We start from the raw sequence: 231,148 nt of genomic DNA on the forward strand, positions 1-231,148 counted from the left end.
TAGGCAGCTTTTTTGGCATAGATGAGTTGGACCAAAGGGCCATTTGATGTAGAACTATGTAGCAAGTGGGTGCCTATTCAAAAAGGTACGTGCAGAAATCTCCAACATCCATCACTCTCAAACGAGTACTCAGAACTTATAGACACCTTGAAGGAATGCAGTTTAGAAATGGCAACGTAGTACAAGAGAAGTCAAGGAGGAGAGATGGTAGGTGATGGTTGGCCTGGATACAACAAAGTCTTGAAATGGTGTAATCATAGAAGATTCCTTCAATAAGGTACAACAAGCATTTTTGCAACTGTTAATGCAAGTCCCTTAATGTGTGTTGTCTTATAGGAAGATAGCAGTGAGCCAAAAAATGTAACAAAGTAGTGCTGTGACACATGGGGATCAGCAACAGAGGTTCCATGGTTAGGAGTCAGAAATGTCAGAGGTTTCATCTTCAAGGCTTCTCTGGATTACTCACAAACCACATTGATTAATTGTGAGCACTAGTCTCCCCACCATCGAGAACATCTTCAAAAGATGATGCCTCCAGAAAGTGGCATCCTTCACTATGATCTCTCACCATCCAGGACATACCCTCTTCTCATTAGCACCATCAGGGAGGAGGTACAGGAGCCTAAGGATACACTTAGCTTCTTTCCCTCTGCCGTTAGGTTTCTCAATGGTCCATGAACACTATTTCACTATTTTGCACTCTTTTTGTACTGCTTATTTTATATTCCTTATTGTAACGTAATTGTTAATGTAGTGCACTCTACTTCTGTTGCAAAGCAACAAATGTCAGTGATAACATAGAACATAGAACAGTGTAGTACAGGCTCCTTGGCCCACAATGTTGTGCTGACCTTTTAGCCTATTCTAAGATCAATCTAACCCTTCCTTCCACAACGCCCTCCATTTTTCTTTCATCAATGTGTCTGTAAGCTATAAGACACTGAAATGTCCCTAACGGATCTGCCTCTACCACAAACCCTGGTAGCACATTCTATGCACCTATCAGTCTCTGTGTAAAAATCCCCCTATACTTTCCTCCAAACACCTTGAAATTATGCCTCTGGTATTAGCCATTTTCACCCTTGGAAAATGTCACTGGCTGTCCATTCAATCTATGGTCTTATACACCTCTATTAAATCTTCCCTCCTCTTCCTTCTGTCTGAAGAGAAAAGCCTCATAGCTTGCTCATCCTATCCTCAGACATGTTCTCCAATCCAGACAGCATTCTGGTAAATCTAATTGCACCCTCTCTAATGCTTCCACATAGCAGGGTTTTAGATTTTTAGATCATTGGGATCTCTTCTGGGGAAGGTGGGACCTGTACAGATTGGATGGGTTGCACCTGAACTCGAGGGGGAGCAATATCCTTGCGGGTAGGTTTGCTAGCATCGTTCGGGAGGGTTTAAACTAATTTGAGAGGGGGATGGGACCCAGAGCGATAGAGCAGTGAAAGAAGTGCATGGAGTAAAGCCAGATCTAACATACAGAGAGGCTTTGAGGAAAGAGAAGCAGAATAAACGGTGTAAAGATAGTAAGGTAGAAGGGCTGAAATGTGTGTACCTCAATGCAAGAAACATCAGGAACAAAGGTGATGAACTGAGAGCTTGGATACATACATGGAATTATGATGTAGTGGCCATTACAGAGACTTGGCTGGCACCAGGGCAGGAATGGATTCTCAATATTCCTGGATTTCAGTGCTTTAAAAGGGTTAGAGAGGGCGGAAAAAGGGGAGGAGGGGTGGCATTACTGGTCCGGGATACTATTACAGCTACAGAAAGGGTGGGTAATGTAGCAGGATCCTCTTTTGGGTGGAAGTCAGGAACAGGAAGGGAGCAGTTACTCTACTGGGGGTATTCTATAGGCCCCCTGGTAGCAGCAGAGATACAGAGGAGCAGATTGGGAGGCAGATTTTGGAAAGGTGCAAAAATAACAGGGTTGTTATCATGGGTGACTTTAACTTCCCTAATATTGATTGGCACCTGATTAGTTCCAAGGGTTTAGATAGGGCAGAATTTGTTAAGTGTGTCCAGGATGGATTCCTGTCACAGTATGTGGACAGGCCAACCAGGGGGAATGCCATACTAGATCTAGTACTAGGTAATGAACCGGGTCAGGTCACAGATCTCTCAGTGGGTGAGCATCTGGGGGACAGTGACCACCGCGCCCTGGCCTTTATAATTATCATGGAAAAGGATAGAATCAAAGAGGACAGGAAAATTTTTAATTGGGGAAAGGCAAATTATGAGGCTATGAGGCTATAAGGCTAGAACTTGCGGGTGTGAATTGGGATGATGTTTTTGCAGGGAAATGTACTATGGACATGTGGTCGATGTTTAGAGATCTCTTAAGGGATAAATTTGTCCCGGTGAGGAAGATAAAGAATGGTAGGGTGAAGGAACCATGGGTGACAAGTGAGGTGGAAAATCTAGTCAGGAGGAAGAAGGCAGCATACATGAGGTTTAGGAAGCAAGGATCAGCTGGGTCTATTGAGGAATATAGGGAAGCAAGAAAGGAGCTTAAGAAGGGGCTGAGAAGAGCAAGAAGGGGGCATGAGAAGGCCTTGGCAAGTAGGGTAAAGGAAAACCCCAAGGTATTCTTCAATTATGTGAAGAAAAAAAGGATGACAAGAGTGAAGGTAGGACCGATTAGAGATAAAGGTAGGAAGATGTGCCTGGAGGCTGTGGAAGTGAGCGAGGTCCTCAATGAATACTTCTCTTCGGTATTCACCAATGAGAGGGAACTTGATGATGGTGAGCACAATATGAGTGAGGTTGATGTTCTGGAGCATGCTGATATTAAGGGAGAGGAGGTGTTGGAGTTGTTAAAATACATTAGGACAGATAAGTCCCCGGGGCCTGACGGAATATTCCCCAGGCTGCTCTACGAGGCGAGAGAAGAGATTGCTGAGCCTCTGGCTAGGATCTTTATGTCCTCGTTGTCCACGGGAATGGTACCGGAGGATTGGAGGGAGGCGAATGTTGTTCCCTTGTTCAAAAAAGGTAGTAGGGATAGTCCGGGTAATTATAGACCAGTGAGCCTTACGTCTGTGGTGGGAAAGCTGTTGGAAAAGATTCTTAGAGATAGGATCTATAGGCATTTAGAGAATTATGGTCTGATCAGGGACAGTCAGCATGGCTTTGTGAAGGGTAGGTCATGTCTAACAAGCCTGATAGAGTTCTTTGAGGAGATGACCAGGCATATAGATGAGGGTAGTGCAGTGGATGTGATCTATATGGATTTTAGTAAGGCATTTGACAAGGTTCCACACAGTAGGCTTATTCAGAAAGTTAGAAGGCATGGGATCCAGGGAAGTTTGGCCAGGTGGATTCAGAATTGGCTTGCCTGCAGAAGGCAGAGGGTGGTGGTGGAGGGAGTACATTCAGATTGAAGGATTGTGACTAGTGGTGTCCCACAAGGATCTGATCTGGGACCTCTACTTTTCGTGATTCTTATTAACGACCTGGATGTGGGGATAGAAGGGTGGGTTGGCAAGTTTGCAGGCGACACAGAGGTTGGTGGTGTTGTAGATAGTGTAGAGGATTGTTGAAGATTGCAGACAGACATTGATAGGATGCAGAAGTGGACTGAGCAGTGGCAGATGGAGTTCAACCCGGAGAAGTATGAGGTGGTACACTTTGGAAGGACAAACTCCAAGGCAGAGTACAAAGTAAATGGCAGGATACTTGGTAGTGTGGCGGAACAGAGGGATCTGGGGGTACGTGTCCACAGATCCCTGAAAGTTGCCTCACAGGTGGATAGGGTAGTTAAGAAAGCTTATGGTGTGTTAGCTTTCATAAGCCGAGGGATAGAGTTTAAGAGTCGCGATGTAATGATGCAGCTCTATAAAACTCTGGTTAGGCCACACTTGGAGTACTGTGTCCAGTTCTGGTCACCTCACTATAGGAAGGATGTGGAAGCATTGGAAAGGGTACAGAGGAGATTTACCAGGATGCTGCCTGGTTTAGAAAGTATGCATTATGATCAGAGATTAAGGGAGCTAGGGCTTTACTCTTTGGAGAGAAGGAGGATGAGAGGAGACATGATAGAGGTGTACAAGATAATAAGAGGAATAGATAGAGTGGATAGCCAGCGCCTCTTCCCCAGGGCACCACTGCTCAATACAAGAGGACATGGCTTTAAGGTAAGGGGTGGGAAGTACAAGGGGGATATTAGAGGACGGTTTTTTACTCAGAGAGTGGTTGGTGCGTGGAATGCACTGCCTGAGTCAGTGGTGGAGGCAGATACACTAGTGAAGTTTAAGAGACTACTAGACAGGTATATGGAGGAATCTAAGGTGGGGGCTTATATGAGAGGCAGGGTTTGAGGGTGGGCACAACATTGTGGGCCGAAGGGCCTGTACTGTGCTGTACTAGTCTATGTTCTATATGGTGACCAGAACTGAACACAATATTCCAAGTGTAATCTAACCAGAGTTTTATAGAGCTCATGGCTCTTGAACTCAGTCCCCAACTAATGAAGGCCAACACATGCCTTCTTAACCACCCTATCAACTTGTGTGGATTCTTTTGAGGGATCTATGGACATGGACCCCAAGATACCCCACACAGTGCTGCACACTGCCAAGAGTCCTGCCAATAACTATATTCTGAATTTTAACCTTTACAGTTATCTGGACTGAGCTCCCTTTGCCATTTCTCAGTCCAGCTCTGCATCCTGTCAATGTCCTGGTGTAACCTACGATAACCTTCTATACTATCCACAACACTTCACGTCACCTGCAAACTTACTAACCCACCTTTCCACTTCCATATTCAATTCATTTATAAAAATCATAAAGGGCAGGAGTCCCAGAACAGAGCCCTGCAGAACACCACTGGTCACTGACCTCCAAGGAGAAAATGCTGTCTCTACTACCACTCTCTTCCTTCTCTGGGCAAGCCAATTCTGAATTTACACAACCAAGTTTCCTTGGATCTCATGCCACTTGACTTCCTGAATGAGCTTGCCGTGGGGAAACTTGTCAAATGCCTTACTAAAATCCATACACACCACATCCACTGCTCTAACTTCAATATACTTTGTCACTCCTCAAAGAATTCAATCAGGCTCATGAGGCATGACCTGCCCTTCACAAAGCCATGCAGACTAACCCTAATCAGACTTTGTTTTTCCAAATGCTTGCAAATTCTGTCTTTAAGAATCCTCTCCAGTAATTTGCCCACGACTGACTCAAGACTCACCTATCTATAATTCCCAGGGTTATCCCTATTCCCTTTCTTACACAAAAGAATAACATTTTCCACCCTCCAATATACTGCTAGCCAGTGAGCTTTCAAAGATGACCATTAAAGGTGCAGCAATCTCTTCCCGCACTTTCCTTTTTTCTTGTAATTTATTTTTTATTGAATCGCATCATTAAACATTTCCATGTGTTTCAGATACTGTACATATATTATATAATCATATTTGTCACAAATCTCCACATAAATATACACTTAGAGAAAGGAGAGGAAAGAAAGAACAGTCGAAAGAAGAAAACTATGTACAGAGTAGGGAGTGATTTTTTTTACAACATATTCATTGACTTGTGAGAATAAAATCAGGCCTATGAGGTGTTATGCAGTTAAACCAGTTTTCCCAGTATGAATAAAATTATTCCTCCTTCCTTCTCCCATTTTGTTTTAATGTATGAAGTCGAATGTGTTTTAAGATTTGACAAACCCTTATACACGCTTGTAATGATTCTACTACCGTCGTCTGAATCATATGCTTTTCTAAATAGCTCTATCAGACATGTACTTGCCTTGGTTACATTTTAACCCTCCTATTAACATATTGTCGCATCTGTAAATACCGGTAAAAGTCTTGTTTTTCTAATAAGTGGTTCTCTTTGAGCATTTCAAAACTAAACAGTGTTCCTTCTTTCATTATATTGCAAATAGCTGTTATTCCTTTAGCTGTCCAGTCCTTAAATCTAGCATCCAGTTTATCTGAGTAAAATCCGAGTCATATGCACACTATTTAAGAATTGCAATGTCTCTCTCTAGATTATATTCTTTTATAATAGTTTTCCATATTTTAAGAGTCCATTTCACCCATGGGTTATCAATAGTATTTATGTAGCTTTGTAGGTTGTTATCAGCCAAAATTGCTTGTATGGGGAGGGAAAGTATCCTCTCTTCAATGTTTTTCCATTGAGCGTCATATGATGGTTTGCACCAGCATATCACAGCTCTCAACTGTGCTGCAAAATAGTAACCTCTAAGAGAAGGTAGGCCCCATCCCCCCTTTTCCTTGGCTAATAGCAAAGTTTTGAGACGAACTCTAGGCTTTTACATTGCCATATATATCTTGATAGCATCTTGTTCCATTCATTGAATTGATTTTGGTTAATCTCTATTGGTAGGGTCTGAAAGAGATATAGTAGTCTGGGCAGTATACTCATTTTAATAGATTCAATCCTTGAACTGAGACCAAGAAAAAGAATTAGGTTCCATCTTGTTATATCTTTCTTAATTTATATATATATAGGCTGATAATTGCATTCTGATCATTTTGCCAAATCTTTTGGCATAATGATGCCCAAATACTTGACAGACTCTGTTTGCCATGCCCAAGGATATCTACTTTCAATTTCTCTTGGTGAGCTATAGTTATATGAAAGTGGTTGGGTTTTATCTATGTTGATCTTGTATCCTGATAATTGGCCATATTGTTCAAAGGATTGCATCAATTTAGATAAAGAGTATGTTGGTTGCCCAAGATAGATCAAAATGTCATCCGCGTAACAGGCCAATTTATGCTCTGTCCCTTTAATAGTAATTCCCCTGATATCTTCATTTTGTCTGATGTATTGAGCTAATGGTCCCAGATATAATGCAAAGAGTAGCAGTGACCATGCACAACCCTGTCTCATGCCCCTTTCTAGGGTAAAACTACTAGGTAAGTATCCATTGATTTTAATCCTAGCAGTAGGATTGCCATATAATGCCTGTATAGTTTTAATAATTGTGTCATGTAGACCAAATCTGTGTAAAACTCTGTAAAGAAAATTCCACTTAACCGAATCAAATGCCTTTTCAGCGTCCACGCTTATCACTATTGCTTCAATTTCATTTTTTTGTATATGATCCATAATGTGAAGTGCCCTTCGTATATTGTCTTGCGTTTGGCATTGTTGTATAAAACCTGTCTGATCATTATGTATCAGTGTGTGTAGAAACTCTTCTAAACGTTTGGCCATGGTGGAGGTAAATATTCTATAATCCACATTAAGAACAGATGTTGGTCTAAATGACCCACATTCCATTGTATCCTTGCCTTCTTTTGGTATAGCTGAGATTGTCGCCTCTTTCCAGCTGGGTGGCGTTTACGCCTTTCTTAGAGCCCAGTTCAGTGTGGGGAGTAAAACAGGGATTAACTCACTTCTAAACTCCTTATACCACTCTGCCGTATATCCATCTGATCCTGGTGACTTGCTTAATTTAAACTTACTAATTGCAGTTTTTAGTTTAACTTCAGTTATGTCAGCAATCATTCTATTTTGTTCTTTGCTTAAAGTGGGTAACTCTAAAGAATTCAGGAAAGTGTCAATCCCCTGGAACTTTGGAATATAGAGTTTTGTAAAACATTTCAAAAGTTTCTTGAATTTCACTTAGCTTATTTTTTTATTACTTTTGTTCTTGGATCCCCACTTCTATGAATTTTATTTTCTGCTATCTTTTTTTTCAGTTTCCATGCCAGTATTATAGATTTAGATCTACTTTCATAGTGTCTTTGTTTCAGAAACATTACATTTTTTCTAATTTCTTGCGTAGTCAAACTACTAATTTCATTCCTAATTTTTTAAATTTCCACTAGTGTATCCTGTATCAAACTCAATTTGTGTTTTTTTTTTCAAGTTCCTTTGGCTTATTTTGTAATTCCTCTAATGTTTATTCTTTTCTTATATGAAGATATGGCTCTTATATGAAGATTTTCCCTCTTAAGACAGCCTTCAGAGTATCCCATAGAATGGGAGGTGAAACTAAGTAAATACCAATTTCTTTTTTTAATTTGTTCCTTAAAATAGGGATCATTGAATAGACTTGAATTTAGTTTCCAAATAGTATTTTTAGGTTGTGGGTCAAAATCAACAGATAAATAGATGGGTGCATGGTCACTTAAATTTATTGTCCCAATTCCACAGGTGATTATTTTATCTTTACCTTTTCCAAATGTTATGAAATAGTTTATTCTTGTATATACTGAATGGGGGTCAGAATAATCAGTGTAATCCCTTCTGTCAGGGAAAAGGTCCCTCCATATATCAATTAGACCAACATCCTCAAAAAGAGTGCTAACTTTCTTATGTAAGGACTTTGTTTCATAAGTTTTTCTATTGGAAGAGTCTAACTTTGGTTGTAATTGTAAATTTAAGTCTCCCCCGCATATCAAGAGACCTTCTGTTTCCATTACCATAATATTAGTAATTTTCTGGAAGAAACTAATATCACTTTCTGGGGGTACATATATATTCAATAAAGTAACTGGATTTCCATCTATATTCCCCCTTACCAGAATATATCTGCCCTCCTTATCTCCCACTTCGAATACTTTTTCAAAATTTAGCTTGCTTGAGATGAGAATAGCAACTCCTCTTCTATGTCCTGATTTATATGAGGAGAAAAACAAACTAGTGAAGCCCGTTCTCTTTAATTTTCCATGCTCATTATCACTTGTGAGTTTCTTGTAAATATACTACATAGGCTTGTTCTTTTTTCATTTTCGATAGAATTTTACTGCACTTGACTGGATTCAACAGCCCATTGACATTAAAAGAAATGAGTTTTACTTTGTCCTTAGCCATGTGTATTTATCTGTTAGTATATCATCGAAATTTGCAGAATATAACTTAATCGATCTACTCCCTGAACAAAAAAGAGCCAAGAAACGTGAATAATTAAAAAAAAGGTAACAAAAGTGTGATTCCAAGGCTGGGGTCTCTAGATGACCCTGGGTTGAGCTAGAAGAAATGTCTAGCCATGGGGGATAGCCCCTCCTACCTGTGGGTTGAGGGCCCCTGCTGCAGTACCTATAATAGTAAGTAAAAAAATCTATGTCCATTATACAGAAATGATTTCCCTGTGTATTGCTCCCATGTATATATTCTCATTTATGTGGGGAAAAAGGAGAGAATGAATGAATTTTAAAAAATTGAGCAATATAAAATCTATACATGTGTCCCCCGCTTTTCGAACGTTCACTTTACGAAACCTCGCTGTTATGAAAGACCTACATTATTTACCTATTTTTGCTAACAGAAGGTGTTTTCACTGTTACGAAAAAAGGCAGCACGCGTCTCGAGCAGCCGCTCTCCCCCGGATTCAGAACTGCATTCTCGCCGGCATTGCTTAAACATGTGCCTGTGAGCAGCCGTTAGCAAGATGAGTTCTAAGGTATCGGAAAAGCCTAAAAGAGCTCATAAGGGTGTTACACTTAGCATAAAACTAGATATAATTAAGCGTTTCGATCGTGGTGAACGAAATATGGACAAAGTGAGTTTGGCTTCTGGAAGTTGACAAAGATGATGTTGAAGAGGTTTTGGCATCCCATGACCAAGAGCTGATAGATGAAGAGCTGATGCAATTGGAAGAGGAAAGGATAACAATCGAAACCGAATGCAGTAGTGAACGGACCGAAAGTGAAGTTGTCCAGGAACTGAACGTGAAGCGACTGCGTGAGATTTTGGCCGCAATGAAGAAGCACGACTTTAATTTTCAAAGGGTACGTAGGTTTAATTAATTAATTTAATTAATACCTAATTAATTAGCATGTTTATTTCAGCTTTTTCTTAAAGATATGCTGTGTGCCTCCCGGCTACCGCTGTACCCCTTGCATGCTTTGCGGATCGGTATCAGTTCGGTCGGCAGCCTGGAGGGTGGGGGCCACTGCACCACCCCAACCTCCGACGACTCAGCCTAACACACCATCATCAGTGTGCTCGCTGTCTTCCAGATTCCCGTAAGTGATACTACACTGTACATACATTATTTCTACTTTATATAGGCTGTGTATTTTTATGTGTTATTTGGTATGATTTGGCAGCTTCATAGCTTAAAGGTTACTGGAGAGTGTTTTTGCCGACAGCGCTTGCGTGAGATTTTCTGCCGAGAGTGCTTGCGCCGTGTTTCTGCCAACAGTGCTTGTGTGAGATTTTCGCTACAGAGAACAGTGCAGGCAATGATTGTGGAAAAGTATTTCTAATTTATATAGGATGTGTATTTATCATATCATCCCTGCTTTTACTATATGTTACTGTTATTTTAGGTTTTATGTGTTATTTGGCATGATTTGGTAGGTTATTTTTGTGTCTGCGAATGCTCACAAATTTTTCCCATATAAATAAATGGTAATTGCTTCTTCGCTTTACGACATTCTGGCTTACGAACCATTTCATAGGAACGCTCTACCTTCGGATGGCAGGGGAAACCTGTATTATAATACGTATTTCTCGAGATAGGTATATTACTGTCTATTTTTGCTCCTGTTTAGTTTATCAGCACTTTTAAAGTTAGCCAAACCTTATGGTTCTTCTGGAGGAGGTGAGGGCTGTCCTCGGAGAACTCACTATCTCTTCCTAATATCCTTCTCTCGTCCTCCTCCCGTCCCCTGCTTTCTCGGTTCTCTTACTATTTCCCAAGCAGATCGGATTAACTGCTGAGCCAGACTTTCCCTTGGTTTGACCACGCTAATGGACAGCCCTCTGTTCTTCATGTCTGTAGTCGCCTCTTCCACCGTCTGATATAGTTGTATCCCTTCTTCGTAAAATACCCTCAGTTTAGCAGGGTACGGGGTTTGGAATTTAATCTTTTCTTGCTTTAATATTTGTTTTGCTTCGGAATATTCCTTCCGTTTCCGTAGGACCGCCAGGGGGTAATCTTGATTGAAGTATATTAACTTCCTGTTCCAAAACTTTCCTCTTCTTACCCCAGGCCCTTCATAGAATTTCCGCCTTGCTCTTGCATTGAAGGAATCTAAGTACTATTGAGTGCGGCTTACTTTCTCTGTCTCTGGGAGGCCTCGAGACACGCGCATGATGTGCCCTCTCAGTTTCAATCTCCATAGTTGGGGGAATCTCCAGTGTTTTCTGCAGCAACTTTTCTACAAACTCGGTCATCGACAATCCCTCTGCTTCTTCGGGAACATTATAAATCCTGATATTTTTCTGTCGCAATCTTCCCTCCTGGTCAAGCAATTTACTTTCTTGTTGATTTAATATTTTTATCATCTTACTTAGTATCTGTTCCACGTTTTGCACACGATCTTCCACCTTCTCAATTCTAGTCTCTGCCACCGTTATTTTTTGATTGACATTGGTGAGCTCTGACTTTATATCATTGAGTTGCTATTTTATATCTTTTTGGACTTCCCTTATCTCTTCCAGAATCTTTATCATATTTGCCGCTTCGTCTGAACGAGGCCCAGCGCCTGCCACGGGCACATGGAGAGCCGCTCGTTGTACCTCTCCCTTCCATAGGCTCCGCATTGATGCTTTTTTTTAATCTCCATTCTTTTTCCCCATTTTTGCCCCCCTTCTCAATTCAGATATTTTTGAAAGATCTTATATTTGATGGATTAACGGGGCAAAATATGCGTTTTTCCAGAGGAACTGTTGATCTAAGCTGCCATTCTGAACGATGACATCACCGGAACCCTCCCCTCAATTTCCATAGTAACCAGAGGTATATCCCATCCGATCCCAGGGGCTTATCTGTACTAATGATTTTCAAAAGTTCCAGCACATCCTGTTTCTTAACGTAGACACGTTCCAGCCTATCAGCCTGAAAGGTTAAAAATGTTTAGCTTTATTTGTCACACGTACATCAAAAGATACAGTGAAATATGTTGTTTATTTCAGTCTGAGTTATACAGGAGTCATGTTGGGAGAATAGTTAGAAACTATATTGGATCATGGCAGTTATATATAACACCATAAGGCAAAAGTAGCAAGGTTATATTGAAAATTTGGACAGTGTACTAGTTAGGCCACAACTGGAACATTGTATCCAATCCCAGACATCAAACTTTGTGAAGGTTCCAGAAAGGTTTTAGGTACATTTAGAGATGAGGGGGACTTCTCAAAGCTACAAAACTGGAATGATGAAACTGGCTTGTTCTTAGAGAAGAAAAAAGGACTAAGAAGTTGTGGCAAAAAAAAAATCAGAAAAGACCGATGAAATATCTCCAGCACAAGCTGGTATAAAATCTGTAGTGAATTGTCGTTGGTGCCAAAAGAATTGTATGTTTCTGTAAGGGGGTTTCGACTTTTATGTTACTGCGGAGGCTAATTAAAATGGCGTCTTTGTTATGTTAATCTCGGGAATGCGGCTTTGTTGTGTTAAACGCTGAGAAAGTTTGCGCTAGCCACTTGTTTTTGCTTTAGAGTGTGATAAGAGAGTGCTATTAACCAATTGGGATAGTTGTTATGGTTTTGGTGTATTTGAAAATACTGTATGCGCGGGGTTTTGGGGCAGAAGGCGGGAGAGCGAGACAGAGGATGGACGAGGTGCTGTGAGTCCGCTAACAGGGTCGGACCCCGAGCGGGACGTTTGGCGTGGAGGCGGAGCCGGACTCATGTGGAGCGTCTGGTCGACCACTGTTGTTGGTCCCAGGCGGCCGGTCGAGGTGGTCCGAGGGGGTCGCGGGGTGAAGAAGAAGGTCCTTGTGCTCCAACGGTTTTTGTGCACGAAGAGATTGAACTTTGATAAGTGTGGCGCCTTTTATTTTCCTTTTATATTTTATTCTCTTTTAGTTATATAGTTCCAGTAATATCTATAAACTGTATATCATTTAATTGCATCTGGTGTATTGTCTGTTATTTGGGTGGGGTGGGGTACATCACACAGCATCCACACAAACGAATTACCCAGTTTGCCGGGGCCGAGGCTGTTTCCCTAGACGACAGCGAGCCGAGTGACCCTGAGGGTGGCCGGGGGGGGGGGGGGGCTACATTTCTATCTGTCACAGTCATCATATTGATGAGGATTAACAACAAAATAATTTATCACTGCATGCAAGAAAGTCCTTTATAATGGCCTCTGATAACCTCTAACTGTATCAGTGCAACATCTGAGATAGCCAACATTTTGTTTTGGTCCTTTCAGGTACCATTAATAGCAAAATGTTAAAAACATACTATTATTAAAAATGTTTGTTAAAAATTAAAACACAACAAAGCATGTTAACTCAACTGAGCTACATTAATTCAAAAGATCTAGCTTTCTTACACCCATTTTCCCATTGATTTCAGTAGATAGAATAATATCTCTCTAGAATAAGCAAACTGAAGGTCACAAACAAGAGAAAATCTGCAGATGCTGTATATCCAAGAAACACATACAAAATGCTGGAGGAGCTCAGCAGCCAGTCAACATCTATAGAAAAGAGTATAGTCAACATTTCAGGCCAAGATCCTTCATCAGGACTGAAGATATAGATCTATACTGGCCATTAATATACTTAACTAGGGGGAAGCTTGCAATTCTGAGATTTACCTTTCTGCTCCACCGAAGTGTTAATCTAGGAGACTGGCACTGCACTGGTGGAATCCTTATGGATTGATGGCCAACACACTGCACTAGCCACTTTACCTGCTCTTCCCTGTAAAGCTTAATCCTATGTTAAATATTGCAATAACTGGTAAAAGCAATGCCCCAAAATTGTGTCATCTTGAATCAGCACTGTCTTTTAAGTGAGAAACAAATGAGGTCCAGAAGTTCGGGGTCAACAGTTTCTGCAAAGGATTTACATACCAATTATGTAACACATTCTCAGCACTATATTGCAGCATAACACTGATGGTCAGTTAATTTAGAACCTTATTACTAAAAATGTAACTAACTGAAAAGTGAGAACTGGAGGAGGACGACTAGGAGGACATGAGTGAACAGCATCTTTTCATTGCAGAAATCAACAGGAGTTTATTCATCATATACGGCAGGAAAGCACTAGATCCTTTTTCATCACCAGAAGTAGTTCTGTAGAACAGTGCTATTTCAGTTGGCCAAGTAGTCACGGTCAAAGCTGCCATACTGGGTTTGTGGTAAGTGGTGAATGAACTAACACAGAGAGAAACCTACTTGATCAGCAAATCCTTAGTTGCTTCTATTCATCTAAGTATAGTCAAGAATAAATAACGCACACACTCACTTTCATAACTTTAAGTTGAAATGACTGGAAACACACAAGATCAAAAAGGAACATCGAACAATAATGCACCAGAATCTCTAAGCTCACTGCTCAGTACATTTCTTCCTTTGCTGTTACTTTCTTTGTCATTCTTATCGGCAATCGACAAATCCCAACTCAATGAGGAGTGCAAAAAGGTAAGCCCAGCCATCAACCAGATCCTTAGCTAATTCCTTTCTCTTCAACTGATACCAAGAAACAGCTGAGTGCACTGGATCCAGCAAACGCTATAGGGTCAGACAAGATTCCGGCCGTACCTCTTAAGAGTTGCAGCCTAGAGCGAGCAACACATCTAACCCGGGCAGTTAGGACATAGTTCTGGCACTGAGTATTTACCGAACAATGTGGAAAGTTGTCCACATGTGCGGTGCCCACAAAACGTAGTATAGATTACTCCAGTACGATCAGTTAGACCTCAGTCAGCAGAGGGGCAATTCAAGGTGTCTTTGACAGTGTAGAAAGCAGCCCTAACTCACTAATAACCTACGGTGACTAACTCTCACCAATACTCGATTGGGTTTCATTGAGCCATTTCAGCCAAGTCAAATATGGATTAAAGAGCTGAATTCCAGAGGTGTGAGAGAATGACTGATCACCTTTTGGCTGAATGTTTTGGTCATGCTCCGTGCAATGACTCATATCCACTGTTTGGTGTCAAACCTCACACAAAGAAAAATGCCCATAATACCATGGGCTCTTATTTTGTTAAGCAGCCTGATGTGTGGTACATGGTCAAAGGCCTTCTGAAAATCCCAAATAAACAACATCCACTAACTCTCCTTTGTCTATCCTGCCTGTTATTTCCTCAAAGAATACCCACAGATTTATCCTGTAGAAAACCATGCTGACTTTGGCCTATTTTATCATGTGCCTCAGATTACCCTGAAATCTCATCCTTAATATTAGACTCCAACATCTTTTCAACCACTGAAGTCAGGCTAACTGGCCTGATCAAATGAAACCTGGCTCATTACATAACACCCAATCCAGAATTGCCATTCCCCTAGTGGGCTCAACCACAACCTGCTCTAAAAAGCAATTCCTATTGAAATCCCTCATGAAGATTGCAACATTGCCTTTTTTTTTAACATGCCATTTCTATCTCTAATATAATTTGTAGCTCATATTCTGGCTACTGTCCAGAGGCCTGTATATAACTCATATCAAGGTCTTTTTACCCTTGCAGTTTCTTAATTCTATCCGCAAGAATTCTGCATCTCCCAATCCTATGTCACCTCTTTCTAAGGATTTGATATATTTTTAAGCCAATACAGCCCCTCTGCCTAACTGTCTGTCCTTTCAATATAATGCTTATCTTGGATGTTAAGCTTCCAATTATGATCTTCTTTCAGCCATGACTCAGAGGCATGCCCACAACATCATACCCACCAATCTCTAACTGCGCTGCTTGATCACCTACCTTATTCCGCATACTGACTGCATTCAGATACAACACCTTCGGTCCTGTATGCATCACCCTTTTTGATTTTTCACCCCTGACACTTTAACTCATCTTACTGCAATTTTGTGCTTATCATCTGCCTGTCCTTCCTCACAGTTTCACTGCATCTACTTGCACACCAACTGCCCCATCCTTAGCCCTATCACTCTGATTCCCATTCCACTTCCAAATTAGTTTAAACCCTCCCCAACATCACTAGCAAACCTGCCCACAAGAATATTGATCCCCGCCCCCCCCCCCCCCCGCTTACGTCCGGTTGTAATTCGTCCAATCTGTACAGGTCATAACTTCCCCAGAAGAGATCTGATTAATCCAGAACTCTGAAACCCTGCCCCCTGCACCAATTCCTCAGCCACACATTCATCTGCCAAATCATCTTATTCTTACCCTCAATGGCACATGGTGCTGGCAGCAATCCAGAAATTACTACCCTGTAGGTTCTACTTTAAAGCTTTCTGGCTAATTCTCTTCAGGACCTCCTCCCTTTTCCTAACTATGTCTTCGGTACTAATATGTACTTTCCACTGTTCACCCTTCCCGACAGAATGCCATGGACCCAGTCCAAGACATCATGTCCCTGGCACCTGGGAGCCAACATACCAACCGAATGTCTCTGCCAAAACCACAGAATCTGCTTTCTGCTCCTCTAATTATGGAATCGCCTATCACTACTGCACTCCTCTTCTCCCCCTCGTTTCCTCCTGAGCCACAGAGTCAGACAGTGCCACAGCAGTTCCCCCAGTAGGTTCCCTCAATCCTGCCCCCCCCCCAAACAGTATGCAAAGTGGTACACATTATTGAGGGGAGCAGCCGCGGGGGTACTCTGCGCTGGCTGCCTATTCCCTTTACGTCTGCTGACAGTAACCCAGGGACCTGCCTCCTGAAACTTAGGAGTGACCACCTCCCTGTAGCTCCTGTCCATCACCATCTCATTGTCCAATACGAGCTGAAGGTCATCGAGCTGCAGCTTCAGATCCTTATCGTGGCCTCTAAGGAGCTGCGTTAGCTGGATGTACTTCATGCAGATATAATTCTCAGGGAGTCTGCAGGTCTTCCAAATTTCCCACATTTTACAAAAGGAACATACCACTAACTTTGGATCTATTCTCAGCGCCCTAGCTACACACAAACATGAGAAAAAGCACTTTCTAGAAACTTACTCACTAGAACTTTCACCTGTGCTTACCCCAGCCTATTAATCCAAAGCTGAGTCACTCCTACAGTGGCCGCTCCGCTGACACCTCTCTTTTTATCGCCGCTTGCCGTGAAAAAAGCCGGAAGTCGATAAGCCATTACTGATTTGCCCCACCATTAACATTCTAGACATAACCATTGAATTAGTTCAACCAGTCAGATAAATACCGTGGCTGCTCATATTAGTGAGATGGTCGATACCCTTTGCTGTGCCACTCATCTCTCTATGCCCAGAGCTTTACTACCAGCCACACGGCCGGTCAGCAGCGTGATGGAATACTCTTTGCTTAGCAACACTTGAGAAGACAAAGCCGCCTTCCTACTTGACATTCAGTCGTTCACACCCTCCACCAGCCGAGCACATCATCGGCACTGGTCACCTTCAACAAAATACTCACAGGCTACAAGCAATCCCCACATTACAGCAGGTTGGGGAATGAAAACTCTCTTACATGATTCATAGGTCACTATCAAAGAAAAATCTAGGCTACCTAACAGAAAAAAAATCACCTCTGACATTTATGTGAAAAAAGTAAACAAAATAAAAATTGCAACGCAGGCTGTTTTCTAAGAATGCCACCCCCCCCCCCACACACACACACACACCACCAATAACACAGCAGTTGTCTGGGCTCTGGCAGCACTTCCCAAACTGCAGTCACTGCCACCATGGAGAACGACAGCAGACACACAAGCACACCACTAATTATTTGTGTCCTCCCCCGCCACATACCCATCTTGACTATGAAATGTATCAACAATCCTCCATAATGAGTCTGAACTCTAGATCTTCCTACCCAACGTAAGAGTACTGTATCTTCAACTGAAGGACATCAGTAGTTCAAGAAAAAGATTTGCCACCATCTTTATTATTCTGTTCATTTTCCTTTGACCAATGACAGTCAATCACCTATAGTGGCTTCACATCCTGGAAGTACAGTATCCTGTTTTCTACCAGTACTTCACACATCTGTCTTGGTTGCCTCTTACACTCATCCACAGTGCCTATAGCAACATTACCTGAAAACACATCTGTTTCCATGTACTTCATCCAGCCCCACATACCATCTCCAACAGCTCCTTCACTGATCTGGTGTTAAATGAACACAACAGCCAACGAAAGCTACTATTTCTGATCCCAAACACCGCTCCTCAGCACATGACTCCATCCCCAACAAGTGTTTCAGATTGAACCATAATGCTCTAATTTCAGTGTCAACATTTGACCTCAAGATTCTTTTCAAACCACTTATTTGCACTGACAGAAGGATTAAAATAGCTGACCTCAAAGTTCACAAATATCCTAGGCTCTTTAACCAAGCAACTTTCTTTAACCGGTATCGCAAAGACAAGCTACCTATATTTAGGAGACATTAGATTCTAAATAACTCAGATGTGGATTGTGGTATGGTTTAAATCTGTTAACGAACAACAGGACAGACAACACACAACAAAGTTGCTGGTGAACACAGCAGGTCAGGCAGCATCTCTGGGAAGAGGTACAGTCGACGTTTCAGGCTGAGACCCTTCGTCAGGACTAACTGAAGGAAGAGTTAGTTAGTCCTGACAAAGGGTCTCGGCCTGAAACGTCGACTGTACATCTTCCTAGAGATGCTGCCTAGCCTGCTGCGTTCACCAGCAACTTTGATGTGTGTTGCTTGAATTTCCAGCATCTGCAGAATTCCTCTTGTTTGCGCTTTTAAACAGGACAGACTCTTGGTCTGTAGAGAATCTGTTGTTCTCTTGGTAATATCAGGGGTAATGCAATTGGCCACAGATAATGATTGAAGGAGTAGTGGGAAAGCAAATCATTTAATCCTTTCTCCCTCCCTCTGACACCCCTACCCCACCCACACAGTGGGTGGTAACACACATTTCGTCAGGTAACTTTGGGACAGTTACTTAAGTTAATTATATTACAGTGGGTCTGGTGTCACATTTGGTCCATGTAAGGCAAGGATGGCAGATTTTACTCCCTGAAGGACATTAATGAATCAAATAGATATTCCTCATTATTCTAGTCTCCCTATACCCAGGTTTTATTTAATTCATTTTAACTTTACAGTTGCGATTCAGTTTGGATTCATAGCTACAAATTTTGTAACCACAGCGGCACTATAGCCCTGATTCAATGTTGTTTTGTAATGCACAGGCCTTCACTGTCTACACAGAGCCACTAAGATGCGACATGGGAAATGCTGAATGGTGTTAATGAAAGGATTTACTAGTTGCTTTCTGTGTGGAATATCTGTGCCAAGCACAGATGCAGAAGAGTGCTAATGAAAATTAATGTATGATATAATTATGAACAAACCCCCAAAGAGCAATGATTAGGAAATAAATAACTCTTCAGATAGAGAACAGTTGATTAAACCATAGCAGACATTAAGCTACTTTTTGCTTGCAGAAAATAAGCAAGCAGATAGTTTGGCAGAGAAGTCATTATTTTATAGATGTAGCAAACAATCAGGACGTTAAATTAAGGGCATTTAAAGAAAGCAAATCCAAATTGACGTGCAATTATTCTGAATACATTAGAGATTTCAAATTTTCTTAATTTTAGGACGTTTGCTTTAATCTTTAACAAACTGGAATAAGTGTACAAACTTTTTGCTTGTATCCAATATATGACTAATGGCATTTAATATTACATTAAGTATTGCAACAAGCTAATTTTCAGTCAATATTTGTGCATGAATTAAATAACGAAATAACATTTGAAAATATTTATTTCTTCTCCACACTGGAAAACAGGACATACAGTAAATACAGCAATATAATTTGCCAATTTAAATTCCATCTTCTTCTTTAAAACTTACAACATTCAAGATCAATGTACAACATGACATTTAGTATTGTTTCAAAGTGAAATGTATAAAGTAAATTTTCCGACCTTTTAAGGATCATTCATGACATTCAGAAAGGTTTTACATTTTTGATGGCTATCTTACATAATCAGTAACATTAAGTCCTAATTATTAATATTTTATTTAGAAACAATTTGAATAAACATTTACTCAAAGGTGGCTGCCATTTTCTTACATTTTTAATTGGCAATGTCATTTCAATTGAAATGCAACACAATGCATTATTTCTGTTTGTGAAACCATGCACATCTTTATCTTTCTACCACACTAACTGTGTCCGTTAAAGTCTCAGGTGGTAGTTATTCTTTTTTGTGGAACTGAGACTCACCAAGCAGGAAAGTCAAAGATCAGTACCCAATGCCAGCTAGCTTAGCTAATTTAAGACAGGGCAACCTAATGAACAGCCACCTTTCAGCATTACAATACATAATGTACAATGCAAAACTAAGAGAAACAAGGAGACTCTTGGTGTAAATCCTGATCTATCTCCTATGATTATAGAAGAATTAACATTAAGTGAAGGCGACTTTCTTTTTATTTTAAAGGCATAAGGAGGATGTTATTTATGAAAATATTAGTTTAAGTTGTGGGCAAATGGAAATATTTCATATCATTTTGCAAACACACAGTCAAAGCAACAAGCAATGAGTCACAATGTGATAAACTATTTCAAGCATTAATAAAGCTATACATTTAAATAAAAATAATCAAGAGGTTTAATACAATTAAGAGGACATAAACAATCCCTTTGACCCAGTGAATATGATTAAGGTGACAAGTTTCCTGCTCTTGATTGACAGCAGTAGGGGACAGTTGTCCAAAGAAACCCACAATTAGCTATGATTCACTCTGCAGATTTTCATTTGCAGACTCCTAGTGGAAGTGTGCGTGCTGAGTATAGAGGTGGTCCTCACTGTCCATTGAAAACCGACACTCACCTTGAAGGCAGATGGATGGCCAACTGTGCCAAAGCAATGCCACCTTTGTGAATTGCAACAGATGAGGACCGTCAGTGCTCCTGGATGGGAGCAGACAGCGGAAAGTAGAGAGAAATAAACCCAAGTGTTTATCTTCACAACATGGCACAAATACAAAATTAAATATTCTCTTTGGAGTGTCTTAAGTACATTTTCTATAGGTGTAATTATAATGAACACTGAGCCAGGAAAGCATATTAATAGATCTTAACATTTCAGTTGTTCACAATTTATTTTCTCGATTTACCAACATTTACTCTTGGAACATTAAATTAAGGTACTTGGTCCCTTGATCTCCAGGTCTGAAAGCTGAAATATGCATTGCCAGAGTAACATAGAGTGACCACGAAAGCAAAAACCTGCAAAAAAAAGGAAGAAAAACATTTTAATTATCTTCATCTGATTAAAATCCATTTAGTTTGGATTTGAAGGAATGTAAACAACATAAATGTACTGAAATATTATGAATAATAATGAACTTCACATGAATATACTCAGTACACAGTCATATTAGGAGGGCAAGGTTTAAGACAAAAGAACTTTATTCATTTACCTTGTTGTATTCTAGGCTTGGCATTCTAATTTGTGGAATAATTCTCAGAGCAGGGAAGGTTAAGAGCTGATTGAATAGAATAGAGGTGTACAAACTTAAGAATAGCTCTGTTAAAACAGGTAAGACATGCTGCTTCGATGGACATAAAGTTTAGTAGGGCTCAAGATAGTTCCTACCAAAAACCATTAATCGGCCACCATAAAATAACCCCTTAATATGAGTAATTGGGAAAACAATCAAAGATACTCAAGGGCGCATGGAAGAGAAAATTTTACAGGGGTAAAGGGAGACAAGAATGAAGATTTACAGGATTGCTGTGCTAGGAAATAGTAGGGGGCTAGTAGCTCAAAGGGTCATGTTGCAGGTCACAGGTATGTGTAGATTCTACTTCACTTTAATTTTTTCTCCCTTTGGATATTAAATTGCACCCGTGCAGAGTGTGTAGAAATGACAGATTAACTAAGCAAGAGAAGAACTGCCTTGCACAAACAGAAGCCATTAATTGGATGATTTTGGATTGGCACTGCTGATTTAATGGATGGTCTCCATATCTCAGAAAAAATGTGCCCAAAGGCAAAGACAATTCTTTATTTGAACATTGCTTTCAGCACTTAACTTAGCTTGCCAATAGGAGTCTGACTTTTTAAACTGCTGGGCTCATGTTTATTCCAAAAGCAGCAGATTAGTTCCCGGAGGGAGGAAGAAAGACCAAGATAATTTAAGGGATGCACTTACTGTGGAAGCTAACCAGCAGTTGTAGTTTTCTGTTCCTTGATCAGCTTGGTTAATAGAAACTGCATCCACAATTGAGGCCAAGAGGTACAACAAAGCTGCACTGGCATTAAAACTCAAACCCTGCAGTTGAAAAACACATCATTACCATACTTAGCAATAGATTAACATTATCATATATATATATATATCTGGCACAATTCTTAAGAGAGCTTTGCATTAAAGCCGGAGTTATACTACAGTGAAAGGACCCCTTCAGCCTTACACATCTACAAGAACCTTCTGTGCCATTGCATTTGCCCAGATTAGGTCTACATACTTCTATGCCTCACCTATTTAAGTGCCTGTTGAAATCTCTTAAAAATAGTGATTCTATCACCTCCTCTGGCAATATATTTCAGACATCAATCAAAATTATCCTTCAAGTCCCCGGTTAAAAGCCTTCCTTAATCTCACCCCACCCTTCACCACAGAAAACAAGTCCTGTCTATCTAAATCCCTCCCCATGATTAAAATCATCCAGTCCAGGTAATACCCTGGTGAATCTCCTCTTCATTCCATTCAGCTCAACTACTTTCTGCCTATTATGTGGCGACCAGAACTGAGCACAATATTCCAAGTATGGCCCAGTCAGTGATTTGAAAGAACTTAGAACAGTTCAGCGCAGGAAAAGGCGCTATGGCCTACAATGCACATGCCAACTATAATGTCAATCCAAACTAATTTCATCTTCCTGCACACATTCCATATCCCTCCATTACTTGCCTGTTTGATATCTCTGTTTAAATTATTTGTAGACATTGCCTCTACTTCCATTCATTCCCCTGACAGTGGACTCCAGAAACCTACCACTCTGTGTAAAAAAAAAAATCTTTAATCCCTCCTGGTTCCCTGTTTAATCTCAGTCATGCTTACTTAATATTCATCAAAAGCCCTCTCATCATCCGAAGTTCCTGAACCATGTCATTGTCAACTTTCCCTTTCATAAGAACAGGTTGGGCCCAAGTTCTGACCAGACAGCCTTTAAGCAACTCTCACATATCAACTGTAGATTTATCCAATAACAGCTGTTCAAGTCTACTTTCCTCTGCCTAATACTACTATAAGTGGCATATAGGAGAGAGATTGAAAATCTGGTTGAGTGATGCCACAACAACAACCTCTCACTCAACGTCAGTAAAGCCCAAGACATAATTATCAACAACAGAAGGAAGAAAGCAGAGGTCCACACAGATTGAGAGCAATAGAGGTGGAGAGGGTCAGTAGCTTTAAATCCTTGGTGTTCAGATATCACAGGGATAGAACCATAGAACCATAGAAACTACAGCACAGAAACAGGCCTTTTGACCCTTCTTGGCTGTGCTGAACCATTTTCTGCCTGGTCCCACTAACCTGCACGCAGACCATATCCCTCCATACACCTCCCATCCATGTATCTGTCCAATTTATTCTTAATTGTTAAAAAAGAACCCGCATTTACCACCTCGTCTGGCAGCTCATTCCATACTCCCACCACTCTCTGTGTGAAGAAGCCCCCCCTAATGTTGCCTTTAAACTTTTCCCCCCTCACCCTTAACCCATGTCCTCTGGTGTTTTTCTCCCCTTGCCTCAGTGGAAAAAGCCTGCTTGCATTCACTCCATCTATACCCATCATAATTTTATATACCTCTATCAAATCTCCCCTCACTCTTCTACATTCCAGGGAATAAAGTCCTAACCTATTCAACCTTTCTCTGTAACTGAGTTTCTCAAGTCCCGGCAACATCCTTGTAAACCTTCTCTGCACTCTTTCAACCTTATTTATATCCTTCCTGTAATTTGGTGACCAAAACTGAACACAATACTCCAGATTCGGCCTCACCAATGCCTTATACAACCTTATCATAACATTCCAGCTCTTATACTCAAAACTTCGATTAATAAAGGCCAATGTACCAAAAGCTCTCTTTACGACCCTATCTACCTGTGACGACACTTTTAGGGAATTTTGTATCTGTATTCCCAGATTCCTCTGTTCCACTGCACTCCTCAGTGCCTTACCATTAACCCTGTATGTTCTACGTTGGTTTGTCCTTCCAACGTGCAATACCTCACACTTGTCTGTATTAAACTCCATCTGCCATTTTCCAGCCGATTTTTCCAGCTGGTCCAAGTCCCTCTGCAGGCTCTGAAAACCTTCCTCACTGTCTACTACACCTCCAATCTTTGTATCATCAGCAAACTTGCTGATCCAATTTACCACATTATCATCCAGATCATTGATATAGATGACAAATAACAATGGACCCAGCACTGATTCCCGTGGCACACCACTAGTCACAGGCCTCCACTCAGAGAAGCAATTTTCTACCACCACTCTCTGGCTTCTTCCATCGAGCCAATGTCTAATCCAATTTACCACCTCTCCATGTATACCTAGCGACTGAATTTTCCTAACTAACCTCCCATGCGGGACCTTGTTAAAGGCCTTACTGAAGTCCATGTAGACAATATCCACTGCCTTCCCTTCATCCACTTTCCTGGTAACCTCCTCGAAAAACTCCCAACAGATTGGTCAGACATGACCTACCACGCACAAAGCCATGTTGACTCTCCCTAATAAGCCCCTGTCCATCCAAATGCTTGTAGATTCTGTCTCTTAGTACTCCCTCCAATAACTTACCCACTACTGACGTTAAACTCACCGGCCTATAATTTCCCGGATTACTTTTCGATCCTTTTTTAAACAACGGAACAACATGAGCCACTCTCCAATCCTCCGGCACTTCACCCGTAGACAGCGACATTTTAAATATTTCTGCCAGGGCCCCCGCAATTTCAACACTAGTCTCCTTCAAGGTCCGAGGGAACACCCTGTCAGGTCCCGGGGATTTATCCACTTTAATTTTCCTCAAGACAGCAAGCACCTCCTCCTTTTCAATCTGTACAGTTTCCATGGTCTCACTACTTGATTCCCTCAATTCCATAGATTTCATGCCAGCTTCCTTAGTAAATACAGACGCAAAAAACCTATTTAAGATCTCCCCCATTTCCTTTGGTTCCGCACAAAGCCGACCACTCTGATCTTCAAGAGGACCAATTTTATCCCTTACAATCCTTTTGCTCTTAATATACTTGTAAAAGCTCTTTGGATTATCCTTCACTTTGACTGCCAAGGCAACCTCATGTCTTCTTTTTGCCCTCCTGATTTCTTTCTTAAGTATTTTCTTGCACTTCTTATACTCCTCAAGCACCTGATTTACCCCCTGTTTCCTATACATTTCATACAACTCCCTCTTCTTCTTTATCAGAGTTGCAATATCGCTTGAGAACCAAGGTTCCTTATTCCAATTCAATTTGCCTTTAATCCTGACAGGGACATACAAACTCTGCACTCTCAAAATTTCCCCTTTGAAGGCTTCCCACCTACCAATCACATCTTTGCCAGAGAACAACCTGTCCCAATCCACGCTTTTTAGATCCTTTCTCATTTCTTCAAATTTGGCCTTCTTCCAGTTCAGAACCTCAACCCTAGGACCAGATCTATCCTTGTCCATGATCAAATTGAAACTAATGGCGTTATGATCACTGGAACCAAAGTGCTCCCCTACACAGACTTCCGTCACTTGCCCTAATTCGTTTCCTAGCAGGAGATCCAATATTTCATCCCCTCTAGTTGGTCCCTCTATATACTGATTTAGAAAACTTTCCTGAACACATTTTACAAACTCTAAACCATCTAGACCCCTAACAGTATGGGAGTCCCAATCAATATATGGAAAATTAAAATCCCCTACCACCACAACTTTATGTTTCTTGCAGTTGCCTGCTATATCTCTGCAGATTTGCTCTTCCAATTCTCGTTGACTATTGGGTGGTCTGTAATACAATCCCACTAATGTGGCCATACCTTTCCTGTTCCTCAGCTCCACCCATAAGGACTCAGTAGACAAGCCCTCTAATCTGTCCAGCCTGAGCACTGCTGTAATATTTTCCCTAACAAGCAATGCTACTCCCCCACCTTTCATTCCTCTGCCTCGATCACATCTGAAACATCCGAACCCTGGAATATTAAGCTGCCAGTCCTGCCCCTCCTGTAGCCAAGTTTCACTAATTGCTATAACGTCATAATTCCACGTGTCAATCCACGCCCTCAACTCATCCGCCTTCCCCGCAATACTCCTAGCATTGAAATATATACACCTCAGAAGACTTTTACCACCACTCACAACCTTTCTATCAGCGGATTTGCTTAAACTTTCAACATCATTTATTTTCACCCCAGCCACACTGTCAGCTCTGGCACTCTGGTTCCCATCCTCCTGCAAATCTAGTTTAAAGCCTCCCCAATAGCATTAACAAACCTCCCTGAAAGGATATTGGTCCCCCTGTAGTTCAAGTGTAACCCGTCTCTCTTGTACAGGTCCCACCTGCCCCAGAAGAGGTCCCAATTATCCTGAAATCTGAAACCCTGCTCCCTACACCAGTTCCTCAGCCACTTGTTCCTCCTCCAGAGCATCCTATTCCTACCCTCACTGGCACGTAGCATATGTAGCAATCCTGAGATTACCACCCTCGAGGTCCTGCTTTTCAACTTCCTACCAAGCTCTCTATACTCACTGTCCAGGACCTCCTCACTCTTCCTTGCTATGTCATTGGTACCGATGTGCACCACGACATCTGGCTGATCACCCTCCCACTTCAGAATGTCATGCAATCGATCAGAGACATCCTTGACCCTGGCACCCGGGAGGCAACAAACCATCCTGGATTCTCTGTCACGACCACAGAACCTCCTATCTGCACCTCTAACTATCAAGTCCCCTATCACTACCGCTCTCCTCTCTTTCCCCCCTCCCTTCTGCACTGCAGAGCCAGACTCAGTGCCAGAGATCCGGCTACTGCAGCTAGTCCCAGGTAAGTCATTCCCCCCAACAGTATCCAATGTGGTATACTTGTTGTTGGGGGAAATGGCCACAGGGGAACCCTGCTCTGCCTGCCCTTTCCTCTTCCCTCGCCTGACAGTGACCCAATTTCCTGTCCTCTGCTCCTTTGGCGTAACTACCTCCCTGTAGCTACGATCTATAATCTCCTCATTCTCCTGAATGATCCGCAGGTCATCCAGCTCCTGCTCCAGTTCCCTAACGCGGTTTGTTAGGAGCTGCAGCTGGATGCACTTCTTGCAGGTGTCGTTGTCAGGGACACCGGAGGGCTCCCTGACTTCCCACATCTGGATCAGAACACAAATGTCACAAATAAAGCACAATAATGCCTCTACTTGAATTGAATTGAATTGAGTTGAATTGAATTGAATTGAATGATCTTTATAGTCATTATACATAGGTACAATGAAACTCTGTTTGGCTTCCTCTTAAGCAATTAAAAAAGCGGTAGATAAAAACAAGACAGTAATAGAAAAACAGTATTAAATAGATGAGTAGCAGAAGCACCAGAATATCACAGTAATGCACAAAGTGCCGTTAGAGGAAGTATTTGAGTTCTTGTGTGTGCTCACAGTTTCAGTCATTGTTCTGTGGGAGTGGTGTGATGGAGGCCACAGCTCTGGGACAGAAGCTGTTCCTCAGTCTATTCGTTCTGGCTTTTAGTGTCCTGAACCTTTTGCTGGACGGCAGCGGGTCAAACAGGGAGTGGCCAGGGTGTGTGGTGTCTCTGGTTATGCTGATTGCTTTCCTCCTGAGTCTGCTAGAATAGACGGTGTCCAGTCCTGGGAGCTCCATCCTGACAATTCGCTGGGCCGCCTTCACCACGCGATGCAGGTCTTGTCGCTCAGCGGTGTGCAGCTGGCATACCACACCCTGGCACTGTTGGTCAGGATGGTTTGCATCGATTCAGCATGTCTTCAATAGATGCACAGTTGTAGAGCATCCTAACTGGTTTCATCATGGAAACACCAATGGCCGGAATGGAAAATGCTACAGAAAATGATGGATACAACCAGGTCCATTACAGGCAAATATCTCCCTACCATTGAGTACATTTACATGGAGCGATGCTACAAGGAAGCACCATCCAAAGCACTACTGCTATTGAGCACGGTCCCACATCACCCGGTTCAGGAACATCCATTACCCTACAACCATCAGGCTCCTGAACCAGCATGGATAACTTCAGTCACTACTCTGAACTGCTTCTATGTTCTACAGATTCACTTTCAAATACTCTTTACAACTCGTGTTCTCAGTATTACTTTATATTTGCAGTTTGTCATCGTTTGCATGTTGATTGTTAGTATTTCTCTGTTTATGTATAATTTATCATAAAGTTCTTTTGTATTTCTTTCCCCCCTGTAAATGCATGCAATAAAAACAAATCTCGAGGTAGCACTTACATACTTTGATAATAAATTTACTTTGAACTTTATTAGTCCCAACCACATCCATCAAGGTCCAGAATTATTCTTATCCGTAATTATCCAAAACTCACTAACTTATCATTACTTTTCCCTGAAGTACTCTCCATGGTCACCCGGTCAAGTTCATTTCCCATACAAGGTCTAGTATGGCCCTTTCCCTGGCTGGATTGTGTCCATAACAGATCCTAAATGCACCCAATAAATTGTGTCTGATCTAAGCCTCTGGCACCCAGGGAGATTCAGTCTATACTGGGGAAATTAAATTCAGCTATTGCACCTCTCCTGTTGCTTATAAATTTTTCTATAGGTTGTTTACATATCTGTTCATTTATCTCCTGTTGGCTATTGAGAGGGCCACAGTGTAACCCCATCATAGCAACTGCATACTGGCTCACTGGACAAGGCCTTCAGGATGTTCTCCCTAAACAGTGCTGTAGCATTTTCCCTGATCAGTAGTGGAATACTCTCACCCTTCCGATCCCTCTCTATTGGATCTGAAACATGTAAATTCTGGAATATCGAGAAGCTCGTCCTGCTTTTTGTTCAACCAAATCTCTGTGATGATGGCAACGTCGTAGTTCCATGCACTAATCCAGACTCTAAATTCATCTGTTTTACTTTCTTTCAGTCCTTGCACTAAAATAAACACAGTGTCCCATCAGCCCCACTGTGCTCATTACCCTGGTTCCTCCCCCACCACCTGACTGTTCTTTCAAACTTGCTTACTTCACTCTGCTAAATACTTTTGTTCCCATCATTTGCAACATAATGTCCCAACTTCTCCAATCTACCCTTGACTATAAAGGCAAGAATGCCAGACACCTTTTTCACTACCCTATCTAACCTTCGGGGAACTATAAACTCGGAATCCGAAGTCTCACTGTTCTTTAACACCCTGCCATTTACTGTACATGTCATTTCCCTATTTGACTTCACTGCACATTTTTTTGGGGATTAAATTCACTTGTGGGGAGCCATTAAGAAGGCAACTTGTGTGAGCAGCTCCAATGGAAATCATCAAATATTCCTGTTTTAAACTGCTACAGCAAAAGTCCACAGCTACACCCATTGACAAAACATCAAGTAACATCGTTTTAAGGCATTTAAAAAAATCTATTACTACTCAAAGTTAACAAATCTCAGTTTACCACCTCCATTCGTAAGTGCAGTTCCCCTTTAGGACCAGCAGAAAAGATGATGCCACTTTGGATTAAAAGTTTAAGGAGAAGAGGGTTCCAACTTCCACAACTGACAATTCTGCTGGCAAACATATGGTCTCTGATAAACAAAATCAAAAGATCTCAGAGCAGGATTGCTGTACTAGAGGGGTGTCAGGGACTGTTGTGTTTTATGTTTCACAGAGACTTCAATATCTCCCGCCATTCCAAATGCAGCGATCCAGCTCACTGGCTTCTTAATTCACCACCAAGACTGCTGAGTCTTTCAATGGCAGAGGAGGGTGGAGTATGCTTTATGCTTTATGCTCGTGGTGCACAAACTTGGCAGTTCTGTCCCAGTCCGGCTCAGCCAACCTGGAATGTCTCATGATAAAGTGTCATCCATTTTACTTGCCGCAGGAGTTTTCAGCCATCATCTTGATACCAGTGTACATCTCACCTCAGGCCGGGGGCAAACAGGCTCCAGACAAACTGAGTGACGTGATCAACAGGCACGAACAGCACCCCTGATGCCTTCCCTGTCATTTTGGGACTCTGGTCAGGTCACTGGTCTGAGTGCTACTGGTACCATGTAACCCAGTACTACCTGTCGCAGGGTCGTGTGGTCGGCTTGCATGGTGAGGAGGGTGGCTAGACACCCTGCAGGATAAAAAACAGGACCTATCAAAGGGCAGATGAACCCTCTCGTAGGGTCAACGGCCATCTAGCAAACGCGTGCTGTGAAGCGCGGAAAGGGCATCCCTTGCATCGAAGCTTGGTTTGGCCATTCACTGCAACAGAACTTCCCCCAGCCGTCTTGGACCCCACCATGCTGCTGGATCCGGGAAGGGATGTCGAGAGGGTGGGTCTGGACCTGTGCAACCCCCTACTCACCTAAGATCCATTCACGCACACGCTGTTCTTTTCTGAGGAGTGGGGTACCACCCCACTAACTGACTGAAAGGAGCCATCATCATCCTATGGGATGGATAGCCAGAGAGAGGACGATTGACATTCTAGGTGTATCTCTACTCCCCGAGTGTAAGCAGAGACTGAGGACCGACTGGAGCACAAGTAGCGAGGACCAAGAAGGTATGGACAAGGGAGATGCAGGAGTGCTTTGCGTTGGTGGAGTGGACTGCATTCAGAGATTCACCTTCCAGTCTGAACAAGTACGCCACCATTGCTATCGATTTCATTAAAACCTGCGTGGACAAGTGTGTGCCTATGAGAACATACCAAATCAAAAGCCATGGATGACCAGGAGATTCATATTCTGCTGAGGGCAGATCTGTGACATTCATGTCTGGTAATCCAGGACTATACAGAAAGGCCAGGTATGACATATGGAGAGCTATCTTGAGAGCAAAGGAACAATTCTGATCAAGGATGGAGGCAGAATTGGATACACGTCAGCTCTGGCAGGGTTTGCTGGCCATTACCTTCTACAAAGCGAAACCTAACATCATGAATGGCTGTGATATTTCACTCCCAGATGAGCTCAACACCTTTTATGCACACTTTGAAAGGGAGAATAAAACTACAGCTAGGCGGATTCCTGAAACACCCGGTTGACCATGTGTCTTGGCGGCTGATGTCAGATAGTCTTTCAAGAGGGTGAACCCTCGCAAAGCAACAGGCCCTGATGGGGTACCAAGCAGGGCTCTGAATACCTGTGACAGCCATCTGGCTGGTGTGTTCAAAGACATTTTCAATCCCTCATTACTTACAGTTGGAAGTTCCCACCCACTTAAAAAGGGCAACCATCATACCAGTGCCCCAGAAGAGCTAGGTGAGCTACCTTAACAACCATCACCCGGTAGCACTCACATCTACGGTGATGAAGTGCTTTGAGAGGTTGGTTATGGCTAGAATCATCTCCTGTCTCAGCAAGGACCTGGACCCACTGCAATTTGCCTGTTGCCACAATAGGTCTATAGCTGCTGCGATCTCATTGGTTTTAATGTGGCCTTAGATCACCTGGACAATACTAATACTTAAGTCGGGATGCTGTTTATTAACTACAGCTCAGCATTTAACACAATCATTCCTACAGTTCTGATTAAAATGCTCCAAAACCTGGGCCTCCGTACTGCAACTGGATCCTTGACTTTCTCATTGGAAGACCACAATCTGTGCAGACAGGAAATAACATCTCCACTTCACTGATAATCCAAACTGGTGCACCTCAAAGATGTTTACCTAGCACACTGCTCTACTCTCTCTACACCTATGACTGTGTGGCTAGGCACAGTTCAAATGTCATCTATAAATTTGCTGATGATACAACTGTAGTTGGCAGAATTTCAAATAGTGAAGAGAGGTTGTACAGGAGCAAAATAGATCAACAACCTTGTACTCAACGTCAGTAAGACCAAAGAACTGATAGTGGACGTCAGAAAGTGTAAGATGAGGGAACACACACCAGTCCTCACAGAGGGATCAGAAATGGAAAGGGTGAGCAATTTGAAGTTCCTGGGTGTCACCATCGCTTGAGGATTTACCCTGGGCCCACATACCACGGCAGTTACAAAGACAGCATGGTGGTGGCTATATTCCATTTGGAGTATACGGAGATTTGGCAAGTCACCAAAGATGCTCAGAAATTTCTACAGATGTACCATGGGAAGTATTCTAGCTGGCGGCATTACTATCTAGTATTGGGGGGGGGCGGGTGCGTAGCACTGCACAGGATCGAAATAAGCTGCAGAAAGTTATAAACTCTGTCAGCTCCATCATGGACACTAGCCTCCCCAGCATCCAGGACCTCTACAAGGAGCGATACCTCAAAAAGGTGGCATCTGTCATTAAGGACCCCCATCACCCAGGACATTCCTCCTTCTCATTGTTACCATCAGGGAGGAGGTACGGAATCCTGAAGACACACATTCAACCATTCAGGAACAGCTTATACCAATATAAAATATATATTCATATTCTGATTCCAAATTCCATCCACCCCTGCTCGGCCCAATTTTCCATCTGATCTATGTGTCATAGACTTAGATGACCTTCCTTCCTCCCTATGCACAACACCATCACCTGTTAAGCCAACTGCAAGCTTACTAATCAAACCAACTACATTCACATCCAGGTAGCTTGTGATACATATTAACAAGGGTTCCAGCACGAATCTCTACAGTACACCTCTGGTCAGAGATTTCTAAATATCACCAGGCCAATTTCGAAACAATAAAGCACCACTACTTGGATCCCACGCACCTTAACCTTCTGGACAAGCCTAGCCATGTGGGACCTACCTTAGCGAACGCCTTAACAAAGTCAGTGCAGACATCTGCCACCCTGCATTCAAATCTTCTTTGTTAATTCAAAAAAACTCAATCAAGTTAAATCCTGAATATATAAATGATAATTTAAAATATTATACATCTTCAAGAACTATGATTGGAGCAGTGTAATTTACTTTGGCAAATAGAAGATTTTTTAGCTACACTACAAGGTCCCAGAAAACAACTGAGAAAGCCTGACCAGTTAAATCTGTTTTCTTTAATGCTATCGGTTAAACAAATGTTGCTTATCACATTGGAGTTCGCTTTGCAGCTCAATACCACACTAGGCTATTTGTTTAGCTATCTATCTGGTGTATCTTTGAATCTATAATCTTCTGATGTACATTAAAAGTTACTGAGGCAATTATGAAATACAGAAAGGTACTGTAGCAGTTAGCACTTTATTGAGGACTAGGCCTCAAGCCACGGTGTCGCCTGTTTACAGCTGCCAGGGAGAGAGGCATCAGAGTCAGTGTACTCCACCGGAGGTGGTGTGGGGCAATGTTCAAACTGGAGTTGGTGCTGCCCCTAGTGTTCGCTTGGTAGAAAACAAGCTATATTGTGTTTGGCAACAGTCATGCATCTGGAATTTTGGACTATTGTTTTTGTGTGACAGTATTTTATTGATATGTTATATATGCTTGCTATTTTATATGTGCTAAATGTGCCTTGTGTTGTGTATGACACAAAACTGTGTTTTGCACCTTTGCCCTGGAGGAACACTGTTTTGTTTGGCTGTATTCACGGTTATTCATGTATGGTTGAATGACAATTAAACTTGAACTTGTAGTTCGGGGCGTTCCTATGATCAGAGTTCATCAGAAGTCTCTGAACATCCTCCCAGTAGAATACATGGATTTTCCCCGGATGCTCCGGTTTCTTCCCACAGTTCAAAGATGTACCGGCTAGGTTAATTGGTCATTATAAACTGTCCCCCGATTAGGTTAAGGTTAATCGGGGTCATGGGCTTGCTGAGACAGCTTGGCTCAAAAAGCCGAAACAGCCAAGTCTGCGCAGTATAGCTATATAGATAAATAAACCGCGGTAACCTTGAATTTATACCAAAAAGAAACAAGTTTCAAAGATTCAAAAGATTCAAAAAACTTCATTGTCATTCTAACCATACATCAGCTCTGCAGGGCAGAATGAGATAGCATTCCTCAGGGGCAGTGCAATCATAACATAACAAACGCAACACTAAATAATAAACATAACAATAAATAGTAAAACACAACAGCCACATGTCAGTTAAAATCAAGTTATAAGTGTCCAGTACAAGTTAAAAGTGTCCAAAGCAGAGTCAGGTAGAGCAGCTATTTAGCAGTCTGACTGCCTGTGGGAGGAAGCTGTTTAGTAGCCTTGTGGTTTTAGTTTTGATGCTCCTGTAACGTTTGCCTGATGGCAGAAGAACAAACAGTTCATGGAGAGGGTTGAGGGGTCTTTAATGATGTACCATGTCTTCTGGAGGCATCGACTCTGAAAGAGGTCTTGGACAGAAGGTAGGGAGACCCCAATAACCTTCTCTGCTCCCCTAACCACCCTCTGCAAGGCTTTTTTGTCGACAGCACTGCAGCTGGAGTACCAGGTTGTGATGCAAAAGGTCAGCACACTCTCAACCACACCTCTGTAGAATGTAGTTAAGATGTTAGTGGGGAGTGATGCTTGTTTAAGCTTCCTCAGAAAGTGCAATCTCTGCTGGGCCCATTTCACAATCCCAGTGGTGTTCCTGGACCAGGTGAGATGTTTTATTTACTATTGCTATGTTTGTGAATCAAGTCATAAAAACACTGCAAAGTAGTGATTTTTCTTGGCCCACGATAGTTACTTTGAGATGGCACAATGGCACTGCCAAGAAATGGTACAACCTCTGACAGCCCAGGTTCATCACTGAATTCTACTGCTGTCTGCATGAAGCTTCACTGCTTTTACGTACGTTATATAAATGTGACATTGTACTCAGCATACACAAGCCTCAACCAAAACAGAAATTGGGATACAAAAATTGAGTTGGGCCTCTGAGCTAGAGAGAAAAAATAGGAGCAGAAATCCTGCTGTTGACCGATGTAGATCTGTGTAAGTGAAATCCTGCTCCTGACCGATGTGTAAGTGAAGGCAGAATCGGCTCAATAAAACCACCTGTTCTAACTTCCTACAGGGAGGATATCTATTTTTGCAATGTACAGCTGGGAGGTAACAGCATGAAACTATCACCCCCAAAGTGATCAGTATCTTCAACACAGCACCAACAAAGCAAAGGGTATTACCTTGAAGAAATTGGGGAAAAAGAAATCGAAAAGGTCACTCACCACTGTTGTCCATGGTATCTGAGGAATCTTGGTGTACACCATGGTGATGTAGAAGATTAAAAAGAAGACTGTGAGCACCCAGTAAAAGACTGCCACAAACATCACCCAACCGAAGGCAGAAACAGAGAAATACTCTGTACTAGCTATTAATATCCACACCAGCAGACCAAGCACCTGGAGAGGAAAGAAAGATTTCAGTTTTAAAAAATCTACACATTTCAGGCCCCCGGCTCATTATCATTCCCCCCCCCCAACCGGTCTGGATTTGAATAAACAACAAGTTGGGATTATTTTAAAGTAAACCACTTGCACAATAATATTTATACCTGTTCACTAGCATAAAATACACCAGTAAATGACGCAATAATGTTACTCAATTAAAAGCAGCAGCCAAAGTTCACATTCCTGCTCAAAAAGAGCTTTGATGACCATTTCATTAATTTTCTTTATCTGTTTCTTAAGCTTTGCTGTTGGATAAAGCTCCAGAAATGGAAAATACATCATGGTAAACATAGATGTATTATAGAAACATAGAAACATAGAAAACCTACAGCACAATACAGGCCCTTTGGCCCACAAAGCAATGCCAAACATGTCCTTACCTTAGAACTACCTAGGGTCTCCCCATAGCCCTCTATTCTTCTAAGCTCCATGTAGCCATCCAGGAGTCTCTGAAAAGACCCTATCGTTTCCGCCTCCACCACCACCGTCGGTAGCCCATTCCATGCACTCTGCATAAAAAACTTACCCCAACATTTCCTCTGTACCTACTTCCAAGCACCTTAAAACTATAACACGAGGAAATCTGCAGATACTAGAATTTCAAGCAACACACACAAAAGTTGCTGGTGAACACAGCAGGCCAGGCAGCATCTGTAGGAAGAGGTACAGTCGACGTTTCGGGCCGAGACCCTTCATCAGGACTAAGTGAAAGAAGAGCTAGTAAGAGATTTGAAAGTGGGAGGGGGAGGGAGAGATCTGAAATGATAGGAGAAGACAGGAGGGGGAGGGATGGAGCCAAGAGCTGAAAAGTTGATTGGCAAAAGGGATATGAGAGGATCATGGGACGGGAGGCCGAGGGATATTGGACCAGGAGGCTGGTGGGGTGGGGTAGTATAATATATATATAATTAATAAATAACAGATGGGGTATGAGGGGGAGGTGGGGCATTAACGGAAGTTAGAGAAGTCAACGTTCATGCCATCAGGTTGGAGGCTACCCAGACAGAATATAAGGTGTTGTTCCTCCAACCTGAGAGTGGCTTCATCTTGACAGTAGAGGAGGCCGTGGATAGACATGTCAGAATGGGAATGGGACATGGAATTAAAATGTGTGGCCACTGGGAGATCCTGCTTTCTCTGGCAGACAGAGCGTAGGTGTTCAGCAAAACGGTCTCCCAGTCTGCGTCGGGTCTCGCCAATATATAGAAGGCTGCATTGGGAGCACCGGACGCAGTATATCACCCCAGCTGACTCACAGGTGAAGTGTCGCCTCACCTGGAAGGACTGTCTGGGGCCCCGAATGGTGGTGGGGGAGGAAGTGTAAGGGCATGTCTAGCACTTGTTTCACTTACAAGGATAAGTGCCAGGAGGGAGATCGGTGGGGAGGGATGGGAGGGACGAATGGACAAGGGAGTCGTGTAGGGAGCAATCCCCACGGAAAGCGGGGCGGGGGTGAAGATGTGCTTAGTGGTGGGATCCCGTTGGAGGTGGCGGAAGTTACGGAGAATTATATGTTGGACCAGGAGGCTGGTGGGGTGGTAGGTGAGGACCAGGGGAACCCTATTCCTAGTGGGGCGGCGGGAGGATGGGGTGAGAGCAGATGTGCGTGAAATGGGGGAGATGTGTTTGAGAGCAGAGTTGATAGTGGAGGAAGGGAAGCCCCTTTCTTTAAGAAAGGAGGACATCTCCCTCGTCCTGGAAAGAAAAGCCTCATCCTGAGAGCAGATGCGGCGAAGACGGAGGAATTGCGAGAAGGGGATGGCATTTTTGCAAGAGACAGGGTGAGAAGAAGAATAGTCCAGATAGCTGTGAGAGTCTGTAGGCTTATAGTAGACATCAGCAGATAAGCTGTCTCCAGAGATAGAGACAGAAAGATCTAGAAAGGCGAGGGAGGCGTCAGAAATGGACAGGTAAACTTGAGGGCAGGGTGAAAGTTGGAGGCAAAGTTAATGTTCACCCATCCCTCCCCCTCCTGTCTTCTCCTATCATTTCAGATCTCCCCCTTCCCCTCCCATTTTCAAATCTCTTACTAGCTCTTCTTTCAGTTAGTCCTGACGAAGGGTCTCGGCCCGAAACGTCAACTGTACCTCTCCCTAGAGATGCTTCCTGTCCTGCGTTCACCAGCAAATTTTATGTGTGTTACCTTAAAACTATGCTCTCTCATGCTAACCATTTCAGCCCTGGGGAAAACCTCTGACTATCCACACGATCAATGGCTCTCATTATCTTATACACCTCTATTAGGTCACCTCTCACCCTCCGCTGCTCCAAGGAGAAAAGGCCGAGTTCACTCAACCTATTCTCATAAGGCATGCTCCCCAATCCGGCCCACATCCTTGTAAATCTCCTCTGCACCATTTCTATGGATTTCATGTTCTTCCTATAGTGAGGCAACCAGAATTGAGCAGAGTACTCCAAGTGGGATCTGACCAGGGTCCTATATAGCTGCAACATTACCTCTCGGCTCCTAAACTCAATTCCACGACTGATGAGGGCCAAGGCACCGTATGCCTTCTTAACCACAGAGTCAACCTGTGTAGCAGCTTTGACCGTCCTATGGACTTGGACCCCAAGAGTCTTACCATTAATACTATATTCTGCCATCATATTTGACCTACCACAATGAATCACCTCACACTTACCTGGGTTGAACTCCATCTGCCACTTCTCAGCCCAGTTTTGCATCCTATCAATGTCCCATTTTAACCTCTGATAGCCCTCCACACTATCCACAACACCTCCAACCTTTGTGTCATCAGCAAATTTACTAACCCATCCCTCCATTTCCTCATTTAGGTCAATTATAACAATCACAAAGAGTAGGGGTCCCAGAACAGATCTCTGAGGCACACCACTGGTCACCGGCCTCCGTGCAGAATATGACCCGTCTACAACCACTCTTTGCCTTCTGTGGGCAAGCCAGTTCTGGATCCACAAAGCAATGGCTCCTTGGATCCCATGCCTCCTTACTTTCTCAATAAGCCTTGCATGGGGTACCTTATCAAATGCCTTCCTAAAATCCATATACACTACATCTATGGCTCTACCTTCATCAATGTGCTTAGTCACATGCTCAAAAAATTCAATCAGGCTCGTGAGGCATGACCTGCCCTTGCCCTATTCCTAATCATATTATGCCTCTCCAAATGTTCATAAATCTTGCCTCTCAGGATCTCCTCCATCAACTTACCAACCACTGTAGTAAGACTCACTGGTCTATAATTTCCTGGGCTATCCCTACTCCCTTTCTTGAATAAGGGAAAAACATCCACAACCCTCCAATCCTCCGGAACCTCTCCCATCCTTATTGAAGATGCAAAGATCATTGCCAGAGGCTCAGCAATTTCCTCCCTCGCTTCCCACAGTAGCCTGGAGTACATCCCATCCGGTACCAGTGACTTATCCAACTTGATGTTTTCCAAAAGCTCCAGCACATCCTCTTTTTTAATATCTACATTCTCAAGCTTTTCAGTCCGCTGCAAGTCAACCCTACAATCGCCAAGATCCTTTTCCATAGTGAATACTGAAGCAAAGTATTCATTAAGTACCTCCGCTATTTCCTCTGGTTCCAAACACACTTTTCCATTGTCACACTTGATTGGTCCTATTCTCTCACGTCTTATCCTCTTGCTCTTCACATACTTGTAGAATGCCTTGGGGTTTTCCTTAATCCTGTCTGCCAAGGCCTTCTCATGGCCCCTTCTGGCTCTCCCAATTTCATTCTTAACCTCCTTACTGTTAGCCTTATAATCTTCTAGATTCATATTATAACTTAGTTTTTTGAATCTTTCGTACGCTTTTTTTTCTTCTTGACTAGATTTACAACAGCCTTTGTGCACCACGGATCTTGTACCGTACCATCCTTTCCATGTCAAATTGGAACATACCTACTCAGAACCCCATGCAAATATCCTCTGAACATTTGCCACATTTCTTCCATACATTTCCCTGAGAACATCTGTTTCCAATTTATGCTTCCAAGTTCCTGCCTGATAGCCTCATAGTTCCCCTTACTCCAATTAAACGTTTCCTTAACTTGTCTGTTCCTATCCCTTTCCAATGCTATGGTAAAGGAGATAGAATTGTGATCACTGTCTCCAAAATGCTCTCCCACTGAGAGACCTGACACCTGACCTGGTTCATTTTCCAATACCAGATCAAGTACAGCCTCTCCTCTTGTAGACTTATCTACATATTGTGTCAAGAAACCTTCCTGAATACACCTGACAAACTCCACTCCATCTAAACCCCTCACTCTAGGGAGATGCCAATCAATATTTGGGAAATTAAAATCTCCCACCACAACCACCCTGTTATTATTACTCCTTTCCAGAATCTGTCTCCCTATCTGCTCCTCGATGTCTCTGTTACTATTGAGTGGTTTATAAAAAATATGCAGTAGAGTTATTGACCCCTTCCTGTTCCTAACTTCCATCCACAGAGACTCTGTAGACAACCCCTCCATGACTTCCTCCTTTTCTGCAGCTGTGACACTATCTCTGATTAACAGTGCCATGCCCCCACCTCTTTTGCCTCCCTCCCTATCCTTTCTGAAACACCTAAAACCTGGCACTTGAAGTAGCTATTCCTGCCCTGCACCATCCAAGTCCCTGTTATGGCCACAACATCACAGCTCCAAGTGCTGATCCACGCTCTAAGCTCATCCGCTTTATTCAAGATGTTCCTTGCATTAAAATAGACACAACTCAAACCATCGGACTGAGCGCATCCCTTCTCTTACACCTGTCTATCCTTCCTCTCGCACTGTCTCCAAACTTTTTCTATTTGTGAGCCAACCTTCCTTTCCTCCGTCACTTCAGTTCTGTTCCCACCCCCCCAGCAATTCTAGTTTAAACTCTCCCCAATAGCCTTAGCAAACCTTCCCGCCAGCATATTGGTCCCCCTTGGATTCAAGTGCAACCCGTCCTTTTTGTACAGGTCACACCTGCCCCAGAAGAGGTCTCAACGATCCAGAAATCTGAATCCCTGTCCCCTGCTCCAATCCCTCAGCCACACATTTATCCACCAATCTCATTCTATTCCTATACTCACTGTCACGTGGCACAGGCAGTAATCCCGAGATTGCTACCTTTGAGGTCCTGTTTCTCAACTTCTTTCCTAACTCCCTGTAGTCTATTTTCAGGACCTCCTCCCTTTTCCTACCTATGTCATTGTTACCAGTATGTACCACGACCTCTGGCTGTTCTTCTTCCCACTTCAAAATATCGTGGACGTGACCCTGGCAACTGGGAGGCAAACTACCATCCGTGTTTTTTTCCTGCGTCCACAGAATCACCTATCTGACCCCCTAACTATAGAGCCTCCTATCACTGCTGCCATCCTCTTCCTTTCTCTACCCATCTGAGCCACATGACCAGACTCTGTGCCAGAGGCACGACCACTGTTGCTTTCCCCAAGTAGGCCATCCCCCTCCCAACAGTACTCAAGCAGGAATACTTATTGTTAAGGGGGACAGCCACTGGGGTACTCTCCAGTACCTGCTTCTTGCCCTTCCCTCTCCTGACTGTACCTACTTCTCTGTCTCCTGTGGTCCCGGGGTGACCACCTGCCTTTAGCTCCTCTCTATCACCTCCTCACTCTCCCTGATGCAGATGTGGCTGTCCGGGAGGCTGGGAGTCTCTAGGACCTCCCACATCTGACACCGAGCACAGAAAACCGGCCTCACACACATACTCAAACAACAGGAATTCTGCAGATGCTGGAAATTCAAGCAACACACATCAAAGTTGCTGGTGAACGCAGCAGGCCAGGCAGCATCTCTAGGAAGAGGTGCAGTCGACGTTTCAGGCCGAGACCCTTCGTCCTGACGGGTCTCGGCCTGAAACGTCGACTGCACCTCTTCCTAGAGATGCTGCCTGGCCTGCTGCGTTCACCAGCAACTTTGATGTGTGTTGCTCACACACATACTCTCTGTCTTTATTTTAAACAGACAACCTCCCTGGCCTCGACCCTTTATCGCCAAAGCCCTCCTACTCTGTCTCCCTCTATTCCCGCCCTGTAAATCTGTCTTCCTTTAAAACTCTTCCCGTTGTTCTCACTGGCTGACCTCCACGCGCTTGCGCAGTCATGCTCCGTTCAAACTGCCAAAGAAATAACCATCACCTTCTCAACTCTGCTCGCTTTTAAACACTTCCCGCTGTTCTCAATGGCCGACCTCCACATGCTTGTGCAGTCGTGCACCGTTCAAACTGCCAAAGAAACAATTATGGTGCTGAATTTTCTCATGCCACTTATTAGATAACTGAGAGCTAACAAAGGGACAGACCAATCCTCATTGAAGGGTCACTGGGGGAAAAGGTAAGCAGCTTCAGATTCCTGGGCGTCATCATGGATGATTTATCCTGGACCCAATCCATTAATGCAATGACCAAAAAGGCCAGTGGCTTTACTTCATTAGGAGCTCGAGGAGATTTTTGTTATGCCACTAAAGACTCTTGCACAGTTCTATTGATACGCAGTTGAGAGCATTCTGACTGCTTGCATCGCTCCAACGCACAGGATCGGAGAGTTGGAGAGTCAGCCAGATGCATCATGGGTACAATCCCACATCGTCAAAACGTCGTGCCCCAAGAAGGCACCATCCATCGTTAAGGAGACTCACCCCCTGGGACAAGCACTCTTCTCATTATTCCCATCAGGGAACAGGCACAGGAGCCCAAAGACTCACACTCAACATTTTAGGAATAGTTTCTCCCCCTTCACCATCAGATTTCTAAACAGTTTGCTAACTCATGAACACTACCTCATTACTCCTCTTTTGCACGATATCTATTTTTGTAACTTATAGTAAGTGTTACGTCTTTGTGCTGAACTGCTGCCACAGTACAACAAATTTCACATCATATGTCAGCGATAATCTCATTCTGAGCATCTAGTGCATTTGGACATGCAAACCCTTGGAACCATCTGGATGGCAAGGAAATTATCGAAATGCAATTCAAACATACGAGTTGCAAGTATAACATTAACTCACTGCCTCTGATAATAGGTGGTTAAGTTAGTTGATACCGGATAGGTCATAGTCTGTGACATTTGAACTAAAAGAAAAAAACTAATTTCATAACATATGCCAGTGGTAATAAGCCTGCTTCAGATTCTGGGAGACAAAAAAAACTGAAAACTATAATAAAACAATGAATGTCTAGCTTTCAGTATTAACAACAGGTAATGGAAACCCTAATTTTAAGTGCTTATCTTTAATACAGAAAGCCAGGCATTCATTGTTTTTAAGAGAGTTTTGGAAAAGTGTGCAATTTCAAATTTATTTTCTTCTTGCTGCAGTACCTTACTCTTCTCACGGTGTGTCAGTGTAACACACCTTATGAAATAGCCTCTGACGCACCCTCTGCCTGCAAGTACAATATACTGCAGGAATATTAGCCCAGTAAACTCTCCCCGTGAAAACAGCTATCATAACACAGTGAAATCCCATTGGGACAACTCTTAAAAAACAAAGACTACTTGAGAAAATAGCTGGGATGCCCTTCATTTATTTGAGACACTATGCCGTTTAATTGAGACAGGAGATTGTTTCTAACTAGTGTCAGTCACCTACACTTACGTGACTGTTAGACACTGCGTTGTACTTACAGCGAACAGTTTTCTAATAGCATCAACTGCATGTGTTTGTGTTCAAAAAACAGTGATTTTGTCACTGATAACTGGTGAGAAATAAGCAATAAGAAATTTGGAACCATTTTGCTCACTGCAGTTTCAAGCATTCAGGCTCGGAGATGCCAGAAATGTCCAGGAGTGAAAATGAAATTATTTCACTACTTCGACAAGTTAGGAACTACAAAGAACTTTAAGGTAACAATAATCATCTTGAGTGTTACAATGAAAATGAAGATTTGGAAGATGCAATCATCAACAGCATTGTACGTAGGCAGTTCATTATCTGCACCAAGTGTCTGCACTGGTTTGGTTCATTGTGTACACTGGATGAATTCCTCTGTCAATAGTTATTAGGAATTAATATAGTTTTACAGTACTGTTAGGGGTATTGATACTGTTATAATTTGTTCTGTATCTCATTTAAATGCATAATTTGTTACTCAATAAAACAATAGTTTAGCTTTTTTTTAATACCTTTTTAACTATTTCCATTAACTGGAGCAGCCACATAATTGGGCCAAAATGTACTGGTCCTGATGTAACCCAATTAACCAGAATCTACTGTACAATGAAAACTACCAGACTATTTTAAATCAAAATGTTTCTTGGCAATTTAGTTCATCAACTCCTCTCCTCTTCAGACCACTAGCACTTTGCAAATCTTGCTGCTGGCTGCATAAGTGGTGACAAACCAGTAGATGAATAGATGTCCCTCAGCCTCCGGGAATGCAACTTTCTATGAATATTATACAGAAAATGGATCCCTCTCAGAAAACATCAAACACTTGTACATAGAAGCAGACCATTCTGCTCCTTGGCCCATTTCTGTCTTTCAATTGTAATTATGTCTGTTCTTTTACCTCAGCACCAGTTTCTTACACTAATCTCATAATCCCCTATTACCATAATATCTAACAATCCATTTCTCTATTTTCACGGCAGATCAAGAGTCATTGCAGTGTACAGACAGAAACTGGCCCATCTTCATGCTAATTCCATTTCTAAGCATTTGACTTGCAGTTTTAAAGTGTTCACCTAAATACTTATAAAAATGTGAGAATATCAGCCTCTACCAATCCCTTAGGAAACATGTTGCAGATTTCAACTGTTTTATGAATTAAGAAAAAAATTCTTCCCCAAATCTTATCGTAAACCTCTGCTCTCAGGCCATGGATACCTCTGCTAAGTGGGAGTAGTTTCTCACTATCTACCATATTTACTCTCCTCAATTTTTGTATACCTCAAATCAGATTCCAAACACACATCCAACCCCCTTTCCAAAGTAAACAACCCCTGCCTATTCAATCTCTCCTCACAGATGATATCTGGTGAATCCATCTGCACTCTCACAAGTGCAAATCACATCCTTCTTATAGTGTGGTGACCAGAACAACACACAATACTTTAAATGTGTCTTAACAATTTACTCAACTGTGGCATAACCTCCCAATTCTTAAATTCTATGTTCCAGTTAATGAAAGTTCACTTTGCATATGCCTTCATAATTTAAGTTGGCAACCACCTTCAGAGATGCTTGGATTTTATAATGAACTCTATTTGATTCTTTCATTCACCAGTAGTTCCATTTGATGTATATACTTTTTGCTAGTAAATCTCCCAAAATGCATCACTTTACATTATTCATGTATGTATTACATTAAATATATAATTTATGTATTCACTGCATTAAACTCATCATTATCACACTAAAACTGAAGACTACCTTTCTTACTATAAACACCAATCTTTACGATTACTAAACACTGAGGCTCCACACTCTCTTGGATAATGATTTACAATATTCACAATTCTCTGAGTGAAACTGTTTTTCATCAGTCCTGAATGGCAAGCTCCTTATTTTGAAACCATATCCACTGGTTCTAGACAGTCCAGGCAGGGAAGATATCCACTCAGCATCTTTGGGCCTTCCTGACCTCGTAGGAATATTGATTCTTTCAATGGTCTCCCATTCTTCCAAACTCTAAAGAGTACCTGCTACATTCCTCCTCATACATAAACATCTCACTGGGGAATCTGCCAAACTTCTGTCCATTGTATCACCAATATCCACCTTTCTCTGAAGTGAGAAAGCAAATCTATATATTCCAGTTGCAGTCTCTCTAGGGGGAGGGAGGGAACGTCGACTCAGACCATGAGAGGCCTGTGTCGGGCATTTTCATGCCTTACAAGGCGCAGATTGGAAGTCTGTGTGGGGCGCCACTCCTCGCACAGGCTAGAGCAATGTGTGATTAAGTGCCTTGCTCAAGGGCACAAACACACTGCCACAGCTGAGGCTCAAACTAGCGACCTTGAGGTAACTAGACGAATGCCTTAACCACTTGGCCACATGCTCTAGAGTCTCATTTAGAGTCCTATTTAATTATTGCAAAAACATCTATCTCTTACTCAAATACTCTCGAAAATCAGCAATAAAACAGAAAATGCTGGGAAACTCAATGGTTCAAGTAGTGAACGTGGACACACAGTTAGCTTCAGATCAGGGACCTTCATCAAAAGCTACCATATTATTTGCCTTCTTAACTGCTTGCTAAACTGGCATATTAACTCAAAGAAAAATCAGTTCTGATGAAGAGTCCTTAAATTGACTTCTTGCAGTTTGGTATATGGAAAAAATGTAATATCTACAAATGTAAAAATACATCTAGTTAACAGAGCATGCCAAATGATTCCCTGATTTAGCTGGTACTTCTGGATTATATAAACAACAATACTTCACATGGCCTTTGCTAACCTCCAACATTCTTCATCAATGAGAGGGATTATGAAAAATTCTTCTCATTTGACTGCTTTCAAAAAAAAACTTCTAACAGTTTATGTCTGCTACAGAGGAATAGCAAACCTCTATCCTAATCAGTGGGTCCACAACAAATTATGAACTTAGAAACACAGAAGCAAAAAAAAACTTATTAAGCTCTTTGACCTACTCTCTCCTTCAAGATCACAACTTGACCTTCTACTTCAATGCCTTTTTCCTGTACAAGCCCACATCCCTTCAATCCACTTAATATCTGTTTATCTCAATTAAGAATAAATTCAAAGACTGTACCTCCACAGTTGTTCAGGGTCAGGAATTCCAAAAGATTCACCAGTTTGCTGCAATTCCGTGATGGCTTCTAGTAACTTGTGCCCAAGGACACCTTTGATTAATATTGGTACTTAATCTCTCATAATTTAAAAAAACTTTTATGTTCTATTATGTTCTTGCCCACTCACTCACCTTCTCCATATTCCCTTGAATGTACTTTACACCTTCTCCCTATTCAAAATCCCACTTTGTTCACATCTTGAGCAAACTTGTAAATATGCCCATTGCACTCAAGGGAGAAGAAACCACCAGTCATCTTCTCACACTATCCCTCACCGCAATATTGCATCTTCCCTCCAACAGGGACCGGCTGGAGAAGAGTTCATCTACAGACAAATGGAAACTGATCCCCACTGCCACATTAAACCAAGGTTACTCCATTCTTGGTCACTGAGTTACACTACTCTGATGATATTTTTACATCTGTATACTCTGAAGCCAAGGTCTAATTCATTATTGATTCCTCCGTTGAAATATACGACATAATCGGCCTGATGTTAACTACCTGAAAGATAACAATCATTCATTAACATGCCCCTACACACATGGTCTCATTACCATAAATTTCCAAGGAAAATATAGACACGAGGAAATCTGCAGATGCTGGAAATTCAAGCAACACACACAAAAAATGCTGGTGAACACAGCAGGCCAGGCAGCATCTGTAGGAAGAGGTACAGCTGACATTTTGGGCCGTGACCCTTTGTCAAGACTAACTGAAAGAAGAGATAGTAAGAGATTTGAAAGTGGGAGGGAGAGGGGGAGATCCAAAATGATAGGAGAAGACAGGAAGGGGAGGGATGGAGCTAAGAGCTGGGAAGTTGATTAGCAAAAGGGATATGAGGTTGGAGAAGGGAGAGGATCATGGGATGGGAGGCCTAGGGAGAAACAAAGGGGGAGGGGAGCCCAGAGGATGGGCAAGGAATATAGTGTGAGGGACAGAGGGAGAATAAATAAATAAATAAGGGATGGGGTACGAAGGGGAGGTGGCGCTTTAACGGAAGTTAGAGAAGTCAATGTTCATGCCATCAGGTTGGAGGCTACCCAAATGGAATATAAGGTGTTGTTCCTCCAACCTGAGTGTGGCTTCATCTTGACAGTAGAGGAGGCTGTGGATAGACATATCAGAATGGGAATGGGATGTGGAATTAAAATGTGTGGCCACTGGGAGATCCCGCTTTCTCTGGCGGACAGAGCGTAGGTGTTGAGTGAAACCCCAGCCTGCGTCGGGTCTCGCCAATATATAGAAGGCCGCATCGGGAGCACCAGACGCAGTATATCACCCCAGCCGACTCACAGCTCCTCCCCCACTTGGCACAGAATCCATGCATCCCACCACTTCAGAACCTGAGGCAAAGGAACCCTCTAAGGAGGAGGAACATGCAAGAGAATTGAGGACAGTTTCAGTGTCTTTCAATTTTTCTTAATTCCATTTTGCAATGATCACCACTCAAGAATCCAGCAACTCAATACATCTTAAATAAACTGAGCCATCACACTGGAACCTGGAATCTCTCAGTTTCACAGAAGGACAGCACAAACAGAGGATGTGAAAGATGTATAGGGACTGAGTGACAAACAGAAAGTCAGGAGCAATGGTGGTTGAAATAAACACTGCCATGGCTAACAGCTAATGCACTTGATTCTGGCTTCTTCCCCCTTCCTTTCCAGTCCTGATGAAGGGTCTCGGCCTGAGACGATGACTGTATTTTCCTTTTCGTGGATGCCCTGCCTGTGTTAACGCACTTCGTTGTTTATTTTCCCCAGTTTAGGGAAACAAATGAATTAGGGAACTGCATATGAAAACAGCTTCACCTTTTAACATCCATTGCATTTCCTGATTTAACTATTCCTAATTTATTTTAACGTAGAAATACAAATCTGTGATGTTTGAAAACACAATAAAATATCCCCTTTAATAACAAAGCAGTTGGAGTAAATTTTACAATCACTGATCCAGAAGAATCACTTCTACAATAACATTCAGGCCTTAAAAGAACACTTTGTTCAAAAATCTAAGCTTTAGACAATGGTCAGCATTTCAGATCAATGATCAGAACTGTTTAAAAAAACAAGTTTATTGAAACGTTCTAAAAGTTCTTTTGAGTTGAAGAGAAGAATTTATTTTGTGGTTAGCAGTGTGAATGCAAGAATAGTTTGGTCAGTTCCCCAGTTTTAAACTCCTAATCCATGGTTGTTCCAAGGACAAAAAGAAGTCAGTGTGAACAGCGCCGATTAAATCATCTGCCAGTCAGAGCTCCATGGAGAGAGATGATGTCAGGAACTGCCCATGAATGGTTTTTCTCCAGGTACAGTACTTATTATACCATTTGCAGAGTGCAGAGCTAAAAGTAAGAACTATCAGTACAAGGATATATGGCAGTTAATTCATTGCAATTAACATCCACTTGGCTCAGTTGATATAGATTCTCATGTGAATCAGCAACGCGAGGCCTCCAGACACATTTCAGAATGGCCAGTCTGGGTTGACAGTTTCCACTATCGAGCAGCAAATGACTAAGGCTATTTTTCACTATTTCATACTACTACTAAAAAAAAAGATAAGTGCACTTATACACTTTGCATTTATAGAATAATTAACTTGGGAAAAATACTCGCTTTTAAAATCATACTTTTTTTCCTCCTCTGAGGATTTATCCATTGGCTAACTGCTGTTTCATTAACAATAAAGGGCATCCTTCAAAATCATTCTTCTCTGGTTCTTTCTAGTACATCAAACTAATAGGAGGACCGGATACAGGAATAGGAGGACCGGATACAGGGATTTTTTTTGTAAGGATGCTGCTAAATCATTGTCGCCATTGTAGACAATGGTCACACTCTCCACACTCCAATTCCTAACAAAATTCACTAGTGACCAGTTAAGAGAACTTAGACGCCACAATTGGGAAGGGGACATAAGGATAGATTGGACAAACTTGGGTTGTTCTCCCTGAAGTATTGAAGGTTAGGGGGAGATAGGATAGGGGTTTCAAAATTATGAGAAAGATAGAATAGACAGTAAGAATCTTTTCTCCAGTGTAGAAATATCAAAGACCAGAGGACATGTATTTTTGATCAGTGGGGTGAAGTTTATAAACTATGTGAGAGGCATTAAAAAAAATTATATATACATACACACACACACACACACACACACACACACACACACACACACACACAGAGTAGCATGCAAAAGTTTGGGTACCCTGGTCAAAATTTCTGTTACTGTGAATAGTTCAGTGAGTAGAAGATGAACTGATCTCCAGAAGTCATCAAGTTAAAGATGAAACATTCTTTTCGACATTTTAAGCAAGATTAGTGTATTATTTTTGTTTTGTACAATTTTAGAGTGAAAAAAAGGAAAGGAGCACGATTCAAAAGTTTGGGCATCCCAAGAGATTAGAGCTCTCAGATAACTTTTACCAAGGTCTCAGACCTTAATTAGCTTGTTAGGGCTATGGCTTGTTCACAGTCATCGTTAGGAAAGGCCAGGTGATGCAAATTTCAAAGCTTTATAAATACCCGGACTCCTCAAACCTTGTCCCAAGGGATTTAGAATGTATGTCTAGTGCACATTCTGGAGCAGAGGGTGGCGGTAATGCACCATTAAGCTGGATGCCAACCGCCGTAAAACAAGATACAGACAGACAGACAAACCTTGTCCCAACAATCAGCAGCCATGGGCTCCTCTAAGCAGCTGCCTAGTACTCTGAAAATTCGAGTAAATGATGCCCACAAAGCAGGAGACGGCTATAAGAAGATAGCAAAGCGTTTTCAGGTAGCCGTTTCCACGGTTTGTAATGTAATTAAGAAATGGCAGTTAACAAGAACGGTGGAGGTCAAGTTGAGGTCTGGAAGACCAAGGAAACTTTCCGAGAGAACTGCTCGTAGGATTGCTAGAAAGGCAAATCAAAACCCCAGTTTGACTGCAAAAGACCTCCAGGAAGATTTAGCAGACTCTAGAGTGGTGGTGCACTGTTCTACTGTGCAGCGACACCTGCACAAATATGACTTTCGTGGAAGAGTCATCAGAAGAAAACCTTTCCTGCATCCTCACCACAAAATTCAGTGTCAGAAGTTTGCAAAAGAACATCTAAACAAGCTGGATGCATTTTGGAACAAGTCCTGTGGACTGATGAAGTTAAAATAGAACTTTTTGGCTGCAATGAGCAAAGGTATGTTTGGAGAAAAAAGGGTACAGAATTTCATGAAAAGAACTCCTCTCCAACTGTTAAGCATGGGGTGGATCGAACATGCTTTGGGCTTGTGTTGCAGCCAGTGGCACGGGGAATATTTCACTGGTAGATGGAAGAATTAAATAGCGGCAAATTCTGGAAGCAAACATCAGACCATCTGTAAGAAAGCTGAAGATGAAAAGAGGATGGGTTCTACAATAGGATGATCCTGAACACACCTCAAAATCCACAATGGACTACCTCAAGAGGCACAAGCTGAAGGTTTTGCCATGGCCCTCACAGTCCCCCGACCAAAACATCATCCAAAATCTGTGGATAGACCTCAAAAGAGCAGTGCTGCAAGCCGGCTCAACAATCTCACAGAACTAAAAGCCTTTTGCAAGGAAGAATGGGTGAAAATCCCCCAAACAAGAATTGAAAGACACCTAGCTGGCTACAGAAAGCGTTTGCAAGCTGTGATACTTGCCAAAGGGGGTGTTACTAAGTACTGACCATGCAGGGTGACCAAACTTTTGCTTTGGGCCCTTTTCTTTTTTTGTTATTTTGAAACTGTAAAAGATGGAATTAAAAAAGTAATCTTGCTTAAAATATTAAAGAAATGTGTCATCTTTAACTTTATGCCTTTTGGAAATCAGGTCATTGTTTACTCGCTTAGCTTTTCACAGTAACAGAAATTTTGACCAGGGGTGCTCAAACTTTTGCATGCCACTGTATCTATATAAATAAACACAAAGTGTAAGTGCTAGGAATGGGTTACTTGGTGTAGTAGTGGAAGCAGCAGTTTCGTGGAATTTGAGGCTTATGGATAGAGAATATGTTGGGAATGGAGGGGTATGGATGATGCACAGGAAGAGGATGAGGATATTTAATATAAATTGGCACAATACCTGGAGTGAATGGCCTGTCCAGTGCTGTACTATTCTATTTCTTAATATTCTTCAGCAACTCATTTGGCAAACCCAACTGATTATTGCAGATCAATGAATGAATTCCTGATTCTGTCCTGTCCAAGTTGCATGCCGTCTTGGACAATGTCTCCCATTCACTACATAATGTACTGGTTGGGCACAGGAGTACATTCAGTCAGAGACTCATTCCACCGAGATACAACACTGAGCGTCATAGGGAGTCATTCCTGCCTGTGGCCATCAAACTTTACAACTCCTCCCTTGGAGGGTCAGACACCCTGAGCCAATAGGCTGGTCCTGGACTTATTTCCTGGCATAATTTACATATTACTATTTAATTATTTATGGTTTTATCACTATTTAATTATTTATTGTGCAACTGTAACGAAAACCAATTTCCCTCGGGATCAATAAAGTATGACTATGACTATTCAATTACAAAATGTTTTCAGTAATTTCCAGCTCACCTTGACATATCTTACATGTTCATCAAATCCATTCCTGTACTGCTTCCATGAGTGGGGTTTCTCACATCTGGAGAAGACTATAAGGACCACTCCTATCAAACACTTCCTAACAACCACACCCCAGCTAGTCTCCTGCCACTCTTGGTGCACAGCTCCTCTCTTCTGACATACTAAATATATCTCTAATGAGGACTTCCTCATCCCTTTTAAGGGATCTGGGAATCAAATTCCTCCATGGTAGCCACAAGGGAGGAGTTGGCCAAAGTTAGTTGCAAGGGGACACTAACACAAATGATGACAGAACAGCAATGACTTGAATTTCTGGGGGCAATTTGGAAGGCAGAGGAAAGATACATCCCAAAGATGAAGAAGTATTCTAAAGGGAGGGTGTAGAAACTGTGGGTGACAAGGAAATGCAAAAACAAAAGGAAAAAAAAACATAAGGAGATAAAAGATGAAGGTAAGCTGGCCAAAACTATCAAAGAGGGTATCAAATATTTATTCAGAAATATAAAGTGGAAAGAAAACAGCACGAATGGATATTGGACCACTGAAAGAAAGATGCTGGAGAGGTAGTAATAGGGGACAAAGAAATGGTAAAGGAATATAGTAAGTATTTTGCATTGATCTTCACTGTGGAAGAGACTGGTAGTATGCCAAAAATTTGAGTGTGCCAGGGTAGAAGTGAGTGCAGTTGCTATTACTAAGCCGGAGGGGCCTGGTCAGCTCAAAGGTCTGAAGGTAGATACATCACCTGGACCAGATGGACTACACCCCAGGGTTCTAAAAGAGGTAGCTGAAGAAACTCTGGAGGCACAAATAATGATGTTTCAAGAATCACTAGATTCTGGAATGGTTCAGAGGACTGCAAAATTGCAAATGTCACTCCACTCTTTAAGCAGGGAGGGAGGCAGAAGAAAGGAATTTATAGGCCAGTTAGCCTGACTTCAGTGGTTGGGAAGAAGTTGGAGTCCATCATTAAGGATGATGTTTCAAGGTACTTGGAGGTGCATGACAAAATAACCCAAAGTCAGCATGGTTTCCTTGAGGGAAATCTTGCCTGACAAATCTGTTGGTATTCGTTGAGGAAATAACAGGTAGGATAGATAAAGGAGAGTCAGTGGATGTTGTTTACTTTGATTGTCAGAAGACCTTTGACGAAGTGCTGCAAATGATAAGAGTCCATGGTATTACAGGGAAGATATTAGCATGGATAGATAATTGGCTGATGGGCAGGAGGTAACAAAATCAGAATAAAGGGGACCTTTTTTTATTGGTTTCTGATGACATGTAGACCTGCAAATATGTCAACACTTGGATAATGGAACTTGGCTTTGTGGCCAAGCTTGTAGACGAAACAAAGATAGGTGGAATGGCAGGTCGTGCTGAGGATGCAAGGGGTCTGCAGAAGAACTTGGACAGATTGGAGTATTGTGTGTAGTTTATATTTTTAAAATTTTGTAATACAACATGCCCTTCGAGCCATGCCACCACTGAGCACAAGACATCCTAATTTTCTACTGTTTAACCAAGCAGAAGATAATAAGTATTCATATTAATAGGCTTTATCAACACCAATCATTATAATGCAGTGAGGGTAAAGGTGATTTAATGAATTCTCTGTCTTGTGGCTACATTTCAGCAAAAACAGAATAAACTTATAATTGTATAATAGCTTGTACTAGAACTTTAGTCTACCAAATAACCAGTGTCTTCCAGAAATGTAAAAGACAAAATGAGGTTACGTTGATATAAAGATAAATCTTGAATGCAAATTTTTGTCTTCTCAGTGAATGGATTCCATTTTATTTGCAAATTTTATGAAGATTTTGAAAGCAAAGTATTCCTTCATTAGTCGTTGTTATACCAAGAGTTTGAGGAATTTAATGCTAATAAGGAAGGTGTTCTTCCCTCCACAGACACTCACACCCAAGTCGTTTTCATTGTTGTGAAAGGCATTGGCAGTTATAATCTGTTTTTTTGTAGCTTTGCTGTTATCAGTTATGATGTACCAAATTGTATAACAAATACATTCTGATTTGGTTAGGAATGACTCATTTATTTAAATTAAACTTCTTCAAAGCACAGGTGGTAGAGGCACACCTTGTCCAGATACAGACTTACGATAATAATTGAAGTGAAATCCTGCTCATCCTTCCTATTAATTTGGGTTAACGATTAATAGATTATAGGAGTTACACAGCTGTGGTGGAAAAGTACTGCTTAGCAACTGGGTATTAATGGATCATCTTGAGTGAAATAGTTCAGTGCCAGGTTCACTTCACAACAACTAATTACTCACTCTCAGGTTGGAGGAACAACACCTTACATTTCGTCTAGGTAGCCTCCAACCTGCGGTCATGAACATAGTTTTCTCCAACTTCCTGTAATTCCACACCTCTCCCCCCACCCCCGCTTCTCTCGTCTTCAATTCCCCCTTACCTCTTTTCTTTTCCTCACCTGCCTATCACCTTCCCCTGGTGCCCCTTCACCTTCACTTTCTTCATGGTCCACTCTCCTCTCAGATTCCTTCTTCTCCAGCCCTTTACTTTTCCGCTTCCCAGCTTCACTTCATCAGTCCTGCCCATGCTACTTCACCTATCACCTTCTAGCCTATACTATACCCCTTCCCTTCCCGCCATCTTCTTATTTCGGCTTCTTCCGTCCTCCTTTCCAGTCTTGATGAAGGGTCTTGGCCTGAAATATCAACTGTTTGATGCCAACATCTTTTCCATACATGCTGCCTAACCTGCCGAGTTCCTACAGCATTTTGTGTGTGTTGCACGTCTATGCAAATATTTCTAAGTTTTAACATCATGTGATCCAGTGCTCTCAACTGTTCCTCATTAACAGCAAGCACTGGAAAGAATTAGCATTGTAGTCACAATTGCACATTCGTTAGTGCTGACAGTGGAATGTGCACCTTACGAAACTTTTGCAATTGAATAAAAATGCACTCTGTAATGTCCAGACAGCTCAGTTTAGCAGTGACAAGTTAACTCGTCCAGGACCATGACCAAATCTTAGCAAGTGCCGAATTAACTAATTTTGAGCAATTTGCATTATCTGCCCAGCCAAGTAGGGGAATGGAGAAAAGGGTTCATTTGGTGTGTTCAAGGAGGCAGAGTGGCTTATGCACAAATATGGAGCAAATGGAAGAAGTGTCCAAAGAGCAACCAAGATGCTATATGCCAGAAAATTGTTTGAAACTTAAGGGAAATAAAAAACAGGCACGAAAAAAATAGAACAAAATTACACAGGATTTGTCAACTAGGTCCCTCAAGCCTGCCCCACCATTCAATATAGTAATAGCTAATCTACCCCAGGCCTCAAATGTTCTTGTGTCAGTTCCCCACAACTCTTGATCTTTCAACTATTTATCTGTCTCTACTTTAGATGTATCTAGTAATTCATCACACTATTTTTCTTGCCTTTTTTCTCTCCCTCAAAATGTTAAACTACTTGCTCACTACACTCTGAGAAAAGAAGGTTGTGCACACCCCAATTTTAGCTGATTGGTCTCTATTTTGCAGCAATATCCCCTTGTTTGTAGCTCTCCCACTAGTGTAAATATTTCAAAATATTTCAACCCCCTCCCCCCAATCTTTAAAGTTTAAACCTGTTCATCCTCATAGGCATATAAACCTAAACTGTATAGATTCTTTTGGTTAGGACAACCCTCAACCAAGGAATTAACCTGGTGAATCTCCTCTGGACCAACAACAGTTAATAAAACTCTATAATGGTTCATAATGCATTACCTTTGTCAAATAATCATCTTTCTCGGCAGTTGATCGGGGCAGGACTGCGCAAGTGCGTTTAAGTCAGACTGTGAGGCAGCGGGAGTATTTTAAAAGACAGCAGTTTGACGGAGCGGGCGACGTTGTAGCGGGCGACGGCGTAGTGGGAGACAGAGTAGGAAGGCTTTGTCTCAAGCGGCTTCGGCGAGCAGAGGCTGAGGACGAGCTTCACTCCAAGTGAGGTAAGGCCGGGTAAGTTCCTTTAAAAGGAGAATGGTCTGCAGCGGTATTTTATTTGAAGCAAGGAAGGCGGCGAGACTATAGCGTATTGGGTGGGTCATAACAGCTGAGATCGGCCCCGTGGTTTGTTCATCCTGCAGCATGTGGGAAATCAGGGATACTCCCAGTGTCCCTGACGACTATGTGTGCAGGAAATGTGTCCAGCTGCAGCTTCTGGCAGACCGCATTGAGCGGCTGGAGCTGCGACTGGATTCATACTGGAGCATCCGCGATGCTGAGAAAGTCGTGAATAGCACGTTCAGTGAGTTGGCCACACCGCAGGTAAAGGCTACACAGGCAGAAAGGGAATGGGTGGCCACTAGACAGTGTAGCAGTAGGCAGGTAGTGCAGGAGTCCCCTGAGGTCATCTCCCTCCTAAACAGACATACTGTTTTGGATACTGTTGGGGGAGATGTCTCATCAGGGAAGGCAGCAGCAGCCGAGTTCATGGCACCATGGGTGGCTCTGCGGCACAGGAGGGAAGGAAAAGGAGTGGGAGAGCTATAGTAATAGGGGATTCAATTGTAAGGGGGAATAAATAGGTGTTTCTGTGGCCGCAAATGAGACTCCAGGAGGGTATGTTGCCTCCCTGGTGCAAGGGTCAAGGATGTCTCTGAATGGCTGCAGGAAATTCTGGAGCAGGAGGGTGAACAGCCAGTGGTCGTGGTGCACATAGGTACCAACGATATAGGTAAAAAACGGGATGAGGTCCTACAAAGTGAATTTAGGAGATAAACTAAAAAGTAGAACCACAAAGGTAGTAATCTCTGGATTACTGCCAGTGCCACGTGCTAGTCAGAGTAGAAATAGGAGGATATTTCAAATGACTATGTGGCTTGAAAAATGGTGCAAGGGGGAGGGATTCAAATTTCTGGGGCATTGGAACCAGTTCTGGAGAAGGTGGGACCGGGACAAACAGGACGGTCTGCACCTGGGCTGGACTGGAACCAATGTCCTAGGGGGAGCGTTTGCTACTGTTGTTCAGGAGGATTTAAACTAATGTGGCAGGAGGATGGGAACAAATGCAGAGAGACAGAGGGTGTAAAATGAGGGTAGAAGCAAAAAGTAGTAAGGTGAAAAGTAAAAGTGGCAGGCTGGCAAATCCAGAACAAAAATCAAAAAGGGCCACTTTTCAACATAATTGTATAAGGGCTAAGAGTGTTGTAAAAGCAAGCCTGAAGGCTTTGTGTGTCAATACAAGGAGCATTCGTAACAAGGTGGATGAATTGACTGTGCAGATAGTTATTAATGAATATGATATAGTTGGGATCACAGAGACATGGCCCCAGGGTGACCAAGGATGGGAGCTCAACATTCAGGGATATTCAATATTCAGGAAGGATAGACATGAAAGAAAAGGAGGTGGGGTAGCATTGCTGGTTAGAGAGGAGATTAATGCAATAGAAGGGAAGGACATTAGCCAGGAGGATGTGGAATCGATATGGGTAGAAATGCATAACACTAAGAGGCAGAAAACGCTGGTTGGAGTTGTGTACAGGCCACCTAACAGTAGTAGTGAGGTTGGGGATGGCATTAAACAGGAAATTGGAAATGCGTGCAATAAAGGAACAGCATTTATAATGGGTGACTTCAATCTATATATAGATTGGGTGAACCAAATTGGTAAGGGTGCTGAGGAAGAGGAGTTCTTGGAATGCATGCAGGATGGTTTTCTGAACCAACATGTCGAGGAACCAACTAGAGAGCAGGCCATTCTAGACTGGGTATTGAGCAATGAGGAAGGGTTAATTAGCAATCTTGCTTTTAGAGGCCCCTTGAGTAAGAGTGACCACAATATGGTGGAATTCTTCATGAAGCTGGAGAGTGACATAGTTAATTCAGAAACAAAGGTTCTGAACTTAAAGAAGGGTAACACTTAAGGTGTGAGACGTGAATTAGCTAAGATAGACTGGCAAATGATACTTAAAGGGTTGACGGTGGATATGCAATTGCAAGCATTTAAAGATCGCATGCATGAACTACAATAATTGTTCATCCCAGTTTGGCAAAAGAATAAACCAGGAAAGATAGTGCACCCATGGCTGATAAGGGAAATTAGGGATAGTATCAATTCCAAAGAAGAAACATACAAATTAGCCAGAAAAAGCAGCACACCTGAGGACTGGGAGAAATTTAGAGTCCAGCAGAGGAGGACAAAGAGCTTAATTAGGAAAGGGAAAAAAGATTATGAGAGAAAACTGGCAGGGAACATAAAAACTGACTGTAAAAGCTTTTATAGATATGTGAAAAGAAAAAGATTGGTTAAGACAAATGTAGGTCCCTTATAGTCAGAAACAGGTGAATTGATCATGGGGAACAAGGACACGGCAGACCAACTGAATAACTACTTTGGTCCTCTCTTCACTAAGGAGGGCATAAGTAATCTTCCGGAAATAGTAGGGGACCGAGGGTCTAGTGAGATGGAGGAACTGAAGGAAATACATGTTAGTAGGGAAGTGGTGTTAGGTAAATTGGAGGGATTAAAGGCAGATGAATCCCCAGGGCCAGATGGTCTGCATCCCAAAGTGCTTAAGGAAGTAGCCCAAGAAATAGTGGATGCATTAGTGATAATTTTTCAAAACTCTTTAGATTCTAGACTAGTTCCTGAGGATTGGAGGGTGGCTAATGTAACCCCGCTTTTTAAAAAAGGAGGGAGAGAGAAACCGGGGAATTATAGACCGGTTAGCCTAACTTCGGTGGTGGGGAAAATGCTAGAGTCAGTTATCAAAGATGTGGAAAGTGGTGAAATCATCGGACAAAGTCAGCATGGATTTGTGAAAGGAAAATCATATCTGACGAATCTCATAGAATTTTTTGAGGATGTAACTAGTAGAGTGGATGGGGAGAACCAGTGGATGTGGTATATTTGGATTTTTAAAAGGCTTTTGACAAGGTCCCACACTGGAGATTAGTGTGCAAACTTAAAGTACACGGTATTGGGGGTAAGGTATTGATGTGGATAGAGAATTGGTTGGCAGATAGGAAGCAAAGAGTGGGAATAAATGGGACCTTTTCAGAATGGCAGGCAGTGACTAGTGGGGTACCGCAAGGCTCAGTGCTGGGACCCCAGTTGTTTACAATATATATTAATGACTTAGACGAGGGAATTAAATGCAGCATCTCCAAGTTTGCGGATGACACGAAGCTGGGTGGCAGTGTTAGCTGTGAGGAGGATGCTAAGAGGATGCAGGGTGACTTGGATAGGTTAGGTGAGTGGGCAAATTCATAGCAGATGCAATTTAATGTGGATAAATGTGAGGTTATCCACTTTGGTGGCAAAAACAGGAAAACAGATTATTATCTGAATGGTGGCCGATTAGGAAAAGGGGAGGTGCAACGAGACCTGGGTGTCATTGTACACCAGTCATTGAAAGTGGGCATGCAGGTACAGCAGGCGGTGAAAAAGGCGAATGGTATGCTGGCATTCATAGCAAGAGGATTCGAGTACAGGAGCAGGGAGGTACTACTGCAGTTGTACAAGGCCTTGGTGAGACCATACCTGGAGTATTGTGTGCAGTTTTGGTCCCCTAATCTGAGGAGAGACATTCTTGCCATAGAGGGAGTACAAAGAAGGTTCACCAGATTGATTCCTGGGATGGCAGGACTTTCATATGATGAAAGACTGGATTGACTAGGCTTATACTTGCTGGAATTTAGAAGATTGAGGGGAGATCTTATTGAAATGTATAAAATTCTAAAGGAATTGGACAGGCTAGATGCAGGAAGATTGTTCCTGATGTTGGGGAAGTCCAGAACGAGGGGTCACAGTTTGAGGATAAAGGGGAAGCCTTTTAGGACCGAGTTGAGGAAAAACTTCTTCACACAGAGAGTGGTGAATCTGTGGAATTCTCTGCCACAGGAAACAGTTGAGGCCAGTTCATTGGCTATATTTAAGAGGGAGTTAGATATGGTCCTTGTGGCTAAAGGGATTGGGGGTATGGAGAGAAGGCAGGTACAGGGTTCTGAGTTGGATGATCAGCCATGATCATACTGAATGGTGGTGCAGGCTCGAAGGGCCAAATGGCCCACTCCTGCACCTGTTTTCTATGTTTTCTACGTCTATAACTTTCTTCTTTGACTGCCTCTCATTAGTTTAAGGACTTCCCTAGCAGGTACAAAGGTGCTGCTCTTTAGCTCTGTTCATTTCCTACTACTGGGCATCATTGAAAAAAGGTCCGGTTCCCAACATTAATTAATACACCATATCAATTACCACATACTTTTAAAAATCTGGTGGCTTAATTGTTTTTAGTGCAGTAATGCTTGAGCCTTTAACGGTGCTAGATTGGCAAATTTTCCAGATGATTGGATGTCATTAAATATCACAATACATTTAATTGTCTTCACACAGTATAATAATCAATGTTCCAATGAATCTGGGGATCTTAAAGGGAGCATAGGAACTTGGAGTCCAGCAAATTTATACAGAATCTAGGAAGCATCATCCTGCGAGCCAGGTATTGATTCATCAGGATTTCAGGAGCAGATTATCAAAATATTATTAGGTTTTGAAAATTTCCAAAGGGAACTTTCATGTATTGTGCATCATCCCACCATCTCTCGCTATCTGCGATGGGATATTTGGATGGAAATGCCTTTAATCATCCTTGGATGATCTGCACCAGGCAAGTGCAATCCGTTTTTGTAGGTTAGTAGTGAAGATGGGTGATTCATTAACAAGATAGATACTGGTGAGATTCTGCTCTCTGGTTGGAAATTCTAGCAGCAGGGGTCAGGATCTTACAACAAGGGTGTTGCCATTCTTTATTATGATATGGCTAATTTGTTTTTACTCCAAAATGTATCTTTGGAATTAACTATCCCAAAATGTACATGAATAGATGCTTACAAGTAAAATAATGCCATGAATACTCAGAAAATCAAGAGCAGCTGTAGGCAGAAAAATATTACTAGCTGATGACTTTTTGTCAGAACTAGCCAGTTTCTATGTAACCTGAAAAGGCTGGTGACTTAAAATTGTTGAATTCAGCATTGAGGAGTGGTGCAATATGCCAGGCTGGAAAATGCTGTTCTTCTATGTTGAGCTTTATTGGAAAACTGCAGGAGGCCAAGAGAGGTCAGAGTTGAGAAGGAATGGAGAATTTAAAAATAATGTATTCGAGCATACCTAGAGAACTAAAGACGGTGGAGATGCTATGGGAAGCAATAAAGGCAACACAAACATACTTTATTGAATGAAGCAAGCTTGAAGGGGTGAACTGCCAACTCTTACTCCTGTGTTTCATATTCTTTTCAGGAATCTCAATGCTAAACACATAGTCCATGAGGAACCTTGCTACAGAATCAGTTATGTGTGCAATAGAAATTAGATATTGCGAACATAATACATTTTTTCCTGAAGCTATAATGAATTAAAATATAATTGTGTGAAAAGTCACCAGCCCAGAATTTGCTAAATCATAATTCTTCTTAGGCATTCTCTTAAGATGACGTATTTCTACCGTTTTTTTGGGGGGGGGTCATGGTTCTAAGCTAGCTGCTGTAATAGGGGCTAATGTTGAAAGGCAGGGAGGTAGTTGGTGCACTCTTTTTACCACTTAGGCAGGGCTTCTGTGAACCACTAATTCATGCCACAGGGTTCTCAGTACCATCCCAAATGTTCATTCTGCCCTCTGAACAATTATGGGCTAGAGGATACCTTGAGCCACTGGAAATGTTGATTTTTTCAAGGAAATTTTGAAGACAACATCTTTGAATCCTTTTCCCTGATCACCTGGTAATCACCTCCCAACAGAGAAAAGATTGCCTACTTGAATGTGGTATTGGGTGCGTGAATGGCTTGGCCTGCCAAGTGTAGCCAACTGAGGAAGAACTGGGGATACCTACTTGAAATCAATTTTAGTTCATTTCTCCTTCCAATGAGTTGAGAGTTTTATGCTCTGTGATGTCTGCTGTGAGTCTCTGGAGCATAGAGTAGGTCAGGGCTGATACCTGCCCCATTTACCACATATTTTGTGCTAGGTTAGAGGTTTCAATCTTCAAATTCCCTCTGTAATAATATGTTACTGTGACCCAAACAACCAATGCCTTTTGGCCTACTGAAAACCAATTCCAGGCTGACTTTCATTGATTAGCCATTGTTCCTATCAACATCTCAAATGTTCTTGGGTAACTATTTAAATATTAATGTTTTGGAATGTATTGTTGAGGTTTTGAATTTTTTGTAGTTGTGTTCTTTTATTGAGTAAAGGGTTATTTTAAGTTCCGGCTTTATCCTGTCTCCTAGCTTAAGGTCTCATCTGTAGCTATAGTTCAGTGAGCACAACAAATTAGTGCCAAGGTGCTGTATTATATCAACATGACAATTTCAGTAGAAGACTTACTCCAATTCTGCAACAGCAGCAAGCACAATTTGAGGTGACCTGGCTTAAGTTACTCGAAATCTTGACCAGCAGGTTATCAGCAAGTCCAAAGTCAGTGTCAAACACTGAACAAAACTCATGTGAGTCAGTTGTTGCATCCATTACCAACTTCAAATTCAATCACTCTTCAGGAGTTACGTTTCAATCACGGTTCAAATGTTACAAAGGTATATTTCGGGTCAAGATGACTCGTAGATGACATGCACTTTGCTCCAAAAATTAGGTACTGCTGAACATGAGCGTTCAGTTTCATTCTGCCTAAGAACCCACATGACCAATTATTTGGCGAAACTGTCTGACAAATAACAAGCAATTTTAGGGAACAGTCATCTCTCTTCAATGTTCAATACATTGCCCAAAACTTGTTAAACACACTGCCGATGATTTAATCAGATTTACCAAAGTCATCAATAGCGAATGTGAAAAGTTCAAACTGGTTCACGTGACTGAATGACAGTTCTAATGTCTGATTTTTATTTGTGGACTTCAAGCACCTGGTGATGCAGACATTTGACAACAGCTCCTGGCCAGACTTGAACAAGACCCTGATATGACTTTGCAAGCTACCACTCAAGAACGTCAGAGTTTGATCAACTTGAAAGATGATTACAACCTGATCAGACAGAACCACATCAATGCGGTTTCCAATTGCCCACATATCAATCAGCAGGTCTCCAAGTGGCCAAAACACAGCTTGTTGAAACTGTGGTGCATGGCATTATGCAAGAAACTGCCAGTACAAGAAATACATGTGCAGCAAATGCCAACGCTGTGGTCACAAAACAAAAACAAGCTTTTGCTATCCTTCACTGTCTTCTAGGCCAGTGAAACACAAGGACAAGAAGTTTCAAAAGCTATCAAGATCTACAAGGAGTTTAATGGCCATGTTCAAAGTTGACTTCACTCCCAGGAGATGGTACGTTGGTCAAAATACAGATCATTATGGCATCAGACATCCCCATTATCTCCAAATGCACGTGCCAGGCACTTGAATCACCAGCAGTCAAATCAACTCATCAATTCACCTGCTGAACACCAAGTCAACGGTAAGTGTTACCTAGCAGACCAGCCAGATCTGAACATCATCTGGAACATCCCTGATAAGGTCTGTATGAAGACATTTGCCTTTCAAATCACGTCAGTCAATGCCATACCATCACCAGTATGTGAGACCACATAACAACAACGGCAACAGCACAATGCAGCAGTGTTTCTGAAAGGTTTGGTATGCTGCAAGCAGAACTCCATCTCCATCCAAACACAAAGCCAGTCTTCTATCCCAAAAGACCAGTACAATATGGAGCCTAACCAATTGTTAAGCAAGAGCTAGATCACTTGCAAACGCCGTGTGATTAAAGCCATCAAATTCTCATGTTGGGCAGCTCCAATAATCATCCTCAAAAAAACAATGATATAGTGAGACTGTTACAAAGTCCTCAGCTCTCTCAATGTGGCTCTGGAGACATGCCTGTACCCATTACTGGTACTGGCAGGTCTCTTCACAAACTTGAACAGTGGTCGCTACTTTGCAAAGTTGGACATGGCTGAAACCTACCTTCAGGTAGAAGTGGTGGAAAATTCACAGGAGCTTCTCACCATTATGGTGCATAAGCGGTTGTTCTCCTTCCTCCATCTGCCTTTTGGGGTATAGCCAGTTCCCTCAATTCTCCAACAGCAATTTTTGGCACTGAGTGGTATTGGTGGTGTTACCACTTACCTCGATGACATCATTGTGATGGGCATGGATCTGGCAGAACTATGCCAATGCCTGGACCACGTTTTGTATAAACTACAAGGTTTGGATTGTGACTTCAGACAAAAAACTGCAGTTTCCTGATCTCTTCAATCAAGTATCTGGGATTCATCATAGATGAGGATGGTCATCACCCAGATGCTGAAAAACATCAGTGCTATCTTAAAGATAGATGTCAGCACTTTACGATAATTCTTGGGCATGATCAGTCATTATTCAGCATTTCACCCAGCAATGCACCGCCTGAGGGGCTACTCAAAGCCCTGCTCAACAAGGCTACCATGTGGAAATGGTCAAGTCTTTTGATCAGGTGAAGAGTATGCAGTCATCCGACTTTCTCTTTACGGATTTCAACCCAGACTTGCCATTTGGATGCATCCAACTACGAGTTGGGAGGTGTCACATCCACATCTTCTCTGCTGGTTCTCAAAGAGCTGTCATGCAGGCTGCCAGTTCCACAGCAGAACGGAACTATGGATTAATCAAGAAGGAAGCCTTGGGAATCATCTTTGCTGTGAAGAAATTCCACAAGATGCTTTATGGCAGACTCTTAAAGGCTGATTTATACTTCTGCGTCAAATTGACTCTGTAGGTACGGCATAGCCGTGAACCCTACGGAGAGCCTACAGGGATCCCTATGCCGTAGCCTGACACGCACCTTTCCCAAAATGTAACTACCCGTTGTGGCAACGCAGACTGCAACAACTGTGATTGGTCCGCTTGGTAGCATCGCATTTCCTCCTACGCTGCAATAGCTTCCTATTGGGCGACTGAAGGGCAGGGAAGGAACTCTGGCTACAATGCTTTCCATAAAGCTTTACTGACCTCCAAAATTATGGAGGACACATTTCGCTTTTATGAAAAAAGACGCTCACTTTAAACTTGTTTACCCCGAGAAAGACTACCATGACCATGAAGCCTTGCACGGGCAGTTGTGTGCGCATGCGTGACATGCCCGAATTGCAGAGCGATGCAGACACACCAACACACAAGTATAAATGCTCATGACGCGCGTAGGCCACTTGCGTAGGTACGGCATCTATTTAACACAGAAGTATAAATCAGCCTTAGCTCTCCTTACTGATCACAAGCCACTGTTGTCGATCTTTGGAACTAAGGAAAGCATCCCAGCGTGTACAACTAACCATCTGCAAAGGTGGGCAATTACGTTATTAGCTTATGATTTAGAAATCAAGTACACATCAACCCAGGAACTTGTTAAGACAGGTGCCCTCCCCAGACTTGTGAATCAACAGGTTACCGAAAATGAAGAGACAGTCGTGGCTGCAACTTCAATTGACTGCAAAGTCCAGAGGGCTGTATTGGATGCTGCTAAAGGTCTTTCTGTCACGGTTGACAAGATCAGAGCAGAACCTGTTTCAGCTTATTGCCAGATACCTAGATGACAGATGGCCAGTCAAGGTCGAGGAAAATGTCATACCATTTTACAGACATCATACATCGCTTTAAACTGTGGACTCCTGCTTAATGCTTGAAGACAGAATAGTGATTCCAAAAGTACTGAAAGAATTCCACTGTGGTCAGTCGAATGAAAGCCCTGGCAAGAAGCTTTGTGTATTAGCCAGGCACATCTGTATGCAAGCAGTGGATTCAGTGCTCTATGGTAGCAAAAGATCCAAGTGGAGCCAATACACAACCCTGCCACCAGGCTACCATACCTTGGAGTCGAGTACATATTGACTTTTGAGTACAAAAGTCAATGAGTACAACTCAATCAGCAGCTGTACCTACCTTGCCCTGGTTGATGCCTATTGCGAATGGCCAGAAACATTATCCATGAAGTCAACAAGACAGAAGCTGCCATTCAACAGCTGCTGCAGATTTTTAGCCGCTTTGGGATTGCAGAAACACTTGTTTCTGACAACGGCCCTCAATTCAGTTCACAGCAGTTTGCTGCTTTCTGCCAGAACAGTGGAATTACCACATCCGAATCACTCCCATATTATATACAGTCCAAAGGCCAAGCAGAGAGGGTTGTCGATACATTCAAACAGTCACTTCTGAAATCAAGAGGGAAAGGAGCATCGGCCAAGGCTCTCAACATACTTTTGCTGATAGGTCAAATTATTCCACATCCAGACCTGGGGGCGGGGTGGAAATGTCTCCAGCTGAAGCATTTTTTGAAGAAAACTACACATGTTGGATGCAATGCTGCCACAGTGTCCAATATCTGAGACAGCAGATGGTCAGGTGCGCAAACACAGCCACACAGACCTTGGTCAACAGGTGAAGTCATTCAAGCCTAGAACGGCAGTGTGAGTCAAAAAGTATCCGCGAGAGGGATATACTCCTGGGTACCAGGTCAAATTGTCAAACGAATGGGGAAAGTGCTCTATGAACTTATCTTAGATGGACATTGCTGGTGTCATCACATCAACCAGTTTGTCGTGCAGATCATCAAACCCAGAGCTAAACCTTAATCTCTTCCTGGAAGGGATCAATTTACCCCTCCAAACCAACCACCAGTGCCAACATAGCCGCAAGCAACATCAGAACAAGGAAGTGACAGGCTGCAACCACTAAGAAGGACTAATCAACACTCACAACACACTGGATGAACTCAGCGGGTTGGGCAGCATCCGTGGAAACGAACAGTCAACATTTCGGGCTGGAACGATGACTGCTCATTTCCACGGATGCTGCCCAATCTGCTGAGTTCCTCCAGTGTGTTGTGAGTGTTGCTTTGACCCCAGCACCTACAGATTATTTTGTGTTTAAGAAGGACTAATCACCAGCAGAAATCAACCATCAGTTCAAATCTTACAGGTAATCATCTTCAAGAGGGAGATATTACGGTGAGCCAATCAATGCCTACTGGTCAACTGACAACCAATCCCGGGATGACTTTCAGTAATTGATCATTGTTCCTATCAACATCTTGAACATTCCTGGTTTAACTATTTAAGTAGTTGTGCTTTGGGATGTACTATCAAGGTTTTGAGATTCTTGTAGTTGCATGGTCTTATTGAATAAAGGTGTATTGAGTTCCAGCTTTGTCCCATCTCCTGACCTTGAGTCTCATCAGTAGTAATAGGAGACTGAACACAACAACATGCATAGACATTGGGCTGGATTGACCAAACCACTTACCAAGTAATTGTTGATATTAACCTTCTTGCCAGGCAGGAGGAGATTTGACTGGTAGAGTCACACATATCTCAACTTTCCACTTGCTACACTGCTGAGAGAGCAGGAATCTTCTGGCCTTTCCTTATTGGCAGATATCCACTGGTTCTGACCTAGATGTTACGAATATCTGAATTGCACAGAATGTTGAAAAGCCCTGCTTTAAGACTGAACACACAGGAGACTGCAGATGCTGGAATCTGGAGCAACAAACAATATGCTGAAGGAACTCAGTAGGTCAAGAGCATCTGTGGAAGAAAGGGAATTGTCAATGTTTTGTGTCAAAACCTTGCATCAGAACTGAGAGTAAAGAGAGGAGATGCTTAAGACTGCTTGACTATAACTCCTATCATTTTATAATATTGCCTTGTAATATTCTATTTCCATTCTACTTCATACAATGCAGTGATTTTACTATTGCTAATTGCTGGATCAAAGCAAAAATGCTCCTGTGGCTTTGGGACAACTGCAGCGTACAGCTAGCCAAGCTTACGAAGGCCTCTTGGTTAGTTCCAGCACATTAATCATCACTGAACAAACTGTGGCTGCAGCTTGAAATATGGCTTGTATTAATGAAATCATTTGGGAAAATTGCAGCTTAATTTTATTATAACTTTGAGCACAAATCTGAAGTGTGCTCTTTTTGTTAACATTGAACAAATGTCCTTTGCCACAGCCACATTGTATTCCAAAATAAATTTTCAGACACTATCAAATTGTTGGTCAAATTATCTGTGTTGCCAACATACGCAGTGAACATTTATATCCTCTAAGTTATTAATCATTTTGATATTTCAGGGGAAAGTTAAAGATCATACATGTTGCAGGCTGGAAATCCTTAGATAGCAAGAGGGAAGAACAGGAGTCAACCTCATGAACACAAAATGGGTTCAGACTGTAAAAGACATGTTGAGGTGACTTTAACAGGTGTCACTCATTCATTAGCATAGCTAACGTTATTTAAACTAGCTGGCTAGCTGCTAAGGAGCTACAGTGCAGACATCCCATCTCTCCCGGAAGTTCCAGGAGTCTCCCGCAAATTGATTGTGCTACCTCCCTGAAATGAGTTTTTGCAGGGTGGGATGTCTGTGAACACTGAGCTGTAGTTGATGAACAGCAGCCTAATGTATCCCCCTCTACTACCCTTTGTTTTCCTGCCTATCACCTCCCTGCTTCCCCTCCCCCATCCCTTTGTCTTTCAAATTACTGGTTTTTCAACTGAACCTACCAGCCTTCTCCTTACAACCCTCCCCCACCTTCTTCATAGGGCCTCTGCCCCTTCCCTCTTCAGTCCTGACGAAGAGTTCCGGCCCGAAATGTCGACTCATCGTTTCCATGGTTGCTGCCCGACCTGCTGAGTTCCTCCAGCGTGTTGTGAGTGTTGCGTCAACCTCATGAGACTTCAGAGAGATGAGACAAAATGCCCAACACAGAAATAAGAAGGTTATTTGTATATAAGTAGGTTATTTCGTCCTTTGGATCAGTGCTGCCATTCATCAAGAACTTACATGGCGTTACATTTATCTCAGCACTATTCCCACATACTTTAATACCTAGAAATCCATCAATCATTTTAAATGAATTTGATTGACCAGCTCCCATCCTCTAGGGTAAAAAAAAATTCTAAAGATTCTTTGTGTAAAGAAATTTCTTCTCTTCTCAGCGCTAATTGGCCCGTTACATATTCTGAGAGTGACCCCTGGTTCTAAACTCATCAGCCAGAGAAATGTTCCTCCTGCATCCTGCTCACTGTGAGAATGAACTGAAACTAACTCCAGGTTTAATCTACTCAACCTCTCTTCATAGGAAAGCACTACCATTCCTGGAACCAGTACAATGGGACAAAGGTGCAGAATGAAAATGATCATGCTGCCCCAACACACAGATGAGGTCATTTACAGGAGATAACCATTCCAGTGCTGACAATTCTGCAAGTACAATGAAGAGACCGTGCTCCTGAAATTATGAATAGGCTGTCAATAGCCTCAACAGAAGCTGGGATTTCTCCTGGCTTCAAACTCTGCTTTAGATGATCTGGACAACAGGCTGCTGTTCATCAGCTACAGCTCAGTGTTCAGCACAATCATCCCATCCAAAATCATCACCAGGCTTCAGGAACCAGGCCTCCGTACCTCGTCTAAGCAAATGGATACTCGACTTCCTCACTGCAGACCTCAGTCAATGAGAACAGGTAACATTATCTCCTCACAGCATCAACCCAGGTGTATCTCAAGGCTGAGACCTTAGCCTCTGCTCTCCCCTCTATACACACAGGACTGTGTGGAGACGAACAGGTCCAACACCACATGCAAAATCACCAGTGAGACCACTGCTGTTGGACGAGTCATAGGTAGAGAGGAGTCAGCATACAAGAGCAAGATAGGACACCCGTTTGAGTGGCCCTACAACAACCACCTCTCAAATGTCAGTAAAATGAACGAGCTTATTGTTGACTTCAGGAAGGGGAAGTATGGCAAATATGTGCCAGTCTGCATTGGTGGAAAGAGTCAGCAGCTTTAAATTTGTTAACCCATCAAATGATTCGTCCTGGGCCCAGCACATTGATGCAATTACAAGGAGAGCCCATCAGCATCCTTACTTTCTCATAAAGTTTGGCTGGCCAACAAACATTTCGATAAACTTCTACAGATATACTGTTAAAAGTATTCTGATTGCATCATGGTCTGCGACGCCAATTTGAATGTGCAGGAATGTAAGAAGCTGCAGAGAGTAGTGGACTCAGTACAATACATCACAGTCACCATCAGTAGTATCTGCAGGAGGCACTGCCTTCCAGTGTCTATAATTCTGCAAGTACAAACAGGAGTTTGCGCTCCTGAAATTTTGAACAGATGGTCAATAGCCTCAACAGAAGTTGGGCTCTCTCTACTCCCTCCCTTGGACCCTCTGGCCAATAGGGACAGATACATTAGGCTGCTGTACATCAACTACAGCTCAGTGTTCAGCACAATCATCCCATCCAAAATCATCACCAGGCTTCAGGAACCAGGCCTCCGTACCTCGTCTAAGCAAATGGATACTCGACTTCCTCACTGGCAGAGTCAGTCAGCGAACCCATGCCACCTTTGTGCAGCTGCCATTGGGCAGTGGGCACAAAAGCCCGAAGTTCCACACCACCAGGTTTTAATTCTGTTCTTTCATGTACACAAACGTGTATAACCTATTATTAATTGGTGCTGTTCCTGTGAATGCTGCTACAAGGAAGCTTTACACCATACCTGAATGTGTTATTGTACATATGACAATATACTCAACTTTCACTATATTAGCACAGCCTATGAGCTGGAGCTTGGGCAGGACTTATTGAGATATTTCACACAAACAAAATTTATTTAAAGAAAAGATTCCACAAACTATAGAAACGGAACTCAGTGAAACACATATAAAATGCTGGAGGAACTCAGTCCGATTAAAACAATGAAGCAATGAAAGAACAGTGCCTGCTAACAACTCAGGTAGTCTGGCAATAATTTCCATTCTGTAAGGGAATGTTACATACGTAAACTACCTGGGTGGATCATCTAGAATATGCTGTGACTGGAAACAAGCTTTATCACCCGACCCCCGAACTACTCCAATTCACCCAACTATCACATCTGCTCTTTGTATCTTGACAGGAAACCAGAAGACCACCACGCTCCCCCTCCCACCCCCCACCCCCCCCGTCCCCATGTTGCAATGTAGAGTAAAGCAGCACCAGACATGTCAGCCCACTCTAGAACTTGGAATAACTAAGTAACATTGAGGAACCAGATTATCCATTTCTTCATGAAGTCTCCTCATATCCTCCTCACATTCCCAAATAGATTAGCTTCATCAGCAGACTTGGAAGTATGGTTGTAACTTTTCTCAGCCAAATCATTGATATAGACTGTAACTAGCTGGAACAGAAGCACTGATCCCTGCAGCACTTTGCTAGTCACAACTTGTCAAACTGAGAAGAATCCGATTAGTCTCACTCTTTGCTTTCTGTCCAACAGCCAATCCTCAATAGAGATGAATACTTTAATCCTCAATTCCATGTGCTCTAACCTGTTTGCTAATCTCCTATGTAAAACCGTATCTATTCTAATAGTCACATCTTCAAAGAACTCTAACAGAGTAGTCAAGCACAATCCCTTCATAAATCTATTTTGACTGAGCAATTCTATTATTCTTTTCAAGGTGGAAAACAATAATCCCATTACCAGTCTTACCTTTCCCTTACCATACCACAGAATCTGCTCACTGCTGGGAACCTGGAGACTAGAATGTGACGGGAAATGTACAGCTTGATAGAGAAAAAGGAAGCAAACCACAGATCCAGAGCACTGAGAATGGGGGAGGCCCTTCAGATATATAGAAAGTGTAGGGGCTGCTTGTAAAACTAAAGAGGATAGAGCATCACTGGCATAAAGAAAGTCCCATGGCATTATATAAGAGCAAGGAAAAAGTGAGCCTCTTGGAGACCAAAGGGGCAATGCATGCATGGAACCACAGCATGCAGGTAAGGTCTCATAGCAATATTTCTCATCCATAGTCACTAACTAAACCAGACATCCCACCCTGCAAAAACTCATTTCAGAGAGGCAGCACCATCAACTTCCGGGAGAGGTGGGATGTCTGCAATAGAGTAGCTCCTTAGCAGCTAGCCAGCTAGTTTAAATAACGTTAGCTATGCTAATGAACGAATGACACCTGTTAAACTCACCTCAACATGTCTTTTACAGTCTTAACCCACCATGGGCAATAGAAAAGTCACTGTTGCAAACAGTGCAGCGAGCAACACTGTCATTATTTTGACCCCTAATAGGCAGGGGTACACTTTAGTGTAGTCTGGGGTGACGTACGTTTTATATTTTCTTTTTTTGGAACACTCTGCCATGGCGCTCTCTGGCTCGCGGTCTCTCTCTCTCGTGGTCGCTCTCGTGCTCTCTCTTGCTTTCTCTCGTTCGCTCGCTCTCAAAAAAATTGATTTCCATGATATTGTATATAATTTGCGGGCATCAGGGAGCCCCTATTATTATGCGGGAGACTCCTGGAACTTCCGGGAGAGGTGGGATGTCTGCTAATCAGATATTGTAGCTGGAGACATCGGCAAAGAATGCAATTATAGAGCATGTTAAGATTAAAATGGGAGATATCTGATGTCTTATTGGGCTGGATAAATCCCAGGGCCTGATGTATTCCAGACTGCTATGGAAGGCAAGGGAGAAAATTGCTGGGCCCTGACAGAGATATTTAAATCATCACCAGCTGCAGGTGAAGTACCAAATGACCAGAAATGAGGGATGGCATTTATTTACACTTAGATTGATCAGATAGCATGACTTTGTTGGTGAAAGATTGAGGGTTTTTTTTTGAGGAAATAGAGTGTACTGTGGGCAGCACAGTTGACAGGATTTACTTCGAACTTAGTAAAAACTCTGACAAGGTCTCACATGGGAAGCTGATCCAAAAGGCCATTACAAGTGGTAAACTGGATCTAAAACTGGCTTGATAAAACTGCCTCAGAGGATGATGGTGGAGGGTGTTTTTTGAATGACTGTAAGCCTATTGACAGAGGTGTCCCACAGGGATTTTTACTAGGACCATTGTTTATATAGAGACAAGGACTCAGGAGTATAATCGGTAAGTTTGATGACTGCACAAAAATTGGCGGCGTTGTTGACAGCAACAAAAGTCATCTTTGGATATCTTGTTGATCACCTGGTAAATTGGACGGGGCAATGGGTTAATGAATCTAATCTTATTAAGTGTGAGTTGGAGCAGTTTGGAAGATCAGACAATGGTACTACAAATATCATGAGCAGTAGGGCTTTACAGAATACTGAAGAACAAAGAGACTTTATATAAAGTGCCAAAGATCCTTGAAAATACATGTAGTTGTAGACAGGGTGGTGCAAGATACTTGCCTTCATTACCAAAGTGGAGCATAAGAGAAGACTTAGTTTAGGCCACAGCTGGAAAGTTGTGACCGGACAGCAGATAATACAGAGGAGTGTGCATACAACAGGATGTGGTTTGGAATGGAATGATTCAAGTATAAGGAGAGACTTGTTTTCTCTGGAGCAGAGGATGTTAGTAGGTGAAACCACTTAACTGAACCTTTCTCTATGGCAGAGGGTATAGGCTTTAAGAAGCAATAAAGAGGATCGGTGGAAGAATTCCACCCAGTGAATGATCATAATCTGGAGCACACCATATAAGGTGATGGAAGCATATTCTCACATTTACAAAGCATCCGAATGAGCACTTTGTTAAACCTTACTTCTAATTATTACTTGTTACCCAATTCAAGAACACACAGTACTATGGAGGATAAAGGAACCGTCTTTTTATTAGTAGCTCGCTACTAGAGAGAGAGACCTCCTTATGCATACACAGGGAGCCCGTACCAAAGGTCTCTCTGCCAAAGCACACAGATACAGAGTTTTTAATACCCTTTTTGTCACGTATGCAGGAAACAATTTTTTAGCTACCCCCATAGTCACATGCCCAGCAACAGTGGTATTTCAAGACAAAGACCCCTTCATCGCCCTAAATGGCAGTCAAACTTAGACAACCAGGACAATGTGCGTGATGAGGTAATTCCTCATTTTTCATCCGTTGTTCCGCATATTTGGAGACAAAGTATAACTAGATTACCACATCCTGACACCTGCAGGTAATACAAGGATTGCGAGTTCGTATCAAACCTTTGCCCAACTTAGACGTGTTACAATTTATAGAGCTCGCTTACTCAGAACAGAACAAACAAAAGTCTGCAGCAATTTTAACCCATTATTTACAAGAGTCTGAAAATCATTTTCCAACCCTTTAACCCTTTAACATCTCAACTTGATTTGACCAGTTATTTCCTGCGGAGCATCAAGAAAGCTCACCTCTGTCCCAGGATACTGACGGACTTTTACCGCCGTACCATTAAGAGCTTACTCACCAACTGCATCTCAGTGTGATATGGCAATAGTCCCATATCGGACCGCAAAGCACTCCAGCGTGTGGTGAAAACTGCCCAGCGGATTATTGGCACCCAATTGCCCACCATTGAGAACATCTACCATAAACACTGCCTGGGCAGGGCATAAAGCATTATCAAGGATGCATCTCACCCTAACCATGGACTTTTTACTCTCCTCCCATCCGGTAGGTGCTACAGAAGCCTCCGCTCCCGCACCAGCAGGCTCAGGAAGAGCTTCTTCCCTGAGGCCGTGACCCTGCTGAACCTCACATCACAGCACTAAGCAGTATTGCACCCATATTGTCCTGTCTCAGTACTTTTATATTTGTGTGCTGTAGCACTTACTTTTTATTCACAGTTATTTTGTAAATAACACTATTTTTTGCATTTCTGGTCAGATGCTAACTGCATTTCATTGGCTTTGTATCTGTACTCGGCACAATGACAATAAAGTTGAATCTAATCTAATCTAATCTAATATTACTAAAGATCTAATGCTGGTAAATGGATTACTATTGCTTGGCATATGCTGATTAGCATAGATGTCAGCACATAGATAACAGCACATTTGGAAAGCGGTGAAATCATCGGACAAAGTCAGCATGGATTTGTGAAAGGAAAATCATGTCTGACAAATCTCAGAATTTTTTGAGGATGTAACTAGTAGAGTGGATAGGGGAGAACCAGTGGATGTGGTATATTTGGATTTTCAAAAGGCTTTTGACAAGGTCCCACACAGGAGATTAGTGTGCAAACTTAAAGCACACGGTATTAGGGGTAAGGTATTGATGAGGATAGAGAAATGGTTGGCAGACAGGAAGCAAAGAGTGGGAATAAACGGGACCTTTTCAGAATGGCAGGCAGTGACTAGTGGGGTACCGCAAGGCTCAGTGCTGGGACCCCAGTTGTTTACAATATATATTAATGACTTAGACAAGGGAATTAAATGCAGCATCTCCAAGTTTGCGGATGACACGAAGCTGGGCGGCAGTGTTAGCTGTGAGGAGGATGCTAAGAGGATGCAGGGTGACTTGGATAGGTTAGGTGAGTGGGCAAATTCATAGCAGATGCAATTTAATGTGGATAAATGTGAGGTTATCCACTTTGGTGGCAAAAACAGGAAAACAGATTGTTATCTGAATGGTGGCCGATTCAGAAAAAGGGGAGGTGCAACGAGACCTGGGTGTCATTATACACCAGTCATTGAAAGTGGGCATGCAGGTACAGCAGGCGGTGAAAAAGGCGAATGGTATGCTGGCATTTATAGCAAGAGGATTCGAGTACAGGAGCAGGGAGGTTCTACTGCAGTTGTACAAGGCCTTGGTGAGACCACACCTGGGGTATTGTGTGCAGTTTTGGTCCCCTAATCTGAGGAAAGACATTCTTGCCATAGAGGGAGTACAAAGAAGGTTCACCAGATTGATTCCTGGGATGGCAGGACTTTCAGATGATGAAAGACTGGATCAGCTAGGCTTATACTCATTGGAATTTAGAAGATTGAGGGGGGATCTTATTGAAACGTATAAAATCCTAAAGGGATTGGACAGGCTAGATGCAGGAAGATTGTTCCCGATGTTGGGGAAGTCCAGAACGAGGGGTCACAGCTTGAGGATAAAGGGGAAGCCTTTTAGGACCGAGATGAGGAAAAACTTCTTCACACAGAGAGTGGTGAATCTGAGTTGGATGATCAGCCATGATCATACTGAATGGCGGTGCAGGCTCGAAGGGCCGAATGGCCTACTCCTGCACCTATTTTCTATGTTTCTATGTTTCTATGTCGTAGGTTGAAAAACTTCGATCTCTGTATGTGACAATTTAATATAATGCACTCATCCTTTAAATTGTTGTTGATATTTATACACAATATCAACCGTGTGGATATTAGCAAGATAATTATATAGTATCAGTTCCACTTCTGCGATGAAGAGTACTCCAATCCTTTTGTCTAAACCCACCCTGTTCCCCAACTTTAAGGCATCACCAGTTCATTCTCAGTGCACGGTCATTGCTTACATTTTAAATAAGCCCCACAGCTGCAGTGTTCTTTTCAAACAAGTGACGCACTTTTTATGATTCATTACAACCATAACAATTAGCACACTATAAATAAGACAACTCCCTGGGGATGCATTTTCTGATATAGGTTTTTGTCAAATCTAACACTAGTATTAAAAGTGAGGAAGTCTGCTTCATTTCTTTGTGCATAGTCATACAAATATTGCCCAGTCTTGAATATCAATGATTAGGACTTTAATAAGCTAATTTTCAGCAATAGGTATTTCAAGTATTTTTATTTGGAAAGAAAAATGATAATGAGGTGTGTAAAGAAAGCACTTAAAACATGTGGATCCTATTTGCTGAATCGATAAATCTTCATCTACACTATAAATTTCTTAAAAACTCAATCTTTTAGGCAGATTTGGGTAATTTTTTACTTTGATTTGCCTTCTCTAAGCTGCTTCTTTATTCCTCTCCACCCAAAACCACTGACTCAGCTACATCAGCATCATGGAGGCATTGTAGTTAAAATAGTACTCAAGAGATTTGGACATGCTTGGGAGGCATGTCTTCAATCCCACCACAACAACTGGGGTATTTAAATAGAAAAAGTAATGAATACATGTCAGAATATCAGTAAAGGTGACTATAAAACCATTAAAACCCATCTGGTTCATTAATGTCATACATTTGTGATGGAATCCGCCATCCTTACAGGATCTAGCCTATGTGGTAGCGGACAAAACAGTGAAGATTTGGAGTCTCAACTGCCCTGTTAGGAAGCTCATTATATTATCAGTCAGGGGGAAATTCTGGCCAATGAAACCCTCATCTGAAAATGATTCCATTCTACTGGCATATTTCTTGTGCTTTTTCACTGCACAGTTAGTAAATGAGTATTGATGAATACTTATGGCAAATATTGCTGGCCCAGGTCATCATTTAATAAGATTTCTAATTGCACAGTTATGAACAGATGGTGAACATTCCAAAATAGCCCGCTCTCTTTATCACCCAAAATGATATTGAAGAAGCTTTAGCAAGTGCACGTGGGTGTACAGCACACTTTCTGCTCTCCAGCTGCAGACCTATGGTGGGCAAAATGTGGATCTGGTATCAAATAAAACCAACTCCTTCGTCCTCAATCATAACAAGGCAAGCTTCAACGGGCTTACATGCATCTGGATGAGCCAGGCAGCACTGTAAGAATCATGTTATTTGATTTCTCCAGTGCTTTTAACACCATATGACCTGCTAGGGGGACGCAGGTGGACACTCCACTAGTGTCCTAGATTACAGACTACCTGTACAGATGGCCACAGTATGTGAGATTACAGAGCTGTGCATCAGATACTGTGGTTAGCAGCACGGGGACACCTCAGAGGAATGTCCTGTTCACCGTCTACACCTCAGACTTCAGGTACAACTCTGTGTCCAGCCACCTGCAGAGGTTTTCGGACGATTCGGCAGTTGTGGGCTGTATCAGCCGGGGTCAAGAGGCTGAGCACACAAGCGTGGTGGACAACCTTGTTGAGTGGTGTGGGCTGAATCATCTGCAGCTCAACATCACTAAGACAAAGGGGTTGATGGTGGACTTCAGGAAGGTGAAAACACCCTGCATTCCCATCTCCATCAAGGGAACGGATGTGGAAGTCGTCCAGACTGGAAATTCCTGGGAACTCACCTGGACAATAAACTGGACTGGACTAAAACACAGGGGCCCAGTACAAGAAGGGACAGAGCCGACTGTTCTTCCGGAGGATGCTCTGATCATTCAACATCTGCAGTACAATGCTGCAGATATTCTATGACTGAGTGGTGGCCAGCACTCTATTCTACACTGTAGTGTCTGGGGCAGCAGGGTGCGAGCAGCCGATGACAGAAAGATCGATAAGCCTGTCAGCAAGGCTGGTTCTGTTCTGGGGGTGGAACTGGATTTCCTGGTGGCTGTGTCTGAGAGGAGGATGCTGCAGAAACTACAGTGCATGATGGACAATCTCTCTCACCCCTCCATGACAAACAGAGGAGCTCCCTTAGTAACAGACCGATTCCATCGAGGTGCACCACTGAACCCCACAGGAGATCCATTCTCCCCGTGGCTATAAGACTCTACAACTCCTCCTCCTTAAGTATAGAAGCTTATGGCTTCATTGCACATCGGTATTTTGCACTATTACTTTTTAATGCACATTTTTGCATTCTTTTTCGTACCTCAATGGTTTCATTGAGTGTATATATTTCTGACTCAGCAACCTTGCACAACAATTTCCTTTGGAATAAATAAAGATTTATCTTATCTTATTAAATATTGTTCAACTTCACTAATGTAAGCAACTGGAGAGTACCACATCATTGACTTATATACCGTAGATCATGGAAGCCTTTGGAGAGTCAGGATTCCAACAATGAAGGCTTTTTACCCAAGTCACATTCGCTTCAGTAAGAGGCAGCTGAACAATAATGGGGGTAGTGTGGTGGTGCTGGAGAGGGAGGGTGAGGGTGGAATGAGAGTCAAGAGTTAGAAGATGTGTAATGATGTTCAGCTCCCTGAAAGGGCTGGAACCTGCTCAAGGAGCCTCCCTTGCACATATTACTGAACAGGAATACGCAAGAACGACACCCAATTTCACCTGCGATACTCTAGATGAGCATTACTGAATGAAGAACGTAATTACATATGGATTCTATGTGCCAATCTGCACAAGTGCCATCTATGCCATTGAGTGCCCTGTGGAATTTCCAGAGGGGTGCAATTCAATCCATCAACCAGCATAATTACATTCCAGTTCATCACTTTTCATAGACATGGAGCTGAAAATAGCAGGATTTTATGGCACTTCTTCCAAACAGAGGAGCATTTTCAATTGCTTTCCCCTTATTTAATGACAGAGCAGTTTTTCTTCATTTAACAGCAAGCCATTAGAGAGTGGGATATAATATAATTGTGTCTATTTACAATGGAGGATCAAAATCTATGCCTGATCCACAGTATGTCAAGCACAAATTATGTCAAAGCTCCAAAGAGAATGAAGAAAAAATGTTGCAGTGACCTTCCTTACAGCAAAACTGCCTGTTGCACCTGAGGGGGGGAGGAGAGGGGGGAACCAATCATCAGTCCTAGCAAGATTGACCAATGTCTGCACCAAGTCGCTTATAGGCTGCTGATGATTATAATAATTATAACAAATAAAAGTAAGATCCGACATCTTCCTTTATTTTCTACTTTCTTACTAGGTCTTTACCAATTTGATCATCCATAAAGATCACCATCTGCTCATTAACTCTGTCCTTATAAGTATCTGCCTGCCTTCACTCCTCAGTTTTTTGCCAACATCAATCAAACCAGCAGTATTCTTGGACATTGTCTCTCCTCTCTTCAGGTGAGTAATCATTAATCATTAATCCACCACCATTTAAATTACCCTGCCTGGGCATGTTAATACTTTTAAAAACTCAAACACGAGGAAATCTGCAGATGCTGGAATTTCAAGCAACACACATAAAAATTGCTGGTGAACGCAGCAGGCCAGGCAGCATCTCTAGGAAGAGGTACAGTCGACGTTTCGGGCCGAGACCCTTCGTCAGGACTAACTGAAAGAAGAGATAGTAAGAGTTTTTTTTCTCTCTTTTTCTCCCTCTGTCCCTCTCACTATACCCCTTGCCCATCCTCTAGGTTCCCCCCTCCCCCTTTTCTTTCTCCCTGGGCCTCCTGTCCCATGATCCTCTCATATCCCTTTTGCTAATCACCTGTCCAGCTCTTGGCTCCATCCCTCCCCCTCCTGTCTTCTCCTATCATTTTGGATCTCCCCCTCCCCCTCCCACTTTCAAATCTCTTACTACCTCTTCTTTCAGTTAGTCCTGACGAAGGGTTTCGGCCCGAAACGTCGACTGCACCTCTTCCTAGAGATGCTGCCTGGCCTGCTGCGTTCACCAGCAACTTTTATGTGTGTTGCTTGATGTTAATACTTTTGCCTGGTTTGTACATTGAAATCATGTGCAGTGTGCCAGATATCCCTGATACATAAATGCAATTCAGTTCAGTAGGCTGTGTTGCAAAGTATTATTTTAAACTCTAGCAACTTTCGATCAAATGGCAAGGAAAGGTAAGTCGCATCTGGAGTTTCTCCGGTTAGCGGACCATTTCCCTCCATGCCTCTCTGACGTAGTGGGAAACCTTTACAGCAGTGGTTTGCCATTGCCTTCTGCCAGGTGAGTTTCCAAAGAGATCACCAGCTCGTAACCCAGCACAGATGGAAAGCGTGCAGGGGAGCCGGCTGGGTTCAAACTTGGGACCTTTTGTCCCGAAGTCTGACGCTGATGCCTCTACGCCACTAGCTGGATCTTCGATCAAATAGTTTTTTTTAAATTAGCAAATACAAGGTTTATTGGTGAGGGGATACACCTATTGTGCTTTTTGCATTCTAACTTCCTACAAGTTAAAGTCCTACAACATCCACCCCCTAAATGCAGAATTTCAGGCTGGCCAATTATCAGCTGTATCTTCATTGAAGAAAATAGCAAAGCATTGTCATCAGAAGTGTGACACCCATTCTAAATTTCTAGTGGTTATGAGTGAGTGAAAGAAAGTCAAATACTGAAAGGTAGGCTGATAGGAGGCACAAGTGATTGAGGAAGGGGATAGAGAGGGAGCTACTGAGGGCCATTCTTCTCCTGACAATTGAGATATAGCCTGCATTTGTAGATAGTACTCTAATGAAACTACTAAAACTCCAGCAACCAAGGTTTGATTCTGACTTTTAGGGGCTGTCTGTGTGGATATGCATGTCTTTCTGTGACCATGTAGTTGTTGGGAGTTCAATTCACAACTGCAAATTGCCCCTGATGTGAAGGTGTGTGGGAGGACAAAAATGGGATAAGTATATGTAGTCAGCATGGATTTGTTGGGCTAAAGGGCCAATTTAAATGCTGTACAACTCTATGGCTTCTTTCATTGTTAGAAAGGGGCAAACAAACCCAATGTCACATCCAAAGAACATTGAATGACGAGAACAACAGGAATTCTGCAGATGCTGGAAATTCAAGCAACACACATCAAAGTTGCTGGTGAACGCAGCAGGCCAGACAGCATCTCTAGGAAGAGGTACAGTCGACGTTTCAGGCCGAGACCCTTCGTCAGGACTAACTGAAGGAAGAGCTAGTAAGAGATTTGAAAGTGGGAGGGGGAGGGGGAGATCCAAAATGATAGGAGAAGACAGGAGGGGGAGGGATGGAGCCAGGAGCTGGACAGGTGATTGGCAAAAGGGATATGAGAGGATCATGGGACAGGAGGCCCAGGGAGAAAGACGGGGGGGGGGGTGGGGGGGGGAATCCAGAGGATGGGCAAGGGGTATAGTCAGAGGGACAGAGGGAGAAAAAGGAGAGAGAGAGAAAGAATGTGTGTATAAAAATAAATAACGGATGGGGTACGAGGGGGAGGTGGGGCATTAGCGGAAGTTAGAGAAGTCGATGTTCATGCCATCAGGTTGGAGGCTACCCAGACTGAATATAAGGTGTTGTTCCTCCAACCTGAGTGTGGATTCATCTTTACAGTAGAGGAGGCCGTGGATAGACATGTCAGAATGGGATGTGGAATTAAAATGTGTGGCCACTGGGAGATCCTGCTTTCTCTGGCGGACAGAGCGTAGGTGTTCAGCAAAGCGGTCTCCCAGTCTGTGTAGGGTCTCGCCAATATATAGAAGGCCACATCGGGAGCACTGGATGCAGTATATCACCCCAGCCGACTCGCAGGTGAAGTGTCCCCTCACCTGGAAGGACTGTTTGGGGCCCTGAACGGTGGTAAGGGAGGAAGTGTAAGGGCATGTGTAGCACTTGTTCCGCTTACAAGGATAAGTGCCAGGAGGGAGATCAGTGGGGAGGGATGGGGGGGGGGGTACGAATGGACAAGGGAGTCGCGTAGGGAGCGATCCCTGCGGAAAGCAGAGAGAGGTGGGGAGGGAAAGGTGTGCTTCGTGGTTGGATCCCATTGGAGGTGGCGGAAGTTACGGAGAATAATATGTTGGACCCGGAGGCTGGTGGGGTGGTAGGTGAGGACAAGGGGAACCCTATTCCTAGTGGGGTGGCGGGAGGATGGAGTGAGAGCAGATGTGCGTGAAATGGGGGAGATGCGTTTGAGAGCAGAGTTGATGGTGGAGGAAGGGAAGCCCCTTTCTTGATGGTGGAGGAAGGGAAGCCCCTTTCTTTGAATGACGAGATATAGCTTTAAAGGGGGGGGGGGAAGCTAAACCAGTGTTCAAATTTGACAATTGGTGAAAAAACATTAAAACATCTTTGAAAATGCACGCAGTCTCTGACCTGATTTGTGATTCTCGGTAATATATTTTAAAAAACCTTAATGCTTGTGTGCATAGTTCTTGGAATCATCCTCATTACAAATTCGTAGGACTATTTTTACATGTCCTGGGAATAGGAACTGCTGAGAAAATTGTCATGTTAATTGGCCTCTCCCCTCGGTGTGATGCGGCGCCAAAAAATATCATCACGTATTCCAGATTACATTGGGCAAATGAAGGAAGTCACACCAAAACCGTAAAAACAAAGATAATTAGAACAATGTGAAACTGGCATTTAAGAGCCGTGTGACTGAAGTGTTATCACTGATTCTATTAGAAAGGTAGGAACGGGTATTATATATACTGTATGTAATGGTGTATCTCAAAACGGGGGGGGGGGGGGTGGTGAGAAGAAAGAGCTAAAGTGGAGGTTTGGTTATTCTACAAGACTGGTCCAATTATCCCCAGACACAGTTCAAATCTACATGTCTCTCGATCTCCAATCACCATATGGAATTGAATAAGATAAATTTACATTTATCACCAACTATAAAGCACGCCAGGTCAAAGGAAACCAAAAGATTTGGTCCTTTTAAATTCTGCCCAGCTGGTTTCAAAGGGATTTCTCCCAGCCGGAACACAAAGTAAACTCTTTGCAGAGCGCCGTCACTTACAATCTCGGCGATCATGAGCAGCCCGGGAAAGGTCTTGAGGAAAGCCCGGTCGCAGCTCCTGGCCGTCGAGCCGAAAGACGAGGTGTAGGTGCTGCTCGTTGTGCTGATAGTCCGGGGTCGATCTTCCATCTTTGAAAGGACACGGCGCTAACTTTGGAAACTTTGCCCGTGTATCACTGGGAATCGGAGCCGGGCGCCGAAGTCAAAGCTGCGGGAAATCCATGGTATTGAACCTCGGAGCCCCAGCGACAATGCGGCAGCGCGGACAGCCGGCGGGCCACACTCCCCCAGGTGGCTGAGATAACGTCAGGTAAACTCAACAGAGCATTCACCGCCGTCTCTACACGCCCCCCTGCAAATGGTAACATTGCTCATCACTTTTTAAAGATACAGTCTAGCGAATTTCTGTTCAGCTTTCACATTTTATATTTTAACCCCTGCAGCAGTGATTCTTCTATTGTTCGTTCTATATGCGACTCTATACCATTTTACAAAATCCTCCGGCGTGACCTAGAAATTATGTTCCTGTTTTCTCAGGGAAAATCTGCCTTTAGATGCCACAGTAAAAATTATGAAAAACATGACGGACATAGATGAAAGGTCTTTCTTTCTCGCGGTATAGGGGAGTCTAAAACTAGAGAGCACAGATTCGAGAAAGAAAAAATGACGGAAGAGACCTGAGGGGCAACTTTTCCACAGAGAGGACAGTGGGTATGTGAAATGAGCTGCCAGAGGAAGCTGTAGTGGTAGATACAATCACAGAATTTAAAAGACATTTTGACAGGTACATAGGTGGAAAAGATTTAGTGGGATATGGGTCAAATGCAGGCAAGTTAGACTAGCTCAGATATATTCCTTGGTTGGCACGCACGAGAAGGGCTGAAGGGTCTTTTTAAGCTGTATAACTTTTTGACTATTATATGATCAGGTGATTGCATATATGAAGATGAACTTTGCATTTGATGTCATTCACTGAAGGGATTTTTTTTTCGTCAGTAGTTTGTTAGGACTACCCATTGCATCATCCAAGGGATGTGACTCTGAAAGCCAGAAAGTCAAATCTTGTACACCCTGAATGTATATGTCAATGATACCACAATGGCAACTTTGTGGCATGTAACACCTTTAAAGTAGTGATGTATTAGTGCAGTACGAATAGAGTTTAATTAAAACCATTCTGTTAACCACTGTTGCTTTATAATACTTCTTCAGAATAATTGGGTTAATTTACTAGATCAAAATTACTTTAAACAAGAAATCCAATATAAAAACCATTCATTCATTTTTGTTAATCCAAAATGTGGCAGCGATTGTAAGTGTAAAATGTTAATGTTGTTTTCAAATAATATACTGTAGGTTAGTTGGAACATCCCAGGTTGCTACTTTATTTGACCAATGCCTGAAGAAACAGGAATTTCCTTGGAATGAAGATGACCCATAAAATCTCCTGCAACAAGGAACTGGAGCCCATTTTATTTTCTGAGGCAGGTGCAGTCACCTGAATCTGCTGTACTCCAGGACTCTGTTAATAATAGATTCTGCATTAGATATACTCAGTGACTGGGATTCTTGAGAGAAGAATTCCAAATATTCATTGCCCTCTGGATGAATAAATTTCTTATTCCAGTCCTTTGTTTAGAGTCTGTGATTCTGGTTTCCATATATCATCCTTGCATATCCCTGTCATAGCCCATAAAGACATCCTCTTTTTCTTCTAAGCTCAAGAGAGTTTTCTTAATTGCTCCTCTTTGAACAATTTTTGTATGATTATAATTGTCCCCTATCTCATTACTCAAATATGTTGACCTAGGAAAAGGAATATCTCAAACAAATCATTTATAATGAAATGCTTCTTTACAGTTACTTCCCTCATCTTAATTCCTCCCCTCTTGTAACAAATAATCTGACTATTGGTAAAGTATCACTATTTGCATCAGTCAGAGTTACAGAGTCAAACAAAATGGAAACTTTGGTCCAATTCACCCAGTGTTGCCCAGTGAACTTGTCTTGTCTGCCTATGTTTGGCCCTTAGACTCTCCAACTCATGTACTTGTAGAGATAGCTTTCAAATGTTGCTAATCCAGCCACCTCAACCACTATTTCTGGCAGGTCATTCCAAGTATGCAGCATCTTTGCATGAAGAATTTGCCCCTGATGTCACTTTAAAATTTCTTCTCTCTGTTCTAAAACCGATGCCCTCTTGTTTTTCTCACCCCTTCCCTTGGGAAGAAGACAGCCTGCGCCCATCTTGCATACCACCCGTCAATCTCCTGAGTTCCAGTGTATACAGTCTTGGTCTACATAACCTTTCCTTGTAACTCAAGCTCCCAAGTCCAAGCAACATCTGGGTAAATATTTTCTACACTCCCTCGAGTTTAACATTATTTTTCCTCTTACAGGGTGACCAGAACTGTATGCAATACACCAAGTGTGGTGCCGTGCATATTGAATATGTCTTGTGTAACTGCAACATAATGTCCATAGATCCCTCAAAGTTGTCGCACAAGTTGGTTGGGTGGTAACGAAAGCATAACCATCTTGGTGTTAGCCTTCAATAGTCAGGGGATTAAGTCAAGAATGGTGAGGTATCATTGCGGCCCTAAAAAACTCTGATTAGGCCACACTTGCAATATTGTGTTCAGTTCTGAATGCCTCATTATTGCAATCTCCAACAACTTTATATATATATATATGTGTGTGTGTGTGTGTGTGTGTGTGTGTGTGTATGTATATGTGATATATATATGTGTGTGTGTATGTATATGTATATATGTATGTATATATATGTGATATATATGTGTGTATGTGTATATATATATACACACACACACACACATATACATACACACATGTGGTAATCCATAGTTTTCATTATTATGCATTGCAACATACTCTACTACACAGAGGCTTTTTTTTTACACAGAGTGGTAAATGCATGGAACATGCTGCCAGGGGTAGAGGTAGAGGTAGATACATTAGGACATTTAAGAGACTGGTATGGGCACGTGGATGAAAGAAAAATGAAGGGTAATGAGCTATGTGGGAGTTGAGCGTCACAACTTCCGGCTCACAAAGACCATAAGAACTTAAGTGTCATGAGCCCTGTAGGCCTCTGCGGCACGCCGTAGAGCAGTGGTCCCCAACCTCCGGGCTGTGGACCGATACCGGGCTGCAAACCATGCAGGGTTGCAGCAGTAGCCGGAGCACACCCAGCACATTTTTTTTTTAAATTGCCAAAGTAAACAAGCTAATTAGTTAGGTGCTGCCCAGAAGCCAGTCTTCATTAGAGGAACTGAAGTGGAGAAGGGCAATAACTTTAAATTCTTCAGCATTAAGGATCGACGTTTTTCTCTCTGAAAAGTGTCTGAGGATCTGTCCTGGGACCAGCATGTAACTGTCATTACAAAGAAAGCACGACAGCGCCTACACTTTATTAGAAGTTTGTGTAGATTCAACATGTCACCTTGATCCTGACAGCCCTGTCTTTTCAGCCTGTCTGGGCTGGCGTTTAAATAGACAAAACAATGGAACAGCTAAAGGCTCCAGCGCCCTGGAAAGAGGAGTGAACATCATGTAGAGCAAGTGAAATCGGCAACTGCCTCTGATCTGGGCCGACATTTACGTGCTGGGCGGCACCTAATTAATTAGCTTGTTTATTTTGGCTTTTTTCTTAAAGATGTGCTGGGTGCACTCCGGATACCGCTACACCTCTGCATTCTTTGCAGCCCGGTATCGGTCCGCAGCCCGGAGGTTGGGAACTACTGCTGTAGAGCATTGGGCTTCTAGGTTTCTCAAGCATATGTATTTACTAATTGTTGTCCTAACAAGAGTCGTTAAGCCCTTGTGCTTTCTGTTTGACCTTTGAGTGGCACGGGTTTTGCACTTTCTATATTTATTTAATGTGGAATCCTGTTAAGTTTTTTTTGCAGAGTCCCTGTGTTTAGAATGATGTTTTACATTGTCACTCACTCATGTCACCAGTGCTCTGTTGGTGTTCCGATGTATAAGCTCTTGTTTTCTGTCTCTACATGGGAGTCTGTCGTCCCTCCGCACCTAGGTTGAGTCACGGTCAGCGCTCACTGTGACAGAGTCTGTCATTCCTTCACACTTGGGTTCAGTTGTGGCCAGCATTCACTATGACAGTAAGGCCTTAAGACACAGGACTGAATTAGGCCATTCAGCCCATCGAGTTTGCTCCGCCATTCAATCATGGCCGATTTATTACCCCGCTCAACTGTATTTGCCTGCCTTCTCCACATAACCGTTGACACCCTTACTAATCAAGGACCCATCAACACACATCAAAGTTGCTGGTGAACGCAGCAGGCCAGGCAGCATCTGTAGGAAGAGGTGCAGTCGACGTTTCCCATCAACCCATCCACTTTAAATGACTTGGCCTCTACAGCCATCTGTGGCAAAGAATTCCAAATATTCGCTACCCGCTGGTGAAAGAAATTCCATGCTAATTCTGTTGAATCAGACTCTGTCTCTTCAAATGTTGGTAGATCCTGTATCTCAGAATCTCCTCCAGCAACTTAGCCACTACTAATGTCAGACTCACTGGCCTGTAGTTTCCTGGCTTGTTTTTTTTTTCCTACCCTCTTTTAAAAATCAACCACTTTCCAGTTGTCTAGAACTTGACCTGTGGCCAGACATAAAGCAAAAATCTCTGCAAGGATTTCCACAATTTCTTCTAGCTTCCCACAATGTCTGAGAATGCACCAGGACAGGCTCTGGGAATGTATCTAACTTAATGCACTTCAATGCCTTATCCCTGCTAATTATATGTGGTCACAGACAACAACACTCATATTTCTATAATTCTCTCCAATAAAAACTGAATGGAAATATTCATTAAAAATCTTTCCTTTGGTTCCACAGTTTTGTCTCTCCTGTTTTTTTCTAATCACACAGTTACATGCTGGATTGTAGTGGTCCACTACCCTTGTACCTTGCTTAACATGTCAATCTTCACATGTAGGTGCAAGGAGCTCATAGTCTTCTCCAGGTCCTTTCTTTAAAAGATTGTGAAAATTGAACGGCTATTCCACTCAGGTGGCATCACATCTGACCTCACCAAATTTGCAGCAATGAAATCTTTGTAGCATGTATTATGTGACAGAGGTGTTTCAGGCACTGTAATAATACAGATATTAATTGGGAATATGAACGCAGAATAAATTCCGGTCAAGTGACACCCCACTTAAACCTCTAACCCAGTATATTCTTTTCCCCCTTCTTCCCTCTTGGGGAACAATGCTCTTGAACAGAAAATCCTACAAAATGTAGTGGATATGGCCCAGTCGATCACTGGTAAAGCCCTCCCCACCATTGAGCACAACTACATGAAACACTGTTGCAGGAAAGCAGCATCTATCATCGGGACCACCCTCCCCCCCACCCCGCCGCCCCCCACCCCCCACCACCACCTAGGACATGCTCTCTTCTCACTGCTGCCATCAGAAAGAAGGACTGGTGCCACCAGGTTCAGGAACAGTTACTACCCCTCAACCATTAGGCTCTTGAACCAAAGGGGGTAACTTCACCTCACTTTCACTTGCCCCAACATTGTAACGTTCCCACAACCAAAGGCAAGAGTAAATCAACAAGAGAATGGCATAAAAAGAAGAAAATTCATGCTTTGAAATGGCCGAGTCGGTCTTGAGCTTCATCCTATAAAAATGTTGTGGAAAGACCTGAAGCAAACAGTTCATGCATGGAAGCCCACCAACATCCCAGAGTTGAAACAGTTTTGTAAGGAGGAATGACCTAAAAATCCTCCAAGCCGATGTGCAGGACTGATCAACTGTTACCGGAAATGTTTAGTTGAAATTGTTGCTATACAAGGGAGGTCACACCAGTTACTGAAAGCAAAGGACTTGTATGAAGTTCTGATCACATTTTAGGTCCTACTTGTGCAGAAACAGAGAAAATTCTACAGGGTTCACAAACTCTCTAGCACTTTTGTACACTGCCAAAATTTGTATATTATTATCAGCTAGTTGAACTGCATTCTGGACAGTACCAGTCAAAAATGGAACAAACCCTGTCAAACATTGGAAAGCTTTCATCCTGGTCTTTTTCTTCAAAATATAAATTCACACAATTAATATCAATCTACTCTACTATGATATTTGATATGATTAATCATTGAAAGGTACCTCTGCAGCGTGCATTTGCTGTGCTCATTACTCCCATGCTGAACAAAAGCCTATTAACTACTCCAGAAGGTTAAATAATATCTCTATTGCATCTTGCGCCACAGTTATTTTACAATTCCTTTTTGTATGACTTATACATACATGCATTTTGTCAATCATCCTAATTCATTAGGATTGTTTTTAAGTAGCCATAATAATAGAGGTCAAGGAGAGAGAAATGAGGCCAATTTAAAAGAATATGTCCTATTCACTGCAAATCAATTAGACAAGTCTGTCATTTATTGACAGGTCAGTAGAGGTTGTAATTCAAAACCCTTGGAAATTAAAAATAGTTTTTGTCTTCTTATGCCCTGGTAAAGATGTCACTTGTTATATAAATTGTCCACGGATATCCCAGATTTGATCCACAGTCTGTGCTGAACCAGTTTATGTTAACTGGTGACCGTGAGTGATTTCTGCAATTGCTCTCACCATCTTCCATAAAGTCACACTTCAGCGTAGGCTGTAGTCAAAAAGCCCTAGCCTATCGAGTTGCCTCTTATAAACTCAAGCCCTTCAATCCCAGTAACATCCCTGAGCATCTTTTCTGCACCCTTTCCAGTTAATGCAATCCTTCCTATAGCTGGGTATAGATCTGATATGATATGATCTCAGCAATGTCTTGTATAGCTGTAATACACCACCCCATCTGCTGTACACAGTGCCCTGACCAATGAAGGCCAACGTGCCATTTGCCATCTTCACCACCGTCTACCCATCTCTGCTTTGAGGAAACATGCACTCGTACCTCTAGGTCCCTCTGTTCTACAGCACTCTCCATATTGATTTGTTCCTTAATGTAATGATTGTAACATTGTTTGCTGCCCAGTCACACAAAGCCTCATCTTCCAGTGACTTTATTTGAGGCTGATTTGTCTTGTACCATTTTAATCCCAGTCTGTTAATGAGTGCCTTCCACTGGGGACACAGGCTGAGGATGAGCTCAACTGTGAGGACTCCTTGTACGCAAACATCATTCACACTGATGGCTGGGGGGAGCTGGGGAGCGTGGTGCTCAGGGCCTTGTGGAAAAAAAATTTTTGAAACATTCCGTTTGTTCAGTTTACATTTTCTCAAAGTTGAAGTGATTGAAATTACTTGTTTAATAATACAGCTGCAACAAACTAAAAAGGTCATATAAAAAGCCCAAAGCATTCTATGATTTGTTACAATGTCCACAAAATGTAATAATTGGCCCATATTGTGTCTCAAGACACAGCAATTAGTTTGCTACCTCAAAGCTCGTGTAATACTAACCTTTGGCGCAGTCTGTATAAAGTTTGCAAGTTCTCTTTGTGACCTTCTAGGTTTTCCCACTGTGCTGTGCTTTCCTGTCACATCCCAAAGTCATGTTGGTTGTTTAGATAGCTACCATAAGTCATCTCCAGTGTTGGTTACAGCACAAAGCATCAATGATAGGAACGGCAGAGGGTATGGGGATTGTTGTGCTGGGAGCCAGTATGGGCTGTTGGGCTGAGTGGCTTCCCAATCAGATATAAGGATAAGGGCTCAGCTAATTACTGCCTGATAGGTTAGACTTCAAGGTTTTTTTTGGGGGGGAATGCAGAAGTACAAATAAAAGGTGAAACATTCCCTTTATCCTATGCCATGAGTAGAAGGAAAAGTGGAAATTACAGTCATCTTCAGATATGCAGAACTAGAAGAGGCAAATGAAGTGCAAATATTACATCAGGTTAAAGTGAAAGTGACCAGCGATCATTTCTGGTACAACAATCCAAAACAACACAAGTCAGCATTCAGCAGAATAAAGAGTAATAAGTAACAGCTGGCATATATATTTGGCTGATGACCAAGTTACTGAATGAAGTTCAGTAAAGTTAATGGGATAATATTAATGCAGTTGGTTTGTAAATGAAGTTCAAAAAGTGTTCAACAAAGTCCACATAGTAGACACGTTAGTATTTTGAAATCCATGACTCAAAAAGAATAGAGCAGTGTGGATACAAGATCAATCAGAGAACATAAATTTAGTGTATTATGTGTGAACTCTCAGACAGTATACATGATGTTTCCAAGGGATTGTGTGCAGGGCCATTATTCTCATTGAAGACCAAGGCATTGCAAAACAGGAAAACATTTTTCAGAGAGAGTACGTGACCTGTAAGCTCGCCTACCAGTAAGAGAGAGTTGAGAAAGGATTCAGATGTACTTGAAAGTGTGAGGCATTTTTAGTAGGAAGAATGAGATTGGCATATAGTCTGACAAAAAACTAAGATACTGCAGGTATGGATTCAAATTTTCAAATGTAGCAGAAAAAAAAAGTGAGGCACCCTTTAAAAAGCATGTGCAACCCTTAGCAATATTTTAATAGTTTTGGTATAAATGCTATCACTATTTAAAGATGTCACAAAATGCTTTACAATTAATGCAATGCTTCCTTGAAATGTAGTAACTGACTACCCTGTAGTATCACGTGGGAAACACACATCCAATTTGCAAATAGAAAAGCCAGTAATGTGATAATAAGCAGAAAGTATGCAATCCTGGCTTATTTCAGATTTCTAGCATTCACTTTACTTTCCATTGCTAAGTTTGGAGTTATTCTGCACTTCCTGACTAATCCCTTGTACCTTCACATGTTCCACCCCCACATTCTCTTATCACCATTTGTCACTTAATGTCACCTGCCTTCCAATCTGTCACAGACATTCACTTTTGCTCTTCTCTCTCCTCACCAGTCTCCTGCATCTTAAAACTTGTTTTATCTCTCTCTTTCCCCCCGTCTGACCAAGCATCATCAGCCAAAAGCATTAACTGTTTCCTTCTCCTCGGATGCTGTCGGACCTGCATTTATTTCTCAAGTTATCGAGCCTTGGAGAGATACAGCATGGACGCGCATTTTATTACCAAATTATGTATGCAGAGTAGAACTCTGAAACTTTTCTTACAGATAGCCATAGTCAGCTATCCTTTCATACTAATCCTACTTTAACCTCATTCACTATTCTTCCCACGTTATTATCAACTTCCCAAAGATTCTTCCACTGTAGGGACAATGGGTAATTAATGAACCAGCCTGTAGGTGGGATGTGTGAAGCAACTGGAGCACCCAGTCAAAACCCATGTGGTCACAGGGAGAAAATGCGAACTCCACACAGACAGAACCAGAGGTCAGCAGCAAACACTGGACCAGGTGACCCACTGTTAATAATGGCTTTTAGATTGAGAGATAAGTATTGCACAGGTTATTAAAGAGAACTTTCTTAAGAACTACAGGAAGTGGTTAAAGCAGATGTTACTGAGGTATTGAAAGAAGGGCTGGATAAGGTAATGGAGAATTTTTTTTAAAAAGGAGGAAATCTGCAGATGCTGGAAATCAAATACATACAAAATGCTGGAGGAACACAGCAGGCCAGGTAGTATCTATGGAAAAAAGTAAACAGTTGATGTTTCAAGTCAAAACTCTTCATCAGTACTGGAAAAAGATGAGAAGTCAAAAGATGAGGAGGAGAATAAATACGGGGTTCAGTGATGGATGGGGAAAGACTGGTGTGTAGGCTCTATGATTGAGCCAAATAGCCTCTTTCTGTGTCCTACATCCAGTGCACTCCCATCTAACATTAGTGGCATCTTTTCCATTCACTTAAGAGGCAGGGTTTAACATTTCATTCAAGATATGGCACAAAGCAGTTACTGCTGAACCTTTAGTGGTTAAACATCAAAAGAATGTGTTTTTTCTGGGAATCTATCTTTAGGAAACATGACAAATACAGAAAATAATAGAATTGTATAGGAATGAGTTCTGGTGAGTTTGTAAAATTAGATGTTGCTCTCCTTAAAGAAGTTTGAGGTTATACTTGATTTAACGTGTCCAAATCAAGAATTTGTTTTGATAAAATAAATAAAAAAGCAACTTAAAGAATTAATCTGTGGTTGCTGTGAGTATAAGTGTGAAAGTACTGGTGACTGATTGTACTTCCTGCTGTGCATCTAGTCCCATCCTTTGAGATACAGTTGCATATATAGTATTGGACTAGTGACCCAGACGCCAGCCAGTGGTGTCTTGGCATTAGCACTGGACTGAGAGGAGAGTGGTCCTGGGTTCGAATCTGGTTTCCATCCACACTGGGTTGAGTGTCGAATTAGCAACTCGGCCTCATTTTTTAAAAAATGCTTAAGAAATGGCCAAGATGCCGAGAGGAATAACAGCATTTAGTGATCCAGAGGTTTGCATGATGTCCCATAGGCACAGGTTTGAAAGTGGCACCAAGGCCACGGATGAAATTCAATTTTCCCTATAAATCTGGAGTAAAAAGATAGTGTTGACGTGGTCTTTAAGTGGTTCTGGGTTCACAGCAATATGTTGAAATCCCAAACAAACTATCGACTGCAAAGGCAATTGGGTTATGACAAGTAATTTATTAGCAAATCCTTCACTGCGTACATGTACAAAACATTACAGTAGGCATCTATAGTAGATTTCAGATGTGCCAAAAGAACAAAACGTGATATGAGTAAACTGTTTGTATGTAGTGAACATTCCTGGAAAAAAAATTGGTTTTATTTAGAGATACAGTGTGGAATAAGCCCTTCCAGCCATACTCCTCTGCAACCCCCAATTTAACCCTAGCCTAAAAATGGGACCATTTACAATGACCAATTAACCTACGAACTGGTATATCTTTGGACTGTGGGAGGAAACCAGAGCACCCAGAGAAAATCCACGCATTCCACAGGGAGGACGTACAGAATCCTTACAGATAATGTCGGAATTGAACTCTGAGCTCCACCCCAAGCTGTCATCGCATTGCACTAAATGCCAGATTCAATAACGATGTTCAAAAGAGACCATTTTAAAGGATTGTGAAAATAGGACTGTGGTGTTGGGGGCGGGGGGGGGGGGGTGGGAGTGCAAAATTACCTTCTTCTGTGTTTCCATTCATAGAATATTTCATTTTCTCACATAGAATGGAATTACTTCGCTTCATGAATGGGACAGGGTAGTTCAAATGGACTGAAGATAAATTATGGAAAACATATCCACAAAATCAGCCTGTATTCAAGATTAAATGAGGCAGTCAGGTTAAAATGAATGAAGATATGTGGAATCATTTTCTCCCCCGATGAAAATCAATTCTGCTCCTCTTGTCCCAGTTCATGTTCCAACTTCAGTGTATTTCCATTTTTAAATGAAAAATGAAATGCCTACTTAATTCATTTCCTCAATTAATTCCTTATTAAGTTAGTGGAAACAATACCTGCATATATTACAAATCATATTACTTTAGATGGGAGAAAATGGAATAGTATTCAAAAAAGTTCTTCCATGTCATCACACGTATCATATTGTTACAAAGAGCTCTACATGGTTTGAGAGGCCTTGAAAATTTCTTCTTGCTGTGAATTCCATGTTTTCCAAAATAAATCAGCATAATTAAACTTTATTTTGAGATATTAGTTTACAATGATCATATCTGGGTGCAATGTTGTACAATGACATTGTCTTTCCCAGCAGTGTTAAAAAGTTAAGAAATTACATTAGTAAAACATCTTAATTCATAATTTAAATTTTTTGTTTATTTTTAGTTCATTTTTAGCAGTATCACAAATTCATTGCACACCTTACTTATTTGGCAGTGTTTTAAAATTCACTTTCTCCATCAGTAGTCTTTGCTCTCAGTTGGAGACATTTGTCAGTCCTTTAGAGCTGTGCTTTTACGCAAGCGTAACTGGATTTTGATTATCACAATTCTCAATATGTTATAGAAAAATCTTGTTTGATGAATGAAAAGGTGTTTGAAGCCTAAATAAAATTGTTCTAGAAGTATAAACATAAGCCTCATGCACAAAGAAGTCACCGATTTCATGCTTTATATTTATTGCTGCACAGATGCTGGTTGTTTCCAGCATTTTCTGTTGCTATTTTAGATTTGTAGCATCTTGGCTGAGAATAGAATGGCTTGTTTTTGATATTAAAAACTTTCCCTTCCCCCCACTATCGAAGGCTCAAGAGAAGTGCTCCATTTAATCAGTTCAGTTTTCATATGCTTGGTCAGAGACCTGGTACCTATATTTACTACCGTTCCCACATACAGCCTTTCTGAAAGAAATTGATGTATGAGACCGAAAGCATGGTTCCTAATTTCATTCCCATTATTACCCTTGGAATGCCGAAGGAAAGTGATGTTATTCTGATGCACTGCCATGCTCAAAGAGTAGGGAACTGTCATTTGTGATGTTAATTTAACTGAAGAATGTGGGCTCTTAGTCTAAAAAAATTAGCAGCATAATATCTTTGCACTCAGTAATCAATTAAGCCAACACAGGTACCACTTGTATGCAATTTTGTTTTCTAAATATAGAATTAGGGTTTTCTGAACAAGACACTGTCCTTCCCTTTCATTATACTTATGTGTTTAAGTCCTGATTTAATGGGCAGGGTAAACGGAGTTCAGCTAGACTTTCAGTATCGACAATCTAATGAGTCTACATGAGATCTGATCTATGGGTTCCACAAACAAAAACCTGTACTTGCCCTTTATTATTTAGTTTGGCTTTAGAACCCCTTGCTATTGCTCTTAGAGATTCTAATACTGTCCAGGGTATTAAGAGAGGGGACAAAATACACAAGGTTTCGTTAAATGCAGGTGACCTGTTAGTTTATATTTCAGATCCTAGAAAATCCATTCCTTCTATGTTATTTATATTTTCTGAATTTAGTAGTTTTTCTGGGTATAAATTAAATTTACATAAGTGAGTTATTTCCTATTAATAATTACTTGGATCCAAATCATCAAGTACCTTTTAGTATTGCTAAAAATTACTTTACCTGTCTCGGTATTAAAATTACTAAAAATTTTAAGGACCTCAATAAATATAATTTTTTTCTATTAATTGAATACACCAAACACTTTCTAAATGGTCGCCTATGACAGTATCATTAATAGGCTAATTAATGCAATTAAAATGATAGTTTTACCAAAATTCTTATATATATTTCAGGCAGTTCCTTCCTTTGTTCCTAAAACATTCTTTGACAGAATAGATTCTATAATCTTATCTTATATTTAGAACAATAAAAATTCTAGATTGAGTAAACCCTTGTTGCAGAAATTAAAAAAGAATAGTGGTATGGCTTTGCCAAATTTTAGAGTGTATTACTGGGCAATTAATACTCGATACATTACTTTTTGGATTCACTCTTCAGATATACATGAATGTCTTTCATGGTTGGATTTGGAGGAAAACTCGGTGAAGGGATTCTCTTTGGCCTCTTTACTGGGAGCTCCTCTTTCCTTTTTGTTTTCTAAGATTAGTAAACAAGATTTTAATCCCATTATTAAACATACAACATACATTAAGAATTTGGTTTCAGTTTCATAGATTTTTTGAGTTAAATATTTTTATTCTTTCTAGCAATATCTATCTTAATTATTTTTTAAACCATCAATTTTGGATAATGCTTTTTTAGTTTGGAAAACCAAGGGAATAATAACTTTTTCAGATTTGTTTTTAGGGGATTGTTTAATGTCTTTTTCTCAGTTACTGGATAAGAATGATTTATCTAATGTACACTTCTTGAGATATTTAAAAATTAGGAATTTTTTAATGTGGTTTGTTGCCAAATTACCCTTCTGTTTATCCACCTAATTTGATAGATGCTCTCTTTCAGTTTAAACCATTTCAAAAAGGGTTGATAGCTATAATCTATAAACGGTTATTGAATTCATGAATGATATCTAATGATAAAATTAAACGTGCTTGGGAATTGGAATTTCAAGAGTCACTTTCAGATAATCAATGGAATAATATTTTTCATTTGGTTAATAACTCATCTATTTGTGCCCATCTTTCCTTGGTACAGTTCAAGGTAGTGCACTGGGCCCAGATGTCAAAGGATAACTAGTGCATATTTTTTCCGATATTGATCCTATTTGTGACAGATATAATATTGAGATGGCCACTTTAACTCATATGTTTTGGTCTTGTATAAAGCTAGATAATTTTGGAGAGGTGTTTTTAAAATGCTATCAAAAGTCTTGGATTTGGATTTACAACCTAATTTACTTACGGCAATTTTTGGGATTATCCCATCGGAAGCAGGAAATAATCCTGTTTCCGCTCAACGTATGATAGCCTTTTCGACTTTATTGGCTAGGAGGAGCCATTTTATTGAAGTGGAAGGATTCGAATCCACCTACTGTCTTTTATTGGCTTTCCTCCATTATGTCCTGTTTAAGTTTAGAGAAAATGAGTCGGACATTTGATATATCCTCTAAATGTGAGCAAATATGGCGACCTTTTATTTTACATTTTCATTTGATTTGATTTATTACTATTCCAATTACTTTATTTTTTTCTGAAGTTTTAGCTTTGATCAGAAAGTCTTTCCTTTTTTTCTTGGTTGTATTCTCTGAATGGACTGCCCAGTCCCATTTTTTTTCTTTTCTTTAGTTCAGTGGGGGTTTTTCCCCTTCATTTTAAATTTAAAGTTTATTTTCCTCTCTATGAATTGATAAGAGAACTAGTTGTCCTTTTTTTATTATATTTTGCATATTTGCTTATTGCTATGTATGATTATGATAATATCTATTTCATCTTTTGTCTATATTGTTGTTGATATATATATTTGAGATAATTCTCCCCTTGTCTGTATTATGTTTTCTCCAAATCAATAAAAAGATTATTAAAGAAAGAAAAACCTGTACTGTAAACCTGACAAGTCATGCAAATGTGAGAATAACTAAATCCTCCCACATCTCAGGGTTCATCTTTCAAATCTACCACCTTCATTAACTTTAAAGCATCTTCAAATTTAATCTCGTTAGCAACTGGTCAGACAGAAGGGAAAAAAAAACAGCTTTTAGGTTTGATGTTGAATTGCAATTCAAGCCAGGTTGGCAATGTGGCCTTTAACAAGTTCTCAGTGATTTGGTGATGTTGCCAGTGATCCGTCTGGAAGTATATGTTACAATCATAGTTTATAGACATGACCATGTTTATTTACAATACTCCTGCAGTGAAGACTATTTTAATAATGGTCTCATACATAAGGCAGGCAAAGGATCTTTAAAGTTCGTTTGCATTTGAACTCACAAAAAAGTATACTTCCTGCAGAGATTTGAATATGTTTGGTTTTAAAAAAAAGTGTTTTGTTTTTGCTTCTCTAAACTTATACAAATTATTTTCTCTTAAAAAAAAATCAACTAGTTCTTTTCCTGAGAGGATTTCAGCCCTTGGAGCAGCCAGATAGGGCCAGCCAGCCATCCCTCCCCCCAGGAATCTTCACTCTGTGTCCTGGTGCAGCAAGCCACTAACAATGCAGCATTTCTTTTCAGAGAATGAGGCCACTTCCCTAAAGACAGGTAACTATTACAGCATGCATTAAAATTATTGTCCCAGTAGCAATGGTTTTCAAATCAAAACTAGTAAAATGAGTGTTCCTCCAAGTCATACCCAGCACCTCACAAGGCAGCTGTGTAAGATACTCTCACCAACTTTTTCTGACCACAAGGGAAGTTCTAGCAGCCAAAACTCTTATCGCTATTTCTTCTACTGTACCAAATTTGTCTTCGTGCTATTAAATGTTTCTCACTGTGACTGTAATTAGCATGTCTGTACTCATTTTATCTAGTCACTTATAGATTCTAAAACCTGCCTTTGACCTAGTTCAACAATTTGCTGCGTTATCAGCATTTTTAAATTTTACATCATGTCTGCTCAGCTTTTTCATTCTATTGTGTGCCGTGAAAACTGACCAGTACATTTTCCAAATTCCATTGCTCCAACAGACTGTTACAGATCTGCATCAACTCAAAGCCACTGTGATTTGGTGTTCCTGTGCAAACAAGACTCCTGTTAGTTTAATGTGAAGCACCAGACTGCCATCTCAAATCAACTGCATTAAGGTGACTGGAAATGTAAGATTCCATAGTAGGGGGCATTTTCATGTCCAGGGAAGCCACCACCTACCTCATAAGGCAAGTTATTTTTTTAAAAAACACTTTCTCACATAAAGTGGCGAATATCTGGGAAGTGGTGGAGGCAGGTACAATTACAACATATAAAGGAAGGGTACTTGGATAAGAAGGGCCTAGAGGGATAAGGGCATAATATGGGCAAACGGAATTAGCAAACATAGCCATCAAGGCATGGTTCTGGTGGGCTGAGAGGGTCCATTTCTGTGTTCTGCTTTTATATGATCCTATGATTTGGCCTCTTCTGACTCAGATCGATCTCTCTTTCCCACTCTCGTCCCTTGATGGGAAATCCACTGTGGCTTCCAAGTCCAAGCCACAAGAGAAACATGAAGTCATGCCTTGGTTTGATCAGTTGGTACCAAACATCAGAAGAAAGGCCCACCAACCTTGGGCGGGCCTTGCGTCACATGCTGCAAGGTAAAACCAGGAAAGGTAATGTAGCTGCTTTTACCTGCATCTGTCTTAAGGCTTTAAAAAGAGTAAAGTATCAGTCAGGACAGCACCATGGCACAGCTTCAGCTACTGTACCTGGATTTGGTCCAGTACTATCTGTGTGGAATTTGCATATTCTCTATGGGTTTCTGCTTGCTGCTCCAGTTTCCAACACCCCAAAAATATTCTGATTGATAGGATAATAGGTCACTGCAAACTGCCTTTAGTGGACAAGAGCTATACGGCAGGAGAAACAGAAGTTGGGGTGGTATGTATAAGAATTGGCGCATGTGAGAATATAGGCTGCAAAGAAATAAGTGAGGGAGTGGGATTACTCTGAGCCAGAATGGACACAATGGGCCAAACGGCCAGCTATGCTTTAAGAGAATATGTTATGCACATGCTTGAGCTACAAATTCAGTGGATGCTGCATAGTGGGGGCAGGGAGGGAGAATGGCACTGTTTTGCAAATCGGAATCTTGGAAGAATGATTTTTTCCTTTGCTTCAGGGCAGCATTTTTTTGTGTCCATTTTGACGCTGCAGTTTTTCAAATGGAAATGGTAGCTTCTGGGCAGGTCAGAGGTGAGAGAGGCCACAGATGAGAGAGAAGGGAAAAGGAAATCGAGAGTCAGAGAGCCTTGGGACAGAAAATTCACTTGGGAGAGGGGTACGCTGTGGGGAAAGGAAATCAGCAGACTGGCTGGTGAGAAACTAAAGTGGTGAAATGTCAGCTAGCTGTTTATAATTTTTACATTATAGATATTGCACAAAAGGATACTTGTTTTAACTGCTCAAATCTTTGAAGTATTGCTTGAAGCCTCGGTCTTTTGGATCAGAGGTAAGAGAATTATCATTAGGAACTGATACTTTGAAGATTATATGACGCATCAAAATATAAAGTAACAAAACTGTCCCCATCTGAGAGGGTCTATTTGTATCTCACCAGGGAAAGTGATTTAGCTGCTGGTTCAAACCGACAGTAAGTCAGGTGTGCAATTAACTATAGTTAACATCAATATGCTTTTAATTACACAACTCTTAAAATTATGGATTTTCACATTATATATTAAAAATAACTAATAAAATTGACATTTTATTGAAAAAAATTTAAGGTTTGACAGTATTCTGTTATCAAGTTACAGAGTTAGTGATACCTGATATTCCATGAGCTATTTAATGCCTGAATTTGTTGTTTAACAATTCCCAATAACTAAATTTAGTTATGCATAAATGTTTGCTTGAACTTCATGCCAACATACATACAAACCATCAGCTACAGTATTTCCATTATAAATAGGCACTCAGATTAATAAAACTTTGTCATTTGTTCACTGTGGCATTTTTGACTGAATATTCATCTCCCTCCACCACAATATTGCAAACATTAACTGGCAATATAATGGAAACTCCATTAATACTGTATAACCGATTCATGTCACAAAATCTACTTCAGAGCAATCTAGTCAAATACAATCTCTTTAGTTGGTGATCCACACATCAATACTAGCATTAGCCCCATGCACAAGGAACTCTGTATGTAATCCACCTTAATGCAATTTTACATGTGTTCTGGATGGTGCTGCAGGCAGGATATCAGTTCTCCCACTGGCTTGCCTTCGTAGCAAATTTGATACACTGCTGTGAACAAAGGGAACCTACAACAAAAAAAAAACAAGATTGGATGGGTTTGTAACAATTCTTCCGATAAGATGGCAACACGTTCGGTCGCAGCGGCTTCTACGGGATCAACCGAAAGTGTTATTGTCCTTGTTAAACATTTTTTACAATCACAAGACTCAGCTGGACATTAAGGACTTGAAGTACTGCAGGTCAGAATCAGATTTATTATTACTGGCATGTGACGTGAAATTCGTTAACTTAGGCAGTAGTTCAATGTAATACATAAAGAGAAAAAATAATAAATTACAGTACTATATGTATATTGAATAGATTTTTAAAAATCATGCAAAAAACAGAAATACCGTATATTTTAAAAAAGTGAGGTACTGTCCAAGGGTTCAATGTCCGTTTAGGAATCGGATGGCAGGGGGGAAGAAGCTGTTCCTGAATCACTGACTGTGTGCCTTCAGGCCTCTGTACCTCCTACCTGATGGTAACAGTGAGAAAAGGGCATGCCTCCAGGTCCTTAATAATGAACACTGCCTTTCTGAGACACCACTCCCTAAAGATGTCCTGGGTACCTTGTAGGCTAGTGCCCAAGATGGAGCCAACTAGATTTACAATCCTAGGCAGTTTCTTTTGGTCCTGTGCAGTAGACCCCCATACCAGACAGTGATGCTGCCTGTCAGAATACTCTCCACAGTACATCTATGAAGTTTTTGAGTGTATTTGTTGACATGCCAAATCTCTTCAAACTCCTAATAAAGTATAGCCGCTGTCTCACCTTCTTTATAACTACTTGGGACCAGGTTAGATCCTCAGAGATCTTGACACCCAGGAACTTGAAACTGCTCACTGTCTCCACTTCTGATCCCTCTATGAGGATTGGCATGTGTTCCTTCGTCTCACCCTTCCATTGGTGAGTTGCTCAAAGGCAGAGAAACTGAAGGAGCTGGACTTGGTGTGAATCGTGATGCTGCCTGTGTCAGAGAGGCATCGGAGGGATTGGTGTGCCAAGGCAGTATACAGTCTAACAGCGAGCGATCGTCTCAGCTGCCTTTCTTGTGATCGCAAGACCCTGTTTCACGTTTTTAATGTGGAATGCTGCAAGTCTGATTCACTAATTTATTGGTGGGTGGTGGGGGGAGCTGCGCGGCCTCAGTAGTAGCGAGGACTAGCCCTCAAGACGCAGTGCCGCCCAGGAGAGAGGTGGCATCTGTGCGCTCCACTGGATGTCGTGTGGCGCGGTGTTCAAGCTGGAGTCAGTGCTGCCCCCCAGTGTTCATTCAGCAGAAGACAAGCTGTATTCTACTCAAATGCATACAGTCGGCCCTCCTTATCCGCAAGGGATTGGTTCCGAGACCCCCCCCCCCCGCGGATACCAAAAAACGTGGATGCTCAAGTCCCTTATTTAACCTGTCTCAGTGTGGGTGGACTTTAGGACCCAGGGCAGCACAGGACCCGCCGCCCTCAGTGTTTCTGTTCCGTTGACTTATAATACCTAATACAATGTAAATGCTATGTAAATAGTTGTTATACTGTATTGTTCAGGGAATAATAACAAGAAAAAAAGTCTGTACATGTTCAGTACAGACGCAACCATTGTAGCTCTTCTGGGAACGCTGATGCTGCCTCGGCATCAGTCGATGCTGATTCTCCCGTGATCTTTAAGTTCTTGAGGCTGTAGCGCTTTACATAGCTAGCCAGCCATCCCTTACTAGCCTTAAACTCCTTCTCCTGAACCCCCTCATAATAGTACTCATAGAGGCTAAGTGGGGTAGCACTAACACTTCCACGAATTTCAGCTTCTTCTGCTTTATTGTACGAATGCTTGATTCATTCTTACCGACCTTATGGCCCACTTCGGAATGCGACATGCCACTTTTCAAAAGATCTAATATTTCTAATTTCTCGGCGAGAGATAGCACTTAGCCTTTGAGGAATTGCTTTGACCACGTAATTGCTTTTCAAGAGCCATTTTTTCATAGAAACAAAGTAGCAAACGAACAAGACGCGAGGCGAACAATGCTCGAACAACGAGTGCTGGAGAGAGAACTTCTGGGTTTTCCCAAATCACGGTTGGTTGAATTCGCGCATGGGGAACTCGCAGATAAGGAGGGCCGACTGTATTTCTACAACATTCGTGGACTCGGGGGCTTAGACTATATTTTTTTTGTGACTGTATTTTATTGATATTTTATATGTGCTTTGTGGTGTGTGTGAGACTATTGGTACTGTGTTTTGTACCTTGGCGCTGGAGTAATGCTGTTTAGTTTGGCAGTATGCAGGCGTGCTGGAATGACAATTAAACTTGAACTCGAGGACAAGGTAAGGTAGTAGGGGAGGAGCAGGAAAAGCCATCCGATAGTGGACGAGGAACACATATCACAAAACATAAATATGCAGATTTGCAAGTGCCCAATCAAAATACTTAAACTTCTGTCAAAGTTTGAACCAATCTAGCTTTAAATGACCCACAAAATAAACTGGGTCTAGATTTATGTTGATTTTTGAAGAAGGTTCAATAATTTTACATAAAGAATAGAAGCAATAGTCACTTTGGCCCCTCCAACCTCTTCAATAAAACCCTGGCAAATTTTAACCTTCAGCACCTTTACTGCAGTAACCCCATAACCCCTGATTCCCTTAGTACCTAAACATTTATTCATCTTGGTCTTGACTATACTCAAAAACTGGGCTTCCTCAGCCCCTTTAGTGTTTCACCACCCACGTGTCTATCCAAGTGTCTCTTAAAAGCTGCTAATGTATTTGTCTCTACCACCATACCAGGCATCCACGACTCTGTGTAAAAGAACTTAACCCTCACATTCCCCCCTGAACCTACCGCCTCTCACCTTCAATGCATGCCCTCTGGTTTAAGCACTTCAACCTTGGGGGGGAAAAGATGCTCTCTGTCCACTCTATCTCTGCCTCTCATAATCTTGTAAACCTCTATCAGATCTCCCCTCAGCCTCTGACACTCCTGAGAAAACAAACCAGGTTTATCCAGCCTCTTGTGATAGCACACACCCTCAAAACCAGGCAGTATCCTGGTAAACCTCTTCTGCACCCTCTCCAAAGTCTCAACATCCTTTCTTTAGTGGGGGAAGACCGCAAATGTATCCAGTACTCCAGATGTGGCCTACCCAGAATTTTATAAAGTTGAAACATAACCTCCTGACTTTTGAATTCAATGCCTCAACCAATAAAAGCAAACATTCTTAACCACCTTATTCATCCTTTGTAGCCACTTTCAAGGAGCTATGAACTTGGATCCCAAGAACTCTGCTCAGCATACTGTTAAGGACCTTGCCTGTAACAATGTACTGTCTCCTTGCAGTTGCCCTACTGAAGTGCAATGCCTCACATTTATCTGGGTTAAACTCCATCTGCCATTTCTCAGTCCATACCTGCAACTGATCTATATCGTGCTATATTCTTTGCCAGTCTTCTACACTATCCACAACTCCATCAATCTTGGTATCATCCGCAAATTTACTAACCCACCCATCTACATTTACATCCAGGTCATTTATATACGTCACAAACACTAAACCCCACTAATTACAGACCTCCAGGATGAATAAATCCCCTCAACCACTACCCTCTGTCTTCTATGCGCAAGTCAGTTCTGAATCCAAACAGCCAATTTCCCAAGGGTCCCATGTATCCTCATCTTCTGGATTCATCTCCCATGAGGGATTTTGTCAAAGTAGGACTCAATCTCTCTCATCACCTTTTCAAAAATCTCATTCAAATTGGTAAGGCATGACCTGCCATGCTGGCTCTCCCTAATTAGGCCATAAGTTTTCCAAAAGCTCATATATCCTATCCCTAAGAATTTTCTTCAGCAATTTCCCTACAACTGATGTTGGCTTTATTCAGATTTATAGTCCCATCTCAGATTGAACTAAATCACTTGCAAATTTTAATAAAATTGTCATATAATGATTACCTTTTCCTAAAAGCTCCATAATTACTAGATCAATTAACCCTTTTCTTTCACAATATTAGATTTAAAATAGCCTGCTCCCCTCAATGATTTTTGAACATGTAGAAAACTGTATCTTAAAAAACACTCTGAATTAATTCTCCACATTTCTACAGCTGATTTAGTTTACTCAGTTTATACCAAGATTAGTCACTCATAGTTCACTCAAATACCCTTGTTACATGCACAATTAAATTCCTGATTTACACTAGTTTTAATTATAACCTGTTAGAAAACTAGAAAAATTGCAACTGCTGAAAATCTGAATGATAACTGAAAATGCTGCAAACACTTAGCATTTTAGGAAGCCTTTCCCCCCCGCAGAAATACTGCCTGACCTGCTGAGTGTTTTCAGCATTTACTGTTTTTATACTTCTACTGCTTGACTGTCTATATCCCAATGTTTTTTGGCTGATGCTATTTTTCCAGTTTTACCCAACTGAAAATATGATTTCTCTGTGCTTGATTTACCCCATTCTTTAATATCAGGGTAACTCCACCAGCTTTTTCATTTTACTTAATACTAAGTGGCTCTGCAATCAGCTCAGCTCTGGTGAGTGGCAATATGTCAGTGGTAAGGCACAGTGTCCACTTTGGACTTCTCCACTATCGTTTTTGAATATTTATTAACTTGCTGCTCCATTATGTAACATTTGTGAGAAGATGCAACTCCTGCTGATTTTCTTTCCTTAATCCAGGCAATTGAAACCTATTTGCAAACTAATCTTAATGTGAAGCTCATCCCTCCTGATCTTCATGAAATAGCTATAAACTGCCTTAACCATAACAAGATCTGAAAACAGAGTGCCTCAATTCTATTTTATAAATAATGGTCCTTTCCAATATCTACTATATATTGAAATTATGAAAAATAGTAACGGTAATCAAAATTAAATTGTTATTCAGAATGAGCAGCAATTCCTAGTGCCCAAGAAGATCAGGGTGATCTACCTCAATCAGTATGACCCAGTGGTACTCACATATACTGTGATGTGCTTTGAGAGATTGGTCATGACTGGAATTAACTGCTGCCTGAGCAAGGATCTGAACCTGCTGCAGTTTGCTGACTACCTTGACAGGTCTACAGCGGGGGCAATCTCACTAGCTCTCCACTCTGCTTTGGAGCAACTAGACAACTGTAAGACAAATGTCAGATTACTGTTACAGCTTACAGATGACAGTTTAGCATTAAGTACCATCATTTTCTCAGTTCTAATAGGCAAGCTTCAAAACCTCAGCCTCTGCAAATGAATGATCGACTTCCATATTGGGATATCACAGTTAGCGTGAATCGGCAGTAACATTTCTTCCTCGCTGACTATCTACACAGATGCACTTCAAGGATGTGTGTTTAGCCTACTGCTCTACTCTCTCTACACTCATGACTGGGTGGCTAAGCACAGCTCAAACTCCATCTTTAAGTTTGCCGATAGCATCACTGTTGTTGGCAGAACCTCCGACGGCAATGAGGAGGCTTCGAGAGTGAGACAAGTCAATCGGTTGAGTGGTGTCACAACACCAACCTTGCACTCAGCAACAGCAAGACCAAGAAATGGACTGTGGACTTCAGGAAGGAGAAGTCAAGAGAACATGAACTATTTCTCATGCAGGGATCAGTGAAGGAAAGGCTGAGTAGCTTCAATTTCCTTGGCGTTAACAGCTCAGAGAATCTTTCCTGGGATCAACACATTGATGCAATCACAAATAACACACGCGAGCAGCACTACTTTGTTAGGAATTTGAGGAGATTTGGGAGGCCACCAAAGACTCTTACAAATTTATATAGATGTACAGTGGAGAACATTCTAATGATGGATCACAGTCTGGTATGAAGCCACTAATGCACAGGATATCAAGAGATTGTAGAGGATTATTGACCTGGGTAGCTCCATTATGGGCACAGCCCTCCCCTCCAAAGACATCTTCAAGAGGCAGTTCCTCAAGAAGACAGCATCCATTATTAAGGATCCTCACCATCCAGGACATGCCCTCTTTTCATTACTACCATCAGGGAGGATGAACAAGGTCCTGAAGACCCACAGTCAATGATTTAGGAACAGCTTCTTCCACTCCACTATCAGATTTCTGGGCCGTCCATTGTGAACCCGTGAAACCCACCTCATCATTCCTTTCTTTTGCTACTTATTTATTTTTGGAATGTATAGATTTTTGTGTCTTTGCACTACTCTATAAAACAAATACATGTCAGCGATGAGAAATATGACTATTTTGTTTCTTGCAAATGATGACACCAACATAATATATGATGTTGTTCGTGTATAAAATTGGATAACAGAATAAATTTGGATTGGAAATTTTCAAAAACTACCGATCAATTTAAAGGGACAATAGCATTACCCACAGTATGTCAGACTGCTGTTTACTGATTATAACTCAGTGTTCAACACCATCATACCCTCCATACTAACCAACAAGCTCCAAAACCTCGGCCTCAGTACCTCCCTCTGCAACTGGATCTTTGACTTCCTCATCAGAAGACCACAGTCAGACCAAAGAAGGCACAATAGCGGCTATACTTCATTAAGAATCTGAGGAGACTTGGTATGTCACCAAAGACTAGCAAATTTCTAATAGATTACCATGGAGAGCATTCTAACTGGTTGCAACACCATCTGGTCTAGAGGGGCCACTTCACAGGATCAGAAAAAGCTGCAGAAAGTTGCAAGCTGAGCCAGTTCCATCATGGGCACTAACTTCCCCACCACAGAGAACATCTTCACAAGTCAGTGTCAAAAAGGAGCATCTGCCATTAAGGACCCCCGTCACCCATGTCATGCCCTCTTTTCATTGCTACCATCAAAGAGGAGTTACAGAAGCCTGTAAACACACACTCAATGTTTTAAGAACCGCTTCTTCTCCACCATTATCAGATTTCTGAATGGACAATGAACCCGTACCTCACTTTTCCCCCCCTCTATATTTTTCTTGCTTTTTGCACTACATATTTAATTTAATTTTTTTTATATACAGTGGATTCCGGCTAATTTGGCCATTGGGGCAGGCACTTATTTGGGACAACTCTTAAAGAACAAAAACTAATCGAGAAAATAGCTGGGATTTCCTTTGTTTATTTGGGATACCATGCCGCTTAATTGGGGCAGGAGTCGGTTGTCAGTTTCTAACTGGTGTCAGTCATGTGCTCTTTTGTGGCTGTTAAACACTACACCATGCTTAGAGTGAACAATTTTTAAATAGTTGCATGTTTCTGAGTTCAAAAGGTAGTGAATCTTGTCACTGATCGTTGACTAGAGATAAGTAGGACAAAAATTCAGGACTGTTTTGGTCACTTTCAGTTTCAAGCATTCAGACTTGGAAATGCCAGAAACAGGCAGGAGTGAAAATAAAACCATTTCTAACGAAGTAATGATATCATGAAAAATTTCAAGGTATTGACCATCATAAGAGTATTACTTTTGATTCCCCCACTGGACACTCAGCTGTGGCTCCAAGTAGCTGTTTGCATACACCCTGGTACACTGCTTTGACAGTCAGGCTGAACCAGGCAAAACCAGCCCAGTAGATTGGGTGGATGAGATCTACAGCGAGATCCAAAAGCAGCAAGGCGGTTCTGCAACACTAGGTGCAGAGCGAAGGGCATGACGAGGCACAGAAGTCACGATCATCTCCTGTAACCAGGGATGACCCCAGTTGCGATGACTACTCATACCACAGGGCCTGGACTTCCAAGGTCAAGAGTGGAACTGCCCCAGTGAAACTGCCTTTCCGCTTTAAAAACTCTATTGCATAGTTTCCTATCATCGTCAGATATGACAGAGAACCACCATTACTATTGCTCATGTTTCAAGTTCTTCTGTATTTCATTTAAATATGTCATCTGTTACTCAGTTAAACAGCAGTTTGTCTTTTTTTTTAAAAAATGATATACCTTTTTAACTATTTCAATGAAGTCAATTAATTGGGGAAGCCACTTAATTGGGTCAAAATGTCCTGGTCCTGATGTATCCCAATTAACCAGACTCCACTGTATGCTTTCTATACATTTCTTATTGTAATTTATAGTTTATTTTTATGTATTGCATTGTACTGCTGCCACAAAACTACATACTTAATGATATATCCAGTGATATTAAACCTGATTCAGATACTGCTGTGTTATTTGGATGGTGCAAACAGTACCTCACGCCTAAACCTTTCTTCCCCACTCCATTATTTGTAATAACTGCCTAGATTTGTGCATTAATTTCTTATTAAAAAGTACAAGGTTAATCTCACCCATTTATTGGAAGCTAAATCATAATTAACTGCATAATTAACATCTATGTGATAAATATTAATGTTGTCAGAAAATTTCCCTGCTCTGCGATTTAACAGTGCAGTATCTTTTCCTTAAGTGGCAATTGTTCTTGGAGATAAAAATGTTAAAACATTTATTTTCTTAAACATTTTTTCATCGTTTCTCTTTGGGAAATGGAATACAGTGTTGGAAAATGTATGTTAATGCATTTTAGTTAAAGGAACAATAGTGTGGACTATTATTTAAATGGAAAGAAAATTCAAACATCAGAGGTGCAGAGGAACTTAGCAGTCCTCATTCAAGACACCCAAGGTTAATTTACAGGTTGAGTCTGTGGTAAAGAAGGCAAATTCAATGTTGGCATGTACTTCAAGGGGAATAGAGTATAATATCAAGGAGATAATGCTGAGCCTTTATAAGACACTAGTCAGGCCGCACAGAGCACTGTCAACAGTTTTGGACCCCATATTTCAGAAAGGATGTGTTGTCATTGGAGAGAGTCCAGAGGAGGTTCACAAGGATGATTCAGGAATTGACAGGTTAACATACAAAGAGCATTGGCAGCTTTGGGCTAGTACTCAATGGAACTTAGAAGAATGCAGCAGGGGGGGATCTCATTGAAACCTGCTGCACATTGAAAGGACTAGATAGGGTGGATGTGGAGAGGATGTTGCCTATGGTGGCGGTATCCAGAACTAGACAGCGCAGCCTCAAAACTGAGGGGCGACCTTTTAGAATAGAGGTAAGGAGGAATTTTTTAACCAGAGAGTAGTGAATCGGTGGAATGCTCTGCAAACTGCAGTGGAGGCCAAGTCCGTGAGTATATCCAAGGTGGAAGTTGATCGTTTCCTGATTGGTCAGGACATCAAAGGATATGGTGAGAAGGCAGGTGTATGGGGTTGAGTGGGATCCGGGATCAGCCATGATGGAATGGTGGGGCAGACTTGATGGGTTGAATGGCCTAATTCTGCTCCTATGTTTTATGGTCTCTCTCCTCAATCTTTCTTTCTTCATTTCTCTGTTTGTACCAGTCAGCTTTTATTCTCAACCCTATGCCATTTCCAAGCCTTGAACTCTCCAGCTTAAGGCTGGTATTAATGAACATCTCAGATGTTCCATTTTCCTCGCAATGTTGCTTTCAAGGTTGCAACTCCAGCAAGTTATACCATAAAATGTACTTGTGCTGAATAAAGTGTGACAGGCAGGCCTCAATCAGAAATAAATGGTTCATTATGAAATACACTTTACACAATGTTTCATACCTGCAGGTAGTTTGAAAAAAATTATTTTTGGAATATGGATGCACATCCTGAACAGAGATTGTTAGGATTGAAGACCTATGTAATTATTTTGAAGAGGTTGTTGAGAAAGGCAGAAAGAGAACAAGCTATGCTGGAATTAAATGTACATCCAGTTTCAAGGGCAGAAGTATGACACTGAATAAGCACGTTGAGGGTGAACAGAAGGCCAAGAAAAGGCCTTATGTTGGAGGGCTAATAATCCATGCAGACACATATTAGGAGAAACCGAGGCAGGGTGAATGAAGCCATGAAGAGATTGGAAATTGTTAACATGGAGGCACAAGAGGTGACAGATGCTGGAATCTACAGCAGCAAACAATGCACCAGAGAAAGTCAGCAGTCAAGTTTCAAGTTCAATTTTATTGTCGTAAGCACAGATGCTCACTGTAAAACTCTCAAAAAGTTAGCTATTTGCTGCAGCACAGTATGTGTGACAAACGCAAGTTAACATAGACTGAAATTAACATAAATTATACACGAGTTACATGACAAAATAAACTAATATAAGCATAATGACAATAGCACAAGTTGAGAGAAAATTAAAGGAATATAGCCTGAGGTAGTGTTAGGAAATAGATAGTCAACATTTGGGTCAAGTGCAGGTGAAGGGTCAGGACCTGAAACATCAGTTGTCCATTTTTCTCCACAGATGCTGCCTGACCTGCTGAGTTCCTTCAGCATCTTGTTTGTTGACAATGTTAATTTGTCACAGCAAATGAAGCTAGAAACTGGAAAACTCATTAACTTGAAATATTATTTCTGTTTCTCTCTCCACAGCTGCTCTCTGATCTGCAGTATCCCCAGAATTTACTATTTTTAATTTAAATTTCTGGCATCCGCAGTACTTTTCTTTCTGGGAGTAAACTTAGGCTGTGGAATATTAAGGCATGGCAGTCAACTTTAATAACATTTAAGAACTAACACTTAAATTGACAAAGCATAGGTTACAACGTCTAAGACGGAGATGGTGGAGATGAAAAACAGAATAGATAAGCAGAGATATTAAGAGCTACCTTAAGGTCCCACATTCAGTAGCTCAAGAATAATTATTGTTTCTGGCCTAGACTATTAGAATATGTATTCTGTGGTGTTAATTTAAGTGACTTCCTAATACAGCTACACAGTTGTTCTCCATTTGATGGGTTGTGTATGGAAATACTTCAGGAGCCCTCCTTGTTAGAATGGCACGTTAAACTGATCAGCTCACTTTTTATTGGCTTGGTAGCTCAAGCCCCTCTTTAGAGAAATATTTAAAAACTGGCGCAGTAAATATTATTTCGAGAACAATGGTCAGCCAAGCAGAACACCATATGTAGCATTTTAAGAGTAGCAGGCATGGCAGGAAATCCACTACAGGGAGAAGTATTTACGCGCATGCCAGCCTAATACATGAGCAAGGAATGCATAAATGTGACTTACTTATCCACCATTGACTTTTGTTTGAGAATGTGGTGTACTTCCGCTGATGTCTGAGGCCCTTGAAGCTTCTGGCCGTTCAGCATCTCTTTTTCTAGCTGTTCAATAGTCTGAGAAGCAAATAATTCCAGATTATTTTTTTACTTTTCTGCATGCCATAACCAAACAGTTTTTACATGACTAATGAATATAAATCAACACACATTATACAATCAAGTTATAAATGACGTTACTGGGTGGTTCTACAGTCTCTTTACATTCCCTGTGGGTAGATAGGTTTAATAAAAATAATATACTGTAAACACGAATGCTGGTAGTAGTGTAATGAAAAAAATGCTGACGTGACATACTGGTGGCTGCATTTCTTGCTTTGATGAATGTCATTATAGTTGAATGTAGCAAAACTGGAAATGCTTAAACAAGTTTCATGAATTTTTTTTCCAAAAGCCTCTCCTCCAGAAGCATCAGTTTTTGCTTGGCTATACTTACAATCATCTTTTTCAACTCAGGGGATAGACACTGTCCAACTAATTGTGCACAGAGCACTTAAGTAACCAGAGAGAAGGAGCCCTGGACGATTTTCCCTTCCATAGATCAATAATAGTATACCTACTCCCATTCCAGTGGAAATCACTACGGACTGGGAATCAATCTTTCTTACATGTCTACTGCATATATTTATTAGTGAGTTGCAGACACAGCTCAGCACATCATGGAAGTCAGCCTCTCCCTCCGTGAATTTTGTTTGCACTTATCAGAATCACAATCAGGTTTAATATCACTGGCATATCTCGTGAAATTTGTTGACTTTGCGGCAGCCAGTACAATACAATGCATAATAATAAATTAAATAAGCAGTGTAAAAATAAAAGAGTGCTGAGAAGTGTTCATTGGTTCAATATCCATTCAGAAATTAGATGGCAGAGGGGAAGAAGCTGCTCCTGAATCACTGAGTGTGCGCCTTCAGACTTCTGTACCTCCTACCTGATGGTAGCAGTGAGAAAAGGGCATGACCTGGGTGATGGGGGTCCTTAATGATGGATGCTGCCTTTTTGAGGCATCGCTCCTTGAAGATGTCCTGGATACTACGGAGGCTAGTGCCCATGATGGAGCTGACTGAGCTTACAACTCTTTGCAGCTCATTTCAATCCTGCGTAGTGGCTCCCCACCTCCCCCCCCCCACCCACATACCAGCTAGCTAGAATGTTCTCCATGGTAGATCTGTAAAAATTTGTGAACATCTTTGGTGATATACCAAATCTCCTCAAACTCCTAATGAAATATAGTCACTGCCATGCTTTCTTTGCCGTTGCATCAATATGTTGGGTCTAGGTTAGGTCCTCAGAGATGGTGACACCCAGGAACTTGAAATTGCTAACTCTTACCACTTCTGATCCCTGTATGAGGACTGGTGTGTGTTCCCTCATCTTACCCTTTCTGAAGTTGACTGCAAGGTTGTCGCCACTCAACTCAACTAGCTGATATACCCCACTCCTGTATGCCCTCTCGTCACCATCTGAAATTCTGCCAACAACAGTTGTATCGTCAGCAAGTTTATAGATGGTGTTTGTGCCGTGCCTAGTTACATAGCCATGGGTGTAGAAAAAGTAGAGCAGTGGGCTAAGCACACATCCCTAAGGTACGCTAGTGTTGATAGTCAGCGAGATGGAGATGTTATTTCCAACGTGCATGGATTGTGGCCTTCTGGTTAGGAAGTTGAGGATTCATTTGCAGAGGGAAGTACAGAGGCCCGGGGCAGTCTCCCTTCTCCCCCCTCTGAAAGGGAAGAAGATACAAAAACCTTAAAGCATATGCCACTGGGCTCTAGGACAGCATCTATCCTCCTGTTATAAAACCATTGAACAATTCCCTGCTATGTTAGTATGGACTCTTGATCTCACTATACACCTTATGACCTTGCACCTCGTTGCCGACCTGCATATTCCCCGTTGTTATAACACTTTATTCTGTATCTTGTTATGGTTTTACACTGCACTACTCAATGTATTCTTGTCATAAAGTGACTGGTATGATAAAGTTTTTCACTATATCTCAGTACATAAACCAATTTACCAAATGTTTTCTTTCCCAGATAAAAGCCAACAAAATCCTTCCGTACCTTTCCGGTCTTTACAAAAGCTTCTGCAATTTTACGGTTTCGCCCTCCATAGCACGTTGTTATAACGTCTGCAATACCACAGCTTTCCAGAAAAGTTGCAACAGACACGTTTCCTTTGCAAAAGATTTTGGCAAATGCAATCATCTCCATCAAACCCAGACGAATTACAGCAGCTTTAGTGTTATCTCCACAGAGCAGCCCGTCACAGAAACCAGCACCAACTGCAACAACGTTCTGTTGAAGAGTAATAGTGCCAATTTATACAGATACAGTTTCATCAAAGTAATAATCAGGTTTTTAAGAAGTTCCATTATTAAGGTGGATATGCACATTGAATGGCTTAAAGACAAACAATGTCAACTCAATACAACTTAAAACTGTTTTCAAGAACACATTCATTGAATGACAGCTAATACACTAAATTTTAAGTGGATTGTCAGATAACAGAGAAATTCTGGATGGGCAACAAATATTGACTGTACTTTTTCAGCTATCCAACTCTGGTTCTTCAGCATATTGGAGAGTAGTTCAACTTCTGATAAGGATGGCACAAGGGAAGGAACAGGAGCCTGGGACTATACCCAGCCTAGTGCTTCACTTATGGTAGTGGCAAGCCTCAGTCAGAAAATTGGCCTCCTGTCTTATTTCACTGTCTGGTTGACTGGGCTTAGCACTGGCAGAACACAGGATAGATGCAAGCCACAGTACATCATGGAATCAAAGAACATCTCTGCTTTACTCATCTGACAGACTTCTCCCCATCGTTAAGAGAGATGCCTTAAAAAAATTGCTGCTTTACTTGCTCACAATCTGGATAATGGACAAGTCACATTCAATCCATCTGCATCCACCAAGAGCAATTCAGTTACACAATCTGCTAGGAATATCATTTATACAGCTAAGCATCCTTGCACCTAAAAGGCTGGAATGTCTGAAAAATCAGATCTAGTGAGCTCCTAACCATCTGTGGTGTGGTAAAGATTATGCATGTAAGTGACAGTCAAGTGCATCTGACAGTTTGGGATTTACTTTTCTCCAATGAAGGTTTTCGTTTTCATTGAAAAGAATGTAAATCACTCAACTCGTAACAGATCCAGTGAGGCACAGTTTCAGCAGGTAAGCTTCCAGGCGGAACCACTAGGAGTCATAGAGTACCACAGCACAGAAACAGGTCCTCCTGCCTGTCTTGTCCATGCCACACAGTTATTCACCCTAGTAGTTCCATTGACCTGTGCCTGGACCATAGCCGTGCCCTAGTGACAACAAGACCAAAACATAACCGGGCATCACACAGATTAAAAAAATAAAAGCAGGATTCTTGTTATTTAAAAAAAAACCTGCAATATGCTTTCTTACCTTTAATGCTCCACACAGTTCTACCGTATCTGCATCTTCCACCACTGTTATCCGAAAACTGGGTGTCTGTAAGAGCTCCTTGAATAGATACCCATTTTCTACATTTTTGCTGCCTATTAGGAAAAACGTCTGTTATTTTGTTCTTCTAAACAAGTAACATTATGTTCTACTGCCTTTCTTGAACAACAAAAGCAAATGCTGCAAACAGTGAGTATTAAATCACTTCACAGATCTCTCTTGCAATAAACAAAATCAGTGATTCATTTTATTTTCTCACAAGAGTCTACCACATTACTCTGCTGACCTGCTTCAGAAAGACAGTATACTGTGATTTGGACAACTGGCCAGCTTCATAATTAAAGCTTTCAAGAATGCCATTAAACTTGGCAAATATAGCTTGCGGCCAATGCTACCGAACCCATATTTCATAGAATCAATTGCATTATATCTTACATTACAATTCCAGTGGCTTATCCTCCTTGAAAGGTTAATCAATTGAAAACTTTAAAACTGAGATCAGTACATTTTTATAATGAAAGTTAAGAGATATGGATCAAATGCTGGTAAAAAAGATTTAATCATGATCTACTTGGATAACTAAACAGGCTCAAGGACTTAATGACTTCTAAGTTCCTAACAAATTAAAGAACCTTTTCAAAACAGTCCAGGAAAGAGCCAAAAATATAAAATCTCTAAATTGCAGTTAAGAAGTTGTCCCATCTTGAAATCATTCTGGATTTTGGAATTATATGATTTTTTTTTCATTTCCTATGAAGTCACTGAGTCTTGTTCGAAATAGGTTTAATTGGCTTCAGACATTTATCATGCATGTGCTTTGACTAAAAAACCCAATAACATTTTCTTGGATAAATTCATCACAATGCAACATTCTCATTTATTTTATGTTTACATATTCGCTTTTTCTATCAAGTATCAAGTTCTATGGCACAGAGCTGGAGTCCCATTACAACCTGAACTATCACGCCAGTTCAGATCAGCTCAAACAAGGAGTCAAAGTAATGCCTTCTACTCTGTGCTTCACTTGTCTGGTCATCTAGTAACTCACATTTTACACCTGGGTTCTACTGGTGCTTTTTAGATCAAGTGTCTGAGAGGTGATTACCTTTCACAGTTTGAGGTGTTAGTTGGGCATCATTTACAGGTATGTTCTACCTGCTAGGTACAAAGTAAATATTATCGGGAGAAAATTTTAACTATTATACGTAAAATAATGAATCCAGACAACCCTTCAAACAACATTCCCAAATGGAGTAAAACCACACAATGTTGGATGTAATCGACAGGTCAAGCAGCACACGTAGGAGTCCAGCATTTTCTTCAGAAACTACTATTTAAAAAAAAATTTCTTTCCTAAAAGATGAATATATAATAGAATAACTGGTGACAAGCCCTTAAGTGAAATATTACTGCAGTATAGAACAGTACACACTATTTATTTAACAAGAGGGCTAATGCAATTTGCCACAGCACATAGTAAAATTAACAGGAATTTGTTAGGAAATCAGCAAACTTAAAGCACATTTATTGAAAAAGTAAACAAAATTACCTATTGTAGTTTCACAGAACTTATCTGCTGCAACCTCATTGGCTATATTGGCACCCATTAATACACTGACATCAATTTTCATTTTTTCCCTGATTATATCAGAAATTAATTTTAATCCTTCAGGTCCTTCATCAATTCCCTGAAATGAAGAAATTTAAATAAATTAGCAAATATAATATAGAAACACAGAAAATAGGTGCATTCGGCCCTTCGAGTCTGCACCGCCATTTATTATGATCATGGCTGATCATCCAACTCAGAACCCTGCCCCAGCCTTCCCTCCATACCCCCTGATCCCCGTAGCCACAAGGGCCATATCTAACTCCCTCTTTGCTATTTGTTTAATTACAAAGTAACATCACAGTTTGCAGCAAAGTTAGTTACTGGCCATTTTACATAAGATTTTGTGCCAATGTATTTTGAAAAAAAGTGAAGTGCAGTAAGTGCTCACATGCAAGATTTAAAGCATTAATTATCATACACTAATTTATTAGCTACTTTATAATCCTTGAGAGGAAGGAGGCACCGTTATTAAAATAGTTAAAAATTACCTTGTAATTCCATCACTATAGCAGTACATTAATCTATTACCTATTCAGGTTTAGTTCAGCGGGAACAGTCCAGAGAACAGATAGTCATGACTTTGAAAATAAAGTTTTGAAAGAAAGATAAAGATCTTTAAAGATTAGCTTTATTTGTCACATGCACATTGAAACATAGAGTGAAATGTGTTATTTGCATCAAATCAAATCAGCAAGGATTGTGCTGGGCAGACTGTAATTGTTGCCACACTTCCAGCATCAACATAGCATGCCCACAACTCACTAACCCTAATCACAGGTCTCTGTAATGTGGGAGGAAGCTGGAGCACCCAGAAGCAACCCACGTGGTCATGGGGAGAAAGTGAAAACTCCTTATAGACAGCAGCGGGAATTCAACCTCGATGACTGATGGTTGTAAAGCAATACGATAACCACTGCGCTTCAGTACTGACCCCTGGGGATTCTTACCCCAGAACTCCAGATAATGCTGGGTGTCCACAATATTCTCTCAGCAAAGGACAGCTACGTGTTTGCAAATCCAATTTTTATGCTTTTTTTGTGATGTGGGGCCTGCAACTGTAAATTAGAAGTGGATGAGGAAGGGGATAATAATGGCTAAAACATTCACAAGGGCCAATGTGATCTTGTATATGTTGCTTCTCCTACACAGAAGTATACTGTCTATTTATTGTGTCCATTCTAGTGGAAACCATAGACTTGGGGATTGGGGAGCATGCCTTATGAAAACAGGTTGAGTGAACTTGGCCTTTTCTCCTTGGAGCAATGGAGGATGACAGGTGACCTGATAAAGGTGAATAAGATGATGAGAGGCATTGATCGTGTAGATAGTCAGAGGCTTTTTTCCCCAGGGTGGAAATGATTGCCACAAGAGGACACAGATTTAAGGTGCTGGGGAGTAGGTACAGAGGAGATGTCAGGGGTAAGTTGTTTTTTTTAAAAACGCAGAGAGTGGTGAGTGTGTGGAATGGGCTACCGGCAACGGTGGTGGAGGCGGATACAATAGGGTCTTTTAAGAGACATTTGGATAGGTACATGGAGCTTAGAAAAATAGAGGGCTATGGGTAAGCCTAGTAATTTCTAAGGTAGGGACATGTTCGGCACAACTTTGTGGGCCGAAGGGCCTGTATTGCGCTGTAGGTTTTCTATGTTTCTATGTTTTTCTATGTTTCTTAATACTTTAAAACTTTTCCTGCTTCCTTTCCAATTCAGATACTTGAAAACATTTATTCCATCTTGAGTAATGAACTTTAAGAGTGCAGATTTGTTGGAAGTCTGGAGAAAAATTAATCAGGAATTAAATCAACACAAGACCAACAAATGAAGTAAATCATTTTGGGTTTATAGATACCACTGGCTGAATGAATCTCCCTCCCAACATTCAAGTAGAACTGTTGTGACAACCAGGTGAGTGAAGGAATCATTTACAGTATTAAAATACCTTTATAAGACTAATGCCAAGAGCATTTTGTGGCACTTGATCATGAATGTCATCACATAATTTGCGGATAAATTGGTGGGGCACAACAAAAACTAGCAAATTTGCATCACGTACAGCAGCCTTCAGGTCTGGAACAGCAACCTATGATAAAATGACATGACATTTAGCAAGTAATCAAACAGAAAGATGGTGCGCATTTACAATATTTATACATACACAACATTAAATCCATCAAGACATGTTCATTGCAACCTATCAACAAGTGCTCAACTATAACAGAAACCAGTGGTCCCCAACCTCCGGGCCACGAAGAACGCAGTGGTGCAGTGGTAGCCGGATTGCACCCAGCACATCTTTAAGAAAAAAGCCGAAATAAACAAGCTAATTAATTAGGTGCCGCCTGGCACGGAAATGTCGGCCCAGATCAGAGGTGATTGCCAATTGCATCGCCTCTGATCTGGGCCGACATTTACGTGCCGGGCGGCACCTAATTAATTAGCTTGTTTATTTCAGCTTTTTTCTTAAAGATGTGCTGGGTGCGTTCCGGCTACCGCTGCACCCCTGCATGCTTCATGGCCCGGTATCAGTCCATGGCCCGGAGGTTGGGGACCATTGATAGAAACAACAGACTCATTATACTCATGGATTCCACAGACGGGAATGCATGTGCAAGGACCAGATTTGTTGGCGGTACCACACACAGTCCCCTGGGTAATACAAGCAAAAGAACTCTGGACAGTTTAGCTTCACATTCAACTTCCTGTGTAATACTGGTTCAACAAGTGAAGGCAGATGATGAAGCAGTGAGTTGAAGGGAATAACATAATGGTGCCAGAGTTGTTAGTGAACAGATATAGATAATCTGCTCTAACATTCACCTGGTAATAACATATTACTATTTAAAACAACATTAAAATAACAATACTGGATCATCTTTCTCCAAGATCTCAGATGCAGTTCACCTGCGGCTCGCCAGCTCTCTGCCAACAGTACTTCATCAAGTTGTTCTCTGCTCTGGCACAGTTCAGCGATCAAGTCTAGGGAGCTGCAGTTTGCTTTGTGTGGTACCCACCCCGACCTTTGGAGAATTTCATCGAGCCCAGCCCCAGCTATAGCTGAAATCAGCCTCAATCCTGACTGCACTGAGGTGCAAAAAAAAATAGGAGTGGTTTTGGCTGCAGTGCTCTCCAGAATGAATGGCCCTAATGATCACAGAAGAATGAGATGCTGCAGCTTAATAAACAAGTCAACCTTTCAAGAGAAATTGGTGCGATTTTGAAAATATTATTTTCAAAAACATAAATTGGGATTAGAAGTCTGAGTTGATGGCTTTGAGACACTGAATTTAATTATAAGGCTTAAATTTCTTCTGCACCAAAGGTCACACTGACCTTTACAGTATAAGAGTGAACAGACTACAAAAATTTTTAATTGGTTGTAAAGTGCTTTGAAAGATGATAATGTTGGTCATGAAAGGTAATGTATCAATGCAAGTCTTTTTTAAATAAATCACACACCCTAAAAACTTGGTTTAATGGAATATAATGAATATCTTATTTAACTCAACCTCTCACAAGGTGGTTTTAATTTCATGACAGAAAGTTCACAAAATTCAAATTTTAAAGAAATCAAACTTGCAATTCTTCAAAAGGAAATGCAAGAAATCTCAAATCTAATAGCTTATGGAATAATAAATCAGCTTGATACATTACAAAAAACAAAATCTATGAGGATCTATATGGAGCAGTGAATCTCAATAGCAATTGTTGGTACAGAATGTAGCAAATCTGTTTCACACAGCATTAAATGTCATGGAGCACATCACCCGTTCACCTCCAATTTGATCATTGCTATATGCAGAGGAGAATAATAAATACAAACACAGTGCAGAAATAAAAACAGAAACAAAACTTGGCACATCTTCAGACAAAGAAAGAAATTTCTGGGAAAAAAAAGTGTTATTCATTTTCATAGTGTGAGGGGATCCAGGAGTGCCCCTATTAACTGTTTGAAGAGAGACATTCATCATTGATGGTTTGTTTGGAAAGGACAGAGAGACGAAGATTGACGGTTCGACTGTCACTTTAAGGCATCGGAAGTAACTTCGGATTTTTACTGAGTTTCGAGTTTGAGACAGCACCGAGCAGCTCGTAAGTTGCTATGGTAACCTAAGGCGGTGTTATTTAATGGATACTCGATGTTATGATTTTCAGCAGGTTGTTGATATTTCTTCAAGGACTTGCTTCCTGCTTGTGCATTTCTTTGCAGACAAAGGAAGGAGGGACTCTTTGAATGACAGGTGATGCTCAGCACAGAGAAATAAATAGGAGATCAGATGATACAGACCTCAACACTGAATGAGCACTGTTGTGCCCGCAGAAAAAGTGGGTTTTGGAGGATCGATCGGGCAGATCGATCTAAATTGCTATTCCACCGCTGAAGAAGGGGTTGACTGGTGGGGAGTTGCCTATGTGTCCACCCTTGCTGGGGTGATAGCTCCACCACAGGAAAACCGGTCCCCCTGGTTAAAGTCACAGTCAGTGACTTGTAAAGGATTTCGGAGGACGACGAGAAGATTGACGACATCAGCTCACCTGAAGACTCAACTTACTCTCTCTCTCTCTCTCTCCCCATCACTACTCAACTACATACCACGAACTGAACTGAACTTTACTCAACATCGTAAGACTGTATCTTTTACCCCAAGACTTAAAGAAGCTTGGTTTTTTTCATACATATATATTCCACACTTACTTTTTTATATAATCATTGCTAACCTGTGTGATTTATTTACTTTGATATTACTGTATTGCATAGTTACTAATAAATATTATTAGTTTATAGCAATACTAGACTCCAAAGTGGTTTCTATTTCTGCTGGTTTCTTTATCCCCATCACGGGGTACGTGACAATAGACACTGCCTCAAAAGCTGAGTTCCTCTAGCATTTTGTGTGTGTTACTCTATGCATTTCCAGCATCGGCAGGATCTCTTGTTTTTAAGAAAAAAAGTGTTCAATTTTCATGTGAACAAGCTTTTGTGGAGAGTAAGAACAGAAAGGCTGGAATATATTTGGGCAATCGAACAAAGAATTTGTAAAATGTAAAATTTGTGGAAATAAAATAAAGTTAACACTTCTGGTTGAATATCCTTCCCAGTTCTGAAGGGCATTCACCCTGAAATGTTAACTATGTTTTTCATCCTACCACAATAGTTAGATGTTTCATAACCCATTTACAATATGATATTTTACTGGACAACTGCAGCCTGACTGCCAACTTTTTCCATTATTTCTGTTCTTATTCCAGATTTCCATCAGGTATAGCTTCTTGATTTTCAAGCTCTCATCAGAACTTGAAATAATTAAAGATATACTGGGCTTGAAATACCATCATTCAATGCATGGGATTAAATTTTGATGGGTCGATCTTCCTGGTTTGTCTTGACATTCTCAGTTGTTTGCTGCATTCCCCACACCCTCCCCCCACCCCCCATCCAGTGATCTACCTTTTATAAGCAGAAATGAGTGTGCAAAGCCACAACTTACTAGATCTACTGCATGCAGCATGCCAGGTGACATGCCCAGTAAAATACATTTTAAATGGGATGTGAAATATCTGATCACTGGTCTCCCAACAAACTCGTATCAGCACTAGTTCAATAAATGAAAGCTCTACAAGAATCTAAGGCCAAGGAGTTATTCAGTTCTTGAACCAATTGGTAAAGGCCCAAATCACTAGAGGTTAACAACACTATACACTAAAAATGGACTGTGATTTTTGATTGTTCTCGTGGTGCCCTTTCTTTAATTTAATTTAGGTATTGTTATTGTGAATGCTGCTTATACGATCCTACATGTCTGGGATGTTGCTGCAAGTAGGCTTTTTTTATTGCACCTATGCATACCAATACTTGTGCATATGGAAGCAAACTCGACTTTGACTGAAAAGAGTCAGTTAGACGTGCAGGAGAGATGTGGCCTCACTATGTCTGGTGCATACAAACAAGGAACTGTGACTGAATTGCTGATGACCGTTTGGCCATTGAGTCTATGCCAGCTGATCATAGATTCATCTCATCAGTTTCTTTCCCCCACTTTCTCCCCTAGCACCTTGCTCATTAATTTCCTTGATAAATGGAAAAGAAAAACTGCAGATGCTAGGAATCTGAAATTGAGACATAAAATACTGCAAATATTTAGTAGGGTCAGCCAGAATTTGTAGAGCAAGAAGCAGAATTAACACTTCAGCTCACAATCCTTTCTCTGATGAAGTGCCTTCAACCTGAAATGTTAGATCTTTTTCTCTCCACAGATGCTGTCTGATCAGCTGAGCCTTCCCAGTATTTTCCGTTTACACTTTTGGAGAAAGTGACACATAGAGAAAATAGAATGGAATATCCATGATAGGAGACAGAACAAAATATAATTATTTTAGAAGGTGACAGAAAGATTAGAGAACATAGAGACAAAATGAAGCAGAGATACGTGGACATTTGTAAAGAGAGAGCGAGAATTAATAAGAAAGGCTAGTTGTCAGAAATCGTTTAATTCAATATCAAGTTTCTACAGCTTCAGTATACTGTTTCCAGGCAGAAGATGAGGTGTTTTGGATGCCAGGGGTCAAGTGTGAGCAGAAGTGCGAGTATCAGAGGGAATTCTGTACTTTCCTTTACAGAATGCTGGCTGAGATTGCATGTGAAGTACTGTGCACAGTTTTTATCTCCATATTTAAAGATAGATGTACTGTATTTGCATTGGAGCTATGTAGGGAAGGTTTACTCCTGAGGTAAAATGAACAGAGGCTTAGCAGATTGAACCCACGCTCATTAGAGTTTAGAAATGTGGTCTAACTGAAACAGAAGATTCTGAGGGATAGACGTGGTGGATGCTCAAAAGATGTTCTTCCCTGTGGGAATTATCTCAAAGTAGGGGGCATGATTTCAGAGTAATGAATGTGAGGAGGAATTTCATCTCTCAGTTGGCTGTTTCTCTTTGGAATTTTCTGCTCCAAGGAGCTGTGGATGAAGACCCAATAAATATATTCAAGGCAAAGGAATCAGGAGAGGGGAGAGGCGTAAGGAGAGAGTGGTAAAACAGTGCAGAGGTCAAAATAGAGTCAGTCATGAATGGTGTAGCAGCTCAGCAGTTGAGTGGCCAACTCTTGCTCCTGCTCCAGTTTCTTACGTGTTTTTTTAATATAATTCAGAACGAGAATGGGAGTGAGGAGAAGAACTAAAGTGACTAGTAAGCAGCAGCTCAGAGTGGACTGAATGCAGGTATTCTGCAAAGGCATCATGCATTCTGCACTTGGTCCTTCCAGTACAGAGTGTGAATAAAGTATGCCAAACTGAATGAAATGCAAGTAAACTGATGGAAGGGTTTTGACTCGAAACATTGACAGATTATTCCCTTCCATAGATGGTGCCTGACCCTACTGAGTTCTTGTGTGTGTTGCTTAAAATGTGTAGATTCTCTTAATTTTTCTCAGTTCTGATTAAATATATGGTCCATTGCTTGATCTGGGTTATGCATACCGGCATCCTGTTTGGAAACATCCAGACAGCAAGTCAACAGGCCTTTTGGCCCAATGAGTCCATGACGACTATGAAGCACCCCTTCAGTAATGTTAAAAATTTAGCATAAATACTGGAAGTTGGATAACAACGGTAAATTTCTATATCTATGTATTAGCAAGACTAAAATAAAAACAAATTCATCAGTGACATACTCTCTGACTATTACCTTACCACATTTTCAGGCAGTTTATATCCAGGCAGATATTTAACATTCTCGTGTTCTTGGTTTATAATTTCAGTTAATTTCCTGTTATTAATCAGTTCTTCAAAGACCCACATATTGACTGTTCTAGCAAATTTCGGGATTTTCTGGACATTTTTTCCAATTATCTTCGCAATTGCAGAGCCCCTGTGAAAACATAGAAACTAATGTAAGAGAGAGAAACAAAGTGTCTTTTCAGCTGCATTATCAACCTCCTCTATGCAATTTTGAGAGAGCTGTTTGTTCAATAGAGATTATGTAAAGTGACCAAAAAACACAAAAGGTAGGCAAGTGTGGTGATGAGAAAACAGTAACGTAAATGCATTAAACAATGCAATCTCTGAATTTAATTGATCCTTTTTCCTTTGCAATTCACAAAAGTTCTTCATCCCCCTTCACATCAGTGCAGTAAAGCTTTACATGGCAGCATTGGGCCATAAAGATCAGAAACATTCCAGGTCTAGTGTGGCATTGATATGCTAAGCGTTCAGTGGAGATCTACAATTGGCCTTGGTATCCAAAACTGCTTGGAGTGCAGGGGGAGGGAAACAGAACTAGCCCAAGTTCTCTTACTGCTATTAAGTGTGTGGACACTGGGCAAGAAGGAGCTGACTGTGATGGTGCTCACAGTCAAATGGTCGGGCAATACTCACTGTCCAGTCTCGCACGTAGAATGGCCGCGTGGGTAAGGTATTGAAGCGGCGGTGCCACAGGTAGAACTGTAGAGTAGAATGATTCATTTCCTTCAAGAGAAATGGGATAAAGGGAGAAAACCAAAAGGAAAAGTGGAGAAGGGGAAAAAGAAAGTCATGGAACAGTTAAGATTACAGAATATTTTAATTAAATCTAGTAGGAACATAGAAACCAAGATAATTCCCTCTATTTCCACACTACTACTGCACATAATCCATTGCTTTCAAAACCTTTCACCTGTAAGACAAGCAGTGTAGGACAGAGATATATGGATAAGTTAAGATGATAACATGACATTTTGTAGAAGGTGAAAATGTTATAAAGACCAAACCCCACATCAGTTTTCTACCATACACAGGTGATTTCTATGTCAATATACTTAACGTCAACTACAAATCTTCCAGCTTTTAAAATCAAATGATGCCTCAGACTCTTCTGGAAAAAGACAAGTGCAATTTCCTTCAAAATTATAACTTCCATTCCGAAAACTCATTTAACCCACCAGCATTTGGAAATTGCAGCACTCCACTTACAACAGTCCCACACGGTCATCAAGCCCACCAAAGGAGGTACCAAGGCAAAATGACCCAAACCTGGCGAAGGTTGACAACTCATCTACCAATGAAGATCCACTCCCCATACAGTCACTGACTTCAGTTTCTCCATTCTTCCCTCCAGACTCCAGCATTCCTGAGTCCATTTATACCTTCTTACAGAGACCCACAAGCCAGACAGTCCTAGTAGACCTCCACATCTCGACCCTTTTCTAGTCTAATCTCTTCCTACACACATTATGCCAACTGTGACGTCCTCTGCCACTTTGAAAGACTTTAGTTTCCTTGTCTCAGCAAACTGATTTTCATCATGGATATCCAACCCCCACGGACCAACGTGCCATACCAGGATGGCTTCCGCACTTCAAACAGAGGCCCCACCAATCACCAACTTCCATACCTGTGAGAACTTGTTCTCACACTGAACAGCTTCTTTAAGTCCACTCATTTGCTCTAACTACTCACATAATTCAAATTATGCCTATGTCTTTGTGCAACAGTTCTTGTTTAAGGCCTAAGCAGGTTCCCTTGTCACTTCAAGGGAGCAATGTCCTTTTGTGTAGGTTGGGGAGTGTTTACTGGCGAGGGGATAGGTCAGATGCTGAAGCAGATGACGTAAAGGTAGATGCAATGTGTAGAGAGACAGCGAGGAAGGACAGGCAGTAGCTGTGGTCAGTTGGATGGGTTGGAATGTGTCTGCTTTACTGTGAGAAGTCTCAGGAACAAGGGTGATGAACTTAAGAGCATGGATCAGTACATTCAACCATGACATTGTGGCCATTACAGAGACCTGACTGTCACAAAGGCTGAAATGGCTGCTGGATGCTCCAAGGTTTAGATATTTCAAAAGCGACAGGGTGGGGGGGGCAAGTAAAAGAGGTGGGGGAGTGGCATTGTTAATCAGGGACAGTATCATAGTTGCAGAAAGGAAGGACAGTCATGGAGGGACCATCTACTGAGTCAGTGTGGGTGAATCAGAAACAAGGAGGGATTGGGAGGAGTCTCTAGATAACCGAAAAGCAACAGGGGCACTGGGGAGCAGGTCAGGAGGCAGATTTTTGAAAAGTGCCATGGGTGTCTTCAACCTCTCTAATATTGATTGGCACCTCCTTAGATCAAGAGATTTGATGGGGCAGAGATTGTTAAGTGTCTCCAGGAAGGATTCCTGACACAATATGCGGACACACTGACTAGAGGAGCGGCCATAGGTACTCGGCAATGATCCTGGTCTGGTGACAGATCTCTTGGTGGGTGAGCATTTCAGAGAGAGTGATTGCTGCCCTTTAGCATAGTTGATGGCATAGCAAATTACTTCCTTGGGAGAGGGCTAATTATGATGCCATTGAGCAGGAACTTGGGATCATAAATTGGGAACGGATGTACTCAGGGAAATGCACGATGGAAATGTGGAGGTTGTTTCGGGAGTACTTGCATTGGGTTCTGGAGAGGTTTGCCCCACTGAGAAGTGGAACACTTAAGTCAAGAGCATGAAGGAAGCATACTTGAGATTTAGGAAGCAAAAATCAGACAGCGCTCTTGAGACTAATAAGGTAGCCAGGAAGGAGCTTAAGAAGGGACTAAGAAAAGCTTGAAGGGGACATGAGAAGCCCATAGTGAGTAAGATTAGGAAAACCTTATACATGTTCTACACATATACACATTCTATATGCGTTCTACATGTATGTGAAGAACAACAGGATACCTAGAGTGAGGGTAATCAGCAGTGAGAGGGACCTTGATGCATGTGAGATCAGTGTGATTTTTGGTTAAGAAGGCATATGGGGTGTTGGTCTTCATTAGTTGGGGAATTGAAATCAAGGGCTGCGAGGTAATGTTGCAGCTCCATTAAACTCTGGTTAGACCACATTTGAAATATTGTCTTCAGTCTTCTACGAAGATTGTCACCTTGTTGTAATGGAGCGGCTTGTGAGTTCCTGAGATTCCAAGAGTGATGCCCCCTGGAACGTAGCTCCTGGTAGGGTCACCCATGGCAGGAAGGTCAAGGGAGAGGTTCTAGACAAAGAGCGGTCCAACTAAGACGCCAACAGTGGAGCTGGCAGTAGATGATGACATCACAACAGTGGAGCTGGCAGTAGATGATGACGCATCACAACAGTGGAGCTGGCAGTAGATGATGACATCACAACAGTGGAGCTGGCAGTAGATGATGACATCACAACAGTGGAGCTGGCAGTAGTTGATGACATCACAATGGCAGTGAAAGCGGAGGAAGACGGCAGCAGTGAAGCAGCCACAGTTGTTTTGTGTTCCATGCCACAAGACACTGACCCCGATCTGTCAAGGACTGTGCGGGGACTGCCTGTGCATCAGCTTCTGCATCTTAAACAGCGTCATGCACAGGCATTCTCCATTAAGGAAATAACCCCTTGGGAGAACATCATACTCAACTCAAGCGAGCACACTACTATTGTGTTGTGTTGTTCCCAAACTTTTTTGGGTTACCACCTACGTTGGCTCACAGACCACATCCCCAGCAGCCCCCTCTCCCTTTCCTGCCATTACATAACTATAAAGATTTTGATTTACGATGCACTGTGTAAGAAAATATAAACTACAAATTCAAAGCAGTAACAAATAATTGCAAAACTTAGTCAAAACTATTTAAAGCTATAAATAAAATTATTTCTTTGTTAAATTACTGTAAAACTACTTTTATCAACAATTTTAGAGCATATATTATTAGTCCAACTATTCATTACTTCATTGCTTTTTCACCTTTCAATAAGATGGATGGGCTTGGTGCAGCGATTTCAGCTTCTCAATATCAGGCTGTATGTCACTCAGCAGTCTCATGTTCAGTAATTGGCAGTCTGTTTAATTGCTTTGAAAGAAGTTGAATGACTATACTGAAACCGTACTCCTCTAAGTATGATGTTGGAAAGGCAATAATGAACACCTTGACCTTTTTCCATAGTGCAGGATAGCATTCAGATTCTTTTCTGCAACCAAAAGTCTTGACGTGATTTTTTGAACCTTGGCTTTGGCTCAGTTATTTTGTAGTTCCTTCTCCATCCGTCCTGTTAATTCCTCATTACAAGTGTTCAGGATTGAATTTATTACCCAATCTGGAACTTGGATCCAGAGAAGATCCTGAAATCTCGCTGACATGTCTTTATGCAGCTCACCCAGGTGGGCACAGTGTACTTGAAGTTCAAAGTAAATTGATTATCAATGCATGTACATGTCACCATATACAATCCTGAGATTTATTTTCTTGTGGACAATCACAGTAAATACAAGAAACACACTAGAATCAATGAAAGACCACACCCAACCAGCGGGACAACAACAAATGTGCAAACAAAAAATAAACTGCAAATGCAAAAGCAGGTAAAAAAAATTAATAACAACAAATAAATAACCAAAGTATCAAGAACATGAGATGAAGAGTTGTTGAAAATGAGTTCATAGTGTGTAAGAACAGTTCAGTGATGGAGCGAGTGAAGATGAGTGAAGTTATCCTCTCTGGTTCAAGAGCCTGACGGTTGAGGAGTAATAACTGTTCCTGAACCAGACCTGAGGCTCCTGTACCTTCTTCCTGATGGGAGCAGTGAGAAGAGAGCATGACCTGGATGGTGGGGATCCCAATGATGGGTGCTGCCTTACTGCAACAATGCTCTGTGTAGATGTGCGCAATGGTGGGGAGGGCTCTAACCGTGGTGGCTGGGCAGGATCCACTACCTTATATAGGCTTTTCTGTACAAGGGCATTGGGCATTTTCCATACAACAGCTTTCTCAAACTGCATGCAATTATGAAAGTTCTGAAGAGACGTAGGAAAAGAAAATGGCACTGATGAACCACAACGATCATCATCAACTACTTGAAGATCATCTGCTTTGCATTCTTTTCCTTCCAACTCAGGCAAGTTTGGAAACTGGAAAGGGTCATAAAGCCAATGTTGCACTTGGGGTTAACTTGTACACAGAAATGTGGAGACTACTTAGAAACATAGAAATCCTACAGCACAATACAGGCCCTTCAGCCCACAAAGCTGTGCCGAACATGTCCTTACCTTAGAAATTACCTAGGGTTACCCATAGCCCTCTATTTTTCTAAGCTCCATATACCTATTCAGCAGTCTCTTAAGAGACACTATCGTATCCACCTCTACCACCATCGCCGGCAGCCCATTCCACACACACACCACTCTGTGTAAAAAACTTATCCCCTGACATCTCCTCTGTACCTACCTCCAAGCACCTTAAAACTGTACCCTCTTGTGCTAGCCATTTCCAGCCCTGGGAAAAAGCCTCCGACTATCTACACAATCAGTGCCTCTCATCATCTTGTACACCTCTACCTGGTCACCTACCATCCTCCGTCACTCCAAGCAAAAAAAGGCAGAGTTCATTCATCCTATTCTCATAAGGCATGCTCCCCAATCCAAGCAACATCCTTGTAAATCTCGTCTGCACCCTTTCTATGTTTTCCACATCCTTCCTATAGTGAGGCGACCAGAACTGAGCACAGTACTCCAAGTGGGGTCTGACCAGGGTCCTATATAGCTGCAACATTAACCCTCTGCTCCTAAACTTAATCCCACAATTGATGGAGGCCAACGCACTGTATGCTTTCTTAACCACAGAGTCAACCGACGCAGCAGCTTTGGGTGTCCTATGGACTCGGACTCCAAGATCCCTCTGATTCTCCACACTGCCAAGAGTCTTACTATTAATAGTATATTCTGTCATCATATTTGACCTACCAAAATGAACCACCTCACACTTATCTGGGTTGAACTCCATCTGCTTATCTGACTTTGATAAGATTCACATTGTTTCCTTGCATTTGAGGATTGATTTCATTGAACTTTGCTAATAATCCTGACAAACAAGCAACTTCATGCCTAATATTCTTGATTGCTGAATGAAGCATTCAAGTCTTCAAATAATTTTATCAGTTTTAAAAAGCACTAAGATGGCACAGGCTGTTTCCTTTTGAGAGCCATCTGACTTGTGTGCAACAGCGAGCGTTCAAACTGCTCATCACTCTCATTACAAAGCTCTTGAAATAGTCGAGAAGTGAGAGCATGGAACAATTTTATTTGCCGCTGTGATAACAGTATTTAATGATTTGTGCAGCTAATCATTCAGGTTTTTACAACCAGTTGGCTATGAAACATAAATATATTAGGTAGAGCTTTTTTCAAGAAATTATTAACCTCACAGTGGCATCCTGTCATTGATGGAGCCCCATCTGTTGCACAGGCAAGAATGTTGGTGAGCAAACTGTCCAACTCTTTGAAAAATTACTCAACGCAAATTATTGACTCCCCTTCATATCTGTTTCTAGCCTCCTTGCAAATAACAACTCTTGAACCAAGCTTTCATCTGTTATGAAGCAAACATAACCAAGAAGCAAAGACTTGTTGCCTGGCCAAGCTGACTCATCAGCCAGAGCAAATTCTGTTGTCCTGTATGTTGCAGAATGTGTCTTCCACATTCTCAGATGTTTCATCTACTTGTCTTTGAACAGGGTTGTTGCTGAGCAGAATCACTTTCATTATTTGGTCTGGTGACTTGCACAAAACCGTACTCAGAACCTTCCTTACTTCAGGCAGAATCAGTTCTTCTCCAATTGTATGGGACTTTCCAGATTTAGCACTGTGCAATGAAATATTGTAAGAAGCACGCAAACCATCACAGTTTTGTCGTGAAGTGTTGGCAAACATGTTTCGAAGTGTTTTCAGTTTCTGAAAATTTTCACCAAGTGACTGAAAATAAACCAAGATTGTGTTTGCTTTATCAGAGTGCATTCTCTTCAAATGTTCAAGGAGCCTGGATGGTTTCATTGCCACAATGGAAAAAAAAACTTTTCACGTAACAGGCACATTGTCTGCTGTTGGTTGCTTGGTGCCAGTACAAATCCATATTTCAGATACTCCACACTATACTGTCTACACTTCATTTTTCTTTTGGTTTACTTGTGCCATTTTCAATATGGACTAGTGACCATGGTCAATTTGCCTATTGTTTAAATCCAAACTCAATCACTGGTATCATTAAACGAGGAAGTTATGACATTATCATAGCTCAGGCAAAACCTGACACTGCCCGATCTTACATAAAGTGAGGCAGCGATATTTTGGCTGGGCCATGGGCTACAGAGATCCAGGCAAGACCATTCAAAAGGGCATATTCTGATCTTTACTCCATTGGAATCCATACCCTAATTCACAGGAATTATGACACTGCATGATTACAGTATGGGAATCGTATTAGCTAACACTGTACTACAGTAGAAACAGCAATAATGTGCAGTCTGAGCCCAGAAAATAACACCATTTCTCCAATCCAGATTTCTCATGAAATGCCAAATACACAAGTGTCACATTACTTTTCAACAACCATAAAGTGCTTCGAGCAAAGTCTGAGAATGATGGGTTAACATGAGGTGATTATATGATCATTATAATCAAAGATGGAGGAGGAGAAGATGGCGGCACAACGGCAGCGCGTGCGGCCACTTCGGTGGTGATGTCTGTTATCTGTCAAGTAAGGGACCATGCACAATCCTTATTTGATGGAGACAGACGTGAGAGTATGGAGGAACATCTGGAAAACTTCTGAAATGCCCGCTTCACTGCCGCTGCTACTGTGTGGTAACCGGAATCTCCAGAGCAGAAGGCCCCGAAATCCTCAGCTTTGCGTGTTTTAGCGGCCAGGGCGAGGTCGAAGGCGCTCGACAGAGGATGGCGCTCAGGAGGCTGTACGGAGAGGCTGGTCGGAAGCTCGAAGTTTTTGGATAGATGGACTTGGTGTCGGCTGCTTCCAAGGCATCGGCAAGTTGACGGTGCCTGGAGGTTTATGGCAGGGAGTTTCTCCCTTTTGCCGCCGCTATCGGGCACTCGGGAGTCGATCGACTCGGGGACTTCTGAGATTTTATTTACCGTGCCCATAGTTTGTTCTTCATCAAATTATAGTATTGCTTTGCACTGCTGTAACTATATGTTATAATTATGTGGTTCTGTCAGTGTTAGTCTTTAGTTTGTCCTGTTTTCTGTGATATCACTCTGGAGAAACACTGTATCATTTCTTAATGCATGTATGCCTTTCTAAATGACAATAAAAGAGGACTGTGTTCTCATAATCTAAAAAAAAGAGGCACTGAGAATCAAATACTTACAATATTTCTTAAATTAAGCCTATAATCCCTCAGCTGCCTCCTTGCTGCTGAGCGTACCCCCACCTCCAACCACAATTTTTATTGCCCCCTTAGCAACTCCCATCATCCCAATGGGCAGGGAGTGATATCGCTGTTTGGGAACCACTAGATTAGTCTGAAAAAATATTATCTTTACAGTTTAACAATTTATGCCTGCTTGTAACTACTTATATTCATGTAACTATTTTCACACATTGTGGTCACACTATGCATCTTCGATTGTTCAGCGTGTCCCTTACTGTTACAGTTCTTTGTATGATTCTGGAAGCTTCCCAGTATTACCTTTTTTGGATAGGGGATATCTAATTGGTTAACTCTAATCTGCAAATTTGAATGGAACATCTCTTTTCTATGGGGTACAAGAGTCGAGCACATTGGAACGCCATCTTTATCCTTTACTTCTTCTTTCCTTCTCCTACTAGACCTCTGCTTCTTCTCATTTACAATTCTCTTTGTTCTGCTGGCAACCTGCTGAGCTCCATTCCATTCGGAGGGTCTCTGTCTCTATCACGTCAGCTTGGACGATGACTCCAACCAGCACTTCAGAGACGTCTTCCACTTTCCTGAACTCGGGTTTGCCTTTCCCCATACTTGACAGGGCTCGGAATCAATCTGTTGCATTTCCCACACTTCTGCTCTCTCCCCTCTCTCCTCCATCTAGGATAACCTTTGAATTTACTGTTCACCCTAGCAAACTACATTCAACAGGTCATTCTCCATAATTTCCTCCACAACGTACATCTTCACCACTTCACCTTTTACAGTATTCCAAAGGAAGTTCATTCTTCCAATCCCACCAATTATTTCCCTTCATATGCCTCCTTTGAGTGCACTTACTGCCCTTTTACTGCTTGCATTCCCAGCATTCAGAGATTCAAATACTTGTCCCAAGTGAAGTAGTGCTCTTCTAAAGAGCTCAAAACGTGGTCTCCTCTGCACTGAAGATAGCAAACACAGACTGAATGTCCAACATATTCATTCAGTCCTCCAGGGCTTTGAGCTTCTCGTTGCCCATTCCTTCAATTCCCCATCCCACTCTAACCCCGCTTCCTTCCCTCCCATACTTTTCCAATACATGGAATAACCTCTCATGTCCAAACTCAGCACATTACAACCCTTAAGACAACATTTTTAGATAACCAGCCTTCCCAGTCTGTACCCGATTGGTCATTTTTAATGATAAAACATCACCAGCTGGCAACATTAACTCTGTTTCTTTCCACGGATATCAAGCTGCTATTTTTGCTTTCATTTAGAACAAGCTGACCTTCCAAGAGGAAATGAACCTCCTACAAGGCCTATTTGGATGCATAGGGTACACTTAAGGAATCATTTCAATCATATGATATGGTGTTTGATATATTATTGTACTCACACAATGTTTTCAGTAGAGGGAGTTCTGCTTTCAGTTCCATGTTTCATTTGCTTATGCAAGCAGCAAATGAAAGGAACTCAAGGGCCACTGAACGACAGACTAAAAGGTTGCGATGAATTTTCATGGCAGTAAATGAGTGCTGTAAACCTAGTCACCTCCATCATGGGCACCGGGCTGCACAGTATCCAGGACATCTTCAAGAAGCCATGTCTCAAAAAAGGCGGCGTCCATCATTAAGGACCCCCCATCTCCAGATCAGGTCTTGTTCTCACTGCTACCATCAGGAAGGAGGTACAGGAGCCTGAAGGCACACACTCAATGATTCAGGAACAGCTCCTTCCCCTCTGCATTCCCATTTCTGAATGGACAATAAACCCATGAACACTACTTCTCAAAAAAACATTTTTTTTGCACTACTTATTTAACATACATAATTTTTTAAATTGCAATTTGTTTTTTCTATTATGTATTTCATTGCATTGCTGCCGCAAAGACAAAAAAATTTCACGACGTATGCCAGTGATATTAAACCTGATTCAGATTCTGAAAAGTGGATTCCTAAATGAAATTCCTTCTTCATACAGATGTGTGCATCACAGTGAAGACTAGGCACATATGTATATCACTATGATCACAAGTGAACAGTAATTGTGCTATGAACGGTAGCAATCTTCCTTCCATCCTAGTATTGATTACAGACAACTGTTATGTTGAGAAACACAGTAGTAGAGCAAGATGACAAAATGGCCAGAGATGTGGACTGGAATGAGTTATCTCAGAGGCAATTTCTGTATTCTGATAATCAATAACCTCAGAAGGTTAAAAGAAGAGAGTGAACTAAAGTTCACAAGTGTTAGGGAAACAGTTGTTTCTCTGCAAGAGAGCACAAGCAAGATGAGCAGCAACAAACAGGGTGGGTCTAGCAAAGTCATTAAAAGCAGAGACAATGGGACTGCGCACAATTTCAGGCAAAGGACTCATTGTCCACAAGGAATTGCTATTTGCAAAACTGCTGAATGAATTGGATGAAGAACAGATTGGGTTGCACGTTTGCATTGCAACATGGAGGCAGTTCCAGCACTGTTAATATCCTTTGGTGGAATGTTAGGCATGGCTTTAATAATAGCTGGAAATGCAACCTGTCCAATCGAAAAGAGCCACTTCAGATTAAGAAATGTGGGAATAGTCTTTAAAATGGAAAGTCAGAGGTAGTAGTAGAAACGAGGAGCGATCCATTATCTACCAAGAGTCAAAGTAAAGATCAGAAAAGAAAGACTCAAAAATAGAGAGCTTTAAGAAACAACCAAAGTAGAAATAGATTTCTAATGAAGGGTCATTGACCTAATACTTCAGCTGTTTTTCTCTCTCTCTAGAAGATGCTGCTTGACTTGCTGAGTTCCAATTCACATTTCCAGCAAATTCAATCATTCCAACTGAATTCAAAATTTCTAGACACCATCAGCTTCACATGAAGTTTTATTTTAATTGGCTAATGCATAGATAACAGCAAGAAGGATGCAATCCAGAATATATAATACAATAGATCAAGTCACAAACCAACTATAGAGTGCAGAACATACACCAGACTGAATGTATGCGATCATGTGCAGCTTAATCATGTTCTGTAAGACTGGTCTGTTCTGCTTTCAGCTTGTTTGAGCTTGAGCTATGAGGTTTGTTATTCAACTTATGAATGTGTTGACAATCAATCGGGATAGTGGAATTGGCAGAAGGTTCCGGAGAATGCTGGGTCTTTGTCTTTTTCGGTGGAAGCTGGAAGGGCGGGGTGGGGGAAGATGGCTAAGGATGCCGTCCCTGTTACACAAGGTGCTTTGTGCAGCTGAATGGCTTCAAGAAGGAAGAACCAATCCTCCCATGGGGGACCCGTTTGTTCAAGATGGATTTCCAGCGACATTCAGAAAGTGGTGTGTGCTTTCACACAGACCCAGGGTCAGGCACGCGAATGACAGACAAGTTCAAGATGAGCTCCAACTTAAGTACACATTTGACTGTTTAAGAGTAATGGCTCTTTATTTTTTTTTCTTTCATTTAATAACTGTTTATTTAAAATGACATTCTTAAATATACTTCTTTATAAATTGTATGCAGTTTACGATGTTATTTCAGTCCGGGGGCAGCAAATCACACAGCATTCACATGAACTGGGGTTTGGGTGCGTGAGACGTCCCAACCTCAGGGGTTTGGGGGGACCAAAGCTGTATACATCCTAGCTGTGCGAAGCTGTTGGATGCTGGCTTTTATCACTGGGGGATCCAGTGGCTATAGATGACGGGCTAACAAGCCGGGTTTCCTGGGACGTTTGAGAAGGGGGCTAATCACGTGCACATAAACAGTTTAATTGATTGTACAAGGATTTTTGGAGTCACCAATATGGCTAAAGTTGACAGACTTCACAGAGTTATGGACCCTTGGCTCAACTCATTCAGGCTAACAATGATGTCTATCTGAGCTAGTTGTATTTTGCCTCCATTCAGCCCATATTCCTCTCCAACCTTTACATCCACGTACCTATCCAAATGCATTTTGAACCTTTTAATTGTACCCACCACTACAACTTCCTCTGGCAGCTCGTTCCACACACCCATCACCCTCCGGATGATAAAGGTGCCCCAAGTCCCTTTTAAATATTTCCCTTCAATTTAAGTCTATACTTCTAGTTTTGTACTCCTCTACCCTGAGAAAAAGAGTGTGACCATCACCCTTATCTACATCCCTGGTGATTTTATATACTTGGAATCTACAATTCAGGGAAACAAATCCCATCCTATCCACCTTCTCCTTATAACTCAAGCCTCCAGTCGTGGTAACATCCTCATGAATCATTTCTCCATTCTTTCCAGCCTAAGGACATCTTTCCTATAGCTGGACAACAAGAATTGAGCACAATACTCACAAGTGAGGTCTTACCAACACAGCCACTAGTACAGTTGCCACAGTGGAAAGTACAAGTCTCAAACGCCTGGGAGTGCACATCTCACACAACCTCTCATGGTCGCAGAGCACATCCTACAGTCAGGAAAGCTCACCAATGCCTCTGTTTTCTGAGGAGGCTGAAGAGAGCTGGACTATGCACATCGATACTCATGTCATTCTGCAGATGCTCAGTAAAGAGCATTCTAACAAGCTGCACCACTGCACGACACTGAAGCAGCTCCGCGACAGGCAGGAAGGCTCCACAATAGGTGGTTAAAACTGCCCAGTGCATCAGCGGCACCAGCCCTACCCGCCATCAAGGAAACACGTATGTACATAAAGGTGCCGGTAAAGAGCCAATAACATCATGAAGCATCGCCCTGTTCATGGGCTATTTGACCTACACCCAGAGAGGAGGCAATGTAGCATCCACACCAGGACCACCAGACACAAAAACAGTTATCTCCCCAAGTTGTAAGGCTAAGCAATACCTCCACCCACTAACCAATAGACCACTCCACCACCTTATGTACAGACACTTCTGTACCTAGTGTCACTTTATGGACATACAATCAATGTATAAAACCACCTTATGTATTTATATTAGTTGTGTTATTTTTATTATTATTGTGTTGTTCATCTATTGTGCTGCATCGGATCCGGACTAACAATTATTTTGTTCTCAACTCTCAAGTATAAAAGGACATTAAACAAATTTTAATCGTGAATCTTAAATGACGTCCTCTTGTCCTTGATGCCCTGGCCACTGAAGACAAGCATGCCAAATGTCTTTTTCCAATCACTGCCTACTCGTGTTGCCACTTTTTAAGAGAATTATGTCACTAGACGTCCTTGTCTACAACACTGTCCAGGCCCCCGCCATTTACTTTGTAAGTTGTGACCTATTTTCAGTGCAAGTCCAGCTCTGGATTGCATTTATTAACCAGATAAATTTGTGCAACAATCTAATGATTTCATGGTTGACCCTATCATTTTTATTTCCAATTTGTTTTAGCACTTAACTTCCATAGCTGCCCTTTCTGATGTGAACTCATCTGACATGATCATTTTCGTTTACACTGCTGTTCGTGCCTTTAGATATCAATGCCATTGGTGCAACCTGCACCTTAATCATTGAGGATTATACAAACCAAAGAATGTTGTTTCCCAAATCTTGTATAAAGGCAGGGAATCATGAAGACAACTTGTAAAAGCTGCAGTCTCATGGTTATTTATTTTGGACTGCTGCTAAGTAGTTTTATGTTGTACAGAACTCCAGCAGAATCATATTAGACAGAAAGACCAGGGTCTGTGCAACAATTCCCTCTGTAACATTCAAGCTGCAAAAATGCCTCCAAACATTTTCCTCAAGGGAAAAAAGCCACATTGACTCTATCAATAAGGCTTACTTTTTGCAACATCACCCAGTTCCTTTTGATACAAGAATACAACACCAGGTCCAGATGGATTTTCTGTAGAGTTTTACAAGATCTTTTCCTCACTGCTTATACCTCATTTATGTTCAGTTTTTTCGGATTCATTCAAGTCGGGCAGACTCCCTCAATCTTTTTATGAGGTTTCCATTTCGCTTATCCTTAAAAAGAATAAGGATCTAACTGAATGCTCTTCTTATAGACCAATTTCTTTACTTAATGTTGATACTAAGATCCTATCTAAAGTTTAGGCCCATAGGATTGAAAATATTTTACCATCTGTCATCTCAGATAACCAAACTGGATTTATCAAAAATCCATATTCTCACTTTAATATTCGTCAGTTACTAAATGTTATTTATTCTCCTTCTGACATGATATCGGAATGTGTGGTATCCCTAGATGCTGAGAAAGCTTTCGACAGGGTTGAATGGAATTATTTATTTAAAACTTCAGAAAAATTCAATTTTGGACCCGTTTTCATTCAATGGATTAAATTACTTTATTTAGCTCCTTCCAGTAGGGTTATCACTAATTTTTATAATTCCAAACCATTTAAGCTTCAACGTGGCACTAGACAAAGCTGTCTATTGAGCCCTTTGCTTTTTGATCTGGCCTTAGAATCTTTAGCCATTGGCTTTCGAGAATCTAATGATATCACTGGTATTTTAAGGAGAGACACTTTTCACAAAGTCTCGCTGTACGCTGATGATCAGCTGCTATTTATTTCTAATATTGGGACTTTGTTACCCCATGCGCTTTCTTTACTCTCCTGTTTTAGCTTGCTCTCAGGTTATAAATTAAATCTACATAAAAGTGAGCTTTTCCCTTTGAATAATTTGATACCAACAAATTCTAACCTTCCTTTTAAAATTGTAAGAAACCAATTTACCTACTTAGGTGTAACAATTACTAAAAACTATAAGCAACTATTTAAAGAAAATTTTCTTACCCTATTGAATCACATAAAAGGATACTATCAAATTGGTCGCCTCTTTCGTTATTGCTGATTGGCTGAATTAACTCTATTAAAATGAATATATTACCTAAATTTATATATCTTTTTCAGGCATTGCCTGTTTTTATTCCTAAATCTTCCTTTGATTCTCTTGACTCTATTATATCTTCTTACATATGGAAGAATAAGCATTCTAGATTAAATAAAATTCGTCTTCAGAAAGATAAAAAGAATGGAGGATTAGCCTTACCAAACTTTAGATTTTATTATTGGGCAGTTAATATAAGAAATCTTACATTTTGGTAATATTACATTAATCGTGAGGATTGTCCGATGTGGGTTTTTTTTTTAAGAAGCTAACTCTGTCAATAAATTTTCTATTATTTCTCTTCTTGGATCCTCACTTCCTTTGTCTCTGAGTAAGTTAACCACACTAGGAGAATTCCGATACAATTCCGAAAATACTTTGGCTTATTGAGATTTTCTCTTTTGAGTCCCATTTTTTCTAATTTTTTTTAAACCCTCTATGATTGATGTGACTTTTAAAGAATTGGATAGATTAGGTATTAAATGCTTTCAGGACTTGTTTGTAGAGGGAAGTCTTTTTTCATTTGAACAACTGTCAACTAAATATAGTTAACCCAAAACTCATTTTTTTTCGATACCTACAAATAAGAGATTTTTTACAGTCTCAAATAAGTACATTTCCTAAAAGTCCTGATAAGAATCTACTAGATATAATTTTTAATTTGAACCCTTTTTATAATGGATCTATATCTAACATTTATAATATGTTACATACATCAAAGTTGCTGGTGAACGCAGCAGGCCAAGCAGCATCTATAGGAAGAGGTGCAGTCGACGTTTCAGGCCGAGACCCTTCGTCAGGACTAACTGAAGGAACAGTGAGTAAGGGATTTGAAAGCTGGAGGGGGAGGGGGAGATGCAAAATGATAGGAGAAGACAGGAGGGGGAGAGATAGAGCCGAGAGCTGGACAGGTGATAGGCAAAAGGGGATACGAGAGGATCATGGGACAGGAGGTCCGGGAAGAAAGACAAGGGGGGGGGTGACCCAGAGGATGGGCAAATATGTTTATAATATGTTGTTGGGAATGAGAAATGTTCCTTTAAATAAAATTAAAAATCTTTGGGAAGATTTACAGACTTCAATTTCTGAGGAAACTTGGAATCAAATTTTTAAATTGGTTAACACTTCATCGTTATGTGCCCGTCACTCTCTCCTACGATCTAAAGTGGTCTATAGGGTCCATATGACTAAGGATATGTTGTCTCGTTTTTATTTAGCTATATCTCCGTATTGTGATAAATGTAATAATGGAGAAGTTTCACTCATTCATATGTTTTGGACATGCCTGAGTCTTGGAAAATATTGGAAAGAAGTATTTCAAGCTTTCTCGATATTTTTCAAAGTAAACTTTAAACCTAATCCTTTGACCACTTTATTTGGTATTGATGGAGGAAAGGATATTATTTTGGAGTCATCTGACTTGCACATTTTGTCTTTTATTTCTCTTATGGCCAGAAGGACACTCTTGCTTAATTGAAAAGATGCAGCCCCTCCTATTCACACTCAATGGTTACATGATGTGATGTCATGTTTAAATTTAGAGAAGATTCAACATTCAATCTCTGAATCTAGCCAAGACTTTCACACATTGTGGGGACCTTTTTTGAATTATTTTCAAAACCTTTGATTTGCTGTCAAAGCACAGATGATGACTAATAATTTGTTTTTCCTTTTTTTCTTTACTAATCAGCTTTGGTCTTGGTAGTGGGTTAGATTTTTTTAATATAATAAAAATGTTTACATTTCAATGTTACAAATTAAATAATCTGTATAAGTATCTGTATGATAAGGAGTCTTTATATGCGATTAGTATAATGTATCGATATATTTTTTTCTTGTACTCTGTATTCTTATATGTAAAATTAATAATAAACATATTGGAAAGAAGAATACAACACAACTTGAAATTATTAACCATTGTAAGGCTGTCAGAGAATTTGTGGAATCAAAAATCAAGAGTGCTGTGGAAATTAATATTTTTTGTAAACCAGTTACAGTTCAGGTGTGATATATAGTGCACTGTAAATTAATGGTACACTTATAAGTGAGTCACAGTATCTTACTATGTTCTATGATTTATGAGATCTGCAGGAGTGATTTTCATTACTGAGTAATAGCTGGGGTCAGGCTCTGTATTGCCAAACTGGAGAGGTTAATAACCATTAGGAAACATGAGGAGTGGCATTAGGAAGGGAGGCTGCAAACCCCAGAATCTTGATAGGTTAAGTGTAACAGAGTACATAAATCAGCTTCTCACATCAGCTCCAGTGTAATCAGAGCTCCGGTCCTCCCTCCATGGACTGTGTCGACACTTCTTGCTGCTTGGGTAAAGCAGCTAACATAATTAAAAACTCCACCCACCCCAGACATTCTCATTAATCCCCCCTCCCATCAAGCAGAAGATATAAAAGCTTGTATCACCAAGTTCAAGAACAGCTTCTGTCTTGCTGTTACAAATCTGTTGAACAGTCTCCTAGTATAAGATGGATTTTTGACCTCACATACTACCTCACTATGGATTACACTTTACTGCTTGCCTACACTGCATTTTCCCTGTTACTGTAATACTATGCTGTTGTGATCTGTATGCACGGCGCGCAAAACAGATTTACCACTATATCTTGGTACATATGATAATAAAAAATCAATTTTACAAACTAATATGCTACACTTACAGCTTTTGTAACACATTCTGGATGCATAACTGGAAACAAAACAACTTTGCCAGATTAAAGAGGAAAGTGAGCTCTAAGATTCTGTTAGTTATAATGCACAAACACTTAAAATATTCATTTAACATTCAGCAATTCATTTTAACTATTAAATTATTTTAGTACAATTCTGCAGTAGCTGCTGAGTTATTTTTATTATAATATTGCAAATACATGCGACTATTCTTCCTAAAGAGCCGCTTTTGCTTAGGATTACCGAATATTCCAAGTGACCAGAAAGTACAAAAAAGTTAATTTACATTAAGTTGATGGTAAACTTGTTCAAAAGAGGGTCAGTTATCAAACTGCAGTTATACACTTGGCTATGTTTCAAATAGAAAATTAACGTTTGGCATTGTATAAAACAAGATCAATTAATACGTGTGCAGTGGTCAAAAGGAATAATTCCAGTATCAGAAATATTCAACCAGAGAAGAGTAACTTGGAAGTTTCTAACTGAAGGCTGTTCTCAGATAAATAACATTAAGCCCTTTGTTCTTTAGATTTTAGCAGCCGGCTCCTGAAAATATAAAGACAGTTGTTTTGCAAAATCAGCTAAACTGCATATGCTGCCATGAACCAATTCAAATGGAAAGCCTACAACATCAGAAGTTACTTTAAAATTTTTGGAGTTGAAGAATACCTCAAAAAATTAACAAGTGCTAATTGGTTGTATGATTATTACAACTGCAAATAAAACATCATGAAAAGTACTTTTAAGTCTGTCAATCTAAACATACCTTCAAAATTACTTTTTACAAAATTTAATGGAATTTTTGCTAATTTTTAATAGGGCAAGGTTGTCAATTTTAGAATATTAAAACAATTAAATTCAAAATCCCTTAAAGCTTTAATAATAGTTCATGTAGCAGGAAGAAGCAAGTTCATTATATTTCCTTATTATTCCCTGAAGGTTGAAAAATGACAGCAATTAGTCAAAAATCATACAGTCATATCATTCAATGCTTGGAGTCTACACTGACTTTCTGCCAGAACAATCCACTCTTTTCCTGTTGAGATTGGTAATTAATAGATCCCCAGGCAGCAACCAACTGCAAGAGAGGGTCTGCCACTGTTTAAATGCTCATTTTTAAATGTAACTCAGATAACTGCAGCAATTTGACCTGCACTGAAGATAATGTTATAAATTCTTCAAACCTTTGCCTCATTTACATTAAATTTCAGTCGTCTTCATCTACAGTACTGTGCATCTACAGTAAGCGAGTCTTAGGCTCACGAAAGAAAAATCTGTAACATAAAGATGCTTTCAAAAATAATGAAAAGTTTCTAAATACTGTATCAAAAAAGTTACTATAAAGGGCAGTAAACAGTAAAAATCTAAATCAAATCGATATTTGGCGCGACCACCCTTTGCTTTTAAAACTGCATCAAATTTCTTAGACTGTCATGCAGTTTTAAAAGAAAATCGGCTGGCAGGTTGTTTCAAGCATCTTTGAGAACCGGCCAGAGTTCTTCTGCAGACTCTGGCTGTCTCGCTTGCTTCTGTCTCTCCAGGTAATCCCAGACAGCCTCAAAGAATTTGAGATCAGGGCTCTGTAGAGGTCATGCCATCTGTTGCAGAACTCCTTGTTCTTCATTGTGCTGAAAATAGTTCTTTATTACCTCGGCTGTATGTTTGGGGTCATTGTCGCTGCAGAATGAAGTTGAGACTAATCGGATGCCTTCCTGTTGGTATTTCATGATTATGAGTATCTGCACCTACTTGTCAGCATTGAGGATTCCATTAATTCTGACCAGATCACTAACTCCATTTGTAGAAATGCAGCTCCAAACCTGCAAGGAACCTCCGCCGTGCTTCACTGGTGGCTGCACTCATCCATGTTGTGCTCTCCCGCTCATCTATCGACAAGCCACAAAGCCCACTTGAGTCAAAAATATGAAATTTTGACTTGTCAATCCAGAGCACTTGTTGCTATTGTTCGACGCCCCAGTCCTTGTGTTTCTGTGTGTAGCTGAGGCTCTTGGTTTTGTTTCCACTTCAGATTAATGGCTTTTTGGCAGCAACTATTCCATGAAGACCACTTCAGGCAAGACTTCTCCAGATTGTAGAGCAGTGCACTTGGGTTCCAGTGGTTTCTGTGAGTTCAGAGCTGATAACAGCGCTGGACTTCTAATTTAGAAGGAACCTCAGTTTGATGTATCTCTCGTCTGCTGCATTCAGTTTCTGCGGCCAACCAGTGTGCTTCTTCAAAAGAGCTTGGTAAGCACATCTTGAAACTGCTATTACCATGAAATTTCTGCTTTGGGAGGGACCTTGTTGATGGAGGATGACCACCTTGTGTCTTGTTGCTATGTTCACTCTTGCCATGGTATGTGAATTGATTATTTGAAAATGTGTTAAATCTGCCACACCTTCACCTTTTGGTTTGGTTGTCCTTTGCCCCAGTTTGATTCCTACTCCACACATTCTTGCTTCAATTAATCAGTTCTGATTCAGCTCATTGATTATTAGCATCCTGTTTGTTATCTTTGTTTAACCATACACTGGGCTACATACCTACAAAGTAATCAAGCTTTTATTTGAAAAGTGGTCCATTACTTCATATGTTACTTTCTTTAACGGAATATTCTCTGTATCATTTAATTCTTTTGGAAAATGGATGTTTGGAAATCTAAAATTTGCTCTTTTCTACTGACACACTAATGCAGAAGACAAAAAAAAATTAAAACAAAATTCATATTAAAAAAATCTAAGGTGACTAAGCACAGTAGTATACTTGCAAATAAAATGTCCCCAGAACAGCCTGAAGCCCTGCAGGTCTACCTCGTCTAGTCATAAGTTATGGCCCTCGATTAAACAGCTGACAAGAACCTCTCCGTCCTCAGTGACGCGAGTGCTCAAAATGTAGGCAGCCAAAAGGCAAGAAACAAAAATTCACAATCACAATCTTGGCTTCATCCTGAAAATCCACATATCACAGACGCCACTCTCCGGAAAGGATGGCTGAGGGTGCTGATACAGCAAATATTATGGAACCAGCTAACATGCCAGGTGTAGTTAGAACAGCCTGCACTCCAGAACATGCTGTGCCTCTAATCAAGCTATTTTTTTGGTAGTTACAATAATGTAACTGTGGAAAACTTTTCTTCAAGAACAAGACAAATCAAATCCAGTTGATTACCACCCAGTCTTCAGCAAAGTGATAGAAGGTAGCATCAACTGCACAAATAGATGACACTTCCTCATTAATAAGCTACTTGCTTCTTTATGCCTAGTTTGGATTTTCATCAGACCACTTTGTTCCAGACCGGATTACAGTTTTGTTCTAAACATGGTCAAATAGTTGAATTCCTCAAAATTTGAAGTAAATTTAACCTCAAAGTATGGAGATATCACCACATACTATCCTGAGATTCAATTTTTTGCAGGCATTCACAGTAGAACAAAGAAACACAATAGAATCGATAAACAATTACCCCTAGTCCGAGACCTAGGTGTCGATACCTCCTTATGGAACTGAATCCTCGATTTTCTCACTTGCAGATCCCAGTTAGTTCATATTGGCAATACCGCCTCCTCACAATCACCATCAGCACCACAAGGCTATGTGCTTCGCCCCCTGCTCTACTGACCTTATACGTGACTGTGAGGCGAAGTACAACTCCAATAACATAGTTAAGTTTGATAATAACACCACTGTTGTTGACCGAATCAAAGGCTTGATATCAAAAAAGTATTTGAACTTAAGAGCATATGTTCAAATGATATAGGAGCAGAATTAAGCCATTTGGCCTATCAATTATGGCTGACTTTTTAAAGCCCATTCCTCCACTTTCTCATTGTAACAGTTAGCCCCCCCCCACCAATCAAAAACCTGGAATACATCCAATAACGGTTTCCAGTTTTAAAGGGATCTTCCTATGTTCTGAGGCTGTGCCCTTGAATCCTGGACTCTCCTGTTCTTTCCATATTCACTCTATCTGAGAGTTTCAGTATCCAGTAGTTTCCAATAAGATTTCCGCAACCCCCACCCCCCCCCCATCCTTCTGAACTCCACTGCGGACAGACCCAGAGACACCAAATACTCCAAGTTGTGCTTCTCATCTTTTTTTTCCAGTCCTTGTGAAGGACCTCAGCCAGAAACATCAACTGTTTACTCTTTTCCATAGATGCTGCTTGGCCTACTGAGTTCCTCCAGCATTTTGTGTGTTGCTTTGGATTTCCAACATCTACAGATTTTCTCTTGTTTGAAGAAGAGAGAGAGGACAGTGGACCACGGAATAATAGGAACCAGATGGGAAATGAGGGGAAGATGCAGGTGATGGACAGGTTATGCAGGAAGGGGAGGGAAAGAGATGGGGTAAAGGGGCTAGAAGGATAAAACAAAAAGATGTGTGGAAAAGACAGAGAAGAGATGTTACCAGAAGTTAGATGAAGTACAAGATGTTGACCTTCCAATCTGTGTCTGGCATCAGTGTGGCAGTAAAGGAGGCTGTGGACAGACATGTCGGTGTGGGAATGGAAACTGGAATTAAAATGGCTGGCTCCCAAATCAGCGTGGATAACTTCACTCACCTCAACGCTAAACTTACTTCACAACCTATGGATTTACTCTACAACTCATGTTCTCAATATTATTTATTAATTTATTTTGCAGAGTTTGTGTTCTTTTGCACATGGTTATTTATCAGTCTTTGTGTGTAGTTTTCCACTGATTCTACCGTATTTCTTTGCATTACTGTGAATGCCTGCAAGGAAACGAAATTTCAAAGTGTATATGGTGACATATACATGCTTTGATAATAAACTTCCTATGAAATTTGAAATGGAAGATCTTGACTGTTAGAGCAGGTGGAGCAAAGGCATTCAATGAAGCCATCCCCCAATCTGCACCGGGCCTCACTGATGTAGAGGAGGTCACACTAGAAACATTGATGGATTCACATGTGAAGTTCCAGAGCTCCTTCAGCGTTTCGAGTGTGTTACTCTGACATATGCTTTTGGCTCACAACCGTCCATGTTACTCTGCCCAACACGGTGAAGTGTATGAATGGTAACTCTCTACAGACACTGTGAAAGAATACAACCAAAGGATGTCCTCAACACACACAAAATCAGCAGGCTGGGCTGCATCTATGGAAAAAAGAGTACAGTTGACATTTCAGGCAGACACCCTTCGGTCCTCAAACCAGATTAGAAAGTTTCAATTCCTCATGTAAAGAAGCAAACATATAAATCACTATATTCCATTTTACAGCAATGGTATTTGTAATGAACTACTCTGCTGCTGCAAAAAGCTACTTTTTTGGGCATTTATATTTTGTGTATTATGTTCATGACGATAAATTTGAACTTGCTATTCTATATATGTATACAAAATTAAATAAAGTGTGCATATAGTCTGACCAAAGATATTTGGTGGAGTGTTTTAATAATTATCAAACTTGGTTTACACAAATTTACCATTTCCTCAAGGTGATGCTTAGCTGCATGTAACTGAAGTAAATCAAAGCTTACTTAAACAGAGATCAAGCAGAAAGATTTATAGGGAATAAGAATGTTATTTCAGTTTTTAGGTTATATAATGAGCTAAGAGACAGTTGAGCTTCAATTATTGACAGAAAATGTAACCAGCTAAGGTTATCGTTAAAAACCTGTAATTTGGCTCATCACACTAGAGTGTTGTAAATAACTGCCTGATTCTCTCCACCGCTGACGTGGCATTGGGCATTGGAAAAGAATTCAATAAGCTCCCCAAATAATAAATGCCAAGTCTGTTAGCATGTTCATTAAACATCTACATTTCATGAGGCAGGGTGCTGCTGAGCTACTTTCACTGTTTACTCATTACACCCATGTTACACTAGCAATGGTTTAACCACTGTCTGCACAAGAAACTGCTGATGCTGTCCATTTCCATCCGTAAATGCTACGTGGCCCACTGAGTTTCTCTAGCCCTTAGTCTATTGGTGTTTTACCCCTCTTTGCCAAAATTTCACATTTCAATTTCCCTTTGGGGAAAAGATCAAGCTATTACTATTAGAAATAGATAGAGACAAAGTTGTTTTTATATAATATATTCTTGATCAGTTTCTAAAATTCTGGCATTTGGGATTAGTTGCCAGTTTATTTTTCTACTGTACTGCTAAACCTGTCCATCTCCTTTTCTCAATGGTTGAATCAGAAGATAGCTGAGATATACAACAAAAATCACCGGGGCAATTAGTGTGAAAGGCACAAGGAGTGTGGATGTCATAATTCAATACAAATCCAGTCCCAAACCAAGAGCTCCAAACCTGATAAAACAGATGCAAGTCAGATAATGCAATGAAATCATTCCTGCAACTTAGAGACTGTTGACGATACTGACGATATTGGGATAGTGATTCGATGAACTCACAGAAGCACAACGAAATGCAGGTTCACACCCATAATTCATAATAGAGTTGTTTGACTTGACATTTTCTGAGTTAGAATAAATAAAGTACAACTTTGGGTAGCTATATCAACACTGTATGCATGGCTGTAAATTGGCTTAGACCCTTTATGTAGTAGAATTGATTGTGGCCTTCAGGACAGGGAAGCGGAGGGAACACACACCAGTCCTCGTGGGATCACAAGTGGAAAGGGTGAGCAGTTTCATGTTCCTGGGTGTCAAAATCTCCGGGGATCTATCCTGGGCCCAACACATTGGTCCATTACACAGAAGGCACCAGAGAGGCTATATTGCACATATCTAAAGTTTGAGGAGAAATGGTATGTCAGCGAAGACACTCATAAATTTCTACAGATGTGCCATGGAAGAGGATTCTAACTGGTTACTTCACTGTCTGGTACGGAGGGGGCTGCTGCACAGGATCAGAAAAAGCTGCAGAAAGTTGTAAACTGCTAGCTCCATCACGGGCACCAGCCCAAACAGCATCCAGTGGCAATGCCTCAAAAAGGTGACATCCTTCATTAAGCGCCCCCATCACCCAGGATATGCCCTCTTCTCATTACTACCAGAGGAGGTGGTGGTACAGGAGCCTGAACACACACTCAGTGTTTCTGGAACAGCTTCTTCCCCTCCACCATCAGATTTCTGAATGGGTAATGATCCCACAAACACTATCTCTGTATTTTTCACTCTATTTACACTACTATTTAACTCAAATTTCTTTTTACATATATACTTATTTTAATTTATAGTTTTTACTAATGTATTGCAATATACTGCTGCTGCAAAACAATAAATTTCACAAAATATGCCAATGATATCAAACCTGATTCTAATTCTAATAATGTTGCCCACTGATTAAGATAGTCCCGACATGACGGCTGAAGGCTTCATTTCAATATCACTTTCTGCTAATATTACACCGAGGGAAAGGTTGACCCTGCACTTTAAATGTCAATATGTCACTTCAAAGTTGGCCAAGTACATTAAAATATATTATCCCCATATAAGGCATGCAATGGGGAAACTCGTTGTTAGAATTTTCGGTACAGTTAAATGACCCCATTCCAAGAGAAGATAAATTCACATACTGTCAAAATAAAATCCTACAGTCGATAATAGACAAAAAGCAACCATCCCTAAACTGAACGCAAACGATACGATGTCTGCCTATCTCCCTTCTCCAACAGTGACTTACATTACCGGTAAAACCGTAGCTCACGGTAACGACCCCGTCACCTGACTCACCAGTTTCCAGAGCCAATAATACACACTTTCAGGGGTGCAGCCATTTGTGCCGGAGCAGCCCACACCTTGTCTCACGGCAGCCGGAGTGAAACTGCTGGGCGTCAGCAGAATACGGCGGTAGATAGCATTGAGCATGCGGTAATCCCTCCGCCCCTCGCCCGAGGTCAGCTGACGACGCTCCTCCCTCTGCGGCTCTGACCGCGGCGGCGCGGCGGCTCGGCCGCGAGTGGCGAGGGCCGGGGTCTCTCCGTGTGTGGCAGGTGCTGAGAGCGGTTTGGAAATCTGTGCGCTACCTGCTGTCGTATATTTGCTCCACGGCATATTTCATTCCATTACCTTCAGATGGAATGGTGCAGGTGCAGCTCTGTATCTCACCGAGTATAATCCACCTCGTTTTCCACCCAAGCCCCCTTTTTAGGTTCTTTTTCTAGTGGGTAGGGAGAAGGGTTGTTTTAAAGTATATTTCTCGGAAATAACATTTTCCGTTGTTTTCCTTAACCACGACGGGTAACCAGCTCCTGTACTTGATTGTGGAAGGCCTCAAGTGTACCAGTGGACTCTTTGTATATTATATTTTTGCACTATTTTTAATATCTTTCTCTCTCTCTCTCTCTCTCTCTATATATATATATATATATGTGTGTGTGTGTGTATATATATATATGTTCATTTTTTCTTCCTGAATTTATCATGTATTGCATTGTACTGCTGCCGCTAAGTTGACAAATTTCATGACACAGGCTGGTGATAACCTGATTTTGATTCACTCTCCTGGGACCCCAGGTACCAGCAAAACCTTGGGAAAAGGACAGGCAATCAGAAAGGACCAAAGCCTCTGATTGGTCAGCAGCTTGTTGCCTGGACCTATTGGAGTTGCCAGAAGCAATCTGATGAGATCCCACAACCTGCCCTCCCCTCCTCCTCTACAACAGTACAATAGGATGTTTAAAGATCATCCACATGGGATCAAATACTCAAACCAGGGCTGTGACTTCTGACATTTGAAATATATGCTTCATAACACGCTTGTCTAAGCCTCAGGAAGTCCAAAGTAAATGTTATTATCGAACTACATATACGTCACCATGTACAACCCTGAGATTCAGAACAGGGAACATGGGAATGGGAACAAATTTAATACTCTGTGGCACTTTCCATCTTGTATTCCTAACATAAGGGGGAAAGTTTCCAAACATAAGTATTATCACTGGAGAATACTTGAACAACACAAGGCAAAACTGGACAAACCTGTGAAAAGGGAGATATGTAGGAGAGTGTGGAATGCTCGAGGGACCTTTTCAAAATGCTGCTCTAGTAGATTATGATAAGTAATTCTGAGCAAGCAAGGGCCATTCTGGTAGGGAATTCTCCACAATTTAGTCTTCACCTCCATAATAAAGGGGCTTCTGCTTCATGTACACCATCTGGACTGTTGTTGGTTACCCTGATTGTCAAATTCTGATAGCAAGGAATTTTCTGATTAACACTAATCATGTCTCCTACAATAATAAATGTTAGGAAACCCGACCCCATATTACAGACTCCATTTTGAACAGTAGAGGATCTTGTACGTAAGAACAAAAGAAGCAGAAGTAGGCTGTCAGACCCTTGAGCCTGGTCTGACATTCAATAAGATCACAGAGGAAGATAATAACACTTGGCATTGTATAAAATCCTAATGTAGATTGCGAGTTGGTTAACAAATGGAAAACAATAGATAGGTTAGCGGGAGCAGTACATGGATCCAACAATTCACAATCTATGTCAATCATTTCACAACAAACTAAATGCTAATATTGGAATAGATTACATAAATGTTATTTTCTTTGCAGTTTAACCTTATGCTTGCTTGTATTTTATATAATTACCTGTATATATGTAATTGTTTGGCATGCTTCCTAGTGGTCAGTGTATGTATATGTTCAGTGTGTCCCCATGTGGTTACAATTCTGTCTCTTTCTGAAAACTTCTCTACTATTATATAGGGACTATTTGATTGGTTAACTCTTATCTACAAATTTGAATGGAAGGTCTTTATGGTATAAGAAGAGGAGAGCATGTTGGCTCCCCATCTTTAGTCTTTCCTTCCTTTTTGTTCTAACTTACTATACTCTTGCTACTCTCTGTTTCCAATTCCTTTGTTCTCTTAGCACTTAATAAGCGATCACGAAGCAACACATTTTATGCCTCTTGCTTGACTTCTGAAGAACCATGAATGAAAAACATCAGAATCCAACACTACTGACAAAATAATAAGTGGGGATGCAGGTAGTGTTGCAAATGCAAAGAGCCTTCAAAGAAATACAAGCAAGCTAACTTGAGTTAAAAACTCACAGATGGAATTCAATGTGGGAAAATGTGAGGTTATCCACTTTGGCAGGAAACAAATCTTTTCAATGGTGAGAGATTGGAGATCATTGACATGTATGTTCTTGTCCACACATTTCAGAAAACCAACATGGAGGTGCAATAGGCAATTACGAAGTTAAGTTTTATATTCTCTTCGTATGGTCTACTCTAATATTAGGGCCTTAGTGAGATTTTACCTGAAGTGTTGTTACAAATTTGGCCTCTTCTCCCAAAGATAGATATATTTGCTATAAAGGGAATGCAATAAAGATTTAACAGATCAGGTCCTGGAATGGTGGGGCTATCATATGACGACAGAACAAGTAGAGTAGGCCTATTTTCTCTAGAGTTTTTCAAAAGAAGAGATAACGTCATTGAAACTCTGAATGACATTCATATATTATCCCACTTGGTGTACCTATCCAGCGCCTCATCCTTTGTAATCTGTCAGGTATAACCTGATCCTGCTACAATATCTTCCCTCTCCACCCCACTGCCTTAGGCTGGGATCACTGTCTCCATGATTCCCTTGTCTACTCATCCCTCCCTCTCCTCAGGTACTTCCCCTGTAGTCATAGGAGGTGCAATACCTGTCTTCGCTCTTCCAACCTCACCAGCATCCAGAGCTCTAAGCAATCCTTCCAGATGAGACAGGCATGTACATGTTTATCCTCTGACCTTGTTTGTAAACACCCATTGCTTCTGATGTGGCCTCCTCCAGATCAATGAGAACAGGTGGCCACACTTGTCTGCTCTCATATTCTGCAGCTTCTGGCTGCTAGTTGTTTTAATTCCCCTCCCCATTCCCATACGGACATGTCTGCCCTCTGCCTCTGACACTGTCAGGGTGAGGTTAAACACAAACTAACGGAGCAGCACCTCATTCCATCTGGTAATCTGCAACCTGATGGCAAGAATAGTGAATTCTCCAATTTCAGGTAAATAACTACCCTTTTGCCAATTTATCCAGTTGTTTCTACAATCATCCTAAATCCCCATTACCTCAAACAAGAGAAAATCTGCAGATGCTGGAACTCAAAGTAATACACACAAAATAGTGGAGGAACTCAGCAGGCCAGGCATCGAGAACATCTTCAAAAGGCGATGCCTTAAAAAAAATTGTACCTGTCATTAAGGTCCCCATCACCCAGGACATACCCACTTCTCATTACTGCCATTAAGGAGGAGGTGCGGGAACCGCAAGACACACACTCAATGTTTAGGAACCTGCTTCTTCCCCTCTGCAGTCAGATTTCTAAATGGACAATTACCCCATGAAAACTACCTCACTATTTTTATTGTTCTCTTTCTTGCATATGTACTTAATGTAATATATATACTGTATATATTTCTTATTATAATATATATTTTTAAATTATGCATTGCAATGTACTGCTACCGCAAAACAACATATTTTATGACATAAGCCAGTGATATTATACCTGATTCTGAATGTGCAGTAGTGATTCCTGCTTCTTTAACATGTCAAAGCCTTGGATGACTTACTCTCAGAGAGATCAAAGAACTAAAGGAGTATTCTCACTACTGAAAGAGTCTGCAAAATCCTCCCAGTCTTTTGTCAGGATTGGAATGCAGTACCAATATCAATGTCTTTTTCCAGGCCTAGTGACAAGGTTCTGATCAGACCCAGCTAGTTCTGATAGACAGGTCAAATAAAGATATGAACATTGGAATTCCTGCCTCATAATCATCCAGTCAGATAGAGAATTACCCAGAGAGGTATCTGATGGGAGCACATAGGATCTAGCAGTGAAAAGACTGTGCAATAATGTAGTCATCCACTCACCACTTCCCTATCCCATCTGTCTCTTGTACCTGTAACACTGGTTACGGCAAGGGTGCCACAGAAGTTGGGTATCCTGGTTGAATGACTCATCTTCGGATAACTACAAGCACAAGTCAGTAACATGGTTCAATACTCTGGAGACATCTAGATAGAAACGGTTCTGTCTGGCAGACACAGTAGATAAGGGGAACAGATTGATTTCGTATACATGGATTTCAAGAAGTCATTCAGTAAGGTGCTACATAAAAGACTTATTTATAAGATGAGGATGCAGGGAGTTGGGTTCATGTATTAGTATGGGTAGAGGATGGCTAACCAATAGAAGGCAAAGACAGGTGTTTTTTCTGCTTGGCAGTCAGTGGTGTGTAGAATTCTGCTGAGTTTGGTGCTGGGTTCACAGCTGTTCATGATATACATTAATGATTTGGAAGAGGGGATGGAGTGTTGCATATCAAGGTTTGCTGATGACACAGAATTGAGTGGAATAGCAAATTGTGCAGAGAATGTGGAGAGTCTGCAGAGAGATATAGATAGGTTAAGTGAGTAAGCAATGGTCTGAAAGATTGAGTAAATCTGAGATCATCCACTTTGGAAGAAAAATAGAAGATCAGATTATTATTTAAATTGTGAAAGATTGCAGCATGCTGTTGTGCGGAGGGACTTTGGAATGTTTGTGTATGAATTGGAAAAGGTTATCAAGAAGGCAAGTGGAATGTTGGCCTTCATTGCTAGTGGCATTGAATTTAAGAGCGGGGGGTGGGCGGTGTTAGGCTGCAGCAGGACAGGGCACGGTGAGACAGCATCTACAGTATTGTCTGCATTCCTGATCTCCTTACTTGAAGCAAGATATACTGGTTTTGAAGGCAGTGCAAGGGAGGTTCACCAGGTTAATTCTGGAGGTGAGGGGTTCATCTACGAGGAGACATTGAGTCACGTGGCACTATACTAGCTGGAATTTAGAAGAATGCGAGGGATCTTATAGAAACATATAAAATTATGAAATGAATAGATAACTAGAGGCAACACAGTTGTTTCCACTGGTTAGTGAGACTAGAACTAGAGGATATAACCTCGTTTAGGTTCAGTTATTGTCATGCAACCGTACACATGTTTACTGCCAAATGAAACAACGTTCCTTCAGACCAAAGTGCACAACGCTACATATAACTCACACACACACACACAACACATAAAGTAATATTACCACAAAGAAACTAACAAATAATAAGGGACATTTATGATGCAAATTAAAAAGTAAAGAGCAAAACACTACTGGCTTTTCATAAATAATGAGACTTAGGTGGTGGCAAGGAGTGTGGTAGTTTTACAGCCTGGGGGCAGAAGCTGTTTCCCATCCTAAGAGTTCTTGCATTAATCCTATGGTACTCAAGTCTCAGGGGAGTAGATTTAGGACAGAGTTGAGGAGAAACTGCTTTCTCCAGAGAGAAGTGAATCTGTGGAATTCTCTGCCCAGGGATCAGAAGAGGCAGCTCACTAAACACAATTAAAACACAGTTAGATAGTCTTTTGTGTATCAGGGGAATTAATGGTATGGGAAAAAGGCAGGTGGGTGGAACTCCGTCTACCATGATCTTATGAAATAGCAAAACAGACTCAGTGGGCCAGATGACCTACTGCTGCTCGGAATTCTTATGTTCATGCTCTTTTGTACTCACCACTTGCCTGGATGAGGGCAGTGCCAACAACTCTCAATAATCTCAGAACTATCTTAGAAAAAAATTATTTATTTGTTTGGCAGCCCATTCACTGCCAAGAGAATTCATTTCCTCTACCACCAGCATGTAAAGCCTGCAACGTGTAGCTTCTATTTAATTCATTGCAGATAATCACTTTGTAAGTTAACCTAAATACTGTTTAAGAAAAGCACCACCAAAATTAAAACCTACCCAAGTGAGGTTTTACGAACATCTGGCTGGGCAAAGAGCATGCACAGTGCAATACAGTGGACAGTGAATACAGTGAACTTTTATTGTAGCACCTACGAGACAATCCCAACTTTAATAGGAAAGTACTAGCTGAGATAACACAAGATGAAATGGAAGGATACTTCCAACACAGAAGGCCATTCCTGGAAAGTGCGTTGTCATTTTTGAGGACACCTACACAGGCCTAGTGGGGCACAATTTACTCACTCATCTCAAGCCAGGTGTAAGGCTGGTCTACTATGAGTTCAAGCCAAGCAAAGTTGAGTGGGAACTGAATCATCTGGAAGAAAGTGGAGTGCTAGTGAAAATCAATTGATCAGTGGGACATCAATAGGGTGCAGAACTGGGCTGAGAAGTGGTAGATGGACTTCAACCCAGATAATTGTGAAGTGGTTCATTTTGGTAGGTCCAATTTGAAGACAGAATATAAGTAGTAAGACCCTTGGCAGTGTGTAGGATCTGAAAGATCTTGGGGTCTGTGTCGATAGGACACACAAAGCTGCAGCGCAGGTTGACAGTGTTGTTAAGAAGGCATATGGTGTGTTGGCATTCAGTATCCATGGGATTGAGTCCAAGAGCTGTGAGGTAATGTTACAGCTACACAAAACCCTGGTCAGACCCCACTTGGAGTACTGTGTTCATTTGCGGTCACCTCACTACAGGAAGGATGTGGATATTATAGAGATAGTGCAGAGGAGATTTACTAGGATGTTGTCTGGATTGGAGGATGTACCTTATGAGAATAGGTTGAGTGTACTTAGCCTTTTGTCCTTGGAGCGATGGAGGATGAGAGGTGACCTGAAAGAGATGTATAAGATGATGAGGTGCATTGATCATGTGGATAGCCAGAGGCTTTTTCCCAGGGCTGAAATGGCATAGTTTTAAGGTGCTTGCAAATAGGTACCCAGGGGTAAATTTTTCCACACAGAGTGGCGGGTGCATGGAATGCACTGCTGGTGGTGGTGGAAGCAGATATGATAGGGTCTTTTAAGAGACTCTTAGATACATGGAGCTTAGAAAAATAGAAGGCTATGTGCTAGGGAAATTCTAGGTAGTTTCTAAAGTAGGTTACATAGTCGGCACAGCATTGTGGGCCAAAGGGCCTGTAATGTGCTGTAAATTTCTATGTTCTATGTAATCACTGAGCCACACCATAAGTAATTGTGCCCAACAGAAACAAAATCATGCTACTGCAGGGAGTCTATCTAGTCACACTAAGCAAACATTTCAAAATCCATAGTATTTGCTATTTGTTTCACAATACTTGTTTGCAGAGTTAGCAGTATCAAAAACGATCAGAGAATTGGACTTAGCTGTGCCTGCATACGGCTGAATACTGGCAAAAATTATCAGAAATATCTGACCATTAATGTGCAGAAAGTAAGGCTTTTCATTGGTCGTGGTTGACCATGGATGTAGTATTCCAGCTGTTTACAGATACACAAGCTGGGGCAGTACAATATGGCGAGTAAGCTCTTGCCCATGCAGCAGGCTCCCCCTCTCCACACAGCTGATGAATCCAAAGTGTGACGAGAATACACATAAAATTAAGATGTTTGCTGGCCTGGGTTAGCATCAGTGACATCAGTAAGTGGTCTGCCACCTGCCCTCAGGGGAAGGAGAGATAAGGAACAATGGAGCAGCGTCTGGAGATGTGTAATGAAGGAACGGGGGAGAGAGAGCTGTCTGGAGCGGCTCCCCCTTTGAACCCTGAACTGTTTGAAGTGATGGACAGGCAATACCCCAGCAGGGGGATAAAAAGGGACAGGTTCGCTAAGGCAGACACACACGCCACCCGAGGTAACGAGACCCTGGAAGCGGTGCGCCTCTCACGAGTGGGTGAGAAGTACCAGACAACGGCCAGGGTGGAAAGGTACGATCAGCAGGAACCCGGTGTGTGTCCGCCCTTGCCTGGGTGCCGAGTTCACTGCAGAGGATCGACCGCATCTGGAGGAGGGGTCACAGTCGGTGACCTCAGGTGACATCACCAAGGACCCGCCCACAAGTTGCTTGTGAGCCATCTCGCTGGCCTGTGAGTGAAGCTGTGCTGAATGATCAGTTGTTCCTGTTCTATCTGTCTCTCTTCCCCCCCACCTTGTCCATCGCCATGGCAACGATTACTGCGAACTGAACTACTAAACTGGACTGAACTTTGAGTCACTTTGAAATTTGGTCATTTACCCCTAGACAACGATAGAGTTTGATTGATGCTGTTATCTTAATTCTGTGCACATGTGTGTTTATCATTGCTGAACTGTTGCATTTATTATCCTTTCGATTACTGTGTTGCTTATTTCTTTAATAAAACTTTCTTAGTTCTAGTACTCCAGACTCCAACTGAGTGATCCATTTCTGCTGGTTTGGCTACCCAGTTACGGGGTACGTAACATAAGGAACAGCAGAAACTGATACAGTTTGCACCGGTAGCATTTGCACGAGTTGCCAGTCAGCATTGGACTCAATGTAAGGCTGTCTTAGGGAGTCCTGCTCTGGATTTTTCCTCAGGGCTTACTTCCAAAGCTTTCACCATAAGTGGGTATAGCCACAAGGCAGCAGAAGTTTGAGATTAGAGTTTTCCTTCGCCTAGATGAGCTGCCAACCATGGCTGACAAGCCCCATCTGCCCAAAGCGACTGGTTTTAGGGTGCCAGTAACCCATCTTTGCCCCTTCTCTCGTCAGTAGAAACAGTTCCACTGAACTGAGTAGCCTAGCCGCACATGAAGGCCAGAAGCTGGACTTGGTTGTCAGAGGCTATTTGAGACACATGCCATTGGGAAGATTTAATAGGTAGTGAGAGCTTATCCTCACTACCACCCCTGACTACAGCAACCGTAAGGAACCTTAATGTGTAGAATTAATTCATTAATGTATAGAAAAGCCAAAAATAACATGGAAACATAGAAAACCTACAGCACAACACAGGCCCTTTGGCCCTCTGTGCCGAACATGTCCTTACCTTAGAAATTACCTAGGATTAGCCATAGCCTTCTAAGCTCCATGTACCTATCCAGGAGTCTCTTAAAAGATCCTATCGTATCCACCTCCATCACCGCATCGGCAGCCCATTCCATGCACTCATCACGCTCTGCGTAAACACTTACCCCTGACATCTCCTCTGTACCTACTTCCAAGCACCTTAAAACTATGCCCTCTCCTGTTAGCTGTCTCAGCCTGGGAAAAAGCTATCGACACGATCAATGCCTCTCATCATCTTGTACACCTCTATCAGCACACCACTCATTCTCCGTCGCTCCAAGGAGAAAAGGCCAAGTTCACTCAACCTTTTCTCATAAGGCATGCTCCACAATCCAGGAAACATCCTTGTAAATCTCCTCTACACCCTTTGTATAGTTTCCACATCCTTCCTGTAGTGAGGCGACCAGAACTGAGCACAGTACTTCAAGTGGGGTCTGACCAGGGTCCTATATAGCTGCAACATTACCTCTCAGCTCCTAAACTCAATCCCATGGCTGATGAAGGCCAATGCACTGTATGCTTTCTTAACCACAGAGTCAACCTGCATAGCAGCTTTGAGTGTCCTATGGACTCGAACCCCAAGATCCCTCTGATCCTCCATACTACCAAGAGTCTTACCATTAATACTAAATTCTGCCATCATATTTGACCTACCAAAATGAATCACCTCACACTTATCTGGGTTGAACTCCATCTGCCACTTCTCAGCCCAGTTTTGCATCCTATCAATGTCCCACTGTAACCTCTGACTGCCCTCCACACTATCCACAACACCTCCAACCTTTGTGTCATCAGCAAATTTACTAACTCAACCCTCCACTTCCTCATCTAGGTCATTTATAAAAATCACAAAGAGTAGGGGTCCCAGAACAGATCCCTGAGGCACACCACTGGTCACTGACCTCCATGCAGAATATGACCCGTCTACAACCACTCTTCACCTTCTGTGGGCAAGCCAGTTCTGGATCCAAAAAGCAATATCCCCTTGGATCCCATACCCCCTTACTTTCTCAATAAGCCTGGCATGGGGTACCTTATCAAATGCCTTGCTGAAATCCATGTACACTACATCTACTGCTCTACCTTCATCAATGTGTTTAGTCACATCCTCAAAAAATTCAATCAACCTCGTAAGGCACGACCTGCCTTTGACAAAGCCATGCTGACTATTCCTAATCATATTATGCTTCTCCAAATGTTCATAAATCCTGCCTCTCAGGATCTTCTCCGTCAACTTACCAACCACTGAAGTAAGACTCACTGGTCTATAATTTCCTAGGCTATCTCTACTCCCTTTCTTGAATAAGGGAACAACATCTGCAACCCTCCAATCCTCCGGAACCTCTCCCGTCCCCATTGATGAGGCTCAGCAATGTCCTTTCTCACCTCCCACAGTAGCCTGGGGTACATCTTGTCCAGTCCTGGTGACTTATCTAACTTGATACTTTTCAGAAGCTCCAGCACATCCTCTTTCTTAATATCTACGTGCTCAAGCTTTTCAGTCTGCTGTAAGTCATTCCTACAGTCACCAAGATCCTTTTCCATAGTGAATACTGAAGCAAAGAATTCATTAAGTACCTCTGCTATCTCCTGCGGTTCCGTACACACTTTTCCACTGTCACACTGGATTGGTCCTATTCTCTCATGTCTTATGCTCTTCACATACGTGCAGAGTTCCTTGGGGTTTTCCTTAATCCTGTCCACCAAGACCTTCTCACGGTCCCTTCTGGCTCACCTAATCTCATTCTTAAGATCCTTCCTGCTCGCCTTATATCTTCTAGATCGGAGAAGTGTGAGGTGGTACACTTTGGAAGGACAAACTCCAAGGCAGAGTACAAAGTAAATGGCAGGATACTTGGTAGTGTGGAGGAGCAGAGGGATCTGGGGGTACATGTCCACAGATCCCTGAAAGTTGCCTCACAGGTAGATAGGGTAGTTAAGAAAGCTTATGGGGTATTAGCTTTCATAAGCCGAGGGATAGAGTTTAAGAGTCGCAATGTTATGATGCAGCTCTATAAAACTCTGGTTGGGCCACACTTGGAGTATTGTGTCCAGTTCTGGTCGCCTCACTATAGGAAGGATGTGGAAGCATTGGAAAGGGTACAGAGGAGATTTACCAGGATGCTGCCTGGTTTAGAGAGTATGCATTATGATCAGAGATTAAGGGAGCTAGGGCTTTACTCTTTGGAGAGAAGGAGGATGAGAGGAGACATGATAGAGGTGTACAAGATACTAAGAGGAATAGATAGAGTGGATAGCCAGCGCCTCTTCCCTAGGGCACCACTGCTCAATACAGGAGGACATGGCTTTAAGGTAAGGGGTGGGAAGTTCAAGGGGGATATTAGAGGAAGGTTTTTTTACTCAGAGAGTGGTTGGTGCGTGGAATGCACTGCCTGAGTCAGTGGTGGAGGCAAATACACTAGTGAAGTTTAAGAGACTACTAGACAGGTATATGGAGGAATTTAAGGTGGTGGGTTATATGGGAGGCAGGGTTTGAGGGTCGGCACAACATTGTGGGCCGAAGGGCCTGTACTGTGCTGTACTATTCTATGTTTTATGTTCTATCATTACCTAGTTTTGTGAACCTTTCATAAGCTCTTCTTTTCTTCTTGACGAGATTTACAACAGCCTTTGTACACCACGGTTCCTGTACCTTACCATCCTTTCCGTCTCATTGGAACGTACCTGTGCAGAACTCCACGCAAATATCCCCTGAGCATTTGCCACATTTCTTCCATACATTTCCCTGAGAACATCTGTTTCCAATTTATGCTTCCAAGTTCCTGCCTGGTAGCCTCATATTTCCCCTTACTCCAGTTAAGTGCTTTCCTAACTTGTCTGTACCTATCCCTCTCCAATGCTATGGTAAAGGAGATAGAATTGTGATCACTATCTCCAAAATGCTCTCCCACTGAGAGATCTGACACCTGTGGTGTCTCGTCTTCACCAATATTTTCCAGGCTGGAGTGGATAAAATATTGGAAGGAGTGGATGGATTATCGCTGGTGTTATCTGATGGACGAAGGATCTTGGCCTGAAACGTCGACTGTACCTCTTCGTAGAGATGCTGCCTGGCCTGCTGCGTTCACCAGCAACTCTGATGTGTGTCGCTTGAATTTCCAGCATCTGCAGAATTCCTTGTGGTAGTGAAGGTGCCACTTAGTACACTTGCCTTCATAGTCTAAGGCATTAAATACCAGGGTTGGGACATCATGTTGCAGTCATACTAAACATTGGTTAGAGTGCATTTGCAGTCCTGTGCACAGCTCCACTTACTATAATACAGGAAGGAATAGAGAGAGCATAGAGGAGGTTCACCCATTCCTCCATTCCACAAAATAGGTAAAACCTGTCTAATGTAAATTACATGTAGTAATCAGTTCGAAACCAAAAGGACATCTTTGAAAGAAAACAGGGTGGTTACAACCTACGTGACTGTGAGATGGTCTGGTATGCATTAGCCAAAGACAAGACAAAGGGGCTATATTAATTGGCGGCATTAAGTCAGGCATTAAACACCAGGTAAGTTATTTTGTACCATGGTGACCAGGCGTATTTTGTCACTCAGCACAAATTATGTAGCCATAGGCATAATTGCTAGGTCTATCAATAACAGTGAATGGCGGGGTGGATATACGTCTCTACCAAAGGAGGTGTAAGGCACTCCTTCTCCCCCCTAGCCTGAAAATCACCTTTGGGCAAGGTGTAGAAACCGCTTAGCTCCATGATCAGGGTCACATGAAGCCATGGGGGCAGTGGTGGATGGTTCTATGAGCAGCTGGTGCATATCACATTTCCTGGTTATGCATCCACCAACATCAGGTAGACGATCTCTGGAATATTGATAATAGCTGGGGTCATCCAGAAGGCGGCAATGGCAAATGACTTCTCCAGAAAAATTTACCAAGAACAATCATGGTAGTGGAAAGACCATGATCGCCTATGTCATATGACATGGCACATAACGAACAAATCAATAACTGGGAGATTTATGCATATGTGCACTCAGGGTCTAGCCTCACAACCCTCCTTTTGTGTGCCTGGGCAGTGTCCACATAAGCTTTGAGAACATCCGTGTGAATTACTTTGTCCCAGCAAAGGTACTTGAACATTCATTGTCTTTTTGCCAGTTACAGTGAGCTGCAATTATAAATATGTAATTCAATTGAATGATTTTTCAGGATCAACATATTGAAATAAATTATGCTATTGCAGCTACTGAAATTGTATTAAATCATCTTCTGTTATCTTGGATAATTCTTAGAAATATAAAAACTTGATGCATTTGAGTTCAGGGAGATTCTACTGAAAAGGTCTCTAAGAGAATATTTACTGTACTAATGAATATAGACATTTATATTTACCAACTTTAGTGTCTCCAGTGACTCACTTCATGGTCACAACAATCTCATTGCAACCACATCAACCAGCTTGAAATGAAGTAGCCAAGGGATCAGTCAGAATAATGGAAGAACCGGCAGGAAACAAGTGCTGCAGGAATATTGTATATTAACCTCAGCATGAAATATTGCTTGATCAATTTCCCCTGAGTACAGAGTAATTCTGGACACTACCATAGGTGCATAGAGCTCTTGGGGAGAAAAAGGATGAGAGCACGCCTGAGCCTTGTTCAAACAAGTTTAGCTTCTAGTGTTGAACAGACACAAAGATAAAATTTCCTTTCTTAAAGAGTGGAGTGACATTTGCAATTTTCCAGTTCTCTGGTACCATGCCAGAGTCCAGTGCTTTTTGAAAGATCATTACTAATGCCTCCATAATTTCTACTACTACCTCTTTTAGAACCCTGGGGTGCTGTTCATCTGGTCTTATGGTCCAGGTGACTTATGTACGCTTAGGTCTTGCAGCTTTTTGAGCACCTTCTCTCTTCTAATAGTAACTGCATTCACTTCTCTTCTTTCACACACTTCAACATCTGGCACACTGCTCGTGTCTTCCACAGTGAAGGCTGATGCAAAATACTCATTTAGTTCATTTGCCAACTCCTTGTCTCCCATTATTATTTCTCTAGCCTTATTTTCTCACGGCCCTATGTCCACTTTCATCTCTTTCATTTTTTACATACTTGAAAAAGCTTTTACTGTCCATTTTGATATTGTTTGCTAGTTTGCTTTCATGTCTCATCTTTTCCCTCCAAATGATTCTTATAGTTGCTCTCTGTAGGTTTTTAAAAGCTTTCAAATCTCTATCTTCCCACTAATTTTTGCTTTGTTGTATGCCCTTTCTTTTGCTTTTACATTAGCTTTGACTTCTCTTATCAGCCATGGTTGTACTATTTTGCCATTTGAGTATTTGTTTGTTTTTGGAATACATGTGTCCTGCACCTTCCTCCTGCAGAAGAGTCTCAGCCTGAAATGTCAACTGGATGACGTTCCCACGGATGCTGCCTGACCTGCTGAGTTCCTCCAGCATTTTGTATATGTTGCTTTGGATTTCCAGCATCTGCAGAATTTCTTGCTTTTATGGATAAACAAACCTTTTTTTTTGAAAAAAAATCAGAAAGAGCAAGCAAAGAAGTGCATCTGTATCTGTAATTTTACTCTTTGCACCATAAAGTATGGACGTACTGTACACAGGAGATTCATTGTTAACTATATAGCAATGTCACTGCCCAGAAAAAACAGGCTACAACAAGAAACCAGAGAAAATCTGCAGATGCTGGAAGTCCAAGCAACACACACAAAACGCTGGAGGAACTCAGCAGGCCAGGCAGCTTCTGTGGAAAAGAGTACAGTCAATGTTTCGGGCAGGACTGGAGAAAAAAAAAAGATGAAGAGTCAGAGTTAGAAGTTTGGGGGAGTGGAGGAAGAAACACAATGTGATAGGTAAAACCATGGGGGGGGTGGGGAAAGAGGGTGAAGTAAAGGGCTGGGAAGTTGATTGGTGAAAGAGCTACAGGGCAGGAGAAGGGGGAATCTAATAGGAGAGGACAGAAGGCCATGGAAGAAAGAAAAGGGAGAGGAGCACCAGAGGGAGGTGATGGGCAGATAAAGAGATAAACAGAGAGAGGGAAAAGGGAATGGAGAAGGGTGAAGGGGTGGGGGGGGGGAATTTACTGGAATTTCTAGAAATTAATGTTCATGTCATCAGATTGGACGCTACCCAAACAGAATATAAGGTGTTTTACCTCCAACCTAAGTGTGGCCTCGTTGCAGCATTAGAGGAGGCCATGGACTGACAATTTGGAATGGGAATGGGAAATGGAATTAAAATAAGTGGCACTCAGAGATCCTGCTTTTTCTGGTGGTAGGTGCTTGGCGAAGCAATCTCCCAATCTACATCAGGTCTCACCAATATGCAGGAGGCCACACCAGGAGGACTGGATACAGTAGATGACCTCAACCAACTCACAGGCGATGTGTTGCCTCACCTGGAAGTGTCATGGTCTGGTCCATAAAGTCCGCATTCCGATCACGGTCCGGTCCGTGGACTCCAGACTCCAGGTCTTCCGGCTGTCCCTTGCTTCAGTTGGGCTTAATCATAGGCACCTGATGCTTGTCTTGGGGCTGGGAATATAAGTAGCCCTAGGATCGAGTGTGGCTGCTGGTTTGTCTCGTCAGTATCCCCTTGGAGTAACCCACTGGTGGAACGCTGGAGCAGCCATTCGTGATCCTTAGGCCTGGTTGGAGGACCACTGCTTCATAGAGCCTTGTTGTCTCTAGTTGGAGCAGTCATCGTGGTATAGAATGTAGAATAGTACAGCACAGTACCTTCGGGATGGATTCGGCCATTTCCAGGGCCAGCTGAGTGGCTGTCTGCCACTCCGAGCTGGATATGGATTTGGCTGTTTCCGTAGCCAGCCAAAGTTGCTGGCCGCCCCGAGACTCAGAGCCACACCGGATTGAGCTCCCTTCCTGTCCTTGCCTCCGTAGTTAAGTCAGGCCATCTTTAACGTGACTCTACGGTGGGATCTGTCCCTTCCTGTCCTTGCCTCCATGGGGTAAGTCAGGCCATACTTGCCGTTACCCTGCAGTTGGATCTGTCTCTTCCTGTCCTTGCCTCCGTTGGGTAAGCCAGGCTGTCTTTGCCATTACCCTGAGGCTGGTCTGTTCCCTTCCCCTCTCCATCTGAATCCCTGACAATTTCCTCGGCGGTTTACCTCAGCAGTCATCTCGGTCCTGCATCCTAGTAAGCATCCCGGCCCAGCGTCTAAGGAAGGGGCCTGGCCCTGCGAAAGCATCCCGGCCTGCATCCTAGAAAGGCTCCCAGCCCTGCGTTCCAAGAAAGAGTACCACGTCCTGCCCAGGAGTACCTCGTCCTGCCCAGGAAAGCCTCGAAGAATCCAAGTCTCATCCAGTCATGGCTTTGCCTAGTTCCAGAGTCCGAGCCCGAGTCAAGACCCAGGTTCTGGGTCCTTGTCCAGTCTCTGGCTCGGAGTCCAAGGCAACGCTCCTAGCCCAAGTCCGTGTTCCTGTCCCAGCTCCTAGTCTGTGTCCAGTTCCGTCCCTAACTCTAGTCCAGTCCAGTGTCTGTGTCTTGCATTTGGGTCCACCTTCAGCGCCCCCTGTATGACAGGAAGAACTATTTGGGGTCTTGTTTTGTGGTGAGGGAGGAGGTGTAGGGCAGGTGTCGTACCTGTTCTTCATGGAAGGGTAAGTACCAGGAGGTAGATCATTGGGGAGGGATGATTGGACAAGGGAGTTGCGTAGGGAGCGATCCCTGCAGAAAGCAGAAATTGGGGTGGAGGGAAAGATGTGCTTGATGGTGGGATCCTGTTGGGGTTGGTGGAAGTTGCAGAGAGTTATGTGCTGGATGCAGAGGCTGGTGGGGTGGTAGATGAGAACAAGAGGAACCCTATCCCTGGTGGGGTGGCAGGGGGATGGGGTGAGGGCGGACATGTGCAAAATGGAAGAGATGCGGTTGAGGGCAGTGTTGATAGTGGAGGAAGGGAGCTCCTTTCTTTGAAGAAGGAGAACACCTTCTTCATTCTGGAATGAAAAGCCTCATCCTGAGAGCAGATGCGGTGGAGATGGAGGAATTGAGAGAAGGGGATGGTGTTTTTGACTGCAACATGAATTCAAAGGTGCAACAAATTAATAAGTGTATTGCCGTTTTGTAAATTATTCTCTACCTCTTTTGATGCATACATTTTCTGTGCTTAATGCATTGGTGAAGATATTATACCTATTAATTGTTGGATCTAGTTAAGAGAAGAAAACAAACTTGCTTTTATCTCTTTTTAATATACTATGAATATTTCAGAAAGCAAACTGACGATACTCGCTCACTTATCCCATGCTTACAAGTGTAGATTCAAAGATTAAAGATTAATTTTGCAAATAATTGCAGTACCATTATACTCCTGTCAGTGAGGCTATTTAGCTAGCACAATTTTCTTCCTGCTGTGATCATAGATTTAACAGCACTATAAAAATTCAACATTTCAAGTAGTAGCAAACAAAGCAGGTAGAGATTAGATTAGATTAGATTCAACTTTATTGTCATTGTGCCGAGTACAGATACAAAGCCAATGAAATACAGTTAGCATCTGACCAGAAATGCAAAGAATAGTGTTATTTACAAAATAACTGTGAATAAAAAAAGTGCTACAGCACACAAACATAAAAGTACTGAGACACTACAATACGGATGCAATACTGCTTAGTGCTGTGATGAGAGGTTCAGCAGTGTCACAGCCTCAGGGAAGAAGTTCTTCCTGTGCCTGCTGGTGCGGGAGTGGAGGCTCCTGTTGTGGCTACCGGATGGGAGGAGAGTAAAAAGTCCATGGTTACAGTTAGTTGTATTGGAATGGAGTTGGAGAGGGTTTGGACTTCCCAAGTCGAATTGTAGAAAATCTTGGTACACCCAAGATTGGATGTTGTTCAAAAGCTGTCCACTAACACCATGCAATAGAGCAGCTGAGGGAGATGGTGATGAGGTAGATCTGGTTAACATCAGCATCTCATTGATGTAACTTCAGATAATGTCACTGAAGGATGTGATAGATGAGGAATAGAAAGAGAAAGAATAGAAACATGGGGAAAATGACAGAGATATCGATGTAGAGAAATGCAGGAGTTTCACTGATTGAGTAGATAGAGAAATGTAGAACAGGCAGTATTACTTAATCTAAGGGTTCCAACTTTTTAATACCATGGACCCCAGGTTGGGAACCTGTGACTTAATCAGAATTTGATGAATGCAACCATGTGAAAAGCTACTGACAGTTGAGAGGGATAAAACATCACCCTTTGAGTCAAAAGAGGATGTAATTTGTGATTTGTTTAGGGACTTCTCAATCCTGCATTGGGAGAGGAAGTGAAGGTTGATCAAACCTGGAATTGGATGAATGACAATCCTGGAATTTGGAGGAATCAGCCCAATAAATAACTTGAGAGATAAGGTGGTACTTTGCACCTTAGCTGGAGGTGGTGGCAACATATTTGGAAGAGGAAGAGGAATTACCAAAGGGAAGGGAACCATTTACACTATCAATTAAGAGAGGCAGCAGCTGGCCTAGTTCACTAAATGATAACTTTTGAGTTTATAGGTCTTATTGTACATTTAAATAGACCTATGCTGTTGTACTATTTAACATTATTTACTTGCAAAAAATTCATAATCCCTAATTATCAGTCTTATCCAAAATACATATATCAATTTGAGATTTACATCTTATTGGGGAGGGAGTTCTAGATTTTCAATACCTATTGTATGGAGAAGGATTTTCTTACTTAAATCCATTTACACTCTTTTATTCTGAATTTCATTACACTAGATGTCTCTTTTTATTAGTTCCAACTTCTTAACATGAGAACATTTTCAACCTTTGAAACGCAAAGGTTCATAAATGAAATGAATACTGCCTGATCTAATGATGTAAGCCTTTAAGCTCTGGGATTATTGTGGAATTTTGTTGTGTGAGAAATTTAATGCAGCATGTTCCAAAACATGCAGCCACTGCATCTAAGAAAACAAGAGTCCTCTGTTTGTACTGGAACTATCTAATGATAAGAGCAACTATGCACTTACAGGATGGAATCAAATGAAAAGGCTGGTGAGGTGAATATTCACTGAGTTGTGGGCAGGAATAGAAGGGACTGGGAGTGGCAGAACTCAATACTGCAGCAAGGAGACTGGCCAGGAAGAGAACTAAGAATAAATCCCTGATTCCTATATGGAAACCTGCTATAGAAAATAGCAGCAGACTTAGTTAGCTGCTGCTTTTTTCTCTCTGGTAAATTTATAATTAAGTGTTGAAAAAGTACAAAATGAAAACATTCCTTTTGCTGATGTTTGTAGACATTGTGCACCTGCTGACACAAAAGTCTCCACTGTCATTAAGTAATGAACTTTACATAAACAAAAATCAATAGAGGTTTAAGGTACTGTTCATAGAAGTTTTACATAATTATATGTTGAAACAGGTTAAGGTACTAAATATCTTATCTATGATTGTTTTTAAAGCTCTCAATGGGCTGGGACCAGAGTACATCACAGAATCTCTTTTGTTTTACAATCCTGCTCAAGCTCTCAGGTCTTCTTCTGCCACTCTCTTAAATTTAAATAATCTCCCTCAAAAGGAAATTGGCTTTTCAGCTTTTCTTAACCTACATGCCTAAAACCCAGTTGTCATACTTAAGCACCAGCTCAAGCTCCATTTATTTAGCCTTGCTTTTAATAAATGACATACTTTTGTCTTATATTGTAGTAAGCACAAGGTTGTGATTGTGGGAGATTTTATTTTCCACACGTAAACTGGGAAGCCCATTCTGTAAAAGGGCTGGATGGTTTGGAGTTTCTCAATTGTGTGCAAGATAATTTTTTGCAGCAATACATAGAGGTACCAACTATAGAAGGGGCAGTGTTGGATCTCCTGTTAGGGAATGAGATAGGGCAGGTGACGGAGGTTTGTGTTGGGGAGCACTTCGGGTCCAGTGATCACAATACCATTAGTTTCAATATAATTATGGAGAAGGATAGGACTGGACCCAGGGTTGAGATTTTTGATTGGAGAAAGGCTAACTTTGAGGAGATGCGAAAGGATTTAGAAGGAGTGGATTGGGACAATTTGTTTTATGGGAAGGATGTAACAGAGAAATGGAGGTCATTTAAGGGTGAAATTTTGAGGGTACAGGATCTTTATGTTCCTGTTAGGCTGAAAGGAAAGGTTAAAAGTTTGAGAGAGCCATGGTTTTCAAGGGATATTGGATAAATAAACCATGGACAATAAATATAGGCAGCTTGGAGTTAATGAGGTGCTTGAGGAATATAAAGAATGTAAAAAGAATCTTAAGAAATGAATTAGAAAAGCTAAAAGAAGATACGAGGCTGTTTTGGCAAGTAAGATGAAAATAAATCCAAAGGCTTTCTACTGTTATATTAATAGCAAAAGGATAGTGAGGGATAAAATTGGTCCCTTAGAGAATCAGAGTGGATGGCTATGTGCGGAGCCAAAAGAGATGGGGGAGATTTTGAATAATTTCTTTGGTATTCACTAAGGAGAAGGATATTGAATTGTATATGGTAAAGGAAATAAGAAGGGTAGTTATGGAAAGTATGACGATTAAAGAAGAGGAAGTACTAGTGCTTTTAAGGAATATCAAAGTGGATAAGTCTCCAGGTCCGGACAAGATATTCCCTAGGACCTTGGGGGAAGTTAGTGTGGAAATAGCAGGGGCTCTGACAGAAATATTTCAAATGTCAAAAGAAATGGGGATAGTGCCAGAGGATTGGCGTATTGCTCATGTGGTTCCATTGTTTAAAAAGGGTTCTAAGAGTAAACCTAGCAATTATTGGCCTGTGAGTTTGACGTCAGTGGTAGGTAAATTGATGGAAAGTATTCTTAGAGATGGTATATATAATTATCTGGATAGACAGGGTCTGATCAGGAACAGTCAACATGGATTTGTGCGTGGAAGGTCATGTTTGACAAATCTTATTGAATTTTTTGATGAGGTTACTAGGAAAGTTGACGAGGGTAAAGCAGTGGCTGTTGTCTATATGGACTTCAGTAAGGTCTTTGACAAGGTTCCACACGGAAGGTTAGTTAGGAAGGTTCAGTCGTTAGGCATTAATATCGAAGTAGTAAAATGGATTCAGCAGTGGCTGGATGGGAGATGCCAGAGAGTAGTGGTGGATAACTGTGTGTCAGATTGGAGGACGATGTGTGGTGGTGTGCCTCAGAGATCTGTACTGGATCCAATGTTGTTTGTCATATATATTAATGATCTGGATGATGGGATGGTAAATTGGATTAGTAAGTATGCAGATGATACTAAGATAGGTGGCATTGTGGATAATGAAGTAGGTTTTCAAAGTTTGCAGAGAGATTTAGGCCAGTTAGAAGAGTGGGCTGAAAGATGGCAGGTGGAGTTTAATGCTGAAAAATGTGAGGTGCTACATTTTGGTAGGACTAATCAGAATAGGACATACATGGTAAATGGTAGGGCATTGAAGAATGCAGTAGAACAGAGGGATCTAGGAATAATAGTGCATAGTTCCCTGAAGGTGGAATCTCATGAGGATAGGGTGGTGAAGAAAGCTTTTGGTATGCTGGCCTTTATTAATCAGACCATTGAGTATAGGAGTTGGGATGTAATGTTGAAATTGTATAAGGCATTGGTAAAGCCAAATTTGGAGTATTGTTTACAGTTCTGGTCACTGAATTATAGGAAAGATGTCAATAAAATTGAGAGAGTACAGAGGAGATTTACTAAAATGTTGCCTGGGTTTCATCTCCTACGTTACAGAGAAAGGTTGAACAAGTTAGGTCTCTATTCTTTGGAGCGTAGAAGGTTGAGGGGGGACTTGATAGAGGTGTTTAAAATTATGAGGGGGATTGATAGAGTTGATGTGGATAGGCTTTTTCCATTGAGAATGGGGGAGATTCAAACAAGAGCACACGAGTTGAGAGTTAAAGGGCAAAAGTTTAGGGGTAACATGAGGGGGAACTTCTTCACTCAGAGAGTGGTAGCTGTGTGGAACGAGCTTCCAGCAGAAGTGGTTGAGGCAGGTTCGATGTTGTCATTTAAAGTTAAATTGGATAGCTATATGGACAGGAAAGGAATGGAGGGTTATGGGCTGAGTGCAGGTTGGTGGGACTAGGTGAGAGCAAGAGTTCGGCACGGACTAGAAGGGCCGAGACGACCTGTTTCCGTGCTGTAATTGTTATATGATTATATATGTTATATGGTTATATTTTTATCTTTGACCTTTATCCCATGTAAAGCACTTTGAGCCACACCCTTGTATGGAAAGAGCTGTATAAATGCATTATTATTGTTATTAACAAGAAATAGTTAAATGTTAACATAGTCAAAGAATCATTAAGGACAGTCATCAGGTAGAGCATGTATTTAAAGAAATGATAGAAAGTTAGAAGTTTCTCCAGGTTTGGAATTTGCTGCCTGAACTCCTTTCCATAATTAAAACATACCCAGTTGTATGTGAATTGTTGTTAAGCACAAGGCCGCAGACCAAGAACTGGGAAATGATATAGACGTATTTGGTCTTGTTCTCTTTGTTTCTAATGGTTTCTCTCCCTCATTGTTTTCCTTTTTTTCACCAATTTTTTTTTTAAAAATGTCTCATTTTGTGAAATGTTTTCAACATTAGAACTCTTTTTAAAAATCACTAATCTAGTGGAGGTCAGGATAGACTACCTGAACACTCCAGCAAAGTGAGAGGATTCTTCTGCCTCTTTGGTCACTTGCCCTAAGCTATTAGGCTATGGAGTATATCTCTATGGCGGGACAGATGACTGAACATATCTGTATAGGTTCCTGCAAGTGACCAAAGTGGATGGAGATTCTTGAACAGGTGCGTCCACCTCAGGTAAGTGGTCCTCATCATAAAGATTAGGCCACTCTATTTCTTCCTCTACCTCTTGTGGAACTTGAAGGCACACGAGTGCGCGTCTGTTCCGCCTGATTTCACCTAGTGATCACCAACGATCGTGGTGCATGCTGCTGGGCTATTGTTCCTTTGGTGAATTGGTCTGAAACCTGAACAGCTTCACCACTCCTGAGCGACGACAAAGATTTTGCTCTGTGTCTGAGATCATACATGATCTTCATTTCATCACGCTGTATTGTCTCAAAATTTCTCACTTTGTTTAAGTCCAGTAAGTGAGGTTGGAGAGGGGAAGGAAGAATGGCAGGCTTGTTCTCAGTCTCCGGCCCATTGACAGCTCTGATGGACAGTCGCCATTCACAAGAGGTGTGGAGCAAGTAGCTAGCAATGCTTTGTAGGGCTCTTTTGCCTTCAGTAGGAGACTCGTAACAGTTTGCTCTGTTCTTTCAGCTTCTCCATTTGCCTGTGGGTCCTGTGGACTGCTTGTCTGGTGTTTGAACTCATAGTTCCTAGCAAAGGCTTTGAATTCTGAGCAGCTGAATTGTAGACTGTTGTCTGACACAAATGTCTCTGGTATTCCATGGTGAGTGAATACAGTTTTCAGGGGCTGTTTAATAACTGCTGCTGAAGATGTAGAAGACAGCTTGGACACCTGAACATTCTGTGAGTAGTAATCCACAGTGAGAAGATATTTGTCTCTCAAAAATGTCTGTGCCTGCAATTTGCAGAGAAAGTCTGGGAATTCTGTGGGACAGAGAGATTCAGCATTATTTTTGTGTAGTTTTCTGTGTGCTTCACATTGCTTTACATAATCTCCCAGCTGTGTGCTCAGACCACATCACCACACAGATTGCCTTGCTCTTGACCACATTTATTGATGCCTTGATGTCCTTTGTGAATTTGACTGATGATTTTGGCGAGCATTGAAGCAGGAATAATGAGTCTGGAGCCCTTTAGCAGCAAATCATCAAGAATGGTGAGTGTGTCTCTTTCAAGCCCGTGAGGTCTGAGTTCATGAGCTGCTTTTGGAACAGCTGGCCATCCATGCTTCCTGAAGTGTATGAGCTTGCTGCACATTTGGTCCTTTTTCAACTCAGCGTGAAGTTCATCCAGTTTTCTCTGTGATGCAGGAAAGCTTGCACGTACCTGAGCTAAGTACCTTCCATGAGGGAGGAATAGGCTTCCGTCCACTTAACTGTTGCATGGCATCCTCAACAGAGTGTCTGGAGTTGTGAAAGATTTGCTGGGGACATGTTCAGTGTCATAACTGTATTGCATAAGCCTCATTCTGAATCTTTGAAGACGTAGAGGTAAGTCATCCAAGTATTTTGAGCTGAGGTGGCTCGGAATTTGTTTCAATTAGGAATTTAGTGCCCATCAAGTTGCAGCTGAAGTGTTCACAAGCCCACATGAGAGCCAGAGTCTCCTTTTCGGTTTGGGCATAACTCTGTTCAGTAGGAATCAGTGTTCTTGATGCATTTCCCACCAATTTCCATACACCACTGCAGTAATGCATAAGCATTTCCCCTAGGCTAACGGAAGAGACCTACTGAGACCTTGGTTGCTTTGTTTGGATCAAAGAATGCAAATGTTGTCGGAGAGGTAAGTTCTGCTTTAAGTGATGTGAGTGACTTCTCCTACAGTGCGTCCCAGGTCCAAACATTTCTCCGAGAGAGGAGGTCACATAGTGGCTTTGCTTTCCCTGCAAAATCTGGAATGAACTTTCCCAGCATGGTTTACCGTGCCAAGGAAACTGCAGATCTCTGATACATTCATAGGTTGTTCCATGTTCTGAACTCCTGCCAGTTTGTCTGAATCTGGTTGCACTCCCTCTGAGCATAGCTGGTGGCATAAAAACTTCACCTCTAACTTCGCATTTTGTTTTGTTCAGGGTGATTCCAACCTGTTTCAGTTTCTCCAAGACAGCTTCCACTCTGTTGTCATGTTCCTCACTTGAGCTTCTGAAGGTGAGTATATCATCCATGTGGCGGTCTACTTCTTTCAGTCCCTCCAAAATTTGGCTCATCCTCATCTGAAAGAATTCAGGGGCCGATGAGATGCTGAAGGGCAGCCTCTTGAAGGCATAGCGTCCATTTGGTGTGATAACAGTTGTGAGCTGCTGTGACTCAGGAGCTAAATAGATCTGCCAAAACTCTGAGTTTGCATCCATCTTGGTGGAAAACTTTGCTCCACTTAGCATGTTGCATGAATGAAGTCACCAGGGTAGGCATAAAGCAGTCTCTTTATTCGACAAAATATCACAAATAAGCTGACAGCCTATGGAGTTGTGAGAGCGGGAGAGAGAGGGGATGGGGTGGTGGAAGAGAGAGAGGCACAGATAGAGAGGGGAGAGGGGGAGAAGGGGAGAGGGTGGAGAGAAAAAAGGGGGAGGAGAGAGGGAGAGTGGGAGGGAGAGGGGAGGTGGGAAAGGGGAGGGAGAGGGGAGGTGGGAAAGGGGAGGGAGAGAGAGGGGGAAGAGGGGAGGGTGGGGAGAGGGGAAGAGAGGAAGCGGGGGAGAGAGGGAGAGAGATTGAGATTGTGAGATTTTGCTAAACGTCCTGAACATAGAAGTCAAAAATGGTTCGAACAGAGCATACCCAATGTGTGCTCAAGAACGGACAGAATAAACTTCCCTCGCCTCATTGCATTATTCAATATTGTTTGATCAACACAGATCCTCACTGTGCCGTCTGGCTTGGGAACAGGAACAATGCCCACACACCAGTCATTCATTCCAGTTATAATGTCAAGCGCCTCCATTCTTTCAAGTCCAGCTTTGACTTTGTTCATCAATGGGTCTAGTATACACTTCACTGTGGTCAGAGAGTAGGGTGTCACTCCTGGCCTCTGTTGGATAAGGTACTCTTCTTCCAGTAACCCCAAGCCTGTGAATGACTCCAGGTACTTCTCCTGCCATGGAACATCGTTTAGCAAATTCAACCTTGCAATGACGTTCAGCTTCTCGAGGGCATGTCGTCCTATTTTGAACAACACTGCCTCATTTTGCTACTGAACTGTGGTACACCAGTCTTGTCTATTTGAATCTGGAGCCCTAAGGAAAGCTCTCTCTGTCTGAATCATGGTCTTCTTTGACCTCATGAAGGACTGCTTTTGAGTGACCCTGGCTTTTATAATGGTCAGCTCAATGTTGGTGGCATCTCACTTCTTTTGCTGGACAAAGCTCTTTGAAATAGAATGTAGACTTGCTGCATCTCCTGCAGCTGGTCATCTTACCTGCTCCTTGTTTTGCTTCTCTGTTTGGTTTGAGATGAGCTCTACTGTCTGTAGTCTTTCTGAATGCACCTTGTTTGTACCCTTCTCTTCTAGCTTTACTTCCGGATCGTTTTTGTGCCTCATTTCTGCTTGTTGCTGATGAACATTCTTATTCTGCCTGACTATATGAATAGCTTTCTCTAGTGTGAGGTTTGCCTGCAACTGAAGTCTCACTGACAACTTGGTGTTAGGTAGCCCGACAACAATCCTGTCTCTAATGAGCTCATCTCTCAGATTTCCATATGCATAGTTCTCTGACAAGGCATACAATGCTGTGATGAAGTCATTTACACTTTCACCCGGCTCCTGTTTTCTGGAGTTGAACTTTGCCCTCTCATATATCTCATTTCGTTTTCCTGTGAAATATTCTTTGAATTTGTCCTGCACTGTTTTGGACTCCTTTTTCTGAGCATCTGTCAGACCTTATCCAACCATAATGTCATCTGCTTTGTTACTCATGCAGTATATCAAGTGTGCGTACTTGATACTCTTCTGAAGCCTGAGTGAGATTGTGAGCAACCCTAAATCTCTCAGTGTTTGAACCAACTCCCAACATTCCAGGAATTAGAGAAATCCATTGTCTCAGGGGGGTTTATTAGGCAAATAGACATAGGCAATGTAGGTATTTGTGCAATTTCCCTGTTGTTTTTGTTTAGCATTTTATTTATTTGGACTACAAAAATCCTTTTTTATCCCTCTCTGAGTTTGACTGACTTCTTTGCTGTGTTTATGTCTCTGTGCACTTCCCTAGGTTAGTTAACCACAGATTATTAGAATGTCTCCACTTTTGGGTGCAGCTCGAAGGAGTTGGGATTAACCCATTAACTACCATAACAGCATGGAACTAGTTCCTTAGTCCTTGTCTGTGTTGACCAAGGTCCCTAGCCAAACTACTTCCATTTGTCTCTGTTTTGCCCATAACCTTCTCTAATAGGTCACCCTCTCGGTCTTCTACGCTCCAGGGAAAGAAGTCACAGCCTATCCAGTCTCTCCTTACATCTCAAGTCATCCAGTCCCAGCAATATCCTTGTGAATCTTTTTTGCACCCTTTCTAGTTTAATGACACATTTCTTATGTTGTTAGTATTCATTTCAAGAGGACTAGGATACAAAAGCGAAGGTGTAATGCTGAGACTTTATAAAGCACTGGTGGGGGCTCACCTTGAGCAGTTTTAGGCCCCTTATCTTAGAAAGGATGTGCTGAAACTGGAGTGGGTTCAAGGGAGGTTCACAAAAATGATTCCAGGATTAAACAGCTTGTCATATAAAGAGTGTTTGATGGCTCTGAGCCTGTATTCACTGGAATGCAGAAGAATGAGATGTGACCTCATTGAAATCTATTTGAATGGTGAAAGGCCTTGATAGAGTGAATGTGGAGATGAGAAGATTTTCTTGTGGTGGGAGTGTCTAAGACCAGAGGGCACAGTCTCAGAATAGAGAGCATCCTTTTAGAATGGAGACGAGAAGGAATTTCTTTAGTCATAGAGCAGTGAATCCATGGAATTTGTTGCCATAGACAGCTGCAGAGGCAAAGTCTTTACGTATATTTAAGGCAGAGGATGATAGATTCTTATTGGTCAGGGCATGAAGTGACACGGGGAGAAAGCAGGAGACTGGGGCTGAGAGGGATTTGGATTAGCCATGATGGAATGGTGGAGCAGACTCAATTTGCCAAATGGCCTAATCCTGCTCCTGTATCTTATAGTCCTATAGATAGGCAACCAGAAATGGATTTTGTTCACAGTACTTTAATTTGAATTGGGAATTAGACATTTTTTTCATTTTTTCCTTGGACTAAGTCTTTGTAGAAAGATGGCGCCAGAGGGTTTTGCAGACCTAGGCGACTCCTTCCTGTTCATCCACGAAACAGCTTATTCTTCTTTTCTCATGTCTCTCTTTCCTTTTCAAGGTGGCTGGGGTCCTGTTGGAGTCCATGATCTACAGCTGCAGTTCAAACTATGTTTTTCCGCGAGCGGGTACTCGTACTCACTGTGTGGCCTGGGAGACGTGCAGCCTCAGGGTGTGATGACTCCGGTCCCTCGCCGACATTGCCCACTAAAGCATTGCGGGAGACTGAAACATCGAGACAGCAGACGGTGTGCGCTGCTGTCGGAAGAAAGCCCCCGTACTTGAACGATCCTTTCTCTCTCTTGATGGTGAGTGAGAGCCCGTCGCCTCTCGAGTCGAAGGACTCCGAGCCGCTGGTCTCTGCTCTCGTTTGTTGCAGGAGTGATATATATATATCTCCCTCTCCCCCCCCCCAACCTTCACTGATGAGGAAAAGTCTGTCTGAGTTACCAAAGTGTTGGGATGGACAGTAGTTTTTGATAGACTCTAGATCAAGGTCTCTTTGGGGACTTTGCTATTGGTTGCATGGGGGGGGGTATCAGTGCTTTTGCTGAAGCAAGTGGGGCAGGGTTGATGCTTTTGCTGTTGCTTGTGTGGGAGGGGGGACTTTGGGGTTCTGGTGTTTCTGTCATTCATTCTTTGGGTTTTTTCCTGTTTCATGGATGTCTGAAGAGTAATAATTTCAGGTTGGATACTGCATACATTCTTTGATATTAAATTGAACTATTGAACCTTTGAACTATTAAATTGTTGAATGATAAATCAGATGTGAAAAATGGTTAAAATGTTCATGATAACAATTGGCAGGCTAGAAGATAACTGCTGCAAGGATCAATGTTATAATGTAGTTACTAGTGTAACAAAATTGACTTAATTTATATAACAAAAAAAAATATCCCTGGGATTGTCTGCTTGTCTGTACAAGGGTCAGAGTGAGATCATCTAAATTTAAGGAACCAATTGGTCCAAAGTAAAAGCAGTTATTAGTACTTCAGCCGAAGTTTATGTACTTGGTGAGCATTTCTGGTTTAAGATAGGTAATGTCAGCCAGAAGGATATGAATTGAGTCATCTCCTCAAACTAGAAAGACCATAAGACAAAGGAGCAGAAGTCAGCCATTCGGCCCATCGAGTCTGCTCCGCAATTTTATCATCAGCTGATCCATTCTCCCATTTAGTCCTACTCCCCCGCCTTCTCACCATAACCTTTGATGTCCTGGCTACCCAGATACCTATCAATCTCTGCCTTAAATACACCCAATGACTTGGCCTCCACTGCCACCCATGGCAACAAATTCCATAGATTCACCACCCTCTGGCTAAAAAAATTTCTTCACATCTCTGTTCTGAATGGGCGCCCTTCAATCCTTAAGTCATGCCCTCTCATACTAGACTCCCCCATCATGGGAAACAATTTTGCCACATCCACTCTGTCCATACCTTTCAACATTCAAAATGTTTCTGAGGTCTCCCCTCATTCTTCTAAACTCCAAGGAAAACAGTCCAAGAGCGGACAAACGTTCCTCATATGTTAACCATCTCATTCCTGGAATCATTCTAGTGAATCTTCTCTGTATCCTCTCCAACGTCAAGACATCCTTTCTTAAATAAGGAGCCCAAACCTGCCCACAGTACTCCAAGTGAGGTCTCACCAGCGCCTTATAGAGCCTCAACATCACATCCCTGCTCCTATACTCTATTCCTCTAGAAATGAATGCCAACATTGCATTCGCCTTCTTCACTACTGACTCAACCTGGAGGTTAACTTTAAGGGAATCCTGTACAAGGACTCCCAAGTCCCATTGCATCTCAGAACTTTCAATTCTCTCCCTATTTAAATAATAGTCTGCACGTTTATTTCTTCTGCCAAAGTGCATAACCATACACTTTCCAACATTGTATTTCATTTGCCACTTCTTTGCCCATTCTTTCAATCTATACAAGTCTCTCTGCAGACTCTGTTTCCTCAGCACTACCGGCCCCTCCACCTATCTTTGTATCATCAGCAAACTTAGCCACAAAGCCATCTATTCCATAATCCAAATCATTGATATACAATTTAAAAAGAAGCGGCCCCAACACGGACTCCTGTGGAACACCACTGGTAACCTGCAGCCAACCAAAATAGGATCCCTTTATTCCCACTCTCTGTTTCCTGCCAATCAGCCAACGCTCTATCCACGTATGTAACTTTCCAGTAATTCCATGGGCTCTTATCTTGTTAAGCAGCCTTATGTGTGGCACCTTGTCAAAGGCATTCTGAAAATCCAAATATACAACATCCACTGCATCTCCCTTGTCTAGCCTACTTGTAGTTTGCTCAAAAAATTGTAATAGGTTTGTCAGGCAGGATTTTCCTTTAAGGAAACCATTCTGAGTTCTGCCTATCTTGTCATATGCCTCCAGGTACTCCGTAACCTCATCCTTGACAACTGACTTCAACAACTTCCCAACCACTGATGTCAAGCTAACAGGTCTATAATTTCCTTTTTGCTTCCTTGCCCCCTTCTTAAATAGCGGAGTGACATTTGCAATCTTCCAGTCCTCCAGAACCATGCCAGAATCTATCAACTTCTGAAAGATCATCGCTAATGCCTCCGCAATCTCTACAGCTACTTCCTTCAGAACACGAGGGTGCATTCCATCTGGTCCGGGAGATTTATATATAACCTAATAACAATTACAACATGGAAACAGGCCACCTCAGCCCTTCTAGTCCGTGTCAAAATCTTACTCTCACCTAGTCCCACTGACCTGCACTCAGCCCATAAGCCTCCATTCCTTTCCTGTCCATATAGCTATCCAATTTAACTTTAAACAACAAGATCGAACAGGCCTCAACCACTTCTGCTGGAAGCTCATTCCACACAGCTACCACTCTGAGTAAAGAAGTTCCCCCTCATGTTATCCCCAAACTTCAGCCCTTTAACTCTCAACTCATGTCCTCTTGTTTGAATCTCCCCCACTCTCAATGGAAAAAGCCTATCCACATCAACTCTATCTATCCCCCTCATAATTTTAAATACCTTTATCAAGTCCCCCCTCAAACTTCTACGCTCCAAAGAATAAAGACCTAACTTGTTCAACCTTTCTCTAACTTAGGAGATGAAACCCAGGCAACATTTTAGTAAATCTCCTCTGTACTCTCTCAATTTTATTGACATCTTTCCTATAATTCGGTGACCAGAACTGTACACAATACTCCAAATTTGGCCTCATCAATGCCTTATACAATTTCAACATTACATCCCAACTCCTATACTCAATGCTCTGATTAATAAAGGCCAGCATACCAAAAGCTTTCTTCACCACCCTATCCACATGAGATTCCACCTTCAGGGAACTACGCACCATTATTCCGAGATCCCTCCGTTCTACTGCATTCTTCAATGCCCTACCATCTACCATGTATGTCCTATTTTGATTAGTCCCACCAAAATGCAGCACCTCACATTTATCAGCGTTAAACTCCACCTGCCATCTTTCAGCCCACTCTTCTAACTGGCCTAAATCTCTCTGCAAGCTTTGAAAACCTACTTCACTATCCACAATACCACCTATCTTAGTATCATCTGCATACTTACTAATCCAATTTACCACCCCATCATCCAGATCATTAATATATATGACAAACAACATTGGACCCAGTACAGATCCCAGAGGCACACTGCTAGACACCGTCCTCCAGTCTGACACATAGTTATCCACCACCACTCTCTGGCATCTCCCATCCAGACACTGCGAATCCATTTTACTACTTCGATATTAATGCCTAATCATTGAACCTTCCTAACTAACCTTCCGTGTGGAACCTTGTCAAAGACCTTACTGAAGTCCATATAGACAACATCCTCCACTTTACCCTCGTCAACTTTCCTAGTAACCCCATCAAAAAATTCAATAAGATTTGTCAAACATGACCTTCCACGCACAAATCCATGTTGACTGTTCCTAATCAGATCCTGTCTATCCAGATAATTATATATACCATCTCTAAGGATACTTACCATCAATTTACCCACCACTGACGTCAAACTCACAGGCCGATAATTGCTAGGTTTACTCTTAGAACCCTTTTTAAACAATGGAACCACATGAGCAATACGCCAATCCTCCAGCACCATCCCCGTTTCTAATGACATTTGAAATATTTCTGTCAGAGCCCCTGCTATTTCCACACTAACAGGGTCCTAGGGAATATCTTGTCCGGACCCGGAGACTTATCCACTTTTTTATTCCTTAAAAGCGCCAGTACCTCCTCTTCTTTAATCGTCATACTTTCCATAATTACTTTTCTTGTTTCCTTTACCTTACAACAATTCAATATCCTTCTCTTTAGTGAATACCAAAGAAAAGAAATTATTCAAAATCTCCCCCATCTCTTTTGGCTCCGCACATAGCCATCCACTCTGATTCTCTAAGGGACCAATTTTATCCCTCACTATCCTTTTGCTATTAATATAACTGTAGAAAGCCTTTGGATTTATTTTCATCTTACTTGCCAAAACAGCCTCGTATCTTCTTTTAGCTTTTCTAATTTCTTTCTTAAGATTCTTTTTACATTCTTTATATTCCTCGAGCACCTCATTAACTCCAAGCTGCCTATGTTTATTGTAGATCCCTCTCTTTTTCCGAACCAAGTTTCCAATATCCCTTGAAAACCATGGCTCTCTCAAACTTTTAACCTTTCCTTTCAACCTAACGGGAACACAAAGATCCTGTAGCCTCAAAATTTCACCTTTAAATGACCTCCATTTCTCTATTACATCCTTCCCATAAAACAAATTGTCCCAATCCACTCCTTCTAAATCCTTTTGCATCTCCTCAAAGTTAATCTTTCTCCAATCAAAAATCTCAACCTTGGGTCCAGTCCTATCCTTCTCCATAATTATACTGAAACTAATGGTATTGTTACTATTATTATTACCTACCCTTAGACTATTCAGCTTCCTGAGGACTTTCTCTGTCGTAATTGTGACTGCGCACACTTCTCTTCCCTGCTACCCCTGAGTGTCCGGTATACTGGTGATGCCTTCCTCAGTGAAGACTGATGCAAAATACTCGTTCAGTTCCTCCGCCATCTCCTTATCTCCCATTACAATTTCTCTAGCATCATTTTCTGTCGGTCCTATATCTACTCTCACCTGTCTTTTACTTTTTATATACTTGAAAAAGCTTTTAGTATCCTCTTTGATATTATTTGCTAGTTTCCTTTCATAGTTCATCTTTTCCCTCTTAATGACCTTCTTAGTTTCCTTTTGTAAGCTTTTAAAAACTTCCCAATCCTCTGTCTTCCCACTAATTTTTGCTTCCTTGTATGCCCTCTCCTTTGCTTTAACTTTGGCTTTGACTTCTCTTGTCAACCACGGTTGCATCCTTTTTCCATTCGAAAATTTCTTTTTTGGAATATACCTGTCTTGCACCTTCCTCACTTTTCGCATAAACTCCAGCCACTGCTGCTCTGCCATCCTTCCCGCTAGTTTCCCTTTCCAGTCAACTTTGGCCAGTTTCTCTCTCATGCCACTGTAATTTCCTTTACTCCACAGAAATACCGACACATCGGATTTCGGCTTCTCTTTCTCAAATTTCACAGTGAACTCAGTCATATTATGATCACTGTCTCCTAAGGGTTTCTTCACCTCAATCTCTCTAATCACCTCCGGTTCATTACACAATACCCAATCCAGTACAGCCGATCCCCTAGTGGGCTCAACAACAAGCTGTTCTAAAAAGCCATCTCGCAGACATTCTACAAATTCTCTCTCTTGAGATCCAGTGCCGACCTGATTTTCCCAATCCACTCGCATGTTAAAATCCCCCACAATTATCATAACACTGCCCTTCTGACAAGCCTTTTCTATTTCCTGTTGTAATTTGTAGTCCACATCACTGCAGCTGTTTGGAGGCCTGTATATAACTGCCATCAGGGTCCTTTTACCCCTGCAATTTCTTAGCTCAACCCATAAAGATTCTGCACCTTCTGATCCTATGTCACCTCTTTCTAATGATTTGATATAATTTCTTACCAATAAAGCCACACCACCCCCTCTGCCTACCTGCCTATCCTTCTGATACACCGTGTATCCTTGGACGTTCAGCTCCCAGAGACATGCATCCTTTAGCCACGTTTCAGTGATGGCCACAATATCATACCTGCCAATCTGTAGCTGTACTACAAGATCATCCACTTTATTCCTTATGCTGCGTGCATTTAAGTTTAACACCTTAAGACCAGTATTTGATACTTCTCGCTTTGATTTCACTGCAACTTTATTGCACTGCAACTGATCCCAATGGCTGCAAATTTGCCGCATCACCTGCCTGTCTTTCCTGACATCTTTACTGCTCACTATCTTAGATTTATTTCTGTTTTCCCTTCCTCTGCTCTATCATTCTGGTTCCCATCCCCCTGCCAAATTAGTTTAACCCCTTTCTAACAGCTCTATTAAACCTTCCCACCAGGATATTGGTCCCCTTCAGGTTCAGGTGTAACCTGTCCTTTTTGAACAGGTCATACTTCCCCCAGAAGAGATCCCAATTATCCAAGAATCTGAAGCCCTGCCCCCTGCACCAGTCTCTCAGCCACACATTCATCTGCCTGATCCTACTATTCTTGCCCTCACTAGCACGTGGCACAGGTAGCAATCCCGAGATTACTACCCTGGAGGTCCTGCTTCCTTCCTAACTCCCGGAAATCTCTCTTCAGGACCTCCTCCCTTCTCCTATCTATGTCATTGGTACCAACGTGTACCAAGACAACTGGCTGCTCACCCTCTCCCTTCAGAATATTCTGGACCCAATCCGAGACATCCCGTACCCTGGCATCTGGGAGGCAACACACCATGCGGGTATCTCTATCAGGCTCACAGAATCTCCTGTCTGCTCCCCTGACTATGGAATCCCCTACGACTACCGCATTTCTCTTCTCCCTCCTTCCCTCCTGCACAACAGCACCAGGCTGAGTGCCAGAGACCCAGTCACTGTGGGCGTCTCCTGTCAGGTCATCCAGAACAGCATCCAGAACAAGATGCTTGTTGCTGAGGGGGACAGCCACAGGGGTACACTCCACTATCCGGGCATTTTCCTTCCCTCTCCTGACAGTCACCCAGTTTTCTGACCCCTGTAGCCTAGGGATTCCTGTCTATCACCTCTTCACTTTGCCTAATAAGCAGTAGGTCATCAAGCTGCAGCTCCAGATCCCTAACACGGTCTCTGAGGAGCTGCAACTCGGTGCACCTGGCGCAGGTGTGGCCATCAGGGAGGCTGGAGGTCTCCCAGGATTCCCACATCTGACACCCTAAACAAAGCACTAACCCTGCAGGCATGCTATCTAATGCTACAGGAATGAAACAGGAAAAATAAGTTTACTCACCCACTTACCTCGATAAACAGATGAACTTTTTAAACCGTTGGCTGTGAGAGCCCTGCTGTTCCTGTCTGTCCCGGCCGGTTCGCCAAGGGGGAGAAAAAGAGTTGGTGCCTCGCTCTCGCCTCTTCCCGTTACCATTGAAGCCAAAGCCCTACACTCTGCTACCACTCATTCCGCTGCCTGCTGTGTAGGGTGGTCTCCTTTTTAAAATCTCTGCGCTGTCCTGGCTACGTCACGCGCCTGAGCAGTCTCGTCCTTCTGGCACACAAAGAAGTTTTTTAAAAAACTGCCTTCCTTCAGAATTCAGCTCCCACGCCGCTCTTCCAAAAGGAAGTAAGTCAGGTGGGAACACCACTCGTGCTTTGATCTCATAAATATTAGTGATTGGAGCAGGAGAGTTTGAGGAACTCCCACAATAGGAAGATTAAGAATTTTCAGATGGAAGAAGAAGGTAGAGGTGAGTGAGGAGTCGAAGGCCAAACAGCCGATAGGGGTTAGAGGGAATTTAATACCCCCTTTCTACCACGTCATATTAAGCAGACATCCCACCTCTCCCGGAAGTTCCGTGAGTCTCCCGCAAATTAATAGTGGCTCCCTGATGTCCGCAAATTATATACAATGTCCCAGAAATTGATTTTTTTGAGAGCGAGCGTGAGAGAACACACGAGAGAGAGTGAGAGAGCGAACGCAAGAGCAAGAAAGCAAGCACAAGTGAGAATGACCATGAGAGAGAGCGCGCGCGAGAGAGAGCAAGAGCAAGAAAGCAAACGCGAGAGCGAGCGCGAGTGAGAGCGAGAAAGCAAGCGTGAGAGAGAGAGAGCGAGAAAGCAAATGTGAGTGAGAGTGACCATGAGTGAGCGTGCGTGCGTGCGATAGAGAGAGAGAGCGAGAACAAGAATGAGAGCGAGAGAGTTCCAAAAATAGTCAGTGGCAGAGTGTTCCAAAAATAGAAAATATAAAACGTACGTCACCCAAGACTACACTAAAGTGTACCCCTGCCTAATAGGGGTCAAAATAATGACAGTGTTGCTCACTGCACTGTTTGCAACAGTGACTTTTCTATTGCCCATGGTGGGTTAAGACTGTAAAAGACGTGTTGAGGTGAGTTTAACAGGTGTCATTCGTTCATTAGCATAGCTAATGTTATTTAAACTAGCTGGCCAGCTGCTAAGGAGCTACTCTATTGCAGACATCCCACCTCTCCCGGACGTCTTCCTCAAATTGATGGTGCTACCTCTCTGAAATCAGTTTTTGCAGGGTGGGATGTCTGTATCAAGAGTTAGAGTAAAGCTTCTTGGAAAATTTGCTAACTGAAAGTTTCCAAGGGAACAAATAAAGCAGTAAGTGTGACTTTGAAGCAGCCAATAAATGTCACCAAGTGCTTTTGTAAACAAAAGGCTCTGTTTGTACTTTGTACCATTCATTACTGATAAGCAGTTTGCCATTTCTGAGCTTGAGTGACCGCTCTATAACAGGCTTTCAGTAAGTACAGCAACTCTTGTTTTTAATTAAAGTAATACTTTTAGAAAGTAACTGAATTGAATGTGGAACATGATGATCCATGGAAAAGAGGAAACAGTCAATGTTTTGGGCCAAGACCCTTCATCAGGACCGGAAAGAAAGATGAGGCATCAGAGTAAGACCGTTTATTCTTTTCCATAGATGCTGCCTGGCCTGCCTAGTTCCACCAGCATTCTGTGTGTATTGCTTTGGATTTCCAGCATCTGCAGATTTCCTCCTGTTCATAATCCATGTTGTTGCAGTTCAGATTTGGAATATATTTTTTGTAATGTTACGATACAATGATGTACTAATCCTCATTTCAGAGAAACAATTAACCAACCAGTGAATGTGGGTATAATGGAACAACGTTCACCACCTTATCTCCCAGCAAAGACAGTCAATTTAGGAGCAATTTCTGGGAAATTTCACGACAGATATTATCAGGACTCATCTACAGGCTACCCGCCACAGGAATACCCTGCTCCAAGATACACACCCCAAGAAAACTTTCGTCAGGGGTTTCTTCCAAATGTACCATCTCAAGCCTTCACAGGGCCTTCCCCCACATCTCTGGATGATGCACCCCCAGAGTACCAAAATGAATTTGCCAATGAAACAGAAAAGAACTTCTCAGACAAAGTCATCAGAAGAGGTAAGTCAATCTCTTTTAACAACATGGTGGATATGCAATACTTAGCGTAGCTTTAATCATGAAGCAAGGTAATCTGGAGTTAAAGTTTTAATTATAAATATAAATCATCCAAAAACCATTAACATTTCTAGATCTAGAAAATCAGTACCCTTGTGTGTAGAATCTAAATGCATCTTAACATTACTGATAATTTCATATTTTGTGTGAGGAAGGTTATTTTGATTGATTGTGGAATTGACTTGACCTGATTTTTTTAAAAAGGCAAGGATATAATGTTCAGCAACACACTTAAAAATTGCTGGTGAACGCATCAGGCCAGGCAGCATCTATAGGAAGAGGTACAGTTGACGTCTTGGCTCGAAATGTCAACTGTACCTCTTCCTATAGGTGCTGCCTGACCTGTGTTCACCAGCAATTTTTATGTCTGTTGCTTGAAATTCCAGCATCTGCAGATTTCCTCGTGTTTGCGAAGGATATAATGTTGAAGCTCTATAAAGCAATGGTGAAGTCTCACTTGGAATATTGAGAGCAGTTTTGGGTCCCTTATCTTAGAAAGGGCGTGCTGACGTTGGAGAAGGTTCAAAGGAAGGTAGCTCATGAAAATGATTCCAGGATTGAAAGGATTGTCATATGAGGAGCGTTTTATGGCTCTGACCCTCTGCTCACTGAATGAGGGGTGACCTCATTGAAATCTATTGGATGTTGAAAGGCCTTGATAGTGTGGATGTGGAGAGGTTGTTTCCTATGGTGGGGGAGTCTAAGACCAATAGACTCAGCCTCAGAACAGACGGGTGTCCTTTTAGAACAGAGATGAGGAGGAATTTCTTTAGCCAGAGAGTGTTGAATCTGTGGAATTCTTTGCCACAGGCAGCTGTAGAGGCTAGGTCGTTTGGTATATTTAAGGCAGAGGTTGATAGACTCTTGATTAGTCAGGGCATAAACGGATACAGGGAGAAGGTAGGAGATTGTGGTTGAGAGAGAAAATGGATCAGCCATGATGAAATGGTGGAGCAGATTTGATAGGCCTAATGGCCTAATTCTGATCCTGTATCTTATGGTTTGTACAGTGGATTCCGGTTAATTGGGTTATCAGTGAGTCAGAATCAGGTTTAATATCACCGGTATACATCATGAAATTTGAGAGAACGGAACATCGGAAACAACAGATAAACTGTCAGAGGCTATGTATTCGGCAAGTCTCTGTCTGTCTGTGTCTCTCTCTCTCTCTCTCTCTCTCTCTCTCTCTCGACATTATCATAATTCAGTGAGCTGTTTTGTTATGTCTTCACTCTTGCTGTGAAAGGGGACACCTCTTTTTTCCCCCTTTATTGGGGAGACAGAGAACCTGTGGCATGTCGAACTGTCGAGTGAACAATTCACTTTTGTTATACTGCAGATCGTGTTCTTTGCTGGGGGCCGTGCTATTTCATGCTTGTTGGGTGGAGGGTGTTGATGCCTCTTTTGTGGAAATTGTTGGGAGTGGGGGAGGGTGCTACACCAGACGTGAAGACTATTTGCATGAAAACCCCAGGAGATTAGCAGCTCCTGAGATACTCAAACCACTCCGTCTGGTATCAACAATCATTCCACGGTCAAAATCACTTTGATCACATTTCTTCCCTTTTCTGATTCTGGGTCTGAAAAACAACTGAACCTGTTGAACATGTTTGCATGCTTTTATGCATTGAGTTGCTGCCACATGATTGGCTGATTATATTTTACATTAATGAGTAGGTGTACCTAATAAAGTGGCCACTGAGTGTGTGTATATGACCTTGCTGAATAAATAACCCATTGCTTCTACATCCTTCCCCAATGGCAGGCCAAATCAAATCAACCTTTCCTTTTTCCTTTCCTTAATGCAATACCACTTAACTCTGAGCTCATCTCCCCAAATACTCTAATCATCAACAGCCTCTCATCACATAAGAAATAAACAAATAACACAATAAAGATCCAAGAGCATTTAAAAACATAAGACGTAGAAACAGGAGTATGCCATTTGGCTTCTTATGCTTGCTGCACCATTGAATAACAAATTCTGATATTTTTACCTTGGCTGGGCTTCCCTGCCCCAAACCTTTACACATTGGTTATCTTAATCATAAAAATGCATTGATCTGTCTCTCATATACTCAGTGGCTATACACTGACAGTCCTCTTGGAATGAGACTTCTGAAGATTCACTTCCATGTTATCTAATTCCTGATGGCCAACCTTAATTTTGAGACATCCAGTCAAGCGAGCTTTCATCCTTGCTTGTACGCTCTGAAGTGCTATAAGAATTTTGTTTCACCTTTCATTCTGTTGATTTCTAAAAGTAATAGGACCAAACCGCTTAATGTCTCCTCAAACAATAATCCCCTTCTCCCCCACCTCCCCCCCCCATCCTGGAAATCTTTGTTTTAAGTACATCATTCTTCAAGTGGTAGAACAGACCTGTAAACAATATTTCAGGTGCAGTCTCACAAAAGCCATAACAATTGTGTCTATTGTTGTACTCAAATCCCCTTATGATAAAGGCCAGTGTATTATTTGCTTTCCTAATTGCTCACTCAACCAGCCCATCATCTTTCAGTGATATTTGTAGGACACCTAAGTCCCTCTGGGCACTGGCATTTACCAATCTCTCTCAAATGAAAAAAAATCACATATGATTTTTTATCTTTTCTACCAAAGTAAGTGACCTTTTCCCCATTATTTCTATTTCCCATGCCCTTGCCCATTCACTTAGCTCATTTCTACCTCAAAAACGATGTCCTCTGGTATTAGCCCTCGCCCTCCTGGGAAAAAGGTGCTGGCTGTCCACTCTATCTATGTGTTTTATAATCTTATACACCTCTATCAGTTATCTCTCATCCTCCTTCATTCCAAAGAGAAAAGCCAGCCTCAGATAGAAGAGGAGGTGATGATAGAAGACTTTAAGAGAGCTGTAGTTTATGGACGATGGAAGATTGGTGGCTTCCTGTGTTTGTGGATGATGGAAGATTGGTGGCTTCCTGTGTTTATGGGCAATGGAAAATGGGTGGCTTCCTGTGAAAGTGTTGGAATAGTGTGAGTCTGGAGGTTTACAGCCATGTTTGAAGGTTCCAGTGGCCAATATCAGATGTTACAGAAGTGAAAAGAAGTTGCTTCAGGAATGAGGAAGTGGGGTCAGAGCACATGTTGCGGGATAAATGAAATAGCAAAATTGCAGGTTGCCCATGTCGTCTTCAGACAGAAACTGAGAATGTCATTTATTGGCAGTGGTGTGAGGCTCATGATGGGAACCAAAAGCAAAGGGTTGGTCTTCCAGAATTTTATTTGGAGGAAGGTCAGTCAGACAAGCATTCCAATAGCTCAGAGCTGGCGGAAAGGTTATGAGAGACAGATTCAAGATTCAACATTGTTTAATGTCATTTCCTGTACACAAGTGTTATATATGATGAAATAATAGTTACTTCAGATCTGATGCAGTGCAAAATAAACACAATAAGAAAAAGAACATGATTATAAAAACACATACAATAAATATAAATACATAAGATAGCTTATGTGCATAGTATGTCTATAAAGTAATGCTAGACACAGGAGTAGCTGTACATCAGGTGACTCTGACAGGAAATGATAAAGTAGTAGTGGTGGGGGTGTTGTGGGGTGGGTTAGTGGGTGGAGGTGTTGATCAGCCTCAGTGCTTGGAGAATTTAACTGTTTGAGTCTGATGGTCCTGGCCTGAATCTATGTGTGACAAGCAATCCATGAGCTGGATAGGTAGGATCCTTGTTGACGTTACTGGCCTTTTTCTGTCATCTTTCTGTAAATATGTCCTTGCTGACAACTGGTCAGCAACTGGTGTTGGTGATGTTGGGTAGTTTTGACTATCCAAGTAGAGAGTCGTCAAAATCAACAGGAAGTTAGAGCCTTCCTGTCCATTGCAATGTTGCAGCTTGTTAGGATGCGCTCTACTGCGCATCCGTAGAAGGACGTGAGTATTAATGTACAAAGTCCAGCTCTCTTCAGCCTCCTCAGAAAGAAGAGGCATTTGTGAGCTTTCTTGATTGTGTAGAATGCGTGCTGGGGCCATGAGAAGTTGTGCAAGATGTTTGCTCCCAGGAATTGAAACTACTTGCAGTCTCTACTGCTGTGTCACTGATGTAGAGGTGTGTAAGTGGTACGAGTTCTCCTGAAGTCTTTTTGACATTGAGGAGGAAGATATTTACCTGTCACCAGGCCTCAAGCTCTTCCAACTTCTTCTGTACCGGTACCATTGTTGTTAGTGATGAGCCCCACCACTGTTATGTCACGGTGAACGGACAATGGGATCACTTGAGAATTTAGCCGTGCAGCCACGTGTGAGCGGAGTATACAGCAGTGGGCTCAGTACACAGCTCCTGGGGAGCACCTGTGTGGAGGATGATGGGAAGGGAGCAGCGGTTGTGCACCCCGACTATCTGAGGTCTGTTCATTAGGAAGTCTAATACTGAGTTGCACAGCTGGTGTATTTAGACCGAGGAGTAGGAGTTTGTTCACCAAAGTCTGTTTGACACTAGTGTTGAATGCCGAACTGAAAACCAGAAGCAACATTTTGACAGAAGTGTCCTTGTTTTCAAGGTGTGTCAGAGCCAGATACATGACAGATACGGTGGCATCTGTCACAGAACAGCTCTGTCGGTAAGCTTATTGGTGAGTGTCCAGTGTGGCAGGAATGGAGTTTTTGATATATCAGCCTTTCAAAGCACGTTGTGATGATTGGCATCAATGCCACTGGACTGTAGTCATTTAGTTCTGAAGATGTCAAGCTCTTTGGTACAGGGATGATAGTTGCTGATTTGAATCATGTGGGGACAGTAGCCTAGATGACTGAAGTGTTGAAGATGTCAGTGAGCTGGTGTGCACACCCCCTGAGCACTCAGCCTTGTCTGGCTTGGCCACATTATAGCTCTGCAGCGGGATAGAACTAAACTTCCCTACGTATGGATGCTGAAGCCACATAGACAAGTTACATCACCAAGAGATTCCAGGGGCAACAGCAGAGGGTCAGCTGGAGACCATACGGCCATAAGACATAGGAAATGAATTAGGCTATTAGGCCCCCACAGCTGTCTGTGGTAATGTATTCCACATATCTACCACCCTCTGGCTAAAGAAATTCTCCCTCACCTCTGTTCTAGTGTGCTGTCCTTGTACTCTGAGGCTGTGGCGTCTGGTCTTAGACTCTCCCATTGGCGGAAACTTTCTCTGCAATGCCCATTCTATCTAGCCCTTTCAATATTCGATAAGTTCCAATGAGACTCCCCCCCCCCCCCCCCACCATTATTCTAAACTCCAGTGAGTGCAGGACCGGAGCCATCAAATTTTATAATGTATGAGAGCTCTTCATGCATTAACCATTTCATTCCCAGGACCATTAACATGGCTATTTCTTTTTAGAGTGTTATGATACACTTCTCTATGGGATTCCAGAAATTCCCCTACCACTGGTCTTAGGCCATCAGGTCTGTAGTTCCCAGTTTTGGTCCTGGTATTATTAAAAATTAAATCTGGAAAAAAAACTGAGTGCAGTCTCACTGAGCTGGTAAACAGGGGAGAGTTACTGGAAAAGATAATGTTTATCAGGAAATGGAGAAGGTTTGATGACAGAGCAGTTGTGGAATTTAAGGTGAATCCAAACGCCTTACAAAAACACAGATAATTTCAAAGAGCACTTACTCATCCCAAAAATACTAATAAATGTTATCATTTACTCTTTCCATAGCTTTCATTAGAAAGGTGTTTCTCACATTAATGGTTCAATTGTTGATTACCACAGCAATAATCTGCACGTTTCTTTATTGGTAAGTACTTCCTCACTTATAAAGATGCCATTTGTGATAATGGTGCATTGTAACCTGCACAGTATTAAAGTAGAGGAATTTTGTTGTTCAGATTTTGATATCATGTTCCTCTGTAGTGATAACCCTGGTAAGATTATTTTTAATAAACATCCAAATTGTTATGAAACTTATGTCATGGTTGGTGATAACTCAATAATTTTCCTTACAGCACAGAAGGAGGCTATTTTGTCCCAGAGATTTAGCAGATCATTGGGCCTCCAGTTAATACCCAATAGCATCACTATTATTGAATGCCTTACTAGGCAACACACTGAGAGTCCCCAGTAACTGGAAGCTTAATTGAGCCAGCTATAAAAATGTCATGACTACAAGAACAGATTAACAATGAATGAGCCATTTCCTGGCTTCCAAAAGCTGATTACCCATCTGTCACAAGTACATTGAAATAGTTGTCACCTTCCAGGACAAGATAGAGTAATTGGTGCACTCTCCGTCTCATTTGTAACATATCCTTCTTGTGCTACTTACAGCTGCCATGTGGCCATGCAATGTAACACCAACAAGTCTTTAATTCCATTTCCCAAACTCACAGACTTGAGCCATCAGCACAGCAAATGGGTTGGAATATCTCTACCTCCAACTGACACACCAGCCTGTAGATATCTCTCATTATTTCATCAAAAGTCCTAAACTTTCGATCTGGCAGCACTATGGGAAAATATCATGGCTACTCAAGAAGCCATTCACCATAATTTTCCCAAGGGATAGATAAATGATCAGGTCTTGCCATCCATACTATGTCCTGTGATGAAATAATAGATGACCCAAATCAATCATTCTTAATTTCTCTGCTCTCCAAAACATAAGAGAGCAACTGTGTTGGAACCATAGGCTGCATGTGGCCTGTTGCATGTAAATTTAGGAGAGATGCGAATTCCTTTCTCATTTTGCTGCCTTCTGAAAAAGCCCAGCTAGAGATCAGTGTTGGCTGGACATGTCTGTAGCAGAAGGCCATTGAAACCATCCGTACAAACACAACAATTGTCTCAGGACAGATCAATTTAAAGGTTAATCCTTCCTCTGACAAAACTGTTACCCACCAAAGCCACTGCTTCAAGTTCAAGTTCACTTCAGTGTCATTCAACCGTGCACATGTATACCGCAAAACTAATTAATGTTCCTCCAGACTAAGGTGCACAACACAGTACATATAACTCACACACATAACACATAAAGACATATTACCACAAATAAGTTAACAAATAATAAGGTGCAGATATGTTACGAGTTAAAAAGTAAACAGTATAATGCTCCTGGCGCTTCATACGTGATAAAACCGTAAAATGAGATTCATACGTGGTGGCGGGGAGTTCAGTAGTCTTATGGCCTGGGGGAAGAAGCTGTTTCCCATCTTAACAGTTCTTGTCCTAATGCTACAGTACCTTCTGCCTGATGGTAGGAAGTCAAAGAGATTGCTGGATGGATGGGAGAGGTCATTGACGAAGCTAAGGGCCCTGTGTACGCAATTGTTCTGATAAATATCTCTAATGGATGGAAGGAAGAGCACGATGAACGTTTCAGCAGTTCTCACAATCCTTTGCAGGGACTTGCAGGCAGATGTCTTGCAATTCCTGTAGCAGGTGGTGATACAGCTGGTCAGGACACTCAGTGGTGCTCCTGTAAAAATTGGTTAGAATGATGGGGGGGGGGCGGGTGAGGGTGGGAGACCCTCATTCACCTCAGCCTCCTCAGGAAGTGCTTTCTTGGCCAAAGAGGTAGTGTTGAAGGACCAGATGAGATCATCTGTTATGTGCACTTCCCAGAAACGTGGTTCTCCTAACTCTCACCACAGAGGAAGTATGTATGTGAGTTGAATTTGGGACTGTAGCCAGTGGTTATGACAGTCCTGGACACCTTTCTTCTCCTTTTCTCAGCTTTTCTCTCTGGATTTTCTTCAATCCTTGCTTCTCTCACCATCCCTATCTGGGTCTTGCTCACGGTCCTGATCCCCCCTCTTTTTCTTTTTCTCCTCCAGCTTAAAACCAAGCCACATTTTGCAAGTAATTGCCTGATTAACATATCAGAAGCCTTCTCAGATATGTTGCCCATGAAAACTGTTGTAGTTGGACCACTGCTTTCATCACTTTCATGATTCCTCTGAGCAGCATGGTCCTTCTTGATGAAGTGCCTCAGCCCAAAACGCCGATTGTTTACTCTTTTCCATAGGTGTTGCCTGGCTTGCTGTGTTCGCTTGTGTGTGTCACTTGTCCGTTGCTAGTTTTCACATTGTGAATCTCAAGGCTAGCCAGTCCAGTGTCACTCTCATCATGATCAGATTTTTCATCAACAGCATACAGATTAATACTCTTTTTGAAACTACAAATTGACCTTTTATCTTTTTTCTTCCCTGTGCAGTCCGCTTATTTTCATCTGCCTGACATGCTTGACATGTGTTCTACTTTGTTGCATTTTCTGTAAATTTTGCATTTAAATCTTCACTTGTCTGGTGTATGAGAGCCCCTGCCACAACGGTAACACAATTCGTTCAGCCAGGGTGGTTTCTGTTTAGATGTTGCAATTTTGTTCACATTCACTTTCACTCCCGACTGCAACTCAATTGTGTCTCTGTCTGCAGTTTCTATTGATTCAGTTATGTCAACTGCTCTCTTGAATGTAAGTTGTGCTTCAATTAGGAGCCGTTTTTAAGTGCTTTCTTGTAAGATTCCACAAACAAAAGAATTTCTCGGTACATCATTAAGCTCATTACTGAACTGACAATGCTCAGACATCTGTCCAATTCAGCCACATACGTAAGCTGAAATGGAGTTCCCTTCCTTTTGATTCCAGTTATGAAACCTAAACTGTTTTGCAATCAATAATGGTTTTAGTTTCAAATATTAGTAAATATTTACACAATATTAGTAAACTCATTTAAGGTGGTTTGATTAGAGCTGTTAAAATTTGAAGTAAATGAATGCCTTTAAACCCAATAGACTCAGCAAAATTGGTACTCATTTCTCATTCACTATTTTGTTTGCTTCAACATATGGTTCAGTTAGTTCAGTATACAACAGCCAATTAATCGCTGTGCAAACAAACGCATCCCATGTAGCTAGCTATTTCTGCTCACCTGAGACTTCCTGTTTATGATCTGTTGAATTCCTCTATTTTCTGCCTTTTTTTTAAAACTCAACTGCCTCTGCACATGCTACGCTGTGTTTTTTTTTAACTTGGCCATTCCTCATGCACCTTTTTAAAACTCAAATACCTCTTTTGCTGTGCTTCAAAAGGTCAGTAGCCATCTCAGGTTCATTTTAAAAATACCTCATCGCCACTGTTATTTTTTGTAACTCCAAAACACTAAACTAATTAAAAGACAAAATCTAAGTCTAACTTTGGTAGCGCTGTGACATATGCAATGCCTGTATTTTTACATATAGCCTTAATGAATTATATAAACAACAAAGAATGCTTATTTAAACAATATTTACAAGATTACTCAGATGTTACTGAAATATTAAATACACAACACTTTTGATAAATGGAAAAATCTCCTTCGTATCCCTTCATTCAAAAGAAAATGATTCCTTGTATATATTTTCACATATTTCTGACAAAGAAGGTGAGCATTTTACCCATTGAGTCACTGTTAGTTCTAAAGGCAACCCCATTAATACCTTTTTCCCTGTAGCACCCATTAATACCCCATTGAATCTCCCATCACCCACTTACCTCTGAGGCAATTTACAGGAACCAATTGTCTACCAGTACAGTTTGGGAATTACATAATTTATTAGAAAGTAACATTCTGATATACAGTGTACGAGTAAAAAACAAAATCACTCTATATATTTCTAAATAACAGTAAATGTTTAACAAGCTGCAAATTGCGAATACTGAAGCAGGAATTTAGCTTCTCTATCCTTCATTTTCAAAGCACTTCAGTCCCCACTGAGGTCAATGAATTAATGAATCCTACATCTCCAACAGCATAGGACCTGAGAGCCAATTCCCTAGTGTTTACTCATCACGATCAGTTCCACAGTGCAAGTTCCAATTCCGTGCAGAATGGCTGACACTACCCAGTAGAATCCAAACCGTAGTTCCTCAGTCATAGATAAAAATGCCACATATTGCACTAATTTAATCTTTGCTATTACTCAGTCTGTTTAAAGTTTACATAGTGATAACAAACTGAAACCTTTCATTCTACATGGTTAGTTAACCCTGAGGAATGCCTTATCAGTGTTGCCTTGGTGACTTGCCCACAGTGAGGTTCTGCATCGTCAGGAATTCATTGATTTCATATGACAGAGTTGTAGATATTGAGGAAGGTTATCAAAGGAAACATGAGGAGATAAGTGGGAGGTGAAATTTAATCCAGATAAATGTGAGGTACTGCACTTGCAGGAGTTCAAATGTAAGAGGAAATTACAGGGTAAATGGCAGGGGCATTAGGAGCACGATGTACAGAAGGATCTTGGGAATTAAGTCCATGACTCTCTGAAAGTAGATAAGGTGGTAAAGAGGCACATGTTTTACTTGCCTTCAGCAGTCAGTATGTCATGTTTGACCGGTCTCCCTCCCTTCTCGCTTCTGTCTTCGGGCAGGAGGTGCAGGAGTCATGTGTCTCACACTGCCAAGTTCAGGACCAGTTGTTGTCCTGCAGTTGTCAGGCTCCTAGACCGGCTTCAATTGCCTCAGCAATGAATTAATTCCACATGATGTGGCCTCAGAATCAGAATCAGATTTAATATTGCTGGCATTTGATGCGGAATTTGTTTGCAGCAGCAGTAAATTGCGATTAATAATAAAACTATAAATTACAGTAAGTGTGTATGTATGTATGTGTGTATATATATTACTTCATATACAAAATTAAATTAAATAAGTAGTGCACAAGAGAAGGGAAAAACTGATGAAGTGTTCATGGATTCAACGTCCATTCAGAAATCTGACGCTAGAGTGGAAGAAGCTGTTCCCGAATCGTTGAAAATGTGCCTTCAGCCTCCTGCATCTCCTTCCTGATGGTAGAATGAGAAGAGGGTACATCCTAAGTAATGGGAGTCTTTAGTGATGGATGCCACCTTTTTGAGGCATTGACTTTTCCTGGATATTGAGGAGGCTAGTGCCCATGATAGAGCTGGCTGAGTTTACAAAGTTCTGCAGCTTTTATCAATGCTGTGAATTGGCTCCTCCATACCAGAAGGTAATGCCACCAGTTAAAATGTTCTCCATGGTACATCTGTAGGAACTTGCATGTGTCCTCAGTGACATACCAATTCTCCTCAAGCTCCTAATGGAATATAGTCGCTGTCATGCCTTCTTTGTAATTTCATCAATACTTTGGGCCCAAGATAGGTCCTCAGAGATGTTGACAGCCAGGAAGTTGAAACTGCTCAGCATTTCCACTTCTGATCCCTCAATGAGGACTGGTGTGGATTCGCTCGACTTCCTCTTCCTGAAGCCCACAGTCAATTCCTTGGTCTTGCTGACGTTGACTGCAAAGTTGATGCGACATCACTCAACCAGCTGATCTATCTCACTCCTGTGGGCTTCCTCATCCCCAAATGAAATTCTGCCACTAGCAGTTGTGTCATCAGCAAATTTATTGATGGCATTTGAACTGTGTCTAGCCAAATAATCATGGATGCAGAGAGTAGAGCAGTGGGTTAAGCATGCATCCTTGAGGAGCACCAGTGCTGAATGTCAGCAAGGAGAATTTGGTATTTCCGATCCACACAGATTGTTGTTTCCCGGTGAGGAAGTTAAGGATCCATTTGCAGAGGGAGGTACAATGGCCTGCTGAAAGGTCTCGGCCCTAAATGCCGACTGTACTCTTTTCCATAGATGCTGCCTGGCCTGCTGAGTTCCACCAGCATTTTGTGTGTGTTGCTATGAGAGACATAGATGGGGTAGATGGTCCAAGTCTTTATCCTGGGTTAGAAATATCAAATATTAAAGGGCATACATTTAAGGTGAGAGGGGTAATGTTTAAGGAAGATTTATTAGGCGAGACTTCTATACAGAGAGAGGTTGGAACATGTTGTCATGGTGGTCGTGGAAGCAGTTAACATTAGTAATGCTTTAGGGGCATTTCGACAGACATATGAATAGGCGGGAAATTGGGGTGAGGGATACGGACCATATGCAGGCAGATGTATAACTTAAATCTGTGTCGTGGTTAGCACAAACATCGTGAGCCAAAGGGCCCATTGCTGTGCTGTGCTGTGCTGTGCTGTTCTGTGTGTTTCTACTTCAGGGTAGCTTTCTCTTCTCCCAAATGCATGAGTATTTCATCAATGTTAACATCTCTGAACATCTATATAATCCTGATTATTGTATAACGACAAAGATCCAGCTGAATACTCAACTTTTTCACTTTTATTCCTTCAAGTTAACCAAATGCTCTTCATGCCTTGCCTGTGACATACCATTTAGCAAGATAGAGACTTGCCACATTATCACATGCGATTCGTGGAGTTATTGAGTCAGACAGCATAGAAACAGCCCTTCAGCCCACCACATCCATGCCAAACAGAATGCATCCATCCTTATTTATATTTATATCGCTCATCTTCCATCAGAATCTGCAGATGCTGTTGACTAAATGAATTAGTTAATGCTCATTTTAAAAGTACAATTGAAAATATTGTTCCTAACTAGAGTAATTCTTAAATATTGAGCATGCATGCATTTAGTTGAAATGGTTAATAGTTGAAATAAATCATAACATTTACTTGTGAGGTTTGGCCGTATCACAGTGATTCAATGTTATAAATAATACATCCCGGTTGAAACTTAGTCCAGCATCCTTGGGCATGACTAGTGCTGGACCACAGAAAATGCCCCAGGATCTCCCTATGTAAACATATGCCTAGCCCCTTGGCTTGGCAGTTCACTCTGCCCAGGCCTTAAGTGGGCTCCTGCTATGAGCTTTTAACTACAAGTATCATTAAAGAGATTACATGTCTAGTTCCAATGCAAATCCCTGAAGTGGCCTACCGTTTTTTAACAAGCAACCTGTAGAACATTGTCCTTGGTAAACTAATTCAGTTCTCTGTTTACATTTTGTGTTTGTTTATTTTTCACATACTTTCTTTAAGAGCAAATTTGTATTCCACATTTTAAATTTTGCAAATACAGAAAATTTTTGCTACTACAGAATGCTAATATAGCCACTCTGATGGCCTCTCTGTAAACTGATGATGCCAGATTTAAAACTTGCCGGACTATGGGAGTTGCCAGGCCATAGAATGCCAGACACAGAATTTCGACTTCTAGTTGAAATCAATAGCAATATGATTTTCCGAGATTAGTTTCAATAAGACCATCTGACAAGTTTATAATACTAAATTACTGTTCTATTAAACAGTTTAAAGTCTGCATGTTTGTAGTCTACAGTTTTGTCAAGAATCTGAGTCAGAATCAGGTTTATGATCACTGACATATGTCGTGAAATTTGTTGTTTAGTGGCAGCAGTAAAATGCAATACATAATAAAGACCTGTAAATGTAAATTAATTTAAAAACTATAACTATAAACATGGGTTCATTGTCCATTAAGAACCTGTCCTTGATTGCAGCAATGAGAAGAGGGCCCGTCCTGGGTGATGGGGTCCTTAATGATGGATGCAGCCTTTTTAGGTATCATCTTTTGAAGATGTCCTCATTGCTGGGAGGCTGGCGACCATGACGGAGCTGGCTGTGTTAGCAACTTTTTTTGATCCTGTGAAGTGGCCTCTCCATACCAGATGGTGATGCAACCAGTTAGAATTCTCTCAACAGCTCACGTGTAGAAATTTTCAGGAGTCTTTGATGACACACCAAGCCTACTCAGACTCCTAATGAAACGTAGCCACTGCCATGCCCCCTTTGTAATTGCGTCAATATGTTGGGTCCAGGATAGATCTCCAGAGATGTTGACACCCTTATGCATGCACTCCATGCTTGGAAAGCACATGTACAAGGGTCATATATTTTTAAAAATATTTGGTTAAAGCTGTTTTCTGTCGGGAAAAGAAGCTGTTCCTGAAACATTGACTGTGTTTCTTCAGGCTCCTGGCTTTTTGAGGCATCACCTTTTAGAGTTGTCCTCAGTGCTGGGGAATCTAGTGCCCTGGATGGAGCTTTGCAGCTTTTTCTGATCCTGTGCAATAGCCTCTCTATACCAAACGGTGTTGTTACCAGTCAGAATGCTCTCCATGGTACATCTGTAGTCACTTGCTAGAATCTTTAGTGACGTACCCAATCTCCTCAAACTCCTAATGAAATATCGCCACTGTTGTGCTTTCTTTGTGATTGCATCAATATGTTGGGCTCAGAATAGATCTTCAGAGATGTTGACACCTAGGAACTAGAAACTGCTCAATCTTGTGCCCTGGTGTATGCAGTACTGGAGATTTGTTCCTCAGGGAAGATGTGACAATCTTCTGAGGTATCAGACTGACAAACCCCCTTTTCCAGAGGCTCCCTTTACTTTTGGATAAATTTGCCTTTTTCAGTTTGAGCTGTATCTCAAGAACAGCTGAGTTACAGCTGTTTCCTCACTTTCCTTGAGGATACTTCATTTATATTTCTTTTTGTCCGGTACAGTCGTAGGTTCCCTTTTAAAAACTTGCTCTTTTGTCATATATGCACCCTTCTCTGTAAAGTTTTACAGCAAAACCTTTCTACGTAGATAGGATGAGTAACCTCTTTACCATTTGCTACAAAAAATATTGAAAGATATAGGTGTGAACTAAGAAGTGAAGATTAAGGAATTTATCATTAGCATATCTGCAGTCTCCCAAAATCTATCCCAGTACTATTGATAACTGTTACAATGTTCATCCCTCTTTGTGCCTCAGGAAGCCTCAGTTACAAAGCACCAGTTTCTGATGTGGCTGGTCATTCACCTAGCCCCTAGATTTTCAGCTACTTGCTAAGAAATCTCACATAATAATACATTGTATGGTTTGGCTCCCCTTAGAAAGCGGTTATTGAGTCTGTGATCTCCGTTGGCTTGTTTTTATTCTTGATAAGGAATGTTTGTTTCTATGAACTGTTGTGCTTTATTTGATTAGGCTTTTCTCATCCTAGCATTTACTTTGTGACTGACAACTGACTTTAAGGCTTAAGCTATTTGTCATCAGTTGGAAAACTGAAGGTTTTGGCCACAGTCTGGTGACTTGAGAACAAATATCTCTCCTGAACCTTTTGTCTTTTGGGCAAGCATTTAAACTGAAAGCTCACCTGCTCTCTCATGTGGATGTCAAGGATTGCCCGATGCTATTTTGAGGAAGAGCAGGATGGTTATTCCAGTATCTTTACTAACATGTGCCTCTTTGATAGCTGGTATGAAATGGACATCCTATGCTAAAAGAATTCACACATTGTGGATCTGTAGTAAAAGCAAGTTATTATAGTCTGAGTGGCTGCCCAAGAAGAAGTAGAAACTTGTTTGAAAGAGCTTGTACCATTTTCCCTACACTTCGAGCTTACACTTAAAGGAAATTCTGAAGTGCAAGAACATTGGGACGTTCTAAACAGTGTATAACATGTGTTATATAAAGGGAAACCTTTCTTTTCATTACATTTGTGTTCATGAAAGACATGGTGACAACTGCAGCAGGGCAGATATCAGGATTCTAGGGTAAAGCAACATTGCCTGCCCAGCAGCTGTGTATGGTGATGAACATAGAGAGAAAGCACTTTTCAATTTATAGAACACTGGAGCCTTTTTTTTTGTTTTAAACACAAGAGATCCTGTACGTGCTGTCAAGCACCTCAGCTCCATCCGTGGAATTTCCCGATGGCCATCCATTTCACTTCTTATTCCCATTCCCTTCTGATATGATGGGTCCATGATCTCCTCTTCTGCCATGAGGAGGCCATTCTCAGGTTGGAGGAGCAACACTTCATATCCCGTCTAGGTAGCCTCCAACCTGAAGGCAAAAACATCGATTTCTCAAACTGGTGGTAAGTTCCCCCTCTTCCCTCTTCTTCATTTCCCCATTCAGACCTCTTACCTCTCCTTACTTGATTATCACCTTCCTCTAGTCCCTCTCCTCCTTCCTTTTCTCCCTTGATCCACTCTCATCTCCTCTCAGATTGCTTCTTCTCCAGCCCTTTGCCTTTTCCACTTATCAACTCCCAGCTTCTTACGTCACCACCATCCCCCACCCACCTGGCTTCACCCATCACCTTCTAGCTTGTCCTCTTTCCCCATTCCCCGCCTTCTTCTTCTGGCATTTTCCCCCTTCCTTTCCCATTCCTGATGGAGAGTCTTGGCCTGAAACATTGGCTGTTTATTCATTTCCGTGATGCTGCCTGACCTGCCGTTTCCCTCCAATATTTTCTGTCTTGCTGTTTTTTGTTTTGACAGTTTTCTTTACCAGCTCCCCTTCTTCTCTTCTCAAACTGTACAAAACATGCACACATTAGGCTTTATGTATACATTTTATGCAATGTTTGTGGTACTGAGAAGATAGGTGACTGTGAATGACACACATGAAAGACACTGTTTAAATTACTTATAAGTCGCCCAGCCAGAACGCCCTCTTGCATTATGTTCAGTGCATAACACAAAGAGAACTCAACAGCAGCCTGCAAGGGTTAAAATATACGTGGATACATAACATATCTGTTATAAACTAACTCAAAGAAGACATGGCTGTCCGAGAATACAAGTTTGGTTTGAATTTACTTTAAGTTGTGCGTACACGTATCACAAGGTCGTGTGGTGGCGTATGCCGTTCACAAATCTATACACATAACCCATAATGAATTACTTAAATGAACAGGAAAGCTTATCCATTATTTTTATATATGTATATGTATGTGTGTGTATATATGTATGTATGTGTGTGTGTGTATATATATATATATATATATATATATTTACTCAAATATAACAAAATATTAAATACACAATACTCTCCTTGCTTAGCTATGAATTCCAACTCAATATAGACTGCATCTCCACTATATACACAGTATATTATATAATAAAACTACTATGTATTGACATCCATAGCATAGTATATTTTAAAGTGTCCCATTTAGGCAGAAAGATTTCATTGTGGTGAAAGCTTTCTTATTCCTGTGGGATAACATGCTTCCTGACAAGGAGGATCCCTCTGCTTGACAGGTGAGACTTGCAGCTGTGAAACAGTCCAAGGCTTTGGGGCCTCCTCTATGGTGGTTGTAGAAGTTGACTCTGAGATGGCAGGAAGTGGTTCCAACAGTGGTAGCCACCTTTCTTCTTTCTTTATCTTCTTCTCGTCTGTGCAACTTGATCTTGGACAGATGCATTTGGTTCACTGGCGTATTCTCTTATTGCTCCCTTTACCATCTGATCTCTCCTCTTGGCTTCCTCATCCACAACATCATCTGACATATCCTCTGTTTTTGTATCTCCATTGACTCCTTTCTTTTTGGCCTTACGTTCATCCAGCTGGGCTTTGGTCTTTGCATCTACTTTTAAAAGCAGCTTATGATCACCCACTTGAAGTTCATGCAATAAGCTTAATGCACAAAGAGTAGATTCTGGGTCTTTATATTCACAAAAGCCAAGCACATTCACCTTTCCTGATACTCCTTGAACTCTCTTCCAGCTTAAAAACAAGCCACGTTTCACAACACACACAAAACACTGGTGAATGCAGCAGGCCAGACAGCATCTATAGGGAGAAGCACAGTCGACATTTCAGGCCGAGACCCTTCATCCTGACCGCCAGCATTTTGTGTGTGTTGCTTGAATTTCCAGCATCTGCAGACTGCCTTGTGTTCACATTTCACTAGTAACTGCCCAATTAACATATCAAAAGCTTTCTCAGATATATTGCTTACAAAAACTGTTGTAGTTGGACCACTGCTTTTATCACTTCCACACTTCCTCTGAGCAGCTTGGTCCTTCCTTTGTCCAACATGCTTCCCAACCAGAAGCACAGGGGTTGGCACCGGCACCAGCACCTGCTTGTCCTCTGTTGGGCTCATGGTGTTCGGCATGGAGACCGTTGCAACATCATCCAGTACCTTTCTCAATTCAGTTTCAGATGGCTTCATTGCAGGGGATGTGGCATGCAATTGGTGGATGGATCTCCAATCAACTTGTAGATGTCTTAGCCAATCACGTCCCCACAACGTTGGTCCTCCTATTTTTACCACATACAAACTCAATGTGGCTTGGTGGCTGTTCAAACTCATTTTGTGGAATGACTGAAACAGGTGTACCAGTATCCAATTCCATTTTAATTAATTTGCTGTTCACTTCTGGCGTAAGCCACGTTGCTTGCCCAATGTTCATTTTCACACTGGAAATTTCAAGGCTACACAGTCTTGTCAGTCTCATCGTTATCAGATTTTTCATCAACAGCACGCAGATCAGTGCTCTTTTTGAAACTGCTAATGGACTTTTTAGCTCTTTCTCTTCCCTGAGCACTCCATTTCTTTTTGTCTACCTGACACACTCATTGTATGTGTCCTACTTTGTTGCATTTTCTGCAAATTTCACCTTTAAACTTGAATTTGTTTGGTGATTGTGAGGCTCAGCCACAACAGTAACACATTTGTTTGGCCAAGCTGTCTTTTTTTTTAGATGCTGCAATTTTGTTCACGCTCACTTTCATCCTTGACTGCAACTCAGTTGCAGGATTCCATAAATTAAACAACTCTCAGACAATCTCTTCAATTCAGCCACAACTGTTGGCACAACCTTGGACTCTGCTGTGGTGTCTATGCACCCCCGCAGGTGGGATGCACAGCAGGTTCAGCAATTGCGCTCGTGAACGTGCCCTTTTCAGTTAATTACTGTTTGTTATGGCGGCATTTAACTCCCTTCTTTTCAAATAAACTCTTCTCTGGCTTCCAGCCAGAAGTTTCAATGATAAACTCTTCACCTTCATCAGGAATGATGACTGAGCATGTCTAGTCCAATAGTATGGGATCGCTCTTGTCACTGGCTGTTGCTAATTTCTACATGGACGACTTTGAGGAGTGGGCTCTGAGTTCATCGCCCTTACGTCCTAAATGTTTCTTCAGTTACATCAATAACACCTTCGTAGTGTGGCCTAATGGACTCCAGGTACTCGCAACAGTTCCACGACCATCTGAACAGCGTACACCTAAACATTCAATTTACGATGGAGATGGAGAAGAATGGCTGCCTCCTGTTCATGGACATTCTAATACAACGGAAACCAGGCAGTAGCCTCGGACATAGCGTCTATTGGAAATCCACTCACATAGACTTATACCTCAACAATAACACCACCCAACGTAGAGCAGTTCTTTCTACTTTGATTAACCGTGCAAAAACTATTTAGGACCCAGAGAGTCTCCCCAAGGAAATAAGGTGATTATGCATGTCATTCCTCCAGAATGGCTGCAACATGAAGAAAATCAATTGGGCCCTTAAAAGGGTCGATGGAAAATTAGGAAACCAAACAACCAGGAGGAAGCCTTTGCTACTGCAAGTCTTCCCTATATTTCCACCGTTTCTGGAAGGATCGCCAGGATCCTGAAGAAATACTGGATTAAAACCACCCATATACCCATAAGGAAACTCAAATCACAGCTTATATGAGTCAAAGATGATCTGGGACTCAGGTTGGCTGGCGTTGACAGGATTCCCTGTGATTGCAGAGCAGGGTTTATCAGCCAGTGGAAACCCGCATCAAGAGCACAGGAGGTGTATTCATTTGGGTTACCTGGAGAAATCAGCGGTAGCCGAATATCGTATTTGCAATAGCCATAGGATTGACTTCGATGGCAAAAAAAATACTGTGCCACACCAATGGCTTTTGATACTGCCTAGTAAAGGAAACCATTGAAATAAAATTAGAGGAAAAGAATCTTCACCAAGATGTAGGTCTCGCTCTAAGTAAACTGAAATTTGATTGTGAACAACCTGATTGGATGAGGACTAACCAATCAGGAGGGACAGACAACAGGGCTATAAATACCACCGGACTAGACATGCCCAGGCATCATCCCTGATGAAGATGGTAGATTTTATCATTGAAACGTCAGTTATAATCGATACCTGGACCTGGCCGGAAGCATTATATATGCCAGGAAAGCACAAGATCAGGTGCATAACAGCTACTTGGAGCTCACAAAAATAGAGGGCTATGGGTACCCCAAGGTAATTTCTAAGGTAAGGACATGTTAGGCACTGCTTTGTGGACTGAAGGGCCTGTATTGTGCTGTAGGTTTTCTATGTTTCCATTGTTACGTACCCCATAACTGGGTTGCCAAACCAGCAGAAATGGACCACTTAGTTGGAGTCTGGATTACTGGAACTAAGAAAGTTTTATTAAAGAAATAAGCAATACAGTACTCTAATAGTAAGGATATAAATGCAACAGGTTAGCAATGAATAAACACACATGTACACAGAACTAGGATAATAGGATCAATCAAGCTCTATCGCAGTCTAGGGGTAAAATGATCAATCTCAAGTGACACAGTTCAGTTCAATTTAGTTCAGTTTGCAGTAATCGCTGTTGTGCCGTTGGGGCGGGGAGAAGAGAGAGAACGAATGAATATGCAAATCAGCTTCCAAACAGACCTTTGATATTCCTCGCAGTTAGCTTTCGGGTGAGACTTTTGTAATGTCTTCTGAGGTCACTGACTGTGACCCCTCCGTTCCAGATACGATCGTTCTTCTGCGGTGAACCCGGCACCCAGGCAAGGGCGGACACACACACCGGGTTCCCGCCCGACCGCACCTTTCCACCCTGTGCGTCTATGGCTGGTCCCGCGACCAGATCTCCAAAACTGCCACCAACTTGTGGGGGCACACCGCTTCCAGGGTCTCGTTACCTCGTGGTGTCGTGTGTGTGTGTTGCCTTAGCGAACCTGTTCCTTTTATCCCCCTACTGGGGTATCACCTGTCTATCAAACTTCAAACAGTTCGGGTTCAAAGCAACTGGTCTCTGACAATACTCGGAACTGTGTCTCCTTTCGGTAATCTCTCTCGTCTCTCTCTTATTAGCATTTTGAATGTTCCCCCATTGTCCTCTTATCGGCATCAATCTTCTGATAATTTGGTCTGTTGTCACACTATGTTCTATGTTTCTAAGATCCTTTTTCCCTTCTTATTATTGTAGCCTTATTGAGATTTGAACAAAGCACACAACGTTATGCTCCCTGCTTACATTCTTCCGTGTCTAAGAAAGAGGACTACAGTTTTGACTGGTGCCGGAAAGGAGCGGTATTTGTGTAGTATTTAGATATTGCTATCAGCCGCAGTGTTGGCATTTTACTTTCAGTTTGAGAGCCTTAGTTAACAGACCTGTTAGCCCAGTGTTTATTGTTTTCCTTTCCCTTAAAATTCTGCAAAGTTCACATTAAAGTTTATGGACTGGTGACCCACGTCAGTCAGTCTCTCTCTCTCTCTGTCTCTCTTCCCCCGCCCCCCAACTTGGGCCATATCTGGATGTTCTGACAGCAAGTCTCGACCAGAAAAATGGACCCAGCAGAGAGAGAACAGCTGACCTTGGCCCTGATATTCATTGGCCAGGTAGGGGATAAGTTACAGGCGATTGCTAAATTCCATTTTAATTATTTTGCACTTCTAAATGCTCTGACACTTACTTTCTTTTTGATTTTGCTCACGAAACCCACAGCATTCTGCAATCAACAATGGCTTTGGTTTTAAGCATTCCTGCATTACTTTGACAATATCACTAAAGCTAATTTCTGGTGGTTTGCTGAAGCAGTCAAACTTCATACAACTGCTGCACCTACCCCTACACCTCTTTACTCACCACCATTTCTGGCCCTAAACATTCCTTCTAGGTGAAGCAATACACCTAGCTCCTGGTGTGGCCTCCCATATATTGGTGAGACCAGACGTAGATTGGAAGACTGCTTCACCAAGAACTTTTGCTCCATCCGCCACAAAATGCAGGATCTCCCAGTGGCCACCCACTTCCCATTTCCAATCCAGCAGTTCATACTGAAAGGCAGCAGGTCCTGGACGCTATCCAGGCTTGGGCTGACAAGTGGCAAGTAGCATTCGAGCCATGCAAGTGCCAGGCAATGACCATCTCCAACAAGAGAGGCTCTAACCATCGTCCGCTGTCATTCAGTGGCATCACCATCACTGAATCCCCGACTATTAACATTCTGGGGTTACCATTGACAGGAATTGAACTGGTCTAGCCATATAAACACCATGCCTACCAGAGCAGGTCAAAGGCTAGGAATTCGGCAGCGTGTAACTCATTCCTTGACTCCTCAAAACCTGTTCACCATCTACAAGGCTCAGGTCAGCAGTGTAATGGAATACTCGTCACTCGCCTGGATGAGTGCAGCTCCATCAACACTCAAGAAATTTGACACCATCCAGTACAAGGCAGCCCACTTGATTGGTACCCCTTCCACAAGCACCCAATCCCTCCACATCGACAAACAGTTGCAGTAGTGTGTACTATCTACAAGATGCACTGCAACAATACACCAAAGTTCCTAAGCCAGTATCTTCTAGACCCACGACCACTCGGACGAGAACAGCAGATATCTGGGAACACCCCCACTTTGAAATCCCCTTCCAAGTCACTCACCGTCCTGACTGGGAAACATATCACCATTCCTTCATTGTCACTGGGTCAACATCATGGAATTCTCTCCCTAACAGCACCTCAGTGACAGTAGTGGTTCAAGAAGGCAGCCCATTACTACCTTCCTAAGGGCAACTAGGGATGAGTAATTAATGCTGGCTTAGCTGGTGACACCCACATCCTGTAAATGAATATAAAAAGAACAGGGTTAATGATTACCTTGAAGTATCCACGAAGCATTAAAGACCCATCCCTTTTTAGGACAGGAACCATTGGAGTTGTCCATTTACTTATACACACTGGTCACAATCTTTTACTCTGGACCAGTCTTTCCACTCTACCTTTGGTCTGAGGGTGTATTGAACAGGCCTTGCCTTCAGGTATATGGGTGTGGTGTGGGCTTAGCAGCCAGTGTAACAGTTGAACCTTTCAGAATGTTCAGTTCTCCATTGAATACCTCTGTGTGTTTCTTCAATACTTCTTGTAGATCAGTGCTCCCACCAATCAAGTGCACTTTGTGCCCGTTGAGTTTGAGCTGCTCCTCCATGAGTGGCCTAGAAGTGCTGGATAAATACCTTTAACAATGGAAGTTTCTTTCTCTGCTTGTTAATCTCCACTGTAACATGTAGTTTTCTCCTCACTGGAACAACCTCACCAGTGCCAGTCTTTAAAGTCAACCTTGCCCCATCTGGGATGAGATGCTGCAATTTCTCCTTGTAAGCTGACTGACACCAGAGATACTGCAGCACCTATGTCTACCTGCTTCCTCACTGTGGCCCCATCCAGCCGTAGGGTCACCCAATGGTCATCTTTGTGTCCTGAAACAGATAAAAGATGCAAAGCTTCTTCAACCACAGAATGAGAGTCACTCAGTCCGTCCTCAGTATGCTCCATCTTGTTCACATCTTTCTTTCTGTTTTTCCAAAAGTCATTTTTCTTTATTACACTGTTTTTGGTTGACAGTGTCTTTTTACTTTTACAGGCCTGTTCAGTATGTCTGTTTTTCCCACACCTTTGGCAATCTAAATCCTTATACAGGTGTCCCCCGCTTTTCAAAAGTTCGCTTTACGAAACCTCACTGTTACGAAAGACCTACATTAGTACCATTTTCACTTTCAGAAGGTGTTTTCACTGTTACGAAAAAAAATCAGCTTGCGCCCCGAGCAGCCGCTCTTCCCGGATTCGGAACGGTATTCTCGCCAGCATTGCTTTGACAAGAGCCTGTGAGCAGTCGTTTGCAAGATGAGTTCTATGGTGTCGGAAAAGCCTGAAAGAGCTTGTAAGGGTGTTACACTTCACATAAAACTAGACATAATTAAGCATTTCGATCGTGGTGAATGAAGCAAGGACAAAGTGAGTTTGGCTTGTGGAAGCTGATGAAGGTGATGTTGAAGAGGTTTTGGCATCCCCTGACCAAGAACTGATAGATGAAGAGCTGATGCAATCGGAAGAGGAAAGGATAACAATCAAAACTGAATGAGTAATGATAAAGTACGACTTTAATTTTGAAAGGGTACATAGGTTTAGGGGATATTTGCAAGATTCTCCGAGTCCTTACAAAGAACTGTGTGATAGAAAAATGCGCGAGGCTCAGCAGTCAAGCAAGCCTTCCACATCAGCCACAGCAGACGACGAACCTCGACCTTCGACATCGAGGTGGGCAGTCATAGGAGAAGATGAGCTGCCTGCTCTAATGGAAATAGATGACGAGATGACACCCCAGTGTCCCACCACCCCAACACCCAGGCCGCAGACAGATACAGTACCGATTCGCGGAAATGTATTGGTTGGTGGCCCGGAGGGTGGGGGCCACTGCACCACCCAGCCTGCGACGACTCAGTCTAACACACCATCATCAGCGTGCTCGGCGCTGTTTTCCCAATTCCAGTAAGTGATACTACACTGCACATACATTATTTCTACTTTATATCGGCTGTGTATCTTTACGTGTTATTTGGTATGATTTGGCAGCTTCATAGTTTAAAGGTTACTGGAGAGAGTGTTTTTGCCAACAGCGCTTGTGTAAGATTTTCTGCCGACGGTGCTTGTGTGAGATTTTTGCTACAGAGATCTGTGCCGGCAATGATTGTGGAAAAGTATTTCTACTTTATATAGGCTGTGTATTTATCATATCATTCCTGCTTTCACTATATGTTACTGTTAGTTTAGGTTTTATGTGTTTGGCATGATTTCGTAGGTTATTTTTGGGTCTGCGAACGCTCACAAAATTTTCCCATAAAAATAAATGGTAATTGCTTCTTCACTTTACAACATTTCGACTTACAAACCGTTTCATAGGAACGCTCTACCTTCGGATGGCGGGGGAAACCTGTACCAGTATTCACTTGCCGACTGCCCAGATTTGCCACAACAGTAACACTGAATGCCAGTAGATGTTTTATACTGAAAGTCAGTAAAAACTTTATGAATTTGGGAAGATGTGCTTAATTAGATTTGCTGATCTCAATTGCCCTCTGCAATGTTAATCTATCTTCTGTAATCAAACATTTCCTAATTACCTCACTACGCAGATCACATGCGAATCTATCACATAATGTGTCATTCAGTATCTGACCCAAATCACAGTGTTCAGACAACTGCTTCAGCACCACCACAGACTGCGAAATAGACTCGCTTTTCTCTTGATTCCTTTCATGAAATCTAAACCTCTCAACAATAATCAAAGGTTTAAGTGAATAGTGGTCCTTTAAGAATTTAACTACAATATGTCCTCTTAAGGCTTATCACCAGGTTTAGTAGGTTGCACTAAGCTGTATAATAAATTAAATATTTTTGCACCCATCACAGTCAGAAAAGTTGGAACATGAATATCATCTGAAATTTGACTTGCCAGTGCAAAATATTCAAATCTTTCAGTATATGAACTCCATTGCTCTGTCATTTTGTAATATGGCCCCAAACTTCCAAACATTGTTACTATTTTCAAACACAATCACATTCCAGAAAAGCTAATTAGTCTTATCTAGTCTCTCACTTCTTCTCTTCCTCGTGTTTTATTTAACCATCCCATTCGGATTCACTCCCCTCGGATTCTTCACTGACCACACTTCCTGCGGCCATTTTCTTTTCACTCATCCACATTACACAACGGTACACCACCAGCATTGCACCTGGACTTTTCTTCCGGAAGGGAGCAAAACAATAAATGTCATGGAAGGACTCGTCACCTCATTGCCACTTGCTATGTTTATGGTACTGAGAAGCTGAGTGGCTGTGAATAACACACATGAGAGACAGAGAAGTGAAGAACAAATGTGCAGCTGGTTATTTTGTGCTTGTATGTCATCTACCCAGAATGCCCTCTCACGTTATGGGGAAGCTTGACAGCAACCTGTAAGGGTCAAAATATGCATGAATACATAACATTTTATTTCTTTAATTACTCATGTGGTCTTTTCCTCCATTTAGAGGTCTTGTTCTTCTTTAAATTACTATTTATTCTAGACCTGCTGTGTTTGTGTTTCATGATCATACCTCACAGATACAGGTTCTTGCTGAAGAAAAGATATGAGAGAAAGCTGGCAGGGGACATAAAAACTGACTGTAAAAGCTTTTATAGATATGTGGAAAGAAAAAGACTGGATAAGACAAATGTAGGTCCCTTACAGTCAGAAACAGGTGAATTGATCATGGGGAACAAGGACATGGCAGACCAATTGAATAACTACTTTGGTTCTGTCTTCACTAAGGACGACATAAATAATCTTCCGGAAATAGTAGGGGACCAAGGGTCTAGTGAGATGGAGGAACTGAGGGAAATGCATGTTAGTAGGGGAAGTGGTGTTAGGTAAATTGAAGGGATTAAAGGCAGATAAATCCCCAGGGCCAGATGGTCTGCATCCCAGAGTGCTTAAGGAAGTAGCCCAAGAAATAGTGGATGCATTAGTGATAATTCTTCAAAACTCTTAGATTCTAGATTAGTTCCAGAGGATTGGAGGGTGGCTAATGTAACCCTGCTTTTTGAAAAAGGAGGGAGAGAGAAACCAGGGAATTAAAGACCGGTTAGCCTGACATCGGTGGTGGGGAAAATGCTAGAGTCAGTTATCAAAGATGTGATAACAGCACATTTGGAAAGCAGTGAAATCATCGGACAAAGTCAGCATGGATTTGTGAAAGGAAAATCATGTCGATGAATCTTACAGAATTTTTTGAGGATGTAACTAGTAGAGTGGATAGGGGAGAACCAGTGGATGTATTTTTGGATTTTCAGAAGGCTTTTGACAAGGTCCCACACAGGAGATTAGTGTGCAAACTTAAAGCACACAGTATTGGGGGTATGGTATTAATGTGGATAGAGAATTGGTTGGCAGACAGGAAGCAAAGAGTGGGAATAAACGGGACCTTTTCAGAATGGCAGGCAGTGACTAGTGGGGTACCGCAAGGCTCAGTGCTGGGACCCCAGCTGTTTACAATATATATTAACGACTTAGACGAGGGAATTAAATGCAGCATCTCCAAGTTTGCGGATGACATGAAGCTGGGTGGCAGTGTTAGCTGTGAGGAGGATGCTAAGAGGATGCAGGGTGACTTGGATAGGTTAGGTGAGTGGGCAAATTCATGGCAGATGCAATTTATCGTGGGTAAATGTGAGGTTATCCACTTTGGTGGCAAGAACAGGAAAACAGATTATTATCTGAATGGTGGCCGATTAGGAAAAGGGGAGGTGCAGTGAGACCTGGGTGTCATTATACACCAGTCATTGAAAGTGGGCATGCAGGTACAGCAGGCAGTGAAAAAGGCGAACGGTATGCTGGCATTTATAGCGAGAGGATTCGAGTACAGGAGCAGGGAGGTACTACTGCAGTTGTACAAGGCCTTGGTGAGACCACGGGGTATTGTGTGCAGTTTTGGTCCCCTAATCTGAGGAAAGACATTCTTGCCATAGAGGGAGTACAAAGAAGGTTCACCAGATTGATTCCTGGGATGGCAGGACTTTCATATGAAGAAAGACTGGATCGACTAGGCTTACACTCGCTGGAATTTAGAAGATTGAGGGGGGATCTTATTGAAACGTATAAAATTCTAAAGGGATTGGATAGGCTAGATGCAGGAAGATTGTTCCTGATGTTGGGGAAGTCCAGAACAAGGGGTCACAGTTTGAGGATAAAGGGGGAGCCTTTTAGGACTGAAATGAGGAAAAACTTCTTTACACAAAGAGTGGTGAATCTGTGGAATTCTCTGCCACAGGAAACAGTTGAGGCCAGTTCATTGGCTATATTTAAGAGGGAGTTAGATATGGCCCTTGTGACTAAAGGGATCAGGGGGTATGGAGAGAAGGCAGGTACAGTGTTCTGAGTTGGATGATCAGCCATGATCATACTGAATGGTGGTGCCGGCTCGAAGGGCCGAATGGCCCACTCCTGCACCTATTTTCTATGTTTCTATGTGCATATGTTTTTCTGTGTGTGCATGTATGTGTATGCATTCATATCTGCTCAGCTTTTCATTTTTATAAAGCAAGGCCCTACACCTGAACCATTAACATGTCTGTTCTATCCACTGCTACTCTCAAACCTCTTTTTTTCATTTTGTCCCTACTTAAGATATAAAGCTGGGAAATTCGGCAAATATTTAATAAGTAATTTGCAGCATGTATTTCTTCAAAAATCTATAAGCAATGCTTCAAATAAATATCTTTTAAATTTTATTTTCCAGGCCAGTCCTAAATTTATGGGTAACCCAAACTTATTGGTTTACATATGCCTTGTTGTAAGTATCTTTTAAGCTCTTCTAATTTCCTATTGCTTATGGTTGGTATCTCTAAGGTGTGTCTCTCTCTCTCTTTCCATTGCAGCCCTGCCATCATCGTTTTAATCATTATCTTGTCATGCTGTGAAGGTGTACGACGTAAAACTCCATGGAACTTTGTGCTTCTTTTTTTATTTGTAAGTTATTAAATGGCACAGTTAATGGTAATAGTTTAGTTGTTACGATTTCCCAACTGACTTAGTGCTTCAGTTCAGCTTACTAGGTCAGCTGTTAGGTCTTCAGTTAGAAAGCAGCCTGACTGCTCAATCCAGCTCCAACAGTTGGAAGGTGTTCCTTTGAGGGATTGCAGCCCAGTTCACCAGTTTAATGGGCATCGGTTTTTTTTTTTTGCTTTTTTTTCCTGCAGGGAGGGGGGGGGTTGGGGATTGTATAGTTGCTGTTTTTTCAGCAGGGAGGGAGTTGGGGATTGCTATTGTTGCTCTTTTTCTGCAGAGGAGGGGGTCGGGGATTGTTATTGTCGCTGTTTTTTCTGCAGGGAGGGTGTGGGAATTCTAGGGTCTGTAATTTTTTGTTTCTTTTACTTTTTCATGTAAATTTCATGGCTATCTGGAGAAGACAAATATTGGAGTTGCATTGTACACACATACTTTGATAATAAAAATGAACCTTGAACCCTGACATCGGGTCAAACTCTTGTGGGACCACCAATGAAACTAGTTTGCACCTTCCATTGATGGGGAGTGCAGAATTCAAAGAAACAATTTGCAAAAGGCTCAGTTCTAGTGCAGAACAATATTCAATTTCCCAATTTATAACCACCATTGTGTTGCATTTTTCACTTGAGGTTTGTTTGAGAGATGTATTTGAACCTGCATTCAATTCCAGCCATCTTGTAAGCTGTCTCATCCAGTTCCTAGTCGTCATCAAAACTGCACAGACTGGGAGTCACTTCCCAGGTTTAATGCCCATGGTGCACTGCCTCCACGAAAGTTGATTTCAATTTTCTACAAAACATATCCAATATATTTAATTCTTTTCACCTGCAGACCATTCTGGAAGGCTTGATGTTGGGAGCAGTTTCAGTGTAAGTGTTTAACTTTGCTTGAAACATCCTTTGTATTCAATAAAGACTTGGATATAATTTTAGTTTCAAACACTGAAGTTGTGACTCTTGTCTCTGTTGCTTCTCAGTTTCTTTGGTGCTAATGCAGTGATGTGGGCTGTTGGTGCTACTACATTTGTAGCATTTGGACTGACACTATTTGCTCTGCAAACCAAGGTACAGTTTACAGCCTTGCCCCAGGATTTTGTTGTGCTCAGTTGCTCTGTGCTAAAATCTGAATTACTGAGTTTTCTTTATTTTCAGTGGGATTTCACCAAGGGAACTGGAATTTTGTTCGTGATTCTACTGGTGCTTTTGGCATTTGGAATTTTGTGTGCCATAATTCGATCATATGTAAGTCTTTGTTTTATATCTGATGTTTTTATTCATTATATTAGATGTGGAGCCTGCTGCAAGGCCATCATTTATCGTCTGTCTCGGATTGGTGCCTGTGAACCAATTTAAACACCTACACACTTTTTGTGGTTTAATGACAAATATAAAATGCTGTATTTGATGATTTGTTCTAGAAAGATGCACTAATGTACGTTTTTAGTTTCATTTGGCTTACTTTAACTGCTAATGTTTATATCTATGAGGAATCTAGAGATCTTGATTAAGGAAAACATTTCCTTTTGGTCCATGCCTGTGTGACATTATCCAGTTACACTTTCAGCAGTAACCAATCATTACCATTATTCATATCCATGGAAACACACTTGCTAACCATGTTAGAATTGTACTTATCATGCCCAATTAATCTTTAATTGCTTTGTATTAATATGAACCTATTTTCTTTTCCTGTTCTAGCTAAAATTATGTTTTATCTCTGCCTGTTTTCATTCCATTGATTATTTCCAGGCCATCACCACATGGCCTCGAATTGTGCCAAAGATTTTGGCAGCACATGTAGTTTACAAAAGCACTGGAGTTTAGGCCAATTATCTGCAAAACGCATGGCAAAATTAAGAAAAAGATCAACAATGATCATGGGGAAAAAGTTCAAACTTCTAGTAGTAGGCTTAAAAACCATGAAAGTAGGTAACACGGAAGTGTAATGATCTGTGCAATGCTTTACAACGCTAAAATCCATTCCTGTCACAGTCTGTAAGGTGTTTGTAGTTTCCCTGTGACTGCATGGGTTTCCTCTGGGTTCTCTGATTTCCTCCTATATTCCAAACAGATGGATAGAAGTAGTGAGATGTAGACACGGTGACTTGGCATTAGAAGCACGACAACACTTGCAGGCTGCCCCCAGCACATAGGACATAGAATAATACAGCTCTGGAACAGGCCCTTCGGTCCAATTAAATTAGTAAACAAATGGCCAATTAAACTAATCCCCTCAGCCTACAGAATGACCATATACTTCCATTTTCCTTACATTCATGTGCCTATCTGAACGGCTCTTAAAAGTCCCTAACTTATCTAACTCTACCACCACCCCAAGCAGGACATTCCAGGCACCCAACGCTCTCTGTGTTTATATAAAAAAAGAAAAAACTTGCTCCTCTCCTTTGAAATTACTCCCTCGCACCTTAAGTGCATGCCCCATGCACTCTGGTATTAGACATCTCGACCCTGGGAGAAAGATACTGCCATAATCTTATACACCTCTAATAGATCTCCCTTCAGCCTCCAGTTCTCCAGAGAAAACAACCCAAGTTTGTCTGACTTCTTGTTATAACACATGCCCTCTAATCCAGGCAGTATCCTTGCAAACCTCTTCTGCACTCTCTCCAAAGCACTGACATCCTTCCTATAAAGCTGCAACATAATACCCTGACTTTTGAACTCAATGCCTCAACTAATAAAGGCAATATATGCCTTCTTAACCACTATCAACCTTTGTAGCCATTTTCAGGGAGTTATGAACTTGGACCCCAAAATCCCTCCGCTCAACAACGATGTTAAGGGTCCTAAACTTTACATATTTCTCCTTTTTCTTCTTCACTAAATTCATCACCTCTCTCGACACCTTTGTCCTTCCTTATGGTGGAACATACCTGTCTTGTAATCTGTGCAGTTGGTCTTTAAACAGCCTCCTCATGTTGAACGTGGACTTGCCCAATCAACTCTCCCTAATTCATGTTGAATGCTCTTGTAATTTGCCCTGCTCAAATTTAATACTCTCCTGCAAGGTCCACACTTATCCTTATCTATAACTATCTTAAAATTTAATGAGTTGTGGTCAACTTTCCCAACCTGCTCACCCACTGAATGGTCAGTCACTTGACCAGGCTCATTACTCAACACCCAATCCAATACAGCCTCCCCCGCTTTTGTTGGATTATCTACATATTATATCTTGAAACCTTCCTGGACAGACCTAACAAATTCTGACCCATCTAAACCTCTTGCACTCAGAGAATCCTATTTTATATTACAGAAGTTGAGGTCCCCTGTGACAACAACCCTATTGTTCTTACATCTTTTCTTAATTTTCCTGCGTATCTATTCCTCAGTGTCCCCGTGGCGGTGGGTTGGTGGTGGTGAGAGGAGGTCTGTAGTACAATCCCACCAGAGTGATTGCACCCTTCCTGTTGTTTGAGTTCTACCCGTACAGACTCAGTGGTTGAGCCCTCCATTATGTCCTCTCTGAGTTCTGTGATTAGTAGTGCAACTACCCTCCCACCCCTCACTTTACCTCCCTCACTATCTTTTCTACAGCATTGAAACCCTAGGACATTAAGCACCCATTCCTGCCCTTCTCTCAACCAAGTCTCTGTAATGGCCACAAGATCATAGTTCCGTGTACTGATCCATGCTCTAAATCCATCACCTTCACCCATAATACTCCTAGCATTAAAATATACAAACTTCATTCTATCCATCCCATCGTATCTATTACTTTGCTCCTACCCGTTTTTACTGGCCCTGACATCTACCTTCCTCTACATCCCTCCACTTTCTGACCTGATGCTCTGTTTCCCATCCCCCTGCCAAATTTGTTTAATATCCTTGGACTGTGTTGGTTGCTGATGCAAAACAAAGAATTTCACTGTATCGATGTTTCAATGTACCTGTGACAAATAAAGTTAATCTTATAAAAATTATAGAGAACTTTTTGATAATCACTGCTATAAAATTTAGACTTTTAAAATATTGAGGATAATATGGATCCCAGCAGGAAATCTGATCACAAGAAAACTGGAAGGTACTGGATAAAAATGGATAAACATAAAATGCATTTGCAAGTTAATGAGTAACTTTTGCCAAGTCACTCTCCAAACACAAGATCATTGTCCATCACGAGCTGGAGCACACTGGTCTCTAGATCCCACCCACAGACTGTGTATCATCCACTGCCAATTAGTGGGGACTGTAATTCTCTTTAAATACGTTTCCACGATGCATTCAGGGGTGCACAACTCTAAAATGGAATCACAAAGCTGCGAAACTAACCCTTATAAAGCATGCCTACTCTCCCCACTACTTTCTATGCGAAGTACCTGTGAACAGAAAGGAAGGTGTAAATATTATCTGAATTTGAATTGTTTTGTTTTCCCTACAGTGGCTCCAGATAGTTTATGCCTCTTTAGGAACACTGGTGTTCTCGGCTGTAAGTATATTTAAGCCTTTGTTTCTTCAGCTTACAATTTAGAATTTTGGAGCTTTCCCACACAACTATGTATAATAAAGCAACACACATCAAAGTTGCTGGTGAACACAGCAGGCCAGGCAGCATCTCTAGGAAGAGGTACAGTCAACGTTTCAGGCCGAGACCCTTCGTCAGGACTAAAAAACTGTTCACAATACTCCAAGTGAGGTCTCATCAGTGCTTTACATCCTTGCTTTACATCCTTGCTTTTATATTCTAGTCCTCTTGAAATGAATGCTAACATTGCATTTGCCTTCCCTACCACAGGTTCAACCTACAAATTAACCTTTAGGGAGGACTCCCAAATCCCTTTGTGTCTCAATTTTTTTGTATTTTCTCTCCATTTAGAAAGTAGCCAACCCTTTTATTCCTTCTACCAAAGACCATGACTATACAGTTCCTGACACTGCATTCAACCTGCTTCTTGAAAGATCATTACTGATACCTCCACAATCTCTTCAGCTACTTATTTCAGAACTCTGGGGTGTACACTATCTGGTCCAGATGACTGATCTACCTTCAGACCTTCCAGTTTCCCAAGAACCTTTACTCTAGTTATGGTAACTTCACACACTTCATGGCCCCCGACACCTGGAACTTCTACTGTACTGCTGGTGTCATCCACAGTGAAGACTGATACAAAGTGCTAATTCAGTTCATCCGCCATTTCCTTGTTCTCCATTACTACCTCTCCAGCATAGTTTACCAGTGGTCCAATATCCATTTTCGCCTCTCTTTTACACTTCATGTATCTAAAGAAACTTTTGCTATTATCTTTAATATTATTGGCTAGCTTACTTTCATATTCCTTCTTTATCTTGTTGGTTTTTAGAAGCTTCCCAATCCTCTGTCTTCCCACAAATTTTTGCTCTATTATATGCCCTCCATCGGCTTTTATGTTGGCTTTGACTTCTCTTGTTAGTCCGGTAGTGTCATCTTGCCTTTAGACTATTTCTTCCTCTTTGAGATGTACATATCCTGTGCCTTCCGAATTGCTTCCAGAAATTCCAGCCATTGTTGATCTGCCATCATCCCTGCTAGTGTTCTTTTCCAGTCAGTTCTGATCAACTCCTCTCTCATGCCTCTGTAATTCCCTTTACTCCACTGTAATACTGATACATCTGGCTTTAGCTTCTCCTCAAATTTCAGGGTGAAGTTGATCATATTATGATCACTTGCCCCAAAGGGTTCTTTTATCTTAAGGTCTCTCACCGATTCTGATTCATTGCACAACACCCAATCCAGAATAGCTGATCTTCTAGTGGGCAGAACCATGAGCTGATCTAAGCTGATCATAGGCACTCTAGAAATTCCCACCCCCTCCCCCCGCAAACCTGATTTTCCCAATCTACCTCCATATTGAAATCCCCCATGACTATTGTAACCTTGCCCTTTTGGCATGCATTTTCTATCTCCCGTTGCAATTTGTAGGCCGTATCCTTATGACTGTTTGGGGGTCTGTATACAAGTCACATCAGGGTCTTTTTACCCTTGCAGTTCCTTAGCTTGATCCACAACGATTGAACACTTTCCAACCCTATATCAAGCAACACACATCAAAGTTGCTGGTGAACGCAGCAGGCCAGGCAGCATCTCTAGGAAGAGGTGCAGTCGACGTTTCAGGCCAAGACCCTTCGTCAGGCCTGAATCTTTCAGCCATGATTCAGTGATGCCTACAACATCATACCTGCCAATCTGCAACTGTGCTGCAAGTTCATCTACCTTATTCTGTATACTGCGCACATTCAAATACCACACCTTCATTCCCAATTCACCCTTTTTTGATTTTGTCCACCTTCTACATTGCAACTCATCCTATTGACTGGAATTTTGCCCTATCAACAGCCTCTCCTCACTACACATTGCCTCTGTTTGTAAACCAGCTACCTCATCTTCAGCACTATTATCTGCCTTTCCTACAATGCACCTTGCATTGAAATATACACAACTCAGGACACTAGTCGCACCATGCTCAACTTCTTGATTCCTAACTTTGTCTGAGGTCTTATTAACATCTTCCTCCACAACTTCTCCACTAACCGTTCTGGCACTCTGGTTCCCATTCCCCTGCAACTCTAGTTTAAACCCCACCATGCAGCATTAACAAACCTTCCCATTAGGATATTAGTCCCCCTCCAGGTTGAGGTGTAAACCATCCTTTCTGTACAGGTCCCAACTTATCTGGAAGAGTGCCCAATGATCCAAAAATCTTATGCCCTCCCTCCAACACCAACTCCTTAGCCACGTATTAAACCATATAATCTTCCTAGTTCTGGTCTCACTAGCATGTGGCATGAGTAGCAGTACTGAGATCACAACCCTGGAGGTCCTGTCCTTTAACTTAGCTCCATGAGCTCCCTGTGCACTTGTCCTACCTACATAGACTACGACTTCTGGTTGTTCACTCTCCCACTTGAGATTGCTTAGGACTTGATCTGAGAGATCCCGGACCCTGGCACCCAGGAGGCAACATACCATCTGGGAATCTCGTTCTTTCCCTGTCTGTTCCCCTAACTAACGAATCCCCTATCACCACAGCGTGTCTCTTCTTCCCTCCTTTCCTTCAGGGTCACAGAGCCAGACCAGTGCCATGACACCCAACCACCATGTTACTTTCTTCTGTTAGGTCATCCCGCACCCCCCCCCCAAACAGTATCCAAAGTGATAGACCTGTTGTTAAAGGGGATGGGTACTCTGCACTGGCTCTTTAACCCCTTTCCCCTCCTGACTGTCTCCTGCATGTTGGGTATAACTACCTGTCAATACGTCCAATCCATCACCCTCTCAGCCTCCTGAATGATCTGGGATTCATCCAGTTCCAGCTCCAATTCCTTAACATGGATAGCTAGAAGCTGCAGCTGGATGCACCTCGCAGACACTGGAAGTTTCCCTGCCTTCCCACATCCTGCAAGAGACAGATCATGCCATATATAAGAACATCAAGGTCGTCAAAAAGAAAAAGAACGCAGAGAGGGTGTTGTAGTTACACGAAGGCAGATCTCACATATGGCTTCTTTTCACCTACCTGTGCTGCCACCTTCAGGAATAGTTGGACTTGGTACACAAGGTCCCTCAGTCCTTCACATTCTACTATTCATTTTATATGTCCTTCCACTCTTAGTCCTCCCAACGTCCTCTCTTGTATTTATCAGGTTTAAATCCCACCTGCTATGTCTCTGTCTGCCTTCAGGATTCAAGATTCAAAGTTGTTTAATGTCAATTCCAGCACACAAGTGTAAAGGAGAACAAAATAATTGTTACTCTGGATCCAAAGCAGTATATAAGATTTTAAAAAACACAATATATATAAATACAGAAGACAGCTTAAATAGATAGATTGAGTATATGTACATACATGATGCCAGGTACAGGACTGTCTCAACATAATGTGACTCTGGAAATGATGACATATGACAAATGGTGGTGGGTGCGGTGGGGCAGGTTAGTGGGCGGATGTGTTGATCAGCCTTACTTCTTGGTCAGCTACTTTCCAGCTGTTTTTGAGTTTGGTGTTCCTGACGTGGCTGCTACATAGACCCCCTGATGGGAATGGGACACACAGTCCATGAGCAGGGTAGGTGGGATCCTTCTTGATACTGCTAGCCTTACCAAATGATCAACATTATTCTGTAGAAACCATAGAAAAACTACAGCACAGAAACAGGCCTTTTGGCCCTTCTTGGCAGTGCCGAACCATTTTCTGCATAGTCCCACTGACCTGCACACGGACCATATCCCTCCATACACCTCCCATCCATGTATCTGTCCAATTTATTCTTAAATGTTAAAAAAGAACGCACATTTACCACCTCGTCTGACAGCTCATTCCACACTCCCACCACTCTGTGTGAAGAAGCCCCCCCCTAATGTTCTCTTTAAACTTTTCCCCCCTCACCCTTAACCCATGTCCTCTGGTTTTTTTTCTCCCCTTGCCTCAGTGGAAAAAGCCTGCTTGCATTCACTCTATCTATACCCAACATAATTTTATATACCTCTATCAAATCTCCCCTCATTCTTCTACGCTCCAGGGAATAAAGTCCTAACCTATTCAACCTTTCTCTGTAACTCAGTTTCTCAAGTCCCAGCAACATCCTTGTAAACCTTCTCTGCACTCTTTCAACCTTATTAATATCCTTCCTGTAATTTGGTGACCAAAACTGGACACAATACTCCAGATTTGGCCTCACCAATGCCTTATACAACCTCATCATAACATTCCAGCTCTTATACACAATACTTTGATTAATAAAGGCCAATGTACCAAAAGCTCTCTTTACGACCCTATCTACCTGTGACGCCACTTTTAGGGAATTTTGTATCTGTATTCCCAGATCCCTCTGTTCTACTGCACTCTTCAGTGCCTTACCATTAACCCTGTCTGTTCTACCTTGGTTTGTCCTTCCAAAGTGCAATAGCTCACACTTGTCTGTATTAAACTCCATCTGCCATTTTTCAACCCATTTTTCCAGCTGGTCCAAATCCCTCTGCAAGCTTTGAAAACCTTCCTCACTGTCCACTACACCTCCAATCTTTGTATCATCAGCAAATTTGCTGATCCAATTTACCACATCATCATCCAGATCATTGATATAGATGACAAATAACAATGGACCCAGCACTGATCCCTGTGGCACACCACTAGTTACAGGCCTCCACGCTGAGGAGCAATCCTCTACTACCGCTCTTTGGCTTTTTCCATTGAACCAATGTCTAATCCAATTTACCACCTCTCCATGTATAACTAGCGACTGAATTTTCCTAACTAACCTCCCATGCGGGACCTTGTCAAAGGCCTTACTAAAGTCCATGTAGACAACATCCACTGCCTTCCCTTCATCCACTTTCCTGGTAACCTCCTCGAAAAACTCCAATAGATTGGTCAAACATGACCTACCACGCACAAAGCCATGTTGACTCTCCCTAATAAGTCCCTGTCTATCCAAATGCTTGTAGATTCTGTCTCAGTACTCCCTCCAATAACTTACCCACTACCGACGTCAAATTTACCGGCCTATAATTTCCCGGATTACTATTCGATCCTTCTTTAAGCAACGGAACAACATGAACCATTCTCCAATCCTCCAGCACCTCACCCGTAGACATCGACATTTAAAATATATCTGCCAGGGCCCCTGCAATTTCAACACTAGTCTCCTTCAAGGTCTGAGGGAATACCCTGTCAGGTCCTGGGGATTTATCCACTTTAATTTGCCTCAAGATAGCAAGCACCTCCTCCTCTTCAATCTGTACAGTTTCCATGATCTCACTACTTGTTTCCCTTAATTCCATAGACTTCATGCCAGTTTCCTTAGTAAATACAGATGCAAAAAACCCATTTAAGATCTCCCCCGTTTCTTTTGGTTCCGCACATAGCCGACCACTCTGATCTTCAAGAGGACCAATTTTATCCCTTACAATCCTTTTACTCTTAATATACCTGTAAAAGCTCTTTGGATTATCCTTCACTTTGACTGCCAAGGCAGCCTCATGTCTTCTTTCAGCCCTCTTGATTTCTTTCTTAAGTATTTTCTTGCACTTTCTATACTCCTCAAGCACCTTATTTACTCCCTGCTTCCTATACATGTCATACAACTCCCTCTTCTTCTTTATCAGAGTTGCAATATCCCTTGGGATCCAAGTTTCCTTATTCCTATTCACTTTGCCTTTAATCCTGACAGGAACATACAAGCTCTGCACTCTCAAAATTTCTCCTTTCAAGGCTTCCCACTTACCGATCACATCCTTGCCAGAGAACAACTTGTCCCAATCCACGCTTTTTAGATCCTTTCTCATTTCTTCAAATTTGGCCGCCTTCCAGTTTAGAACCTCAACCCTAGGACCAGATCTATCTTTATCCATAATCAAGTTGAAACTAATGGTGTTATGATCACTGGAACCAAAGTGTTCCCCTACACACACTTCCATCACTTGTGCTAACTCGTTTTCTAATAGGAGATCTAGTATCGCATCCCCTCTAGTTGGTATCTCTATATATTGATTTAGAAAACTTTCCTGAACACATTTTACAAACTCTAACCCATCCAGACCCTTAACAGACCCAATCAATATATGAAAAATTAAAATCCCCTACCACCACAACTTTGTTTACTGCAGTTGCCTGCTATCTCTCTGTAGATCTGCTCCTCCAATTCTCGCTGAATATTGGGTAGTCTATAATACAACCCCACTAATGTGGCCATACCTTTCCTGTTTCTCAGCTCCACCCACAAGGACTCAGTAGACAAGCCCTCTAATCTGTCCTGCCTGAGCACTGCTGTAATATTTTCCCTAACAAGCAATGCTACTCCCCCACCCCCACCTCTGCCTCTGTCACATCTGAAACATCGGAAGCCTGGAATATTAAGCTGCCAGTCCTGCCCCTCCTGTAGCCAAGTTTCACTAATTGCTACAACGTCATAATTCCACGTGTCAATCCACGCCCTCAACTCATCCGCCTTCCCCGCAATACTCCTAGCATTGAAATATATACACCTCAGAAGACTTTTACCACCACTCACAACCTTTCTATCAGCGGATTTGCTTAAACTTTCAACATCATTTATTTTCACCCCAGCCACACTGTCAGCTCTGGCACTCTGGTTCCCATCCTCCTGCAAATCTAGTTTAAAGCCTCCCCAATAGCATTAACAAACCTCCCTGAAAGGATATTGGTCCCCCTGTAGTTCAAGTGTAACCCGTCTCTCCTGTATAGGTCCCACCTGCCCCAGAAGAGGTCCCAATGATCCTGAAATCTGAAACCCTGCCCCCTACACCAGTTCCTCAGCCACTTGTTCATCCTCCAGAGCATCCTATTCCTACCCTCACTGGCACGTAGCACATGTAGCAATCCTGAGATTACCACCCTCGAGGTCCTGCTTTTCAACTTCCTACCAAGCTCTCTATACTCACTGTCCAGGACCTCCTCACTCTTCCTTGCTATGTCATTGGTACCGATGTGCACCACGACATCTGGCTGATCACCCTCCCACTTCAGAATGTCATGCAAGTGATCAGAGACATCCTTGACCCTGGCACCCGGGAGGCAACAAACCATCCTGGATTCTCTGTCACGACCACAGAACCTCCTATCTGTACCTCTAACTATCGAGTCCCCTATCACTACCGCTCTCCTCTCTTTCCCCCCTCCCTTCTGCACTGCAGAACCAGACTCAGTGCCAGAGATCTAGCTGCTGCAGCTTGTCCCAGGTAAGTCATCCCCCCCAACAGTATCCAATGTGGTATACTTGTTGTTGAGGGGAATGGCTACAGGGGAACCCTGCTCTGCCTGCCCTTTCCTCTTCCCTCGCCTGAAAGTGACCCAATGTCCTGTCCTCTGCTCCTTTGGCGTAACTACCTCCCTGTAGCTACGATCTATAATCTCCTCATTCTCCCGAGTGATCCGCAGGTCATCCAGCTCCTGCTCCAGTTCCCTAACACAGTTTGTTAGGAACTGCGGTTGGATGCACTTCTTGCAGGTGTCAATGTCAGGGACACTGGAGGGCTCCCTGACTTCCCACATCCTGCAAAAGGAGCATTCCAACCTGGCATTCTCTCTACTATAAGCAAACTGGACAGAAAACTTACCGGAACCTACCCTGGCCTCTGCCTGTTCTCGCCAAAGCCTGTTGAGCCAAAGCCATCCCACTCTGTTCCCTCTCACTCCACTGCCCGCTCACAACGCTGCCCGCTGTATATGGTGGTCTGTTTTTAAACCTTGGCACACTACATCACGCGCCTGCGCAGTGCAGACCCTTCTCCCCAAGCAGTGTTTTTTAAAAAAAGACTTTTTGTATCCGATTTCTTCACTCCCTTCTTCTCAGCTGCTTGCTTCGACTGTAGCCTGCAACTGCTCCCCCCACTAACACCGTTTATGTCACCAGAAAATCGTATGTCCTTTATTCATGCCCAACTCATTAACCCTACAAACAATAAGGGTCCTTGTACCACTCTGGTATACTGCTGATCACCGGCTTCCAATCATAAAAGACACCTGCCAACCTTACTCTGATATTTATTACCAAGTCTGTTCTGGATGCAGTTTAGCAACTTCCCTTGGACCCTGTGAGTGTTAACCTTTTGGATCAGCTTTGTTAAAATCCATGTAGGCCACAGCAGCTGCAGTGCCCTCACTAATGCATTCATTTACCTCTTTGAAAATTCAGTAAAGTTGTTTAGCAGGATCTCCCCTTAACAAAGTTATACTGAATTTTTTTTTTGTTTAACCTGCATTTCCAAGTATCCTGTCTCTCAGAAATTTTCCTTTCATGTCAGTATCTTCCCTACCACTAGACTCATCAGGCTGTGGTTACCCGGCTTACCTCTGTCTCCCTCCGCGAGTAAAAGTGCAACATTTGCTGTAGTCTAGTAATCTGACCCTCTCTGTGGCGGCAAAGATTTAGATATCTGTCAGAGCCATGTTAGTCACCTTCCTTGCCCCTACTGCACCCCCGCCAAGGAACCTGGGATACATTTCAGGCCCTGGGAATTTACCCACTTTAAAGCCTACCACCTCCCCCTTTGTAGCTATTACCTGCTCTACAATTTCAGCCACCACTTCCACCACCACCTCCCCACCAATCCCCTACTTAAATTCTCCAAATAAAATGCCCTTATCCTTAGTGAATACAGATGAGAAGTATCATTGATGCACAGATGGATCTTTGACGTTTAGAAAGATCTTGGGTCCAAGACCATAGCTCCATGAAATTGGTCATATAAGTTGAAAGGGATCAAGGAAGGCGTGTGCAGCGCTTGCCATTCTTAGCTGAGTTCAAGAGTCAGGAAATTACGTTGCAACTTTATGTTAGGCCACTTCTGGACTATTGCATTCATTTCTGATTGCCCCATTATAGAAAAGATGTGGAGGCTTTAGAGAGGACGCAGAAGACAATTATCAGGATGCTGCCTGGATTAGAAGGCATGTGCCATAATGAGAAGCTAGCCAAACTAAGGTTGTTTTGTCTGAAGTAATGGATGCCAAGGGGAGAAAAGACGTGGAGGGTTAATATACAGTGGAGAGGTCTGTGAAGGGGAACCTTTGCTCAAATTTTTTACATGTTGAACAACAAATATAATATATTTTATATCTCTTTTTTAGTACCTGGTGATTGACATACAATTAATGCTGGGAGGAAAGCACAGATACAGCCTCAGCCCTGAGGAATACATTTTTGCAGCCCTGAGTCTTTATCTTGACATTATAAATCTCTTCCTCTTCATACTTCAGATCATTGGCCTGAGTCGTTAAGAAATAAAAAGTGAATTTTGCAAATTTATTTAATTATTGATCATTAATGCATTCTTGTAGAAATCTTTTATTTCAGACAAAGAAGTCCAGTAAATAATCAATGAAAAGCAGAACGACAAAATGTAAACTTAGAAGCTAAATGTCATTACCTTTCTTATAGATCACTATTAATGGATATAATTTTGAAAGGTCATTATGCAGCAGAAATTACAAAATTGACTTGTGGTTTTGGAAAGCTGTTTCTCCACAAAACAATAAAAAAGCATGTAAAAGGTCAAAGTACCAGCTATTTTAATACCCTGTATTAGAAATGTTTGTTCAATCTTGTTTACTAATTAATAATATTGCAAATTAGCTTTAAAATGTAACAGGTGCGAATTTGAAAAGTGCCTCAGTATGATAGTTTGTGAACTGTGAAAGTTTTGTAAAAGTGGGCATATTTTCAAAATAAAAAGTGTTTAATGCAAATGTAGTAAATTCTTTCTGCATCACCAAGATCAATTCTTGAGATTAACTACTCTGAAATTGTTATTTGTCATTTTTAAGTGGTTAATTTTTACACAACGTGGTGTACAGTATCAGTGATGAACTTACAGCAAAATAGTTTTGTGAATGATATTATTGCAGTACTTTGTCAAAGTTTAGAATCTGTTCTTTACCAATAGGTTAGCAGTTTTCTCACAGATTTGGAAATGAATCTAGCCAAGGTAATTGGAACATTTATGCTATATGGATTTTATTAGACTGATCTTTGAGCAGTTATGTTCACATTCTGAGAAAGGGTGCAACTGAACTTGAAAACTCACTGAGATTTATACAGGAAATGTTCATGTGGGAATCACAACATTAAACCAGGTTAGCAGGGCAAGCTTTTAAAGCTGAAGTACAGTGCTGAATTAGAGAAGCTTTAAGCTAATTTTGGCTTTCAAGGCAAACTACCAAAAAGGAGCTGCATGGATTTGTTCAGACCTGGCAGATTCAATGAGGACTGCTTCCAGCCTAATTTGGACAAACATTTGCCTAGAGACCTTCTTTAATGTGTAAATCTAAACCAGATATCATCAACCCTTGGGATCATAGTCTAAGGCACATAATCCAAGAGGCTTGCATATCTTACTAGATTGGAGAAAACGAGGCAGAGGGTGACT

At 41.8% G+C, this 231,148-nt stretch overlaps 3 protein-coding genes across 6 annotated transcripts; 1 reads left to right on the forward strand and 2 right to left on the reverse strand.

The window, feature by feature from the left end:
- Positions 1 to 19,471: 19,471 nt before the first annotated feature.
- On the reverse strand, positions 19,472 to 83,161 carry LOC134343605 (CKLF-like MARVEL transmembrane domain-containing protein 8). The gene is made up of 4 exons (XM_063042369.1): positions 82,847 to 83,161; positions 35,085 to 35,258; positions 21,983 to 22,102; positions 19,472 to 21,053 (listed from the first exon to the last, which is right to left on the reverse strand). The coding sequence occupies exons 1-4, from the start codon at positions 82,973 to 82,975 to the stop codon at positions 20,967 to 20,969; spliced, it is 510 nt and encodes a 169-aa protein (XP_062898439.1). The 5' UTR covers positions 82,976 to 83,161; the 3' UTR covers positions 19,472 to 20,966.
- Positions 83,162 to 98,371: 15,210 nt separating this feature from the next.
- On the reverse strand, positions 98,372 to 150,563 carry LOC134344390 (glycerol-3-phosphate dehydrogenase 1-like protein). Of its 2 annotated transcripts, XM_063044100.1 has the most exons (9): positions 150,426 to 150,557; positions 125,500 to 125,589; positions 124,816 to 124,993; positions 119,068 to 119,208; positions 117,067 to 117,205; positions 115,500 to 115,612; positions 114,144 to 114,377; positions 112,028 to 112,134; positions 98,372 to 101,075 (listed from the first exon to the last, which is right to left on the reverse strand). In XM_063044100.1, the coding sequence occupies exons 3-9, from the start codon at positions 124,921 to 124,923 to the stop codon at positions 100,979 to 100,981; spliced, it is 939 nt and encodes a 312-aa protein (XP_062900170.1). In that variant the 5' UTR covers positions 124,924 to 124,993; positions 125,500 to 125,589; positions 150,426 to 150,557; the 3' UTR covers positions 98,372 to 100,978. The 2 variants fall into 2 exon arrangements, with proteins under 2 accessions (XP_062900170.1, XP_062900169.1); XM_063044099.1 differs by lacking the exon at positions 125,500 to 125,589 and having other exon boundaries at positions 150,426 to 150,563.
- Positions 150,564 to 186,804: 36,241 nt separating this feature from the next.
- On the forward strand, positions 186,805 to 230,462 carry zgc:110410 (uncharacterized protein LOC553618 homolog). 3 transcript variants are annotated; one of them, XM_063044103.1, is made up of 10 exons: positions 186,805 to 186,904; positions 187,630 to 187,958; positions 193,693 to 193,771; positions 215,997 to 216,050; positions 216,136 to 216,226; positions 217,097 to 217,134; positions 217,242 to 217,329; positions 217,417 to 217,506; positions 220,667 to 220,714; positions 229,851 to 230,462. In XM_063044103.1, exons 2-10 carry the CDS (start codon positions 187,664 to 187,666, stop codon positions 229,998 to 230,000), a joined length of 933 nt encoding a protein of 310 aa, XP_062900173.1. In that variant the 5' UTR covers positions 186,805 to 186,904; positions 187,630 to 187,663; the 3' UTR covers positions 230,001 to 230,462. The 3 variants fall into 3 exon arrangements, with proteins under 3 accessions (XP_062900173.1, XP_062900171.1, XP_062900172.1); XM_063044101.1 differs by lacking the exon at positions 186,805 to 186,904 and adding an exon at positions 187,048 to 187,285; XM_063044102.1 differs by lacking the exon at positions 186,805 to 186,904 and adding an exon at positions 187,310 to 187,439.
- The last annotated feature ends 686 nt before the right edge of the window (positions 230,463 to 231,148 follow it).

This window comes from Mobula hypostoma, chromosome 3 (genome assembly GCF_963921235.1).
Source record: "Mobula hypostoma chromosome 3, sMobHyp1.1, whole genome shotgun sequence".
Lineage (NCBI taxonomy): Eukaryota > Metazoa > Chordata > Chondrichthyes > Myliobatiformes > Myliobatidae > Mobula > Mobula hypostoma.

What these genes read in the sequence shown, in the direction of transcription:
- LOC134343605 (XM_063042369.1), bottom strand. Translation starts at nt 82,975, where the DNA reads ATGGAAGATCGACCCCGGACTATCAGCACAACGAGCAGCACCTACACC. An exon ending in AGATACCATGGACAACAGTG is followed by an intron (nt 22,103 to 35,084) that starts GTGAGTGACCTT and finishes TTTCAACTGCAG; the next exon opens with GGTTTGAGTTTTAATGCCAG. An exon ending in ACTGCTGGTTAGCTTCCACA is followed by an intron (nt 21,054 to 21,982) that starts GTAAGTGCATCC and finishes TTTTTTTTGCAG; the next exon opens with GTTTTTGCTTTCGTGGTCAC.
- LOC134344390 (XM_063044099.1), bottom strand. Translation starts at nt 150,469, where the DNA reads ATGGCTGCACCCCTGAAAGTGTGTATTATTGGCTCTGGAAACTG. An exon ending in GTTCTGTGAAACTACAATAG is followed by an intron (nt 115,613 to 117,066) that starts GTAATTTTGTTT and finishes TTTTCCTAATAG; the next exon opens with GCAGCAAAAATGTAGAAAAT. An exon ending in CTTTTGTAAAGACCGGAAAG is followed by an intron (nt 112,135 to 114,143) that starts GTACGGAAGGAT and finishes TTTGCTTCTCAG; the next exon opens with ACTATTGAACAGCTAGAAAA.
- zgc:110410 (XM_063044103.1), top strand. Translation starts at nt 187,664, where the DNA reads ATGGAACAACGTTCACCACCTTATCTCCCAGCAAAGACAGTCAATTTA. An exon ending in AGACAAAGTCATCAGAAGAG is followed by an intron (nt 187,959 to 193,692) that starts GTAAGTCAATCT and finishes CTCTTTCCATAG; the next exon opens with CTTTCATTAGAAAGGTGTTT. An exon ending in TATTTGCTCTGCAAACCAAG is followed by an intron (nt 217,330 to 217,416) that starts GTACAGTTTACA and finishes CTTTATTTTCAG; the next exon opens with TGGGATTTCACCAAGGGAAC.